Below are 288,358 nucleotides of genomic sequence, written 5' to 3' on the forward strand. Positions count from 1 at the left end.
GGCTCCCGGGCTGAAACGAAATTAAATTCCCTGCTTTCCGAATCTTCAATCCATATACACGTGCAAATGTGAAGGAACGACGCGCGATCGTGCGAAACATTCGTTCCCGAAGATAAATCCATCGGGATGAAATAATTTATATCACAATATTGTTATTATTATTTATTATTTTATTATGTTTAAATGGACCAGGTAAAGGGTTTCAGTAATTTGTATGTATTTTTTATACGGATGGTTAGGCACATGCATAGACAAAACTGGGGACCACATTCCCACCCCTTCATGCAATAATATCAAGGACAAATTTCGAAAAAAATTATTTCATGGATTGAAGTCCAATGTAAATTCCAGTTGAATTTCTGCGACTGCAGTGACAAGGTTGCAACAATTATTTCCTGGAAAAAAATGACGGGCTACATTCCTACCCCTTCATATAATAATATTGAGAACAAATTTCGAAAAAAATTTTTCAAGTTAAATTCCAGTAGAATTTCTGCGACCAGAGTGGCAGGATTGCAACAATTATTTCCTGGAAAAATGACAGGCACATTTCCACCCCTTCTCTAGTATATTTAAGAAAAATTTTGAAAAAAATATGTCATTGATTTAAGTTCAACTGAAATTCCAGTACAATTTCTGCGACCGCAGTGGCAGGATTGCAACAATTATTTCCTGGAAAAATGATAGGCACATTCCCACCCCTTCATCTAGTACATCGAAGAAAAATTTTTTAAAAATTATTTTATGGATTTAAGTTCAACTTAAATTCCAGTACAATTTCTGCGACCGCAGTGGCAGGATTGCAACAATTATTTCCTGGAAAAATGACAGGCACATTCCCACCCCTTCATCTAGTACATCGAAGAAAAATTTTTTTATAAATTATTTCATGGATTTAAGTTCAACTTAGATTCCAGTAGAATTTCTGCGACTGCAGTGCAACAATTACTTCCTCGAAAAAAACGACGATTCTACGGGACGAATGTTATCTTCGAGCGCGCGCCTTCCAATTGAACCGTTTCAATTATCCCCATTTAAAAGGGTAGCGAAGAGACTTGCCCGGGGACAAAGGAGTCATTCCGCGTGAAACGATTACACGGGAGTCCTCTGGTGAAAAGAAACGGCGGTCGTAGGAAAGCGGTCGTCCGGGATGGCAAGCCGGCAAACACGTGGCATTGTGATCGGCTCCGCGGGCTTTTGTCGAATTCGTTTTCGAAAAACCAGCGAACGCTGGCCTGAATGCGAGAAACGCCGTCGACAGAGTGGCCCTGTTGTGTGGAGTGAAGCACACACACACACACACTTTCTCTTTCTCACTCCCTCTCGTTTGCTCTCTCACTCTTGTAATACTAAATCAATATCTGGCGGTGGGGTGACCTCGTATACAGGGTGTTTCGAAAGCAGGCGACAAAACCGCCCTGTTATCGAACGGGCATCAGCATTGTTTCAAGGACTTCCAATGGAACTTAAAAATCGACGCTTATGGCACGCTATGGGGGTTGGAAATATTCTTTACTATGTGTTTCTGCTGTGGATGAAATTTAGAATTTTTAGGAATTGCCTTTCCTGCAAATTAAAAACTTGCTACCAAAGAAATTGTTACTTGGTGAATTGTACAATTTGTTGTGCAGTATGGGCCGCTGAAAAAATTTTGGGGGTGAAGTTTGTGTTAACAAAAAGCAGATCTCGTGGCGTACAATTTTCTACTTCATAAAATTTAATTATTTGTGAAACAAATAAATTGACAACTGTTCTACAGTAGTAACTTCAGTTGTTACAAGTAGGTTTCATTCACCGAGTCTTGTTGATCTACATTGCACACTGCACTCTAATTAAAATTAAATGTACACCTAACTGGATATCAATTTCAATGGAATTTAATTTGCAATGTGTTAACGTACCGATGAATGAATATTACATACAAGGGTTAATAAGGTGAATAAACGATTTAATTGCGACACGAGTTGTCTCGCGGGACAATAGAGCAGAGTGTTGAATCGTCACGGAAATTCGATGATTGTTAATAACTTTGATTCATTAAAACGCGGTCTCGGTGTATGTGTTACGCATCGATGAAATGAACGTGTAACATGAAACAAGCTAATATTGTCAAATATTTTTGGAATTTCCTCGGGTTATCGGAGGAGTCACATTTCTGTTGGGGGTGTAGATCGAGGGTGACTCACGAGAACGACCCTTGCGTCGCGACGCTAATGCCAGGGCCAGTTTCTGCAACGTAATGTCGGGGAACGAATCCCGTCGCTCATCGGTTCCTGTCTAATAAATCAATTCGCAACTTTTAAACTCGCACGAGACCGGTAATTGACGTATCGTTGGGTGCGTTAATGAATACCGATGCGTCGATACTGTTTCACAAAAATAGAAATGCAAAATAAATATTCCATCGACGAATAATTGGTAATTGTTACTTATAATTACCTGTGCAGTTATACAAAACATTCCAATAAGAAAAACAGAAAAAATTCAAAAAAAAAAATTATTGTATATAGTGCAAATAATAGAAAATATTTGTGCAAAACGATCTTCAATCTGATTTCTTTGCAAAAATTTCCGACAGCGGTGTCGGAGTATAAATATCGTGATTCTTGCTCAGTTTCTCACGAAGGAATAAAATATACATCTTAAAAAATTGATAAATATAGTGAATGGTCCTACGCATCATCAATCACATAGTGACGAGAATGGTTCGTCGTCCAAGGATTAATAGATCGATAGAAGGATTCGATATTGCACACGTCGACCGTATCCATCAGCGTTATTAAGGTTGTGGTCGCCGATGGTACGCAAACACGGGATTCTATCGTCGATAGAATAACAGAAAGGTATCCGGAACTTGGGAGGCCGATAACTCGTTGGACGAAGGGAACGAGGGACAGAGGAGAGGGTAGAGAGACATGGCTAAGGTCTGCGAGGGGCAAGAACGTAAGGGTAAGGGTGTAAGGGTCGTGTGTTCGTCACGTGCTGGGTGTTGCGTGGCTCCATTCACCGTCGTTGATACATACGTCCCTGATGGATCATGCCGGAGAACCATATTGTTGCACGTAGACCCGTAACCGAGAAAATAAATGTGTCGGCCGGCTTAGTTAGCGCTGCTGGTCACGCTGTGTTGTTAGGCGAACGTTGAAATTCTGTTAGCTACGCCCGCGATTATGTAGTTCTCGCGCCATTAAAAGTTCTTGCTACCACCCAGCGATCTTTAATAGTTCGCGCGAGCAGGAAGAAACTTTAAAGAAGAACCGCGGGAGCTGGAAGCCAGGAACTGCACGAGATAACATTTACCGTGGAAGAGAAAGAAATTGATAGATGGGGGTAGTTACTACAGTGATAGAGGACTCGATTAGAAAATTTTCTGAAATCGTACAACGTAATAGGAGAGGAAATTGTGGAGGAAAAACTTTATTCTAGAAGTTTCTTTCTACCCTAAAATTGTTCTGAAGTAATAGATCTAAATACTGCTAAGAAAATATTTTCAAAATGGAACTTCACTAACTTGAAGATTGAATAAAAGTAACTAAAAGAACTTACCTAAAAAATAATTTCTCTCCAAGCAAATAAAAATAATACAATTCGTGTTCGAACGCAAAAGTGGCGCAAATATTCAAAACCAGCGCCATTATACTTGGGTTAGGGATGTCCACGGTGGGGGTGATACGATCGTCCTAAGCGCGTAAGAATAAATAATCATTCGGGGGTGGGTCGAGCGAGGAAAAGTGCGATAAAAGAGGTTCGTTATCGCGGTATAAAACACGACAGCGAATATTTTCTCGGGACACCCTGTATTAAGGACACTCGGTATTCGCTAGGCGTACTCTTGGCCACCCTCCTCGTACTCGTGCAGTTAGTCACCCTGTTCCACCCTCGATTTTCCGACCACCCCCATCGTCGGATACAAGGTGGCGTGAAAACACGTACGAATGAACGTCGACTCGGGAAAAGCAGTTTCGCTCTGCCGGAAATTCGACGGTGATTGCGGGTCGATGGGACGAAAGAGACGAAAAAAACCAGGGGAACGTTGCTCATAATCGTAAGTCTGATCCTGGATTTTCGATCGGTCGATATACAGCGAGGATATCTCGGTGTTCCCTGATCAGCCGAGGCGGGTCTGTCTGCGAAACATTTTTTTCGCTGGGGATTCGCCTTTGTTTATCGAGTACTGGATCTCAGGATCAGAGAGAATTTATCGAAATGTTTTTCTCTGAAGGTAGACATCGTCAGTTGTGAAATCGAATGGTTTATCTGGGTATAAATAATTGTCTTAATGAATCTGAGTTGAAATGGTTGTTTTCCGCTTTTCTTTTATTTTTAACACTGAAATTTTGCTACCATGTACGAGATGAAAGTATTTTATACAGCACCACACTTTCAGGAGAACATTTGTATTAAAATAACGAAGCGCAGTTCCCGGAAGCACGTGAACAAGTTGGCTGAAGTTTAATTAACAACGCCTGTGAAATAGAATATTCCAGCACTTTTTAAATGTGATGTTAAGACTGCGCATTTTATATGGAACACGTAATTTAAAACAGTAGACAGAAATAATTCAAGAACATGTACGTATTGTTGTTTTGCAACTCACTGAAATTATTCAAGATGAAAGTACATTTTTATTTGGTGCCTGTGTGCTGAAGTTAACCAAGGAAATTTTTATTTTGCATAGAGAGGTGCAGTCTAATGATGATTGATGAAGGGCTGCTAAAAGGGTATAATTTACGGCCCTAACGAAAGTACAATGTGCAAGGAACATACCTGAAGATTCAATAGGGACTGCATGTTTCCTCGCAATTTCAACGAAATGCATTATTTCGCTGGAATATTTTCGTCGGAGTCGGAGTGATTACTTGTTTGTTCGTCGAAACGCGGCATTCAATTAGACAGGACTTCATGACCGGGGAACGAACAAGATTGTTTCTCCGATTTAACGGCGAAATTAATTGTCCGATCGCGGATTAATTTATCCCCGAGCGGGAACGAAATAAAGTCTCGGACAGAGCTCGATCGCAATTAAGATATCGATCTGCCTTGATGTCCTTTCTCTTATCGTGAATTCAAAATACCTCCCACCAGCCGACTTAATTGTCTACGCGCGATTTATTCCTGCAATTGCAGCTTCAGCTACGAACGAACTGGCAGAATGCAAATTATTACACGGGACCCAATCTTTTCGCCTTTTGTCAGTTCTCCCGGTTGGAGAATCAACAATTTAAACGATGCTCCGTCCTTTGTTACTATGCGGACCGCGCGCGGAAAAACATAGAGTTTCAAAGACTCGGACAAAATTTAAACTTTTATGCGACGAGACGAGAACTCTGCGTTTGCCGAGCTAATTGCAATTCCAACGTTAGGAACAAACGATTTTTACGTGCGAGCAAATTTGTTTGCTCTTCACAAATTCGCCTCTCATTACTTTTCAGTATTTCAGTATAAAGGAATTTGACGTAATTTGACAGAATAGCACAAACTTTTGCGCAACATGAAAAACTATAAATTGTTTAGTCAAATCCAGAGGTTCCCCTTTAAACATCTAGTTCCATTGTTCCGTCAATTGTTTAAACGTTATTGAATGTAGGTGCAAGAATGGTCACATCCAAGACAAAACAAATAAAATCATTTGTTTCATTCAGGCGACTGCGACGGACAGGATCAATGCGACAACAGGACCCGTACATTTATCAACAATTCCCACAATTCTGAACGAAACGTTTAACAAAAACTCGAGCTATTGTTGCGAGTATGCACAAACACGCCTACCAAATTTCAGCTGAATAGTTGCCCTCATTTTTTCGAAATTAATTCGCGACGATCGAACCGGCCGCAGCTATAAAAATAAGTGATTGCAAACAGGGGTTAATTTCGCAATTCCAAAGCAAGCGCCATCGATTTCATGAAAGCACGGCGGTCAACACGATGTTAACAACGGATCATAAATCCCGTTCAGCGTATCTCATCAGAGAACGCAATATCCCCGGCTGTTCCATCGATTCGCGTAACTTTTGCGACTCGACGGGTGGGCGGTAACTCTCGAACGAAATGAAAACGAAGGAAAGCAGCCTCGGCCTCGGGAGAAAGGAAAATGGAGGAGATGCCGGGAATCCTCCGGATATCGTATTTTCTCGCGACGCATTACACTCGGGCTCAGCCCTCGGCCCTTCTCTATCTCGCCCTTTGTAACGTCCTGTACCGTCGCCGTCGCCACGAGCCTGAAACGAGGTTAGGGGAGAATGACTAAGTGCGACTAGGGTGGGTCACGTGAAGAGGGGATCGAGGGGCAGGATCCTACTCTCGTGAAATTTCCCTAAGACTCGTTTAACCTCCTTCCGAACGCGGCCGAACGATGTCTCACCAGCCTCCGTGTATTTCGGAAAACTCGTATCTCCCTTGCAAATCATGTATTCCGTTGGACGTGTGACAAAACTCGCTGTCTACTTCGCCATCGAAGCCTCGAGCATGTTCTTTGCACTGTATCTACCCTTTTTACGGTGGAAGTGTGCTGAATATTTCAAGCAGTTTTCTTTTCGCGTGCGAAATGAATAAGATGCTACAATTTTTATTAGCGCCCGCCTAATAATTTATTTCGTTGTCGAGTGACGACACTTGCAGTTCACTGCAAGTGCTGTTGTTAGGGTGGAAACATACTTATTACCACGTTTTTATTAGCTCGCTTTCTTGTTTGTTTGTTTGTCTGTTTGTCTGTTCGGTGGCAAATTTTGCAATTGATTTTTTAATATGTGGACTGAAGGCACACACTTGCTGTCAACTTATCTCCAATCACTGGTTATCCTCAAGTATAAATTTCGGATCGGCGTACACTAGGATCGAACAGAATGTTCATTTAATGCTTATCGCTAATTGCTAATCATTTGCAGGCTGCCGGTAATGATCTCGAAACGTAAAGAGCATCATTCGCAGCAGCGAAACGGAAGTCCCGATTACGAAACTCATTCCGCTCTCCCCTCACGAATGGAGGAGCGAAAACAGGAACCAATATATTTTTAAGTACTATCAGTGGCGGAACGTGCCCGGCGCCCTACCTTCGTCGTTCCTTTTTCTTCTCGAGACCGATCTCCAGATGGGAGGCTTGTTAAGACTTGGCCACAGAAAACAACCTGGACCCTTCGTCTTCGAGCGCTGTAAGGTTCCGTAGAACAGCTGTCGCTTTCGTAGTAAAAACCAGAGGCGACCGAGCCCCGAGTGTCGTCGTTCCCGAGCATCTGCATAGATGAGGATAGTTCCCGGGGATACACGAGTATCCGGGGACAGTGGTGTCCAACTTCTACTCTCAAGTTTCGAGAGATTTCGCCGGTCCGATGCACGAGCCACGCTGCCTATTGACTTAGGAGTGTCACTTCAAACATTGGACATCTCTAGCCGACGTGTAGCTACGGCTATCAAATTTTACCCCGAAAATTTCGCGTGAGTCACTCGGACACGTGCCACAGCTTTGAAGCACTCTGCCGTATTGTTGTAGTCCGTTACTCTCTGCTCACTTTGTCCCTGTTAGGTCCTTTACTTTGGCTATATTAACTTCCCCACTCTCTGCCTCTACTAGCTAACCAACTTCGGCTTTGTTTTCGCCAACTCTATCAGATTCCACTACTCTGGCATTACTAATTTCTCCCACTCCAGCTCTGTTAGCGTCCCCTACTCTGGCTCTACTCATTTCCCCCACTGTGCGTCTGTTAGTTCCCCTACTCTAGATCTACTAACTTCCCCTACTCTATTATTGTGCTTCCAGTTTACATCCACTGCAATTGCCACTTGCTGCTGCCTTTATTAGATCCCCCACTTCCCCTCATCTGTTCCGCCATATTCCCTTTAATTCCTCCCAGTATGTGTTTGTCACTTCCCCACTTTACCCTTATCAATTCTCCCATTTCTTCTCTATCAATTTCCCCACTTTGTCTACATTAGTGTCCCCCATATTACCTTTTTTAATTTCTCTCATTTTACGTTAATCCTTCCTCCTACTCCGACTTCATTATTTCTTCCACCTCGCCGCCATCAGTTCCACCGGAATATCCCCATTACTAGCCTCACTCTGTTTCCATTAGTTCTACCAGTTTGCTCCCATTAATACTCCCACTCTATCTCCGTTAGTTCCCCCACTTTACCTCAGTTAGTCTTTTCACTATATGGTTCCACGCCCCATGGTGTCCACGTTGACGGGTGGGGCTCTTCACGTGACACGTTCCCCTTCCATAGACTGGCAAACGAACGAGCGGTGTTTCTCGATTTTTACTGTAATACAGTTTAGGCTGCGTCTCCACATAGGAGTAACTATCGAGGGTGTAAAGCAATTTCTACAGAATCATATAGAAAAGTGTAACAAAGTAGAAATTAAAGACGAAGTAAAAGCTTCTCAATATTCAGAGCTTATGCTACTTGTACAAAGTTTTAAGGCGCGTCTCCACATAAGAACAACTGTCCAGGGTGTAAAGCAGTTTCTACAGAATCATGTAGAAAAGTGTAACAAAGTAGAAATTAAAGACGAAGTAAAAGCTTCTCAATATTCAGAGCTTATGCTACTTGTACAAAGTTTTAAGGCGCGTCTCCACATAAGAACAACTGTCGAGGGTGTAAAGCAGTTTCTACAGAATCATATAGAACAGTGTAACAAAGTAGAAATTAAAGACGAAGTAAAAGCTTCTCAATATTCAGAGCTTATGCTACTTGTACAAAGTTTTAAGGCGCGTCTCCACATAAGAGCAACTGTCGAGGGTGTAAAGCAGTTTCTACAGAATCATATAGAAAAGTGTAACAAAGTAGAAATTAAAGACGAAGTAAAAGCTTCTCAATATTCAGAGCTTATGCTCCTTGCACAAATCATTAAGCCGTGTCTCCACATAAGATCAACTATCGAGGATACAAGAAATTTCTCCAGAACCAAACAGAAAAATCTAACACAATAATAAAAATTATCGTAACGGATGTTCAATATTGAGATCTTAGGCTGCGTTTCCACAAAACTTGTCAGGACCGAATGTCTCTATCGATTTGGTTGAAGATTTCCGTCACGTTTCTTTCTACGAGCGAGAGCAACGGTAGGAACATCTCGTAGGTGTCTGTCTAGCATGGATGTTTAGTTTCCAGAGCAATTTCCAAGTCGACATGCAGCATAAAGCGTGCAAACAGCTCCGGCCCGTGTACAACGTTGATCCAGAGGATGATGCGCATACATATTGGCACGACGACGGCGATAGGTCCCGGAGAACTTCGCCACCTATGAATGCACCGAGGTGTTTAACGAGAGCTGACACGTTTGACGCACTTGCAATCCACCCACGCGACGTCTCCTTCGGCAATAAGGCGAGAGAACTCGTACGCGCGAGACGTCTCGGAAAATGCGGGTCTGGTTGTGAATCGTTAACGAGACGGCACGGCGTTTTATTCGAATGCTGTCTGACAGGTTAACATTGAACTACAAACCACATAAACGTTCCTTAACATTTTTAATGCGCTCGCTCTGCAAAGGCCCTGCACACTCGCAGGGAATCTTTTTCCAAAAGGTTCCATTCAACTTTTTCCGCGTTTTGATCCTGACAATACTGGCTGATGACGTTGACACTTTTACAAGGCTTGTTTTCCTTATAAAATTATCCGCATGATTTTTTAGAGGATTTTAATACTTTCCAAGTCTTTGAAAAGGGTTTAAAATGACGTCGGTTTTTACAGGGATTCTGTCAGTTTTGTTACTGCAGCTTTGGTGACGATTGTACGCGAATATATTTCGCTACGAGCGTTATGAGAATAAAATAATTTAATTGTACGGCGAGACTGTCTCTAGGTATCGCGAACGTTAAATATTCATGACAATGAAATAATGTTGCAATTTATTCCGTTTGAAATGAATAATATTCGCGTTCGTCAAATCGTGAATGAAATATTTACCGGCAGCCCGTTTCGTTATTGTACAATATGGGCTTCGCGAAATGCGATGCGCATTGTTTAATTAAACTCCGCGCGGTTTTATGAAGTTGCTTTGTCATTTATTCGGACTAAACGTTGTCATGAATTTGTTAAAATTCTATTTTAATCACTAGTGCAAATCAAATAAAAGTTAACAAGCGTATGGTAGTTCTTTGTATGCTCCAGTCGGAATTAGTCAGCCCTGTTAATTAGAGTCTACGGTTTTTTTTTTTATCAGCAGAGTGAAAATTTTTGCGGGGATAGCAAATTAAATTTCGAGCTTCAAACAGTATACAGTCGTGGAGCAACAAAATATAGTGAAGCAGGAGGATTTCTAGCGAAACGTGCAATGTTGGGAGGAAAATTAAAAAATAATTTAATAAGAATACGGCGGAAGAGCTGGTTAGCGAGAGCTAGGGAAAGAAGGGGCTTGTGGCAGCCAACAGCCATGGGGGAAATTCGTTATTTATGAACTCGGAAACGCCTGAAATCCGAAAGGTCCAGGTGAACCTACAGCCACCACCTGCTGCCTTCAGGGCCACCATAAGCCCGATATACTGTGCGGGCCACGTGGGTCGCTCGACCAAGATTCGTGAAAAACTGCCCTGAACCCTCGTCTCGCCGAAACGAACACCTGCACGCCAAAAGTGACTTGGCAAACGTCGCAACTGTTCGCAGAATTTTAAAAACTTTAAATTTCATTCTGAAATTCCTACTTCACGTTACATTCTTTTTTCGCAATGATGCAATAACTTTTACAGCGATAATTAAAGGTGCAATGTAATGAATTTTATTTTTGTTTTATTTATACAGAATCAAAATAATTTTTTATCATGGCTACTTATACCCATGTCAGTCATTTTGACTGGTACATCTCAAAGTGGAAAAGTATCCTATTATAATCCGTTTCCCGAACCTGTAATCGTTAATTAGATATGTAGATAGATTTATCGAAATTCCAAAAAATCTACCAGAATTTATTAGACATTAAATTTTCTTTCGTTATGCAATTTTAATCAGCACTAGACATATCCAACTTGAATTAACTGGAAATAATACATCGATAAATTTTAAATGACAACAATGAGATCAAATGCAAAACTGTAAATGTATTTAATGAATTTAAAAATACTGTTTTAAGGATAAAATTAAGGTCTATACATATTATATGTAGCTCTTGCATCTTGCAATTTATATAAACAAATTTTATAACAGTCTGCAGTCTCAAAAGCAAAGAAAAATTCAAACTGCAGCATAAACATAAACATAATAAAATATATATAAAAAAACTTTAAAAACGCTTATGTTAAAGTGCACTAAAAACGAGAAAATAATTTTTTTCCTGGTTCTCCATAAAATACCGAATCCAGTTAAATGATTACTAATATTTGTCCCCAAAATTTTAAGCAATTAGTTCAAAATTTCTTCTGTTATAAAATTAGTGTCGGAATAGATAGAAAAATTTAATATAAATTTAAATAAAATCATGACATTAGTGACTATAAAAATAAAAGCATGGAGCGCTCACGACGATTACGTCAATATAATTTAGCAATCCACGCTTTTATTTTTATAGTCACTAATGTTGTGATATTATTTAAATTTATATTAAATTTTTGGGAGAACCAGGAAAAACATTATTTTCTCCTTTTTAGTGCATTTTAATATAAGCGTGCTTTTAAAAACTTTTATTTTCTACTTTAATTGTCAGCTGAAGCAAGTGTATACAAAATTTCAGCAAGATTGGACTATGGGAATAGGTTTAGAATTCGATCACAAGATTTAAGAGTTAATATAATATAAGAATTAATATAAGCGTGGTAAAAATCAATTTGATAAACTGAAGGAAAAATTGTATATTTGTATTTCACGTTGTTTCGTGTACCAATCTGCGTGCGATGTTTTCACAATGACGGTAACAAACCGGAGAATATGCTGTAGGTTTCATTAACCATGGAAATTATGTATACTTTACAGCGTTTCGCGTATTTCCCGTAATTGTACGGAACGGGCGGGGGCCGACGCCGATAAGTATCGAAATAATTAGTAATAAAATTTCCTTAGGTTCGTAACCCGTTTGCGAAAGTTATGGCGCCCCCTCAAATTTACGAGATTACACGTTGTCCCCCGATTTATGTGTTTAAAGGAAGACCTGAAAACTTTAAGAGGATTAGTTGTCGCGTTTATCGCGCAGAAGGGCCGTATCGCATAAAGTACGACACGGTATGGATATACACGTCGGAACGCGTATGAATTTCCATGGGAACGATGTTCGCAGCGATGGTTATTTAAATTTCAACATACAGCACGAAATGTAAACGGTTTACGAATATCTTTATACCGGTGAAATTTATTCCACGCGCACGCTGAAATTGAAATGGGAGAATTCGAACGATCAAAGGAGTGCGGAAAATGCGCGCGGAAATATGAATGTTAATTATTACATTCATTGCTGTTAGGAACGCACGTTTTTGCATTTATTATTATTCTGTGCGTACGGTTTTATAGTAATTATTGTGAACATACATTTATTGCTGCGACCATACGTTTGTACATTTATTATTAGCCGCGCGAAACATATTATTTTTACATTTATTATTTTTGGGAATATATAGTTTTGTTTTAAACAGAAACAAATGTTGAGCATAAAAATATGGAAAATTTTAAAAATGCTTACACAAAATCATAGCAAAATAGTTATTAGTGAAAACTTTTTGATTAGTTAGTGATAACTAATTAATAATATTAATGTATGTTAATCGCACAATAGTGATTGATGACTAAAAATTCATGACTGATCATCAACTACTAATTCACTAATAAGCAATAGCTAACGATTACTTAGAGCTGTGACTAACCATTTGCCATTTAGTTAACACTAGACTGCGGATCTTTATGCAAAATAAAAAATGAAACCGAAATGCTGGTGTCTTTAAATCTTTTCAATATGTCCGCTGCTTTAAATTGTGCTTATCAATTTTTGTCATAAAAGCATAAAATCCGCAGTCTAAGTAGTTATCACTAACTAATCAAAAAGTTTTGACTAATGACTATTTTGCTATGAATAACATTCAAGAAGACTATCAGTCATTTTCAAATATTAGTTGAATATTCTCTGATAGGAGGTTGTCCAAACACGATAGAAGATGTAAAAAATTGAGAAATTATTTTCATAAAACGTGTAAAAAGGATAGAACATATGGAAAGCGTGCAAACATAGAAAAGATAACGTAGTAAGTCGATTACCCGATAATACAGTGGTAATTTGCAACATCTCCGCGAAGACCGAGAGGAGGCCTCGATTTACGAAGGTTTCCGAACGTTTCGCAGTGTCCCGTGTAATTTGTAGGTACATAAATATCGGGGCACTTAAATACACAAAAGCCATCGATGCACGGGCGCGTTCTTCCCCTGCACACCGATATTTATTGTCCCACTAAATGCAGCTCATAAACTTTATTGTCTCTTGTCTCGTGTACAGAGAATATTCTAGTCCGGGGGGGGGGGGGGGGATCGACCGATTCCACCGGGCGTGCACCAGAAACGATGCCAGGACGTTACTCATTTTTCTTATTCCGAACTCGTTAACCCGTTAAAGGGAGCTATGGCTGCATTGATGCACCCGTAGAATTTGCGATACTGTCGCGGTTAAAAGTCAGCACGCGACACCCGATAATTTATTGTTCGGCCTGTGTGCTCGATATTCCAGAAGAAACTGGTAACAATTTCACCATAAAAAAAGTGGCAGATCACGCTCAGACCCTTAAAAAGGCTCTTAGCAAATCCACGCATGTCCATCTTTTCCCCAGGCATCGGTGAAAAGTTCCAGACACGTATCTCGGGTCTCTGGTGACCCTGGTCCCCTGGGGTAGTCGAAAATAAAACCGAAAAAAATTTCATTAAGATTCTCTTTCACCGTTTTCGCCGACTGTTGACGCTGGCCAGGGGTTGGATAGACAACGGGGATCAGAGGAATTCGCGAAAGCTGATTCCGCCCCGGTTGTCGAAAGTCCAAAGGACACGGGGGAAGAGAGAGCGTCGGACTGAGGATCTACGTGTCGTACATTATTCAACGTTGCGGGAGGGTGGTTTCCACCCCGCGCGTCTTCTTCTTCCTCGTTTCTCGTCTGGCACCCTTTCCGAGCGTGGCCGTCGGCCCAGCTTCCGACCTTCGAATTTCTCTTCCTTTCGGCGGGGAATATCTGGAGGCTTATTGGAAAAGCATTGGCTCGAGGAGAGAGAGACCCCGCCGACCCGACGGCTGGCACCGCGCCTCGCCCCCGGAAAACTCGCTTTCCACTCGAGATAAGGGTTGAAGAGGGCCCCTGGTTTGTGCCGGGGTGGCCGGGGAGAGAGAGAGAGAGAGGACTCGGAATTAGCGGGGAGAGTTTTGCGCCGGCGATAACGCAAATCGTATTGACGCAGGAATCAGTTGTGTAGCGAGGATCGAGAGCCTGCCCCCTGCGGCCGCTGCGATTGATCCGTGATTTCTGTTTGTTCAGAGGAAATAGAAGTACCACCGATCCCATCGAGAACCGATCCACACGAAATTCATGTTTGCCCTTCGCTATTGCCTCTTATCAGGTCCTCGGAAATTATTCTACAGAAATGTCTTCATGTATACAAGCAATATTTACTCCTTATGTAAACTCTAAAAAAAATTCCGCGCTCAATACGTCATCAAAAAAACTGTTTTTCCAAGTGAAAGAAAAAGCTGGCTATGCCCGTTGACAATGGAAGGGGATCCGTCGGAGCGATCCCGTTCGCAGTCCAATTGTTTCCTCTTTGGGAGAGAGGCCGAAACGCGGTCGACGATAATAGCGGGTACGATAATGACTCGGAGTCGTTGCTCAGCCGCTGACGTCGGGTCAGTGGTAACCCTGGAACCCGATCCGCGGCTCGGGGGCTCCCCCCACCACTCGGCGGCCCGGTGCAGGGGCCCGAACAGGTCCGACGAGCCTCTCCTCCTCTTTCGTTCTCAGTTCAGTCAGTTCTGCCGCGACCGGTGCTCCGAGTGCTTCTCACAGTGTCTCATCCTTGTGTCAGTGTCGTGAGTGTCGTTCCTCGGATGCGTTTTCTCCTCAATGATCATCGAAACAAGGCCCAACTCCGCCCGGGATGCTCCAATGACCGGTAGCGTATCTAGTTTTAATTTAATAAATTCTTCGAAATAATTGGATCTCTAAAAGTGGGTCTTGGGTCACGAACGGTGGAGATTCGGGAGACTCGCTTGGGCCCCCGATTTAAAGGGCCCCGTTTTGGGGACCACTGTGTTTCATAAGATGAAAGACTCCGGATTTCTTGAGCATCTGTTGAGTGTGCTCTTCTCAGTTTTATTTGGTTTTTCGCCTCGGGCCCCGGGGCCCGTTGGGACTGCCGTGCTTCGTTAGATGGGAGATCCTGGAGTTGTCTTTTAATGGATTTGCTGTGTGTGATTCTTCGTATGGGTGATTGTGAGGTTGTCTTTTAATGGATTTGTTCAAATTTCGTTGTGTGGTTCTCTGTTGCAGTAATTTGTTTTTTTTTTTGTCGTGGTTTGGGCCCGTTATACTGGGAATCGGAGATGCAGTGTCGTTTTCATGCGTGCCTTACCTATTTTCTGTGCGGTTTCTTGCCCCTCGTCGATGTTCATGGTTTTTTGTCGATCCGTAAACGAGGATCGATATTTCTGAAGAATTCCGATAAGTTTCGCGGTGTGTTCACAGCGGTTACTTGTCTTTCTTCTTGCTGGTGGTTAGGTTACTTTGAAATTGCCCTCAAGGATAATGAGTCCGGTTTTATGTGACTTTTTGGCGAAGGATACTTCTTGCGGTTGGTTTCTCTGAGGTTTTCCGTGTAAACGAGACTTTTTGTTTTGCAGCGAGTGAAAGCTTGATTGAAATGGTGAAGGAACCCGGGGTCCATTTTTCATCGGTTTTTCGAAGAGAACGTGCTCGATCGGGTCTCTTTTGACCGATGCGAGCCGTGATCGAGTGGTTTCTTTCTGTAGAGTGTGTTTCGAATGTTGGTGCATCGGGTTGTAATATTTTCTGTATCGACTCGGGAAGCTTGTTACGTCTGTTTGATCGTGGTAAAGCACTTTTCAAGCTACTCGCGATTTTACTCAAGAAACTTTCTTTGTGCTGCTCGAAACACGACCGACCATTTTCCTGCGGTATTTTTTCGAGCGACACCCTGCGGGAAATAAAATACACGGACACCGTTGTGAAAATATAGTGTCGGCCCGGTTTCAACCTCTTTTCGATGGGTTGATTTTTCCTGTTCTTTTTTTACTTTGACCCGCACCCGTTAGAGTGTTAAAAACACTTTGGATTTTGTAGTACAATATTATTGTCTCGGTTACCTTGCCCTTCAATTTAATCGGAATAGTTTTTTTATTACGCCTTTTATATATTTTATCGGATTACAATCAAACGGTTTTCTTGTATTCTCGTTTTTATGCAATTTAAAAAAAACTTGGCATTGTTCTTCAGTAAATTCCGATTTAAAATGTTTAAAAATTAATATTTCAAGAATAACAAAGATACTTCATATCTGGAATTTAAATATTGGTTGTGCAGTTTTACAAGAACATCATCCAGAACATTAATTGAACAGAGATGGAAATCTCCTGAAATCGATATTTCAGAAGGCAATTGCAACTGGTGAACGTACAAAACGCAATTGTTAATATTCCTGTGCAGTTTCTCTTGAAAGCCTCTCATCGACGTCGCCACGTTTTGTAAATAAACCACGTCACTGTGTTTCCTTATTTTACTAAGAAACTGGCGTGTATGTCGATGTTCCCGAAGTGCAAACGTAGGCGTTCCTGTACTCGCGTATCTTAAACCCGTTTCGAATTCTTGTATATCGTGGATGAGAATCACCAACACTTTGCAGAATCAGTCTAGAACCTAGAACCTCGAAATAAAATGCATTCTACTAGCCACTATTCAATCCTACGTAATTCTCACACTCGGAAAACGCGTTTCTAACTAAAATAATTTGATTCGAACATTTTAATCTTGGTCATTCAATTAAATTCGATTATCTTATCTAATCAAGTAGTCACGCCTGCAAAATCTATTTAATTTTCAATGCGTCACTTCTCGTTCGAGTTCGCAATTTTTTCAAGGAAAGTATTTAATATATTTCATGCGATTAATAAATCTCATCCAAACATTCATTTTAGTGAAACGATTTGCAGAAATAATTTGTTATTCTTGTAGAAATTGAAAATCCTTGTTGGGAAGGTATGTTCTGTGGAATCGTGACAAATTGTTCTGGATCTCCTGCGATCACAAAAGACGATTGATCTTCCTCTTCGCAGAGCGCCGTAGAGATACGTTGTTTACTCCAGTATTTACTCGGAGCAAATATTAGCAGAATGTAAACTTGTCCACGGTTTCATACATATCGGGACGAACGCGATTGGATTTATTTCAGACTGGTACAAGCGGTGTGTGTACCTTACGACAAAACATATTAATACAGGTTGTGTCCGAGCGCGAAGTATACTCGCTGACTCGTTGATTCAAACGATTGCTCAATTTCTGTTTTTGCGCTGCGCTCCAAATTGCAATTGCTGTGCAAACATTCGCCCGGTGTACGCCGCGGTGTTTACCGTTTTGGATGCGATAAATTTTGCAATCGGGACTGTTACAAATCACCTTGAACGACTTGCACGCGATACGTAAATTCGTCGACAAAGGGAAACTAGGTGCGCGATTATTTCGAAAGGATTTACTGCTCCGATCGTTGCGAATTACTCGATCCGATTTAGTGATTCTGTGCTTTCCACAATACTCCGTTTTCCATGGAAAAATTCTGTTAAAAATTTATCCATTATTTCCCAAATAATTCTACTGAATCGTTTCATATTCACATTCTCAGTATTAAAATCTTCTCTGCTTGTTAAATAATGCCGAGAGTACAAGAACAATGTTCTCATTTATTCAGAAAACAATAAAAAATATTGTGAGATTTTATTTCTGTACAGAACGTTCTACAAAGAATAAACGACGGAAAATTAATTTCTTTCGAAATGATATTTGTCTTTAATTTTCTGCTTTAGTATTTCGTTTTAAAAATCGCTAGCACTGCAAAATAATGTTAGAATATATTTGAAAGATATACCAGAGCACAATACAATGCCTTATCTCAAAGATAAGATTTGCGATTCTGTTTTTAACTTAAACGGAATACATTATACAAACCTGCCACTGCAAAGAAACATTTGACTCGTCACGGTGTACAGTTCGGAGCTGGAGACAAGTTAATTATTACAGAAGCATAACTTGCAGTGTCTTTAACTTGTCTCCTGCGACAGCAAAGCTGAGAACACGGTTTCAGTCGAAAAAGCAAAAACTACAAAAATAAAATAATTATTACAGAAGTATAACTGTCTTCATTTTATTTCTGTAGTTATTCTCTTCGATTAAAACCGTGTTACGTGTGACTTCGATTGAAAATGCGGGAGCCTGCGCAAATATTCAACAGTCTCTCCGCGGCGTTTCGTTTTCATCAATGAAAACTGCATAATATCGGAGCCACGATCTCATCGGTGCCGGCCGCGAGAGTTCGGTTTCGCCTCGATGCATTTTCACGCTGGGCCCGTGAAGCATGCTTCTCGCTCGGAACGCTATTATTCACGGTCCACTTCAAGGTAGAAATCTTCTTCTTGGAAACAGCTGAAGCCGCGAGATGACAGGGGAAAAAGGAACGACGGGTGCTGTTAGCTTGCTACGAAACCGTGCACAATGCAATGGAATCGGTCAGCTTTCGCGCACAATAACAACTGCACTCTTCCTCGTCCCTATTCTTGTGTCCCGATTGAAAAATTCTGTAACGGAAACGACGCTCCTCGACAGAGAAAAAGAATTCAGATATTCTCCGGGAAGAAAACTTGTCGATTTTTCGAGACCTGCCTACGTCACCTCGTTCTATTCTAACATCGTGTGCATCGATGCGCCCCGGTGCATCCCAAAAATATTCGTTTCTGAAAATGCCTAGAAATTGATTTTATTATTGCCATAATAATTTTTGCAATACGTGCGTTCGAAGACTGCGGGCATTAAGTGCAATTTGCAAGGTTCCATCACGCTTGTAGAAAAGGAAAAATTATTATACTCATATTTTCAACGCGCGTTTTACATTAATGTCTTTTTAAACGTGTCTAGGCAATTTCTTCCAGTTTAGAGATTCTTCGATGAATTTGCACGCAAAATGATGCAATTTTTCTGCAAGAAAATTTTTGCTACAAGGGCTTGCGTTTTAAATCCTGCACGTGACAGCAGAGCAGTAATTAAATTCCGGACAAGTAGTTATTATCGGAAATCGAATTCTTCTGGAGTCGATTTCTGTGGAGGCTTGGATTCCCGCGACGGAGTCGATTTCTCGCGATTAGCTGCGGATTGTTTTAGACCAGAAATGTGCATCGCGGGCCAATGCAGTTTTCCCAGTGGCCGAAATTGCCATCTCAGATTGCACGGTCCGATTGAAAGTACCGGTGCACTCTCGGTGTACACAACGTTTGTTCATCGTTATCGTTGGCGCATCTCTGCATTACGTTTCACCGGAGAGAGATTTTAGTCATCGGTCGTCTACTCTCTCTTTCCGTCTTCGTCCGACTCTCTCTCTCGTCGAGTGGTCTTGAACTGTGTGTCTGTTAGCTTCCAGTGAAATGATTACAAGAGATTGCACTTCGCGATTGCAACGGCCGGCCCATTTATTATTGAAACGTTAACTTATTTCAATCCTCGATAACGTAACAGCGAATTAACTTGAGACAGATAAACTTGCAATCAGATGCAGTTTGTCTTCGGAAGCGATGCATTAAGATTTAAATGTCGGAGTCCCTGGGGATGAGAGCAGGTCTCTTTCTATTCTCCTTTCCCGTGTCGTAGAAAGCTCGTCTCCGTTGCATCGCTATTTCCACGGTACACTTTATCTCCCTATTTTCGTTAGACTATGCAAATTAAACAGTTATTCAATCATTTATGAAACCTTCGCCAACATATTCGCCACATTTTTCCGAGTAAAATGAATCCGAACACGACGCAACTAGGAACTGCATTGCTTGTGTAATTGATGGTTTGGTGGAATCTCCGTTATCCAAACTGCTGATATTTAAAGCTGTAAAAATTTAATCAGATAATTGTTATTATCTAAACTCTCACGTGCTACTTATCAGTTCGGCTAATTGAGGTTCTACCATACCGTGGATTATATACTGGTAAATACAGTTTCAATTGTGTCGCATCCGGTATCGTTTTAATTGGAAAAATGTCACGAATCTGTAGCTGCAAATTCCATAGAAAAGTTTATAGAAATTTTTTTACTTTTTATCCTTTCCCGCGTTGAACGCCATCGGCAAGAGGTCAAAAAATGATGTCGGTACACGGTGTAAGTGACATTTCGATCCCGAAGCGTTTACATGTATCGAGACACAACGGTACATTCAAAGATTCCGTGTCCGATACGGAAAACCACGCTTTTCAACGTGGAAATCGAACATTTCGACGAGTTTTTCGACCAGCGGCTGATATTTCGAAATCAAGCGTTCTCATCTGACTTTTTCCAGCGGCGTCACTGAATTCAACATTCAGAAATACACTTTTCTACTTTCTGCTGGCTCGACTCACTCACAGAGAGGGAGCGAGATGGAGAGGGAGAAAGAGGACCCGATATGATATTGTGTCAACAGGGGTCGACCGGTTCGTTGAGTTTGTATGAATTGCACCGTGAGTGCATTCACCGGTGCAATTCTTTCTCCCCCACGGTTGTTTCAGCGTTGTCGTCGTTGTATCTCCGCGCCGTGAATCCCGTCCCACTCCTCCGAGCCCCTCTTTCCTCCACAAAGTCCCTCTCCCTTGATTTGTTCGGCGAGAATTTCGCTACGAACCGTGTAGTACCCGTAACCTACTCGATTCTCTCGGCGGCACGTAGTTATTTCAATGGGGCACAAGTGGATGCACGAACGGAAGCGAGTTAATAGCACCGGCTCGACATTTTTTATTTAATATTCCCTCGCCTGTAACGATATCCGCTGCGGAACACACCACAGAGAGAGAGAGAGAGGGAGAGAGTGAGAGGCGAGGCTTTTCTCATGAATTTGAAATTCACTCGCGCCCGATTCCTTGGCTTTTGCACCCACCGACGCAAGCAATCAACATTACTTTGCCCGCTCGAGCAATAAACGTCGCCTCCGCGCGCTCTCCACTGTCTTCTTCCGCAAGTTTCCTCGCGATAAATAAGCATAGCGAATTCACATTCTCATCAAATCTTCTTTCTTCAAATCAAATGAAAAATTTCCAAACCGATTGGACTTGTTATATCAATCGCAAAAATGCATTTGTTCAGATCTCCGTCGGTGCTTTTATTAATATTTTCAACAATCGCAGAGCCAGGTCTGAAATGGGCCATTCTTCTAATCCAATTTCAATAAATCGATATCTGTCCTGCGTATGAATGATTCAATCTACTGAATACATTTACCGGACGTACTTCTATTCCTATTTTTAATAGTAGTGGCACCAGGACTTGGAAATGGGTCATTTCTTAAAACCAATTTCAAGTAAATCGACATGTAGTGTATGAATGATTGAACCTATCGAAAAAATTCCTGCAGAACTGCTTTCATTAATATTTTTCGTAACAGTAAAACCAGAATTCTGAAGAGGGGTTTTCCTCTAATCCGAATTTAATTAATTGATATGTAGTCTGTGTACGAGTGGTTCAATCTACTGAATACAGAAGCGTTTATATTAATATTTTTTAATCATTCGATCAGAACTTGAAAATGGGTTATTCTTTTAATCCCATCGCAATAAATGTAGTCTGCGTATGAATGACTCAATCTACTGGATATATTTCCACAGGCGTGCTTCTATTAATATTTTTAACAAAACCAGGACGTTCATAAAATATTTTCAACATAATAAAATAATTCCACATTTCGCGTAAAATATTTTCGACATAATACAATAATTCCACATTTCGTAAAATATTTTCGACATAATACAATAATTCCACATTGCGTAAAATATTTTCGACATAATACAATAATTCCACATTTCGTAAAATATTTTCGACATAATAAAATAATTCGGCATTTCACAAAAGTTTATCGGAAATATTTCGATGCATAATATTTCGTGCAGAAACTTTAATTTCGACTTTTCCAAAATTCTCTATACCGAGAACTTCAAGCTCCAGCATCAAATCTTTCGATTTTCCTAGAACAACTTCCTTTTCCGTCGCAGGAAAAATAGGAGACTATTCGACCAATCCGACCGAAGCTTCCCGAAGTTATTTTGCAAGACATTGAGTACGGCACGTTCCGGAAACAAGTTTCTAAGAAAGTTTCTAACATTTCGTATTCTTTTTCAGAAAGTTGCGATCGTAATTTTCGCTGTTTGAGCTTCAAGCGTGCGCCATTTTGCGAAATTTTATCTCGCATAACTGATTCTACCTGAGATAGTGTTCTTTAGATTAAGAATCCTATTGAGCCACAATTCACCTAACAAATAAGTTGGGTTCGAAAAAATCGAATTTGTTTTCTAAAGCTACATTCGTGTAGGTACAAATTTCATACAAAATGATTAAATTATTGATTTCAATTCCTTCTGGGTATTCGAGAGGTACATTCGTATATTACAATTAGTGTAGATGTATACTCCTGTATAGTAATTGATTCCACACGTCTATGCGATTTGTACGTCCACGGAGAAGGATATGGGGTTTCAGTCAGTGTCGCTATAGTTTGGTCTAGCTCCGGTCTATCGGAATTGTATCGTGGCTGTTTGAATGGGTTACAAGCGTATCGAGTGAACGGAAGCGAATCAGCGATTAGGGACTTCGGATAATTGAGGAGTTACTCCATTATCCGCCCAATTATCCGAACTACTCAAGCTTCTGTAACCAAAAAGCATCACTGTTCGACGGGGAGAAATCTGGAAGCTTCGAGAACATTAGGGGAAGGAAATTTGATACTTTTTGACTTTCCAAAAAATTCTGTACAATTATTTAAACCATTATCACTGATTATAATGATCGTAATTTTTCTGTACGTGTGAGGTCAATAAAACTTGCACTTTAACAATTCATTGTGACGACAATTTTGTAGTTATCATAGTGGATCGAAGCTTATCTTGTAGAAGAGACTTCAAGGAATATATCCACATATTTTTAAAAATTTTTCAAAAAGAATTTTGCAAGCTCAGAGTCACAAAATATAATTTCAATGAAACTAAATATAAATATAATATCTCATTAATATTCCATTATAATTCTATGTATACAATAATTCAAACCATTATCACTGATTATAATGATCGTAATTTTTCTGCACGTGTGAGATCAATAAAACTTGCACTTTAACAATTCATTGTGACGACAATTTTTTAGTTATCATAGTGGATCGAAGCTTATCTTGTAGAAGAGACTTCAAGGAATATATCCACATATTTTTAAAAATTTTTCAAAAAGAATTTTGCAAGCTCAGAGTCACAAAATATAATTTCAATGAAACTAAATATAATATCTCATTAATATTCCATTATAATTCTATGTATACAATTATTCAAACCATCATCACTGATTATAATGGTCGTAATTTTTCTGCACGCGTGAGATCAATAAAACTTGCACTTTAACTAGAATTTTAACTAGAATTTTCTTTAAAAAGAATTTTGCAAGCACATAATTAATACTTGTAGTAATTTCTGTTTAAAACACAAATATAATCCGAACGAAAAAAGTTCATCTCAATTCAACCAGTAGCTCCCAAGCTAAAAATCCAGAAGCACAGCCAGTCTTCACAAAATACCGAGATTTACGGGCGTGCATTTCGCGAACGAATTCGAGCCGAGCAGAATGATGAATTAAACCTCCTCTAATTTCGCGCGCACTACATCATCCCCAATTTTGAGGAAAATCCCCGGGGTGGAGCATCGGGGGAGCAGTAATTATCGATCAACGCCGTTCGACGCGCGAGAAAAATAGCGCGAAACGACGGAGCGTGGAACACCGTCCGCAACGAAGCTAAAGACGGAATAAAAGTGGGAATAACATAAGACGAATATAAAGAAAAGGTGGAGGTGTGCGTGTGTATCGATCCGGGTTGTCATGTGGGGAAGAGCAGATGGAGTGTGACGGTTGCACAGAAAGCGCAGGCAGCGGAGAATAAAAATTGGACGAGATGAAAGTGCAACGGGGCGAGCAGCGTCGGCGCGGTGCGGGGTTGTATCGAAAGAAATTAGAAAACACGTGCGAGAGAAACCGTGTAGATGGAAGTGGTGCGGTGTCGGGATCGTTCTTCTTTGTTTTGCTCGGCGAGTCGACCGAGTTTCAGAGCTCCTGGGCATCGTAAATGTGACTCCGCTGATAAACGTATTACGATTGGTTTCCACTCCCATCCCTCTCTCTTCCTTTTCTTTCCATCCCCCTGTTCGTTTTATATTTATCGTGGTAGTGCTTCTTTGTCCGCGGATTACGGGGAGAGTGCGCCCGTAAATTGCGTTCGCTTCATTTCGCGATTCGAGCGGATAATTAGCGTGGGTCGCGGACGAAAAGTTTCGCCTGCATCTTGGCCCCGATGCGTTTTGTGCAGCTTCGGTCACAAAGAAACCAGAACTTCCTGCCGGAAAATTCAATTTAGAAAAGGAGAACCGCGGCTGACTCTACTCCCCGGTAATTGGAAAAAGAACGCGAGTCCGAGACGTCGAATCGACGGCTGATTGCTACTTTATCGGCGCCGCGAGATTGCCCGGTGAAAAGAGGCCGCTCGAAAATTATTCTAATGGAACAGAACCGACCCAGAATGTTTTTAACGACGGTGCGGATTCAACTCGATTAATTTATTCGCCCACTCTCGCGTTCCGAAGTTTTTAATTAAATTCGCGACTCCCGGGAAGTTCGGTTGGTTAACATCGTTCCGAGGACCGACTATAAAAGCCACGATGCCGGCCATTAAACAAGGATTTTTTTATATTGTTCGCGAATACGGCGGGACTTTATGGGGGAGTGCCTTTATGGGGAATCGAGATTTACATCGAAAGACACGGGAAATCGAGTATTTCTGTCTTTTATGTTTCTAGGCTTCTCTTTTTTTGGTGTTTCGAGACTGCGGTGACGCATTTTTTTACCACGCTTCTTAATAAAACCATCATTCTTTAACAATTCTGGTTTTAAATTTTCTCAATGTTTTTTCATTGATTCTCTAAATGAGTTTAAAAAATCCAGGTTAAGTCGGACATAAATATTTTTGAACATGCAGCATTTCACAGCAGTTGCACAAGAAGATTGTGCAATTTGTTTTTTTCGATGGATGATTCACGAGAGCCTGCGCATCACGTCAGATTTCGTTGCACAGCTTTCTCTATCTCGACGATGTCCGTCCCCGAGTGCATGACTACTGTTCATAGCAATTCAAAACCGGGTTTATGGCGCGGAACGTGTAATTTGGACCAGCGTGTACCACCGACACGCGTTAACGAAACAAACGTGCCTCGTGTACGCTTAATTGAGATATCGAACGGAACTATTACACTCTGATTATTTCTATTGTGGTCGCGAGGCGTTTTGTTTGTTGATTTTGTCCGTGGGGAAAGTGGGACGCGCGGAAGGCTTTCTAATGGATTCACTTCATCGACGTATGAATATTCAAGCGTTTGGAATATCTATCGCGAATTAATATTTTCAGTCGGTTAAATAAACCTCGAGTTGTCTCGGTCTCGTCGCAAGAACCTCCTCGAATCACCGATTTCGAATCTTAATATTCATTGAATCAAGTAACTCCACTTCGCGATCTTCTTGTTTTGTGAGAAATAAAAATAATACATAGATATTCTTGAATTATTTCCTCTTGCTCACCTTTATTATAAATATATGACATCCTCTTGCTTCAATAATAAATAAATACAGAAAGACGAAAAGAATAAATTGGACACACTAACTAAAACGAATCGAAGTTCATCTGTACAATTCTCTTTTTGTGAAAAACTAGTAGACAGTATTCTTATAATTAAGAAACGCAGGTGCCAGTAAACCTCGAAGAAATCCTCAAACGGGACGCAATCTCGGTAACCACGTAAATATTCTTGACCCGAGTAATGCAGGGATAAACTTCGTAAAAAGAATACTGGAAGACTTCGTCGGAGACACCCAGTTTTTAAGGACACAGTTTACGTCTACCTCTTTTTCGGTAGCTCGGCATGAAAAACCCAGTCTCTGCCAGGCGAAAGCCCAAAGTTTCTCGTTCGCGGCAGCGTTGCATCATTTGCGGACGTGTTCATTAATTTTTTTCGGCTCCCACAGATCAGAGTCGCGCTTTGAAAATCGTGTGCCAACGTCCGTGGGGGGTGCGTTCAACCGAATACGTATTACGGGTGGCTTCCCCTACAATCGTGAGAAAGACAGGCGGTATTCAAACATTTTCTAAAATGATTTCACTATTTGTACGTACATTTATGCGCGTTTCGTGAATCCGTAGTATTTGCTCCGAGGTAAATTATTCGTTTGAAGTTACGACATTTTTTAACTTGCAAGGTCTTTCCAATTGAACCCTGTGGATTCGCAAATTTTTCAAGCTCGTCTGCACTATTTTATCGTGACATTTTCTAAGTGAAAAGGTGTGAAAAGATTTCAAAATCTGTAGTAACGCAGTAAACTATTCATTTGAAGTTTTGACATGTTTTAATAAAAATTCTCGCTCGAGTTGCAAGCTCTTTCCGATTGTACCCTGCGGATTCACTTTGTCAAGTTCGCCCGCAATATTTTAGTGACATTTCCCAAGCGAGAAGGTGCGAGAAAAGCGCACAGCTTCGAGCGGGGACGACAGGGAAGCAGTTAGAAACTGGGAAACGGAAGTGGACGTGCGTTCGAAGGGAGCGGCTTGGTTCCGAGGCGGATCCGCTCGGCGTGGGAACGCTCGCGTTCCGGATCAGGCCGAGCTCTTCTCGGGTTCAGAGCGCAGGAATGCTCACCGGCGAGTTCTTCCTTCAACATCTCCTTTCTTTCTTTTCCCGTCGAGTCGGTCGTCGTTCTCTTTTTCGACGCTCACTCTCGCCCCGAGACCTCGTCCCGTCGTTTTATCTGCGAGTCCGGAGAGCCTCGAACTGATAAACCGTCGCGGGTCTCTCTTCTTGTTGCATTCGTTCCGCTCCTCGGGTCATCGTGCCGGTCGTTATTGGAACACTTTGCATTGTTCTGCGGCGGCCGGTTGTGTTTCTCTTCGCTTGTGGCTCTCTTGAATCTTGAATCTTGATCGGAGTTAATTAAACGGCGATTCGTTCCGCCGATTGCTCGGCAATTTGTGTGTCTCGGACACGATGACGGAACGAATCCGAGATGCTCGCGATGCTTCTAAAGCAGCGGATCGTTTCGATATTTTTGCGGTCGATCGCTAACTGAAACGTGCTCCTTCAGATTTTCCACGGCTCTTATCGAATGAAAGATGTTCAAGTTACGCAAGCCGAAACTTTATTTAGTGAAGTGTACCCTGTTAAAACTGAATAAATTTAATTATCTAGAGAAAAATGTTCGAAGCTGGGCGTCAAAAACATATTTCATTGAATATCGTGGAAACTGCTACAGCTAGAGAAATGGCGAAATTGTGTACTATTCTGTATCGAATAGATCTGCGAAAACAGATTTCAAATATCACCACTTGTTTAAACGATATTTTAAAAATCCAATTTTTTGCAATTTTCAAACAAACTCGTACACAAATAAAAATATGGGATACGTGTTTCGAGAAAAGAAATATTTTTCTCGATATTCGAATGTTTCCATGTAAATGTTTACCGTGTTTCCAATCTGTGGACGTGTATTTCTGAAACACCCGATGGAAAGTATTGATCGTGTTTGCGTGTAATTTTAGAGTGGCTATTCAGAATTTAACGAGTTTAAATTTAGAGTGTGGTTCTTTATTTTCCATGTTGATCGATCACTGAAGGCCCGTATTAATTTGTGTACCATATAAATTTGCGTGAGCATGAAAGAGCCATTCCATATTAATTTCGTTGCTCCATTTTCAAGAGAACTCCAATATACTTGTACCTTGAAGAGAAGAGATCGATGTCTGTGCAGCTCTCTTGTTTCTTTTGCATAAAGAGACCCGTGAGCTAATTATAATAAAAATTCTACAGAACATAAATAAATTCCGTTTTGTTATTTTATACCAGCTGATCTTAATGCTAGGTGGGTTGGACGTTAACGTATCCAGGCTCTGAAATATATTTGACAGCGCGACGCTCGACAAAAAGGTTTGTCCGACAGATGAACATTATTGGCAACGTTATTACACTTGTCAGTCACGGCGAGGGTGTCGGGGGAAATTCAGGGAGACAGTATACAGTGTGCACGAAACCGCGGAGGGTTGTCGAATGCTCAGATAACCGGAAGGAGTTCGGTTAACATGTATCCCGATGATCGAGATTCCGCCGCGTGACCGCGTATTTGCATGCTACTTTATCTGGCAATAAATATTTATTAGAATTTACGCGCCGGTTGCCCGGAACGAGTGCCGCTGAAAAATCGATATGTCTCGAACTGAATCTCGGTCGACGGTTTCCACGCGCAGCAGCTGGAAACCACTTGGTCCCTTTTCGTCCGTTTTCATCCCTTCTCGTAGTCCTTTTTCCTCCGTAATACAGAAATAAAAATTTTATTGCGAACGTCAAAGCTGCTTTTCTCTATTGACGGCAACACAGAACTGTATCAAGGAACCGGGCTCCACTATTTACCTCGAGAAACTACCGAGTCGTAACATAAATTCGTTCTCTTCAAATGCTGATCGCTATCTTTCCATTTATTAACAAAGAATATTACGATTGATTATGAAACCGTCGAGTACAAGTCATTTTTATTTATTCGCAGTTACTCGCGTGAAATTAATTCATATCTGATGATTGAACAAGTCCGTGCTCGATTTGAAAATAAAATTAAATGGTTAAACTTTAAAGGATACAGGTTCATTAATCAATTATACAGTCGCCATTCTTTAATTATTTTTTATTTTAACTCCACCGTGCAGTACATATTTACAACCCAGTAAGAAAAAAATTTTGGATAAGAAGGGAAACTACTGAAACTGAACAAGCAGAAAACAAGTCGGAATAATTGTACTTCTTCAATAAAAACATTTAAAAATAATTAGTGCGATGAAGGACGAAAGGACGCGTTAAATAAAGATTAAAATCGAATTTTCCACTTTCGTCCCAGCAGAATAAATCAACTTCGCGATTCCTTCGCGGACGTCGCATTAATAATCCACGTTCAGGGTTAGCACCACCGAGATCGAAACGTTGACAAATCGTTCCGTATCGAAACGGTGGCAGCGAAACCGGTATTTCCGAGTTGTCTGAAATGTACAAGGTCTCCGAGAAGTTACGCAAGACATCGTTCCCGCGACCATTTAAGGGCCGAAGGTTGCAGGTTTCGGGTAAAAGGTGTCGGTTGGAGGGGCGCGAGAATTCGTAGTCCGTCAACCTCGATCGGATCGAGAGCTCGAGGTGGTTTTCTCGAGTTGGTTTGTTCACCCGGGGACCTCGCACGGTCGCGAGAGAGCAACCTTTACGGTAAAACGGGAACACGGCGACGAGACACAAGTGCCTTAAGGGTGTGGGTCCGGCTTGAGGAGAGTGTGGTGGCACCCTAACACACCGCTAGACACTGTATATGTACACGAGGATTGCAAGGGTTTCGTACTTTACAAAGTACGTCTCGCTAATGCACATTTGGAGCCCCTACGTAGTCACAATCGATAGATAAAAGACCCACCAATTGCCGTTGCTGTCTAAAATGGCCTACTTTTGCGTTTTCGAGGCGTAATTTTCATTATTCGGCAGCATGTAGCGGAGTTCGACAAAAATTGGGCGGCGCGACAGTGCTGCCACTGCTATTTTCTTAAATATCGAGAAATTTAGGGTTCTTATAGAAAAATCAGACAGCAACAGAAGTTGCGAGGTCACATACAATGCCAATGCAACGTTTATTATGTTAAACCATACGTGTTTAAACACACACTTTGTAAAGTACGGAAACATACCCCTCAACGGAGGTTTAGGATCCAAGTATAGGTCCGGCATTTTTCGCTACGGGGCGCTAATATCTGTTTCTGCTGTATCGGTAAAACAGTGGACGAGAAAAAGCATGTTCCCGGTAAGTTAGGCTTCATACGTAAACGTGACGTCACTATACGGCTCACGATGATACAGCGTCAGTGTGTAACTGACAAACCATTTCTCTATTATACACATTTGGAACCACTACGTAGTCTCAATCGCTAGATAAAAGATCAATCTAATGCGTATGGTGTCTAAGATGGCCAACTTTTGCGTTTTCGAGGCATAATTTTAATTATTCGGCAGCAAGATGCTGTACCGCGCGGCGCACTCACACACTCGTCACTCGGGCAGCGTGTACGTGTGCCTAGACGGATCGCAAGGGTTCGGTAACTGACAAACCATTTCTCTATTATACACATTTGGAACCACTACGTAGTCTCAATCGCTAGATAAAAGATCAATCTATTGCACATGGTGTCTAAGTTGGCCTAATTTTGCGTTTTCGAAGCGTAATTTTCAATCTTCGGCAGCAAGATGTCTGTACCACGCGGCGCACTTACACACTCGCCGCTCGGGCAGCGTGTACGTGTGCCTAGCCGGATCGCAAGGGTTCGGTAACTGACAAACCATTTCTCTATTATACACATTTGGAACCACTACGTAGTCTCAATCGCTAGATAAAAGATCAATCTATTGCGCACGGTGTCTAAGATGGTCTACTTTTGCGTTTTCGAAGCGTAGTTTTCATTATTCGGCAGCAAGATGTCTATTCGGGAGGCTCTGCAAGCAGGCTTGACTTTGACCAGCCGTACCGCGCGGCGCACTCACACAGTAACCGCTCGGGCAGCGTGTACGTGTGTCTAGGCGGATCGCAAGGTTTCGGGAAGCTTCAAATCATTTTTCGTCCTTCGCCGCCTCCTGCACTAGGTACCTATACTATATCTATATCTATACCATGCAATACCTTCCTATACCTGGTATAGCATAGAGCACTAGGGTCGTTACGGGGAGCTATGGGGAACAATGCTGGCATTGCCGACAACTACTGCAAACCATTTCTCGTCCTCCGCTGCATCCTCCGCCGTATCTTGGGGTATCATGGGGCCTCGCCGTCTGACGACGTAGGAGGAAAATCAAATAATTTCAATTTTCGTCCGGCGTAGGACGAAACAGCGTTCACTTCAAATAATTGTCATGTCGCCAATTTTGAAGTATCCGTATTTTTAAAAACGGGGCCGTAAAGAGGACACTTGGGGCTATATTATCATAATTTTTTTTTTCAATTTTCTGGCGGTATGATAGCAATGCGCCTGTTTAAAAAACAATTGCAAAATAAACTATGAAAACAAATATTTTTTCAACTGAAATCATTTTTATTAAATACTCTTATGGTTACACTATGATATAATTTAATGAAAAACTTGTGACTTTGGGTATTCGGATAGTTTTTTCATATTTTCTTAGTTTTAAAAATCTTAATATTAATAAATGTGGATTCGAAATAATCGTTTATCTCGCACTTTCTAAAACCATTGTGACCTTATTTGTGGAAAAGTAACATAAAGTCGCAAATTTTTGGATTATAACCAAATAAAAATCGGTGGCACCATAGGGTCTTAATAATATGTATACAAAAAAAATTAATGATTAGCTTTGCATTTTTTATAATTTAAAGTAATGTACTCACCGCACTGAGTAATATCTACACTATGAAACTTTCGAAAATCAAGGAGTGCATATACGCAAAAACAACAAAGAAATGAGACAAAATTTTTTCCTTCAAATGTATGTCACAGTTCTTTCCAATGTCAGTGTTTGGGTTAGGTTCTATTACAATCTATGATCGATGCATTAATACTGTAATGTATTTCAATACACATAGATTTTTAAAAATGACATAATAAACGAATTATTGCCATGTTTTGGGGATTTTGCACCACTGTACGACGTACGATAGCGTAGCGGCTGTAAAACATTGGGCATGCAAATGGTCGGGTCATTATTGGGCGATCGACAGCGAAGCTATTTTCCAGAAAGCTGTTTTTAACGCGTCCTACTCATAATGTTTTACTGTAAAGTACTTTTTAATTTAACACAAGTCAACACGTCATGTCCGATAAAGTGTCGACTTCCAGCTCAATAGTAATGACCTGTCATAAACCTCTCCATAGAGAACAGCCTCGGGAACGGCACATAAACAAATCGAGCCAATCATTGCTGGGTCTGCCTATCTGCCACCACAGCCGCGCCCGTAGTCCCAATGTTTTGACTTCGACGCTGCACGCTACATGGTATGTGTGGCCGCTGTAGCCAATATTTCGTCGACAGCCGAAAATGCGTGTGAAACGAGGTCTGCCTCCTCCGCTCTGATCCAATCGGCCGCTCATTCGTTCCTAGAGACACGTCACCGTAGTCCTGCCTGGGACGCTTCTTCTCACGCTCGCATCAATACAATGTCACCAGTTCGGACCCATACGAGATGGCGCCTTGCCACCCCGACAATCGCGTAGTAGTGGGCGGTAACGGTGTAATATCTTAACCCACTCAGAGTTTTGCTAATTCAATTACAGAATTGAATTACATTGTATTTCAATTATATAGTAATTCGGGCATTGTATTGGACTACTTGTTGGACATAAACAAATTGAAAATGTTTTTTCACTACATGAAAGGTGTCCCATCTCTACTTGGCCAAAAGTGTCTTCCAAGTGGAAGACAGATAAAAGAGTCACTGCACATGGTGTGCGGGTTTGACGGGAAACCCCAAGATGATTAGCTGCAGCCCATAACTGACCGTGGAGGTCTGCAAGGTTTATAGCACATAATTGCTATTGAGGTATAGGGAGATGTCCGAGTTTTTCTTCGTGGCTCCGACAATAAAGTAATAACGAAGTAAATGGATTTAAGAGAGGTTTTCTCTCAAAAATTGCAATTTGAATTTTTTTGCTTACGATTGATCTATGTAAATCGCAGTTTCTTCTAATTGTTTTAATTTTTAATTATTTTCGAGTATCCATACTTCCATGAGAGTTAATCTACATATACATATACAATTAGTGCACATGAATCTTTCCATGCGAGATAGGACTACTGTTTCGAATTTTGTTCAAATTTGAATATGTTGCAGTCTTTAGCAAAATATAGACGTATCTCGAAGAATTCTTTGAAATCTTGAAAACTGTTGGTTTTACGGACATGTAATATGAGTTGTGTGTCACAAGTTTTTCATTAAATTATAACGGCTAAACTAGCAAATTGATGAAACTTAGTTTTGGTTACTCATAGTGAAACCATCAGAGTATTTAATAAAAATTATTTCAGTTCAGAAAATATTTGTTTTCATAGTTTATTTCGCAATTGTTTTAAACAGGTGCATTGCTATGAAAGCACCAGAAAATAAAAAAAATAAAAATAATGATAATATAGCCCCAAGTGTCCTCTTTACGGCCCCGTTTTTAAAAATACGGATACTTCAAAATTGGCGACATGAAAATTATTTGAAGTGAACGCTGCACCGAAATATTGTATGGTGCAAGGGCCGTCCTGTCGGTTGATGCAGGACGAAACTAGAAGGGCCTCTCACAGACGGGCCTACCTGGGCCTACCCACACATTTGAAATGTCTGCCAGACGGCTCTGACGTCACCATGTCTGTCGGTCGTAGGATGCACTGTAGGCGCACCCTTAGTATTTACTGCAACATTTAAAAGAAAATTAATGATACTAAAAATAACATAAGAGGCCTAGTTGGGACCAGGGATTGAAAACTGTTATGATATCGGTTCCGATTCTCGAAACAGTTATGAAGAATCGAAATGGTGTTGTAACTGTTACACCACGAGAATATCGGTTCTGGCTTACATATGTAAAAATCGGTTACAGTAACGGTTTTGGAGAACCGATATTATTTCGGTTTTATAATTGTTAATTTTCGGTTGTGGATGTCGATTCCCGATTTCGGTTCTGTATTCTGTATTGTGTTCGGCCTTATACATATGTATATTCATTATTCAAGTAGTTCTTTATTGTTATTCATAATTTAATAATTTTTAAATTAGTAAATTTTTATAATTTGTCTCTACATGCATTATTTGAATTATCATCTGAATAACAATTTATTGTTGAAACAATAGTTTAAAGAAATCAATTTTCATAATGTATAGTTTGTTTCTATATTCATTGTTTAAATTACCATTTCCATAATAATGTTTATTTAAACAATTGTTTTAACAACAAATTATTATTGGAATAATAATGCAATTAATGCATGTAGAGACAAATTATAAAAATTTATTCATTTAAAAATTGTTTAAATTATGAATAACAATAAAGAACTACTTGAATAATGAATATATAAGGCCGAACACAATACATAATACAGACCCGAAACCAGAACCGACATCCAGAACCGAAATTTAACAATTATAAAACCGAAATAATATCGGTTCTCCAAAACCGTTACCGTAACCGATATTTACATATGTAAGCCAGAACCGATATTCTCGTGGTGTAACAGTTACAACACCATTTCGGTTCTTCATAACTGTTTCGAGAATCGGAACCGATATCATAACAGTTTTCAATCCCTGGTCCCAACTAGGCCTCCTATGTTATTTTTATTATCATTAATTTTTTTTAGATGTTGCAGAAAATACTAAGGAGACAGGCACTGAAGGAAGTCTTCAAAGAGTTGATAGGACGCGGGGCAGCGCGCGGCGCGACGGAGGCCGAAGAGACAGCCCGTATAATTTTTACTTTTACCAAAAATTATAATAAATTATAAATTATAAAATGTGCACTTTGCATTCCCCGGAAATTCACCGGCGCGCGTACAAACCATATATACATATATTTAAATATACCATTAATAAATAAATCAATTTTTATAATGTATTTGTTATTCAATGATCCTATGAATACATAAATATCTTAATTTCATCTTTGAATTTTTATTTAAAAACGCTACGAACTTTCGTTCCAATCTAATAATTAATTGTTAAAATAATTGCTTGAATTTTTATAATGTATAGAATAATAATAACAATTTATAATGCGGCGGAAGATACGGCGGAGGATGCAGCGGAGGACGAGAAATGGTTTGCAGCAGTTGTCGGCAACGCCAGCATTGTTCAACCAGTGTTCGTGCTTTCCGCGCGTCTCGCTCCCCGTAACGACCCTTATAGTGCTCTATGATATACCAGGTATAGGAAGGTATTACATGGCATAGATATAGATATAGTATACCTAGTGCAGGAGGCGGCGAAGAACGAAAAATGATTTGAAGCTTCCCGAAACCTGGCGATCCGCCTAGACACACGTACACGCTGCCCGAGCGGTTACTGTGTGAGTGCGCCGCGCGGTGTGGCTGGTCAAAGTCAAGCCTGCTTGCAGAGCCTCCCGAACAGACATCTTGCTGCCGAATAATTAAAATTATGCCTCGAAAACGTAAAAGTAGGCCATCTTAGACAGCATGCGCAGTAGATTGATCTTTTATCTAGCGATTGAGACTACGTAGGGGCTCCAAATGTGCATTAGCGAGACGTACTTTTACTAGAACCGGACCCTTGCGATCCGCCTAGGCACACGTACACGCTGCCCGAATGACGAGTGTGTGAGTGCGCCGCGCGGTACAGACATCTTGCTGCCGAATAATTAAAATTATGCCTGAAAGACGCAAAAGTAGGCCATCTTAGACAGCATGCGCAGTAGATTGATCTTTTATCTAGCGATTGTGACTACGTAAGGGCTCCAAATGTGCATTAGCGAGACGTGATTATACTAAAACCGAACCCTTGCGATCCGGCTAGGCACACGTATACGCTGCCCGAGGGCTGAGGGTGTACCACACACTCTCACTCGAGCACACCGACACTGTGTGACGTCACGCTTGCTCCTGACTTACCGGCAACATTTACTGCTGCAGGGGCGGCAGACAATGTACCCAGCTCCCCTACTGGCCAAAAATGTTTTTACGTAGGTTCTACTAGCGGCCACTCTTTCGTTTTTGGCGTGACCATCGAAAAGTCGTCAAGGTCAACTGGGGATCCACACCCTTAAATGGCCCGCGGTGCTTTTGCTCGTTTTCAATGCCGCCGCGGCGAGAATGTGACGCAATGAATGCGCATGAATGTGCGCCGCGTTTTCCGTTCCCTCTCGGCATCCTTCAGTTTTCCACGGTGACCGTGCGCGCACACGCCCTGCAACTTTTACTAAGCCCATGACGAATGGCTCACCCGTACCCCCGTTCGCATTTCCCTTCTCGCGATTTCTCTGACACACATTCGCGGGTCTTCCTGCAGCATCTTCTCCCTTGCGAGTGGACACATTCTATTCTCGCACAAGATTTTTTGTATATTTTTCTTGGTGAAAAGTGCCCCGGACTTTAGTCCTTTGGACCTAGAATTTTGTTAAATTTTAATTCCCACGAGACCCTAGTATGAATCGCCCTCCAAAAAGGGAGTCGGAAAATCGAAAATCAATTTATTATAATTTTCGTATTACACAGGGTGGATCAAAATTCCTTTAACAACCGGAAATGAGAAGTTCCTGAGATGTCCGCGGCTTTGTTAAGGAGTTATTAACGAAAAACACGACTGTGCCGATACGCGTCTGGGTCGCGCTCTGATTGGTCCGTGTTTTTCGTTAATAACTCCTTAAGAAAGCCGCGGACGCCATTTTTGCAAAGGAAAATGTTGCTTCAATAGGAATTTTGAGACACCGTGTATTATTTTCCTCAGCAACATCGAATTCAAGGCGGAAAATTCAAGACACTCAGTTTGTCGGGGGAAACGAGGTTCGGCAGATCCGAAACCGGAAAAAAAAAATAAAATCCAGCATCATGACGGGCTGTCAGACTCGCACAACAGGTTTATACAATATTCACAGTCGCCGGCGTGCAACGTTGGACCACATCTCGCACCATTGTACGTCACACGCATTGCTTCCTGCAATCACGGTGGACGTATGTGCAGTTTGACGTCCGCGGATGGACAGTAATCTTCCGTTTCGAGGTGTACGGGTACCGGAAATAGTTCTTGTTCCGTGGCGTCCGATACTCTGCCCCTGTAAAGCTGGCATAATTTCGCTACGGAAATGAGCTAATTCGATATCTCGAGACGAGGTACACGTGTTACTTCGAATGAAATATAGAGTAATTGCTTTAAACAATTTATGGCTCCATCTTGTTATGTGAATTAATTAATATTAAACCTATAATTCACACTGAAAGTGTGTGTTGCATTAAAAAATTGTTCCTCCAATAATATTGGCTAATGAAGTTAATTTAATGTCTGGACACCTTTCAATCCCTTTAAGGTTTCTAAATTGTTATACTTCTTGAATTAATTATAAATCTATGCAGTACACTTTATACATTAAATTTCACGAATTTATTTTTGTCATGAATGCGTAAAATGCGTTAACACTGTACTCACGAATCCGAGTCAATTTCAATAAACAAGTTTCATTTCATGAGTTTTGATTACTACTTGAAAGCAATAATGTTTCAATGATTATATTTGAAAAGTATTCATTTTATACAAACTGATATCGAACCTCGGAATGAGTACTTACAAGTTGTGAAAAGATACTTACGTTGAAAGGAATCGAATCTTTCACAAGTAGTACTCGAATCTTGGAAATCAAAACTGCATAGTAGGTTTTAGGCACTTTCTTTATTAAATTCGTAACTATTTAAGAATAATGTTTCATCTACAATACTTGGTTTTATCCTATTTCTTTTTAACAGAAGTAGCCATTATAGAAAGATAATAATGTGCAATTTTTGATATAAGGGGGTGCTTCATTGAATTTTCACACCAAAATAATTGTGTAATAAAAGTGATTTTAGATAATTTTACACTTCTAACACAGCAGACGATAAAAATATAATGATTAAAAAAATCAGAGAATTTCCGGTACGATATTCGTGAAAGTTTCGAATCCGTTCGACCAAGATTCGAATATACTTGCAAGTATTATTTCCGTTTACCAAAGTACTTGTAAAAGGTTCGAAACTGCCTGCCATAGCTTCGAGTATACTTAGGAGTGCTATTTCTGTTTTTCGAAGTACTTATAGAGAGTTCGAATTCAATCAATCAAAGTTTGAACCTGTTTGCGAGGTACTTGATCCCATCTCTACTTAAAAGTAAGTGGTACATGTTCCATTATAAAAATTACAAGATTGATTGTATTTAGATCTTGTGCGGTTCCTATTCTTAAGAAATCATTTTTACAGGTCGTGGTAGGTTTAGCGTTAATTACATGTTTGCCATAAAAATGGATTCTGCTATGAACATTTAGTCAAAATGACACCAATCGATGATTATTAAATGCGACCATTTAGCAGTACATATTTCGTTGCTTTAACGTAATTGCTCGAACACTTCTTCCGTTAAACTTTCTGTTCGCCAATTACCGTAATTAACCAAGTGGAACGCGCGTCTGTCTCAGTTTCGAACTATCATCCGTCGAGTTCGATGCCAGGCAACCTGCACAGAAACTCTGTCCGACTGCAGTTGACGAAGTCTGAATGATTGCGAGCGAGGAACGAAAGTCTGAAGGCTGCCCTGGTGCAAACAGGAACTACGGTACGCCGGCTCATTAATAAACATAGGAGTCTAATTATAGTTCTGGAGTTAAATCGTCGCGACGCATATAGCAGTCGGTTGAACACACTTTTTCCTCTCTCTCTCTCTCGCGCTCTCTCTCTCTCTCTTCTCTCCCGGTGAACTGCATATAAATCCGATTCTGTTCGGCCGGTCGTTAAGCGAGTCCTTGTCTCTATCGCTGTGAACGAGGATGCACTTGAATTAAGAACTCAAGGTGTTTTGTGATGAATTTTGCAATTAAGGACCCTCCAAAATTGAGAAACAGCATCCATTTTTTATGCTACATTTTTTCCAGTGGCCGAGCTCGATGAAATATTTTCAGGCGAATGATATTTCCATTTTAAAAATGGGAGAAACTAGTAAGGAACATTAAAACAGAAAAATAAATTAATTCGTTGCTAAGATCTCTTCCATTTTTGTCCACTGAATTACTTTGCTTGAAATACAAATCAATTTTCTCCATAAAGAAACGGAAGGCAGTCATTAATACAGAGAAATAAATTAATTCATGCAAATAAGGATATCAAAACAGAGGAATCAATTAATACAAACAAAACTGTGGTCGAGCTTACGATAGTTTTCAATGAAATTCAAACGATAGGAGAACAGGAAATCTATTGTTTTAAAAAAGTTCTGGAAATATTCGTCGATCTGAAACCGGAAAATTTGCAGGGTTTTTATTAATTTCTCCGCGATTTGCGAATCGTTCTGGCGCATCCGGGCGATTTTAATGGTGCGCCACCCCGTATATTGGATGGCTGAGCGTACACGTGTGCATACATGTGTACAAGCAACTTCGTGGCTGGCAATTAAGAAGCAATTTAGTGCACCTTCCCGCGAACGAGCTTTCGCAACAGCGTGCACGACGATAAAGCTCTATCCGCGCGCTTTCGTGGCTGAGCTATACGTATTAAAGTTATCCTTACTCGAGCGAGGCTAACGTTGCCCATGCTTTCACACAGCGAACGCAACAGCTGGTAACTGAAAATTCCGCGCAATCGGTCTTTCCGATGCCGCGTGCACGCCGGGGGTGATCCATATTTTCTCGACAAGGAACGAAACTCGAGCAAAATAAGCACGCGCGTTTCTATTTTCCTTCCATCTCTTCTGGTGTTTCCGTTTTCGAAAGAGAGAACACGAAGCTTTACAACGTTTTCATGCAGGAATTTATTTTTCCGTCGAAATTGTACGGGCTCGTCTCTCTGTTCAAACGAATTTCATATTACCACGTATTCATCGGTTTTCTTTGTGAAGATTTTATGTAGGAATTCATTTACATAACAATTTTTCACGTTATCATACCTGGCCGGAGAATTTCATATTTCATAGAATAAATAACGCGATTGGGTCTGTTACGTATTCATCGTCGTAGTTTATGAAATTTTCGTTTGGGAATTTATTTGTTCGCTGTAACTGTTTCTTCTTTATTTCTCTGGAAGAAAGGATTTAATATTTTCCATTCAACTTTTTTTTTCCAACATGGTTTCAAAGTAAAGAATATAAAATTCTACGCAAAGTTTTTAATTATTTTCATTTTACAAGCAACAGTGTGTTAGTATCTCTACTTGAAAGAATTTCAGATTAAATCTGAACATAATTCTGGTATGATTTTCAGAATGATCGCGAAACGAAAGTTAGTTAATACGTCGGCGGGAATGATAGGCATTAAAGTTATGTAAAATGCAATCCGTAATAATCAGCGTTCGGTGTATATTACAGTAATGGATTAACGATTATGGGGTCATTGGCAACATACACAGGCGAGTGTCATTAATAATTGCTTGTCCGTAATTGTCATTAGCAACGACGTAATTAGGTGTTCGTTTAAGTTATAACTCGGCCCGAAAGCAATATATCAATTCGTAACTGAATTATCCATTTTATGCAGCAGCGTGTACGGCGAACTTCCGATCCCAAAATAACACTGCAAGCACAATTAAATATTTATCTCCTTGAACTCGGCGTTCGAACTGCAGTAAATTCCGAAATCAAATTTTCAGGAGCAGGTCAACATTCAATTTATCTGGAATTTGTCAATGCTACACAAATGAAATAAAAATTTTAAATTTTATATTAATTCAATAAAAGAAACATTGAAAATAGTTGATCTTGAGAGGGCCAAAATTCGAAATAAACTTCACGCTGGAAAAATTGAAAATAATTGATCTTGAAAGGGCCAAAAAATACCAAATAAAATTCACAGCAGAAAAAAGAATTGAAAATAAAATAGATCTAATGCGAATCATACATTTTTATTAGTTCCCCAAAAATGTATAAATTCTCAAAAAAAGTTCCAAGTACGAAAATAGTTGAAACGGTAGAAGGTAAATAATGGGTGGTAGAATTCTCGGAGGTGTCGTGTCGCCATGAAATTCGCAGTCTACTATTCAGCCTGTTACGCGGCCAGATAGTGCCTTTTTTTTTATTCAATAATTTCGGCCGTGGTGTTGCTTCGGGTCACCGACGCTGGGTGGCGTTCCTTTTTTTCCCCCGAGCTGGCACTGCGATATAACCGCGGCATGAATATTCATGGATCCTCCCCTCAGTCATCTCTGTTCCACATTCAAGCCATTTTCCTCTCGCGCGTTTAACGCGCCGAGTCTTCTTTCCCTCGGCCTGTTCCATTCCACTTTTCGTCTTTGCCTCGTCTCGCGTGTCACCCTGACGAGTCTTGTACTGGCACGAGGGGCTGTGGCAGAAAGAGAGAGATGCTACGCGGGTAATTGGCTCAGTAGACCAGCTTGTTCATGGGTGGGGCACCCTGTACAGGCTTCCCCAAAACAATACCAAACTTCATTATACACATCTGTCGATAACAATAAATCTTGTATTCGATGATCCTGAGGAATATCTAAAAGGTTCTGAAAACTGAGAATCTTCAAAATCAATTTTTAAGAGCTCCATTTGCACATTTAACCCTTATACGATCCTCAGGGTAAAAATTCGCCCATTTACTATTAGGTTGTTGCATATGAAATGTCCGGTTTTAGAATGCAAATGTTCCAATGCATTTTGAACAAGAAATACTATTACAGTTGACAGGTTCATTACACGTCCCTTTGAGGTACAAAGCTTGCGATCCTATCTTCAATTTTAATTTACACATATCAATTTCCTTGCAAATAAATTTGATTTCGACATCAATCAGTGCGATCGTCGCGTGCTCTTTCTCTGTGTGTGGAAAAATAACATATTTAATGAATGAGGGGGTGCAATTTAAAACAGTAGTAAGATTACAATGATTTAAGAGTGCTAATCTATGAATCTTTCTCAGCTTATTAAAATGATTAAAGTAAGAATAAACTATTTATGTTTCTCCAGTCACTTGTAATTAATACTGTTTGTTGATAGTAAAAAGAACTACAAAATAGAGATGACAATCATTCAATGTCTACCATAATACAATCAAGAAACGTGTGATTCTTTGATACAAAATAGTTGCGGTTGTTTAATACAACGACGTAATATTTTCACATACTGTAAAATCATATTGATTCCTTTATGTCTATGATGTGAGATGTATTTCTTTAAAATGTGACGTTACAAATGGAGTATGATTTGTTGATTTCGCCTGTAGAGCAAACATTGGTGAATTATTATCCTGGTCTCTTTTATGCAACTATTCTTGAGGAGCCTGTGAGGGTTAAGGATATCAGATTTTCTTTGTCTAATTTGTTTTATAATTTGAATGTACGCAATCTGAGATTCGCACATGTCGTGATAGGGAAGTTGGACAATTTTTATGCAGGCTTTCTCAAGAACAATGACATCTGTCGACAGCCTCCACGAATTCTGCCATTGATCTTGAGAACTTTTCAGACGTGTTCTAAAAACTGTGGATCTCGAAGCAAAAATCAGTTTTCTAAAAGTTCGAAACCGAAGCAGCGCGGGTTAATTCGCTCGCGACGCGGCGGACTCGACAAAGCCGCAAAATTTCGCTCTAATTACCGCGGGAGAAGGGTTTAAGACGCTCGCGACAAGTCAATAATTACGCTGCTCTTGGCGCACGAGGACGCTTCGCGACGTGGAAGACCTAAAAACGCGTCTCCGCGAGATAATTATCATTTCGAATACACTCGGCGAGCATTCTTCATCGCGCGAGTCTCTGCTGACGGGTTCTCGCGTATCCGAGCAGAGCGAAGCAGAGCGAAGCAGAGCGGAGCAGAGTTAAGAGCACGAACAGCTCTGAAACACGATTAAATCGTCGGGGAGGAAGTTCGTCGTAGCAGGTGTCGCCTTTAATCGAATCGGCTCTAGCCGGGATCGAAAGGACACGCCGAGAAAGTTGGGAATTGGCCGAGCGCAAGCGAGGAGAGCCGGCTCGAGCCTGGCCTCTGGCTTTTATTTCTCCTACTTCTGGCTTAATTAGCGGCCCCGGGGCCCGCGCGACCGCTAATTATAACGCGGCGTTTTCGACGTTAGGCGAATCTCCTTTTCCCCCCTCTCTTTTATAAGAGACTCCGAAATCCACGACCCGTTTCTTTCCGCCTGATTCCCCTTCTGTTTTGCCGGCGGAGCTTTCGATTACCCGGAGCGGAAACGAGCGGCAGAGAAATGAAAAGTGCTCAAGGCACAAAGGACAAGCCCGGTCGAAAGACTCCCGCACTCGCTTTTCTACGCGGCGAGAACGTATTGAGTAAGCGGAGTTACGCGCGGCTGTAATTAAAAGCTTGCTCGCGCCGTAATTGTATCGATTGTTCGCCGCTCGTGCACGCTCCCACGAATGTACTCGCGCGCGCTTTCTCTCTCTCTCTCTCTCTCTCTCTCTCTCTTTCTTTAACGTACTCTCCCGGTTCTCTGGTTGCTTCCGTTCTACGGAGAATCGATAGCAGGGACGCTTGCACAGTGACTCACTGAGGTCTTCGAATTAGAGGAACGTGTTCATTAATCGCGAATGCGCCCACCTTGCCCCACATCACCAGAAGCAAACAGGAATTATTGTTTCCGAGGCGAGCCTGATGCCGCGGTCTTTTCTGCCCGTCATGCTGTACTACAGGTGCCGAGTCAGGATTTTGAAATTAATTTTTTAATTTGTGATTATTAGAATTGTGAAGATCGATGAGGAATTATTCCACAAATTTATTTCCATGAGTATATGTTATTTAAAAAATGGGTAAAAGTTTGGACAGACACGTTCTCGTCTCTTTTACAACTCCACAAACTTAGTATTAACCTTCTCTCTGTGTAGAGCGCAGGTTAACCCTTGTGTAGTCGACCAAAATGTATAGATTATTTAAAACCTTCCTGTATTTGAAATTTTCGCACAAATTCTCATTATAATAAGATTATAAATTAATATATTAGCGAGTGAAGAATGGACATTCAGAGAAATTTTGTAATATGTTTTAGAGGAATATTAACAAATTGTTGAAAGAAATACAGTAAATGGGTACCCGGTTGACTACACAAGGGTTAACAATAGTAAAGGTACAGCATGCGGAAAAATTTTTTGGTACAACCAAATACAGAGCACAGAAAAAGGGAAAGGTCTCCTTGATGGATCAAACCATTCCTCGCACGGAAGATGAAATGATGATCGGATTAGTGGTGCGGGCAGATTACGCGACACCCCGTACACGAGTATGCAGGAAGCAACTTTTCAGGACACCGGACTGCCATGTACGACGAGATCTATAAAGATGTTGATCCGATAAGACGGCGCACGTAAGCCCGAAGACGGAATTCACGATCGGGGGGGTACTGTTCCCGATCAGCCGGCTTGATTTACGTCGCACGAGAACAATAAGCGTTGGAACAATCTGTCTCGCTCGAAAGAGCATTCAGGATGAGCCTTAACGGTGAAAGCCGGACCGGAAGGATCGACGATCCGTGACCACCGGCACGACAATGCGAACGGTATCTAAACCTTTTGCTCCACGGATAATGCATCGTGTACGCTTCCCCGCCCGTCACATAATCATCCTCCATTCTTTTTTTTTTCCGTCCACGATGCCTTCCCACCAAATTTTTCTTTCCACGGTCCATTCATTTTCTTAAAGCAATCTCAACTTCCCTAAGGAAATTGTCTGGACGTTGTACAGTCGGGGACAAAATTAAGAGGACCCTATAAAAAAATTTTTTTTAATTCGGATAAACGCGTCTTGCGCTTTATTGAAGTAGATTATACACGTGCACAAAGTTTCGTCGGTAAGATTAAGCGTCTGGTTCTCTCTTTAGAAATTATTTGAAAATACTCGACCGCTCACAATCTTCCAAACAAAAATACCGTCACATTCGGAAGAGTCTACAGAATCAGCCCTCACAAAAATCATACGCATAGCTTTTGCGTTTCTCGCAGAAAAAATTCTCAAACTCGATCATTCCTCCAAGATCCATTGAACTTGACTCGTCTACTGAACGTGGCAACAGGCTCGTCCGCCGGACAGAGCAATTAGAGCGAGCTTGCATCGGTTAATCCGCGAGGAATGAGCCGGCAGAAGGTTAATTCGATCGCATCGATATTCCGTGCGGCGGCGATATCGAGCAAACTTCGCGGAAGGTGTGCCCGGCGCGGGCTACGCCATTGCAAAAGGGGATGTGTGCGGGGCTTTGTGAAAGTCTGATAGATTCGTCGATCGTGTCCGACTCTGATGAAAGGTGGGCACGAAATAAAAGGTAGCTGGTAACGAGGTAGCTCCTTGTTTCGGGCCGCTCAAAGAACATCGAGGGCCCCGTCCACGCTTTTCCCGGCGTTGTACACGCGCGCGCTCCCATTAATATTCATGAGCCGACGGCAGAATCCGCTTAATTATCGCCGACCGTATACCGTTCTGGTAATCTCACGGGCGCGAATCTCTCCTCCCCGTTTTCCCCTCCCGCCGGGTACGAATAAATAGGAAGAAGGCTATTCCGCCCCCGCGACGTGTTAATTCTTCGCCGCTTGCCGATTCTTTCTTGTTGGAGCCGCGAGAAACTCGATATAATGTTAATGTTGTTCTCCTGTTCTACGTGTACGGTGCAATGCGAAACCTGTATCGCGATAACTGTGCGAATGTCGTCGCAGGGAAATCTGGTTTCACTGAATACCGCACGCACGAGTCGGGTCCGTTCATTTTGCGATGGATTAGCAGTCGGATTGAATTGTTTTTGTCCGGTATAATCAGCGATGACTGCGTTTCCTCGTTATACTTTTATAGAATTTTCTCCTGGAAAACAGTTTTATTTGTGTTTCTTAAATTTAATCAGTGCTCTGGGAGCAGTATTTAAGGAATTCAAAAAGAACCTCGTCATTTATAGTAGCATATGTTGATATTTTTACTCTCGATAGTAGCACTGTTGTGGAGACGCAGCTTGAGGTTCTCGACCTCTTAAGGCGCGTCTCCAGACAAGAGCCATTGCCAAAGAGAAAAAGTCTGCAATAAATACTGTATTATTCAAGATTATGTTCTTCTTGATCTCCACATTAAAATTGCACTAATTTTCCGTACTCTATTATCGTCCAACGTTCCAAAGGACCTTTTAAGCTACGTCTCCACACAAGGGCCATTATAAGAGTAACTCTACAATACATATTATTAAAAATTACGTTCTTCTTGATCTCCACATTAAAATTGCACTAATTTTCCGTACTCTATTATCGTTCACCGTTCGAAAGGACCTCTTAAGCTACGTCTCCACACAAGAGCCGAGAGAAAAAGTCTGCGGTATATATTAGCGGAAACGATATTCATCTGCGGCTCTATTCGACGTCTTATTCCCATTAGAGTGACTCTTCGCATGAAATGTATCGAGGTCTCTGTATAGATGGGCTTTAGATAGGCAGGATCTGCGTCACCAGGAGTGTCCCCGGTCCCTTTTCTTCGCTTTGTCGGCCGATGGATGCCCTTTCCAGAAGGATATGTGGCCCATTGAGCAATTCGGTACAATGGCACCGTGGGGGACCCTAAATACAAATTACATCAGCATTACCTTGCCATTCTGAGGAGCCAAGCGACGCAGAAATCTCGAATTACTCGGGGAGACCGCATTGAAACGCGACTACCGTCGGACTTTCTCTGGCTAACGTCACCTGAAGCTCGGAACTGGTCTCTCCCTCGAGATAACTCGACGTTTCCGTTCCGTGAGGAATCATTTTAGTATTTTTCAAACTGGTGGTCTCTGGTGGAGGCATTCTCGTTTATTGCAAAACAATTTTATTGTAATTTGAACTTCCTGGTCCAAGTATTCCGCTTCGAAATCGATCAAAATTCCAATTCCAGCGAAATTCCGTATCTGCTTAATGACCTTGAAGCCTTGGAAGAAGCCGAGGAAGTCGTACCAGTTTCCCTGGTGACAAAGAAATCGGTGCTCTGCATGGGGCTTTGTCAGGATCCCCGTAGATGAGACTGTCACTCGCCGAGCTCTCTCCCGCCGGCTGACAAAAGGGATCGACAAACTGGTAGTATGTCCATTTCGGAATTGAACTCTGGGGGGTCGTGCAGGGTTCGTAACTTGCAGGGACTGGGAATAAACGTGACAACAGCACTCGGCCCTCCGTTATATCCGAAATTACTGGCTTATTTCGATACGCGTCGGCGCTTGTTGCTCAAAGTGTCTGCTCCTGACGATATTCCACCTGGTTCTCTGAGATTGTTATTGTATCTCTCTCTTCTCCGCGGATTCCCATCAAATCTCGATCCCTTTGTTCCCACTAGGAAATGACGTATCGACGCTCCAGCTGAAATTAATTCCTTCGAGCTCAATTAATCTCGATACACAAAAAAAGGTGCTAAAAATAAATATTCTTTCCAACCCATTAAACATACCGAGAAAGAAATTTTAATTTTGCATAAAAATATAATTATAACATGTGCTTGAATATCGACGCTCCAGCTGAAATTAATTCCATCGAACTTAATCTCGATACACAAAACTAGGTGCTCGAAATAAATATTCTCTTCAACCTATTTAAACATACTAAGAAAGAAATTTTTATTTTGCATAAAGATGCTTGAATAAAGAAATTGAGTCGGCTCTCTATTTGTATAACTTCAATAATTAATATCATTTTTCCCGGTGTAATCGAAGAAAGGGTTGAGCACGATTTTGCGAAGTCTAGGCCTAATTTAGGGGTTGATACTTTCGCGCCGATGTTTGCAGACATCTGGTACCGGTACGAGCTCGATAACCCTTGTTTACCGGCCTGTCGGTAAGTTAATGTCATTACGCCTCGACGTCGACCGTAGGCACACTAATACAGTAATACCTTGAGCGTAGCATCCCCTAAAAACTGCGCAAGGCCAGTACCACCCTTATTACAGGGGTCCAGGGTATACACACTGTGTACACACACGTTTCTCGCGTCCCCCAGCCTGGAACCCGATATTCGATCGTCATAATTTATCATTACACACGGGAAAGGACGCGCTCGATAAATTCAGCCGGACTTTTCGACGAAGTTAGCGTTGATTTATGCGTCCCGGCGATCCGAGCAACGCACGTTGGGAATCGATGCTCCGGTGTCTCCTACGCGGAGTGAGTTAAGGTTTCGTTGCGATTCGCGACGGTGCGTGCCACCGAGCGTAATTGGAGAACAGAGAGAGAGTGAGAAAGAAAGAACGCGAAACTTTTATTTAGATAAATGATTGAGAATCGCGGAGCGAGAGACTTGTTTGTTGAGTCGAGGGAAGAATTTTAATTGGAGTTTAATTGGCGAGCTTCCGCGGTTCGTTATTGCGGGCGGTGTTATTTTAGAGGAATGCACTGGCCTGCGGAATTAAAGAACAGTCGATTATCATCGGAAATTTTCGTCTGTGATCCTTGAACTAGGACAACTGTGTGGTACGATTGTTCTTAACCCCTTGCCTTACAATATCGTGTCTGACTCGTGATGATGATTTTGAACAGATTCTAATAAAAATGTATGTTATTGATTTCCTTTAAACCGAAATAAAATTCTATTTTGGTTTTGTTACTATACAGCTATTGGAGAACAATCTGTATCAACATTCTCCTTTTTAATTATGTATAATATTTTTCTCGGCGATCTGGTTCGATCAGTTTCTACATTAAATAGCTATTGTAACGAAAAGAAAGGTGGTGTGTTTCGTCCTGGACCCGCTAGAGGACTCATCAGTAAGGCTATCTAGCGGGTCTTGCCTTAGACACGGGTCCAGGACGAAACACACCACCTTTCTTTTCGTTACAATAATTATTTAATGTAGAAACTGATCGAACCAGAGCGCCGAGAAAAATATTATATATATTTGAAAATCATACGATCGATATCAATCCCTACTTTATTCTCCTTTTTTTTTTAGGAAATTACGATCTACAAAATAGTTCTAATAACTGAAACCGTAAAATAATTCGTAGGGCAAGGGGTTAACGGTGATTTAGATCCAACTTTCGATCGTTTCATTCGAAGTGCCACACAATTAATCTTAAATTAATCTTAAGTACAAAAATTGTGTTCGCAGGCAAACTCAGCAGCATTGAAAGATTATTTGGAGTATTCAACTAATGTAAACCAGTCTGTCATAAATTCTTCCAACATGTTCATTTTAAAGGGGGCCAGTTTCAGGATCGAATTCTCCACCGTTTCGACCACGACACAACAACGTCAATTTTACTTTAAAAAAAGGTTCAACTTTCTAAAGAGGTTCGGTTAAAAGTGTTCGACTGTTTGTTTAAAGACGTTCTCACTAAAAATGTTGAACTATTTGTTTAAAGATGTCGAAATGACTAAATGATGAGATTACTTGTTAATATTTGTCGCGAGGATGAACGGTCCCGTTGCCGAACAGCGTCCGATTTCGAGCAGGAAGATCTGAGTGTGACGTGAATTTCAGATGGTCCCTTTACTCGTCGTGGCAATAGAAGCACCACTGTGAAGGACCACTCAGAAAAATGAGCGCAGCCGTAGAAAACGGCGTGGAGGCCTCGAAGCCGCGTGGCGTTTTCTCGAAGGCATTCGCTAAACGGGCGCAGCCCTTCGAGGAAGGTGAGTCCGGTGAGAGACGCACAAAATGGTTCAGGGATTACTTCGGTGCACACATGGGGCTTTTTCTGGTGATTGGTTCCTGTATTATAGTACCTACTCCTCGTGAAGCACAACGTTACGTAGCGGACGACGATCGGACACGTCCGGGGGTTGCGGTGGTGGGACACAGGGTTGCTATTTTCAACACCTTCATCCCATTCATAATTAATTCAGCTCGATACTGTCGGATATGCTCGGAAGTTCATACAGCTAGAGATACTGCATAATTTGTAACCATTACTATCATTACTGTTGTCGATTGAATATTATCTGAATGATTATCTGAAAATGTGAATCGAGTCAGAAATTATTAAGTATAATATCAAGGAAGCTATTGTACAATCTGTGAAAACATATTGGAACTAATGAGATTCATTTTTGTAATTATTATCACTCACTAGACTGCGGATTTTCTGCATTTATGACAAAAATGGGTACACACAATTTAAAGCTGTGGACATGTTAGAAATATTTAAGGGCATCAATGTACATATTAGTTTCTGCTTAATAGGACAATTAAAAGAAGAATGCAATATTTATTTGGCTCCTGTGTCCTGCAATCAATGCAAACATTTTTTATTTCGCATAAAGTTCCGCAGTCTAATTATATCACTATTAATGATCACAATGTTTGTGAATTTCACGTATCTTGTAGGTTTCCGTACGTTTCTATTTTCCCAAAATTAACAAAAAGTCGCTAAATTAACTATAATACCTAACATATAAAATGGTAATAATTGTTCACAATTGATTATTTCTTACAGAGTAGGTATAAATATAATAAAATGACAGCCAAATGTAAAATTTACTTGAAAAATGATATGATAACAAAAGTATTATAAAATCGCAGAATATTTCGGGATACATTTCTAAATTCCTCGAATCTTTGTTACACCTATTCATTTTTATCATGAATGCATAAAATCCGCTGTCCAGTAATAAAACAACGCCGGTAGCGAACTCGTTCAATTGTGACTTATTCTCACACAGCAAAATGGTTATGGCGTCAAGCCAGAGGGCGCCTCGGATAAAGGGTTGATCATTCGTACACACTCGCGAAAAAAGGTTTACATCTTTGCGCACTTTTCCAGCTCAACGAGATATTGAACAGGCTTTCAGTTTCCGCGGACGCTCGTAAAGAATAGCTATTCCGCTGCGTACGCGCATAATATTTGGCCCATCCCATATATCAGGCTAACCCCTTCGCGGTTTCCTTCGCCGGTATCATAGCGACCTCGCACTGGAAGCGCACTTAACGTGCTCGCGTGTTTGCACGTAGACCTATATACCACCTGGAAGGGTCGGCCCAGGCCTTCGTCTGCTTTAATGCACATACCTGACCGTAACCCGATGCTTGTGCCGCCTGGCGATGGGACTCCAAGACGCGAGGCTCCTCTTGCAAATCGTTTTCCAACCGACAACGCACACCTTCGGGAACGCTCGAGCGAGCTCCGACGTCGATATACCGGCTTGAATCACTTCGAAGTTATTGCGATCTGTTGGAGATCGTGAAAATCTGCAAAGGGAACAATTTCGAAGCTTTCAATGCCTTGGGATTGTGTTTGGAGATATTTTGCAGTGAAAGGAGATTGCAGTCTTCTGGAAATCCTCGAACTTCAAGATGCTTTGGGAGACAAAAAATCTTGAAAATCTAGGAAATCTTGGAAATCTGAAAATCTTGGAAATCTTGAAAATCTAGGAAATCTTGGAAATCTAGGAAATCTTGGAAATCTGAAAATCTTGAAAATCTTGGAAATCTTAAAAATCTTGAAAGCCCTTTGGAAATCTTGGAATAGCGTCAGGTCCTCGTAAAAGTTAAAAATGTTATTTTCTTTACTATTACCATTGTGAAGTCCTCGGGAATGCTAAATTGTCAAAAATATGTCGAAACTTTAAATACACTTCCCATTTTATCTGTAAAATCCTTCTCGCCTCCCGGGACCGGAAATATACATAATTTGCCAGATAATTGGAAATTATTGAACACTGAATAATACATCTTAATACCACGTAGACCGCCTCGATCCCAATTCAAGATAATTTCGGCTCACCTCAAGATCCCCAATTTAACTCAGAATATCCTCGGAAGCCACCGAATTTCCAAGTTATTGATTCAATTCCACCGAACATTCGAAACGCACGTATAAGTTGCCAATTCGCATCTAAATACGCGACTCCCCGGACCCAAACATACTCGTTGCACGCCGATAGCAGCGCATTAATTGTATTATATTAGATCCGATCGCCGATGGCGATATGCCTGCCGTATAATATCGAGGAACTTACTAACACCGTCATCTATTCCCAGGCAAAGTTTCCTTAATTCTATTACCGTTTCGCTGGGATACACAACGTTGCCTCGCGTGGGAATCGTTAATAACAAAGAAAACTGAATTCTAATTAAGAACGATGCGAACAAGTCGAGTCCGCAGAGTGCTCTTCGCACAGGAAGCCAATTCCGAGTCTGCAGTCCCTGTGAATCGCACAGAAACAATAAATACTGTGCAACATTTCAAACAAAAATCTAAAACTTGTAGATAAACAGCGGATCTTTATGCAAAATATAATTTTTTTACCAGAATTGAGAAGTTCTTACCAGAATTTTTAATATGTTTAACAGGTTGAGAATTATAAAAGAGTGCGTTTAAATTCTCCTAAGGTTTTATTGTTTCAAATTACACCTACTCATTTTTGTTATAAATGCATAAAATCCGCTGTGTCTGCTTATAGAATAAAAATTTCTGATAACCTGATTCACCCTTTGGCGATGAAGTAAAAATTTTTGTTATTTAAGAAGTTACAAACTTGGATTATTCTACTACCAACAGATTCACAGTATCATTACTAGACAGCGGATTTTACGCATTTATGAGAAAAATGAGTAGGTGTAATTTAGAACAGTAAAAGCATTAGAAGAATCTAACAATACTGTTATATTATTTTAAACCTATCAAAACATATCAAGAAAGAAGATAAATTTCTATTTTACTTGAGATCGTTGCAATTCAGCTAGAAAATTTTTATTTTGCATAAAGATCCGCTGTGTAACCATTACACAAAATTCAAATAAAAATCTGGCAAGCGTAAAATAAAAATATCAGTATACAATGAAGTATGTTCGGCATAAAGCAAGATTTCCTTTGCTCGGGAAGTTCCTAGGAAGATAATTTTTCTCGCGCACCTTCTTTTTGCGCAGTTTCGCTAGTTTTTCATAAACTTCCTCGTGCCAGAAGCACACTGTTCCGCCGTATCGGTACCACGTCATGTTTGATAAGTGTTTTAATACTTAAGCACGCGCGCACCGACGATGCCAGTAAATTTTTTAGGAACAATTTACCGTGCTCGAGAGTTACTGTCTCGGGGCCCGCGTTTTCCCGGTTAAATTCATTCCGTTTTCTCCGGCCGAGAAACAAATAATTCACAACGTAATTGCATTAAGCTTATCCGAGTTCGCACTTGAAGCGAGCGGCTGCATCCTTTCATCAGGAACTTCGCTGGCTGCAGTAATGAAGCAACGAGATAAGGAATTCGTCGTGAGCCGCCAAACGAGCTTTTAAGATTCTCGGTTAATTAATTATCGGCGCAATTATGACTCTCGGTCGAGTCGCGAACAGCTGTGGAAATAAAGCGATTTGCATTGTTTATTTGCAATCCGGTTCGCCTTCTTTTCAAGCACAAAAGAAAGAAATTGATCTGTCAGTAGTTTGGAATTGTTTCAATCGTTCAGTTTCTTCGTTCTCTCTAGCTCGAAAGATTCAAAAAAAAATTTGCGAATATGATTGACATTTGATGAACAAGTTTCTCTTATTTTGTTCCTCGTGAATGTATCGTGCTCTCCGTCATCTCGAGCTTTCATAAATGTCGAGTCGAAGCACACTCGAAACTCCTATCGAACGTTTGGCTCGAAGTCCAATACCTGTTTCATCATACTTTCATTTATTACCGCAATATTAGTCGAACTGTGTTTACGGTCGACGTATTTGGCTCGGCGAATGCGATTCCCGCCGCAGAAATTGAATTCACGAGGTGAACGCTTATGACACTTCCTACTTCATCGAACACGTGAAGAAGTATACACCTGCTCGTAAAATTCAGGAAATTTGCTCTGTATTGATTTTCGCGCGAATCCTGACTCTCGTGCTTCTGATAAAACATCGACCACTAAATTCATTTTCGATATTCCACTTTTAATTGTTGTGTATTTCTCCTACTTAAACAAAATCACTTTTCTTTTCATTACTGATGTATCGACATTATTACAAGAAGTTTTCCTAACGCGAGAACACAGCAATGAGGATCACTAAACAAGCAACAAAAATTCGGTCACCGCAGGACTCATAAAAATCATATATCACGACAACGAGAAGAGTCATCCTAAACGAGCACTACGAGGACTATAAAAATGAGGAATGAGGGAACGCGCGAGAGAGGGTCACCGAAGGGAATGGTTGCATCGCGCGCGTAGGAAGCCAAGAGGGCAGCATGAAGATTTAAAATGGTCGCCGGCCAAGTGGATCGAGGCACGAGAGCACGATTCGATCGTCGGAAGTTTCCCGAGCGATCTACATCAAAGAGCACTTGGAAGTCCAACGTGATGTATCATGACGCTGGCGAGGAGGACGGCCGAAGGATATAGCGTCCGTGGCCTGCGCGGCCGAAACGAGCTTCTCCCACGAACTTGTCGATAACAGTTTGGCACCCCTCGGGCCTTTCTGCGTTCGCGCCACGAGCGAGAGCACCGTGCTCACCGAGAATTCAATTATCCCCATCGCTGAGAACGACTCGGTGAAGGTAATGCGAGATGAACGAGTCGACTGGCGACGGCCATCTTGTCGGCTGAAACCGAGTCCATGGTCCTCCAGTTCTCTCTCTTTCTATCACTCGATCATCTTCATGTCTGAAAAATAATTGTTTAGGGTAAACTTTACTTTACCGGACTCAAAATTTGTGCCTTCCTCCTATAAATTATGATGTATTTGTACATAATATTTGTTGTTCAGTCGATTTGTACCCGGGGCGGCTGCAGATCGAAGTTTCGATCCTGTGGGATCAATCGTTCAGGAGTTATGCTTGCTTAAAGTTGTGCATCTTTCAGTGTTTTTGACAGGTAAGGGCGCCGCCATATTGGTTTGTAGAGCAGAGTCGCTAGGTGGTGGTTGGTGATTAGGTCTGGAAGGGGGAGGGGGCAAGGTAAGCGGCTCACGGTCGTCAAAACAAACCAATATGGTGGCGCCCTTACTTGTCAAAAACACTGAAGATTGCTCAACTTTAAGCAAGCATAACTCCTGAACCATTGATCCTACAGGATCGAAACTTCGATCTGCAGCCGTCCCGGGTATAAATACATCATAATTTATAGGAGAAAGGCACAAATTTGGAGTCCGGTAAGATAAAGAGTGAGCAGACATTGTGGATTTACTCAAACACGAAGATAAAGCTGAAGGATTTCAGGACAGCATTAAAACATAAAGACCTGATCCAAAGAAGAATGCCTGTGAACCCATGCTGTCCTCGAACAGTAGATGTTTCCTCCAAACAAAATGGCGTCACAGTCCGAAATTCACTGGACAGCAAGGGAAAGCTTGTTATAGTGAAATTAGCTGTACCGAAATGTTCGCGTGGCACAATGCATACAGAGCATTTCGATACGCAGCGACCTATTAATTATACTAATCTTGTACTCAGCGCCACGCGAGGCTAATACATAATTTGCCGGGGACGTAGATATTCTCTCATTAACCGGGTACATCTGGCAGGAATCGGGATACAGGAAATATCAAGGGATGCGTGCCACTGCGCACGTTGAACCGGTGTAGTTAGGTAGAGTTAGAGTTAGAGAGAGAGAGAGAGAGAGGACTGGAGGAACCATGGGGATTCGGTTTCTGCAAGATGGCCGTCGCCGGACTTAATAGGAATTGCGGTGGTACCATTATTTAGAAATTGATGATATTTACTAACATTGTGTAATATAATCTTCAAAAATATTAACTGGGTATCAACATAGTGCTTAATCGCTTCCCCTGTGGATGTATAATACTAACATAAGATAATAATTCAATTAGCGAATGAATTTCACTGTTTTCTGACGGTTTGATGGTTTCTTATTTCAGCTCTCAACACACTAAACCGCTTAAACAAAGAAGGCGAGGCCCTTGCCCTTCAGGATGATCTTACAACGCACCCCACCTTGGCCTTGATGCGACGCATCCTTGCAGATGCACAGGTGAGTCCACTTCCAACAAATTTTTTTCTGTAAAATAAATTAAACGTTATAAAAATTGTTCGTCACGAGCGCTGAACGGCGCCGTCCATCGTCAGCTAGAAAATGGATTTCCCTAACTGCATTTCCCGCTGGAAATGACCGAAGTTTTATGTCCCTCGAAATGACACGAATACTCCATAAAATGTCACGGTAAATTGCTTTTTAAAATGGCCTTCGCGGACGGACTATATGTATTTTTGCCGCGGTTCTATTTTTCGCAACGAGGTGTTCATCGACGTTTCCGATTTGAAACAATTCGAATCATGAAATATGAATTGAATGGGAACGATAATTCGATTAAACGCGGACAGATGAAATCGCGAATTATTGCGATAGAGAAAGGAGAATCGTTAGCAATTTATTTGCGAATAGACGCTGAAAAATTGATCGAGTAGAGAGATATAGATGATCGACAATTTTTCTGTTATTTTTACGCGTGATACGTTATTTCTATACTTTAAAATCGACGAGATGCCAATCTCGTCAGCCAACTTCAAATTCTATATTCGTATGGAACAAGGACCATCCGGAGTCGTCCTTCATTAATCAGTTATAGGAACTACGGGCTTTATTATAATTAGACTGCGGATCTTTATGCAATTATGGCTTTTGAAAATTATCGAAAAATGCGAGGATATAAAATACGACAGGATTTAGTACGAATTTCATTTATTTCAGATCTAAACAGGCTACTGCCATGGCAAATACGATTTTATTTGATTCGAGTTCCTTAAAATTCGTCTACAATAATTCAAGAGAACTCGATCAAATTTTTCAGTCTAAAGAAACTACATTGAAAAAATAATATGGGCAACGAATTAACGCGCCACCGGGTACATCGAACAATTTTCCACGGGAAATGAAATGAAGCGCCGTCTCGTTGACTTTTGTTGGTCGTTTTTCCAGGCGGTCCCTTTCTCCTACGAGCCCTCCGACGCTTTCCCAGGTCCGTTGTTGCTTTCCGGCATTGAAAACAGAATCCGGCGTCCCCTATCCACGGGAAAATGATAAAAATTAAAGGAAGTAACAGAGGAACGAGGGGGGTGGCCGCGTAATTAACGAATCGCGTCCCGTATAAACACATTATCCGGTAAATCGGGTCCTGTCGCGGCCGTTGCGGTGATTCCGAAATTAACGCAATTAAATAGATGGCAAACAATTAGTCGGCCGATGATGGTCATGGATCGCGGTTGTCCCCGGTTCGATGAGAAGGAATAATGCCCCACGGTCCTCCGTTATTTATGGAACCGTTTCCTCTGGTGACTCTCGCGATCACGCTACCGGCATCCTCTCGCCGCGACCCGCTCGAATATTTAGGAGACACGTATCGCGTAAATGGAATTTTTTTCATGACGGATCGAGAATTCGTTGGATATTTTCGATGCCCGAGGATTCTACCCGGCACACAGAACAGAGTGGAATTTTTGAAAAATTCTTCTTTCTCTTACCCCACTGGAATTCGGTTGATTCGACGAAACGCTGGCACAAATGTTCGCACTCTTTTGTGATCGAAATTAATCGGCACACACGCTGCACTGCTGTTTCAATATTTTGTCTCTTCTGTCCGGGGATTCTGCAATTCTAATTTGTTTTCGAATGCAAGGACTCGGACGTCCTCAGACGTCCTTCTATAAGAAAATAAACAATAATTAAAATTGAAATCCATTTATATCTTCGTTTATTCCATACTAACAAATTCCACTTGTTTTGACTACGATTAATTGTTGCTAGAAATTATTTGAGCAAGACGCCAACCAAAAATAGGCAGAGATTTTCTGGAAGCCATGTAGCATGTCACAAATATTCATAATTTTAAAGTACTTCGTCGTTAGAGCGATCGCAAGTGATTTTATTTGCGCCAGTAGTATAGGCCAGCCGTTGGTCAGACGTCGCAGGATCGCGGGAAATCCCGTTTTCTTCCATCGCATCATTCGCCGTGTAACTCGCGCGTTACAATCCTCGTTACAACGAGTAATCGTTCGTCATTGCAGTCACGGTATCCGGGAAAAATCGCGGCCGACTGTCGAAAATTAAGAAAAAAGATGTGCCCGCGCAACCCGGGAACGAGGACACGGCGGAAATTGGCCGGCGGCGGAGGCGGCAGCACGAGCCGAGACACGTTTTCAATCTTACACCGTGTCGTCGGAATGATCAATAGCCCGCTGAAAAATATCTAACGGAAGAAGCCTGCACCGGGTACGAACCGTGAATTCCATGTCCGACATTTCGATGTCGGAATCGCCCTTTTATGCGCGTCGCGTTCGATTTTCTGATCCCCCGGTTTTTCTCGCCCCTCGAAGCTCTCGAGGATCCCCCGGCAAAAATAACAAAAAGCAAACGGCCTGATGGAAATCGTCGGCCCGAATACATGATCGCGATGCTCGAATGATGGAAATCCGTTCCATACCGCTGTAATTGGTTTTGTAATGAGGCGTCAAGATGGCAGGCTCTCGAAGCGTCCAAACGGATTTATCTTCACGCGAGAAATGCTTTTTCTGAACGTGTGAACACACTTTTCAAAAATAAAACGTGCTTGTTTAGGATAGAATTTGTTTAAAATAGTATTACGTTTTTTAACAATGAGACAACGTATATTTCTGACTGTATGATAGTTGAGTTAAGGACGAATGCTTTTCAGAAAGTATGAACGCACTTTTTAATAATAAAACGTGCTTGTTTCGGATAGAATTTGTTTAAAATAGTATAAGGATAGTACACGTTTCCTAACAATGCCTCTCAGACAGTATGAACACACTTTTTAGAATAAAACGTGCTTGTTTAGGATAGAATTTGTTTAAAATAGTCTAAGAATAATATACGTTTTTTTAACAATGAGACAATGTATATTTCTGACTGTATAATAGTTGAGTTAAGGATAAATGCTTTGCTGAAAGTATGAACACATTTTTTAAAAATAGAACGTACATATATGTTTAGGATAGAATTTGTTTAAAATAGTATAAGAATAATACACGTTTTCTAACAATGAGACAATGTATATTTCTGACTGTATAATAGTTGAGTTAAGGATAAATGCTTTTCCGAAAGTATGAACACATTTTTTAAAAATAGAACGTACATATATGTTTAGGATAGAATTTGTTTAAAATAGTCTAAGAACCCCTAACACCATGACCTTCGCGTGACACTAAGTTCAAAATTGCACAAAAGATAAAAAGTGAAATAAATCCTGTTACAATTTTTGTATCGATTTACCTTGCTCGGATAAACGAGGATCCACCTCACAGAAGAAGACAGATTTAATGCAAAAAGGCATTGAAACATGCGAGAATAGTATCAGTACAGAGTCGACAAGAATCCAGTGGTGGAGCGCGTTCAGCGCTAAAATATTTCAAGACACGGTGGCGCATAGTGTTCCCGCGAACCGGAAGGAGGGAATCGTGGAAAAATTCGAGCGGCGCAAGCTCGAGCACAATGAGCGTTTCATCGTGGGTATTTCTGCGTTCGGTTTCGGTACGAAAGTCTTCCGGTTCCCGAGGCATTCTGGGGCGGAAAGACAGCGTTCCATTGGAGATTGAAGAAGACTGGGTGCGCGTCGAGGGTGGTTGCGGCGAATGTGAAAGGGAGCTCGAGGAAGACGGAGCAGGAGAAGAGGAGGAAGAGAGAGAGAGGATTCACTGTGTGAGGCATGGCGGGGTACCACTTAGCAGCTCGACAAACACGCGGTACGCGGAAAAAAGGCTGGGAAAGAGGGTGGGGACGGGGGCGGCAGGGAGAACGACGGCTGCTGCGTCTCCTGATTTTGCATTTTTCATTTAGTCCCTGTCCCCCTTTCGCTCGAGCGCATTGGCAAGTGCGCGTGATTCATGATGCACTCGCCACGGATCTCCGGTTAGCATAGAAACCGGTAATTCAAGACAACAATGCAAACAGAGTTCCGCGACGTCCGCGAACCGGTGAACAACAACCGCCCCTTTGTTCGAGACACCCTCCCCTCGCGTCGTCAATTTTGGGGATGAATCATCCATTGCGATCTTGGTTATCTTCTTTCGGTGGAATAAGAAAATTTAGCAGATCCCCAGTAGAACTGCAATTCGGTAGATTTATCAACAATCCTGAATTAAAAGATTCGACGCCCGCCATTCTGGCGAGTCCCGTAGTTTCACTGTTAAAGGATACGCCGAGTAAAGAGCCGGATGCGAATGTATTCTTTCGCGCGTCCCCGTCAAATCGGCTTACGCCGAACAGAGACGCTTGTCTGTTCGACTGTCAGGTTTTCTTTTCACGGAACGGATGGTTCCGCTGGTAATGGTGATGGATGACGCGTTTTCTTGCTGGGCGACAGAGCGTGCAAGAGAGAGAGAAAGAGAGTCCTCTCTGTGGGTAATACGGGTAGCATGGTTGGGTCTCGAAGGGGGTTAATCCGTCACCAATGGTGTAAAGGCACGTATAATGCTCGCGCGACGCGTGAATCCACGCGCGTGAACAAGCGCCGCGAATTTTACGAGCACGACGGTTTGTTAGTTCCGTTTCAGCCACGCTCCCACGACTATTGAATTAACCGTTGTGTAACGTTACGTCGCATGCGAGAGCATGATCGCGACGCTCGCTGTGGAAAACCGTAACGAATCGCTCTCTTTTACAATTACCGGTTCGTAACGCGATGCACGAATTAGTCCGTAGCTTTCGGCTATAAATTCTGTTCAGCAACAACTTATAAAATAATTTATCCAAGGATCGCTTTAAACTATGTCGACATCTGTGACCTCCACAGCACCAGGGGTTGCGTTCTCGCGCGTTTGTTCAACCCAGGGGATGGAAAAAAACAGCGGAAAAAATTCCGCACGCCGGAAGACGAAAGTGTCGGCGCGTACGCGAAACGCATTACGCCGACAATCGATTCCGCTGCATTTAAACCGGCGAAAGCTGTTTCGTGGGGGTGCCAGGAGGCGAAAGAACTGTTCACGCCCGTACAAAATGCCCGTGCTCGGTAAACATATTGGAGAAGAGGTAGTGGGTCACGATGTCTGGTGTTTTTAATCAGGCTACCAGTGTATCCCCGTCGTAATTCCGAACGTGACGTTAATACGTTCACGTGCATTAGCGGGAACGACTTTCCTCGCGGCGGCGGCGCTATCAGGGGAAACCTCCGGGGAAATAGCGTGTTCGAACTTCGGCCCGCCGGCCGAGGGATATATGTCACGGGAAATTCGTGTTGGCCGTGCCACCGTTGCTGTTTTCGCCCGACCACTTACGAATATTGCAGATTTTTCCGACGACAATGACCGTTCGCGCGACGGAATTCGCTGCAGATCGAAACGCGGGGGTGAGTTTCTCGATTATTTTTCTATTTTCGGTGCCTGTCTGTACTATTTCCGCTGCGGACGGTGTTATAGCTATCACCGCGTTTGATCTTTTAACGTGGTTACCTTTTATTTTTAATAACAACGGCGTCGTTGTTGCTCTAATTACTGGAAGAGCCTTGTGTAACTTGCTGGAAATTGAGTGAACTCTGGAATTTTTTTTGTTGGAAATTATGCAAACAGTTCCTCTTTGAAATTGTCCAAGTATCTTATCGCACTGCCGACGCAACAATATGAATTTTCGCGTTGTAATATTAACGATAATGACGTCCTCGTTGCATTCGTTATGGAAGGAACTTCGTATAAGTCGTTGGAAGTCGCGTGACCTTTTCGAATTTTTTATCTTGGAAATTATGCAAACGATTCTCTTGAAATTTTCAGGGTACTTCGTGGCATTATTCAAGTAACAATAAATATTATTTCGATAAGAGAAAATGTACATAAAGATAATGATTGTTCGGTAATGAATGCGCGCTGTACATTTTTTTCTGCATTAATGGCTAATTGACGATTCTGTACATAATAATTAAATCTTTTATACATTTCACTGAATTCAATATTGCATTATAAAACGAGTAAAACACACCTACCATGGGCATCGGTGCATTTCATTAGCATCTCATTAAATATTCAATTATTTATGATTAAATATGCTGAAGGTAGCGGGTATAATCCGTCGTTATATTCATTTCTGATCAATTTTATGCAACTCGTATCCAATCCAATGTTTCGAAAATCAATAAAATAATACAGTCTTGAGCTGCAGAAAATAAAATTTTGTAATATTGAATGTTCAATGGCCAATTTTTTCTTATCTAAAAATCGTCTAAAAAATGACCACACCCTAGTAGCACATTCATATGGAATTAAAGGAGATCCAATCTGTTTTTAATATTCAAATATGCGTACAATATTTATTTCACATTAAGCAACAAATATTTTTTTCCAAATATACAGTAAATATGTATTTCATATTACGAGAAAAATATTTTTTCCAAATGTAAAATGAATGTTTATTTAATATTATAAACAGAATATTTTTTCCCTAATTTTCAAGAAATATTCTATATTTATCATAAAAAAAATGCCTGTTCCATAATATGGAAAAAATACACATTTCGTATTATGAATAAAACGGATGAATGAAACGTAAAATATTTACTTTGAATTTTTTTATTTCAAATATATGTTGTGCCTGTCACTTATTCGATATAAATTTACATTAGAAGAATATTATTTAATCATTTAGGTTTTCTTATATATTCTGCAATTTACAGGGCAGTCGCAAACTACCATAATAGCAAAAAATATTTTATAGACATTCATATGTTATTAAAAAGAGGTCTGTTTTAATATTTAAATACCGGGTGACTCACGAGAAACAGGCCACCTAAATTGTTCCGTTAGGCTTAGAGATAGAAGACTCTGTTACAGAGAAAAGTAATATAAATGTTTAAACAAATATGGACTAAGTATTCATAGAATATAACAGAAATATTTATTTTACATTTTTTTAATATTGATTGTATATTTTCTATGTGTGAATATATTTACATACTTTAAATATTTCTCTCATGTGTGATGAATATTTAGTTTACATTTCTTTAAAATTTATTTCATGTTTCCTGTATCTGTATGTAATATTATATCTAACAAAAAGTGTGGCTGAAAAGATATTATTTTAATATAATTAAAATAATATTTTGTGCTACTAGAGGGCATGTTCTCGGTGAAGAATTAAAAAATTGCACAAGCACCCTCGACGAACATTGTCACAATAACTTGCGCCGGACACCGAGGCGTTCGCGATCGATCGCGTCAACAAGTGTACATATCGGCGACCAGAAGCAAGCAGAAGCGAACAGAGCAACGTTTGCGGAGGTTCGCGAAGAATTCGGTGTTCCTTTCAGAGGTACGACAATAAAACTGTCCTCGAATCAACAAGAGAGAGAGAGAGAGAGGGAACTCTGCGAGTCGGACCGTGAGATCCGTTTTCTCGCGTGTAATTTCTCGTTCCCACCATTTTCCCGTTTCCCGCTCGTTCCGCGAATAAGCTCTCAGCCGCGCACCACCACCAAATTGCTTTTCTACTCTTTATCGAACCCGAAACTTCGCGCCCACCACCCCTGAAAACTGCTAAGCTCGGCCTCTTATGCGGCTGGCGTGTTCCTATTTGCATTTGAAACGTGGCCCCTCCTACACCGCGTTCCTTTCGGCTTCCCCCCTCGACCCCGTCGTCTCCATCTCCGTGTACCAGAGCCCTTCAGCTCCACAACGAAACAGGGAATTGCCCGTTCAACGGGGTGCATGATCCGCGAAACACCACCGGCTTCCGGTTTCACAGGGGATCTTTCCGCAAAACGTTTACCGTAACGTTTCCGGGAAAACGTCCCTCTGCCTCCTCGCCTACGCTTCGTTCCGCTCTCATCTCGTTACATATGTACACCGGCACCGTATGTGCAACTGTTTGCACACCTTGCATCGTCGGGTCGCACATCTCTCGGCGCATTCGTTGTTTAGAAGACGCAATTAATATTATAACACTTGGACGACGGTCCATGTTCGCAACTGCACAATTCTTATTTTCAAATTTTTGCTCGTAGATTGTCTGACAAAAAATGTGATCTTTATTTTGTCAAGGTTATTTCAAGGTCACCTCATGTTTTTTAAATGGAATCAAAGTTGAGCAAACGTCTTTGAAATGAACTTGTCTATGTGAATAAAATTGTTTAACTATTTATTAATGGTAGGGTAAAGTGCCCAAATATGGTATAGTCGCCTATTATGGCACTACCTTATGTCTTGTAAAGGAGAAGTCGCACTCAGTGTGCAAGTAATCGCACCATTCTATAGATTTTAGATCCTCCGCCAGTTGTGTCTCCACGTGTTGAATATTTTTCTGGTTAGATTTTCGATAGTATCTTTTTCGAGGAAGGTAAGTGATTTGGAAACGTTTGAACATATCTGCAGTTTCAGTTTATTTATATTAATATTTGCTAACTGTTGGTTTGGGCTGAAATTCAGTTTCTCTTTGTCCACGTGGAGTTCCCAATATGGCACTACCAAGAGTTCCCTAATATGGGTATAGCTATATTGACATTCTTGGCGTGGGTGCCGAATATGGCACTAGGAGTCATATTAGGAACTCAAAGTGTACCGTATTAAGAATCCCTTTCGCTGGAACCTGTAAATGACACACCACGAAAAAAATATTTTTCCCAAGCTGTATTCATTTTTTAACAAGCTTGACCGCAGAATCTTATAGGGAGGAAATGCATCTACAACTGGTAATTTTTTGGTCGAAAAAGAGCATTCTAAAATAATCAAAAATGACATCAAGAAAAAATGGTTCATTAGGGACTCAAGGTGTACCATATTAAGAACCCCTTCCGCTGGAACCTGCAAATGACACACCACGAAAAAAATATTTTTCCCAAGCTGTATTCATTTTTTAACAAACTTGACCCCAGAATCTTATAGGGAGGAAATGCATCTACAACTGGTAATTTTTTGGTTGAAAAAGAGCATTCTAAAATAATCAAAAAACGACATCAACAAAAAGTGGTTCATATTTGAGCACTTTATCCTACTATGCTACAACTGTGAAGTAATTGGAATTGGATGGGCAACCATTACGACCATAAGTGAACCTCGAAACTTCAGTACATTCGATTGTTTTATATTTTCCGTCAGGTTTGCAGAAATTATCGTACACCGTCGAACAAGAATTGTTAGCTCGGTCGCAGCAATTAATTATCGACAGACAGCGGGTGTAAAAATTGAAATCGAGTGACAGCGAAACTCGAACGTTTCATTAAAACATAGATATATCGTGGGATGTTTATCGGTGTTATTTGGAAGAATTGATTTGATCAATATTCGAGAGCATTTTAAACGGATCCGCCGATAAATGGAAATCGATGTTTGCCCCCCAAAACGCGCAGGCTCAATAATAACAATTCAATTATTCCCCGTATTATCCGAACTTTATTTCGCGTGAATTTTGCACAATCAAACTCGATTATTTCTGCCGAATAATAACATCGACGCGATGTTAGATAAATTCGCATGAGCAACGAAACGAATTAGAAGTTACACACGCGATCGAGTAATCAAATAACCGAGAAATTGAATGGCTTTGAATTTGCATGGTGTTAACAATTCCATGTCTGTATTCGTTTATCCGTTACTCGTTACACCGTTTGTTCCAATGATCGTTCGCGATTCTATATTAAATCACTATTCACACTTTCAGCGTTATAAATACAATGACGCTTTCAGCTGTTTAAATAAATTACTGGTTAAACCGCTGGCACGAATAATTATTCTTGACGCTACGTCAAATTACTGTGAACACTCTCGGCATTATAATTTTCATCACTACCAATAAATATCCTTATACTGTTGCAATGAAGGCAATAAATTGAACCATTGCTCCAAATAATTATTCTCGACGCTACGCGAAAACCTTGTCAACAGTCTCGGCACTATAATTTTAATCAAACAAACAATATCATTATACTTCCCTTTGGAGGGAATGGCATTCTCGAATTTTCTCATAGAACTACTACCAGTCTAAAAAATTGATAAATGCACGGAAGTGCACCAGCCAAGTTCTCCCACTACCTCGTTTTACACGAAACAACTTAGCCGTTTCTTAGAGGCTTGTAACTCGGCACTGGAGGCAGATGGAGAGATGTAATTTCGTACACTTGTTAAATGCTATCATGTCTGAATATTGACAAAATATCAATCTTCCAACATTAGTAGGTTCCGAGATATAGGACCTCAAAAATCGCTTTTGTCACTGACTGACTGACTGACAGATCATCAAAACTTTTTGGGTACTCTTTTCAAATAAATTATTCTAAATTATTCAAACTTGGCCGTCACTTTCTAAACCAATGGCCATAAAAGGTGTTCGGTAGCGGCCAAGTTTGAATAATGTAGCCCTCCATGTAACTCTTTAAAAATTAAATAGCGTTCATTTAAACTAATTTTTACAAACGCTTTTTTCAGTATTGCAAGAGGTATTTCTAAGCTAACGAACCTGGCCGTATTTTGTTTGATCTCACAACTTTTTACGGCCACAGGAACTCGGCTCCTGTTTACAGGATGTTTTTGTTGGTAGAACTGTGCCGAAATAACTTCGTCTCAGCGATTGCGCAGAGTTTCCCCGGCAACTTTGCAATTCATTCTCGCCAGGGGTGTTAAAATGCTGGACGGGTATAATTTCGTCGAAACCCGATAAAGGTCCTTTTTACATTTCGTCATTACAGCCGCGATGGCGGTCCGAATTGGTTCAAGCGACAATTTAGGCTCGGGCTAACCGGATCAGTGAAAAATCCATTATGCGACACGCTGTGTTGGACGTTGGTGAGATCAAACGCGAATTAAAGATTCACCGTGTCCGCCGTTGCCGACCGAAAAGTGCGTCGAAAGGTGGTAATTCGTCCATTCGTGCGCGCGCGCGGTCGTTCCCGGTTCAATTAACGCGGAATTGCTGCAACATTCTGCTCGCATAATGCGGGTTATAACAACGTTACCGTATCCCCGTGGATCTTGGATAAGCGCGAACAGTATGGTGACCAGGAGGATAGGGGAAGTGGGGGGAGTGGTGGAGGCGGGAGGCAAGGGGGAATTACGGTGACGAGATTAATTTAAACTAAAATTCGCGAAACGTCATGGGGCCGTGCTCGCGGAACGTGTGCTCGGTGCTCGTCAACCTGCCGAGTACTCCGGTAATTAAATTTGCATTCCTTTATTTTTCCAACGGCGAGCCCCGGGGCTGAATCAGGCCACGAAAGTGCAATAAAAAAATCGCTACTCGAAACTCTGATCTCCCCTCTCTCTCTCTCAGCTCGTTGCTAGTTCTCCGCGAATCTGCTACCCAGAACCGATGCCGCGTGCATTTCGTTAACTCGCCAACCACGCTCTACTAATCAATTATAGTCATTAGAAAATCTCGCGCGAACACACGAGGAACAATCGCCCGGCATTCTCGCGTTTTTCGTTGCAGGAGGAAACACAAATTGCGAGCGTGTTTCTCGCTTTTCTGGAATTCGTTAGGTTGTTAGTGAGCTCTTGCCATTATTCTACCAGGTCGAAATGATCGGATCTAGATTTTTTAGTTTACGATTATTGAAATAATAAAAATTATTTCGTATGAAATGATCGTATAGATATCTTTAGTAGAGCATAAATAAACTCATACTAATACACATACACAAACAAATATACAGAGCCAAAAAATGTCCCAATGAAGCCACCTGGGTAGGGTTGTGATCAAGTTCAATATGTACTCACGAATCCCAGTCAATTTCAATAACCAAGTTTCATTTCAAGAGTTTTGATTACTACTTAAAAGCAATAATGTTTCAATGATTATATTCGAAAAGTATTCATTTTATCCAAACTGATATCGAACCTCGGAATGAGTACTTACAAGTTTCGAAAAGATACTTATAAGTACTTCGATGTAGAAAGGAATCGAATCTTTCACAAGTAGTACTCGAATCTTGGAAATCAGAACTGCATCGTAGGTTTTAAACGCTTTCTTGATTAAATTCGTAACTATTAAAGAATAATATTTCATCTACAATACTTGGTTTTATCCTATTCTTTTTATCCATGATATTTCCTGCATTTGAAAACACTCTTTCCGAAGATACAGAAGTGGCCATTATACAAAGATAATCACGTGGAATTTTTGATAAAATGAGGTGCTTCATTGAATTTTCACGTCAAAATTTTCCACTTCTAACACAGCAGACGATGAAAAAATAATGATTAGGAAAATCAGAGAATTTCCGGTACGATATTCATGAAATCTGTTCGACCAAGATTCGAATATACTTGCAAGTATTATTTCCGTTTACCAAAGTGCTTGTAAAAGGTTCGAAACTGCCTGCCATAGCTTCAAGTATACTTAGGAGTGCTATTTCTGTTTTTCAAAGTACTTATAGAGAGTTCGAATTCAATCAATCAAAGTTCGAACCTGTCTGCGAGATACTTGATCCCATACACCTGGGTACAGTGAGAACATCAGAAAGCCGGAAGTACAAATACCAAAGATAAGACGGGAAAGAGAAAGAGGAAATGAATCAAAAGTCAACAACCTAAATAAAGCTGAGACTACTAAATAAGCAACACAACAATCGAGGAAGATGTGGTTCAAAAAGGTACATAAATTGTTGCAAGGGTGTCGAGCAAGGTTCCCGACGCGCGGCAAATTAATCCTCGTATAGCAGGGAGTACGCGGGCGGTACCAATGACGCGTTATTGCCGCCATAACTTGCCAGTCGAAGGGTTGAGCGGGGTGAGAGCGAAGATCAAAGCTTAGCACGGCACAGTTTCGGCAAAGGCGTCGACGGAATTCTCCTGCACGACGTCGACGGCGGAACATTTAATTGCGAACCCGCTGGCCGCGCCGTATCAGCCGGTGCCGCAGTATGCCGGGTGCAGTGAACCTTTTCGGAGCGTGACAGATGAATATAAACTTAACACGCGGCCGAAATTATGCGTCCCCGTCTATAATTAACCGGACTTTAGCGAGCGACCCGGCGTGCCCCGTTCGAACGCATCGGATTCCTGCGAAAGTGGTACAGTCTTCGCCCCCGTCGAATTTATACAGGCCCTTCCAAAGCCTCTCACCATCGAGGCCTTCCTTAATCCTTGAATAATTAACTTGTTGGGATTATTAAACGCAAAAAAAATGATCTACATGACTACTGCGTTTCGAAATCGACGTAGACAATTTTTATTTCATGAATTCACGGCAAAAGTGGTTAGGTTGAATCAATAATTATAATGAAAAGAGTTTGAGAACATCAAAATACATTATCTTAACCTTATTAAAATTATTAAAAGAAGAGAAACATTTTTATCTTACTCCTGCCTCGTTTTAAGCAAATAATGTTTATGTGATAATCATCTCTGATGACTTTCTTCAAGTTTTCCTCCTCACCTTGATTAACGTCGCTTTTACCTGACGCCGTAGTCTCAACAGACCGGAAGTCGCAGGCAAAAGCTGGCGAAAGCTTGCGGGCACATCAAAGCGCTCGAGCAAAGTAACAGAAGTAACTGTACAGTGGCGGGATTACGGGTCTGTAACTGTCGCAATCAATCCAATTAATTCGTGCCGACTTAATCTTTGACGGAGAATCGTCAAAGGCCGTTTTGATGCGCGGCGTTTCTTGTAATTCCGGAAATTACTTCTCCCCCATCCTCGTCGCCTGCCACCACTACATCTGCTCATCGCGATGCGGATGACTTTCCGGTTTCGTGATCCGCGTTTCGCCACAATTCGCGTCTCGCATCGCAATTAACCCTGCGAACACATCTTACTATTTCTGCCGCCACGTGCATTACCCAGACAAACAGTTTCGTTGAGCTACAGAATTCGGATTTCAATCAATTACGCCGTCGTTTGATTCAACTGATTTTCAACAGCTTCAGCTTATAGATGTTAGATTAGTTATTTGTTTATTGCCCCTCAGTTACAGAATTTTTATCAATTCTTCCATAAAAAATATATTAAAAAATTGCTTAAAAACCACGATTATATTAAAATGCACTAAACAGGAGAAAATACATTTTTTCCTGGTTCTCCATAAAATACCGAATCGATAGAAAAATTTATTATAAATTTAAATAAAATCATAACATTAGTGACTACAAATAAAAGCGTGGAGCGCCCTCGAAGATTACGTCAATATAGTTCAGCGCTCCACGCTTTTATTTTTATAGTGACTAATGTTATGATTTTATTTAAAATATTAAATTTTTTTATTTATTCCGACAGTAATTTTATAACAAAAGAAATTCTGAACCAATCGCTTAAAATTTTGGGGAAGAATACAATATTATTAATCATTTAACTGGATTCGGTATTTTATGAAGAACCAGAAAAAAATTATTTTCTCCTTTTTAGTGCATTTTAATATAAGCATTGGTTTTTAAAAAGATTTTTTATATATTTTATTTTCTACTTTCATTGTTATCGGAAGCAAAGTATGTGTGCAAAATTTCAGCAAGATTGAACTATGCGAAGAGGTTTAAAATTTGATTACAAGATTTGACGCGTAAAACAACATGGCAGTTAATATAATCGTGGTAATAAAGGGACACTCAGTATTATATTCTTGCAAAGTTTATTCAAAATAAGAACTACTTTAGAATCCACAGCTTCGAGAAACAATTCTCAATTCGAAAAACTCAAGTAACTACATTAATTTATTAAAAAAACACTAGCTGCGTTGGAGTGGCCGTTCCAAAATTGACTAGAGATTATTTTTCACGAAAAACTGCATCGAGAGTGTAGAATAAAATTTCCGCATACGAAGCTCCGTTTCCCAGAAAATTGAGTTCAAACTGGAATCGACCGTGTCTGATCATGGCTGGCCGTTTCTACTTGCGTGCGCGATAGGAATTTTCAAACTCGCTGCGTTCGGAAACGGAGTATCGTGCGGGAAAACTTCATTCTGAATTCTCGATGCAGCTTTTCACGAAAAATAACCTCCACCATTTTTTAAAACGATCACTCACACGTAGCTGTCGTTATTCATTAATTACTGTGGTTATTTCTAGTCCGTTAACCTGCCAGACACAATTTCATTCATTCACGAAGCAGATCGGAACTTTCTGTCGCTAATATAATACATTATGAAACATCGGCTTTTTAAAATTATTTGTAAGGAATAAGCTGTATTTATTTGTAAAACATGACACACGGATAACCATTCGTTGACAGACGGGTTTCTCGCGAAAGCTCGTTTCGATCTGATCTTCTTTTTACAATTCGTTGGCAATTACAATTTTAGAATTCTTCTGTTCCGATTCTCTATTTTATAAATTTAACTATACATAGGGTTATTTGTTAATACACACATGTACATACATATAATACACACACATCATTCGTACATTAACCCTATAAATTCATAAAATTTTATTTTATCAATTTTTATCTCGAGTTGCAGCTGAATCAAAACACGGATGAACACAATTTAACCTATGTGATTTTCACACCTTCACAATCGCTCGTGGTCTAGATAAGAGAAGCCCGAGAAATTCCGGTGTACTTCAGGCTAATCCTTCGCGTACAAGGTGTTTTGTAACGAGCAGCAACGCGTCGATGATGAAAAGCTGCGCAAAAACCATGAGAAAAGTTTCCATAATGAATCGAGGCGACGATGACGCTTCTTGGGAACAATGAAATCAGTGGCTCTCGTTAACCCCGCTTTAGGAAGCCACGCTCTCTTTTATTACGTGGTCTCAGTTCGCTGCCTCGTAATCATTACGAAACACACCGAGCGCTTCTATGTACTTTCGTTCTGTCACGCTCTTCCGCTCCTATTCACGTGTGTTCCTTCCACCGGCGCTTTTCCTTTGAACTTTTCCTCGATGTTCACGTAATTGTTACATTAATACTCTGCAAAATCCAGTGGATCGAAGCTGGCTTCCAATTAACATGCATCTGTAAATCTGTCGATACTTGAGCAATTCGTTCTGCGAGCTGTGCTTCGTTGAAGTAATTCTTTTACAAAGAAGTGCCACGTAAAACGCCTTGTTTAATTTTTATATTAAATACTTTATTAGATTGAGGTGTTTCTTTCTCGCAGAGAAATATGAGAAGACTTTGAATAATTGTGCAATAATTAGACTGTGGATTTCTTTGAAAAATAGAAAATTTTATGAACTAATTTATAAAAATTGAAGTGAGGAAAAATGGTGCCTCTCCTGTCAAGTGAGTTAGATTCTTTTTTATCGGGAACGATATATCAAATTTGAGGCCGAGAAGGTTTGAACGCCGGAAATCCCGGAACACCACGGTGATCATGGAAATTATGGCCTGAAATACTTTGTCGAGTATAATTTCGAGTTTGACCTACATTAGGTGGCTCGACAAGGGACGTATGATTTAAATAGCATGGCGGTCCACGTTCCCTGTTGTTCCGTGTCACGCAGCCTCGTCGTGGCTAATTCCGTAAGCTCCCGCGGTTATGAATGGCCGTAATACTTTTTCCGCTGCTAGCGTGAAACCGCTGCTCGTCCCCCGTTATTGTTTAAATCAAACCCACACCGGGGTCCGTAAGTGTCCGTGAGCGCTTCACGGAATCCGCTGGAAACCTTTCCATTACCATTATCACACGAGCGTCTCGCACAGTTCCCTTGGAACCTCGGTATTAATTTTTTAAGTGACTTGCTCCGAGCATTTATCACTTCAAGTAATTGTGCGAGCGGACTTCTCGGATGTTTGAATACGCAGGCAGCAATTTATGTCAATTTTAAAGATGGTATTAAAGGAATCTTCGAAAGGAATTTTTACATCGGTAATTTGTTCATTTTGAAAGGATGAGAATTAACATAAAGTTATATAATTGTTTTCCAACGTTCCACAAGCTGATGGGCAAAATCACGTTAACAATCATCACTAGACTGCGAATCTGTATGCATTTATAGAAAAATTGAGAAGATGAAATTGAAAATTGTTGAAACATTAAAAAAATTTGAAGATGTCAATATATGATTCCTCCTTTATTAAAGGAAGAATTACTTCGTTTTAGATTCTATTTCCTGCAGTTTTTATTTTACATCATTGTTGTAGCAGGTAACTGTGTGTATTTCACACAATTTTAATCAGATATGTGTTCATTTAAATAAATTAACAGCAAGTGAAGAAAGTCAATTTGAAGGCAGTTTTAACCTCGAAGTAAAAACAATCGGAAGGAATTGGTTGTACTTCAGGGTTCGTCCCGGTAAAAAAAAAAAACTATATAAGTTAGTAGGTACATTTTAAACGCGTTAAGCAAAAAAAAATAATTTTGGCCAGCTAGATTGATCAAATACCCCACTGTGCGGCGGTGCTGTCTACTGTGCAACGGCCTTAATCCCCCCAAAAGAGTGCCGAAATGTAAAATCGCTAAGAAATTAAGGGAATCTCGCTATAGCTCCGCGAAGGGTACTAATGTCTAAAACGCGCAGTGGAATAGTTGCATGCGCATCGTCGATAAATCTCGACTTGCTGTCCAATGGGGTTTCTGTCGTCGAGTAGAAATTGATCGATGATCGTGCGGTTGTCTGGTGCGAAGAGGGCGTGAATGCGAGAGTTCGCCGTTGGTCTTTCTCTCTCTCTCTCTCTCTTGCGATGAAGAGAAAACGGAAGGCGCCTCCGGGAACGCAACAAGTTCGCGATCCCTTTATCCTCGTCGGCTATCCTTTTGTGTCCTTGGAACTTGGCCAACGGTGGCTCACCGCTGCCGCTGCAACCCCCGTCCGACTATCTCCTCCCTTCGTTTATCCTCCGACCACCCTCGCCTTCGGGTTCTTATCTAACCCGAAAGTGCAATCAATCATTTCAGGGGGCGATCACTCTCCCGCGACCGACTGCTACGAGCAAAGTTCTGACGCGATTGACCGTGTAACGAGAGCCCGCCACCGGTTTCCACTTTGCCGGGAACCGATTCCGGCCAACGATTAAGCGGATCGTTCTGCTGCGACGGCAAGTTTAAGGGTTGCACTTTAGGCCGACACGTTATCTCGGTTCCACGCAAAAATAGCTCCGTCGAAAGTGCTGTGTCTTGGACACTTTCGCGAAGTTATCGTGAGTAATTCAAGTAGTAGAACTCCTTGACGACTTTATATGAGCACTAGGGCTACCGCGCGTTACTTCTTAAACCAATGGTCATAAAAGGTGTTTGGTAGCGGCCGAGTTTGAATAATTTAGGCCTCCATGAAACTCTTTAAAAATTAAATAGCGTTCTTCTAAACTAATTTTTACAAACGCTTTCTTCAGCATTGCAAGAGGTATTTCTAAGCTAACTAACTTTTTACGGCCATAAAGGAACTTGGCTCCTGTTTACAGGATGTTTTTGTTGGGATCTATCTTCTCTGAAGAACATAATTTGATAAGAAGATTCCGAGCAAACACCACTGTCTGGTTATCGCGGGCTGATTAAGGGGGACGCGCGAGCCCAATTGAATCAGGGGTGCGCAACGAGGAATTTATATTAGACAGTACGGAGAGAGTAGGAGCGTCGAACGAAGGCCAAGTGTCAAATACAACACGATTGATCTCGATTAATATACCTCTGATGCGGTCCGGTAGCACGGCCGCCTCACCGATGTCCGCGCCTAACCGCAGCTCTAGCTACATTCCGCAATCATTGACCTATCTCAATGAACGGGCTGCCATGTTAGCCGGAACAGGAGAGAACTGTCTATCATTCCGTACTGGGGATTCCGTGGTAATTGAATGAGAATTGGCTCATCTAGAGATTCAATCACGTCACTTCAGCCTATTGTTCGTACGGTCGAGTTGTCGCTGAGGAGACCCGTGATCGAATCCTTTTGGTGGTTTGGCGAAAGCGTCGAACAAATGGATACACTTTCATCGAACTACAGTGCCCTAAATTTGACCGAGTAGATTTTTATTCTAGACAAAGATCCGCATTTTCTATTCGTCTCGGTGTATTCTCCGTTTCCGGAAAAGCGTCCACTTTGCTGTAAAGTCGCGGCAGCGATCCGGAATGGAGGGAACAACGAGACGCGAACCGTTTGACGTGATTCCCCGCACAAACACGCATTGATGCCGATGGTGCAATCGTCGGGTTCGCCGTTGCATTAGCGCCGGGGAAAGAAATAAGAGTTGCCAGAGGTGGAATAGAGTAGGAGGAGGAAAAAATGAGGCGGAACCCCGACGGTGAACAGGAAACGCGGAAGAGGAACGAGCCGGAGAATGAGCATTACGGGAGCCACTCGAATTTATGAAATTGCAATTTCAGCTCCCGGTAGCAATTTATCCGCGCAGCTCGCCCAGCAAGGAAAATAATCCAGCGCCTTGTTCCTTTCCGCCGCATTTCTCTCCGCTCGCGATCCGGGACAGCGTCTATGAATTTCATTCGCGAATTGCTTCTCAACGCGAACAGACTTGTCGGATACCGTCCCGATCGTTTCCCCGCACCTTTCCCCATACGTATCGGCACGCTTCCGCATACAAACAAAAGTATCAGACCTATTTTAATCAAAAACCCTCCCCGGTAAAATATGACTCTGCTCGCCACAGTAATATCCGGAACCCCTTGCTTTGATACCCGGCCGATTCGAGAACGTCTCAAATTCAATTTTATTACGCCCGCCTTCTCGGACGTTCTCTGGACAACGCGATGAATTTGCTATTTTCTTTCCTATCGAGTATACATACTTTACCCATCGGAAACGCAGGTATATCTAAAAATTTCTTTCATAGAACTGAAAAATCGCAGATTGACCTCTAAGAGCTCAATAGCGAGGCCACCAGGATTTCTAAGCGGTCATGATCTGATTCAGAGTAACTGGACCTTTTTTTACCACGTTTTTATTAGCTCGCTTTCGTGTCTACGTCTATTGGTCTGTTTGATACAAATTTTACAATTGATTTTAAGCTAACTTCCCGCTGAAATTTGTGATTGTGAATTTTGAATAGCTATGAAAATACTTGTTAGATTTAAAACGAAAAACGTGTGGCGCATGCAATAGATAATTGATGCATGAATGGTTCACCTTAAATCACTAACAATTTTATTGCACTGCAAATGATATGATCTGTTGTGCGAGTTTTCTCAACGTTTCCCGTTTTAAATCTTACAAGTATTTTTATAGCTATTAAAAATTCACAATCACGAATTTTCAGGTCTATCTGTACGGGGTTAGGTATCTGTATGGGGCTAGAAAAATTGTTTTATACTTTTTAGTCCGTTCTAAAAACGTGGTATTTTTAAAAAATTTATTTTTAGCTTTTTGTTTATATAAGGGAGGTGGGGAAAAATGCATTTACGCACGGCTCCCCCCTATAGATGACAGTCGGGGGAGTGTTGGGCTCGCTTACACAATATCCACTAAAAAAAACTCATCGCCCCAGGCCTCGCACCCGATTCACTCGCTAAAATACAAGGAATAAGGGTAGTCGGGGACTCACTATCCGTATTACTCCCGACTACCCTTATGTCTCAACTTGTCTAACCACGCATGTTCTTATCAACATCAGAGTAACTGGACCTAGCCTAACCTAACAACAATTTTCCTACATAAAATTTTTCAAGAAAAACTCTCATTTTTCACGCTGGAAACCGAATAATGAGAACTCCTCTGTTTCCGAGCGAGCGTCTCGCGATCCTCGTGCGCAATTATTTCGATGCCAGGAGGAGGGGAGTGAAGCTCGGAAAAAGGCGTAGCCGGTCAACAACCGCGGAAGTTAATAACATTAACTAAATAAACGCACCGGTCGGCAAACAATGGCCCGGTAGCCGGGCTGCCAAGAATAGCGAAGCAAACGTCGACTTAGTTTACCAGAAGTTCGCCACAATGCCTGCGGACGCTTTATGTGTTTAAGGGTCTGTGTTGCGCAGGCTGCGCACCATGTGCACATATAAAGCGAGCCCAGTTAGCGGGCAGAGGCCTGTATATCAGTGGCTGGTTCGGGTTCGGCATGTAGGTCAACGTTTCCGAGATTACATCTTCGGCAAGGCGAATAAAAGCGACGGGGAACCAGCGTCGCCGATGGTTATCGACGTTATCGGGACGCACGCCGGAACAGATTCCTGGCTGTTCTTTTTCCACGTTGCCCTCCGATCGGCCCTGATAAACCCTCGGACGAGATTCGACGAGATGCGGTGCAATTAACAACGCTCCCGTGCAAACCGCCGTCGTGGGAACCGAGGAGGATCTGCCGGCTTTCGTAAATAAATCATTTCGTTGATCACGTTAATGAACGGACCTTCCGGAGACCGGCGCGCCGCCAGCTTTCCTTAAAGGGTCTGCGCCGCGTCCTTTAAAGGCGAAAACTTCCCCGCGATGAAATTCATTTATTAAATCTTGTATCATGCCTCCGTAAATCTTTCGGTGATCCTTTAGAAAAATCTGCTGCACGAAATCGAAAAACTTAAATTTCACATAGTCCCTCCCGGGGAGAAACGCTGAAAAAGACACCGCTTTTACCTGTTTTTACCACGGCTCATCTCGCCAAAAAATCTGAAAAGATTCATGTATATATATTCATACTTGTATACCGATACTGTGAACGTAGAAATTATGTCGCGTTTGATCTTTCACAGCCAGGATTTACAACGTAAAAATTAACTACAGTATACGTAACTGGGTGTTGGACACCCGACCGATTTTTTTCGCAATTCTACGCATTTCACTGAATAGGGAATAAAAATTTTTTTAAAAACCACGATTATATTAAAATGCACTGAAAAGGAGAAATTAAATTTTTTCCTGGTTCTCCCAAAAATTTAATATAAATTTAAATAAAATCATGACATTAGTGATTATAAAAATAGAAGCATGGAGCGCCGACGAAGATTACGTCAATATAGTTTAGCACTCCACGCTTTTATTTTTATAGTCACTAATGTCGTGATTTTATTTAAATTTATATTACATTTTTTGGAGAACCTGGAAAATAATTGTTTTCTCTTTTTTAGTGCATTTCAATATAAGCGTGGTTTTTAAAAAGTTTTTTTTATATATCTTTTCATATTCTACTTTTTAGTTGTTTTTTTTAAATGGAACGCAAGATATAGAAACCAAAGATATGGAAATACTCGAGATAGAATGAGGGGATGACTCCGAGAGACGACGTCTCTTGATGGAGTCCGAAATTGTACGAAATGGAACTGAATGAACGGAACACCACAATCATACCGAGCTCATTCGATGCGAAGTGAGCCAGTGGAGTGGGGATGAGTCAGAGTGGGAACGCGTAGTGGAGTAGGGAGCGCTGGCGCGCGAAGTGGGGATCGCTGAACGCGATGACGAACTAATATATATTAATATATTTTTTCTCCTAGACGCACAGTGTTTTTTTAAATTTGTTTTTTAACATTGCATTGTCATACAGTTCTGAACTATTATGTTTAAAGTTTCAAGTCTTCTATCTCATCGGGAAGTGGTTTAAAATTCGATTACAAGCTTTGACGCATACAACAACGACACGGCAAGCTAATATAACCGTGGCAAAATAGGCCAGAAACCAGACGTCACCCGTTAATCCGTGGGCATAAACGAAACTGCTGATTAGATACCGAGGAAACGTGACTTTGAGGCAAAGAGAAGACGAAGCCAGAAGTTGTAGCTCCTTTCCTGATTAGCCGAAAGTTGGTTCTAGGGCATCCGGGGGTCGATGAAGTTCTGGATCAGTCGACGTTAATTCCAAAGAACCGTAGTCACACACCGAGGACACTGTGATAATCCTGTATAATAATTCCGCGCGCCGAGCTTCAGACGACAATTAGGTTTAATCTCTTCGAAATGATTTACACGAGAAACTACCGGTTTGCCACTTGGAGAGCTTCGCGGGAGTTGAACTGCCGATACAGAAGGCCGCGTCTTAGCCGTGGCGAAGGCTTAAAGACAGCCTCGTGTTGAATATCCAAATAATCCTTTGTTCCCGCGTGCGTCGAAGCCGCGGCGCGGATTTCGCTACGAGGAGAACCAGACAGAAACTTCCCCGAGCACAGTCAATATCGTCATGCGGCGAAGCTTTCGAAACGACGGGCACAATGCCGGGTCCACAATGGGATTCCTATTCTATGCGCCGCGGTAGGCTTATTAATATTGCACGCTTCGCCGTTGCAGCGAGCTTTTTATCTACTGCATTGTTTATTCCGACCGGCTCATCTGCCCGCTGCAAATCTACCCTGTCTCTGCGGACTTCTCCTGCTTCAGCTGCCCAACAATGCACCACTGCATTCCTGTTTCGAAAATCGCGTTCTTCGCCCCAACAATTGTTAAGCGTTCTTCTTCCCCTCGTTGTAACTTTCGGGAATTTTTTGAACTGAAAATATTGATTACATGGATCTCAAAATTGGCGGGTAAATTTGCCCATCTTCACAGAATGGAAAGATATTTTTTTTTATCAAGAAATATAATTAATTTATAGAAGAGAATGCGGTTTATACAATCTAAAAGCAGAGCAGAAGTGCAATGGCGGTAGACTTATTAATTTTGCAAGGGCTCAGGCTCGAAGCTAACTTTTATCTACGGTCCTGTTTGCCCGCTTTACTTCGGCCCGCATTAGCGCCCGTAATTTCGCGAAAGGTCGGACGTGCAACGCGATTGCACCCGGTATCGCAACTTCCCAGAACTTCCGATACTTTCTCCGTCACGCATTCTTTCGGCCAGACTTTCTCCACCGTTTCTCCCCTGCGAACTATGGCGGTGGAAGCCCTGCTAAACAAACAAAGGGTCGCCGCCATTATTTCATTAGCCGGGCGAAAAATTCGCTAAAAAGTTTTCGGTCAACGCCCCTCGAAAATTTGCTCGGAAAGTTTGCGGCCCGTGTCGACGAATCGACGATTGTTCCAGGGACTTCCGGTTCCGTGAAGTTTCCGAGGCGCGCCCACTATGGCTTCCGGTTCCCGGTTTCCCCAGTGCATTTTTCTTTTGGGGTTTCTCCGAGACACCGTGCGAAATTATGCGTTTCTGAATGAAGAATATAAATTAGGAATATATTGTCGTTTGGTTCGCAATTTTATTTACTTTAATTTTTTTCAGAATATAAATCGCGAATATGTAAAGTGTCGTTAAGTTGACAATTTCTTTTTTAAATTAGTTTTTGAAGAATATAAAGGAATATACTTCATGTTGTTAAGTTTGCAATTATTTTCTGAAATTGCTTTTTGAGAATATAAATCGCGAATATGTATATTCAGTGTCATTAAGTTGACAATGTCTTTTTTAAATTAGTTTTGGAAGAATATAAATTAGGAATATATACTTCATGTTGTTAAGTTTGCAATTGTTTTCTGAAATTGCTTTTTGAGAATCTAAATCGCGAATATATTCAGTATCATTAAGTTAACAATTTCTTTTTCAAATTAGTTTTGGAAGAATATACTTCATGTCGTTAAGTTTGCAATTCTTTTCTGAGATTACTTTTTGAGAATATAAATCGCGAATACATTCAGTGTCATTAACTTGACCATTTCTTTTTCAAATTAGTTTTTGAAGAATATAAATCGGGAATATAACTTCATGTTGTTACGTTTGCAATTTTTTTCTCAAATTACTTTTTCAGAATATAAATCGCGAATATATTCAGTGTGATTAAGTAGACAATTTTCTTTTCAAATTAGTTTTTGGAGAACGTAAATTCGTAGTATACTACATATCGTTAAGTTCGCAATTCTTTCCTGAAATTACTTTTTGAGAATATAAATCGCGAATATATTCATAACTCTTTAAAATTAGTTTCTGAAGAATACATTGAATGATGAAGTGATGAACAAGATGGTTGAATTTTCGTTTTGTTGTTGTTGCAGGCAAAATTTCGCGTGATGGTGGAGGAGAACGCAGCGACTGGCGCCCGGCTTGACGGGGAGCTGGAACGTGCAAGGGGTGAGTGCGCGACCCTCCGCGGCGAGCTGAGGGATGTTCGAGGCGCGTTGCCGGTGGTGTTGAACAACAACAACGGGGCCGGGACGAACACCGCTGCCCCGGGGAACAGCAACAACAACGGGGCATCCAGCGGCCCGAACAACACCACTCCCGGAACCCAAGAATCAACAGAGGTCGTCCAGCAACAACAAGAGGACGCCAAGAGGCTCAGCGCTGGCAGCAGCCCCGTTGACAAGAGAAGCTCGGCTAGCGACAAATCAGCCAGCCCCATAGAAAAACGAACCAGTCCGGTTGACAGGAAGGAGAGGACTAGCCCCGTCGATCGACGATCTAGCCCCGTCGGTTAGTATGGTCACCATAATTAACTTCCCCTCTGACCGGCGATAGATTCTTTAGGTAACCTATAACAGAGGAGACTTCGGGAATTTTTTTCTGGGTGATGGGAAGAGTTGTGGTTTCGGAATTTTGTGTACTGTTAGGTATGTCTTTTGGCTGTTCACAGCCGTTTGAAAATGTTGGAAATGTTTATTGCAACCGGAGTTATGAGCTGTCTGATGATGATAAATAATCAGGAGTATTTTAATGGGACAATAGAAATTGTTTTAAATATCGAATAGAACAATAGTACCTCCAAGAATTAAACCACCGGTCCTTTCAGCCAGGATCACAAAGTCCCACGGATGCGCCACTAAGAAACAACGAGTATATGTTGTGGGTTCGCTAATTAGCTGACCTATTCGTTAGCTGGCGGCGCCTCTGGAAAAAGGGGGATGCTTTATGTTGATTTAGTAGTTCGACACAACAAAAGAGTTCCGTGTGCCCGGGGCTTAAAAGTGTTCACAGACGACACCGTTCCAACTTCTCCCATAAATGTTCGTACCTTTAACTTACGTTTAGGGTACGCATAAATCTTACCCCGGGAAAAGTTCTCCGGCCGGTATAATTCAAAACTGTAGGTTCTCGTGCATAGCTCACGGTTAAAAGTTTATCTTGATTTCCGGGACACGGTGTATATACCTCACTATCTCGCAGTTACTTGCTGCCAGTTTTACGACTGGCGGCCCATGATTCACCATTTTCTCCTACAACTTGTAATACGATGGGAACAGCGCGTGTAACCCCGCGCGCCAGCTGTCATAGCCTTTGTGAAGATTCTTCTGTGACCAGCAGGAGATTTCATTACGTTCTTACTCGGTTCCTCTCTTTCGGCCGCTTTGTCGTCGAGTATGCCGACGTGTACGCGTTTCGATGAAAGAAATTACACCGCGAAACTTTTACCGGTTGTTATACACATTACGTCTAATTTATGGGGATACGTGTACGATCGTTTCTAGTCGGTGGTATGCAAACGAAGGAGAGCTCGTGCACTTTGCTTAATGGCTCGTGAAACTTTTATTATCAATCCCGTCGAGTACTTCGTCTAAGCTGTACCCGGTTTAACACTTCAATTTGCGGAGTACATTTTATTTCGTTTCGCGCAAATTATTGACTACATTTAACTGGAGTACAATTTTTCCTGACCGAGTTGTTCAACATTGAATGAAAAACGTGCCGCCGGCATAAGAGCAATCTAAAGGTGGAATCTCCTTAAGATGAATCAACTATGGATCACAGAACGCTGTGTCCAGATGCTCTTAGGAGATCCCACCACAACCTAGCAAGTCATCAAGCTGCGCTCGTGAAGCATACAGCGACTTCGAATGTAAACAGAGCACAAAACTGCTCGGTGCTCAATACGCAATACGCCCAGCCCAAGTAAACAAACATGATCGCGGCGTGCGACCGGTCCTCGTCGAATGTTGTAGACGTAGTCCCATACCGATGGCGCGCGTATCCAAACACGAAAATTTTCGCGTGATCGCCAGAAGCGTCGCCAAAATAGTCTGTTTCCATCGCAGAGAAGCTCAATGGGTCACCGAGTCGCAGTCCGATCGACAAAACTCGGCGTCCTTACGCCCCGGCGCTCGAGAAGACGCGCCTCGGCGGCTCCGGTGGCAGCGTGGACTCACGATCAGGCAGCGCGAGCCCGGATCGAGGATCCAGCAATAGATCGGGCTTCCTGCACCGCGGTGGCAGCGATCGATCGAGCGGCGACAGGCTGCGGATATCGACGAACCGCGAGTCCCTTCGATCCAGCAAGGAGATGAACGATCACGAGAAGGACATCGACAAGGATCTGGTGGACGGCGAGGTGCGGCCCGGCGACGAGGACAATGAACCACCTGGACCAGCCCCGGGCAGCAGACCCTCGTCCCCGGCTAATTCCCTCGGTGGGTAACCCCAGCATTTAATTATGGAAGGCCCTCCCTTTCAAGTTCGCCCTCCGTGCACTCGGTGTCCGCGATTGTTCCTGCCAGCGACTCGTTCGTTCCTACGAATCCCGGGAATTAAACGGGGTCTCCGGCGCAAGATGAATTCTAGCCTGAGCTTTCTTCAATGTGGCGGAGGCCTCGGTGACTAACGAGACGCCTTTCTGAGACGTTCCGCCTAGCCACCGGTTCGGTGCATTATTGAGAATGACACGTCGCTGATCCTCTACCTCGCTCTAGCTCTCTTCCTCTCTTTCACAATCCCCACCATCCTCCTTCTGTTACCTTGCCGAAACTACTCCTTCGGCCTGCGCTCTTCGCCGATGGCTCCAGGGATCGATGTAGTCGCGCGTGTCTTCCTTTGCTGTTTAGGGTTGTCCTTGTTAGAGCCTTGTTAGAACCCTTTCTCCCACTGGTTTCTGGGGGATTGTTACGGCGGAGAGGTTCAGGCTCATTTAGCATACAGCGAAGAAGAAGAAACAGGGTCGATTTAGTCTAACATTCAGGCTACAAGGATTCGTACTGATGTGGCAGAAATATAAAAAACTGACACCGTCTGAATTGCACCATTCCTAGCTAACCTGCCACGCTATTTTTCAGGAATAGGGGATCCACTGGTAGCATCCAGGCTGTCCAATATCTACGGGAGCGGCAGCAATGGTTCCGTGGAGCTAGCCAGCACGAGAAGACTCCGATTGGAGAACGAGCGTTTGGTAGCGGAAGTTGCCAGACTGAGGAAGCTATTGTTCAGCGGAGCGGCTCGAGGCGAGGTCGGTTCAGAGGATGCAGTGCTCGAAGAGGAGGCTAGATTCGTTGCACTCGAGATGGAATTACAACACGCAAAAGAAGCTCTGCAAGCATTGAAGGCCGACCGGAAGAGGCTCAAGGCGGAAAAGTTCGACTTGCTTAATCAAATGAAGGCGCTGTATGGCACCCTCGAGGACAAGGAACGGGAACTTCGGGATTTCATCAGGAACTACGAACAGGTGAGTCGATCTTCCGTTGATTTGAGAAGTTCGCATGACACTGGTATAGGTGGAGCAGTTTCGTAGAGAAGCTTGTAGACTTTGCTTTCCTTCTTTCTTCATCTACTTCTTCCTTCCAGACGATATTTTTACATCGTAAATTTACAGCTGTATTAATTCACTATTACGTTAATGTTAACCACGCTTTTCGTCTGTCGAAAAAATTCAGAGAACAGCCCGACCGAATTTTGCCGAGCAACCGAATCGTGCTCGGCTAATCCAATGTTTGCCAAATGTCGCCCTCGGGCTCGTTTGGCCAATCTAAAACTCATCTGCGCCCATCAGAGGGGCCAGCTGCTAATTAGTGGACCCTGTGGCCTTTCGAACCGATCCCCCTCGGGAACCGAAATTTTTCTCGGCGACTTGACCTTATAATTTCGTGGAAAAATAACCGCGGGAAAACTCGCTTAACGAACGGCCTCGTGGAAACGCGTTTCAATTTTCCCCGTGGCGCGCGCGCGCGTCAGCTCCAGCTCTCGCCGGTAACAACCAGGAAGGGTCTCTCTACGCGAGACAGCAATTTTGCCTGTTAAATACTTTCATTAAACTTGGTGGAATTTCTCATTTTCTCGACACCGTTATCGCTCTCGCGCGTTGCGTCGGGCCGGGCCGACGTTGTCGGTCATTTCAATTTCGTCAAATGAACAACCCGCGCTGATCCCCGCCGCGCAATCTCGCGAAAACCGGCCTGCAATATTCATGCTTCATCGATACCCTGAGCCGATTCATTTCCCACGGCGAATCCGCGGTATTCGCGCGCACGTTTACTCGAATTTGCATTTTCCTATTCGCAACACTTGAATTAACGCCGGGTATTCGTGTTTTTCGAGAAAATAGTGTTGTTGATCTTTGCACTTTCTCGAAGATGTTGCAGAAATTGACGAGCCATTTGAAATCGCACTACGAATAACTTTTATGTTAGCGTTTGGCTTTCATGTAACAGATGTTGATACTTCACTGCCTTAAACTTCTTAAACTGGCCGGGTCGAGGGTCTTCACTCGAGCCGAAGTTTACCTTCAGTGATACGGTATGCAAATTTACTTTTTCCGCGGAACTCCGCGAAATTGATATCAAGTGAAATTTCATCATCTTCATTTTCAACCCTGGAAAATTAAAAAAGGAATTTTATTACGTTCTAACAAGCTGTCTGCTGTACAGTAATATACATTTTTAGAAATCCAGTGCAATTTTATCATATTCGCTTTAGACACGAACAAATTAAAGATGGAATTGCATTAAATTTTAGCAAGCTGTTTGCTTCACGATAATATGCATTTTTATAAATTAAGTAGAATTTTAGCATCTTGATGAACCCTGCAAATAAGAGAGAAACTATATTAAATTGTAATAAAGTGTTTGCTCTACAGTAATATAAATTTATAGAAATCCAGAGCAGTTTTATCATGGTCGCTTTAGACACGAGGAAATTAAAGATGGAATTGGATTAAATTTTAGCAAGCTATTTTAGCATGCATTTTTATAAATTCGGTAGAATTTTAGCATCTTGATGAACCCAGCAAATAAGAGAGAAACTATATTAAATTGTAGTAAAGTGTTTGCTCTACAGTAATATAAATTTATACATAGAAATCCAGAGCAGTTTTATCATCTTCGCTTTAGACACGAGCAAATTAAAGATGGAATTGCATTAAATTTTAGCAAGCTATTTGCTTCACGATACTGCGCATTTTTATAAATTGAGTAAAATTTCATTCATCAATTTATTTCTCACCCCAGCAAATTAGAAGTGAAATTGTATTTTAACAAGCCGTTCGTAGTACAGCAATATAAACTTGTAGAAATCATTTTCAGTTTGACTGAACACTGAAATGAATGCAATAGCTAATTCAGTGTGTCAGGGCCAAGAATGAATTTTCACAGCTAGAATTAGAAGCGAGCGACAACGTAGACACCGAATTAATTCGAACGCCTAATGCATCGTCTTTCCCCAGCTGACATGGAAAGCACACCGAGATATCTTCCCCTTTCAATTCGTTCAAAGCAGCCGCGCGTTGCAATCCTTAGAATGCACTCGACTCGGATTCAAAGTTTCAAGCAGCAGGATGCATTTTCGAGCGAAAAATGTCTGCCCCGACCGGGGAACCGCATTCTAAGGCTTTAAACAGATTGAAAGAAGAATATTTCCGCCGTGGTACACGTGCGTCGCATTAGAAGGGCTCTTTGTGTCGAAACCAGGGCACAATCTCGTACGTTTTTATCAGGTGCACTATTCCGCCGACTGTTATTAAATTGTTGCACGCCGAGCGACGACGGACTTTTCCAGCCCGCGTGCTGTCGTTCATATTAGATTTCCAAACATTCAAAAACACGTCACGAGGCACTGCATTCTCAAAACTAATTTCGTTCATCCGGCTTTCGCGCGCGAAAATTCCATTAACTTTTGTCCCTCTGAAACCGACTTTCACCCACCGAAAAAAAGCAGCCTTTTATTAGCTGCACAATTTCGCGCCACAAGCAAAATGAAAAACTATCATCGTGAAGCAAACAGCCTGCTGAAATCCCATTTTTCAACTCGTGAAAGATGCGATTAGAGCTGTAGAAAAATTTGTACTATTTATTCTTAACGAAATCGTCACTGTTCAAAAATCGATACTGAGAAATTGTTTGGAAAAATGTGGGGTATACAGGGTGAGTCACATAACGTTATCACCTCAAATATTCTCGTTGTTTTCAAAGATACATTAAGTGTCTTCAGGACGAAGTTGAATAGTAAAATGGGGCTCATACGATACCAAAAGACTGGTATTGTTTTTATGTAATTTTTTTAGAGATATCAGGGTCGCCTTCATTTTTTTAAACGGGACCACCCTTTTTTAAACATCTACAATGATAGTCCCTTTCATTACGAATTCAGATGATCATTCATAGATAATGAAGGCGACCTTGATATCTCCTAAAAGAAATGATATAAAAACAAAAATTATTTTGGTGTCGTATGAGCCCCATTTTACCATTCAACTTTGTCCTGAAGACATTTAATGTATCTTTGAAAACAACAAAGATATTTGAGATGATAACGTTAGGTGACTCGCCCAGTAGAAGGTCGAAAATACAGTGGCCGAAATTTCTATAAAGTCATCTTCTTTTTCATAGATACTTTAAAAATATCACCATTTTTGTTGATTTATCGTATCTGGTCTTGTGCCTTGTAGACACTCGGATAGAGGGACCGCGTACTCTAGACCGCTATGTTTACTATTTACGTTTGTTTTGATTTTTTTCTGTGTGGTGCAGGACACAAGTGCGAAGTTTCTATAAAGTCACTTAGTGTTTCTCTGTATTCTGAGCAGAGAACTACAGAAAACTGCGAATATTCTAAAAGTATTAGTTTTAGGACTCACAGAAATCCTGTTTGTTATAATTTGATTCACGTGTATGAGAATGCCGAGAGGAAAAGTACTAACAAGTGAAGAAAAAGCATCAATCGGTGCTTATAAAGATACGGGCTGCTCTAATCGCGCAATTGCTAAGAAAACTAACCGGTCATATACTGTGATTAATAATTATATCGATTTACGTGAAAATTACGGAAAAAATCATCTTAAAGGTAGTAATAAAAAATAGTCAAAGAGACAACATTCAATATTAATGAGGTCTGCAGCTAAGGAAAGGAAAAATGCAGCACAATTTCGAGCTGAATTGGAGCTCCCAGTAACAACAAGACGTATGCAACAACTTTTCTAATTCTTCTGGACAAAAATACAACGTAAACCAGGCCTTAAAGAAGTACATAAACCGGCCCGTATTGATTTCGCACGGGCACAAAACACAGTGACTTTATAGAAATTTCGGTGAGTGTAAATGTACCGCCGAAATGGTAGAATCTCGCGAGGTTCGCAGAAGAACGTCAGGTCGAGTGACGTGTCGCGAGCTGTCAGAACTTGCTAATAGTGATCGTCCCGAATTCGCGAGTTCCGAAGGACGGCAGTCGCGCCATGTCTAAACAGGGATTACGGGAATCGGCTTAAAGTATTTGCTGGGAAAATTAAAAAACATTCTCGTTCTGTCACGCTCCCTTTGCTTCCCCGGCCTCTCCGGCCCGTCGACAAAAATCGAGCTCGACGTTCACAAAAGAACGAGATCGCTAATGCCCTGTTCTACAAAGACAGTCTTTAATGTTTCTTGCAAGCAGCTTAAGGCGCAGTAATGGCGCTCCCAGTGAAAAATACAGAGTTTACTCTTCGTGGAAGAGAGAGTAGATACATCGGGGAAGGGGGAGAGAGAGAGAGAGAGAGAGAGAGAGAGAGAGAGAGAGAGAGAGAGAGAGAGGAGAAATTCTCATAAGAACTAGGACCATGCATCATACGGCGACTGTGTCTTCCCTTGGGGAACTCGGAAGGAACACTTTAATATCCTTTAATATTATATTCCGCGCGGACGATCGTAAATACCGTGTCCCAAATTAAACGACGCAAACGTTCCTCGAAACAAGCCGTAAATGTCGGCGCCTCCGAGAACTTAATAAGCCCGTGCGCGGTTCAATTAATTAAGAATAGTTTCCGGAGGCCGATGTTAGTCCCGACGAACTCCGTGATTTATGATTGAACTTCTAGCATTGCAGTTCGACAACCTTGACTGAACTCTGTCCGGGAATCCACCGGCGCTCTCTCTTGGAAAATCACGTTTTTAATTTAAACTTTTCATCCCCGGAACTCTGGCAGAACGTCTCCTTTAGCGCCCCGCGATTCGAAGTTCCCGGTCTCTCGTTTCGGGAAAGAAACGCCGGCTCCCGCGCCCATTCGCTAAGTTATTTCGCAGTAAAGAGGCGAACAATGTTTATAGCTGTTCCTCAACCCTGATATTCTATTCCCGACGAGCAAAAGGTTGGCCAACTATTTTTAATCTGCCAGGTGTGCCCTCGCGATATTAAAGAAAATAAAAAATCTGGTAAATCGTAGGTCAGTGGCTATTAATAGGCGCCACGTTATATTTTCTATCTTCTTGATTGCACAGCTTGGACATAGTTACACAGTGTTTATTTTAGCTTCAATCATTCATTATAATCTTAAAAATATATAAAAAAAACTTTTTAAAAGCCACGCTTATATCAAAATACATTAAAAAGGAGAAAATAATTTTTTTAGACATTAGTGACTATAAATAAAAGCGTGGAGCGCTAAATTATATTGACGCAATCTTCGTGGGTGCTCCACGCTTTTATTTATAGTCATCCAATGTCTAAAAAAATTATTTTCTCCTTTTTAGTGCATTTTAATATAAGCGTGGTTTTTAAAAAGTTTTTGTTATATACTTTTTTATTTTTTCTACTTTTTAGTCTTTTTTAAACGGAACGCAAGATATAGTAATACTGGTATGAAATAGTAAGATATAGAAACGCAAGATATGGAAATACGCGAGATAGAATGAGGGGATGACTCCGAGAGACGACGCGAAATGGACTTGAATGAACGGAACACCACACTGACTGAGCTCCTTCGGTGCAAAATGGGTCAGTGGAGTGGGGATGAGTCGGAGTGGGAACGCGTAGTGGAGTAGGGATCGCTGGAGCGCGGAGTGGGGATCGCTGAACGCGATGACGTACTACCGAGCGTCGCGCGACGGGTGTGACGGTTAATATTAAAATTTTTCTCCTGAACGCACAGTTTTTTTTTTAAATTTGTTTTTTAATATTGCATTGTCATTCAGTTCTGAGCTATGTTTAAAGTTTCAAGTCTCTAGCTCATCGGGAAGTGATTTAAAATTCGATGACAAGATTTGACGCATACAAAAACAACGCCAACTCGGCAAGCTAATATAAGCGTGGTAATAAAAACTCTCTTGATTTTATTTTGGATGTAAATATACAAACAATATAAACCAGTCTATATATGCAGTATTTGTTACGAATACAATTAGTCACACATTGCAGCACCTTATTAAAAACTTAATGAGCAAGTAAAACCACAGATGGTATATTATTTTTGTGCTTATATTATCTTGAATCTAATTTGCATAGGAGAATCTGCAATGGTACTGCTCATTATTATCAACATTTTTTATTTATATTATACAGTTCCACGTTTCGTGTACCTCCTCCTCATTTCCGTATCTGGATTTTTTATAACGCGCGTATTACTGTTACGTTTGTATATCTCTCGTTTATAATTACATTCTGTTTTCCCTCCTTAATTATACTTTTTCCGCTCGCATTATCTTCGTTTTGCTATACATGCACCACCGTCCAGAAGTATCCGGACATTTACGTGCTCACTGATATCAGTGAAATGTTTTCCGAACATTAATTAATACTGCTAATAAAATCACAGAAAATATGATTCTAGATTCAGGCTCGTTTCTCCGGACTGAAATATTTGCGTGCACTTATTTAAATGAATTTTATACATTATAATTACCTAGAACCAAGTAACATTAATTTTGTAAAAAGAAAAACTGTTTGATAACTACGCTTATATTGAAATGCACTGAAAAGGAGAAAATAATTTCTTTCTGGTTCTCCATAAAATACCGAATCCAGTTAAATGATTAATAATATTCTTCCCCAAAATTTTAAGCAATTTGTCCAAAATTTCTTCCGTTATAAAATTAGTGTCGGAATAGATGGAAAAATTTAATATAAATTTAAATAAAATCATTACATTATATATAGTGACTATAAAAATAAAAAAATTATTTAAAAGTTTCTTTTATATATTTTATTTTCTACTTTTATTGTCATCGGGAGCAAGTGTGTATGTATACAAAATTTCAGCAAGATTGGACTAGGGGGAGAGGTTTAAAATTCTATTACGAGATTTGACGCATACAACATACAACAAGTTAATATAAGCGTGGTAAAAAAACAGTCGAAAAAGATGTTATTAACCACAAAATAATTTTTGCAGTTAACCTCGTAACGACGAGCGTGCTCACCATAAAAAAAAAATGGTAATTTTCGTGTTTGTGAAAGAAGTGATTACCATTTTTCACTAGAATTAGAACATTCATGAAAAAACAACCCTTACGATTATAATAAATTCCGCGCCTGAAATCCCCGAAATTTCGTCACAGTAAATGCTCGCAATATATCATCCGGCGCAGAGAGGCAGCGTTAAACGTATTATTATTGCTCCACCGAATTTCATGGTCTTCGGGGTCATCAGCGTCCATCATGGTAGCTCGTAATGGTGGCTGGTCCGCGTTATCCGTTATCATCGGATATCTCCTAACTAGAAAGCGGCCGGTGCTTCTTCGTAATGGAACATGAAAGGAAACAGACCTTGTTCCGGGTCTTACGGCAATTTCTCTTCCGCGGAGCACGTCAATTTCCCCTTTTGCTTTATACTCTTCCGTCTTGTCGGATCGCGCGTAATCCACTTCATCACCGGAGCGAATGGTCCGACGTGTCGCACCGGTCTCCTTCCTTCTACGAGAAAGAACCTGAAAGAACCCATGGGTCCCTGTATGATTTTTTTATCCGGTCGGCTTAACATCCGCGCATCCAACAAACCCCCCCTGTCCGACCACCCCCGCCAGAAGCTGTTCAAACAGAAACACGCTGGCAATCTCGTCGATCTCCACCATATCCTCGGTTCTCTTCCGTTGTTTGACATCGTAAACGTCGCTATGTACGCTCCCGTGGATCTCGTTGTTTGATGTTTCGCTAACATCCTGCGCGCGGATACGCGGAAGGATATACGGAACGCGAAATACGGAACGCGGAACGGTTAAATAAATTATCGACAGCCCCTGCGTATATACATTTTTCGACCATGGCCGCTGTTTCAACAGGCTTATCGATTTTCGGGGGTCTTCGACTAACGTACTCTGATTGGCGGGCTCACCTGTTCGCTCGGAACATACAGGGTGGTCCAACTGAAGTGGCGCCGGTATTTAGAAATTTTAGTAAAGCTTTGGGGGTGAGTTTTCGCTAGCGCTGAAAGGGTAACTTCAATCCTTGTGAATTAATTAGTAAATTAACTTCTCCATCTGGTAGGTGTTGCTCGACCTGGCTATTTTTATTTCAAATATTTTATGTGATTACGAAGTTTTGTAGATATGTTGAAATTTTCAACAAATACTACTCAAATATCCTACAATACGATTTTCGTATTACCTCTTTAAACAAATACAATTTTATATAAGGTGGAGTGGGGTAAGTGCGCACTAGTTTTTGCAAAGTTGGACTTTAAACTGATGTATTTTCAGTCCCTTGCCACTGTTATTACTGATGAATTAGTATTATGTAGGATTCTAATTTTGCTTGAAAATTATCATTTTGATAGGATATTGTACATAGTGTCAACTTTACCCCGAAAATGGGGCAAGTGCGTCTCTGAGAGTTAAAAATGCTTTCAAACCTTGTTTCAAGTGCTACGGGGCAAGAAAAGAATTATTATCATACCTGCTACGAAATGCTTTTTATTGCATTAAATTATATTGTTTAATTTTATAGTTCTCCATTTTTAAACAAACATGTACTTTTATGCAGAAATATGAAAGGGGATACAGTGATATTAAAACAAAGTTTAAAAATGCTTTCGAACCTTGTTTCAAGTGCCACGGGGCAAGAAAAGAATGATTAACAAGCCTGCTATAAAATGCTTCTTATTGCATTCAATTATATTGTTTAGTTTTATAGTTGCCCATACAGTACGGACTTACCCCACCGTGATAGTACGGACTTGCCCCGTGTAGTAAGATTTACGGGGCAAGATCATCTTAGTGTTTTTCTCAATAAATTAAAAAAACATACAATAAAAACGGTTTATTTAATGTAAACCTACATCAATATTTGTTGTACTTACCTAAAATAACAACACAGAATACATTAATAACTTGTAAACTATTGCACGTTCAGGGTAACCTCAAAGTTGTACGTGTACCTCGCACGTGACTGTTCGGCATTGGTTGATTTAAGCGAGGAAAACACCTTTATTCTTGGATGACATCTATGTCGAATAGTTCATGCTAACTTATGCTACATTAATAAATACAAGCTAGAGAAATTTCGTTCATATTATAATAAAAATAACCAATTAACACTCCACCTTATTTAAAAAATGGTTGAATTTCTAGTATTTTTGAGATTACGACGTTTTGAAAACGTTTCCATCACAGAATATAGTTTATGGAAGCTACAATGCCGGTTCTACGACGATAAGTTCGTTCGAACACGTACAGAATATTCTCGAACGAAGTCTAACTTGTTTCCGCGTAAAGGAGCACGGTTTTCCGGTCGAGTAGGCGAGTAACACGCGCGATCGACAGTTTTTAACCCCCGAAACATGTTGACTCGCCAACACCGGCTAACACCTGACCGATCCGTCGGAGTGGCAGTAATCGCGTTGTCCCGAAGTTTAGCCGATAAACCAGCTGCAGCACCTGTTCTACGTAGCGTGAAGTAACTTACGCCCGAGGGAAAGATAAGTGGATTAAGTTCTCCGTAGCTGATATCCCGGCCGGCTAATAAGCGAAGGGTACGTGACACCTGTAAATAAACGGGTCTCGAGTCGCACCTGTATTGAGTTACCGATCGACCGGCTACGAAAAAATAACCGGGGAAAATTCAATCTGCGTCGTCCCGCGCGGAAATCCGACGTTCCCATGCGAAATCGATTTCGCACCCTTCACAACTCGGCATTGCAGCATCGAACTGTAATTTGTTCTCTAAAAGAAAAAGTAAGTGGAAGAGGGGAGTAATAAAATTCCTGTTTTGGAGCTGGACAATTTTTGATATTCGATTTTACGAACAGAAATTTTATTCTTGAAGGTTCAGGGGTTAAAAATGTTAGGTTCATTGTCAGGTTCAGGTGTCATTGACCCCTGGGGGTTCGCGTAAAAAGAGGTACCTTGATTTTTTCTACACAATTCTGAGTAAAAATTTATTGACCTCCATATATCCTAAATGTAATAGTTAACGAGATATTATCGAAACAATTTTCTTTTTTCTTTGGATAATATCTCGTTGACTATTAGGTTTAGGATATATGAAGGTGAACACTTTTACACTCAGAGTTTGATACTCTGTCGATCTATGGTATAAAAAATAGGACATTCTATTTTAAAAAATGAAGGTGACCTTCATATCTCTAAACAAAATTATACCATTCAACTTTGTCCTTAAAACATTTTACGTATCATTAAAAACAGCAAAGATATGTGAGGTGGTAACGTTAGGTGACTCACCCTGTATTTAAAAATCTGCAAACACTGAACCTAGAACATTATTGTCTCTTTTTCGCGTGATCAGTGAAGATTATTAAGGGTTGCAGGATCAGTGGACATTGCGTTAACAACTAGCAACCCCTATTTCGAAACGTTCGATGTTCCCAAAGCCAGCAATCACTGACCCTAAAGCATCAGTGTCGGTTCTCGTGATCAGTGAAGATTGTTAAGGGTTGCAGAAACAATGACGTCGGGTCAGCAGAGAAGAATTAAACTGGACGTTGAAAACTGTCGGCCGGTCGACACGTTAATCATTTGTGCTTTGTCTGGAAGCAAGTAGTTTGCACTTTGTACGCTCGCATGCATTGTTAGACGGTGGTGGTTTTGGGTGGAGTTACTGCCCGGATATGGGTCTCTTTGACCGTTGATTGCAGCGGATGCGGGAGAACGAGGCGACCTTAGGACGCCTTCAGCAGCAAGGAGTCGGTATGCCCTCGGAGGAACGGGAACGCGAGAGAGAAAGGGAACGCTGGAGTCTGCTGAGGGCTGCGAGAGACGAAGCCGATCGAAGCCTCAGCCTCGCGGCTAGTTTGGCCGACAAAGAGGCCGCCCTCTCGCACGCACACGCCACTATAAAAGAGGTAAGAATCTTCTTTTCAACTAGGCTAGCTACACCCCCGTTCATCAGCTACCGTACACAGCTGAAACAGTGTATGAACGAACAAGAGTCGTCGTATAATACATGTGCAACGACCCCGTTTCCTTGAAAAATGGGTGACTCTGCTCCCGTTATTTGTGACCTCGGGGATACTACCCTTCGGCGCGTTGCAAATATAATATATTATTAAATTAAGCAAAGATAATTTCCTATAACTACAATTAAGATTATTCCTCTCAATATTTATGCACCAGGGGTGAAAATATACTTTTAAAAAATATTTGCCACATACCTTTTTAATATGTGGAATAATGTACAGGGTGTTCATTTGAAAACTTTCCAGCCGAATATCTCGAAAAGTATGAAAGATATTATAAAAGTGTAAAACACGTGTCCAAGGATTTCGAAGGGGAAAGAGGGGGGAAGTATGAGTTTTTTATTTGGGTGGCGTTTTCATGGTCATTTGAAGGTCAACTTGAAGTCAACCTGCGGATAAAAAAAAGTATCCTACGAAAATTGCTGGTCTTTTTACGATAATAAAAAATATAGGTTCCCATTTGAAAAAACAAAGTTGACCTTCACATGACCTTGAAAACGCCACCCAAATAAGAAATCCCTGGACACGTGTTTTACACTTTTTTAATATCTTTCATACTTTTCGAGATATTCGGCTGGAAATTTTTCAAATGAACCCTGTATGTACTATGTACCCACAAGAGGTGTAAGCAACCCTTAAGGTTCCAGAGGAAGAACACCCTCCCTCAAAAATCCCGCGCGTCGTCCGAATTAAAGAAAAATGACGGTGTGTCTCCCATTGTTTTCACTTTCCGAGTGCATGTCTGAAATAAATGGATCCCTGGCCCCTTTGTCAGCGAAGAATAAACGACTTCTGTTGGCGAGACATTTTTTTTTTCTCCGAGCGGCATAGTTTGCCGGAAAAGTTCGGTGGAAGATGACAAGGTGTCGCCGGCATTATGCTCGTCGGCATCTCTCGGCGAAAGTATTATTGTGTTCGGAAAGAACTTTCCGTCGTGTCCGGGGGAATTTTAATGAGGTTTCCTGTTCCGAGGGAAAATGGCGGAGCGACGTCGATAAGTAAATAGCCGGGGCGAAGAGGTATGTATTACCTCGGCCCGGAAGTGACTTTGATCACAGTTCAATGCCGTCGGTGGCAATTTTCGAGTGTTTCGCGAGGAATAACTGAAATGGGACTCCTCGGAGAAAGAGAGAGAGAGAGAAAGATCTTTTTTTCGTACACGTGGAGACAGTCGGATGCTGAACTTCCTGAATTATTTACCGGACGCGTTGACTCTGCTTTTAGCGAAGTTGGCCTCGCCCGTGCGAACTTTGGTCTCTAAGGTTTTAACGATGAAATTGTTACGCGACCAAGTTTTCCTCGAATTAAATGCTGCTGGGAATACGGCTAGGAAAGTCGCCTCGAATCCACTTGGAAATTTCCTTTTTTTTCGCCATGAAGAGCTTCATTAAATTGTACCCGGTTCTCCCTTTTGACGCTGCCGAAAAAAGAAGGAAGTCAAGTCCGCGGAAAACGCGGTTCTGAATAAACTCGCGGAAATAGGAAAATTATTTTATGCGATTCCCTTGACACTTTTACCGTCGGAGTTCTTAGAAACCTTCTTCAGGATGGTCTGAGGAAAGTGGGGCGAAGTAAACTAATATTTTTAATAGTAGGCATCGTGAATCAAGAATGAATAACCTTCGACCTTGCAGTCCTTATTCGTATTTTCCTTTAATTTTGCAGTACCGATACCGTTGGTTCAGCATCGCTTCGAGTAAGTTCTCTGTACGAGGATTGCACTGTACTGCGGCAGAACATTCCCATAAATTCCTCGCTCGGCTAAAAGCAGCCGCGAGTAATCGCGAGGGGTATGAAGTACACTTTAAGGCCAGTAAAAATGGAGTGGTTCCGAGTTATTAGAAAATAAAGCATAATTACGAGTAGTCGGAGGATTCGATCGAACCGAGTATCTCCTAGCAGCATTTACGCCCGTTACTTAGGGGATGTTTTCCCCGAAGTGCTTTTATAGACGGAAATATTTTTAGTCGTGCAGGGTGCGTATATTGTCAAGGTATTAAAAAATAAAGTTTCGACTAATTATTATCGAGAGTCGTGGAGGGGGGGGGGGATTCGGTTAAATCGAGCGTCTCCGGGGAGGGCTGTGTAATTCCGTTACTTAAAGAACACCGGCGTAAAGTTCTTTTTATGGTCAGAACCACTCGGTGGGGGTGGTCGGGAAAAGGGGCGAGGAGAAAAGTATCGGCGATCGATCGGCCGGTTATTACGAGCAGTTAGGTAAGAAGCATTTCTTTTGCCTGCACATGCAATTACGCGGAGGGTGAGCCCCGGCTTTGAGCCCTCAAATTGTCCTCGACGCTGTGCATAAACGGGCCGCTCTGGCTAACGAGTTTAAAACTGATGGCTCGAGGGTTGCGCCCCCGGAATCTGCTCGACAGTCACGCACGCTCCGAAATATTCCCGCTTTCCCGCCTCGACGAGGATCTTGCGCACATCCCCCGGTCCTCTCTACTTTCATTAAATAGAAGTGGTTGGCAAATGTTCCCGCGAATTTCTACTTTAACCAACTGTTTTGCGAATGACAACCGGACTCGGGAAAGTGTTGGTTATTTGGAAGTGAAATATACATATATTTCTTCAGATATATACTATATTGTATTTAATATACGCTTTAATACAAATCGTGGGTAAACTTTAGGCTGCTCTTTACTTTACCGGACTCAAAATTTGTTCCTTTCTCCTATAAATTATGATGTATTTATACCCGGGACGGCTGCAGATCGAAGTTTCGATCCTGTAGGATCAATGGTTCAGGAGCTATGCTTGCTTAAAGTTGAGCAATCTGCAGTGTTTTTGACAGGTAAGGGCGCCGCCATATTGGTCTGTAGTAACAGTCGCGCGTCGCTTACCGAGTTGGTTGGGGAGGGGGGCAAGGATCGGCGATTCTGCTCGGTAAGCGGCTGGCGGTCGTCACTACAAACCAATATGACAGCACCCTTACCTGTCAAAAACACTGCAGGTTGCTCAACTTTAAGCAAGCATAACTCCTGAACCATTGATCCTACAGGATCGAAACTTCGATCTTCAGGTTTCCCGGCTGCAAATCTACTGGATTACATACCAAGTATATAATAATTTATAGAAGAAAGGCAAAAATTTTGAGTCCGGTAAAGTAAAGAGCAGCCAAATCGTGAGTGACGTGATGCGCGCTATACTGTTTATACTCTGGGAAACTCTTAATCATTTCTTATTATAATTCTGTCAAATTGACGAATTTTGAAAAACCAAATAATAACAACCATAACATGGACCTTTAGTATTCATATATTTAAGAAGTTTCGAAATGGCCACCCTTTGCGCCGATACAGAGCCGATACAAAAACGTCGGTGTACATGATCAGAAAGTAACTGAACGCGACTGTCTTCGTTGCTTCCGATTTAGTTGTTTCGAAGGTTACAGTGTTATGCTTAACGATAACAGATTGTTATTCTTAACAAGACCACGCGAAAGAAAGGGCGCGGACAACGGATCGTGAACGGAACTGTTTCTGTCAACAGTTGCAACGTCAATTGGCGGAAAGGGGCGGCGGCGGTATCTGCTTAAGCGACCAGGAGTCCTTGGTCTCGTTCCCTCGGGGCAGCGTGAATGGGGCGGCGACGCCGGGCGCCGGAAGCAGCAGCGGTGGCGGCGGCTGTGGTATCATCCCTCATATGAATTCTCAACCGCCATTAGGCAGCACAGAACTAGGAGTGACTGTTGGGAACGTCGGGAATGCGGCAGGTGCTGGTTCTTCCGGTGGACAGGCGGGCGATCGCGGAAGTTGCAGCGCGGACAGCGGAGTGAGGGGATCCAGCGATCGAGAGAGCGGAGGCGCGACCAGCGTGGGCGGAAACCTATCCGACTCCACCACCGATGGTAAGTCACATTCATTTTATCTCGAACTACTCGAACAAACTTCCTGGGTTCGCCTATTCCCAGCCTGGAAGTCGCGGACCATCGAAATCACATTCTTCTGCGTGCATCAATTCATGCAGGAGTTAGGAAATGGGATCTCAGTTTCGTCTTACCGTCTATTTAACACTAAATCTATCCGAACCTTAAAAATAACTGGTTCCCTTATATAAACATGTTCCCTTATAAAAATGACAAGATTGATTTTATTAGGTGTGCAAATAAGTTCTTTCCCCTTTTTTCCAAATTCATGATTTTATTACATTTATTACATAAAATACAATGTAAAATCTTGTCTTGGTGACTGCCAATGTTTCTGCCAGTTCCTTCTTGCGTGTGGGTCGGATTTTCGTTAAACAATTCCTCTAACTCACCGTCATCGAACTTTGTTGGTGCACCTGAACGATCGTCGACCTCCAAATTAAAATTTCCGGCTTTAAATCTGTGGTACCACTTTTTCCATGTTCTGTAAGATACAGCGTTCTTTGCCAGTACCGCAGAAACCATTTCAGTAGCTTCAACAGCTGATTTCCTAAGCTGAAATGCAAGGAGCAAGCAGTGGCGCAAATGATGCTTCTCGCACGACATATTGCTTGAAATTGTTGCATAGAACTGGAAAAAATGGGGGAGGAACTTATTCGCATACCTAATATTTAGACTTCGTGCGGCTGCTATTATAACACGTGCTCTGCTAAAGATATGTATACAATCAATTCTTATAAAATCATTTTTATTATTTCAATAATTGTAAAATAATAAATCTGGAACCGGTGGTAGGTTTAGTATAAATTTATTATAAAATTTAAAGTTGTGCGAGGAAATTTTAAATTAGAATATAAATTAGTAAATTTATTATAAAATTTAAGGGGAAGTTTTAAATTAAACTATAGATTAGTAAATTTATTTTAAAATTTAAGGGGAAGTTTTAAGTTAAAATATATAATAGATTAGTAAATTTATTATAAAATTTAAAGTTGGGAGGAAATTTTAAATTGTTAAATAGATGGCCAGCTAAAATTTTGTAATCACGGCGTAAATTCAGAGAAACAGAGGATGTTTCTAATAAGAACTTTGAGTAAACAAGGATGATTTTTTTTTAATTTTTTAAGTTAATTTATTTAATGTCGCATCAACATCAAGGAAGATTTATTTGTCAAAAAGCTTACGGGTAAGAGTTCTTTCATTACGAACAGAGATATTTAAGGTACAAACGTTGACCTTAAACGATGACTCACCCTGTACGTACAGAAAATGTGCGGAAAATCGTTTAACCTCTTGTGGTTCCTTGTCGAGTCCGCCTAGATATCATATTTCGTTCCAGCTAGTTTTACGTCGAACTCGACAGTACATTGAATTTTTTAGTGGTAACCGTAACGACATGGAATGGCTTTTACCTGCCTTCGTAAATACTATAGCTTGTCGTTCGAAAGAGGAGACCTATAACGGCTTGCTACCCCGTTTCGCTTACACCTGACTCGTAACATATGGGTTACAAAAGCGTGGTGGACAGCTGTTGCGACCATCGATGCATCTCGAGTCTCTTCCTTTGAAAAACCGCGTGAGAAAAACTTTATGCTGTTCTTCGCTAGACGGCGGATCTTCGTGGAGATTTAGGGTTGCAAGAAACGAGACTTCTTGCCTCGACAGAGTGTCGTAATTCTTACACGATTCATACATTGGCGGTTGAAGGGTAAAGTGCCCAAATATGAACCGCTTTTTGTTGATGTCATTTTTTGATTATTTTAGAATGGTCTTTGCCGACCAAAAAATTACCAGTTGTAGATGCATTTCCTCCCTATAAGATTCTGGGGTCAAGTTTGATAAAAAATGAATACAGCTTGGGAAAAATATTTTTTTCGTGGTGTGTCATTTGAAGGTTCCAGCGGAAGGGGTTCTTAATATGGTACACCTTGAGTCCCTAATTGAACCACTTTTTGTTGGTCATTTTTTGATTATTTTAGAATGCTCTTTGTCGACCAAAAAATTACCAGTTGTAGATGCATTTCCTCCCTATAAGATTTTGGGGTCAAGTTTGTTTAAAAATGAATACAGCTTGGGAAAAATATTTTTTTCGTGGTGTGTCATTTGCAGGTTCCAGCGGAAGGGGTTCTTAATATGGTACACCTCGAGTCCCTAATGATCCACTTTTTGTTGGTCATTTTTTGATTATTTTAGAATGCTCTTTGTCGACCAAAAAATTACCAGTTGTAGATGCATTTCCTCCCTATAAGATTTTGGGGTCAAGTTTGTTTAAAAATGAATACAGCTTGGGAAAAATATTTTTTTCGTGGTGTGTCATTTGCAGGTTCCAGCGAAAGGGGTTCTTAATATGGTACACCTTGAGTCCGTAATATGACACCTAGTGCCATATTCGGCACCCACACCAATAAGGTCAATAGCTATGCCCATATTAGGAAACCCTTGGTAGTGCCATATTCAGAACTCCACGTGGACAAAGAGAAAATGAATTTCAGCATAAACCAACAGTTGGCAAACATTAATATAAATAAACTGAAACTACAGATATATTCAAACACTTCAAAATCACTTATCTTCCTCAAAAAAGATACTGTCGAAAATCTAACCACTAAAATATTCAACACGTGGAGACACAGCTGGCGGAGGATCGATAATAAAATCTATAGAATGGTGCGATTGCACTTTACACTATTGAGTAAACATGGTAAACTATTGTTTGAGGATTTTGTCACTAAAGTGCGACTTCTCCTTTACAAAATATAAGATGGTGCCATAATAGGCGACTGTACCATATTTGGGTACTTTACCCTATTTTATAAAATTGTGTAAATAGATCGTCAAAAATCACCTGCATACACTCCGTTAATTATTTTGCATAAATAGAAAAAATCTAATATTTAAAAAAAATTTTGTAGCCTCTTTTACTATCCTCTTTACTCATATTTGTCGTAAAAAGCTGGTTCCTCAAACTAACTATATTTTTCTCATATTATTTCGCATCAAGAAGATATTCAAGCTATTCAACCTAGATGAACCGAAGTGTATCTTCATAAAATGTTCAAATCGCGCCACGTAAAAATGTTTAATAAACAACAGGGTGTATACTGAAGCCTGTTTTTTTCATGATACCGAAGCAACAGGGCCCTGGAGCGGAGCGTGCCGGTTTTAATTAACCCATAATACAACGTAATCGCGCAGAAGTCATCCGAGGGTAATCGTCTTGACGAATGAAGGCGAGTGACGCGTAACAACGTAATCGCCATTATTATTCATCCGAATGTCAGGGCGGCTCGGTACGATTCCTGCGCTTAGGTGTGCGACGAGAGCGCCAAGATTAATCGCCTAGTTAAAGTGCATTACGGTGCATCCCGTCGGATCGTCGGGCCGCGCTCGTTGCCGGAAAAGGGAGGGAAATAAAAAGAAGAAGAAGAGATGAAAAAGGAAAAGAGAGAAGATAGCTCCGTCAACCGCGAATGTTAGCCGAACGTAGGTGGCGGGCTAATCGAGCGCATTTCCTTCATGTATTATTCAGCCAGGGGCTCGCCGTGTCCGTGCATTAAAACGGATTGATCGATTTCGTCTAGGACAAACATACTTCGCAGCCGATCGCATGCGTGCGCGCGAATTTCGTGAATATCCTCCGCGTGTCCACAGTCCATGGAATAAAACGTTTCCCGACACAGACGATGGTTCAAATCGATACACAAAATATAACTCGAAGAGTCGGAAATTGAATCGTCGATTTAATCATTTTATTTTGACGATTCTATGTAGTCATGATAATTTTTAATCATGCAAAAATTCTTGATCATTTCATTCAGAATTCTTTAGAATTTCTTATACCATAAAGTCGCGTTTACTGTCCGCGATCGGAACAGTTTAAATACAGTTGAAATTATATATCGTGTTTGGTGTTGTTTTAATCAGAAAAATGCCAGAAATAAGTTGGTGAAAGTCCCACAAAAAATTATAGACAATAAAGAACTCTTTGCACATTCGATTAGTACTATCAGTAGTGTTCACACCGATACACTTCGGCCACGCGATCCGTATTTCAAGGCATGTATCCTTCTCTGCGTTCGGCTTTCTTTCCAACTCTCGGCGCGATCGGCGTGGTAGACGCAGTCATATAAAAATAATGTCGGTATGCGATCACTGTCCGTGCAGAACACAGACTGTTGGACAGTAAACCGCGACTTAACTGTACATAGAAAATAATTAATTAAATTCTGTTGAAGCAACTCCAGTTTCGCAATCCTTTCAAGCACAACAGCTCACACATTTCGTTCGCTAATCCACTGTACACATACAATTCCAAGTTGAAGGAATTAACTCTTGAAAGACTTGAAAGAAATTATTCTGAAAAGGTTGAGAAGAAATGATTCTGGAAAGATATAAAAGAAAGACTTGAAGTGAATTGTGCTACAGAAGAATGACAAAAGAAAAATGTGCGAGTCTGTTGTATTCTGTTCCCAAAAAACTGCACCGTCCCAGGATCGTGTCCAGTCGAGTTTACAAAACTCGTCTTCAAATACTATTTTCACTCGAGAAATGTTTCGTTGACAAATCCGGGGAACCTCGAAAAACACACACAGAGGGAATGATGAAACGGAAGTTGAAATTCGACTACGAAATCTTCCTCTCGTGTTTTCACTGTTCGCTGTAAGTCGGGTGACAAACGATACATCGGTTTGAAACGCAAAATTTCTCTTTTCATTTTTTTTTTTTTTTTTGCTATACGTTGTACATTTCCGCGCAGGCACACCGACAATTACGGTCGAGGGGAGCGGTCTCGACATGGACAGCATCTCCGTGGTTTCCTCCATTGCACCATCCCACATATACCAGTGTAAGTGTCCAAACATAATCGCTGATCGTCGTTTTTCCTTCCGTCTCTTCATCGTCGTCCTCCACTGTCCAAATGGACTCCTCTTGCTTGCATCTGTCTCTCTGTCTAGCTGTCCTCTTTCTCCGACTCTGTTTTGCTCGTTTTGTTCGTCCGTCCTCTTCCTGTTTCTTCGTTGCTCCTCTTTCTGTCTGGCTGTTCTCTCTGCGCCTTTCTTCTCTTTCTCTCTCTCTCTCTCTCTCTCTCTCTCTCTCTCTGTTCTACTCGACGATCATCCTCTCCTTCCGTTTCTTCGTCTTTCTCGAGAGGACTACCGCTATTGATTTATGAGATACCCGTGTCGATGAAATAGTCGAGAATCGCAGCTCGCGATTCCGCTGCCGATCGCCGGAGAGAGTAACATACTTCCCTAACTTTCACAGTGAGATATCCTAATTTTTGCTTCCCTCGTTGCTCCGATAGTTTACAGTTGGAGCGTATTTGCCTCCACGCATTGAATACGAACGTTTCTCGCCGTCAGTTCCTCAAAAAGTCAGTTTTATAACTTTATAGACGTCCTTAGCGATTTAGCTGTGAAAGTTACAGGAATGTTTGCGAATAAAACATTTGTACGTGTCGAAATAAAATGTTGAAGTGATCAAGGAACGGCTAAGAAAGGCTGGTAAACAAGTAATAAAGAAATACTGCAACACAGTAACGAATGCATGTGCGATTTAGATAAAATTTGATGGTAACTTGAAATGAACTTTCCCATTGATGAAGTGATAACAGACAAATTGTTTCTTGCAGAAGGGGGTAGCAAAAATGTTACGTAGCGTAAGGTCTATTTCCAGGGTGCGATAATATTGTGTTAACCGCGGGATCGGCGGAACGAGTCGATGATCTATGGTTCTGTTTGTGTTTAATTTCAGCAGCGACCACGCCGAAAGACTGCAGCCCCACGTTGTCACCCCTGAACGCGTTCTCTAGGTCTATGGACAACTCCTCGTTATCGCGATCGGTGGAACAGCTGTCGAGCCCGTTGGAATCCGAACCGAGGAGAAGCAAACAAAACACACCTATCGCGGCACCTGCCGCGCATTCGCGTTCTTCAGCAACCCGAGGTGGCACGTGGGGATCTATTTCCAGGTGAGAGCCGTCGTTCGCGAACACACAGCGATATTAGAACCTCTGTGGACTGTTCTGATCATTTTATATAACGGCACTGCTCGCTTAAATTTTATAACTTCAAAAACTGATTCGTAATATTTATAAATCATATTGCCCGAGTCTGCTAATAATAGTAGCAATCCTGTTATACAATTACGACTGATTGAATCCAAGTAGCACCAAATGGTCAACATAGTAACAAAATTGGCCCTTCGTTGAGATATTGGCCGTACAACATTTGTGATAAAAATGGCACACTTTCATAATAATAACTGCGGTACTCACCCCTATCATAATATTGGAATTGAATATGTATATCCAAGTAGCACGAAAATGGTCAACATTGTATTGTGGTCCTTCGCGAAAAAATTGGCCGTACAACATTTGTGATAAAAATAGCTTACATTAATAATAATAACTACAGTACCCACCCCTATCGTAATATTGCAATTGAATATATCCAAGTAGCACGAAAACGATCATTAATAAAATTGATCGTTGATTATAAAATTGGTCCGCGCAGCTCGTGATAAAAATATGGCTCGGTCCGATAATAATAACTGTGGCAGTCGCAGTCACTACGAAATTACAATCGAATGGAAATGGCATCACGAAAATGGCCACGATGGTAATAAAATAGGTGGCTCTCTCGAGAGTCTGCGGAGTTTGAAAACCGCATTTTAAATCGGGCTTTCAGAGTGTTCGCCCGTTCCCGGCATCGAAAGGCTGCAAACAACTCGAGCGGTGGGAGCGGAAGCAACGAGGGCTCCGACGGCTTCGATCCATATAGATCATGGTCACCTCTTACCGAGGAAGGTTACGCAGAGAAACTTCGTTTACTTAGAGAAGCCGCATCCGTGCCTATGGAACGATGGAGGGCACCGACGGTGTTAGCATGGTTAGAGGTTGCTCTTGGGATGCCGCAGTATGGTCCGCGATGCGCCGAGAACGTCAAGTCTGGAAAGGTAAATCTTGTCAAACGTAGCTCGATTAAACATCAACTCTTGCCAAAAACACCGTTTAGAGTGCTAAAACAAATAGTGTGCTGGATACAAGCTGAAATAATTAAACACAAAATAAGTATCAGTAGCAATTTATATCCTCATTCGGATCATGTCCTCAATTTTTCTTGATTTGAGTGCTTTCGAACTGGAGAACCGCTATAGCACAAATTCCTGCGAGAAACTATATTTAAAACTAGCAATTGTTTAAGAAATTTATTAAGAATTTTATTTATTCTAAGAGAATTGTTTAGGACAACAATGTCCCGAAGGGTACCCAAGTCCTGTTTTTAATTGTTGAAAATTGTCTAGGTACTGCTGGAGCTCAGCGACGCAGAATTGGAGGCAGGATTGGGTGTCACGCACCCCCTCCACCGAAAGAAATTACGTTTAGCTATCGAGGAGCATCGACATCCGAGTCTAGTTCGATATCCATGCATTGCTCAACTAGGTCACACGTGGGTCAGCTCCGAGTGGCTGCCAGACCTTGGACTCTCACAATATTCCGAGAGTTTCGCTACCAATATGGTGGACGCCAGGATGCTCGATCACCTCGGCAAAAAGGAGCTCGAGAAGCTGCTCGGTGTCACCAGGAAGTTCCATCAAGCCAGCATCGTGTACGGCATCAATTTGCTGCGGTTGCTCAACTACGATCGCCAGGTAAAGGGAATTTTAAAAATAGTCTGTATAAATTAATGAAGTACACTGCCTGAATAGAATCTGTTGAACAGTGGAAGATATCAGACAGGTGCGAAACAAAATTTTTACTGAGTAGGATTCTTGATAAATTTATTTGATCAAAGTCTCAAGATTCTTTTGGGAAATGCGAAGACATTTTTTAGCCGGTCTAGTTTTTAAGGAATATATTCATTTACTGTAAATTTGATCATGTCAACGTTCAAAGGACACTATTAATCGTGTTCACCGACAGGCATTAGCAGTCAGAAGACACCAGTGCGAGCAAGTCGACGCAGATCCTCTGGTTTGGACGAACCAGAGGTTCATTCGGTGGGCGAGGAACATCGATCTAACTGAATACGCTGAGAACTTGAAAGGTACGCCCATAATTAGCCACTGAACCCATCAAAAGGGACGAATAATTTTATCTATCCGCTCGTTCCAGTATTCGAAGGAAATCTATTCACCAAAGTTTTCTCATTTTAATTTCTTGATACCTGGTATCAGTTTCATTTTATCATTCACTCAACGACCTCGCTTTGGTACAGACTTCTGTGAAAATATTCTACAAAAATGGCACTTCGTACTATGTATAAAGTTTCGCAGACACCAATGCAATACATCAAATCCAGATGCAATCAAGTTTTCCTGCAATTTGGTGACGGAAAATGTTGATAAAGCAAGGTGCCATTTTTGTAGTGGCAGTGGCCCGTTACTTCTGCTCGTTTCGAATGATAGGAAGACTGATTAACGTCCAAAACTAGATTCCGGTGTGCACGGTGCCCTGGTCGTGATGGAGCAATCCTTCACCGGCGACACGATGGCCACAGCCTTGGGAATACCACCAGCTAAACACATGATCAGACGACACCTGACCGCCGAACTGGAAGCCCTCGTCGTTCCAGCAAGGTACTCAGTCTTCTAACATCCCGAGGCGACATTGGACAACGCTCACTAATCGACATAACGAGATCGACCCGAAAACACGATTCATCGTTCTCGCGTTTCCATTTCAACTTTCCTTGCTCGAGAGATCCTCATCGGGGGCGTTGCCCTTCTAAACTAATCCATAGGGTAGATCATGGGCAGTAGCAACACGTTAATTATAAAATAGAATTACGGGAAAATAATTTCACAGAGAGAGAGAGAGAGAGAGAGAGAGAGAGAGAGAGACAATAATTTCACTTTGGGTCGAGTGATGACCAGGATATTGATCAAAAAGATAAGAGTAACATTTTAGTAAAATAAAATTTGTAATTATTACTGCAGCTATCGCAATTGTAACTGACGAAGGAAATTTTTTCTTTGGCTTGCTTGTGTTATTTCATGCAAGCAACGCAGTATAATATTCTTCATATTCCTCCTCAGCAGACTGATTAATTCTTTTTTCGTAACTGCTAAAAGGATTCTCTTCTTTCAACTGCAGTCCAACATTTTTCTTCAGCATTTTCCCTTGTTCTTCTCTATATTCTGTGCTAATCTTCTCTCTTTTGAGCTTGCGAACTTTGAATAATAAATTCTGGCTAACGAGACGCCCAAGTGTGCAAAGTAACGATCGGCACTGTTTCAAAAGAGGTCGAATTAAAGATTAAAACAAAGAGAGAGAGAGAGAGCACATATTTACAAAGGAAGTCTTTGAATTACAATTTATTTCTAACTCACAAAAGAAATGGATGTAGCTGCTGCATCTTGCATAAAGATCCACAAATAACAAATTTGTGTTGAAATCCATAGCGTGCTGCTACTGTCCTCGGTCTACCCTAACTTGGCAACCGGTAGAAACATCGCGAAGCAGTTCGTGCACAAACTAATGACAACAAGTTGGACGTGTTTCACGCGTGTCCCGGTGTTCTCTCGAGCTCGGGCCACGCAACAGGTTACTTCAAACAGATTTCGTGTTCGTTCGAGCACCGACGTCGCAGCTTGTCGATTGTACACCGGTTAACAATCGCACTCGAAGTCAATGAAACCGCCACTTCCGGCACGGACGACGTTTAGAGACTATCTATGTATCATATCAAATCTCGCGGGTCCTTTTTTATCGTCTTCTATAGGTAGAGCTATCCGTAGGGAAACGTTCGTTGAGTCACTGTCAATTATTTCGAATTCGCGATGGACATCGTCGAGACGTTGGAAACTCGACAGCTCCGTGGAAAAAAAAGAGCAGAGGTGCCACGCGATTAGCTTCGAAGACGTTTGTTATTGTATAAAGTCGCGTGTAGAAGTGTTACAGGCCTCGATTTTTTCAGGGTTTCTACTTTCGAAGTAATATCGTAAAATGATCGCAACAACACGTTCTACGTTCGAGAGAGCACGTGGCTCGAATATTAATTATCGTGTGTCCCGAGACGTCTGTAAATAACTATAGCAACCGGCAAGCTTATTAATAGTCCGCATCGGTATCGTTTAAGATAACGCAGTCTTAACGGCGGGAGATTGTAAATAATCGAGTAATTGTTTACAATTTTTGCTAGAGAGAGAAGTGTGAGAGAACGGAGCACGCGTACACACGAGGGTACGGTGTTCCCTCGTTAGGAGCGCCTGACGCGCATATAATAATCTCGATTTTCTGCCTTTGGCACACCATCGATAAAATTAGTGCAATCCTAAGGTTCAGCAAATAGACTACAGTGATCTAGAATCACAATTTTATTTTTCGTGCGCCAAGCCGAGCAACTCCGTGGCGTTCATGTAACGAGGGACCACCGTACAACCCTAAATCTAAGGTTGGGTTCCCCAGAAAAGGTCGCTGCTCGTTACATAAGTTCATTCAGACATCGACATCAAACATCAGACCCGTCACGAAGGTCTCAGAAAGACCGGAGTGACGATCATGATCGAAATGATCGATTCGCAGTGAGGTAAATGTACACGCAGGGTCTCGGCAACCCCGACCAATTCGCCGAAGTTTGCGGGCCTAGATGGGGTCGGGGTCGCTCGGGACCCGCCCCGTAGCCTAAGTACTCTCATCCGTAATACACACGCCATACTTGGATATATCGGGAATACACACACGTAAATACAGTACAGTACAGTCGACATAATGTACATATACAAACATACCCGGATGAAATGGTTCTTGAAACATTGTACTCGGCACCGCAGCTAATTCGCTGGGTCTGCAGTCCACTCGATCGCGGATCCATCGGTAATGTCTTTCATAGCTGAGCCGTAGCCCACAGCTGCCGCCTGCACTGCACTGCGCTATGTACAGCACATGTTAATATTAGTAATTCTGGTGTGATCCGTGGCCGAAACAGTTCGAACACTGCTCTGAGGAAAACACATAAGTTCCGATCAGAAACCTGAGCTCGAGAATCTCGAGGACCATCCTCTAGCTGAGCGCCACCTGAGAGTCCGCCTCCTTGCTTTGCCTCTGTATTTAGAGTTCGTTTAATAAGTACCGAGCCGTTAATACGCTGTTCTGAAGGAAACCCATAAGTTAGGATCGAAAACTTGGGCTCGAGAATCTCGAGGACCATTCTTCATCTGAGCGCCATCAAAGACGCCTTACTTAGAGTTTGTTTAATACGAGAGATACCGAGCCATCAGAACACTGAACAAAACCAATAAGCTCCCATATAAAACCTGAGTTTAAAGTCTTGGGGACCATCCTTTAGTCTCCGTCTGTTTTTAAAGTTTGTCTGTTCAACTCCAGAGCTCAGAAGCTCAAATGTAAACTTGCTTAACCGATACACTATAACATTTATTCAATTAAATGCACAGTGGAGACGGAGTGAAGTAATGGGGACAAAGTAAAATGTCGCTGGACCGGAAGTTTTCCAACAAGTTTTGTAAGCTGCAGACATTGTGGACAGCCAGTGTTAGATGCTCCTGCAGCTCGAAATTTCCAAAATGAATTTGCACAGATATTCTCTGTGTGACAATTTTCCAAAATTTCAGTTCGAATATTTTCAGTGTTTTCGATTAGCAAAATGAAGAAAGCAGTAAAGTTGTATGGTTGTTGTATTGGTTCAATATGTAACCATGGATTACACCAGTATGCATTATGGTTCCTTTTACCTTCTTCTGATTTGCCAACTTTGATATTTACATTTTTGACTGTTCGGTGTTTATTCCAATTGATCAGTTGGCCCCGATTGCGTCTCGGTCGATCCTACGCGGACGATCCTGCGCATCCGGTGTCCAGCGAACATCATATATACATTCTTCTATATATACATCTATATCAATGGTGCACAAAATGCTTGTGTATGTATATTTATGTTGTAACTAGATATTCATTATGATCGATCTGGTCCTGACGTCGAGCACTTGCAGCGAGCCTTCATTTCGAATGTTTATTGATCACGATAGATTTTGTGTGCCAAAACGATCTTTAATCTGACCTCCCTCACATCCCCTGCACTGTTCTCTTTTCATACGAAGAACCTCTCGAACCCTAACCGTTGAAAAATCTCTGTTACTCTTTACATTTCCACCCCTATTTCGTTCTTTCAAAAATTTACTTTGACAACATGATTCCTTCGGATAGAGAATGCAAAGGGGTTAAAGTAGCATCGTCAGTTTCAGTTCCATTAATCTTCACTCACCAATTTATGGGGTTGATAATCGACACTCGACGCGTTCAACTATTCCCCAACTCTGCTCGACCCCATCCCATTCACCACACCAGCAACTATAGCAAAAACCATGCTCGATTCGCACCCCTGAAGAAGCACCTCACGTCCCGTCACGAAAGGGTGCTCGAGCTTGATACGGTAGTGCTCACTTGAATTCGCAAAGTTTAGGATGCAGGATAAAAAAAATCTCAAATTATTCCTGGACTACAGTAGCCTCTCCGCAACTGTCGTATCTAGCGCGACAGTTCTAGTAGAGGTGCTACATTCGTTGTAGCGTGCCGAACGTAGAGACAAATCGTTTGCATTAGTATGAGTATGTTGACAGTTACGGAGGGAATACTGTACAGCATTTTCCCCACTATTTAACCTAGACATCCCTTGATCTTGATAGAGATATCTTGACCTTGATTCCTTGATAGACTCCGGATTTTATGCATTAATAACAGTGCAATTTAAAACAGTGAAAACATTAAAATACTAAGAGTATTAATATATTATTCTCACCACATTAAAATTATTACTGAAGAATATAATATAAATTACGTCGTTATAATGGTATAATGTACAGTGCAGTGTTTCTTATCAGGATATTAAGTCCCTTCTTAATCAATTATTTCTTTTTCATCACATAGGAAGTATATACTTTTATATGCGGTTATATTATACATATACAGGGTGTCTCAGACCACCCCTAACACCTAGGTAAAACCATTGTTTTCCACATAATATCAATAAAAATTGTGGGTGGGGTCGCTGGACCAATCTTAGTCTGCTAGGCCCTTTATATTTAGCTCCTGCATCCTGCAATTGATGCACAAACTTTATATTTTGCATAAACATTCGGAGTGTAGTCACTAGTAAACTTAAGAGAGCACTATCGTAGCAACAAGGAGGAGGAGGGAGTGTGGGCGGGGTGCAAATAAATAAAGAGAAAGAGGTTCGCTGCAAACTGTGCCGAACGTGTGTGTGTCCGCGGTGTCACCAAAGGGGGTGTGTGCATATAAGCGGGTCTGAGGAGTGCGTGTACGCAGAAAGGCGTGCATGAAGCGTGGTGTGCGTGTGCGTAGAAGTCAGCTGGAGGTGGTCTCGAGGAACAGCAGCGGCGGAGGTCGTCCGATGAGCACCGTGAGCGCAGGGGGTAGCCTCGGTCGTGGAAGCAGGGCGCTGCACCTTCAGCATCATCAGAGCTCCCTCTCGGCCCTACACATGACGGCTAATCACACTGGCACGGTCGATAGACGCAGATCCAGCCTCAGGGTAACGTACCGCATAGATTTAACACCACCTGGTCCATACACGACTGCACCGGGTACTCGTTGGTACTCCATCTTCTTAGCGTATACTCTATCTCTCTACATCTATCTATCTATCTATCTATTCAAACTTGCACGGGGTACGAGGGCAATTCTTGGCAGATCGCTTCTTACCCAGTCGCTGATGCTAGAACTCTGTAGCTTTTGCAATCGGATTAACCGTACCTTCGGTGTACCTGAGAAAGAATTCACAGGCTTGGTAGGTCACCAGTTATTGGTTTTATTGTTGCTGGTTGCTTACATAATGTTGTCTACGTAAAGGACCTTGAAAAAGAATTTCTTCTTGGTAGGTCCTGTTTCAAAAATTAGGAAGATACAGTATGTAGATTCTTTTGAACGTTGCTTGATTATTAAGCCTACTGAAAAAATTCGAAGAAAACAGAGTATACAGGGAATTCAAGAATGTCATGGAACTTGGGTACCAAAAATCATGACGTAAGGAACGAAGCACACTTTGCGCTTAGCTCCCACTGCACAGGACACTATATAGCCATAACCAGTCGAGACCAGTCACACGCTACAAACAATCTCTAACGAGTCCGCTCGACCGCATAAAAATAAGACTAATCTTTATTGATTTCAGTAGTTATCTATGGAGTGGTACTTTTCAAAGAAATCGCCAGATATGAGAACGAAGGGACGTCAGATAGATGACAGTTCGAAACGTAACGGGGTCTTAAGTAAGAGAATAAATATTTGAGAGAACACTGAGCACCGCGCCTCAGTTAAAAGCTAAAAGTAGACGGGATTTTCGTTCGCAAAAATAGGTAAATATTCAAGAAACGAAACCACTTGTGTGTGGAAGCAATCTGCCTTGAATAACATCCGAGTGTCACTCAGCTAACGGATTGACATTTTCTTTCCACTCTGAACACCATTGCATCACATCTCGAAACACCATATACAGAAAGCCATCACTGACAATCACCGTTATCACCGTCACGCATTGCTTTCGATGGTCGCTCGAGCGAGAAACATTTCACTCGACGAATTTATTCGACGAGAATCAATCATCTTCAATTAAGAAAACCACTCGAGCTGCCATTCCCGAAGGGGACTCTGTACACCATGCACCTTTCTCCATACTATCGAATCAGTCTCTTTGGCCATCTCATTTCTGTAAATATTGACTATGTTTTTCTTTCTGTCTCGATTCTTTTCGTTTCTCATTCGCACGATTGCATGGCATCGCTTAGGTAACGACGCTCGCTCCGCCGTAAAAAAAAAAAAGAAATCGAAAAGATAAAGTGAAACGTTCTCCTAATCTCGGTGCATCCCGAAAACTCGCTTGACCCTTATCGAGCGGAGGGCACGATCCCTTCGCGACGATCACAGCGATCCAGAATCGATCATCGTTCCGATTAACCCAGAAAAACACAGAGCTCTCGAGATGGAGAATCGATGAAACTTCCAGTTTTGCTCAGGTATGGTATTCAGTTTACCGAGATGAAATATTTTTCTAATACGTTCCGCAACGGTATCGACGAACAGAAGATGAACGCGCGCGCGCGGCCATAACCGCGACGCGATCGAACCTCTCCGCGCGATAAGGGTCGCAAGCTGTGAGCTATGAGCTCGGACCTAACGTTAATCATTGTCCCTGCATCATGTGGATCGTCGCAGACCTGCAGTCTTCTTTACTTGAAAAAGGTTCGGTATATATGTATATATACGTACATGTATCTAGATCTATATTAATCCATCGTTTTCTTTCGCCTACGTCTCTGTACATTAATCTATCGCCGAGACACCGAGGTGTCGTTCATGAGGCCTGGTTGCGCTCGAAGTTTCCTCGAGGTTGCCATGATCTATAAGACTGTAGTTCGTTTCTCCGTTCGGGAGAATCAAGGATTAAGCGATCGGCACCCCGCGGGAAACTTCGAAACAAATCCTGTGGAGGGTGCAACGCGCGCGATGGATCGCTCTTCGCCCATTCGGTAATTTTTAAATGTCAATCTGCTTAGAAATTATTTCTCTACAATTTTTTAAATTTTTGCATTAAATTAAAAACGCACGTTATTTTAAAAAATCATGTTTTTAATGCAGTCGTGCACCAATGTTTATAGACTTTTGAATTGAAAAGAGAAGTTTATGTTCCCGATAAAATCGTGTTTTTGAATGTTTTAATTGGATAAAAATTATCCGCGACTGAATTGCTAATTTCTCGCGGGACGTGATCAGAAATCGCGATCCAGCGTCCGCGTTGCACCCTCCAAGATCTTCGTAGAGACATAGTAGATACTCATCGTTATCTTAGATCACCCATCAGAAACGAGGAGACATCCTCCCCGCCAAACAACCTGGAGGATGTCTCCTGGTCGACAAAGTTCGATCGTCAACGAAGCGTCGAACGTGTGTTTCGCGTCGAATCGACGAGTTTATTCATTGGAACTGGTGGTCGTCCGACGCCGCGGCGACGATCGAACGATCCTCACGAATTATCGATCTCCATTGTACGAACCTCGAAAATACGGACGACAAAACGAGCGTCCGATTGCGTGGCAAACGGTGTCCGAGCTTGCGAGATTCGTTCCGAGCCCGATTCCAATCTCTAGATAATTACGAACTCCGCATTCTTGAAAGTCCCGCTTCGGAAATCGGTAGAGAAGAAGAAAGACTGAGAGGTAATGCACTCTGGTGCGTAGGTGAACGCCGGAAGAAATCATTCTCCCCATTTCCCGGATAGATTGTCTACTTGTAAATCTTGTAAACCCTCGTTCTTCTTGCCGACGATCGCAGCGATCGGTCATCGAAGAAAATGATTCTCCCGAGAAGATGACTCGTCGCAAGGTGCGATAGTCGGCCTCGCGACATTCGCAAATCACGAGCTTAACTTGTTAGTGAAATTTCTAGGGAAATCTGGTTGGTATTCTGCGCTCGTAACTCGTCGATCCTCTCCAGGAACCTCGGAGCCTCTTCACCTTAGCCAGAACCCGCTCTTTCCTCTTCAACTGTCGCTGGAATTTTGACTTCCTCTGTTTCCCGATCAGAATTTCACAACATTGCACTTAGCTTCGATCAACTTTTCATTCGATTTTATACCTTTTACTACCCTTTAAATTATCCCAAGAACAGAAATATTAATTATAGGAATTGCTTAACTTGAAACTGGAATAAAATTGAGAAACACGATTACAATTTTTGTTAATCTTTCCCTTCCATGATTAGTTTTACCTTATTTTGTGGTTCTGGATAGTCAGACGAATTACGAGCGAGTAATCGCGATCCCTATAGTTATCCTCGACTATATTTTCCTTCAGAGGGCTGACCGTATCGCCGCCACACTGTAAAACACTTGTACATAATGGATAAAGGAAAAGATTGGAAACAGTCGATTGCTACCTTATCACCTTCCAATGTATGTTAATCGGAGTGTCCCGTTCCCAAAAAGAAAAGGGTATACACATCTTAATTGTAGTGAATGCCGCGTTTGAAACGAATTGCCCGCAGACGCTCGATTTCTAGCCACCTAAACAAACTAATTATAATAACGATGACGATAATGCCATTGTGTAAATATAAACTGATGATTTCAATGTGGAAGTCACGGTGTGTGGGTTCTTAATCGACCTTGTTTCGTCCTTTACTAGTTGTCGTGGAAGAGCTCACAGGTATGCGCCCATCATCATCTATACTTTGCGTGTCATCGTACGTGTTTCTTCATCATTTGTCCCCGATCATTGCTCGGTAGCTCGGTTTTCTTTTCACTCTAGTAACATTGAAATTGGCTAATTATTTCACCTACTTAATACACAAAACTCCATCTTGTATACGATACCCTTGCCATACGATTAATTTTACGGTTTCAGTGATTAAAACTTTTATGTAGATCGTAATTTCCTGAAAAGGGAGAATATATATATTTATATCTATTGTGTGTCTACATATTCTCCGACAGCTTACATTAACAAAACCAAAATAGAATTTTATTGCGGTTTAAAGGAAATTATTAACATACATTTTTATCAGAATCTGTTCAGAATCTTCATCACCAGTCAGACACGATATTGTAAGGCAAGGAGTTAATAAAATGTGAAGATTTATTATTCAATCCTTTCTGAAATTTAATTTTAGAGATCATCACTTTTCAGGAATACTAAATTTTTAGCCAATTTGAATCACCAGCTTTACCCTTCTCTATCTTCCGCTTCATAGCAAGTACTTCCACTCCCTCGACTGAAACATCACCAGTTTTAGTTTCTGTTTTCATGCTGATCGTGTTCTGTTGTTTTCAATCGCCAGATTAAATATGTTGGGTAAACTTTACTTTACCGGACTCAAAATTAGTACCTTTCTCCTACGAATTATGATGTATGTGGTATGTAATCCAATAGATTTGCACTCGGCGCGGATGCAGATCGAAGTTTCGATCTTGTAGGATCAATGGTTCAGGAGTTATGGTTGCTCAAAGTTGAACAATCTGCAGTGTTTTTGACAGGTAAGGGCGCCGCCATGTTGGTTTGTAGTGACGACCTAATCACCAACCAACTACCATCTAGCGACATTGCTCTACAAACCAATATGGCGGTGTCCTTACCTGTCAAAAACACTGCAGATTGCTCAACTTTAAGCGACCATAGCTCCCCAACTATTGATCCTAGAGGTTCGAAACTTCGATCTGCATCCGCGCCGGGTACAAATCGACTGGATTACATACCAAATACATCATAATTCGTAGAAGGAAGGCACAAATTTTGAGTCCGCTAAATTAAAGAGCAGCCAATATGTTAACGTACGTTTGATTTTTAACTGCTTCTTGTTCGCGTGAAAGCTGCTCAATCATCATTCCCAGAAACATTAACCGTTTTTTCTAATCGTCCGCCATTTTGTCTGCTCGCGGTCACGCGAAACTCATGCTCAACGTTTCGATCTCACTTCTTTCGATCACGACAAAAAACCATTTGTACCCATCGTGGATCATTCAAGTTCAATCTCTAAATACAATTTCTGACGAAAACTCTGAACACTTCGACGCATCGTACTTGTCATTCAATCAGTTCACTGACCCCTTATCTTCGCTTCTCTTGTCGGAATTATTTTTCTTCAGAAATTATTTCATAGAGGATGTATCCAGACATCCTTCTACTGAAACCATAATGGTCATCTCGAAGAATCAATTTACAATCATACGGTCGATCAATCTATCTGTCTCCTTCAGACATTGATTCTACGAAAAAGAACCCTGAAGTCGCATGAGAAACCATAATCAAGTTATTCATCCACTAACATCCTCAAACTGATCATCGTTTCCTTAGTTATAGCGAAACCTATAGTCGGATCAAGGTGCACTGAACTCGTATTAACTTAAACAAGCCTGATTGCAACTAAATTCTTAGACAGTTGTGGCAATTTTGGACCAAGAATTTTGGTAAACAAAAAGAGTCCTTGCAAATCAAAGATGAATAATTTAAATAATACTTGTATGGGAAACTTGTATCATTATATTCGTGACATTTTTCCGATTAAATTCATACGAAACACGATATAATTTCGACCATGTTTACTTGTAAAATTTTATGTGAAACCTGGATTATCCGAACCAATTAAGTCTCGAAAAAGAGTTTCACGAGTTCGCTGCGCCTTGCGTTCAGAAACGAGTGAATAACAGCAATCACGGACTAATCGTTCGATGTCCTTCCACAGGGATCGCTAAGTCGGGCCTTCGGTCTGCGACCCAGGAGCGAGAAGGCTTCCCCATCATCCTCGTCGGACACCGGAAGTCTAGCGAGTCAGTACATGAGCAGCGCCCGCAGTAATTCTCCGCCACCGCCTCAACTTCCGCCGAGGCCGATCACCGGAAACAAGAGGCACCGTAGGGTGAAGAGCATCGGGGACATCGACTACATAACCAGCGCGGCGGTTAGCACCCCTGTCTGACAGGAGGGTAGGCCCCAGCATTCGGGGCCTTACAGGAGCCTGAGCGAGCGAGGATACTCGTCGACGTACTCTTTACAGTACGGCTCCTATTCCGGATACAGCAACATCCTTCCACCTGGCGATCAGTACCAGTATCAGCAAACTGGCAACTACTATCAGCTGGAAGGCGGTTACTATTCACCGCAGAGCACCGGTCCACCTTTCCCAGGTGTCCAGAGGTATGGCAGCCTGGCCAAGAAGCCTGGGTCTGCTCCACGAAGGACGATCCCGCTATTGACTCAGAGTCCAACTCTAGGACCCACTTAGCCTAGGCTCGATCGCTGAATCGAAGCTAAAACAGCAATTTTTCTGGCCGATCCTGCGACGGAAACTCCGCCCAAAGGACCCATTGCTACCACCATAGACAGGTGTCTTTCGTTCTTAAGAAAGGCTCTGCTAGGAATTTCTTGCCTCGTTTGAACAAATTTCGGGTAACGCAGACACACTTGATGCCATTGGTTATCTTTTGGCTTTGGAAGGAGTCATACAGATTACTCACCTACCGTAGACATCTTGTTTCCTTATCTGCGACCATTCGAATTGATAATAACCCGGGGGAGAACGTTTGCTATAGCTTCTCCAAGATGGCCGACAGGTCCGCCATCTTGACAAGGATTTGGCCCGGCCAAAAAAATTGCTGTTTTAATATTCATTCGAGAGATGTAACGAAGTGAATTCGCGAATCGCGTGATTCACCGTGACGACAGTTGAATCAACGAAGAACGCGAACGAGACTTGGGTTTTCACGTTGACTCCCTTCTCTCATGTTTTTATCAATGAGTAAGCAACGCTAAATGTGAAATTAATTTTTAATGGCTGTTCGAAGATCTACCCGAAGATCCTGACACGTTCAGGAGAGTTTCGTAATCTTCCATTCAGCTCGTTCGATCATGTTCGCTTGTGAAAACGCTATTTTAACTTCTATCCGGTTGATTTCCAACAACCAGAAGCCTCGAGTCTGCGTTTCGACGTCGGAATCGCTCTGAGCCGTGAAATATCGAATCGCAGAACGTGCTGCGACCGTCAGGACCAGTTTCGTATCAGTTAAGCGACGTAGACGTAGAGGAAAGACTGTTTACCAGTAGTATCGGCGGTAGAAAGATAATCGAGCATGGGTCTAGGACGAGAAGTATACCCTGATCACTCGAGCGATTTACAAGCCATTCGAGGACCTAGAGGAACGATTAGAATACATAGATCACGGCTAAGAGAAGACTAGCCAATAATACAATCATGTCTGCTGATCATACTACTGCGTGCGAGACGCTGATCGCTGATAGACCTAGACGGAAACGCGTTCTACATTGTCATACTCTACTGGAATTGCTGCCAAATCGTGAGAGTCAAAGACACACCGCGTCTATCCGAACCTTCAATGAACATACACGACCAAGTAGAATCGAGAGGGAACGAAAGATCTGTTGCACCAACGTTTCGGTGTCTGTGATCAAGATCGAGATACCGACGAGCGCCTGATCATCGAAGGGAATACTCGGAGATCGAGAAAGGTATTAGGCGATTATTTAGCAACGAAAGCTAATTGATCGATCGAAGTCAGATAATTGATCGAGAGCTAATCGATCGTGGAAGTGGACTGGGGCTTCCATTGGTGTTCAGCGAGGAACACGAGAGACTGCTCGGTTATCAGCAAACCAGCAAACATTCCAAGTCGCTGTTTCTCGGCTGTTGGGAGAGTTCGAATAGGCGGAGACCTATTTTTCATTATCGACGAAATAGGATAGAACGAAACCCGAGACCAAGCTAAACGAGAACCGTGTATAATCAGCAAATCTTCGCGATCTATAACTATTAAACGAAATCGACGATCCCACCAACGGATCCTACCCAAGACCTCTCTACTTTTCATTTCTTCGGTGCCGTCGCACCTTCGTTATGATTTTCTACGTTCCTGATATTTGTACATATGTGTACCAAACGTGTAAGAAACGGTTTCTCTTCGAACGCACACGCTGAGGACGACGGTTGGGGAGCGCGAAGCGAAAACGATCCTTGTCTAAACGATTTTATGCTCGGGACAAGAGAGAAGACGAGGTTCTTTCTCCACGAAGAACGGGAAATCTTTGAATTTTGGAAAATTCTCTTATGATTCTCCGCACCTCGTGCATTCGCTAGTTCACGTTTCGTTCGATTCTTTGATGTAGGGTAGCGGAATTATGGTTTTTACGAATACGTAACGCGTTGATATATGTATATTAATATATATTTGTATCGTGAGAAGCTCTGCGTTTAAGGTAGGACTTCTAAAGAAATTATTCATGCGATTCATACTTGTATCGTGGCCGAAACGAACGGATGCCGCGGATGTGACTTCGGTGAACGGTCGTTTGAACGATTAGGCGGTTCGGCGATTCGTCGACGAGGATCGTACTTCACTATGAACCCCTCAATTCGCATGAACATTCGCAACGACAGGAATTCGCGATATCTTGTCGGACATTATTTTTGTTCTATGGAAAGGTAATTAATTCAATGGAGCGAGCGAGTCGACGACATAATCATAGGAGCTGATATTAATTATTATAACGCGTTATGATAATTAGTATTGTCGACTGTCACGATGTAACGCGATCAGCCGGGTCGATCACGATGTAATTGCGATCACGCGAGATGGCGTCTCCATCGGTTTCCTTTATCTTCCGTTTTGTTTCTTTTTTTTTTTATTGTAGATAAAACACCCCCGTGTAGTCGAATATTTATTCGTAGGTGAAAAAATTTCTTCGTATTTATACTTGGCGGTAATTTATTTCGATCCGCGGATCGTTCTTCTGACGCTGGATCAGTATTATCGTCGTTTGTCACGGCCAAACGACGGATCAATACTCTCCGAGTAATCGTTTATCTCTTGTTTCTATTGTCTTCTCTTCTTCTTCTTCTTTTTTTACATACCTAAGTAATTTATTCGGATAAATTAGTTTAGGTCTAACTTATTTGACGTGCGAGCGCGGCACGGATTCAAAGGAGATCGAGGAGAGGATCAGGATCGAGAGATCCACGGACGGACTCTCGACGCTTCGTGATCGTTTATGGTATTTTACAGAAGCAATTGTAACATTCGCTTGTGGATGTCTAATTGATAAACGCGACCAAATGATCGAAAGAAACATTGTAAATGTGCTCAGTATCGTCTGTATATATTTGTGTGAGTTGTAATCTAAATATCTGGGAGAAATGAAATAAATGAATGCCTTTACTTCTGTGCAACGCGGGCGTCACTTCCGTTCTCGTCATTTCGCCTACCAATCGCGACGGTAAGTATACAAAAAGTAGCACGAAGCTACAGGTGTCTGTATTGGACATGGAATTTTAAAAAGTATTTTTAACCCTTAAGGTATAGTACAGTGTTTACTCAGATTACGAACTGTAATACCAGGAACATTTCTAAAATGCTGTATATAAATTTTCTCAGATAACTTCGAAATAGTATATAATTTTAGATTAAAAATAACCCAAATGTGTTCGAGGGAATTAAGTTAAATAAACTTGATGTTTGCAATTATCGTACGATACAGTAGCAAAAGTTAGTGTACAGATATTTTGTTGGGGTCATGAGAGACCCCAGTACGCCAGTATATTGGAACTTCTTTTCGAAATTAAATTCCTTTAAAGACAATGTTGAAGGTAAAATCGGAACTCTCTCTCTCTCTCTCTCTCTCTCTCTCTCTGTTTGACAGGGTTGGGTTGAATTACAGCATTTGTTTATTTGATCCTTTCCTTATCACAAAATACAAAATCATTTTGACAATAAATATGCAACGTCGGAAAAAATATAAAAATATGTTATTGCAGCAATATTCTATCACAATATGAACACAATAAAGCCTATAAATACTGCAAATACGAATACTAATTGCTAATTTTAATATTGTATGATACGTCTAGTCTGGAGGACATATACGAATAGAAAGCTGAATACATATTGTCAGCTAACTGGTCGATGAAATCGGCCAAATTTGTAACGATTTTGGTCAACAAGTTATACAGGACAGAGCTCCCTTGCAAAGGAGAACACTTGTCCTTGTCAATTTGTATTACATTCGCCTTGCAATACTCCCACACAAACAAAATGGCATATTGCAAGAGCTTCGCGGAATTTAGTTCGCCCGATAGCATACGCGTGCTGATTTTAAAAATCATTTTCAAGAGTTCTGTGCCATTATTCATTTCCGCCATTTCATTAAACACTACAAGAAGTTGATTAAAATCCTCGGATTGTTCGTTCAACGCAGATGGCAGTTGAGAAATGAATTCTGTTACCAACTGCACAAATATACTCTTTAATTCGGTCACTATCGTTTTAGTGAGCAGTGATCCTGTTCCTGATGTTTTGATGGCTATTGCACCCGATATTAGCAATCGTTCCGCAACAAAATAAGGATCGATTAATCTAATGCCATTTAGCACTAGTACGCCACTTCCAAATTGTAATGTGATATCGTGATTGGCCAGAAAATCTTTTACATTGCTCATTCTCGTAAGTCGATGTATTATTCGTTTAGAGACATCCTTACCAATTATTTTATTATACTGTTGTTCAAGGCGCTCGAAACGAAGCATGTTCTTGAATTTCTCGAGGATAGTCCCGTTGGACGTCCCTATAAGTTCGTTAGCGAGTTTCATATTTAATAGAGAGTTGCTAAAAAATAGTACTTGCGAGCTGAACATGACTATATCGAAAATATCAACCCTCTTGTTTGTTTGGTATTCGTCAATTAAACGATATCCTTGAAAAACTATACCACAACCGTTGACTGTAAGATTGCTTATTAACAATGAATCGAAGGCAATTTTTGCTGCATTGCTAATACTAGACCCCTTTGCAATAGCTTTCAATAGAAGCATGGTTCCGCCGTTCGATCCAATGCCTAAAACTGAGCTGGTTATTCCAAACCATGCTGACAAAGCTGCGCCTTCTGAAGGGCATATAGATTCTTCGTGTGCACTACGATCTACTAATCTTTCTATGCCTCGACTGATGTTCCATCCTCCAGTAACAAAAGAGCTAACTAAGCCTGCAGCAGTTACTACAGGTCCAATAGGAGTAAACAACGATGCTATTCCAATCGCTACAGCTGTAGCAACGCCTGTAACACTGGAAGCAATATCAATGGTTTCTACAACTAATTTCGCAGTCCCACAGGCAGGCGATTGTACCATATGGGTCCACACAGTTGAAGATCGTTTAGTAACTGTACAATGTGGATTGCACTGATATACTCCATCTTTTGGTATAACCATCATGCATTTTGATAATGTATTATTCTTTAGGTAGTCTTCCCAACTTTTGTAAACTCTGCCAGTATTATCAATATACCATACAGTGGTCTCATCTACTTTGATTTTAAAAATAGGTAATGCATATATCTCATTGGAGGTTCTACTTGATGCATTCTGTTTAAATGCTATATTATATATTACACTCATATAAATAACACTACGACAACAATAATTCTTGTCTTGCTTGCGACATTCAAGTATTTTTTCATAGATGTTATTAATCGTTTTACGTTTCTGCTTGTCATATTTCCTATTTGTAGATGAATCAGTAGCCTGGTTATCAATCAGTTGTTTATCTCCATCATATTCAGGAGTACCATATAATGCAAATCTAATTCTTTGAAGTATGTAATCATGTTCGTCCTGTTTATATAGAAACCAGTCAGGAAGAAGTTCATAATAAAATTGTTGATGTTTTATTGCAAGCTGTTCCATCTGATTAAAAAATACACAAATGTCATTTTTAATATTACACATAACCTGATCATTAATGAAAATAAGAAAAACAAGAATACCTTCTTAAAATCTTCCATTTTGATACGTTTAGAACCACTACGTCCTGTTAAATTCAGCCGCTAACTTTGCAAACTTTGAAAGTTCTATTACTCTTGACAAAGCTTCTTATCTACTAGAATTCCGTATTCAAAATAGTAGTGTATATATATATAGACGAGATTCTTGATCAGATTCCAACAAGTTTTCAAATATTTGTTAAAGACAATATACATCTACTTAATCTCTCTGTACACGCATAAATATTACGTACCACACTCTAAGGAAGAACTTTATGAATCTCTGGAAGAATCCCTGAAAATAGATCACAAGAAATTTAAGAGGTAGGTATTATAAAAAGCATTATTTAAAATATTGAACGCGTTAATTGCCGTGCTACATAAAAATTTATTTTTCCGACGATATATGTAAATGTGTAGGATGTGCTTATACGGTTCGCGAAATGTGCGTGAAAAATTAGTATCGCAAATCTTGGATTCTCAATTTTTGTTGCAATAAATAAACTGCTTCTATTTATGTATCTTACCTACATAATTCTTGTGATCGATGGTGAGCGTGCGAAACGATCAATATAACCCAACGTATAAATACTGACTGTTGAATTTGAATCGATCTGCAATATATGTATGCGAATCAATACGAATACAGTCTGGCAAATACTGGGGATTCCCAGCGACGAAAAAAACAGATAAATAACACGTTGCCACGTTGCCTTGCCCAGCCTTGCCACCTTCACAATATAATTTTGGCAGTTCGCAGGCTTCAAATGTTTCGAATCCATTCACCTTGTGTATCCTTGTGTAACGCGTAAAACCAACAGATTTCGTAATTTTAGTATTGCATTTAGAACTTATTTATAGAATTAATAAACTTATTACTGAAGATAATAGCTTATTACTGGAAACACTTTAGAAAATTTCCTTTCTGCCCCGGTATACTGTAGTTCGGCATCAAATGTGATTCCAGAGACTGGTGATTCCTAACGATTTTTTAAACGATTCTTCGAGTCGATTTTAGGATATATCCCCGCAGAAATTTTTGAACGCTTGGTAACTTTTTAATTAAAGTTAGAAGATCCTGCTCTCTCTGCGATAGATACGAAATCGTGCTAATACAAGTTCAAAACTGTTCAAACTAAAAATCAACATCATAAACGGCAAGAATCATTTTGTTTACTCCGTTCAAACGTCCGTATAGCGCCATTCGATATAGTGCCAAACGAAGAAACTGGTGGTCAAATATTGCTAACAGCACCGACGAGATACTATTAAAGACTGCCAGTCCCTGTGTTATTCCGCGGGACCAGTAAGTGGGCGCGAGTGGGCGCGGGGATAACGTGAAAGTTACAGTGATCTGATATACCACATCGCTAAAAGTTCTACATAGTGCCAAAATAGTGCCAAAACATCGTCTGAAATATGGCGGAGAATGTAACATTTAATAATAATCGATATGGTTTCGTGATAATTCGCATTCTCACCGATGCATCGCGACGAGAATCTCCTCAGTGGTCTTCTTTACCGACAAAATGCCGTCGATGGCCTCCTGTTTCTCTGGATGGAGCCAGAATATATCCTAGAGGGCGTAAGAAATACCGAAAAATTCGAGTCCCGCCAACTCCCATAAGGCTGGCAGTCTTTAACAGTATCTCGTCGGTGCCCGCGCCCACTCGCGCCCACTTACTGGTCCCGCAGAATAACACAGGGGCTGGCAGTCTCTCGTCGGTGTCCCTACTCTAGTACTTAGCCTGGATCAGCTCCTACATCATATTTAGCCTGGATCAGCACCTACATCATATTTAGCATGGACAAGATCCTACATCATCTTTAGCCTGGATCAGATCCTACATCATCTTTATCCTGCTAGCGCATGTGCTATTCAGTGACATAGGCAAATGGGCACAGGTGGGCACGGGCACCGACGAGATACTCGTCCGAGTCGTCGGTGAGAATGTAAATTGTCACGGAACCATATTGATCATCATGAATTGTTACATTCTGCACCGAACCACTGACGAGATACATGTCGTCAATTACCATAACGGCAATTACCATAATCTGTTGATATTATTCAGACAATTTTTATTTTGCACACAGATCCGCAGTCTACTGATTATCAATACATCGTCTCGAGCATTTGCGGCAAGTGATACTAACGGGTTTATCCATCGGCTGCCGCAACACAAGCGAGGTATAACAGTGGACTGATCATCTAGTATAATTGTCCGTACCTCCCTGTACTGCAGAATTACACTAGAAGTTTGACGGTTTGCCGAGTCTCTCCGAGTTAGTCACCATTCCTGTTATAAATGTTTAGAATGTAATATACATAAGTTATGTACCTGTACAATATACAAACACTTTATGTATAAATTTACAATGAATAAATGGACTATGTATTAAAAAGAATATCTGCGTATTATATTTATTGAATCAACAATTTTTCCCGAACGTTCCACTAGTCGTAGAGTTATACTACTGAGGCTCGTGCCACCTCCTTCGATAGCATGTTCTCTTAATACAAAACTCAATTTCTGAAAATTTTCGTTAATTTTCAACCTTCTGTCTTGTCGTTGAGTTGTACTACTGAAATTCTGGATACCTCCTTCGATATCATGTGCTCCTAATACAAAGTTCAATTTTCGAAGTTTTCGAAAAATTTTCGCAAATTTTCGGCCGTCTGGCTTGACGTTGAGTTGCACTACTGAATTTTCGAAAATTTTCGACCGTCTGACTTGTCGTTGGGTTGTACTACTGAATTTTCGAAAATTTTCGGCCGTCTGACTTATCGTTGACTTATACTACTGAATTTCGTGCCACCTCCTTGCATATCATGTTCTCCTAATACAAAGTTCAATTTTCGAAAATTTTCTGCCGTCTGGCTTGACGTTGAGTTGTACTACTGAATTTTCGAAAATTTTCGACCGTCTGACTTATCGTTGACTTATACTACTGAATTTCGTGCCACCTCCTTCGATATCATGTGCTCCTAATACAAAGTTCAATTTTCGAAGTTTTCGAAAAATTTTCGGCCGTCTGGCTTGACGTTGAGTTGCACTACTGAATTTTCGAAAATTTTCGACCGTCTGACTTATCGTTGACTTATACTACTGAATTTCGTGCCACCTCCTTGCATATCATGTGCTCCTAATACAAAGTTCAATTTTCGAAGTTTTCGAAAAATTTTCGGCCGTCTGGCTTGACGTTGAGTTGTACTACTGAATTTTCGAAAATTTTCGGCCGTCTGACTTATCGTTGACTTATACTACTGAATTTCGTGCCACCTCCTTCGATATCATGTGCTCCTAATACAAAGTTCAATTTTCGAAGTTTTCGAAAAATTTTCGGCCGTCTGGCTTGACGTTGAGTTGCACTACTGAATTTTCGAAAATTTTCGACCGTCTGACTTATCGTTGACTTATACTACTGAATTTCGTGCCACCTCCTTGCATATCATGTTCTCCTAATACAAAGTTCAATTTTCGAAAATTTTCGGCCGTCTGGCTTGACGTTGAGTTGTACTACTGAATTTTCGAAAATTTTCGGCCGTCTGACTTATTGTTGACTTATACTACTGAATTTCGTGCCACCTCCTTGCATATCATATTCTCCTAATACGAAGTTCAATTTTCGAAAATTTTCGGCCGTCTGGCTTGACGTTGAGTTGTACTACTGAATTTTCGAAAATTTTCGGCCGTCTGACTTATTGTTGACTTATACTACTGAATTTCGTGCCACCTCCTTGCACATCATGTTCTCCTAATACAAAGTTCAATTTTCGAAGTTTTCGAAAAATTTTCGCAAATTTTCGGCCGTCTGGCTTATCGTTGACTTATACTACTGAATTTCGTGCCACCTCCTTGCATATCATGTTCTCCTAATACAAAGTTCAATTTTCGAAGTTTCCGAAAAATTTTCGCAAATTTTCGGCCGTCTGGCTTATCGTTGACTTATACTACTGAATTTCGTGCCACCTCCTTGCACATCATGTTCTCCTAATACTTTCTCAATTTTTTAGAAGTTTTCGAAAATTTTTCGATAAATCGAACTTTGTATTAGGAGAACATGATGTGCAAGGAGGTGGCACGAAATTCAGTAGTGCAACTCAACGACAAGTCAGACGGTCGAAAATTTTTCGAAAGTCTAATCTTGTTTTGTGAATCCAAACTTTTCGCAGATGTTAATCTAATTCTATTATCGAATATTCATGTGCAGGGTTGAGAAAAAAGTACACATTAATTGTTGTATATAACTAACATCCTTTATTTCTCACTAAACATAACATTACAGGATAAACAATATAATATTAAAGATGATTATCGTGGTGAGATGAGAAGGAGGTTCCTGGCAGGAATACGATGAAGTAGGTACGAATGCGTAGGCTTGAGGTGGCTCGAGAACCAGGAAACGTCACGGGGAGTTAGACGTGCAGCCGGGTCGAGGGGGTGTAGTCTTCAAAAATGCCTTTGATCGAGTCAGTGGTTCCTTTGAAAACTCTCAATTTATTCTTCTTTGGCATGGACTAGAACCCAGTTTACTGCTTCAGTGTACACTAGAGAGTTCCAACATGAAGCTCGCATAGCCTTATTTTGCATAAAAAACATGTTTCCCAAAAGGATTGTAGGCGACGCGAAAAAAATTTCTTATCATTTTAATATATTCTTCCACCTTACCGGGTTTACATTTAACAAAAATTAAACATAATCATGTCATGTCCGCAATGCTTGCCGCAATTTACGTGGTGTCTTACTGAGAAACTGACGCGGATCATTTTTACCCAACAAAAATAGTATTTCGAAGTTCATTCGTTAAGATTTTACCATTTTTGAGGGCTCAAATCGAAGCTAGAAGAATGCACTTCCTGATAGGGACACATCGTGAAAAATCGATACATTTGTGCTTTCCCTACCTGCTTCAGCATTCTGGCACAGATGGCGTTGCCAGTATCGTTAGGTAGATCTTATCTGGATGAAATTGTTATAAGAAACAATATATTGTCATTCCATCTCAGCTTCACGTAATTGATGCAGATAATTTTTCATAAAGATCCACGATCTACTTACGAAAGATACCCAATTGACTAAAACTCAACTATGCCTACAGGAGGCTCTTTAGCAAGAATGACTGCGCTGTATTAGATGAAAGCTTAATAATTTCTTTTCAAATAATGATTGAATATTACTCTGGATAGTCATAGAAAAATTTGTTGAAGAATCGTCGATTTTTAAAAGCCTATTAACCCCTTGCCGTAACATTTTCTTTACAGGTACTTACAGTGACTAAACAGTCTTCATCCCGAAAAATGTAGAAGAGAAAAGAAAATCTATATTTTTGGTATGACTATATTTATTTTAATCTTTCAATATTGATCACTAGACTGCGGATTTTATGCATTTATGACAAAAATGGGCAGGTACAATTTAAAACAGTGGAGGTATTAAAAAGATTTAAGGCCACCAGTGTATTAGTTTCACCGGAATAAGATAATTAAAAGAAGAATGAAATTTTTATATGGCTCTTGTGTCTGGCAATCAATGCAAACATTTTTTATTTTTAATAAAGATCCGCAGTCTATTCATCACAAACGAATCAAATCTTATTTCATCTAAAAAGAAAGGCATAACATTCATACTTGTTAGACTTTGCTAAAATCTTCATCGCGCTCGTTAAAACGCGGCATGGGGTTAATTAGCCGCCAGGTAGTCAAAGTTTTTAGGGGCGGAGGACCGTGTTGGAAAATAAGGGAACGATTCGCTAAAAATTCAAAATACGATGTGGCGGACATGATTCCAACTCTTTCGACGTGGCAAGGGGTGTGCTACGATTCACGTTCCTTTTTTTTTCCCCCCGGCCTCGAGGGAAATCTGAGGTCGAGCTGGGGAGAAAGGGGTTGGGAAAAGGCTAAAGGTGGCGCAAGGGAATGCCGCGCGGAAATCGCAGGACAGTGGTCGCTTATTTGAAGTCAGGTGACAAGCTCGTAGCCCGATTCGATTGTGTCCGTTGGTTACTCTTTCATCGGGCTCCTCCGCGCTGGGAATTTTAGATTTGATTACAAAACGCGTCCACCCATCCTCCCCCGCCATCGGCACCGTCTCCTCCACGTCCGCGATCGAGCTTTCGCTCTTGCTTCTAGCGATGGCAACGACACCCCCGTGCGCATCGTCCTGTCCAACATGTCGACACCGAAAACCCACCCCAAAAAAACAATTTTTAAAAAAGTCTATGATCCACGATTAAAGACTTTTAATGAACCCTTCAACGATACCAGCAATTTCGAATACGAATTAACAGGTTTCCACTGAATAAACTTTTAAGTTGCTTAGTCTGTGCAACCCCTAAATATATGAGTAACACGACTTGTAATCTAGTTAAAAGTATTAGAAAGTTTTTAAAATACATATCTGAAGGTGTTCAAAAGAAATCTTTGGAGAATTTATTGTTGGAACGTTGAGAACCGAAGTCGAGAATCGTGTGAATTGAGAGAGAATTGTTCTCCAGGAGCATAGCGTGTAATCTGGTGATCGAGATAAGAAAATATTTGAATTTCTTTGGTGCACAATTGTGGGAAAGGTGTGAAACTAGAAACAGGACGTCGAGGATCGTCGCCATCGCTAGATTCAACCGCGTCCGCAACCCCGTTCCGGCTGCACCGATGAAAAACTCTTGTTGCTCGATCGCGACGGAATTATTGGCCGACCGTGCTTATTTATGGCGTTCATTTTCCTGGAGATTGCAGGAGAGGACGGTCCCGGTCTCTCTCGCACGGGCTCGATTTTTTTGCGGGAGCACGTCGATCCGCGATTTACGGCGTGTCAGCTGAGAGGTGAACAGGACGTTGATAACGACGACACATTGACGTGGAGGATCGTCGGGCCCGGTTCTCGCGACAAAATTAATTCCCGCGGTCCTTGCGATCGTCGCAAGAATCGAAAGCTTTCCCCCGGACAAAACTGCGCACTCTGGGAAAAATTCTAGAGTACCAATTGTCGCTATACTCGCGCGCGTGCTCGCTCGCGAACTTTCCGACATCTTTATTGCAAGGAGCTGAATAGAAGTGGAAACTGTACAGGAAACGATACTGTCGCGTTTTCGACGAATAATTGCATTTCCATCATTTCTTCAGGTTTCCATAATCACTACTGGACTTCGATTCTCTATGCCATGCAACATAAAAACTTTCTGCACGAATTGCAGAAAGTAGAAAATCAATAAAAATATATTTTTTCTCCTAATAATTCTAATCAATTTAAAACAACGTGACAATATTGTCAAATTCTTCAATAATCGCACTTTCATAATTTCTTTAGGCTCGTAGGGTCATTACTAGATCGTAAATCTCTATGCAAAATAAAAATTTTCTGCATTGCAATAAATATGAATTCAATAAAAATGAATTTCCTGTTCTAACCGTCCGACAGGATCGTACTTGTAACTATTATAATATGCATAGGACTATTCACTTCTTTTTGTTAGAAATATTTCGCAGTTTAATTTTGATATTGGAGCAGGTGCTGTATATTTAATTGTTTGGTGTTATTTTATTCTTTAGACAGTGCAAGTTTGCAGGTTGGATTATAGGAGTACGATTTTTTTGCAAGGTCCGTGACAGCAGGAGGCTGCAAGGATCTACAAGACCGATTAATCATCCCCGGATGACTTCCTGTCGCGACAGACGCAGTCACTGCATTATACATGATCGCCGTTTTAAATGGGATTAGCATGGGATTTGTAGAATTTAGGGGCATATGCTGTCTGCTGGTGGTCCGACAGATGATGCTACTATTGCGTGAAGTATGTATTAATACAGTAATAGTGAGCACTGCTATACAAAATGAAATGGAAGACTTGTCGCCAGACGGAAGTCGAGCTAAAAAGAAAATCCTAATTTTTCCCAGTTGACAATTTATAAAATAATCCTGAAATTCCAATCGCATTCAATATTAGTTGCAGAATAATACTTTTGTTGCTTTATTTTTTATTCGAGTAATTATAATATTGATTGTCCCTCTCTCCTTATTCAAATCAATTTCTAGGTAAATACCTGAACGTGTTTTGAGATTCAGAACAGGATTTCAAACACTTAAATCCAAATCCACATATGCATTAATAAATCCTATAAATCGCATTATTGCAAACTCTCTAACACACTATATGTATAATAGTATTGATTTTTTAATGGATCGTTACACATCTTAGAAACAAAATTACGCACGATTATCTGATAATACCATACCTATATTCCAACCAGAGTTGTGCTAATTCAATTACATTGTAATTCAATCACGCAATTGAATTACTTTGTATTTCGATTTAAGTAATTCAACTACGTCCTTACTGAATTACATAATTCAAACCTTTCAATTAATTCAATTACTAAGTATTTTAATCAGATGTGCATAATTGAAATACAATATAATTAAAATACAGCTCTCCAAATTATTGCCTAGAACTTTGAAGAAGTGCGATATATTTTTATGTTTTTATCGTCCTCGTTCATAATACGTAACGCTATTTCATGTTTATGGTTGAAATTTAAAAAATGTGTAACGCAGAAGTTAATTCTGTTCAGATATTATAAATTTATAAATAGTAAATTCCTTCTGTTTGAAACCTTCACATGGATTTTTTCACGATGAATTCGTAGATCAGCATGCCAGCAATACTGAAATAATCGTGCGTGTAAGTACATATATGGAGAACAATGTTTACCCCTTCAGGCTCGCCGAAAAAAAAGAATGAGTACCAGCCATAACTTTTCCGAGGCGTGAGCTACGCGAATCGTCACGCATAATAAAGTTAGGATTACTGTCGGGGATTTTGCGCTCGATTAATTTCATTAGCGAGAGTCAACCCTTTGGTATAACCCTACACAGCTATAGCTCGTACCCTTATTTCCTCGGCGACAGCAGGTAAGGATTCACCCCTCGACAAGTGTAGATCCCCGCAAAATTGTAGAACATCGTTACCATATGTAAGGGACGCCGTCATCTCCCATTTCGATCAACTGTTTAATCATTGCACCCATTATCAAATTATAACTGAAACAGTATAAACATTGTCAAACAATTTTTACTGAGATTTTTAAAGAGCTACAGTAAAGTCTCTGTTGACGCAAAAGCCACGGAGGGATTCGGTTGCGTCGATCGTAGACGGGTAGCTATTTTTTTGAACTTCAAAGGCCGAACCGAACGTAGAGAAGGACAGCGCGTGTAAAGCGAGACCACGTCTCTTTCTTTCCCATACGTTGTCCTTCCTTGCGCCCGAAACTTTCATCGTCAATTAAACCACTAAATACAGTTGAAATTATACATATACTGTTTGATCTTTTCTTAATCAGAGAAATGTCACGGATATATTGATGAAAGTTCCATAAAAGAATAACTAATAATAAAAAAGATTAAATATTGGTGTTACATTTTGTAACTGCGACTCTCCGCGTTGCATTAGTAGTGGTTCACACCGATATATCCGAGCCGAGATCAGATTACTACAGTGGAGGGGATATTTTTTTGCGCCGATAAAGACAGTACTGTACATCGTTTCTTAAACTGTCGTCGTTCCTTGCGAATTTGTCTGTGTGAATGACAATGGCGGGTTAATCGGTCTCGATGATCCGTCATGAGAATACGCGATGCAGAAGGTGGATGGAAAAGGATCCGGGCGACGATAAAACGGAAGGGTGTGGCGTTGTAGAAGTCGGGACAAAGGGGATTACATCGTCGAGGAGGCAAGTGGATCCACGAAGGGATTACCGAGCAAATATTTATGTAGCCGGGATCCCCCCACGGGACGGCGGATCATCAAATTCCAATGACAAAACGTACACAGCCACGGGTGGCAACAACATCCCTCAGCGCGAGGGGTTACATTCACATATGTTGCCTGCAGCGCGCAGTTTTATACGACCTGGGGATTCGAAATTGCCGTAAACCCGTAGGTGACAAGGCCACCAGCCGAAAACTGAAACTCGATTCAACTCGATCGAAATCATCGTTCATCCACGGAATTAATCATTTTACGAGCGCTTTAACCCCTTGTACTATAACATCGAGTCGGACTCGTGATGAAGATTTCGAACAGGATACATGTATTGAATATGTATCGAATTAATTTCCTTCAAATTCGAGCCAAATTTTATTGTGTTGCTGTCGACATGTTGTCGTTCGAAAATACACAGGCATATAATAAGTATAAATATTCTTCTTTTTCGAAGAAATTGAGAACGACAAAGAAATTATTATATAATCACTGCAACCCTAGAATGAATCGTAGTGCAAGGAGTTAACATTTACGAACGATTGTACAGAATGTCTCTCAAAATTCCTTCAACATCCGGAAATGGGAGGTTCCCGACATCATTTGAAGCAAATTTTCCTTTGCAAAAATGGCGACCGCGGCTTTGTTGAGGAGTTGTTAACGAAAAACACGGACCAATCAGAGCGCGGCTACAGCGGATTGATTCTGGCTCGGCCAATGGCGACGCCACGGACTCCGTTCGCTGTAGCCGCGCTCTGATTGGTCCGTGTTTTTCGTTAATAACTCCTTAACAAAGTCGCGGACGCCATTTTTGCAAAGGACAAAGTCTTCAAATGATCTGAGGAACCTTCCATTTCCGGATGTTGAAGGAATTTCAAGACACCCTGTGTGATGGAACATCGAAATATACTGATTTTATGGATTCCTGACAAAAACGAGTAGCAACAATTTCAAACAGAAGTCTTCCATCTAGGATAAACAGGATAAACAGGATTGCCAGGATTGCCAGGATTGCCACTCAGCTATACCTATCAATAAAATTGATGGTCCTGCGAGATGACTCTTTTATCCTCCCTTTCAGCAACTAATGATGCGGGTTGAACGGTGCTCCGCGCGTTTCCTCCACCGTGCAGACACGAGCGGCTCATCATCCATCAAAATCGAATCGACCAGACGATGCCCTTCAATTTTTTCTCGTTCCGGTGAGATGATCCTATTGATCATTTTGTGAAAACAGCTAAATCCTTATTAACACTTCTGGACTATTTGAACTCGATTTAGATGCTGTACGGCTTTCGAAACTTTCATCCTCTATATTTGCAGCTTAACTTGAAAACTAAATATTTCTTTCGACTTACAATAATTCCATTCTATATGATCTTGTTCATTTTACGGATATGAAATCGGTATATGTACTACCTAATACCGGACTTAAATGTGTAATAATTGATTAGGCACCAACGTATTTATAATAATGTAAACAATATTGTGAACAGTGGTACAGAAATTTTTAGTTAAATGACTAGACTGCGGATCTTATGCGTTTATAACAAAAATGGGCACGTCCAGTTGAAACCAGTTGACATGTTAAAAATAATTAAGAACATCAATGTATTAGTTTCAGCTTAATAGAATAATTAAAAGAAGAATGCAATTTTTATTTGGCTCCTGTGTCCGACAATCGATACGAACATTTTTTATTTTCCATAACGATCCGGAGTGTAGTGATGAGTCTCTGGGTGTCATCCCTCGACTGCTAAGGGTTAATTGTATTTCGTAGACAAAAAATTAGTGACAGTGCATGTGCTAGAATAACATTTCACTACTAACTTCTGACAGGCGCTGTGTTAATTCGATTGGAAAGAACAATTAGGAAAAAAGCGCCGCGGTATTACAGCGATTTCGTGAAATGGTTGCTCGAAAATCCTTGCCGGAGGGAGTCCGTAGCCAGTTATTCCCGAGGTATCTACTGCAAAGTATTCCTCTGATAAACAGGCAGCTACACCTTATGAATGCTTGATGATGGCGTTTCACGAGGCGCCTCATCCCCTGGCAGGCTCAAGGACGGACTTTCCTCCTCGTCGCACCCTTGATTTCCTTCTTCCATCCCTTCGCCCGTTCCTCGAAGACAACCCCACACAACGTTTTCTACCGCTTTCATCCCTCCGTTAGCTAACCCCCGGCCTCGTCCTGCGCGATCTGCCAGGACCAATCGTCGTCGAGGGCTGGAACGAGGTGTGGTGAGAGTTCTCCTTCTCTTCTTCGTACCACCACCGTCTTAACCGGCTGCAGATAAATCATAATCATTGAAAGTAGATACAATTTTCAGCAATAAATAGCTCCCGGGGAAAGCGAATCTTCTTGTCGACCCCATCTTTTTATTTCCAGCTGATGGAAACATTAAGATTTCATGCAATCTTCCGAGGAACGTAGGGTCTACTGTAAAATCACTAGATTTTGGGAAGTGGAACAGTTAGGACAGTTTTTGTCGCTTAATAACCATACCAGTTGAAGAAGCTATATAAAACAATCAAGCAAAAAAAAGGACAGTTTTTGTTGGCGAATCTGGAAAATAACAATTCTTTTTCGAGTAACTCTTAACACTAAGATTAATGGGATTTTTATGGTAGCATGTATCATGTCATTAAGTATGAAACTAGACAAATATGTTTGAAATTTGTGTATTATTTGTCACGTTGACACAAATACGTTTGAAATTTGTCTTTTATTTGTCAAGTTTCATACTTAACGACCTGATAATTTGAAGGAAGAAACATGTATGCTAAAAACATGTCTGTATTTCTATACATTGATAAAATCAAGGGACTCAAAACTGCCCGGAACAGAAGAAAATTGTAAAACGCAGGTAAATCCGATTGGGCCGATAAAATATCGATTAGGGAGTCGCAGCCGATGCCTGGCAGACCCGGCAGGTTCCTAAATATGGCGTGATTCAATAGAGAAGCGATATAAATAAAATCGCAGATTCACATCCCCAAAGAACGGTATTATTCACCGTCGCTCGTCCTCTTCCGATACGACTACAAGGACACACGGGGTACAAATACAAATACAATCAAATATCCATCTCGTGTGTTTCCACCCCCGCAGGACCACCACCCCGGCCTCCTGCCACCGCCAATCGTCGGCGAGCAGAGAAACGAGGGGTGGCGAAACGATCCCCTCTTTCCTCGTGGAAACCCTCCCGAGAAGTATTGACCCGGTATCTCTCTCGCCCCGCAGATAAGCGAGAAAGGTCAGAGCCATCATGGCCCCCGGCGGCTGTTCTTTTTACCTGAGGCGGCTCCTTTCAAGATTTCGCAACCCCCGGCGAATCGTTTCGCGAATTGCGCAGCCACCCTTACCGTCCGACGCGAATTACAGCCGCCGGAAATTCTGTTCGTGTTTTATTCTCGCCGGGAGACGCGAATTTTTACCCGATACTCGACTTCATCTTGCCGATTAAAACCTCCAGGCACCCCCAAAATGGAGTCCACAAATATTAAGGATGTTCTAGAGGTACAAGGATAGACAAAAGTACAAGAAATTCGAAATCCATCAATATATTGGCAATGAAAGACATTCACGAATATATTTTTGTTTTTGAGTGTATTTGTTTTTGGAGTTTCTAGTTGCGTTTTTTCAAGGTTTAAATCGGGTTTGAAGTGGAATTTTATGAATTCTCCATAAGAAGACGTGTTAAAATGTGCAAACTTTAAGTTGCTATAATTCTTAAACGGTGCAGTGAATCGAACCCAAACTTTGGTAATTGCATTAATTTAGTAAGAATTATATCTTGTCAAATTTTCAAAAATTTTGTTGCGTTTTCATATACCTCCAGAACATCCTTAAGACTCGACCATGAATTTATGCATTTCAAATTGAGAACTCGGTTATATGATTTTCAACTTTCTAAATAAAATTCCTGTTAAATTTTCCATAAAAATCCGCAATTTTTCGCAACAAAAAAGAATACGACTGTTGATGATGGAAATAAATTTTCACGTACTCTCTGCGTCTCTCAAGAAAATTTTGCAAAAACATCCGCAGACTAATAATATTTAATCTTTCGATAAAGTTTCGAAGATTCCGGAACGTGGCTCGCTGACGTTTAATCGAGCTGCTCAATTATTCGGAAACATTGAAAATAATGACGAGAAGGATGAAACATGTTTCCTATAATTTTCACACGGTGGAGGTGCACGGCGAGAGCACACTCCCTCATACACGACATCACTAGATCAGGGGTCGTAACAGCGCGGTGCCCAGCACCTTATTGCTATCCACCACCTTCCCATCCCCCTTCAGCCCCTTTCAACCTCCTGTGAATCTCTCACCACGCCATCGACCCTTCACCAACGATACCCTTGTGTACGTGAGGCTCCTGTGCAGCTACCTGTCTATTTACTTGTTCATGTGTATCCACCCCCGCCATCCCCCAACACACACACACATATAGCATAAGCTTCGGGGCTCGCGTGTAACGAGACTCAACCCCATCTTACCCTCTGGTGGTCGTCGAGATAGAAACGGCAGGAAAATTGAGAAAGAAATGGAGAGAGAAAGGGGCGAAAGAGAAACTCTGGGAACAGAGGAAAGATTTGAAATGTTACGCTGTCGTTGCTGCGCGTTATTTTCACTGAATTTCCCAGCATGCAGTTTCCACCCTGGTCTGTTCACGGGATTATTTGGAATCGGCTCGAAATTCTACGGAATTATTGCAATTATTAAACGTGAGAGACTTTTCGCGAATACTCGAAAGAAGAATTCAACTTGTTTCTTGTGCCAGTGCACGCGTTCACGTAAAATACGTATTATTTAGCCTTTACGTCGATAACCAAAATTTTCTAGTAAATGCAGTCGGATAGAATCGTTCGAAATGCACGAAATAATTTATCGGTAGCAAATCGACGTGCATTTAGTAGTTTGCAAAATATTTTTCGGGGTGAAACGGGAAATTCGCTTCGAAAAGTTTAACGCGTACCTTGTATCTCGTCCGACACGTGTTTGTAGCACGTTGCACACGCACAGGAATATACAGAATCGCGTGTGCGCGTGTTGGAGGCCGGATAACCGTGCAACAGCTACGAGCCCCGTATATTCCCTGTCTACGAGAAAATGTTGCCACCTAACTCGAGATTAGTGTCAGGGCCGCTGCTACCCTTCTTCTCGCCCGATCTGTCTCTCCCGTGCTCCCTGTCGTTTTTCAAAATATCCCGGAGCCTTTATTAGCGCTAAAAAGACGAACACTGTCGCTTAACGGGGTCTGCCGGTCTGGAACCTTGAAAAAGTCGATTTTTCTTTTTCTACATTTTCTTGATGCGGGTGTCTTCTAGATTTTCGCTTCAGAAAATTCTATTACATTGTTCAGATAATACGAAATATGTGTGCAAAATCTCAATACAAAACGGTCGTCTGAGATTTCTTTATAAAAATTTCCAAAGGAGACCTTCAAAATGATGCTCTAGATCAGGAGACTCCCTTAAGGGGTGGCAAAGCTTATGGTTGCGACGGCTACCCTGCGCGTTTGCAAACTCTTGTATCATTTTCTTCGCCATTTGTTGCAAAAAGATTCTGGCTGTATATTTTAGTTGAACATTTTGATTAACGGTTGTTTTAAACAAACGTATCTTGTCACAAATCCCCACAACAACGGAACAGAGCGAATCGAAACGAGTCACCATATTGAACAATCGTTTAACGAACAATTTACACTAAAAAAAAACATACGTCGATGTAAAACCAGTTCAACGTGCATGAAGATGGCATAGAAATATCTATTCGATGATTTACGAAACGATTTACGAACGGTAGTTTCGGAACGAAAGTTTCTCACCGTCGCGAACAATGTTGATCAAACAATCGTGATGGCCGGAGGACTAATTAATTAATTTCGCGTACCTTCGCGGCCGTTTCTCGCATCCGGATGCGTCCCTGGAAACTGCGAGGCGATATCCTTCCACAAGCCGGCCATGTTACATCCCCTAGGACGGTAAAGCCTTGCCGACTAATAAGTTTCATCCCCCGCGTAGTGAGCACCAATTATGAACTTGCTCCGGCCATAATTAAAAAATGTAATTTCACCGCCAGACCTCCTCGATCTTCCGGCTTAACGATCTGTTACCTATATCCCCGAAGCTGAGAGTAACTTAATCCAGAGTGGAGCCTCGCTTTCGTGCCGACATCTTCGCCCTCGTTTCCTACTTCCTCTTTCTTTATTCATCAACGCCTTTCTCCGGCCGCGTAATTAAAATGGAATATTCGAGCGGCTACACTGACTCCTGCGAAATCGACCCTTTTCCTCCTCAAAGATTTTTATCCACCTGCAACAAACGTTTCTCGAAACTGTATTTTATTTTCTGAGACTTATTTATTTTCTATGTGTTGTGTATACAATATAAATAATGGTTTAATAGCAAATATAGGGTAAAGTGCCCAAATATGAACCACTTATTGTCGATGTAATTGTTTGATTATTTTAGAATTCTCTTTTCCGTCCAAAAAATTACCAGTTGTAGATGCATTTTCTCTCTGTAAGATTCTGGGGTCAAGTTTGTTCAAAAATTAATACAGCTGGGGAAAAATATATATTTTTTTTTTTTGGTGTGTCATTTGCAGGTTCCAGCGAAAGGGGTTCTTAATATGGTACACCTTGAGTCCCTAATATGACACCTAGTGTCATATTCGGCACCCACACCAAGAATGTCAATATAGTTATACCCATATTAGGGAACCCCAATTGGCAGTGCCATATTGGGAACTCCACGTGGACTGATAATACTATCTACTGACAAAGAGAAAATGAATTTCAGCCCAAACCAACAGTTGGCAAACATTAATATAAATAAACTGAAACTACAAATATGCTGAAACATTTCAAAATCAGTTACCTTCCTCAAAAAAGATACTGTCGAAAATCTAACCACAAAAATATTCAACACGTGACATCTACACCATGCTTAATACTCCAATTTTAAAATCAAAAGATCCCCTCCTTCTAGGTTTGCCAGAAATGTTTTATCCAAATATAGAAGAAGTAGTGAAAACTGCAATTATGTATACACGGCTCAAAATACAGGAGTTCAAGTAAAAGAGGTACACAGCACATTTTAAACTTTTTTATTCGAACAAAGATTTTTGAAAATTTCTATAGGTACGTAAAGATCAAGTTCTGATATAGAAGACTCATATCAAATATAGAAGAGATCTGGCAACCCTACCTCCTTCCCAATCACGATGACCGCGATCACCGCCATCTTTCCCAGCCGTTTAGATCGAACACCGAGCGCGTAATGAACGATGAAGTGCCATTAACGAGTCTATATACCGATGCTCGTAGCCTCCACTGACAGTGAACACTCTGTCGAACAGTCCCTCTGTCGGTGTTGTAAACCTTTCACAAGTTCGCCAACCAATCGTCCGCTCTTCACGCGTCGACAACTCGAGGATCGCATGATCCCCTTCAGCCAGATGCAAACTCCTCACACCCTACTCCATCGAGCGCGATCAACTTTTTGCTGCGTTGCGATTTATTTCCATGATCGTCCCGTCCCTTGGGCGAAACCTCGCGATATCTCCCTTTGGATAAAAACAGAGGAGCCTAAAGATGACTTCTGGGGCCGGGGACGTCTAAAGATAACTGCGGGGTTATGATGGAAGCTAATCACTGAAAATTCCATTTTGCCATGCCACGCCCCGAGGTCCGCGTTCAATTTTCCCTTTCTCTTTCAATTTGAGACACAGGGTGTCTCAAAATTCCTTCAACATCCGGAAATGGGAGGTTCCCGAGATCATTTGAAGCGACATTTTCCTTTGCAAAAATGGCGTCAGCAGCTTTCGTGAGGAGTTATTATCAAATAACACGGACCAATCAGAGCGCGGCTACAGCGGCTCCGTTCGCTGTAACCGCGCTCTGATTGGTCCGTGTTTTCGTTGATAACTCCTTAACAAAGCCGCGGACGCCATTTTGGCAAAGGAAAATGTCGCTTCAAATGATCTCACGAACCTCCCATTTCCGGATGTTGAAGGAATTTTGTGACACCCTGTATACATAGTTCGTGCTTGTGAAATATTTGTGGATTCCAAACAAATTCCTAGAAATTGGTAAAAATGGCACTCAAAACTGATAATTAGACTGCGGATTTTTATGCGAAATAAAAATATTTGCATTGATTGTAGGACGCAGGAGCCAAATAAAAATTGCATTCTTCTTCTAATTATCCTATTAAGCTGTAACTAATACATTGATGCCTTTCAATATTTTTAACCCTTTGCACTCGGAGCTATTTCAACTGGAATAAATTAAACATTCCTTCCGATCTAGAATATTTCCATTTCCTATGATTTTAAAAATTTTATGGATATGAAACTGTTATAATACCTCGTACAATACCGAAATGTTTAGTAATTGATTAAATACCGATATATTTTTAATAATGTAAACAATATTTTGAATAATGGTACAACAATTTTTAGTGGTGCCTCACAGGGGGACAACCGAGTGCCCACGGCTTTAAATTGTATGTACCCATTTTTGTCATAAATGCACGAAATCTGCAGTCTACTAATAATGATGAAAAATGTTTTGCAACCCATCAGCCTATCAGCGGCAGCCACGTTTGATAGGCAGGAGCGGCGTAATGTTTTTTTTCGGATTCGATTAAAATCGAATTGGGAAGGAGCCCGACGAACGGCGAGTTTCGAAACCAGGAAATCCAGACGGAAAGTTTCGGAACGATGTTCACCGGGCGACCGGTGTTCCAGCATAGAATTTAATGTCTCTAATTCCGCGCGATCATCCCCTAATTTAATCAGGCCACCGTCTACCCTCCTCGCCCCCGTACGCCCCCGCTGCGTCGTTATTTCCGGCTGCGGAATAAGCGGAGAGCGAAGCCGATTTCGCTAACTCGGTTATAAACTCGGTATTATGCCCGGGAATAAATTCCCCCTTTTGCTGTACCACCGCCCACCCTTGCGCCTTTACCATGGCCGGTTATGATGGCCGCCATGAGGAGATACGGCGTTAGCTGAGGAGTTATAGTCGCGCAGCCAGGAAGTTGGAACACTTGTCCTACGAGATCCCGAAAGTGACGAAGAGCTCCCGGTACGATTCTCCGCGTGATTCCAACGAAATGATTGCACTGAAATGATTTTTCGCGACGATTCAACATGGCGCCGCAGCTTCGCAATTTCTGAACGAAAATGCTGCGCCATTGGAAATAACGAGATTGACGGAATGAAATATAATATTTTTAACAAAAGACGATACAGTGATAGAACAATGAATCCTCCAAAATACCGTGAGCTTGTCCAAAGACCCGCAGACTAACAATAATACAAAAACCACCAATCTAATCTAAAAAAAAAAGTATCTACCGCTGTAAGAAGATGTCAAGTATAACGAAATCATTCGCTCAAGGAATATTTCCTCGTTCTGACTGTGTAAAATATGAATTTTTGAAATAGTTAAAGAAGCATTGATCCATAGACCAAATATCAACGTTATTTTTAATTTAGCAAGACGATACAGTGATAGAACAATGAATCCTCCAAAAAACCATGAGCTTGTCCAAAGACCCGCAGTCTAATAATAATATAAAAACCTAATATAAAACTCCTAAGTAGCTACCGCTGTAAGGAGACAATGTTTATCATCTTAACGACGACATGACACAACACTCAGACCTATTATTAACGACGTGGGGAAGACCGAGTAGACGTTATGTAACATTTTATTTCGGAACTCATTTCGCGCATGTTTCGCGCCCGCCGAGCCATTAGAAAGCGATGTCGACAGGATTTTCGAATTTCTCGCGCAAGGGTTGTTCTCGTCGAACGGCTGACAGGCCGACGATTCTCTCGTTTTCGAAAAATTGTACGCGGCGAGAGAGAGGCTCGTGGGAGCGGCATAAGTGAAGTCCCGTGTAAATTCGGGAAGTCGTTTCCTCCATGATGCGCGCCGCGGATGCACTCCGGTGCATCTGTCTGCGACGATAAGCGGCTCGGGAGAAGAGGATTCCCCGCGTCGGGAACAAAGTCATTTTTTTCTTGATTAGTCGCGTCGTCGAAAAAAGGAAGAGCAGGAAGTAGGGAAGCAGGATACTCGGTCCTCGAGAGGAGACGTACTCTCGGCCCCGAAGTGTTTCCCAATTGCCTAAGTGGCTCGCCTAATTCCGTTCTAATTTCGTCGCCTCTCTCTTCTTCCTGCGCCATCTCGTTCAACAGATTGCCGCTCATTTTTTGGGACGTCAACGAGCCCCGAGTTTTATGAAAATCACGAAATTAACCATTCACGATGTGATGCGATTTATTAAGAATGTTCTGGAGGTATATAAAAACGCAACAAAATTTTTGAAAATTTCACAATGTATAATTCTTACTAAATTAATGCAATTACCAAAGCTTGGGTTCGATTCACTGCACGGTTTAAGAATTATAGCAACTTAAAGTTTGCACATTTTAACACGTCTTCTTATGGAGAATTCATAAAATTCCACTTCAAACCCTGTTTAAACCTTGAAGAAACGCAACTAGAAACTCCAGTATTTTTGTATATGTAGTAAAAATTATGTAATTAATTATATTCAAAGTTTATTAGGATTCACTAAACAGTTACAGAGTAAAAATGTTATAAACTGCTACAAAACGTCAAATTTATCGTGTTGTCTCCCACTAGCATGGAAACGCGACAAGCGTAGACCACTGAATATAGCTACAGAGGGTACAGTATTCGCAAAAGTTTAATGCAAAATATACTCATGAATGGCTTCCATTGCCATGTATTGATGGATTTCGAATTTCTTGTACTTTTGTCTCCCATTGTACCTCCAGAACATCCTTAAAATTGTATTCGACTCTTACAATTGTTTCAGAAGATTCTCATCAATTTTTGTTTCTATCTATGCCGATGTTCGAATTATTTCAAAACGTAAATGTTCATACCCACGTGCTAAGAAAAATAATTCGAGACCACAGGCGCTCTGGGACACTTTAAATTCATTAGATTCGAGAAAGCGATATCGAAACGGTATTAAAAAGAAGCGGCCGGTTACAAATGAACGTGTGACATGCTCGATCCCGAGGAAACGCCGCGGAAGGTGGCAGAGTGTAAGCGGCAAGATGAAAGGTGCCGCTCGTTTTTCGTTTTTCAGCCGCACGCTTACGAGATCTCATCTGCGACTTGCTCCTTCACCGACTTGGGTCTTGTGCGTGTGCGTCACGTCCACGCGAAGGTTGAGCGTATTTAGTGCGTCGACGCTAATTGGAAAACGCCACAAGAGCCTGAAACTGGAGAACACCCGGTAGCCGGTAATACACATTCGGATTTCGTTTCTGGGGATCTCGAGGATCCGGATGTCCGCTTTCGTAGTTGCACCATCATTCCATCCCATTATGCGCGAACGTTCCTGTTGGTAACTGCTCTCGTTCCTCCATTAATTCAATTTAATAACGTATTGGGCATTTGAACAAGCCCTATTTTGGTAAGTAAAAGTCGTTCGTTTGGATAGAACAATTGAGAATATTTTATTCAAAGCACTTGCCAACGTTAGCCATAAACGTTCCCCACTTTTCACGTGTTTCATACTTCGTAAAATCTTAGCAATTATCTTTAAACAAAGTCTCCATAAAAGCAAACATTACCTTCAGTTATATTTTAATAAAGCCTTGTGCGTGGATATAGCAATTCAATTTTTAAATTATTCCAGTTACTATAATTGTTCGTGAGATATAGAAGAATTCTTGGGCCTCTAAATCGATAGTGATTGAAATTTCGATAGGGACTAATGCTACTTGGAGAGCGTGAAATCGTGCTTCCCGTTTCATTTCGCCCTTTCCCCACGCTTTTTTCTCTGCCGAAGATCGACTCGAGAGTTTCGAGTAGTCGTGAACCGTGAGAGACAGGCACAAAAGGGCGGTGACAGGGCGCATGAGAAGAGAATACGAAGAAGTCGCAACTCTTTTCAAGTATATCCACATGCGAGTATTTCCTCCGATTTTTTCCTATGTTATCAGCTCTCCGCGATAAGCCGGTCGATGTAAGTGTCCGCCCAAATGTTAGAATGACGCTTTTTTTATTTCCTTAATACAAGAACACAGTCGAAAGAATATCCTTGGGAATGAACTCTTCGCATTCTCTTGACTACGCTCTGAACGATCAATGTTTCACAGAAACAATATTTGAGTCCAATGACAAAACACATTTTTCTTTTCGATTATTCTTTTATGATTATAATTTTTCGCGTTCAAATGAGACCGAGCGCGACACAACGTTCCGCGTTGTGGTCCTTTTTTCTCAAGCCTAAATGATTATTAGACTGCGGATTTTTATTCATTTATGAATTTCGAAAATTTAAAAAAAATGCTAGATTATAAAATTTAACAGAATTTAGTTGGAAAATTTTATTAAAAATAACAATGTCGAATAATGCGGGTTTAAAACCCACTTGGAAAATTTTATTTACATAAAAATTTCAAATAAAGCGGGTTTAAAATCCACTTGGAAAATTTTATTTACATAAAAATTTCGAATAAAGCGGGCTTAAAACCCACTTGGAAAAAATCCTCTTTATTCCAAATTTTTATTTAAATAAAATGTTTGCCCAACTCTGTGCACAGGCTACAATCACTGAAAATAAGATCTTATTTCCTCCCACTTTCTAGAAATCCGTCTATAAAAACTGAAGACTGTATAAACATCTGCAGTCTAACGATTATTAGCCAGCTGTAAAATCTCTGAATAAGTTCTGAGATATGTATGTACCGACGTCTATAATTGAGCTATGTATTTCGACGAAACGTTTAACCTAAATCCTGAACAAATACATTTTTGTCTGGATCTAAATGGCCTGCAAAAACAGGCGCACGCTGAACAATAAGAAAGCTTTGTCAGTGAATTGCCTCATCGAATGACTTTGAAAGTTGGGCGGCAACGGCCGTGCCTGAAAACATTAACTTTCTTTTTCGTATATTTTGTGTGTATAATCCTATTGTATTTGGTGTGTAATAAAGTTATGCGGCAATTTACAATGAACAAATAGTACTCTATAAATAGGAAAAGTAGAACTGTCCCTTCATTAAAACGGACGTTAGTGTCCATTGTCCCTTTGTCCCTTTGTCCCGTAAAGACTTTATGATAAAAGGTTTACGATCTCTGAAGTTTACCTGCGGCAACAATTTCGAATGGTGGTCAAGGTTGTCGTTTCGCAGAAAATTCTAAAATGTGTATTTAAATTTTAACTCGTGTTTAAGTCATGTTTCTCAAAAACTGTGCGTCTAGGCGAAAAAAGACCGTGGTAATTAAGGGCAGATTCGGAATCAGCGCAAAAAACTCTATAAGAACCACCCAACAGTAATTGTGGAACAAATTTGCTGTTGGACAGTGTAATTAAATCACTATTCTTCTTCGCCATGTCTTATCGTTTTGACGCACCGGTTTTTCATGTAAACTGATATACAGTGGGTGTACAAAGTATTTGTACACTTTTTCAAAACTAATATCTTTTTTACAAGTGTACCAAACGACCTGATTTTTTATAATCAATTAGAAGCATTGGTTTACGAAATGGTATGCAAAAAAGATTTCTCAAAAATCATAATCTACAGGGTTAAATGTAAAAATAAAAAAGGCAGTTTTCAAAACTTTTTTATTTGGGTCCTTAATGAAAATTTAAAATATATGTTTTGTAGATCTATGTTAGTTGTACACATGCTGAAAGTTTCATTGAAATCGATTAACATACACAGGAGCTACAAGCGGTTAAAAATGGTGAAAATCGTAGTTTTACACGACTTTTCATCAGTTTCTGCTTGAAATCCACAGAATCGTACATCTTCCGATGCCTGTTGTTTTTACATGCGTCAATCGATTTTGATGAAATTTTCAATATGCGTATAAAGAACATAGATCTAGAAAACATATATTTTAAATTTTTATTAAGAGCCCAAATAAAAATTTTTTTAAAAATGCCTTGTTTATTTTTGCATGCAACCGTGCAAATTGTAATTTTTGGAAAATCTTTTATGCATATCAGTTCGTAAACTAATGCCTCTAATTGATTGTAAAAGATCAGGTCGTTTGGTACAATTATAAAAGAGTTATTAGTTTTTAAAAGGTGTACGAATACTTTGTACACCCACTGTAACTCCTAAGACACAACGTAAATAATACCAGTTACTTCGTATGTTACTAAACAGAGGATACTCTATACAGATCTATATACAAAATCTTTGTACACATCATTAGTATTAAGAAACATTAGAAATCTAGAGGTGTCTTATCGTATTGTTGCGGAGTGTATAAGCGTGGCAAATAAAATAGTACTTTTAGAATGCGCATTTCGCACTCTTGCAATCCTGGAAACGAGCCTACCCTTTTAAGAGCTGTTTTCACCACTTGAACATAAACAATCGTCGCTAAAAGTACATGTGCCTAATGTTGCAACAACTCCGTCCTCCGAAAGTTCCATTAAGATTTGGCGATGTCACATCGAGATTATCGTCCCTTGTCAGAGAAAATTCGCAACGCGATTTGGACCGAGTGAATTTGCATAGACTAACCCTGTGCATTTTCACGGCCAGGGCCCTCGACCCATCCACGAAGGATTCGACCGAGGCAATATCGTGTTTCACCGATTTTCGAATGCTCGGGAGGTACGGGAGCGGTTCAAGGACTATGACTAGAAGGTAGTCACTTCGCCGGCGTGCAATATACGCATAAAACCATTAAAGTATTTGTAATATCGTTAAGTATCCTGGCCAGGCACAAAGAGAAGGTTCCAATACTTGGGCAATCCCTAATTTTCGTTCGAGATCCTTAAGGATACCAGGTCTCTTGATATTGTCGTTACTACCCTCTGCTTTGACCAGTTGTACGTCTCTCATAAAAGCTGCAATGCTTGAGTTACGCGTCAAACGTAGAGAATAGATACAGGGAAAATGGTTAGCGGAGAAGGTGCGAAACCATAACGATAAATTAATGACTATTGTTAATGTCAAACGAACTGCGCGATTCTAAGCAACAGCAATTATATATGTGGTTAGCCCCAACCAAAATTATATTAATAAAACTACCCTCAAGATGAAACTAATAAACATAGCCCATGAAACCTCAAGAAGTTATTCGAAAATTTTCTTGTTCAAATAACAATGAATATAGCTAAAGCTAAATCTAACCTGCAACCAGTAGCGCGTTATAACTAGTTGGGGCCTTGGGCAAAGTAGAATTTTGTGTTCGGGGCCTTTTGCTTGGGGCCCCGAGCATTTGCCCAAGTTGCCCATAGAGTAACGCGCCACTGGCTACAACATAAAATTACTATACGCTTATTCGTGTAAGTTTTATCGTGTTGAAATAAAATTAGAAATTGTTTATTTGTTACTTATTTAGTAGTTTTCCAGATAATTTAAATCGCAGATATCTATGGTTATAAATTTCTCAATATTTTGTTGAATAATATTCATAATATGAAATAAGTGTCACCGAGAAGTTTATAAACAAAATGTGATTGAAATTATCTGGAAAACTACTAAGTAAGTGACGAATAAACAATTATAAATTTGCATAGATGCAATCCGATGAGAAATACGCGTAGCAAGGTGCAAACGGTCGGGTAATGGTGTCGAAGGAGGAGAAAAACATTTTTATTCGTTTCCGAGCAGCCCTCGGAACGTTCGTGAAACTGTTAATTCGAACGTTTACCGGGAAAAGACTGACCCGGGTCGACTCGCTCTGTCCATCGGACAGTTACGAACCCATTAGCATGCTCATAAAGCCGCATTTTGTTGGCACAATAAACACTATCTGCCGCGTGATACACTAATTTCTGGATATTCGCCGATAATTGGCTTAATTCAGCCGTGCACCGCGCGCGCCGCCAATAATCTGGAACAACCGACGGCCCTCGTACAGTTGCCCGTGATATCCGTATATCAACGAACTCCCTGTTCGAACTGTTTTGCGACTGCTAATACGCGAAACTGCTCGTCCCGAGCATTATCGGCCTCGTTTTTTATCGGACCGCTCCTAAACTCTTAACCGAAAACGGTTTTTCGCGAACGCGCAGTTTTTCCGCGGATTAACGCGCGTATAATGCTGGCAGCGGTTTAATTGAACGCCGATCGGATTTAATGCCGCGAATAATTTCCAGGCCGATTGGATTATAATTTTCCGGCGATCGATATCGGCGGACTCCTGCGAGCAATGTTCGCGAATGATTCAGTGCTTTGATGATGGTAACGGCCCGCGAGGAAAAATAGATTTTTGAAACATGGATGTAGATCTATATTTTTTTGAAGTGGTATTTACTGATTGTAGATCTTCACGCAAAATAGAAATGTTTTGTATCGAGTTTGGGGGCAATTTCACATTGGGGGATTTCGCATTCAAAAAATTCACACCTAGATCCAGAGTTGTGCAGAATTACAATTTAATTACTCCAAGAATTATGATTACAAAGTAATCAAATTACGATGTAATTCGTAATTGCAATTGGAGTACAATTATAAAATAGCGTTACGTATTATGAACGAGGACGAGGAATAGAAACTACGCCGCACAGACAGCAAACAAGTATATGAAAGAGAAACATAAAAATATATCGCACTTCTTCCAAGTTCTGGGCTATAATTTGGAGAGCTGTATTTTCATTATATTGTATTTCATTTACACATCTGATTAAAATACTTAGTGACTGAATTAATTGAAAGGTTTGAATTATGTAATTCAGTTACGACGTTAGTTGAATTACTACAATACAGGGTGTTCATTTGAAAACTTTCCAGCCGAATATCTCGAAAAGTATGCAAGATATTAAAAAAGTGTCGAAGACGTGTCCAAGGATTTCGAGGGGAAAGAGGGGGGCAGTATCAGCTTTTTATTTGGGTGGCGTTTTCAAGGTCATTTGAAGTTCAACTTTGTTTTTTCCATACGGAAACCTATATTTTTTTGTTGTGGGATCTTATTGCACGTAAAAACTTTTTAAAAACCACGCTTATATTAAAATGCACTAAAAGGGGGAAAATAATTTTTTTAGAGATTAGTGACTATAAATAAAAGCGTGGAGCGCCCACGAAGATTGCGTCAATATAGTTTAGCGCTCCATTCTTTTATTTATAGTCACTAATGCCTAAAAAAAATTATTTTCTCCTTTTTAGTGCATTGTAATATAAGCGTGGTTTTTAAAAAGTTTATTTTATATATCTTTTTATCTTCTACTTCTTAGTTTTTTTAAATAGAACGCAAGATATAGTAATACTGGTATGAAATAGTAAGATATAGAAACCAGTGTCGCCAGATGAGGTAGAAACCGGCTTCATTTCCTCTCCTCCTCTTGCCCTTCCACTATCCCATTCCAGCACCATGCACACACTCCCACGTCCCCCACTAAAACCGTAGACCACGGTGCCCGTGCCGTGGACTGGTCTGGTCATCAGAGAGGAGGTACATCATCTCACTGTGATTCCCCTCATCTGGCGACACTGATAGAAACACAAAATATGGAAATACGTGAGATAGAATGACGGGATGACTCCGAGAGACGACGTCTCTTGATGGAGTCCGAAGTGGAACTGAATGAACGGAACAGCACACTGACCGAGCATCTTCGGTGCGAAATGGGTCAGTGGAGTGGGGATGAGCCGGACTGGGAACGCGTAGTGGAGTAGGGAGCGCTGGCGCGCGGAGTGGGGATCGCTGAACTACCGAGCGTCGCACAGCGAGGTGTGACGGTTAATATTAAAATTATTTTTTTCTCTGAACGCACAGTTCCTTTTTTAAATTTGTTTTTACCACGTTTTTATTAGCTCGCTTTCTTGTTTGTCTGTTTGTTTAACATTTCATTGTCATCCAGTTCTGAGCTATGTTTCAAGTTTCAAGTCTCCAGCTCATGGGGAAGTGGTTTAAAACTCGATTTCAAGATTTGACAACTCGGCAAGCTAATATAAACGTGGTAAAAAGACCAGCAATTTTCATAGGATACTGTTTTTTATCCGCACATTTGTTTATCTGCAGATTTCCGTTTGAAAAAACAAAGTGGACCTTCAAATGACCTCGAAAACGCCACCCAAATAAAAAACTGATACTGCCCCCTTCTTTCCCCCTCGAAATCCTTGAACACGTGTTTCACACTTTTTGAATATCTTTCAGACTTTTCGAGATATTCAGATGGAAAGTTTTCGAATGAGCACCCTGTATAATTGAAATACAATGTCATTAAATTGTGTAGGTGAATTGCAATGTAGTCGAATTAGCACAACCCTAACCTAGATCCCTCGAGCACCAAAATTCATCTAAGTTTCTCAGCTTGGAAAAATGAAGAGAATTATTGCAATATTTACTGAAATAATGGAACTGCTTTTAGCGAGACGAAACGAACAGGAGAGTAAGAAAGTTACGCCTGAAAGAACAGCAATAAAGCTGTTGAACTAGTTACCCTTGCGCGGTCATGCTTCTAACTTTCCGTACGCTATGCCGGAGTCGGAGTCATTCATGGCAAATCGCAGTAGCCGTGCGGACAAGTCGAGCGACTGTCAAAGTCAATACGATTAGTGAAATATTGGTGTGGGTCAGAAATAACTCCGACATTGGCCTTGAATTCGCAGAAGTCCGAGGGTTAAAGTTAATTACCGTAAATAGGGAAAATGACAGGAAAAGCGCAAATTTATTAAGCGACGTTTTTCGGTGAGGTTGCAATTTCAATGGCAACCGAAGATTATTACGCTTGTCTACTGTATTTTGTATCTATGTATCCTGTGTTACGCTAATCCCGTGTTCTACGGTGGAAAAAACCGGAGCAAACGAAGAACACATGCCCCGAGTTATTTTAATTCAGACTGGCTAATCTGATTGGAAGGACAAAAGATTGTCGGAGCTTATCCCGTAAAAATGAGGGCCAGTAAAAGTCCCGTTTGTTATTGACATCGTCGACTTGTTGTTAACAATTCCCAAACACGAGTTGGGGAGTTCGCGGCAGGTGTATACTGTTCCAGAAAGAGTGTCGGGACTGTCGGGACAAAAGAGAGGACCGATCTCTGAGGCAGCACCTTTTTCTTTGCCGAAAAATGCGGACTATGTGAAACAATATGCATTTCCACTAAAAACGACAATGCAATGGATAAATGCATATGCACCTTTGCACTAGTAAAAAAACAAATGAGAATATTCTCGATTATATGTAATATCGTGTGATGTTACGATACATATAGGAGAATCGCTCAGCGACGTAACAAGAACAATGAAATCGAAAACGATCCAGTTCATGGAAACCCTCGGGATTTGGCGGCGACTGTACAATAGCAAGGTACAATTATCTCACTCCGGAGATAATTGGCGCGAACAGCAGGAGCAGATGCGGTCACAATCATGCCGCTGATTAAACGGTTTGATTAAACGCCTAATTTACCTGCGTGTACGGTGTAACGTTGCTTTATGCGAAATCTATAAAGCTACGGTCACCCTCACGCACGACCGAATTACGTTCGCGTGAACTGCCGAGGTGACGCCATCACCCCCCACGTTTATGTGTTTTATGTTCGACCGGATAATGTTAGGCATCCTGTTCGATTCTGCGTTCTGATCACCGCTTGCAACTAGCAATAATCTGTCGCACTATCGCTGATAGTGCGCGTTCGTGCGAGCTGCACTGTTTCGACGACAAACTTTTTCCTGAACAAATCTTGTTCACCGAAGCTAGCGACATTGTAATAATTAGACAGCGTATTTTATGCATTTAGGACAAGGATGAGCAAGTGTCATTTAAAACAGTAAAACATTCGAAGGATTTAAACATATTCATATACATTAAACATCATCATATACATTAAACATATTAAATATATTCTTATTCAATTTATTAAACATATTAAGAATGAAAATAATTTTCTATTTCACTCCAGTTTGTTTGCAATTCAGGTAGACAATTTTTATTTTGCATAAAGATCCACTGTCTTACTAATAACTAGATAGTGTATCTTTATGCAAAATAGTGTGAGTGAAATAGAAATTGATTTTCTTTCTTAATATGGTTGACGATAAGGTAATAGTTTTTCTAAATTGTTCTAATATTTTTACTGTTTTAAATTACACCCACACATTTTTCTCATAAATGCATAAAATCCGCTGTCTAGTAATAACATGTCATCTCCATTTTTTATTTCTAATTTTCTTTCCCTTTTGATTTCCCTCTAATATGTGTCCTGCTTTGAATGGCATGTACTTATTTTTACCATAGGCGTATAACATCAGCAGTCTAATTAGCACAATGATTCTAGCAATTTTGTTGATATATTTTATATTGTAAATAGTATGACATAATACGTGATTTTACGAACCGTTCTAAATCAGGTACGAATGTGCTAATTGTAACGACATAAAAACAACATGATCGTGTTCTTAAATTTCTTCGAGGCTGATGAAAAATGCAAAGAGATCTAGTCGCGACTATAAACTGAATGTTTCATCACCAACAAAAAAACAATGACACATAAACAAGCAAACAAAACCATAAAGCAATCAGCCAAAATGTTTTAACCAATGTCCGTCTGCAAAAAAAAGAAAGAAGAAATTTTTTAACGTGCCTGCATAATTCGCAAACACAGGGAAGGTAACACGATGTTTGCAGGGATAATTTCGTTAAACAGCTCGACGCAAGGAATTAGGCGTCTAGGGACACGAGCATCGATCGGTGGACAGAAAAGGCTCCCTCCGAAAGGATTGACGAATTCCAGCAAACAAACAGCCGTTTTAAAAAGGCACTAAAACGCCTAATCTGTTGAATTGCTTACCTGCAGCGCAAATGAGATATTCTTCCGCGTCAGGGTGTGGTTCGATGCTGAAGGGGTTAATTCGAGGACTTAAAAGCTCGAAATGTCGGTAAGTTCGCTGGCTCGCCAAACAGATTTCCAACCGCTGTAAAAATTCATGATATCGTAAAAATCTCAACCCTTTTTCCAAAGCCGATGCTACTTCTTGCTACAGGAATCTGTAATCCTCTTACCGGAGAACCCGTTCGACGATTTCTCGACGAGCTATTGTTCGAAAGAAAATATTTAAACTTTTTATATACCATGATTACGGAAAATATAAAAATAAAGTGACAAACGAATACCACTTTCGTTTTGATTTTTCGGAAATGACATGAAAGTGGGTGTTTGCGTGAAGCTACACGACCGAGTAATGATAGTCAGAGATACGTTTGTAATTTCGGTCCGCTCGGTGAGTTCTCTTTTTTAATGAATGGGTCAGCGAAATACCGGTGAAAAATGAGCAGAAAAGGTGGAGAGAGAAACCGATGGCGCTTTTTCAGAGCGTTTCATTATGTGCTCCCGGTTCTCATCGAGCTGCGGAACGATCGGCCCGCGGAAAATTTGTGGAACGGCCCGCGCGCATTTCAAAGCGGTTTACGAGTGCGCGTCGGTGCGCGGATGAATATCGTCTTCTATAAATGTCATTTCCGCTCGAGGCCGATGACAAATCGCGCGTGTTAAGCTACGCGGGTAAACATCCTGTAAAGTACGAAACCGACCGAACTGCTACGAGCGTAGCAGAGCAATGTCAATAATAACGCCGGTGGAAATTGATCGGACGCCATTTTGTGTTACCTGATGTTCGCCGGATGATCTCTCCAATCGCATCTTTGCTAAAGTAACACTATACATATAGGCCATATGATTCCGAGTCCCACACTACTCTCTCCGACCATCATCGGAGGAGGGGGTGTGTGCATTTCCCAGCTGCTCTTAAACAAAAAAAAAAGATTACTTTTACCGCGAACTACATTTTTAAGCACTTTTTTATAATATACACGCAGAAATAAATTGAATAATTCCTCATTCGTGCAATTTACGAATATTTAGCAGATAAAAATCTCATTCGAATTAAATTATTCGATGCTCACGATTGTTCTAAGGAATGAAAAATGAATTTGGTTTGAATGCACAACCCTCTGAACTTTTTACTGAAATGCTGGGGGTCTCCCTATCCCAATAAAGTTTCTGTGCACTCACGTTCGCTACTCTATTGTACGATAATTGTAAATGTTCCTTTGACTCGAATTCATGTATTTGGAACGAATAATTAATTTGTTGTTTCACGATCGTAAATATTTACTCTTATTTGGAACGAATGTTTGAAAAATTGATCATCAAAAAGAACGCGAAGAAGCGCAACGGTTTCAAGTGGGAAAACTTTTAAAAAAAAAATTAAACCGACTTCGAAAAAACGCACTAAAAAGTATAAAATAATTTCCATTTAATATATGTGAATACACACGAACTTAAATGCAATACAATCTTTTCGAAGGCGGCGCAAAATTGAAAATTTTCGACACTGGAAATTACGAAAATCCTTAAATTGTTCTAAATACTAATATATTTATATTTAAATAATAATATATTTGCGCCGCCTCCGAAAAGATTGTATTGTATTTAAGTTCGTGTGTATTCACATATATTAAATGGAAATTATTTTATACTTTTTAGTGCGTTTTTTCGAAGTCGGTTTAATTTTTTTTTTAAAGTTTTTTGTTATTTCACACTTTTTTTTATCTCTGTTATTATCTCTGTCAGTCGTCAAATTCCAAATCGTAATTTATAAATATCTGAAAGCGGCAATCGATAGCGGTAACAACGTCGCGTCGTTACTGTTCCTAATGTCTAACATTCAGCGGAGTTCACTACGGTATCACCACCCTACATTTTCGTAAATAAAATCGTATAATTAATAAAGAAATGTAAAATTTTTTTTGCACGGGACCATCTCGGGAACATACTCTACAAGATGCAAAAGGTTTCGTTCCGATTGGTCCATCCATCTCGACATAATTGGTGAACATACATAGAAAACAAAGCGAAAAAAAAGGCACATACAGATCGAATTGAGTAACCTCCTCCTTTTTCGAAGTCGGTTAAAAAGAACGCGAAGAAGCGCAACGGTTTCAAGTGGGAAAATGACAGAAAAGCGTCTAGAAATGTTCGCTTTTCGCGATTTCCTTGAGGCACCGTTCCCTATTCAGTTACGAAACGGTCATACAACGGGCCCCGGTGCATTTCAAGTTCGACCAATGACGCAACCGACCCTCGGCGTTGTTTCTTCGGGAAAACTAGGGCCGAGCGAAGACGTACAAGAAAAATTTGCTCCAGATTTAACAGCTAGCTGTATTTCAACGGGAAGATGCTGTTTTGACTAGACCGCCGTAAAAGACTCACGGGAAAAATAATATACCTTTTTTCGAACGGAGGTCGACGGAAAAAAGACGGACCGTTTCAAGAATAACGATTGATACCGTTCGCTTCCGAATGATCGGTCGAGCCCAACGAAAATATATATGTTTTGCAGTTGCATAAATTATGGCACGGAAAGATACCGTTGCTCCAGTTTTGGTTTGAGGTGAAAATTACACGAAATAAAATTTTACACCTCATTAAACCACCAGGTACTCGGAAGGTAGAGACAGGGACCGATGGAATTTTCTCTCGAATTCGGACCTTTTACTCTCTAAACTATAACAGCCCGTAGAAATGACCTCCTGTAAACTTGAGAGCTATACTCGACTCGAGTAATTTCCGTCCCTAATCCTAACCAATAGCAATGTATTTACCTCGTTACCTGTATTATTATAAAGAGGACAATGATAGTCAGTTCCTTCCTTTGCTATTTACACTTTCATAGTTTTCATAACGACAAAATTGAATTGTTATAGATTTCAGACAATTTTCATCACATCAGGCAGAAGAGGTTGGGGCGAAAAGTAGGATGACTAACAAAGAAATACCGTTTCAATAGCTTTGTTCGTTTATGATCGACTGAAATTGTCAATATTTTATATTGGGATACATGGGACACCCCCGCTTATCCCTGCCGCACGTCTCGCACACCCTGGCGGCGAGCTCGGAGCAAGCGGGGGTGGCGGATAGAAGTCGTATCCCTCGAAAATGCCTCCCCGATCGAGCAACGATTTTGCCCATGCCTGTCCTATACATACAGTTACTCGAATTAATATTCGGACGCTCTAAAAAAGACGACAACTTACATAATATTGTACTATACGATTTGAATTTTTTTTGGGAAGCTAGGGCAATTAGTTTACTATAGGATGTGAAAAAAATTTTTTTTTTTAAATTGCAATTTATTGGAATTGTAGAAATGATACTAAAAGTTGCATTTTACAACTTTTTTATGTGGGGCTATATTGAAAATTTAAAAAGTACGTTTTGTAGGTCTGTATCAACTATATGCACTGTAAAAGTTTCATCGAAATCGGTTGATGCGGGAAAAAACGACAGGCATTGAAAGATGTAAGAAAATCGTAGAAATCTGCAATTTTTACCATTTTTGAACGTTTGTAGCTCATTGCAACGTCGGCCGATTTTCACGAAATTTTCAGAATATGTTTAATTGATACAGATCTACGAAACGTGTTTACTAAATTTTCCATATAAGACCACATAAAAAAGTTGTAAAATGCAAATTTTAGTATTTTTTCTAGAATTATGATGAAATCCAATTTTTGAAAAAATTTCTTTTCACATTCTGTAGTAAACTAATTGCTCTAGTTTCTCAAAAAAGTTCAAACCGTATAGTATAATATTAAAAAAGTTGTCGTCTTTTTTTTAGAGCGTCCGAATATTAATACGAGTAACTGTATGTACTGTAGATACTAACAGATAATAACTTTTGTTTCTGTTAAAATATTTTTACTGTTTGTTAAAGAGCAGCCAATATTATTCTACAATTTTTCGTTTAAGCTCGCTGAATCTGAGTAAATATACAAACTGTCGTTCCAACGCAACAAGGAAAAATTATTAGACTTCTAATTTTATACAATTATTGTAAAAATACATAAAACATTAGGACGCGATCACGAGAATTTTAAAATATCTATACATTCTTTCCAATTTATTAGAATTATTGGAAGAAGAAACAATGTTTACCTGGCTTCACAGTATCCTGCAGTTTCTGCACACAATCTTTCCTTTGCACAAAGATCCACAGTCCCACGATGACACAAATGAATTTTGCAAAATGTTTTCTTCTGTTTCTTGAATTTAAAGCACACAATTTTTATTTAGCACAAAGATGCGCAGTCCAACGATTACACAAATGAATTTTGCAAAATGTTTTCTTGTGTTTCTTGAACTTGAAGCACACAATTTTTATTTAACACAAAGATCCGCAGTTGAACGATGACACAAATGAATTTTGCACAATGTTTTCTTCTGTTTCTTGAATTTGAAGCACACAATCTTTCCTTTGCACGAAGATTCATAGTCCAACGATGACACAAATGAATTTTGCAAAATGTTTTCTTCTGTTTCTTGAACTTGAAGCACACAATTTTTATTTAGCACAAAGATCCACAATCCAACGATGACAGGGTCTCCATGAATGTTATTCTGCTGAAGTGTTTGCACAAGGTCGCGAATAGTTTCGTGGTTTCTCTCGCGCGGATCAAAGCCGAATCAAAGCGTGTTGACACTGTTGTCAAGTACGAGTCCTATCAAAGATTAACCTTATACACAGGATTCGGTGTCGTCGTAAACGTCGAACGGACCGCGTCCTGAAAAAATGATTAGTAGACTGCGGATCTTTATGCATTCATGGCTTCAAAAAATGTTCAACAAATGCTGATAGATAAAATTTCACAGACTATATAATACGATTTTTATTTATTTCATATAAAGGCTACTACCACTGAAAATAAGATTTTATGTATTCCCACTTTCTTGCCATTTGCCTGCAAAAATTAAAAATTGCCTAGATTGCTTCGGGGAAACGAAATTTATTGCCAACCGTACCTGCAAATCGTCGACACCGTAAAAAGGTGTTTTGAAGGCCCGTCGCCAGTGTCCTTAAAAACTAAACGGAATAAAGCTAAAGTAAATAGTGGTGTAACTTCGATAATGGCGTAGTGATTTTATTGCGCGGTACAATGGCAGACATACCTGCGCCTTACAATGCTTACCTGCCTGGAAATCGTACTACAAAAACGTCGGGATCGAGAAAAAAAATAAGTTTCTCAATAGTATCCCTTATTGTACGTATACTGCCACTTTACAGGGATAATCGTATAATTAACGGACATTAAGGATTTTTAAATTTCCCACTTAAACTACCCACTTGCGAGAGAAAGATAACTGACAGATATTATTTTTATTTTAACTAATATAAGAGTGCGTACGACTCGGAACCACCCCCATACTAGCTTTCATAAATATAAAAATTGATTAACACTGTTTTTATTTTAATTGATATAAATGTGTATGACTCAAAACTATACACATACTACTATAGCTTTTATAAATATAAAAATTCATGAACATTGTTTTTAGTTTACTTAATATGAACACTATAACTGGCTTTTATAAATATGTATAAAAATTGATAAACATTGTTTTTATTTTACTTAATATGAACACTATACAGGCTTCTATAAATATGTTTAAAAATTGATACACATTGTTTTTATTGTACTTAATATGAACACTATATCTTTTCTGGTTTTTGTCTGATGAACATTTTGAAATGGTATTAATACACAAGTCCAAGAAAAAAAAATGTAAAGGTTACAGTTTCAACATTGTATTATTGAGCCTGCCATGGCAAAATATTTTATTGGTAGACGCTCAAAAATTAAGCGACTACCTATAAAAATGTCAAACCTCCGAAAAGCAACCACCACGGTAATTTTTCTCCGGTTTGCACGCCGGGTCCGTGAAAAAGAAGGATCGCGCAACGATGCAATTTTTACAATCGTTAGGTCATTTAAAGTAGAGCAAAGTTTTTACGAGGACTGTCGCCCTTTAAGAAAACGCCGTGATAGCGGTGGAAGCGGAGTTCCTTGCTTTTTATGGCGTTATTGCACAACGTGCTTTCCCGGTCTTTTGCGCAAAAATCCTCCGGTCTTCGGGCAGCCTCGCTACAATGGTCGCAGCTGTTTAGATGCTTTTTTCGGTTTACCTTCCTGCACCCGCACCGGTCGACAATAAGTGCATTTCAGCGCAGAATGATTTGTTTTGCCTGCGGAGAACTGCCGTCTGCAAACTTCATGATGCACGCCGGTTCTTCTGCGAACACTTTCCATTCCTTCCAAACACTTCCTTAAACAATTTTTACATAAATCATTTACGATTTTGCATCATCTGTAATTTACGATTTTACATCATTCGTTTCATGAATTGTATTGTAGCCTGCGCCGGACATTTGCGTTTAAGCCGGGCGTAACTTTTGCGGTAAATAAGGGGTTAAGAGGGTTGTCCACTATCCTATTGTGTCTTTCGAAGTTGTCGAAGCTGTTCATGAATGCTCCACCCCAGATAATTTCGACGATTCATCAACGGCGCTACCCTTTGAAAACCTTACCTGAAGATCTTCACCTGACGCGTGTGGTTGTCAGGAAGCACGCCGCATGTCACACACTTTCGCTTTCGAGATATTGCCGTTTAAAGTTTTAATCATTAATGCTTTGTCACAGGGCATTGGTTAGATTACGTCATTTTTCCTTTTCTGGTAAATACGTCAATCCTATAGACTCATAGACTATAAACTCAACTTTTTTGAAATTGTGACATGCGGCGTTTTTCCTTACAACCGAGAAAATCGAAAACTCTTTCAGCGACATTGCAATTCGGTTAACTTGTTGATAAAACGAAGGCTCACCTTTAAATATTAAAACGTGTGAAAACCTAGCCCACTCAATACACTAAATATTATAATTCTGTGGTTGTCAGTAAGAACGCCGCATCTCACACACTTTCACTTTCGGAAGATATAGCCGTTTAAATAAAAATTTAAGCCGTTAAAATTGTATTATTTTTTCGAGCCTTTCGAATTTGTTTTCACGACTATTTTCTGATAAATACGTCAATCCTATACTACGAAGCTGAATGAATGCATAAACTCCATTTTTTTTTTGAAATTGTGACATGCGGCGTTTTTCCTTGCAACCGCAGAATTAACGAAACGTCAACTATAGAACTTCGACGCACAAAAGAAGCACTTCAAAAAGGAGACTCGTAATTTACGGAAAATAGCAAACAATTTGAAGACGAGTTTACTAAGATCACCACCGAAGGCTGTCAAACAACTGTAAGCCACTAACAGTTCCTCTCCGCGCAGAAACATTGTCGCAAGCCGCGAAAACGTTCGAAGAATAAGGACATTCATCAACCGAAGCTCCCAATGCAATTCGCACGGTGGTACGAACAGGCGAAGAATCGTTCGCAAATATTTAATTGTTTGTTCTTTCTCGCTCCGCCTTAAATCCCACGAACGTGGAAACCGGCGCGAGCGACAGAGAGCGAGCGAGATGAAAGATAAAAAAAAAAGGAATGAAACAGAGAATACTACGATTGGCAAAAAATGTTCGAGTAAAATCGCGATTGCGATTGTTGAACGAATTATTTGGACGCGCATTAAACAATAACAGCGTATGTGTTAGACAAACGTGGTATAATAAGATTTTAGAAAAATATACCTTCATGAGAAAATTATAGGGAATTGGCATAACAAAACAATATAGATCATAAAAATGGTAACAGACACTCTCAAACTCTCTTTTAAATCACTGAATTACTCATCACGAGAAAACAAACATATTAATTTTTGTATTAATATTTTTTTAATACAAGTTTTATCATTGCTCTAGCCTTCGTCGTTGACAGACACTTGCGAATAATTTTTCCCAGCAGCAGAACAGAGCAGAAACAAGCGAAAGAAGAGCGCGTGTAGTTCGGAGTTCATCAGCTCGCTGCGGAAGGCTACGAGGGCCAATTCGGCCGAATTTGTTTCGGGGTATAACGACAGATAATTTCCTCCGGCTCGATGCATAAGTTGATGTTGTCGGTGCATCTCGTAAAAATGCATCTGAGTTGGCCAGGCTTCCCCGATGATGGTGGGGACCCGGAGAAGGGAGGAAATAGGCAGTGCCAGAAGATTTGAGCGACCAATGGCATGCCAGAGAAATGAACGCCCACCAATCCGCGACCGTGACGGAACGATGGTCGCCGGGCGGATTGGCAAGGTCGTATAAATTGCTGCTACGCTGCTCGTCCTGCCACTTTACTCTACCAGTTGGACGCTAGCGCTCCCCGTAGCTGTATCGAGACAGTAGTGAGACGCATTCGTTCGGTTCAACGATCGTCAGTGAAACAAACCGGATCTTTCATTGTGTACTTTCGAAAGCCAGTAGGTGGACATGTGATCGTCCACAAATTACTTTGATTATCAGTGACACTATAGTGGTGTTGCGAGGGTGTTATAAGTACTGAACGCGTGAACGTTTCTCCACGAAAAATTCATTTCGAGGGTGAAAAGAATCAGACAGTATGCAGGGGTTTCAAAGAAATTTTGAAGACCAGCAAAGGGATCAGAGGGAGGAAGAGACTATCGTGGTTGATCTTGTGCCGCCACAATATCAACTGAGTCCTCCGCACAGCCCTCAGCCCGGAAACATGCTGAAAACACCGGACAAAGGTACGTGAGTGCAACCGTTTGTCGTGAGAGATGGATTAGCTGTTTCGGTGTTGAAGGAAATTGTTGCAATTTAAATAGAAAAAGTTCCCAAAAAATTTAAAGAAAGTGTTTTCTTCTATCTCTATGTATATGTATATTAGAAACTTCGCGAATAGCAACCCTTCCTTCTGCATCGAAGTTTACGTTCAAAACATTAGCACAGATAGTAAGAAAAGAAAGGGCTATTCTTGTTGGATATTTATCAAAGATTTAGGGAGTGAAACAAAGCTTGCTTTCTGCCTCGAAGTTCAAATTCAGAACGTCAACTAAAAGATTAAAGAACAGAGTTCAGAATTTGTAGAATCTTGCTATAAACACAGAGTATGGAAGCAAAGTATTAGGTGTGCAAATGTCACTTCCCTTTTTTCTACGATCCTAAAACTTCTGACCGAATTTGACGTTCTTCCCGATTTTGGTGCCATCTGAAAAAGTGTTCATCTAGTTTCAAGAAGAATCGCGGTGAACGCTGTAAGAGTTCCCAGTCCCATGCAACAATTTCGAGAAATATGGCATGCGAGTCACTGCTTACTCTTTGCATTCCATCTTAGGAAATCAGCTATTGCAGCTGCTGAAATGGTTTGCGCGACACTGGGCGAGAACGCGGTATCTTACAGAACATGCGAAAAGCGGTATCAAAGATTTGGAGCCGGAAATTTTAATTTGGCAGACGACGATCATTCAGGTGCACCGAGAAAGTTCGATGACGGTGAGTTAGAGCAATTGCTCAACGAAAATCCGACCCAGATGCATGAAGAATACATTAAAATGTAATGAAATCTTGAATGTGGAGAAAAAGGGGAAAGAACTTATTTGCACACCTAACAATTTGCATCCTGTGTCGGTGATTAATTTAAGCAGAGCACAAGTAGAAAAAGTGAATAATTTATTACATACGAATATGTTCGCCAGCTAGAATTTTAGGGGTTGAAGAAATAATTCGCCACGTGTCGCATGCATCGAACTAACAAAATTGGCATAAAAGTCGTACAAAGAAACAATTCGCAAATACCTCCGTTTGTTGGAATCTTCGGGGGATGTAAAAACCCAAAGTCAGACCAAATCGTTTAATACATATGTCACAATATTCTCGGGGTTGAAGGTGGTGTCTTCTGTTAAAGCGGACTTACCGCGAGAAGAAAGTGTACCCGTTAGCTATTTGAGAAAAACTAGCTTTACGCGTTTAAAGAATGAATGGTGTTGATGTCGAGTTTATTAGGAGTTTAGTCTAGGTAAGTGCGGACGAAAGGTTAATCCAATTGAATGTAGTCATCGTTGAACGTCGGGGGTAGTTTGGGCAGGACCGTATTATCTACAGGCGGGCCTGCCGAAAATAAACGTATAAACCTTTCGTAGAAGGTCCCCTAGTTTATTACGGTAATGATTTTATGGTACATTTCCGAAAGAGCAACTTCGTTCCCAAAGATTCGTTTATTGCAGAACCGTTTAAGATTAGGGAATCGGTCGCCCCGGTGTCGAGAATTTTTGTTCTATCGTCACCCCTTACCTCTATCCCTCGGAAAGAAAGAGACGGCTGCCCCTATAACTGTTAATGAATGACGCGTATTGTCAAAAACATTTAAACTTTGTACATCGTAAGCCTTTGGCATTTATTGGACTCGTAGAATATTTCTGAACGAGAGGTTATTTTTTATTGTGTGGGGTCTGGGGAAGCTAGAAGAAGTCCTGGGACACGGAGGGATCCTTTCTGGCTCCCCAAATCTTTCTTCTATCCGGCTGTTGCTTCCCCGTCGGCGGAAGCCTCTACGTAGATTTTTTATCTCTTCTCTTTTCTAAGTAGATTCTAGAAAATTTGTCTTTCGGCCACGATCCGAAAACAAGACTGGCCCCGATTTTTCTTATTTGTCACGACACGTTGTGGCTAATGACTCGAAGTCGCAAAGAGATTGTCGGTTCGCAACTGACAGGGTGGTTCCTCGTTTGTGTAGATACCTCGCCGACGCACCAGCAGCAACAACAACAACCGTTGTCCTCGATGGATCCGAACATCAGACGCTACCGAACAGCGTTCACCAGGGAGCAACTGTCCCGATTGGAGAAGGAGTTCCATAGGGAGAATTACGTGAGCAGGCCGAGGAGATGCGAACTCGCTGCTCAGCTGCACCTGCCGGAATCGACGATCAAGGTGTGTACCACGGGAGGACTTTAATTACCCCGTGGCCAATTATGGGACCGTTTCATCCTGTTCGCGAACGCCATTAGCCGCCTGCGCGCCGTGTGTGTTAGCCAGTTCTTGGCAAACACGCGGCGGTAAAGTTCAGTAAACAGTGACCTCATACTCTGTGCCCGCGCGTAGAAAACTGTTCTTTTAACACCTCGGTCTGTTTAATTAATGGCGGTAATCGACGCTCACGCGGGAACAGAGATGGCGAAAGCCTTGGAGTTTGTGTTTCACTTTTCGCGTTGCGCAATGCCGAGGAACTCTCCGTCGGTTGTTTGCGTTCGAATAGATCGCGAAATTAGCTTGTCCGTTGGTGTGTGACGAGAATCTAGAAGGATTAGAAGTTTTTTAGTCGAACACCATGAACGGGGGACGTCGACCGTTTTTGCTCGCGGTTCCGCCATGCTTGATCGAATTATAGCTCGAGGAGAAGAGAGAAGGAGGAGACTCTCTCTGTCCAGAAGAGATATACTCCCGGCGATTCATTCTTTTTCTCTTCTCCTCGTCGCTCTCGCTACTGTATCCGAACGTGCCGAGCAAACAGTCAATCACGAAAGGCAAACACCGACTTCTTGGTCTTCGCTTTGCCTCGATCCCCTTGATCCTTTTCCCGTGACTTCTTAATATCTTTCGACCACGACCGGTCGATCCGGTCGGGAGGTGTTAATCACTTTAATTAGCGGTTTTCCCGGGCCACCTTTGACTTTAATGGATCCCTTAATTTCTCATCTCGCGCGGCCACCGTTGTACAATGGCTATAAAACGCCTACCGATGGAAAAAAATGATCGAGGTGTTAAACGACGGATACGGTGCTCCTCGAAATCCACTTTTTTCGGGGCCTCGGGACCGAGTCGACTACCATCTTTCGATTAATATTATTCTTTGTACGGCCTTCTCTCTCTCGAGTCTGGCATGTTAAAAATGTTGATGCGCTCAAACACATTTCTGTATAATTTCTATCATCGTCGGATGGTCGTCAAAAACTTCATAAATACTTTCTGTATAAAAAAGAACACTATGTAAATAAAAGCGTTCCCGTTCATTCTGCTAGAGATGTAACCAGACATAGTTCTTTTTCCAGGTATGGTTCCAAAACCGTCGCATGAAAGACAAGCGCCAGCGTATGGCGATGGCGTGGCCGTTCGCTATGTACACCGACCCGGCACTAACCGCAACATTATTAGCCGCTGCAACAGCTAGTTTACCACCATCGCCGTACCACGGGGCCCCAGGAATGCCACCGGCGGCCCACCTAACCCCCAGCTATCCTGCAGCAGCAGCTGCAGCCTACTACGCAGCTAGATATACACCTTATCCTGGAGCGGTCCCAACGAGCAGCGCGTCGTCGCTTCATCGCCCTCATCCACGCACAGCGGCCGCCTATCCTGCACACCCTCACCTCATCCAGCATCACCCTTCGCTGCCACCCCTTCACTTGTCCGGTCTGGGCGTTCCTACGGTTGGCAACACCGCCTTCCAGATGAACAACCCACCCACAAGTGCCGCCTACAGGCCAACCTTGTTACCTTCGTTGAGTCCGGTGCACTCGGACGCATCCAGCGACTGCGACTGCGTCGGACCCCATCACCACCACGCTCACCACTCCAACAGTCAGCAAATTCACGAGAGAACCAGCCCTGTGCCGGCCAACCATCCCACGCAGATTAAACTGCCGACCGGAATGAGTATCGCGGGACTGCCGACCAGTATCCAGAGCCTCGGCGCCTTCGAGAGCAAAACGAGCTATGCTGGCCTCGTCACGTCGCCGAATGTTGTACAATCTAACAAGATGGAGCCGCCGAAGCTGTTTCAGCCGTACAAGAATGACATCCCCGAAAGGGCGTAAAGAATGATCTTCGAAGAAGATGCCGACACGTGGCTACGGTTTCTCCCCCCCGAATGCCAATACTATTTATTATCCCCCTGGAGGACAAGTAAAGACAGCTTCCGTGAAACGAAGATGGCTCGTTGCGCTTCCGATATAGTATAAATTATCCAAAGGAGATGGAAGAGAATCTCTTCTTTGACAAGGACCTCCTCTTTGACAAGGAGTGGTCTCGTTGTTTCCGGTGTACATAATTCATCTGGGATCAGGATTCCTCGTTTAATGACGACTGGAGATTATCAGAGAAGTCAGAGGGTTTCACGAGTCTGTTCAGGAACTGAACAGGTCGCGGGTTCGAGATCCCTTCTTCTTCCAACATCGTACATCCATAGTGCACGGAAGATGATAGAGGACGTTGGTTTGGCTTAGAGCTGACTCGTTACTTCCACTGTACATGATCGTCCAAAGAGGAGAGAGTCCAAGACACGTTTCTCGACCGAGAACTAGCTCGCTGGTTCTGATTGACGTAATTATCCAAAGATTGAAGACTGCGACCGACCGTATTTGACATGGAGTTGGCTCGTCGCTTCGAGTGTACATATCCAAATCGTCTCTTTTTAACGCCGTAGTTCTAAGTGTACATAGTTTAGGAGAATTTTTTTCAAATTTTTCACCCCTTCTCGCGCGAGATTTCTATTCTGCGATCGTCTTTTCAGTGACTTAGTCAGTGTTTAGAAACGAAAGGACGTTTGCATTTATGTACTCCATATCGATTTCGAAGGATTTCCTCGTGAGTCTGACAACTGACGTTGAATCTAAGAGATTCTGAAGAATTAACAGATTTCGTTTGAAGTCGAATGTAACTCCCGTTGACAAGGGGCGGAAAGTTGTACATAGTCCGTTGTAATTATAGATTAGTCGAACTGCCAATTTAAATGGTCGGGATTGGACGATCTGATTTGAAAACATCGGATAATTGCAAAAGTTCGTGCCGGAATACAGCTTTAATTTATGGATTATATAATAATTATATGATATATAATATATAATAATTATTCTTTTTCCACTCCGCCGTGCGGTACAGTTGTGTAGTACAGCGCGAACTTATGCAATCATCTAATACGTACTTCTTGTACCTGTCAAATGATCGCTGTGCAACATTTGTATAGTAGAGCTGAAGCTTGCGTGTATGGATTAGATTGTTTATAATCGTAGCCGATTTGTACAGTATTACGTCATTATTAGACTGCGGATTTTTGTGCATTCGTGAATCAGATTAACTGCATGAAATATGAAACGGTGAAAGAATATAGATATTGTATCAATATTGTATATTAATATTGTTCTGTTGTTTTCAACGTAAGAAGACTATCAAGGAATGAAATAAATTTTTATGTAACTACTGTTTTTTCCAGGATCAACGCAGAACATTTTTATTTTGCATAAAGATCCGCAGTCTAGTCACTACGTAGTAGCCGAGTGTAAATTATTAGTCATTGTTCTACAAGTTCGTAGATGCGCGAGTATGGTAGTGGCGTGTGGCCATTATCATGTTTCGATTAGGATTAGACGTCGATATTTATGATTAGGGTACCTATGTGTCTGCGTAAAGCGATAAGAGTGTATAAAGACGGAGAAGGAGAATAAATATTATATATACATATATATGATATAATCTATAAATATCCAGTCTATTGTTATATTATTCTTAGAACCGCCCTACCCCCTAGTTGTTCCTGTTGAAACATTTCCACTTACAAGGGAAGGACCCCAAGTGTCCGATTTTGATAATCTTTTGTGAGGCGATGGTATATGGATCCCTAATGATGTCTGCAACATATTAGGTGTAGTTACATAATAGTTTTAAAGATATAAACAATTGAACTTCGAAAACTTGAGCTGCAAATCATGGCATATCAACAAGGTATGAAAGTATAATTGTTTATATCTTTAAAACTATTGAGTAACTACACATAATATTTTGCAGAGTAATTAACTTCTGAATTAGGAACGTTTAAAAGTTCGTTGGAACGTAAAGTATATCCCACGAGAAAGTAACCCCGTTTCGCGCAGCTTAAAAGATGGTGGGGGCGCAGCGAGCCTATCATCTCTCACTCCACTACCCACTCCCCACTTTCTTGAGCCAATTAGAGCGAAGATGCGCAAAGACGATCGAAAACTGATCTTCTCACGTGGATACTCTCTCGTGGGATATACTTTAATCGAAGTGCTAATGATATACAAAAAGGAAAATAGTTGCATCTTGGATAATGAATCATGTGGTAGTAACGGTTCATACTGTGATTATAGAGGTTCGTTATTTTGTATTATTGTTTGTGCAGGGGAGAAAAGTGTAGTTTAATATAACTAAATCCTTAATAGTTCTTCCAGGACACGATATCCATCAATCCAAGCTTTAGGGGTATCGAATCAATCACTGTAATATTTATTTCACCCCTCCTGTCGAGTAATGGGTCCGGCCCTTTCCTCCATTTTCACGAATCCCACCAGCACCAAACGATTGCTTAATCTCTTTATCGTGGGGTGTTGCTCTCGTCGGAGTCTTCTGAATGATCCGAGTGAAAGTTTATCCTCGTTCGAACATTTTTCATCAGTCACTGCTTTGTCTTCTAGCATTAATTTCTTCTCGCGAGTCTCTCATCAAGTTAAGGGTTGTTGTAAACATTTTTCTGGTCTTCTCAATTTAATTTCTGCGATGCGATACTATTTCTGGCGACATGCCTTACATGATTTCTTGCTCGATCCACCGGTGAATAGGTAGAAGAACGATCGCGCTTGTTTTTGTTGATCGCGACAGCTGTTCAAGCTCGAGCCAGGGTGAACGAACCCAAATGTAAACCGCGTGACAGCGAATATGTATGTATTTAGAAATTATATTTGTCGCGTGAGCCACCTTCCCGATAATCTATATTCTGTCGCTCTCTTGTCCTTGTACAACTTCAAAATTCCCATTCCTTCCGTAACGGATGTTTCGCTTATTGTACGCCTCACAATAAGTGATTCTATTACGAACGACGTGGCTGCTGCAAAATGTGCACGAAAGCGCACAGAATGCGTTCGGGGATGAAACTACGATTTTGGGGTGCCAGTGGCAATTAACTCTTCAAACGATCCTGCCGGGGAAACGAGATAATTCCGTATAAACGCCACTGGCTTAACAACCCATTGCGGTTTAACTATGAATCTACTGTTGTCCCCCGTGGCTCCCGTTTATCCGAGCATCGACGAATTGTGGATCGTACGGAATTACTGGACCGCGTAAATATGTTCTCGAGTAGACGAACGATGTTTCTTGGTGGTTTACGGAGCTCGTGAAAATATTTTGTGCGGGTTGATTGAAAATTAAGAGGCGCAATCATGCGAGGACACATGCATGCATCAAACTCTATTTTGCCCTTTCTATTGTCTACCCTCTATCTATAATTAAATCTGCAACATACAATTTCATTTTATTGTTGACTTTCTCTCTTTGTTGTTTATATCGAGCTGGTACGAGATAAATGGATAAATGGAATACGCAAATATACAATGACTCCCACTAATATTCGGATACTCTTAAAAATAAAATAACTTTTTAAATATTGAACTATGCGATTTGAACTTGTTTGGGAAGCTAGAGCAATTAGTTTACAACAGGATGTGAAAAAAAATTTTTTCGAAAATTGCATTTGGTCGGAATTGTAGAGAAAATACTAAAAGTTGCATTTTAGAACCTTTTTTTGCGGGCCTATATTGAAATTTTTAAAAATACGTTTTGTAGATCTGTATCAATTATATTCACTGTGAAAGTTTCATAGAAATCGATTGAAAGATGTAAGAATCCTTAGAATTAGTGCAGTTGGAGGCCGAAAATCGTGAAAAACTACAATTTTTACCATTTTTGAACGCCGGTCGATTTTGATGAAATTTTCAGAATATGTTTAATTGATACAGATCTATAAGCTCACATAAAAAAATTAAAAAATACAACTTTTAGTATTTTCTCTGCAATTCCAACAACTTGCAGTTAAAAAAAAAAAATTTATCACGTTATGTAGCAAACCAATTGTTCTAACTTCTCCAAAAATTTCAAGTCGTATATTCCGATATTAAAAAAGTTATGGTGTTTCTAAGAGTATCAGAATATTAGTGGTAGTCGCTGTAAATGAATAGAATACGCAGAGTTGATGACTGCTGTGACATTTAACGAATTGAAAGAGCTGAAGTAGATAATTGTTCTCGACAATAACCAAACGTCTGTTTTAATTTCACCCCAAGCCGAAAGTAAAAGTGTCTCATGAGATAATACCATTAAGATGGAACGCCTCTATCCTCGTGGAACATATTGAACAACGTGACTGACGTCTAGAAAATCCCGGGGATCACTCTACTTAGAAAGATTCAGGATCACCTTCCGACCCTAGCATCCCTTATCAACGCAAGTTGTAAAAGAGCCAACACACACACATACACGCAAGAAGGGAATAAAGCAACGCTCTGATATATCGTGAAAAATCGAGCTTTAGGTAGGATCGTTAAAAAAAGCATCCCTGAAATAGAGTGGGAAAAGGAGCAGTTACTTAATAAACCGGAATATAAAGATGGTAATTTGCAAGACGAAGGAATCGAGCATTGCATTGGCAACGGTAATGAAGAAACAAGATACCTGCCACTCGTAAACCCATAAAAACTCGAGCCCGAGCATCGAGAAGGCCAGGGAAAAAAATCGCCGCGCTGATCTACCGTCATAAATATAAAACGAGGTGTATTGTTGGTGGCCTGTAAAAAAATCATCGAAAAAATTTGGGAAAAAGACGAATCGGCCGAGTCGACCCCGGGAAACGTTTGCCTGGGGAATTATAAAAATATTTAAGCGTTATATTGTATGACCTGTCCTCGTAAAGCGATTCACCATCTTCGAAAACGGTCAAGTAGTTACAGGGGTAACTATTAACACGCTCAACTTTCACACCCCACTTTTTACTGCAATGCTTCGGCTAGTCCTTCATTTAGACATGCAGAACAAAGTCGAAAGCACCCGCGACCTGCCTATTTTTTAAACTATTAAAAAAAAATTTTTGTCCATGAAGTAAAGCGATAGATATTTTTCCAAGTAAATCATTAAAACGATACTTTTGATCGAGAATTTATATTTCTAGCTATTTTATTTAGAACCAATACTTTAAAAGTGTATTTTTATATTCGTTTGTTAATAAAAACAGAAGCCCGGAGGATTTCTGGCCACCGTAAATAAAGATCAATTGGTATCACAAGATCGATCATTTTCTTCGTGAGCTATTCAGACAGTGATCCTAGCGAGTTCATCAAATATTAATATCCAATTTATACGTTCGACGCAGGGATCATCCCCTAGAGCATGATTCCACCCTTCGAAATTACGTCGAGATTCGGTCGTCACCCCCTCGGTTTAGGTGGCGGCCATCTTTTCGAGGAATCACGGCCGATCGTGGAATTGCATTATCTTATCTGACGGGCCATTAGGTGCCGTTTAAACGGCTCCTTCGTAACAATCTATTTACACTATTGTACGGGGGGGGGGGAGGGCGGATAGATTGCTAGCAGCATCCTTGCGTCAGGACAATAAGCATACGATAGCTTCCTGCTTCAGATAGCGATAATAACGCGATATTTATGGGGATTTCCATGTGCATCGCATTTTATGTGTAAGGAAATATTTCGAATGGGGAAACGTATTGCGAGGGCAAAGTTTATGTTTATTCCATCGAATCAAGTGTGTATAATTGGGATTTTTCCTAGCTTCATGAAAAATACCTCCACACGAGATTAACGTCATATGCGAAAGAAATGTTAATATAAAGGGGTTCAAACACCAACAACCATTCAGAACACTTTTATGGCAATGTCTATGGTCATCTTCACTATTAGAAATATGTATTAAAATGTACAATTCCTCTGTCACGCTATTTATAATTTTCTCATCGAGATAAACAGTATAGGGTAAAGTGCCCAAATATGAACCACTTTTTGTTGATGTCATTTTTTGATTATTTTAGAATGCTCTTTTCCGTCCAAAAAAATTACCAGTTGTAGATGCATTTCCTCCCTATAAGATTCTGGGGTCAAGTTTCTTCAAAAATTAATACAGCTTGGGAAAAATATTTTTTTTGTGGTGTGTCATTTGCAGATGCGAAGGGGTTCTTAATATGGTACACCTTGGTTTTCGGCACCCACACCAAGAATGTCAATATATAGCTATACCCATATTAGGGAACCCTTGGTAGTGCCATATTGGGACCTCCACGTGGACTGATAATAACAGCTACTGACAAAGAGAAAATGAATTTCAGCCCAAACCAATGGTTGGCAAACATTCTATACGTTGCTCGATCGTGTAATTCTCCATGACTAAACCTCAATATGTACTTCCTGATGCCAGTTGGCAAAGATTAGTACTCTATGTTCGCCACAAAAAAATGGCGCGCAATTTAAAATGTCAGGTCATTTTGAGACACCCTTTATTTTTCCGAAATATCAGTACCATTCTACAAATTATGTTTCAGAATGCAGCCGCGAAAACGGAAGCAATGCTCCAGGAACGGCGGCAAAAGGGAAACGTTGAAGTTTTTCGTTATCGACAGTCGTAAGTGGCTTCGATGGGTTTTGTTACGACCGCAGGAAGCGCTTCACGGCAGGATCTTTTTTGTTCGTCGGAAGAAAGGGAAACCCGGATTCCTGAGGCAAGTTTAAACCGTGATCGAGTTTGTCTCGCCGACGTAAAGAAATGTTGACAGGTTTTGGTCACGTCTCCATAGACCACCCGCGGCTGCGAACTACGGCGTCAACATGTCAGCACGAGTTGCGAACGGAAACCCCACGGACCAACGTATCCCTGGCGAATCGGACTCGAGATTTCACGGCGGACATGCCTCGCAGACTGGAAAAAACTGTTCCACCGAAATGTGTCGGAAACATTCCGACCCCGTCTTGTTTGCTAAACAGCGGCTCCTTCTGAAAGAACGCTGCGCCGGAGGTTTCAATTTATCGGAGCCGTGACATCGCAGGAACGAAATCTGTTCGTCTTGCTTAAGAAGCGATTCTACTGTCTCGACTATGCTACGCTTTTTTTTTTCTTGGCAACATTTCATACCGTCAATAAAGTCTCCATTCACCCTTTGGGGTGGAGCTACTTTTTCGAAGATGGTTCAAACGATTTCAACCCTCGTATATTCCTCAGGGTGTGAGACTTTATTTACTACATTTATGTAATTATTAAAATATGATGTCATAGATGGAACATAAATTATTGGTTTAATTATTTCAAGATCTTTCAGGCAACTATTTGTGAGCATGAGGGTTAGAATGTTATTCTGGTTTCAAGGATGTCTTAAAGTATGCTGCTTTGACCGACATTTTTATACTTTTCCGGGCAAGTTGAAAAACTATGAACAGCCTTTTACTATAAATTGAACCATTGTTGTAGGTTCGAAGGTAAACTGAAGACGTTTTTGGAGGTTCTGGAGCTTGAAAGATCAGGGTTGTTGAGCGAGGTAAGTTCGATTGGCGCAAAGGAGCGTGATCGATTCGAAGCGTTGAAACTCGTTCGACTCGGGGCCAGGACTTTTACCAAATATCCTGGGTGGTGCGTGACGAAGGGACATTAGGCACAATATTTGGGTGAAGGCAAACCTGTGGCTAATTGAAAAGTCAAAACTGCTGAAAGGAGCTCCCTGTTAGCCGTGAAAGCGTGGAGGCGTAGCAACCCCTGCGGCGTCTCTCACAAAAGGGGGTTGTTTAGCCCCCTGGCTGTGATGGAACCATGACGAGACGCACACCTTCTCCTCCGAATGCTTCTTCGTGGAACTAGGAATACCGAACACGTCGATCGAACTGTTCCCACAATTAAGAATCTCTATTTCCACCCCGATACTTCTAATTATACGTCTGCTCGAAGAAGAGTATCGGATCAGAGAGCTTTATTTTTAATTTAATTAATAATTATATTGAGATTGTCAATTTCTACGTACCTGAACGTGTATTGATCTACCTATGGATTAATTACTCCAATAAATCGCATTATTGCAGACTCTAACACTCTCTATAATCGTATTGATTCTTTCGTTGAGTCTTTGCACATGTTTAAAAAACAATTACGCAGGATTATAGGATAATACCAAAAAGTTTGTACCATTAGTTTTTATGCATGTCCTTCTATGTTATTATACGAGTAGATGTCTTTTATTGTTTTCTATTGTAAACATGTATGTAAGAGGGCTTCGGTCCGTTTATAATAAATAATAATAATAATTATTATTATTTTCTGAATTCACGATTTCTATGTTCAACCCTTGATAAAGAGAAATATTTTACAGTATCCTAATATCATAGTCGTTATGAGGTTACTAACTGCTCAAATCATTATTTGAGCATTATTTAAAACATAAATATTTTATGTACGCTCTATCGAACTGTTTCACATTATTATAGAGAAAGTAAAAGTCTATAAGTAAAACAATCTGTACTTTTTGCCCAAGGTTACTATTGACACCTAAAATTTTAAATAAAAATTAACGAAGACGGGAAGGAGAAAATTATTTCGTATATCAATTTCCTTGAATATTCAGGATGGTCGGTGTATCGGTAACCATTCGCCAAAAGTAACCAAAACCGGTAGAATATCAAGTCGAATAACAAGATTACCGAGCTAATCTCCTCGCAAACACTATGATCGCCGCAATCAGATTAAAAAATCCTCCACCGGGTAGGGAAAGGTGTTGTGACTGTTTGACTGGGGGTTCCGGGATCCCCATAGAAGTCTGTTAGGCAACAGGAGCCATTGGGAGCGTTATACAGCCGGTAACAGTCATAAATGGTACAAACTCGAAGATTTGGCTGGCTCTACCGTCGACTTTTTTTTTTGCCGTGCTAGAAAAAAAAGACAAGCCCGTGAAGCGTCCAGTTAACGTTCCTTCGAAGAAGTTAACCCTTTCCCGGTTTTTTTCCACGCGTTCGCAGATATCTCTCGGAAGCTTTGCAACCCTTCCGGTCGGACGGCTCTAGTTTTTGCCCCGGTTTTTGTACCGGTTTTTCGGTATTTTTTTTTTTCTAACAGGCCGCGATGCACAGTTTTTTGACCCAGAAAAAAAATATACCGCTGCGGGTCGCGGCGATTCTCGACGATGAAGAAGCACTTTCCGCTGTCCACACCTTTTTCAAGCGAGACCGAAGGATCCTCGATTTTTCGAACGTGTTTTCCGAGCCTTTTCCAATTTTTTTTCCAGACAAAAACTTCATTGCTTAGGAAAACAGCGACCGTTTTTGCCCGCCTGTTTTGCTGGAACGATCAGATTCCATCATGGCGGGGCTGAGGCTTCGGACACAAAAAGACGACTTCATAAGTAGACGTGTAAACACGACGGAATTACGTTTCAAAAATGGGATTCATCGGTCGTGGAGGAATTTTCTGAACACGATAAAAAGTCGGGAACGCTGCAGGTATTGTTGGGAACCTGTGGTTCGTTGTGGTTAGTGCGGCACACAGTGCGCCGAGCCATTGGCAAAAATCGAAAAAGTCACTGCTTCATATCGATTTAAAACTATGTTCCTACTATGTCAAAATGTCCAAATAAATCATTTTTTGAAAAAAAATTCAAAAAATTCAGTAGGAAATTAGTTACAAGCGAATCTGAAAGCGTACATCAATTCATAGCGAAAATAAAAAAAAAAAAAAAAATCTGCAATTTTTACCATCTTTAAACGTTTGTAGCTCATTGCAACGTCGACCGATTCTGACGGCATTTTCAGAATATATTCAATTGACACAGATCTACAAAACGTATTTGTTAAATTGTCAATATAGGCCCACATAAAGAAGTTGTATAATGCAACTTTCAGTATTTCTTCCACAATTCCGATCAGTTGCTATTTATGAAAAAAATTTAATTTCAAACGAAGTTTCAGTTTCGGAAGAACTGAACTGCGAATTCATCTACTGAAAACCACCAATAAAACAAAATTTTGTTTATAAATATCGTTTTTCAATGTTTAAATAAATGACTATATTTATAATAATATCATATTGAGATTGCTTTCAATATAAATAAAAAAAAACCCACTTTGTTTCAAGTCTCTATCATAAACAGAACAAAAGTTATTGAATTTTGTCCAAAAATAGTCAATTTCTGCGCAGTGTGCGCCAGCGAGAATTTGCAGAGGGTGTAGAACGTTTATTAATTACGTATTTTAAACGTCAATTCATTCTAGAGAGTATACTGTAATGATTCGAAAAATAGTTTCGTGCTTCTATCTGTGCTGAAACAAAATGGCATCGCTGAGATAAGAACATGGACCGAAGAAAGCGATAAATAATGAAAGACAGAACGGAACCTGCGTCGATAGGCGAATCGATTTACCACGGACGATCTCCGATTGTAATCGGTGGCTGGATCTCTCGCAGCATAATATTTCTCTCATAAACGGCAAGCGTGCCGAATCCTGGTGCGGCGGGTGCCAATAAATAACAGTGCCATATTAACTATGAATCGATTCTCGATACGGAGCGTGACCGATCTCTTCGAGTTCCTTGCTCCGAATTTTACCGTCGGGCTCCGATACCGCGCCATCCTATTGTCGATCGATTATCGACGGCGATGCCCACTGTGGGAATTAATTCGGGTAATCGGTGCCATTTTCACCTACTGTGGGAACCTCGCCTCTGCCTCCAGAAAATATCGGATTATTTAAATCATTAACGGGGTTCCCCGTCTACAAGTCGTTTATACAGGGTTTCTCAGTTAAATGGGGGAAAAAGTTAATATTAACACTAAACCTACCGACCACTAAAAGCGATTAAAATGTTTTACGTTACAAAAATGACGAGACTCTACTTATTTAGGTTGTGTGCAATTTGCATTGCAATAACTGCTTGGATAAAGAAATTTATGAATCAATTTCCATGTAAGCAACTTCATCATTTCAATAACTGTGAAATGAAAAATATGAAACCGGTCATTTGACCGACAGTGGTAGGTTTACTGTTAAAGGCCAATATGAAATAAATACTTCCTCGAATAAATTTTTATCCCAGTAATTCGTGTTTCATTGAATATTTATTCGATAGTGACGAATAAAATTTTGGCAAACACCCCCTTAAATATATTCTAATGTTAACCATGTGCTGGGGTGCAATCTGCATGTTCTCAGTGCAAAATGTAAAAAAAAACGTTTGACTGCGTCAGTATTTCTGGAATTTTTTTAATTTTCACGGCGACGCGGTGTGGGTATGGAAAGATTAAAAAATTTTTGTGAATTATATGACAGAAGTTCCTAAGACAATTTTGGAAATTTTCGTGTATGTTTTTATTAGTCTGGGGTGTAGTTACATCCCTGTACGTAGAAAGAGTTGATCAGAAACAGGGTTGGGCAAAAATTTTTATTTAAATAAAATGTTTGCCCAACTCTGATCAGAAACGTTGTGTCGGTCCGGTCCATGAAAACAGGGATTTTATTGTTGTAAGATCGGATGGGGGTGTTGGCGGGTCATCTCGGGATACAAGGGGATGCCATAAAGCAATGAAGTTGTACCGAAACTTTGGAAAACGACTTTTCGGTGCCGGAGAAAACGGGGTACAGTGTTGTGTGGCACGCATAAAAGGGGAAAAATCTCGGCTGGAACGAAAGACCGAGAAACTGCGGTACAGACGTGTTTCCTCGGCGTTTCCTTCCCGTTTACCTCTTACGAGACGCGGGTAATATTACGGTGTCACTAGTCCTCGAACAAACGCGCGAGGGAGATGCTGAGAGAAACGGAAAAGGAACGGCAGATAATAAACCAAAATAAAACCATCCGAAGATTTACGGCTGGTGAAGTCTTTTCGTCACCCTACGGATGGCCATCCGTGGCAGACCTTCCTAGATACACTAGAAAACGCGGTAACCTCCACCAAAACCCACCCTCGGAAGTCCATTGTCGTTTGGTCAGAAATATGGCAGGGAAGCGGTGGTTTACGGAAACCCTCCAGATCGACACCGACATAGCACAAACCGCCAAAAACCTTCAACCATCAACAGACCTTACAAAAATTAGTGAAAATCACGTCGGTATTCCCGTATTTCATTTTCGGAAAAGCCAAATGTTTCCTGCATTTTCTTTGACTATAAATGCTGTAGAATATGCGTACAGAAAGGCATACTCTATAAACAAATCCCAACAAAAACATCCTGTAAACAGGATCCATGTTCATATGGCCGTAAAAAGTTGTGAGATCAAACAAAATACGGCCAAGTTCGTTAGCTTAGAAATACCTCTTGCAATACTGAAAAAAGCGTTTGTAAAAATTAGTTGAAAAGAACGCTATTTAATTTTTAAAGAGTTACATGGAGGGCTTAATTATTCAAACTTGGCCGCTACCTAACACCTTTTACGGTCATTGGTTTAAAAAGTAACTACGTACCTATTTCGTAATGTTGTTTTTTCAATACAACCCCTTTAAGGTGTAAAATTTCAAACTTTCATAATTATTCCTTTGAGTGTTTGTTATGGTGGACCTATGGACCAAATTTCAAGCTTGTAGGTCAATGAAAAGTACCCAAAAGGTTTTGATAATCTGTCAGTCAGTCAGTCAGTCAGTCAGTTACAAAAGCGATTTTTGAGGTCCTATATCTCGGAACCTACTAATGTTGGAAGATTAATGTTTTGTCAATATTGAGACATGATAGCATTTAACAAGTGTGCGAAATTACATCTCTCCATCGGCCTCCAGTGCCGAGTTATAAGCCTTTACAAAACGGCTAAGTTGTTTCGTGTAAAAGGAGGTAGTGCGAGAACTTGGCTGGTGCACTACCGTGCACCTAGATATATAACACGTATAAATTTTATTAGTTTTGTTATTGAAAAAACGTCACGCGTATTCCAAATACCAATAAATATTTCTGTAAAATCCTAATGTAGAAAGCTAGATAGATTTTCTGAAAAAATTCGTGAAAATTCCTAAAAGTTGTATTGTACTATATTTATAAAAAATTCATCTGACTTATCGCAAAGTGTCATTTGTAGGACTCAGCAGCTCGACCGCAAAAAATACAGTTGGAATTAGATGATAAAACCTTTTTATTTTTTCAATTATTTTTTGACACCCACATCCAGAGTTGGGCAAAAATTATATTTAAATAAAATGTTTGCCCAACTCTGCCTACATCGTACATCGTACAACAAGTACATCGTACACTAATTTAAAGATAATATTGACCTGACTCTTCCGATTTCACGAAGAAAAGGTAAACTCTTATTTGCTTAGTTTATTAGGAGAGCCAATCGGCGGGAGATGCACCCGGAACGAATGCATTTCTGGCAACCGATTAGACTGTGCAAATTCGAAATGGTAAGTCCCGGCAAATGGCAAATAGCATAAATGCATAAAAGCATAAACCCATCGGTGCCTCCAGGCAGAATTCCTCCAAAAAATTTACGACTCCGATTGTACCTGCAGCCCGCAACATTTGCAGTCCGCGTGGACTCGCCACGTTTTCTCTTAATTTCCGGGATGCTGTTTAAATCTGCAAACACGCAAGGACGAACCGAGGTCTACCGCGCTGGCCAATGCGGTAGACCCAAGTCCTCGTATCTTGAAATTCCGTCAATTCCCGTTGTCCCCTTATCACGAATTTCCTGGAATCACCGCAGCAGATTTTCTCAACCCTTTCGGATCATATCGTACAAAGTGCAGTCAAGGTATTCTGGTTTCCGACGCCACATTTCAGGAACATTTTTCAGAAAAATTATCTGCGAAAAATAATTCCGTTTTTTCAAGGGAAAATTAAACCAAAAAATGAAGCTGTCTATTAATCGGAATTGCCGTACTTATGGTCCGAACCAAAAGAAATAAAAAATCTTGATCATTAACAAAATGATCGCGTTCTCAAAATGAAGAATAAGCGCCATTTTCGTTTAAATGTTTATCAGACGATGACCTAACAATTTCGTTGGACAGAATAAATGAAGCTGTCTATTAATCGGTATTGCCGCAGTTATGGTCCAAACCAAAAGAAATGAAAAATCTTGATCATTCACAAAATGGTGGCGTTCTCAACATGAAGAATCAGCTTGATTATCGTTTAAATGTTTATCAGACGATGAACTAATAATTTCGTTGGACAGAATAAATCAGGGTTAAAGACGCGAATCGACAGGATCGATTTCGGACGTATCCATGGACGTCTGTCGGATATCCTCGAAAGTGAGGGAGGTCAGCGCGACGGTTTCAGGACGATAATTTATTTGGCCTAGCCAGGATTTACGAGATCCGATATTGGATAATGAATCAGGTCTCCCTTGATGGAATTAACTCACCTATAGTACAGGACATTGCTCTCTATCTCTCTCCCTCTCTTTCCCGCGCTCTCTCTCTCCTATTCTTTCTCTCTCCTCTAACCTTTATTAGGTTCCACGAGGAACGCGAGGAAGCCCTTTGGCTCGTTTTACGATCGACCCACGTCCTGATGAGATCTGCGGCTTTATGTAACTTTACCTCTTTATATGTCGCCAGAACGACGCATGCTTGCCTCTTACATCCGCCGATAGACGCTAATTGCGGTCACCCACCCACGCCATTTAACCGTTCTAAATTGAACTGGTCCACCCTTGGACGAATCTCATTTTTGACTTCTGCTGATGCTCGAACCTTAATAGACACAGAAGGTACACTACTACCCCTGACTAAAATGGTTTCATCAAACAACTCAAGTGTCTATCATGGTAATTACTCATATTTTCAATGTGCTAAATATTTCCATTAACCCCTTGCCGTATTTTAAGGAGTAACTCTCGTGACGGAGATTTTAAACAAAGTCTAACAAAGATGAATGTTACGCCTTTCTTTTTAGATGAAATAAAATTTGATTCGTTTTTAATACATTTTTAAGCATTAAAATAAATGTTGCCATATACAAAACATACTTTTTACTGCAATGCTTCGGCTAGTCCTTCATTTAGACCTGCCTATTTTTTGAAGTATTAAAAAAAATTTGAGATGAAGATATTAAACAAAGTCTAACAAATATGAATGTTACGTGTTTCTTTTTCAATTAAATAAAATTTGAATCGTTTTTAATTAATTTTTAAGCATTAAAATAAATGTAGCCATATAAAAAACATAAATTTTCTTTTCTCTTCTACGACATGTTCTTCCACACTGTAAGAGTAAAGAAAATGTTACTGTAAAGAGAAAATTCATCGTATATAAAAAAGATGTAAAAAAAAGAATTTAGATATAAAAATATTATTGAAAGACGAAGTACATTTTATCAAATCTCCACTTCATAAAATCGATATAGGAGATTTGTATTTAGCAATAAAATCCGCAGCTCGTTAATAAATAGATATGATGACCCTTTCATCATCTTGCAGTAAATTCAATAAGCACGAACATTAGATCGAGTAGTTTCACTTTCAAGTCAGGGCTAATAATTGCAATAAGTGTTACGGAAACGATTTAGTGACCATCGAAACGAATTGACGAGAGACCGTGCATTGCCAAGGAAGATCTTCAGAGTAATGACTCGGAACGAGGTGAGAAGCTTTAGGTCATCGGACGGACCCTTCATCTCAAACCCTTCCAATTATCGAACCGATATGAAATATAATATTATATATTACGTTCTGGTTGGCCATGGTCCTTAAGCAGCTCATTACATCCAGTAGCTTCCGCGAGTCTTTTTCTAGTAGATCGGCGAGAATTCGTTCCACCCGTTATAAATAACAGGAAACCATGAAGCTGTCGCGTCGTCGGTGCACGGTGCATATAACCGTAATAGTGCAGCAAGCTTCTCCGTCGTCGACGACGAAGAGGAAACGAGGCAGCCCTAATAGAAGGTTTATTATTTTATGAGGCTACCTTGTTGCTTTGTACCGGGCTTCCGTAAATCATCTAAAAGTTGGAAGCACGGTAGCTCTCACGCAAACCCACCCTCGGCAAAGGCCATCCCTTGCTGTTGCCTTTGCCCACCGGATTCTCTCTTCCTCCACTTCCGTATACTCTTTCGGCAGCCTTGACAGAAATTACTCGAAGTTAACGCGAACCGATACGCAACGACCCGAACAGGCCGATTTCCTGACGTAAGAAACCTGGACCGGCTACTTATCATCGGACTTCGGAATATTAGCTACCTGAATAAGTCCCTGACGATTTTTTCGTAAATAAAAGTCCTTTAACCCTCTAGGGACTACCTGGGTCCGCAGTGAAATTTCACTCTTGTTTTTCTTCTTTTCAAATTTATTTTTCAAAGTAATTTTTTAAAGTTTACGGTCCATGGCTAACTTGTTAACATGCCATGTAGTAAAAAGTACGAACACCGCCTTTCGTTTTCCCATTCGAAGGTGTTAATCAGACATAATGACGAGGGGCGAGGGTGAGTTTATCGGAATATGAAGAAAATTGGATTTTCCGAGATTGCTCCTGTAGAAGGAGGAAGTATCTTCAGAACGGGTGACTGTAAAGTATACGCAACTTTCGAGGATATCGGCTCGTAAATCTTAGAGCTGCACTTTCGATTTTAGTGCTGGCTCATTGGGTCACTATCGCTCTGCCACTTTCGTCTTTCTCGCCGGTTACCTAACTATTAGTCAAAAAGTCGGGGGAACAGGTAGTCGACAATTTGGAAATGTGACGTTCATTTTTTCTTCCGTTCGGTAGGTGCCGGAACATTAACTTTACTGTAAAAGTTGAAACTCGTGGGAACATTTTCTACTGACACTAAAAGTATATCAACCCCTTGCCTCGCAATTCAATCCCAAGGCTTCATTATCAGCTAATTATATAATATTCCTTTGTGGAAATTGTATAAACTAATTGTACAATACGAAAATGTCATTGGCCGATATTAATAGGTTTTTCTGATGATGAGAATTCCAAATATGTCCAAAACTGTTTTTGATTATTAGAATTTCTAGTATGACTAAAACATTTAAAGAGTCTAATACCGGTGCTATATCTTCAATTTATTAAAATTATTAAAAGAAGGTCTTTATCACCAAATTTTTTAAATTATAATTTAAGTACAAAAATTACAACAAGTAAAAGAAGTTCATATTTCAGCATTCTGTAATTAAAAATAGAAAAATATATGAATAAATAATAATAAAGTTTACATATATAAAAAAAAATAAATTGCAAATATATGGTTTACGCCCATATTATTGATAATGGCGGGAATGTTGATTAGTTATTTTGTGCAGCATGATAGTATTTGAAGTGTTGAATGCATAAAGCCACTTCACAATTTTCACACTGATAAATTTTGTTTCTATTCTTTTCTTCCGGCTAGAGAGAAGGAGTAAAAGGGTCCTTCGGGCTTCTGGGCGGTGGGTTTCTTCAGTGGGTATGTCCAACCCTTAGTTTTATTTCGGAAGGATGAGCCCCACGCTACCCCTTCCCACCGACCGTCATCTGGAGGGGTGTGTGCGTAAAATGCACCCCCAATCGCCCTAAAAAAACCAGCAAAATTGTGCGTATATATACGCAATGCTGCAAACGGGTTAAGAGTAGAAGTATATATAAACGATATTTGTTGCCATACTAAATTAATATTTTCTTATTGACCTCTCCTACAGAACTTGTTAGAGGAGCTTGCAAATGGCACGGGATCAGTTGAGGGCTGCCGTGAACGTGCTCTTAAATTATACACGTCTGGAAACGCGGTGCACGTACGAAAATGTTCAGTTTAGTTCCGGACCCGTGCAAACGGCAGAGATCTGTATGACAGATGTGCTGCAAAGTAAAAAACTCGCTTTCCCAACGACGATCGTGGAGGTCACGTTTGATAACAGCCGGAAGCTCCACCGGCGTCCAATAAAAATTCGGAAGCCCGGTAAGTAGCAAGCAGAGCAGGACAAAGAACACTGTGAAAGGATCGTAAATGTTCCTTGGAACCCCCGAACGACGTATTTATGCCCCAATAAAACTTTCTTCTAGCCGGCTTTCGGTCAAGGTCGTCGTACGCGAAGCGAGGAAAAAGGCAAAAGAGAAAGAAGGGTGGATCCTGGATTGAAAAGTGGCGCGTGCCTACTCCGCGGGGCGCCTGCTAAATATTTTGGAAATATTGACCGAGTCCCCTAAATCGCTAGTCGAAAAGATTTATGCTGGTCCTGGCTCGTTCACTCTCTCGACCCACCAACCCAGTTTACTTTCTATTCGACTTCTGCACAAAGAAGCTTGTACGATTCACTCCAAGGACACGGAACCCTATGCACACCAGCGAGTCCTTTCCCTTGAAAAAGGCAGCTTGTGAAGAAACGAGCCCTTCCTGTCTCTCAGCACCTTCGGATTCTCTCGATTTTATGTTCTTTCGGAACAGAGGTGATGATGAACTTCCTCAGGATTCAAGGATTCGGTTCATTCATTCTTAGTCGGATATTACAAGATTTATGCATTTAGGATAGAAATGAGTAGCTGCAATTTTGTGGAAGTTCAACGACGCGGGAAAACGTGGACCAATCAGGGCGCGGCCAACGGCGACGCCTCGCCCTATTGGCTAGAGCCGCGCGCTATTGGTCCGAGGTTTTCGTGAATTACACCGGAAGAATCACCTCAGGAGTAACGTCTTTCCTTATCCGACACTCTGACACAAGTCAGTCAATTAATTAATGTCGTTCAACGTTTTACGCTAAATTATTTGGTATTATTTTTTAAAAAATGTGCTCAACCTGATAATATGAAACGTGATGTAATTGCATCATTGCATTTTTTACGTAGACTTTGGAGGCAGATTCAAGGGTTAAGGGGGAGAAAGCGGCGAAAACTGTGTCGGACGGGCCCGAAGAGAGCGGGTGGACATTTCGTTGACAAAACAGTGTCCGGGATAGTCACAACAAACTCCCCGGGTGAGGCGGAGTAATCTGGGAGAATCGGGAAGAGGTCGATTCCCAGGAGGCCTCCTTTCAGGACACGGTGTCACGCCGTCGTAGATTCCCTCGTTCCCGGATTAGCTATGGGCCCACCTCCTGGGCGAGGCTGCTCGTTATCCTGTAAGCACGGCACGTCAAAATATTGTGTCAAGGACACTCGACCATTGTCGGACCCGAGTTACGGGACGGAATGCCACGCTTTCGGCCCGACACGTGATGCCGGGACATTACCCGGCGACAAGCGACGTCGATTAGAACCTTTCAGGACTCCGTCTTCGAGGAAGACATTGTCGAACGCTCTGGCATTTGCTGCTTCGATAACGCCTAAGGTAGCTCGATAATAAATTATTCTGTTCGTAGATTAGGGGTCGAAAGGAAACGGTAATGATCGAGGAATTTGTTAGAGAGCTGCAGTTGTAGCTCGTAAATTTTGATTAGTATTGTGCTGGTCATCTTCTTGCAAACGCACTTGTTACTTGGGGAATTATATTTGAAAAATTTTTAGGGGTTGCAAGACTTTTCAGAAGAACAGAAATGATTACATTTGGAAAATTGGGGAGGGTTTGTTAGATTTTCTACAGAAATAGAAGTGATTATACAAAATTGGGGGTAGTGAGATTTTCCAGAAAAATAAGATTCAATTTTTCCAGACAAATTTAAAGTAGCAAGGGCTACTTTCAGTTTAGCTCTCGGTAGGGAGTTTTGGAGCTTTGAGAGATTTTGCCGGAGGAAAATTGGGTTCAGGGGATGTTGGATACAGCACTGTGGCCTCCTTATCTCTCTGTTGAACCCCCAGGGCAGGGGATGAAACGAAGGTCCGTACGTTCGCGGGCACATAATAGCCAAGATGGCGGCACGCACTGTTATCACTCGTTCAGAGGGTGTATGCCAACCCAATTGGATTGGGTGGCAGCCAATACGGCGGGTCTCGTCAGCGATATCATCGCCCTCCGGCCTTTCCATTTTCTGAAAGAACACCCCCAGAAAAGATTCCCGCAATCGATCTACTACAGGGATGGCCGAATATCGTCTGCCAGGCGCGTAAACATCGCTACTGCTTCATTCCCTCCATTCCGTCACGTTCTGTTCAGAATTTCTAATCAACGCCAAGTACCCTCCCCTACAATTTCATTCAATTTTTTGTTCGCATTGGAACGAGTTAACCGTACATCCCTTATATTTCAAGCTTAGCACTTAATTAACCCTCATACATTGTTAAAAAATTGTTGCAAAAACGACGTTACTATAGTCTTCACTCATTTCCGGTTTTCAGTTTAATTTGACCAATTATTTTTTTTTGTAGTCCCATATTTTAACCACTTTCCACAATGATCATTAGACTGCGGATGTTTATGCAATTTTGAATTTTTGTAGACAAATTTCAAGAAAGTGATACCATATAAAATTCTATTTTCATTGGTAATAGCATTTGTAGATCCAAAATAAATAAAAATCGTACTACATTCTGTTGAATTTAATACTCCAGCAATTTTTGAAAATTTTTATAAGCCACGAATGCATAAAAATCCGCACAGAGAGAGAGAGTCTAGTGATCTCATTTTATTCAATTAATAATAAATTTATTGAATTACAATTTTATTTAGTCAGAATCAATGAAAAATCCGTAGTAAGTTGTCGAATAAGTGTATAATAATTGCATCGTGTTTCATATGGTTCGTTTTATGCCGAACTGTTTGCACGTGGAACATAACCAGAAAATACTCGAGACATCGAAGGTTCGGATAATCGAGGCTACACTGTAATTCATCGCGAGGGATACACTCGAGAAAGGACATCGACATTTTACAGCGAGATGAAAGAATAGCTTCTCCTTATTTACGGCAAAGCATGATAATAGCACGGATGATGGGAGCACCGTTCCTGGGAACAAGTAGATTCGAAGTAACCATGGCGACGTCGCCGTGGCCATATTGGTCCTCGGCCAACTATCGATAATAGGAAAGATAAGAGTCAACCCCTGGGATATTTTATCGTTCCCGAAATGGCGACCATGAGTCTCTCGACGTCCCGAACTAACCCCTGTGTGTGTTCGCCTAACAGTCTGCTTCTTGCAACCCCGACAACTATACTCCGCGTCCAGCTATCGAGTCCCGATTCTCGTTCATTGATAATGCTGCTCCTGTAATATAGTTTCGCGTCACTGCGCTTAGGCAACCCGATAAAATCGTTCACGATACCCTCTGGACAGCGACCCCCCAAACTCGGCCAGCAAAGTTGCTGTCGAGGAACCAATGGCGATGCTCGATGAATTTGGAATTCTGAGAGCTTCGATATTAAAGCTCGAATAGTGAATAGCTAATAAAGAAACACAATAATTATCTTTTAAATCAGAATTTCAGAAGTTGTTACCAATTGTTTCCCTTTAATCTCAATGAGACTATTATAAATTTGTAAGTATCAATAAATTTCAGTAAATAAATATTAGAGTCGGAACATAATGGGAAAATATTTAACTAAGAAACTCGCACGTGGACGACCAGGTATAGCACTCGCAACGAACTCCGATTATTCCAGGTGTTCATAGAGAAGGCATCCACGTGAAAGTATCGTCGATGTTCGAGAGGGTAGTTTTCTTTCTTTTCGCTCCTCCGGTGAAAACTCCGTGTACGGTTGGCAAGCGGTCGCCATTACGTGAAATAAATGCGAGTTAATTAAAGGGCGGAAGCAATTACTTGCGAATAAATCGCGGCCGTTAATCCGTTATAGCGCAGACAAGTGAAACTTCTCTCTCGCCCCCTGGCACCCCCTCGCCAGGCTCACCAGCAACCCCCTCTCGCAGGGGTTTAAATGCGAGGATAGGGATTTGCGAGAACGACGCCGACGTCGGGGCGCGTTCGCATAATTGGCTCTGAACGCCGCCACCTGCGTCCCGACGCCGCAGCCTTACGTGCCTCCTATGTCCAAGGTATACATATTCTATTATACAAGGTGTCCCGCCTAACTTCGGCATCCTATAAATGTATTCCTCTCTGTATCTTTCGCGGCAGCAACGTTTTCTCACGATCATTTCTTTTCGTTTAAACGGGACGATATAATTGCAAGTCTTCTGCAATTAATACATTGCGAACGAGGATTGTTTAAAACATTCTGTATTTTTCTTGAGAATCTTACATGTAATTCTTTCGTTGTGTAAAAAGTGAAAATGTTCAATGATGTATCGACTGATTGTAACATTATCTGTCACGAAGAACAGATTAAATCCTTGGCTACGACTTGGACGAGATATCTCGCGGCTCTTTTCACTAGAGTAAGCTATAATTAATTTCGGGTACCCGAGCCTCAGGTCAAGGGGATCTCGAAAGTTTACAAAGTTCGGGTACCCGAAGTTAAAGTTGTGGTAAATCTGCGGTCAAATCAGCGTTTAGTAAACGGTGTTTACTACAAATCGAAATATTATTACAGCCGATGATTGGACATCTTAACCCTAATTAGCACTCCAGTCTAGTGATTCATATATTACACCAACAACTCCAGCACTATACAGTAGCGCGTTATAACTAGTTGAGGCCTTCGGCAAAGTAGAATTTCGGGGCCCCTAACCCCAACTAAATAACTTTATGAGAAAAACGTAGAATTTGGATCTTGGTCCATGGTGTGTGTTCGAGGCCCCCTTTTACTTGAGGCCCCGGGCATTTGCCCAAGTTGCCCATAGGGTAATACGCCACTGGCATTTTTTTAGTAAGCAAAACAATCGTGTCGCCGTAGCAGCGACAGTGGATGTAAAGTTCATATTTCAAATATCGCATCATCGGCGTAAACGGAGTGCAAAGGTTTAATATGCACAGAGTTATTTGTCGCTGCTTTTATCACAGATTCGCTCCAAATCTTTCGGGACCCCGATTCGACCCGACCCGATTACCATTTCGGGTACCCAAACTTTATAAACTTTCGGGATCCCGATCCAAGCCCGAACAAATTTCCCGACCCGACCCAAACTCGAAATTTCGGGTACTCGCACACCCCTAATTACAATGTAAGAAAAAATGTAAAATTTTATTAGACTTTCAATGTAAGAAATACATTGCCTTCACTGCCCGGTAAGTGACATTTAGCTAAACATAGAAAAACAGACTTGCGAGATATCTCGTCCGTGATGTCGTACGAACGGTATTGAATCGCGAGATGTCTCGTCGATGGTAGCCAAGGGGTTAAAGATGAACCGAAAATTGTTACAAGACATTTGCAATGACCCAATGTGACATAGTGTGCTTGATAAATTCGCGATGCTGTGAGCACGATGCTCGCATCGGTTGAAACGTTTCAAAGAGCAGTTTCAGCTAACTGAGATTCAGGGTGCGTGTCTAACACGTCGGTACCTCGTAGACAATGCAGAGCCAGGGTCTTGCCAACATTGAGACGTTCCTACTGTAATTTACGAGCGCCTGTTTGCCGACAAAGATTGCGGGTGGCTCTTGCGAAGCCGAAGAGGCTGCCGGAAAATGCTGCTGTGCTGGGAAATCGGCGTTCGTCACGGTCACCGTTTGAACACGATCTTACTGTGCATTATTGCCGATCATACTTCCATGAGCAGTAGAAAGTTCGACGAGAGAACGTCGACGATTCGCAGCTGCACTCGGGAGACAAATCGCTTCTCGACGATGCATCAACAATCTATTCTACAACCATCGTTTTGTCAATTTCGGAAAATTGTCGTCAGCGAAATGAAATTCCTGCACTTGCTTGTTTTCGAATTTCTGTTTTGCATGAAGATTCGCAAATAGAAAAATATGTTATGATTAAAAATAAAAATTGTCTTATCTCTTCTTTTAATTTTTTTTTAGAAAAAATCATATAATGACGTCTTCAATTTTTGAAATTCCCCGACAACTTTGAATTTCATCTACTCAATTTTGCTATAAATGCACAAAGATCCGCAGTCTAGTTACGATCCATAGTAAAATGGGGAATAGTTTATTTCTAGTTCGTGTACGAAGCTAGAAATTATTTGGTCGGATGGTTTCCAGTTAACGGAAAGCTAGAAATTATTTGTAGAAGTTGAAGACAATCGTGATAAACAATAATTGGCGATGAGTCGCAGATGATTTATGCGCAAGTGTTACCTGAGGGAAGAGTAACTTCAGGTAATAGGGCATTCAGTAGCCAATTGGAAAGTTGATTTTTCGAAGATGGTGGACGGCCTTGGCGACAAAGCTGCAGGTACAGGAAGATGATCTATACTGAGGCCTCTGTTCACCGGAGAAAACGACTTCTCTCATTCACCGTCATAAAACCGCATTGCAACGCATTTGACGAGGGAGTTCCTTGCCGACTTCGGATTTTTCGGTCCGGGAAGCGAACGCGAGTTTCCAGCACCCAAGCCATAAAACTGCAGCGGTTGCTATAATTGCGCACTATGGCCAAAGGGAAGCGTCAAACGTGGACCTCTGAACCGACGGATCGCTTCGGAATGACGATGTCGTGGCAAATTGGAGGATTGCGGAGTTGTAAAACGGAAAGTGCAAAATAACTACGTTTCGAGCTGCTTAATCAAATTGAGGTACGTTGTCGAAAAACATGAACAATCTGGGAAAATGTGGCGAATATTCGTAATCAATGTTTCATAAAAATAAAAATATCGGTCCCTATGGGTTTCAAAAATCCTTATATGAATTCTTAACTAAAAATTCGGAACACAGTTTAATGAACTTTGATCTGGGTAGAAATGCACGAAAGAAAAAGATGTGCGCTGTTTAAGGAGAAGATCGGATTACCATTTTTTCGCTTTTTTTTTCTTTCAAATAAAGTCGTAAAAAGTCATCTAACTCATGTTTTTGCTAATATAAAACAGAAATTCTACGAGCACTGAAAAATCGCAAGTGATCGTAGAAAAAAATGTCATAAATCTTATTCTAAACGGTAAAAGATTGGCTTTCATTTTCCCTTAAGAAAACGAAATGATTTTCCGAACGACCTTTGTGCGAGGATGTTACACGTCGGATGATCGCTCATCAACGAAAGTGTTAATTCGCGGTACGTGACAGCATGACGTTTGCAACGAATAAGCGGAAAGCAGCAAACACCGTTTCTAGCAGCACGAGCATTTAACGATACAGAGCACCTATGGGCAGCGGCACGTGCTGACATATGGGCTTTAGGGCTTTGCCCGGTATCCAGCAGTCTCTTTGCGGGGGTGGTAAATGGGGTGTCATCGTGTTAAATGGCCCTGATGCCCGCGGATCCATTCAGGGCATGCCTTTACCGAGTCTCGAAACCAATTCTTGTGGCTAATTTCCACCGTTTATACGTTTAATTGCCCTTTCAAGCCACCTGGACTACCCGGGAACCGCAGAATGCTCGAAATCACTTTATTTGATGGAACCTCGAATTGTTGCTTTTATTGATCCTTCAAATCTATCGATTTTCACCCCCGCTGACGACGGAACGTTCACTTCGGGTCAGAAGTTTTTCAATATCGTAGCACTTTTATTCTCAGAGGGGTTGGTGAGAGCTATTTAACATTTTGGAGAATTAATCCATATTTTACTAACACGCTAACATACTTTTTTGTTGAATAATACTTTAATCTTGTTGTCTAATATAATTTAATTTTATATTTATTCGTAATCTCTTTATCTAGAAATTTTTCGGAATTTAAAATTTATTATCTAATTAATAAACTGCAGATTTTTATGCATTTATAGCAAAATTGAGTAGATGAAACTCGAAATTGTCAATATATGATTTCTCTTTTATTAATGGACTGCGGATCTTTATGCATTTATGGAGAAACTAGCTAGGTGAAATGTAAAACAATAAAATATTAGAAAAATCTAACAATGGTGTTACGTCGTTTTCAATGTAAAGACGCCATTAAGGGATGAAATTAATTTTTATTTAACTCCTGCTTCCCACAAATGATGCAGAACATTTTTATTTTGCATAAAGATCCACAGTCTATTCGTTAAGATCATTAATAAGGGAAGAAATAACATTCAACTTGGTTTCTATTTCTTGCAATCGATGCAGACAATTTTTATTCTGCTTAAAGATCCGCAGTCTATTAATTAAATTTCATTCATTCATAATGTTGTGAATCTTCAAGAGTTTTACGAGGGTCGAAAGGGTTAAGTAAAAGAACTATTTCGAGCAGCGTTGTGTTTGAAAGGTATCCAATGGCTGTATCATGTGTATCTACATCGAACAGCCTCCCCAACGCGAATAGGATAACGGAGGATTGGTCGAAATCAGCGGATTCACGAATTCTTTCTTATTCCGTCCTAATTCGAGGGAACGACCGTCGTAAAACGAATCAGAGGGGTATCATACCTCGGAATTCCTCCTCTCGATTACCCTCTGGACGCTCGTTTTTGCCCCGCCCTGCCAGATTCGGGGATGAAAGGAGGAAAATCTCGGAAAACCAAGCAGGAAATCGTATCCCGTTGGAACACGGCCCTCCTCTCTCCCTCCGCCGCCTCTTGCACACACGAGACTACGTTTTCAGCGTTCAGCTTTTTATTGAGTTATCGAAACTACACCCGCGAGACAGATTTCCATGCTGCGTTCGAAAATTTTTCTAAAACGAGCTCCCGAGGACCTGTTCCAATAACGGGCAATTTCATCGATCCGATTTTACGTGCTCGAATTGCCCGGGCCACCGAACAAACGAATATTTAAAACGTTTTATTGTTAACTCTCCTACAGCTCTATTTTATAGTCATTTTAACCTTGTTACTATTATTCGGTTGCCAAAATATTTTTTAACATAATTAAAGCGGAAATGAGTGGAGGGAGGGCAGTCGTATTACAAAAATGATAATAATCATATAATAATAATATAATTAATCTAAAAACTATTTTAGGAATAGTTTTTGTTTTTCCAACATAATTGAAATCAAGGATTAATTTTTCATTAAAATTGTAAAAGATGTAAATACGTTATAATTGTATTAGATATTAAAAAATTATTAATCCTAAGATTCCGCCCCCATCATAACACTAGAGGCGCCATCTACTCAAGAATCCTTGAAACCACTGAAACTACATAATTTTCTTACCATACGAAAATCAAAATTTAACAATTTCTTAAAATATTTTCACATGAAGCTAAAGGACTGCATTCTACAATATCATCCAAATTAGTAGCAATAATATACAATTCTTTGGATAATCCTCCCTCTTCTTTCAGCGGGAAAATTAGCAAACGTTTAATTAGATATTATTGCAGTATAAAAAGTAGAAGAAGAATATTTATTAATATTACACTAATTTTCCTTCTTTTAAAATGAATTGTGTTTTTAAGAAACATAAATTTGTATCATCATCTACTGCAGAAAAAATATAACCTACCTTTAGAAATAACCTTTAGAGGTGCTTTAGAGACATTCCAAATTATATGACAAATTGTGAACTGCGAAACAGGATCACTAATAACACTAATAACCCATTCAAGTGGTTGATGCGGCAATAATTAATGTAAAAAAGAGAAAAGAACACTTTTTGTTATTGAATTTCTCGATTTCAAAAAGGCAACTGTTGCTGCCCTCTCTAGGCGAATAATTCCGGTTCCGGTAGGGTTAGGCAGGGTTAGGTCCATTAGGTCTCTTTCAGTGCCTGACAGATTGGCAAGATGGTGAGTTTCACACAGTGCTTACTAAAATCCTTATTTTACAACGGAATCTTCAATAAAATTTAGAAAATGTTATCTAGAACTCGTAGCGTACTTCCTTATGTAATCGAATTTGAAAATATTTTTCACTATTTTACGAAAAATGGTATATTTGAGACATTGTTAACTTACCGCTCGATACCTCTATTCTTTTCTTATATTTCCCGAGTATATTTTAATATCGAACTTCATTATAAAAATATTGTACTGTTTTTTTTTATTAGATTCTTATTAATAACAAATTAGGATAAAATTAGAGAAATTTTGTAGTCATAGGTGTGCTTATAGGTTAACTCATGTGTTTGTTCCGACGATAACAAACACGATTTTTACAGTAATTGTCGTGATTATTTAACATTTTAATTGTTTGTTTCAGTCGCTCGTAATTCCAGAGAAGTTCCAACACATTCTTCGTGTCATGGGCACGAACATTGACGGTAATAGGAAAGTTATGTTCGCTATGACAGCGATTAAAGGTGTCGGTCGTCGTTATGCCAATATCGTGTTGAAAAAGGCTGATATCGACTTAGACAAACGTGCTGGAGAATGTTCCGAAGAGGAAGTAAGTATAACTTATAAATTATTTGTTTTAGATTTAGTTCCAACCTTCGTCTTCTTACTTTATTCATATCATGTCGAAGCACCTCTTTAATTTCCTAATAAATTGTAGTGCACATGTCTAACAAAAATGTTCGTTTAAGGTTGAAAAAATTGTCACCATTATGGGCAACCCTAGGCAGTACAAAATCCCAGACTGGTTCTTGAATAGACAAAAGGATATTGTTGACGGAAAATATTCACAAGTGAGTATCGCAATAACATTATACATATAATAACTATAATACAGTACCAAAGCATTATTCATGTTTACAGCAGTACAGCACGTCTTCACGACTAATCATATGAATTTTTATATCGGTTAGATGGTAGTCGTGCGAGAGGAACTGCACATCGGGTTGCTTGTTAACATTTATTTGGTTAACAGACATCCTGGCATTTATATAATAATAGTGTGCAACATTTAGTTTCATAGATATTTTTGTAGCATTTCGAAAAATAACATCTTGTTGAATTTTAGCTTACCAGCTCCTACCTAGACTCTAAACTTCGTGAAGATCTGGAACGTATGAAGAAGATTCGTGCGCACAGAGGTCTGCGTCACTACTGGGGTCTCCGTGTGCGTGGTCAGCACACAAAGACTACTGGTCGTCGTGGACGTACCGTGGGTGTATCCAAAAAGAAGTAATTTTATATTTCTTTATTTAACAATAAATTCGTAAAACAAAATACTTCGATAATTTATTTATTAAATGAACAATCACTCTTTAAAACGAGATATTAATTTTATTTATATTATGGAAGATTTTAACATACAGCAAATATAGATACAAGTTTTTCTTTTAGCAGCATTCAATTGATACTTATGCTTACAGAGACCTTTCTTAATCTGTTTATAATTTTTTTGCAAAATTGACTGTGTTCGTTCATTGATATGCGATTAATGTGCTAATAGTTTATCTTTTGTACAATAGTATATATAATATTCATACATATATAATAATACTTCGAAAAAGAGAAATACATTCTTTATAGAATTTACATTTAGAGAACACTGAGAACTCCTCCAACTTATTGCACAATATGAAACACGTTTTTTTTAAATATATATGTATTGACAGTGCATAAGGCAGTTTCATTTCATATTTAAAGGCAAAATGAAACTTTTCAAAATACAATGGAATGTGTACTAGTATCTATAGTCAAATATTCATTGACAAACGATTAACATTTCTAAATATGCTTTTGGAACTTTTCCTCGTTGATTTCCTCTCACGCCCATCACGTAGTCTTCGTCGTCGGGTATTTCAAAGACAATAATTACCTAAAAGATAGAGTTAGATCTGATGACATTTTATAAAGTATTATTGGATGATATGCGTTTGGAAAAAGCTCGAGCTAAAACACCGGGAAAGCTGGAAAGATATATTTGAGGATGTAAAAAACAAATAAAATACATTTGACGAAAAGAAATGATATATTTATTTGATACATGCAGAGTGTTCGAGTAAATGTACATATGCATTCGTTTGTATGTAACTTACTGTATGCATATGCATAACAATAATTCTTAATACCAAACAAATATACAGACGAACCAGAACAAACTTGTGTGTGATAAAAACATCAAGAACAAAATTTAACAAAAAAGGTAGAGAAGCCAATATACAGACACAAAACTTAAAATTAAAAATATGTATATCATGCACGATTTTCTCAAAAGAAATATAATGCCGATCTTATATAAAAAAAATGCAAACTCTGTAAATATATAAGAGACTTAAGTTAATCCTACATGAGTATTATGATAATCCCAGCGCATTTATAATCTTCATTTTAATTTACAATAATTTGCAACGACTTGTAATATGCGTACATCTATAGAAATTTATTTACATTACTGGCTTTTTAACATTCTACTCCTATCTTACATTCTTGAAAAACAGGTTACGAAAGTCACGATCTAAAACTCATCTCTCGAGTATAATAGCAGGATACTATCAAAATTAAGAATGAATCAAAAACATTGCACTGAATTTATGCAGCTATAAAATGGAGAACTATTTTAATTACATATACTATGAAATGCACCAACTGTTAATCGAACAATTTCCTTTAAACTGAATTCATTATAACAAGTACTAATTAAATAACGTAAATTTTTCGTAAGATTAAGTTAGTCGAATTTGTTAGGTTGATGCATATGAAATAACGGTGCAGTCTGACATTCGTTTAACACTAGGTTTACTTGTACAGGTGCATCCATGAAGAATTACTCAACAAATTCATTTCTTTCGGTATATATTATTTAAAAAATGGCTAAAAATTTGGACAGACATATTCTCGTTACGTTTACAAAGTGATGTAAAATAATCACTTCTAGTACTCCGTAAATCCAGTGTTAAAGTAAATGCAAAAAATATTTAAATTTTCTAAATCATTTGTTTTCCGCAATAAGGTACTCGTAAACGATACAGCTGATGGGGGAAAAAAGGTATTTCATATGCACATATGTAATATAAAATAAATTCCTTGAATAAAAGTGGTAAAATCTTACGACGAATGTAGTCTTTAAACTAAACTTACTTTCTGTAACAAGTCATGCCATTTGTTCAGCTATGCTCTGAGCATGCTTCTGTTTATCTAAATCACAAATTTCGTTACCTCATCTTGATCGACGCTTAATTCGCTAGAATCCCTCGCTTCATAATCAAATAGTACCCTTGCACGTTCTTGACCATTTTCCGTTGATACATTGGAAGTTGGTGGGGTAGTGGTGGGGTGATAAGGGCCCCCAGATAAGCTGGGTAGGATAAATTACAATTTGGATAAGTTCGATGAACATGTTATTAAAATTCAAACAACTTTTCGTAATAACTTTATCAATATCGTCCGATGTTTTAAGTTCAGCTCGTTAATCTTTAAATGTATAATACGAGCAAGATCTCTTTCTTTTGTAAAATTTAGTTCCAAAGAATTCACGCGAAAATGTTCGTTTTTAATGCAATTTTCTGTGTATGATATACATGCTAAGATAAAACTGAAATTAAAAATGTTATTAACAGAAATGTGAAAGCGTAAGCGGTCTGGCAAGTAGAGTAACACAAGTAATATAAACAAGACATTGATAAGATAAACTGGAGAAGTTTGAAATGAATACGGGGGTCTGAAGGATACACAGAGTTAACGTTGACGATGATCGTACATTACTTTTATACGAACATAAACCATTAAATTCTACAACAGTGTATCAATACCAACGGAAGGTGATATCATGCATTATAATTAAACATCGATTAGCTACACAACAAATTTGTTGATACTGTATGAGAAGTAGAAGTATCAAAGCTGTGGCCTTAGTCACGTTATTTATAGTCACGAATGTACGGTATATTGAAGTCAGAAGTTATATGCTTGTAAAATAATAGTTTTTTAAGCAATTCGCAAATACGATTTTATTAACTGTCCCTCCGGTTATTACAAGTTCGATAGCGACTTAGTAGACTAAAGTATTGTTCAACATGTCTATAGAAATGTTGCAATAGTTAACAAGTATCTATACAACTGAGGAAATTGCCTCTGCCCTATGCTTCCCATTGTTAATCCATTAGCGGATACAGCTAATTATTGCTTTTCATATCTGGTCAACGCTCTGTAAAACTAAACTTTGGAGACGTCGGTATCAAAGGTAGCGGTAACATAGTTAGAATCAGCAAGTGGTAGATGTACAGGTGAATTTTGGGATTGTGTGGGTGAGGGGGTTAGCTCGATCACATCTTCGCTGTTGACTCTCAGCAAAGGACTCGGCTGACGCGCCCTGCAATCCCAATCATGCAAGCAAAGATAGAGAATAGAAAGAGTATATGTCAGAGGTATAAATAAAGAATAACAAGCACCGTACAATAGCAGAAACGAGGATGAACATAAATACGATTTTCACTGTGACCGTCACAATTACGGTACTCACGACAAAACAGTGTAATTATATAGCTCTCTTTCTAACAAAACAAAAAGTAAAAAATAAATGCTACATATACCACTTTGCAGAAATAAGCAGAGGTCTATAGAAAGTAATACTTGTAACTATCTACAGATCATGATGATCTATGCGAATGAGTAATGGTTCTATTAAGCTTCCTCTAAATACATTCGTATGTCGTAGAAGACATAACAACCAATCACTATAAAACATTACTCACTCGGATCACCAGAGAGTGGGATAGCTGTACAAGGATAGTGCAGGATAATTAAAGACGTCAAAGAAATTGAGTGGTAAGGAATTAATCTGTTGTCTTACCCGGCTAATTCACGCTGCAGATCTTGCATTGTTGCGTGACATTGAGCGTAATGACGAGCTTGTGCTTCGATGAATTCATGCAAGCAACGCAGGTGTCCAGCATGAGAGCTTGAAACTCCTTCCAACAGCAGCTTCACTATTTCCGCTTGACGATCAAAGTCTGACTGTGCTACCCTCAACTCCCTCTCTGCCTAAGTAGAGCAATATACAGTTTTATTCCTTATTGTTAAACGGAGCTGTTCAATTGTAGTTGGACTTGTAACTTTCAGTGGGTATTCTATGAACGTCTCTGGCATGTAATTTCCGAAAAAATCAATTTTAAAATTTAATTCAAATACTTTTATGAATAAAATAAAAGGTAAGTTTATATACAAATATGCAAATCAACGATAGATACCTATAAAAGAAGACACACAAAAAAGAGATACCAAAGTTCAACTTAAATATGAGATACAGAAGAATCATGAGATGAATCATGCAATGAATGAAACAAACTTAAAGATTTACTTCATTCAGTGCAACTGTTATACCCTTAAATAATTGAATTTGGACTCTACGTAAGAAGCAAAACATAACAACATTTTTTGGGTTGACAAACCAATCAGCTTCGTCAATACCTGATCGAGTAACACTTCAGGTGATACGCCGGACTCCTATCAGATGCAGCAATGTACAGGACAAAACACGTGGTAAACGTATATAGCACACAATTGAATGAAATAATAAATAATAGAACTTACACTTTGCTGGCCCAGCATGCTCCTTGCTTTTCTCACCCTGTTCTTACATGCATCTAGGTCCAATCTGAAAGTAGTTGATATTTTTTGCTTGAGAAGTAACTGATATTGAGAAGTACAAATTTTTACCGTTTATTTTCCAATATTGCCATTTCTTTGTTAACAGTTTTCATTTCCCCTTCCAAAAACTTTCTTAAGGGTTGAATGTAACAATTAGCTGAAGTACCGATGAAGTCTCTCTCAATTTGTCCTAATTTCTGTTCGCACAGGCCTACTTTTATCAGTGCAGCTCCTAAAATGAAGACATTGAGAAATTGAAATATAATTAGTAGAGGTACACACCTCTAATAATTAAAATTTCAGTTTCATCTAGCAACAAGTCAATATGGTTTGAAGTAGGTCACAGAGAGAATGTATATACCATAAGGAACTCCTGGGCCAAAGTCATTTCCAGCTTCTATCATGTCCATACCCACATATTCGAGATTACTCAGCCTGTTAGGCTTCTTTTTGTCGATCTTCTCATAGAAGAAATCTTCAATCCTGTTGCCTATAATAGAATCCATCAGTAAGAACATACATTCATTCAAAATCTATTATAATAGAAATGATTCCAGTACCTGGATTTGGAGTAAGTACTGACTCCATGTTCTTCAGAATTTTTTCTGTCCATGTTCTAGTCGCATTCGCCCTTTCTGAGAGATGCTCTAAATGTGCATCCAATTCTGTCTTCTCTGATTTTCCTAATGTTTCCTCAGTTAACTGTAAAAGAATGTTGACCAGCACATGATTCATATAATTTTAAATGAGGACACTGAGTGACCAATCTGTTGGCCTAAGCGGATTCATTTTTTGAATCGAATCAGCACCTCTAGAATACCTAGAAACGTTTAAGTATCGGATGGCGAATAGAGAAGAGGACTATGTAGCCTTAGTCATTCTAAATTATTTAATATGTTCTGAGTCATCGAACGATATATTATTTAGCTCGCAATCAGTGACTATACCCCGGCAAGCCTACATAAAGTAGACAAGGTTTAATCTTAAAAGATACTACCAGAAAGCGGTGGAATGATAAATGATACAGTACGGAGGACAGATAGTTGTATAAATTAAACACATTTGCTAACCTCAGCCTACGATAATTAAGTTTAAACTATAGACAGAGAGTACAGTGGAAAGTTCACGTATTACGAACAAGCAATTAATCGGACAATACGGTACTTGAATTCCGGAATGCGAAATAGAGAAAATATTAGTAATTCGTGGGTATTGTATTTTAAATTTTTTCCTCGTTGAAAAAGAGTACAAAATGTCAGAAATGACAGCGTTCAGTTACAACCGACCAAAGAGAACTCGTTCTCAGTCAATGGAAACTTGTTCAATTATTATGGCGAACTTTGCTCACCTGTACAACCCTACTGAGCGTAGCACCAGCATCTTTCACCAGTTTCTTTAGGTTGAAATCCATTTTCCACTGCTGTTTCGATAAGAATCCTCTACAATCACCCCTGCCTGCTACTCTTTATTTTCTATCGACCGCTAACTCTAACTGTCTCCGTGACGAGGCGCTCCGTTACAATTTGCGCACATAAATTGGTTCGCGAGATCATTCGAAGCGATAAATTACTGTGTATTCTACAGAACTCGATAGCTCTGTACTTTATCAACGAATAATGAATCGTCAATTGCCGTCTCATTGATTGTTACGACGATTGAAGGCCTCTCGTGTCTCGACCTTGCAGACAAACGAATAAATTAGTATGGAAATCCAATTGCGTTACGTTGTTAGTTTATGGAAATATTCTGCGGATATACGGACTTTAAAAGTAGGTTCTTTCTGTCTTTTAATTGTTATGTCACTTTTTAATAATAATTTAATAATAATTATGATTGTGTGAAGACGTCGAAAATGTAAGAAACAGAATATTAACCTAAAATTGAATTCAAATAACCCGCCAGAAATGGTGCTGGGAGCGCCACCAGTCGGGCGATTTTCGAACTAAACAACGACCTCCGAACAGCGCCAATTGACGTAGCGGCGAAACGCTCAAACTGGTAGCCAAATTTACCGACGGTGGAACTGTCGACAGTTCCACCGTCGGTAAATTTGGCTACCAGTTTGAGCGTTTCGCCGCTACGTCAATTGGCGCTGTTCGGAGGTCGTTGTTTAGTTCGAAAATCGACCACAGGCGGCGCTGTCATCGCCACTTCTGGCGGGTTATTTGAACTGAAATCTTAAACTGAATGAAAGATAAACGTTCCATTCAGTATTTATGATTCTTTCATGGAACAAAATGATTAAAAATAGCTTGAACTCTTCGTAAAGGAGGGGGAAGATCAAGCAATTCAGACACACAACAATAATAATTCAATGAAAACAATAACAAATACATATATTTCTCGAAATGTGATACACTTTGACGTTGGTGGTCGTATTGTTTCTTTTTTTATCTCTTTTTAATTCTCGCGTGTTCGGATCATTCGTTTCAAATGGATCGGATGGCGTGTTTATTTGCGGACGCGGCGACGTTCTCTAAAACTTTTTTTCCTCTTTGTGTTTTACTCGCTTTTTTTCGCATGTTCCTCTCAGTATGCTCACCTTCATCATTTATTTGTGTGTGTGTGTGTATTTCTTTTTTTCTTGTATCATTTTTCCGTTCTCATCTCGCTACAATTCATCCTCTCGCTCATTTATTCGTCGTCGTTTAATTCTAATTGGAGCAAAAGCTTGTCGGTTACGTCTACCGGTGTTCTCTTCTAATTCGCTACGATTTTCCATTACGGTTTCATTTATTATTTATCGTGTGTGTGTGTTTTTTTTTTATGTTCGTTTTCTCTTCGGTAACCTCGGCGTGTGTTCTCGCGCGCGCGCGTGCGTGCGTGCTTACTTTATTTTATTTACTTATTTACTCATTCATTTATTCGTTTACTCGTTTACTTCTCTTTTTTTCCGTTCGCTCTCGTCACTGACCATGCTCTATTGCGCTTCCGGTTACGTCGCGGTTCATTATTAATAATCGTTCATCCTTGACAACTGTTTGGGGGAGGGGTGTGGGGGGACAGGGGGCTGCGGACATCCAAGACCGGCCACTTAGAAAGCTAAGACGTAGTTTTTTTTTTTAATTAATAGCAACTTGTACTAGAAGGTACTTATACAAATATCGATCTCCGAGAAACGTTAACGGGCGTCTCTCTTTCTCCGCGATCGGTTTTCTATTTTGTTTTCCCCGCTCTTTCCTCCTCGTTTCTCGCTTTCCCGTAGATCGGATCCACGACTCTCAAACACACCATCGAGAAAACGATCGAGAAAAACGCGCGTGGCGTCTGCCGAAACCGTAAAAACCGATCACACCTCCCTCTTATTTTATTTCGATTTTGGACAGCCGATCTTTCGAAATAGTTCTCTCGAGAAGCAAAATATTTCCGACTTCTGACGAGCTCTGTGAAAATTTTAGTTCAAGACACACGACCTCACGTTACAATGAAAATGTTTAAACAAATTGCGGGGCTCTTTTTCGTACAGTCATCGAGAATGAGCCAGCGAGATGATTGTTGCCATCGCTTCTCCAGGGAACTGTTTCAAAAATCCGCTTCGAAGCGAATAGATTTGCAGATTTTGGTAAAATTCCACGCACGTCGATTTTCGTTTTTGTTACAAATGTTCTCCTCCTATACACGTTAGATACAAAAGATTCAGTTTTTCCTTGCTTGCTGGTGTTGTTCCGGTTGCTGTCGCATGTTTAGGGAATTTTCGATCCGTTGCCATAACACGTTCGCTGTCAGGGTTCCGAAATAGTATTATCGAGGGTGTCGACCGTGTTATAAATTATTTACATCAATCTATTACTTTCGTAGATAGGAAAATTCGTCGGGAAAAGTCCGATGCAAATAATATCGAGCACAGTGTTACCCTGTAACGATTGAGTCTCTTCCCCTGGCATTCTCATTGTTATTTATATATAAACTATGAATTCTTCTGCAAACTCACTTTCATCAAGTTCGACGAGTCCATTGCCATTTTATTGCAATATTTATATTCCACTTTGCTTCTCGCGATTTATGTTTTTGAAATGTGCAATTTTATTCGAATTTCTGCCGGGTCAAGCCAGAATTAATATCTGTTTTATACAAACATTCAAAACGAGATACGGCTTAAAGCACAATGAAGTTCATTGTTTTTGCCATCGTGTCAACACGTTAAAATCATTGCTAGATAATAACAAGAGAATTTTTGCAAGAAGGTTTGCAGTCAATTTCAGCTGCCTGATGAATGGCAGCGAGTCATTGCAAATGCGAATAAAATAATTGATCAACATATTTCAGGCTGATTGAAATCGTTAAAAAAAGAAGCGTCTTGAAATTAATGCAATTTTTAATGATAAATAAAATTGATATGCTGAAACGGAAGTTCCTGAAATTCTGACTCGACTCAACGTTCTCTTTGCGATCCGATGAACATATGTATTTCTCAGAGTTTCCGTTTTCGTAAACCGACTTGGAAACGTGAGTTTGCATGAATAACCGTCGCAAAGAAAGTTCATTGCATCGAATAAAATATAAAAAGTATGATACAGTTTTAACAGTATGTAACAGCTGCCCAAGCAAATGGCGGCAGCGAACGTGTTGAACGCGCTCGAACAGACTCCGAAATTTTGTTTGTTCTCTGTTTTTTTTCGAATGAAGATTTTCGGTTTCGCACGTGCTAGACCGAGGCGAAAATGGTACGCGTGTGGTACGTGCATGACTGTATGAAACACGTGTACATGTACGTGTGTCCCATGACAATAGAGTTTCGAACGATGCCGCGAGATGCTTGTCGCATTTATGTTTCCGGTTTTTCGTTCAGGGATCTTCCTACGTGTTTCAGTTGAAAAAACTGTGTTTCCCATGGGAGGGAGTGTTCTATACAATTTATTCAACTAGTTTGATTTTCGAGTTCGACGTCACAGTTGGAGAAAAAACGCGAAATCACGGAAATAGAAATCGAACGGCAGCCGCACGGCGGCCATATTGCGGAAGTCAATGAAAATATTGACCGATGACCAGATGACCAAACGATAATCATTTTCCAAAAACTCCAAATATGTTTCTCGCGCATCTTTATATTTATCAATCCTCGGATAGCGGGATTTGCAGACTTTTCATCGAGCACGCCATCTTTCAACCCTTTGAGGACGAACGCCGTCATATTGACAACATCAAGCTCATAAACTGGCTCTTAAAATTGCAAACAAGTGATTTAACTATTTATTGGGTATACGAATTAATTCATGGCCTTTTTTTTCATTTACAAACAATCAAAAAATATTCAAGTCTTAAGAATAATGCCACCATTTTCTGTACAGTTACACCATTTTAAAATTGACCAATTTAAAAAATGATTGTACTGCTAATAAATAGCAAAAGATAATATTTTGATAAATCCTCGTCCGCAAAGGATTAACAGAAGTTGTCGGGTCTAATAGAAGGATCGATTTAGAAGTACCAGGTTCGAAAATACTCAGAATTATAAATAAATATTTCAACGTGCCAATCGTCGAAAATTCGAAAATCCGCCATTCGAGGTAGAAGTTTATTGTGTTCAACGAATTCGAAGAAGCAGAGTTAGTCGTTATAAATTATATTCGAGGTCTAAATAATATAGTTCGCAGAACAACTCATTATTTACAAATTCTTTTCGTTTGTACCTGGAAGACTGAATGTTTAAAGTACGCCGGAGTTTCGAGTACTCTACTCAGGAAACGTTTGTCATAGTGTCAAACACGTTCAGACGGTCTGATTAAATAAAATTTAATTTTTTCAACACTGTACAGTAGGAAACCCCCTTGAATCCATCGTGACATCACTGTTTTGTCAATCCTTACTTCCGCATTTCGGAAACAATCGACGGACTGCGGACGTCGCGCGATTTCAGAGCGATAATGCGAAAAATTGCCAGTTTAAATGATCAGCTATTTACATCAGGCCTAATAAGTCAACGTTGATCTCAAGCAAATAGATTAAGACATATACAAAATCAATTTGATAAGGATTCAAATAGATCTAGGCGGTCACAAAATCGTGAAAACCGCCCTAAACATCCTACTCCGAATTTTCCAAAACTTCTTACAGAAAATCTGAGATTATGTGCAATTTTCTTGCAAAAAAAACTGAATTCGCGCGAATGTTCGCAGTCGGCCAATCGGATACGTCCGAACGAATTCTCAAGGTCGCTCAAGGTCGTTCTCGGAACTCGAAATCTTGTTGTGTCGCGACGCACAAGATTCGCCCGCGCACACTATCAACTACAAAAAAATTTCACATTATACAACATGCATAAAATCTTGGCAAAAAAAAAAGAACATATATGTATACGATAACAACGCGTAAAACAATTGTGTCCAATAACGTCGACATGATTCGATAACACGGATTTAGTGTCCCACTAAAGAGAGAGAAGAGAGGAGAAAAGATGGAAGAACGCGGTGTCTAATTACAAAAAAAACAAAAATAGAGGACAGGGAGAAAACGTAGTCGATCCGATATCATCAAAGGCGAGGATCGAAGAACGATCTAACAAGATACGGAGGGGGGGACAAATTCGTCGGGCTCGTCGCGAGTACAAAAAATCATTTGGACGAATACTAATCGATTAAAAAAGAGGGAATAAAGAGAGAAAGAAAAAATGAAAAGGAAAAGAGAAAGAAACAATGAATGACAGAAAAGAATAGAAATGAGAGATTAAAGAAATTGTTCGCAGCGAATCTGTCATTGACAAGGCCTCCTACAAAAATTAATTTCTTCGTCTGTATCTACAAATATACATATATATGCATGTGCTTACACATACATAGTTAACGTATTCTATCATACGATATAATAGTATAAGCTCTTCATGGTTTCCGTGGAGTCAATGGTCAAGCAACCGATCAGACCGATAAAAACACATCCAATGTTCTTTAAAAAAAAAAGAAAAAACAATCGATAACAAGCGTACATATATTTATATGTATATGTATATATGTATATATATACTATGTATATAAAAATAAACGAATGAAAAGGAGAGAGAGAGAAAGGCTTCTTCTACGTACAACCGGGAAAAAACGTACTCTCAGTGTGTCGGTTTTTCATTTACGTCGCAAAAAGTGCTAAAAAACATATATATGTATATGTATTAATTATACTCGATTATTGTCACTGAGCGTTGCAACGAGCAGAATCGCTTATCTAACGCATCAACAGTATGTAAAATATTAGTCGCGTGTATTCACAGTGGCTCACAGGTTTCTCTCAAGGCTGCCATTGTACAGGCGGATCCAAAAACGATGGTCGGGAACCGGGACAACTGGCTGTGTGCCGCAGCTTTGTTTTCCCAAAACGAACAATGCAGGAAAGAGGACGAAGATTATGTACAAAAATTTACTCTGATCAACGCGTTCGAATCTCATTTAGCAAATCTGTGAGTTACTGTAGATTCGTGAAAGGCGTGTGGGTGGGCTTTGCTCGCCATTTTCATTTCAATCTCGCGGTCGGGTGCACTGCGGCTCAACTTTGAAAAAGAAAGAAGCTTCCAGGCAGTTTCTAAAATTCTAAGCAAATTAGCGGATCGGTTAGGGTATTAATTAGCGAAAGATGAATGTTTCAGTTCAGTATGCATCAAATTCTGCAATTGCGATGAAAATTAACGCTCATACGTGACCAAAGCTACAATTAATTTTAACTAATAGTTAAATAATCATTATTATAAATTTGAATAGGGTTGGGACAGCCTCAATAGTCCACTTAGAAGTTAAAAAATAGCTAGAAGCTATAAATGGTCTCAAACTACAGTGTCATTATACCAAAAGGATCCACTATTTAACGTCACTGATTTAATTTATAGTTTTAGCCAGCAATGTGCACCCGATTATCGCGGGATAAGAGCAAGCAGCTACGGATAGAGATACAATTCGCTGATATCTAAGAGTAGTCCTCTTGGTGCGCATTTTCTGCGATTGGTAACGATAACGATGATGTTGGCCGCAAACGGGGGCGCGAATGCTTCAAGAGGGGTGGCCGAGAAAGGAAAAGATAGAATAGGGGTTGTGAAAACAGCGTTCCTCTTCCGCGAACAACGAAATTTCGAGCGGTTCTCTCGCGATTTCCGCTCGTAAATGCCACGAAACAGCCGAGAGAACCGAAAAACAGAACGTCAGGGTTTAGGGTAGTGGAAATTAGATTAGTACGATTCCTTTAGAAAATATTTACAAGAGATGAATAATTCGTACGTATGTTTAGAGCTCGTGTGTCCGTTGTTCGATGAACCATCGACCATCGAAGCGCGACAGATTAGGGGAAACGGAAAAAAGTGAGAGAGAAAGAAAAAGAAAGAGAGAGATAGATAGAGAGAGAGAGTGAGAGAGTGAGGAACGATGTCCAAAAAGAGACCCGTCGCGACGCTTTCCCCGCACTCGAGCGATTTGACTTCGAGCGGATTTTCGTTCTCAACGGCGCGAGACAACCGGGGCGCCGAAAGTCAACGTAAAAAGAAGAGATAGTAAAATTGTTAAATGTATGGAAAGAAAAAAAAACGAAAAAGAAGCACTTGATCTACCTTACGATAAAAACAACTAGAATCACTTGTGTACCATCACCACGTGGGATACGCTACTGTAATTAACGTTTCTTAGAGAACTAGGACCTAGTCCGTGCGCAGAAAAGCGTCGTTCTCCCAAGTATCCTTCGTTCGTTATTTCACTTTTCGATTGACCGCCGATTCGGACGCTCCGCCCTCCTCCGTTCACTTCCGGTTCCGTTTCTACGCCATTTTTATCACTGAAAACGTTCCACGAATTTCGATATTTACGACGGAAATAGAATTAACACGCTACCATTATGTACAGAAAGTAATTTTGTGCCGCATCCAATTCGTCGCAGCCCTGAGCACAAAGCTCGGGGATCTGTTTCGAATTTTGTAGATCTCTCTTCAGACTACCTTGGAGATCCCAAAAAAGATCGCCCAAAGTAGCCATTTCTAGGTCGACGCGATAGACATCCTCTATGAAGACAGTTCCAGAGATCCTCTGTATTAGGTCATGCTAAGATTCTGTGTACAGGGGATCTCAGAGTTCAAGAGGATCACCTAAAGTCCCTAGGTGATCCAAGAGGTTCTCCATAGAGGATCGTATTAAAAATCCTGCGAGCAAATCGAGAGACTCCTGTGGCCCATAGGGAACATTTTGTACAGTTGATCCAGAGGAGACAAGCTATCCTCTGACATCTTCAGGACAGTAAATCCTAAAAACTTGATGTACAGAGTTGTTCCATTAGGTCGTCAAGGGTTTTTCACGTAGTCGACTGGGCCCTGTATCAGAGATCATCTCGACAGATCCAGCAAGGAGTCTCTTTCGCTCTGAAGAAGAACTGTGATCGTTGGCGAAGAAGAGGGCCGGTCGCAGACGGAAGAGGGTCGCGAAAGCAACGAGGAAACGTTAGACCAAGAGTCTATCCACGATCAGATGTGAGGCCGCATTGTACAAGAAAGAAACAGAAGCTCGAGAGCGCCTGTCCGTGATTATGTTCGCACGGTTCTCGCTTATTAGTCTAATCAGCTCCAGTCCGTTTCGGCGTGTGCGTGCCAGGGTCAGATACGATTGTTGCAATCGTACCCGCCGTGTCTTTCATCGTTTCACGTCCACTCGCCTCGCTACGGTCTCGCGGTGGCGATGAGGCTTAACGTCCTCCTGCGAGGATCCTCATTTTCTTCGCGACGCTCCGTGGACATTGTTCCGGCACGCACACTGGCGTTCGCGTCTGCGGCTGCTTGTCCGTACGTGTTTGCGTCTGTGTAACGTGTATTGTTACCGGCACGCGAGATCTTTCGACGATACAAGTTACATATTTTATAATATCCCTCGCGCATGATTACACGGGCGCACACACGTCCGCGCGGTTGCAGGTGTACAGGGGCAGCTGTACACGCGTGCTACAGACTCACACTTACAGACAGGACATACACACGGCCGTGTATGTATGCGTGTATACATATAATCTAACTATACATATAACTATGTACACTTTTTTTGTTTTTCTCAGGGTACGGGGCGGAGAAGGAAAAGGTGAGGAGAGAGATTTTTCTTCTCCTTGTTTTTCATCTCGGAAGGATCACGGGGTCGGGGGGGAGTCGAAAGTGGGATGTTTTTGTCTCTGCTGTTTTGTGTCTGCGTGTCTGTGTTTAATAGGGGTTCGCGTATGTTTTTTTTCGGTTTTGGTTCGCGTGTCTTTCTCATGTTGTGTCTTCTATGTGAGAGAGATAGAGAGAATCGATGAATAGCAGAACTTCTCGAAGGATATCCTCGGGATCCTCTAGGACAGCGGGCTGTTCTGTTCAATTGTCGAGGATGGTCTCGTGATTCGGCGCGCTCCTTCCTTCCCTTGTTTAGTTTGCTTCCGGACTGGCGATACCTAAGTGCTGCGACTATAAGTGTGGGAGGTGGAGCCGGCGCAACAAACGCTCGTGTCCTGCCGCGTCTCGGCGACAGGACGAGCCGTTGTCTCGCTTGCCCGTCAAGCTGTTAGACCTCCGTGTACTTGCTCAGCTCGTCGCGCAGGAGCATGTTCTCGTTCTTTAACCGGTCCAGTTCCTGCCGTAGGCCCATGTTCTGCGGAAGAGAGAATTCAATCGTTAGTCGCGCCTGAATTTTACTGCGGACTCGTTTATGGGAATTGTGCTGCGGGCTATTCACCCTGGTCGACTTTGCGGGCTTTGAGTCATGGGAGCTGTGGACTTTGGGGACTTTGGGACTTTTGGCTTTGAGATTTCGGAACTTTGGGACTTGGGTGATTGGAACTTGGGTCCTTGGGACGTTGGAACGTTTGGACTTTGGTGTTGTCGTCTGGTTCTAACACGCGTTTGTTAGTCTAAGAGGCGTGGGAAGATTTACTTCTTTCTCGAGGAAGCCGGCCCTGAGAGCGATCTGGTTCTCCTTCATGCGGCGCGCGTCCCGTGATCGTTTCGCTGCCATGTTGTTCTTCCTACGACGCGCCCAGTATTTGTCATCTTTCAGGTCATCCGGAACGAACTGTTGGTCACAAGCGGCGGATCATAAGGAACAGAAGAAAATTAGATTAGAAATTGGCTCGGCTATAAATAGGCTCGAAGCGAGTCTTCTCTGTCCTACGAAACCTCGCCTCGGGAACCATCGATGTTCGTTTTCTCGGACTGGGAAAGGGTCAAGGTTGTCCCAAGTCGATTTAAAAAAATTAAAAGACTGTGAACACGTTGAGAAATCGTTAAGAAAGAATCTCAAAAGCTGCACATTTAAGAAGCTAAGACATCTAACAAGCAATTCGAAGTTTGGAGACTAGTGAGGCTAATTTTTGTATCTTTTTGTGTCCTGCGCTGAGTGCACACATGATTTTTCACGGTCATTTTGGAATACAATGCAACTCGAATATTGTGTTGATATGAAATTGCAATTGATAATATTTGTGTGATTTGATAATTAGTCTGCGGATCTTCAATTGAAAATAGTACATCGATATTCATAACATTTTGTAATAAATGTATGAAGTCCGCAGTCTAGTAGTAATTGATAAAATAATTGATCCGTGCGTACATTCAGCCTTAGGACTCATTAGTGTCGACACTTAAAGTCCAGATAAAAGTCTTTAACGGCATATCCGAGAATCTAGAAGCGGTTAAAGTGTTGCGGCAGTGTGTTTCTAAGAATATAGATTTACGGTAGATTAGAACAATTGTGTGTTTTATGAGTTCGAGGATGGACTCGGCGCAGCAGAAACTGCAAGGTGAATAAACCATCAATTAGAAGAACGGACCATCTTTAATGAAACTGTTCATTCTTTCAACGCGATCGCTCATAAATTCTATATTCTTATTCTTATTATAATACTCTCGTGACACGAGCACATCACCGTACAGCACAGAATTCGTAGAGATCAAGAATTTATTGGACATTATCGTCAATATGCTCGTGTTCGCGAGTATTTCGCATAGAAATATCAATGAAGAAATTTTTGGCAACACACCGAACTCACCTGCTTCCGTGATTTCTTGATCATCGGTTGGGGTTTGAGCTCCTCGTCGGAGAAGGCCCGGGTGCGTGGATCGAAGTCTCGCCCCGATGAGGCCATCGAGAGCGCTACAAGAGACAAGCCATATTGTATTCGTGACGAGTCCTCGGAATCTATCGCGCGGAGAGGGAACAATCAATCGATGATTCTCTAATAGCTAAATAATTAAAGAGAGTCTAGCTTCTGTCTATACGAGAAACAAAGATATAGTACACAGACACAAGAGAGAGAGAAAGAGAAAGAACAAAACTGAACGACATCGTCGACTCCCGGGGCTAAACCGATCTTTTGATCAGAGGAACACAAGAGGAACGATCTGGCAGACATTAGTTGCAAGCCGGGACTTCTACCGAAACAAGGTACCGGTGTTAGACTGGTATTTTCAGTTGTACCTTCGTAATTCGCTGGGACTTTGAGCCTTTTGGCTCTCGGAGGCTTTGGGACTTTGGAACTTCGGGGCGTTGGGACTTTGCAACGTTGGGAAATTGAGGCTTGCAACTTTGGAACATTCTGACGTTGGGGATATGGGTCTTGGGAGCTCTGAAACTTGGGGGCTTTGATATTTTGGAACGTTAGAAGTTTTGGGATTTGGGTCTTGGGAGCTCTGGACGTTCAGGGAACTTTCGGACTTTGGAACTTCGGGGCGTTGGGAAATTGAGACTTGCAACTTTGGAACGTTCTGACATAGGGGATTTGGGTCTTGGGAGCTCTGAAACTTGGGGGCTTTGATATTTTGGAACGTTAGAAGTTTAGGGATTTGGGTCTTGGGAGCTCTGGACGTTCAGGGGACTTTGGGACTTAGGAACTTTGGAGCGTTGGGATTTTAGAACGTTGGGAAATTAGGGCTTGCAACATTGGAACGTTCTGACTTTGGGGATTTGGGTCTTGGGAACTCTGTTTTTGAACGTTAGATGTTTTGGAATTTGGGAGCTTTAGAAATTTGAGGATTTGTAACTTTAGAACGTTGAGACTTCAGGACTTTAAGCCTAAGGGGCTCACTCTAAGGAAGTCTGGAGCCTTGAAAAGTTCCGGTTCGAAGTCCCTGCTCGGAAGGAAAGAAGAGCCGGAAACGAAGCTACTCACTGGAGTCCGCGGGCGAGGGAGGGTTCATGGTGTCGGGTGAGCAACATTCGCTCGGCGAGGGTGATCTCTCGCGCTTGGTGACGGGCTCCAGGTGAACCCCGGCCGGTCCCTGGTGTCCAGGTGCTTCGGTGGTGTTGATCTTGTGCAGGGGCCCGGTCTGCGTCGTGCCCTGCCCGCCGCCGGCCACGCCGTCCGCAGGAATGCCATTCTCGGAGAGGAACTCGTCGAGATCCACGTACTGCAATAGGGTATCGGTCATCTAATGACTCTTCGAAAGGACTATCTCTACGCGGCCGGTGCAAAATATCGCATCATCCTCTCCAATCTCACTTTCTTAAACTGCGTCGAGACTGTACATAGACACGTGTCTTGGAGGTCGTTAGAGCGTTCTATTCATTCAGCAACACCTTGTCTGACATTCTTCTTCAATCCAAAGACTTTCAGTAGATCAATCAATCATTTTTCTTTACGAGAAAAAATTCTCTTCGAAATGACTAATGTATATGTATCGTTGAACCGTGGGTTATAGCAAGCTTAATTACCGTGGTTAATCAGGAGAACGATATCCTAAGCAACCGAAACGAAATGTCTAGAAGTAAATAAAAATTCGATTGGGTGGTGAACAATTTTGAAAATGTTTCCAACAGCTTTGTGAATTTTCACAGAAGTCTACAACTGTCTGGAACATCTAAACGAAATGCAACGTGAACGACGACAGTGTTATTTACTTTCAACAACGAACTCGGAGCAATTTTTTAATACACGATTAAATATGATACAAAATATTATTACATATTAACGAACACAGGGTCATCGATCCTAATCTTTGGAGTGCGACTTCGATCTTAATTTTTAAAAATCGACACACTCTCAATCAGACATGCTTTCAACGAGCTATCGCCAATATTTTATCCCGACAGATAAATATTCGCTGCAATATTGATAGCCACGTGGGACCTGCTAACTTGGAGCGGAGTTAGGGCAATTTTAAGGAGATTTTTCGGAACGAGCACTTTCGTCGAAAGTAAGATTAACGAGTGCACTGATGGGGACGAGCGGCGAACAGAAAAAGAAAACAGTTTAGAGGACCGTGCAAAATGAACGGGTCGGATTAATTGTCGTTCGTGATGACAGAGAAAGGGGCAAACGAAAATCAGGATGGAAGAGATCCTACAGCTTCTACGAGAGAGAACGTTCGATCCTGTTGTTTCTGTCTTGTTTTTGGGATTCAGGTTCAGCCGGGCTTGCGGCGGGCTTACCGTGTTCGCGTTTTTGTACATACATGGTTCAATACCTTCAGGTCGGCATCATAGGGCAGAGTTTTGTCCCATAGGTTCGGGCCAAGGAAGGCGGCCTGCGCTTCCACATTGCCCCATAGCTCTCCGTCGGCGTCCTTTTTCTCTTCTTTCCCTGAAAACACACGAAATTCAAACTTTACTCATTTTGTACTACACTTTAGCATTCATACAATTCATTTATTATTAGTCCATTCAATTTTTCATGTAACAATTAATTTTTGGAAGCTGCGCCTCGCTGATTCTTATTTTACAAAGTTTAGAATTCTAGTTTCCACTTGTTTTCTTTTTTATTTTTCTATATTATTTAATCTGTGTTACTCTCACACCGTTGCCACCTAACCTCACTCGTACTACTCTCCGGACTATCTACCTTCTACCCTTCATTTTTACCTATTTTTTACCACGCTTATATTAGCTTGCCGAGTTGTTGTTGTTGTATGCGTCAAATCTTGTAATCGAATTTTAAACCGCTTCCCGATGAGCTAGAGACTTGAAACTTTAAACATAGCTCAGAACTGGATGACAATGCAATATTTAAAAAAACAAATTCAAAAAGTAACTGTGCGTTCAGGAGGAAAAAAAATTAACCGTCACACCTCGTTCGCACGACGCTCGGTAGTACGTCATCGCGTTCAGCGATCCCCACTCCGCGCGCCAGCGCTCCCTACTCCACTACGCGTTCACAATCCGACTCATCCCCACTCCACTGATCCATTTCGCACCGAAGGAGCTCAGTCAGTGTGGTGTTCCGTTCATTCAGTTCCATTTCGGACAATTTCGGACTCCATCAAGAGACGTCGTCTCTCGGAGTCATCCCCTCATTCTATCTCGCGTATTTCCATATCTTGTGTTTCTATATCTTACTATTTCATACCAGTATTACTATATCTTGCGTTCTATTTAAAAAAGACTAAAAAGTAGAAAATAAAAAAATATATAAAAAACAGTTTTTAAAAACCACGCTTATATTAAAATCAAATAAAAAAGGAGGAAACAATTTTTTTAGGCATTAGTGACTACAAATAAAAGCGTGGAGCGCCCACGAAGATTACGTCAATATAGTTTAGCGCTCCACGCGTTTATTTATAGTCTCTAATGTCTAAAAAAATTGTTTACAAAGTTTTTTTTATTTCTTATTTTTTCTACACCTCGCTATCTATCTCTTATGTTCTCTCAATGTATTACTTGAATTATTTCCTGCTTGTACATTTCTAACATTCGCACAGCACGCCCTCCGACCAAGACCTACAATTCTAGTTAATTCTGTTGTGAAATAAACTTACAATCTCCCGATTACTACATGGCTATAGTGGACGATTAAAACAATTGACGCTTCCACGAAGCCTCCATTAAAATCGTCCAGCGAAATTTCGCAAGGAATCACAAGTTTGAATGTCCATGGCCGTTCGACGAGGCTCCTTTTCGTCAGAAACGCGGATTCTCCCTGAGAGCGGTCGACGCGGAACGCGAGGGAAATAATGCACCAGCGAAATATGTTAGCACACACGTTCTTATTCAGCTTTAGAATACGCGATGACACGGTCCCCTGTCCTCACCTCGCCTCTTTGCACCTTTTCTGCCCCTAGCGTTTGCAAAGCCGCAGAGAAGAGAAGAAGAGAGAAAGATAGAGAGGGAGAGCATGGCCATCAGAAATTGCTTCGTGGAAGAAAAGAAAAAGAAAAGAGCGCCGGGTTTCGTGGCTGGCCTTGGAGATGTTCCTCCAAAAATAGTGAGGCCTAACCATCGCCAACGCGCCATCGTCCTCGAATCTCTCTCTATCCTCTCTTTCTTTCGCGTTCCTTCCGCGTTCTCCTTTTTTTTCTTCTTTTAGCCCCATCGAAAACCGCGTTAATTGTTTGCGATGGCCAGCCGCAACGTTCCGTCCTGTCGATCTATGGTTATCCTTGAGAAAACCACGGTTTCTCGCAGCCTAAACCTATAGTATAGCTGCGAGACACGTTTCGCATACTTCTGCTTTGGATGATCGATGGGTTGGATGATGGATCGACGAGGAGGCAGCACGAATTTCGGGAACTTTTTCGAACACGGTCTGCTCCTGATCATTCTCATGTAGATCCGTCCGGTTGGAAACTAGATTCGCCAGATTTTTGTAGTACTTTCGGTGCCTCGAGGAGATAATAGCTTCTTGGAGATGAATCCGGCTGGAAAGTAGGTCACTCACATTTTTCTGGGACTTTCTGGACCTTGGCTCTGAACATGATCATTTCTTGGAGGTGTGTCCCGCTGGATACCAGGCTTTCGACATTTTTCTAGGACTCCAGAGTCTTCGTTTCAAGATGATCACTTCTGGAGATCAATTTCACTAGAGAATAGATTTCGAACATTTTCTTTCTGGGACTTTCTGAGTCTACGTTGTCGTCTTCTTGAAGACAAATCTCTGACGAAGAATTAGGCTTCTCAAATTTTATAGACACGCTTTTCTGCTTCTGATTACACTCTCCAGCCTTTCGCAAAAGACATGTTTATTTCGTACTGGAGTGTCACATGCACCACCATGATCACTCTACATTCCCAAGATCCAATTTTACAATTCCAGCGAGTATTGGACCCGGGGGGGCAAACTGTCACGAGCCGTGCGCTCTTAATTCCACAGAAGAAAAGAGAATGTACGGAAAATTGCGTAGAAACTTGGCAATTACTTCAGTTTGTTCGAACGGATTGTAATCGCCGGTTGAAACGCCTTGAACGGAGATCTAAGGGGGAGGGGGAGAAGAGTCGCGCCGGTTTTCAATCGATCGATCTTGCCACGGTGAAGGATTGAGGATGCGAGCCCGACGCGGGAAATCGGTACGATCTCGATGAAAAGTGACGGGGGACGGACGTTTTAAAAGCCTAATAACCATACGGAATACGCCGGGTTTCTCTGCGTGCACGCTAGCTAAACAACTAAACAACGACAGCTCGCAATTTGGTTCAAGGCTACTGGTCGTCGCCAGCTCTGCGGAACTAATCTCGCGTTGAACAGGCGGGGAACTGGCGGCGCAATGACAAACGAGGAAGGGAGCAACGGAGACGAACGATAGAGAAGCTGATTGCGAGTGAGAAACCGCTGGAGGAACGAGCCCGACTGGAGAACGATGGAGAACGCGCTCCTCGGAAGTTAGGGTACAAGAGAGGAGGATCGAAAGAGGATAAAGGTTGATTGTAACGTGAAAAGACACCTTATCGTAGGGCTGAATAAGCGCAGAGAAGAATATATATAATTCATCTGGGATAGGGAAGAGGGAAGTATTTTCAGTGGTATCTTCGTAATTCGCTGAGATTTTGAGGCTTTTGGCTCTTGGGGACTTTGGGACTTAGGAACTTCGGAGCGTTGGGACTTTAGAACGTTGGAAAATTGGGGCTTGCAACTTTAGAACATTCTGACTTTGGGGATTTGGGTCTTCGGAGCTCTGAAACTTGGAGGCTTTAGGAATTTGGGACGTTAGTAGTTTTGGGATTTGGGTCTTGGGAGCTCTGGACGTTCAGGGAACTTTCGGACTTTGGAACTTCGGGGCGTTGGGACTTTAGAACGTTGGGAAATTGAGGCTTGCAACTTCGAAACGTTTTGACTTTGGGGAGTTGGATCTCCGGAGCTCTGAAACTTGGAAGCTTTAGGAATTTGGGACATTAGGAGTTTGGGGATTTGGGTCTTGGGAGCTCTGCACGTTCGGGACATTGAGCCTTGGGAGCTTTAGAAATTTGAGGATTTAGAACGTTAAGACTTCAGGACTTTAAGCCTGAGGGAAGAGGGAAGTTAGGAAGGTCATGCTGAAGTGAGCTACCTGGAAACTAATCGTGAGAGAATGAAAATGGATTGTAATAGAGGAAGACGCCTTGGAAAAAGTGATAGAAAACAATGAATCCTAATTGTAATACAAAAGAAGAAAGCGTTTCACCACCATGAAGTTAGACAACGACTGCATATTTGGAAAACAGAAAGCAATTTGCTAGCTGAAATTAAGAAGTCATCGGAAATAAATGAAGACTATGGTTATCGCAACGTTAGAAAGTAGTTGGACATCCTGACCACGGGAAGAGTCTGATCACAGCGAAGTTACGAAGTAGCAATCTTGAGAATAAAAGAACTGTTGCCCATCATTTTATAAACCACTTTAAAACCTCGAAGATAGGAGCAGAATAAAAATATTGGGAGGTGAGTATCAGTTAGAAAACGATTAGGTGTTTCGAAGTTAAGCAGCAACCTGATACCTTGATGATACGAAGCGTTCGTCTATTACGATGTTAGGAAGTGATCGAACACCTCGCAGATAGAAAGCGATTGGCTATCACAACGTTAGGAAGCAATTTGATATCTTGATGATAGGAAGCGTTCGGCTATCACTAACGTTAGGAAGCGATTTAATATATTTGATGATAGGAAGCGTTTTTTCTGTCGTCAAGTCGGGATAGGAAGTGTTCGAGTATCGCGAAGACAGGAAGTGTTCGGCAATCATGAAGACACGGAGGATGTCGAAAATTGTGATGAACGAGAGCTATTTTCTTGTATACTTCCTGGGTAATCGAGAGCAGAGAAATAGTAGAGACATTTTAAGAGGCAAGAAATTGAAAGTGGGGGACCAAAGTAAATTGAAAACTGAACGGAATTAATTAAATGGGAGAAGTCGGTGTTTTTAAAATTCGTGTAAATTATTTTTCGGTTGAATTTAATTTATATTTACAATTGTGTAAGATCTAAAAATTGCACTTGGATGTTTTGATGACAGAGACATAACTCTCCGAAGGTATTGATGAGCAAACAAGAATTTTTAAAAGCTAGCTCTCGTGCCGGAAGTAATTCGACTCTGTATGGCGTAAGACGATCATAATTTCGAGATTATCGAGGGAGTGGAGAGCCATGGTCGAATCGGTACGAAAAGTATGCGGAAAAGTGGCGCCGATAGTCGGATCAGTTTGACCGAGTTTCTAACTGGTTTGGGACCGCGTAACGAAACCGGAAGTGCCGTAAAGGGCGCGAGTGGCTGGTTCTGAATCGGGCCGGAGACGATTTCCGTTAACGGTAGAACCAGTTCTCCGATCCGCTCCTTCGTTACACCGAGACCGTGCTTCTAATTACTACGTTCCCCTCCCCCCCCTCTCTCTCTCTCTTTCCGTCTTTTTCTCTCCTCTCCTCTCCCGTCATCCCTGATCCACCGTACGAGATATTCCTTTACGTAATCGGCAACACGCGAGCGTTCTACCTGATGCTTCAAGCACGAAGTGAGTCACGGGTGTCCCGCCAACTGACGGAAAAATCGAGACGAATTGTTCCTCTGTTGTTGCGCCGAAGAAAACAGGAAAACAGATATTCCGCGCGGCCTTTGATCAATCTCCCGGTTCTGGCGATTTTGTTTCGCCGTGGATGCGACAACTGCGACTCTTCTTGTGAAATTACGTAGTGTCAAGAGCCATTTTTTTTTTTAGAATTAGAGTCCTTGAAATTTTTGAATTGTTACAAAGACGGCCTATAAATCTGAAATTGCTCGATTTTTAATGGGTATATTTTTTAAAGTGCATTTTTTTCATTAAATAATTAGTGAAACATGACATCCGTAGGAAGAACTTTTCGTGTTTAGAATGTTAGAGTCCTCGAAATTTTTGAATTGTTTTCAAGTTGGTCCAAAAATATTTTAATAATTTAGATAACAATTGTCTTTTGTGTTCGTTTGAGCAAAAGTTTGGCCCGAAAAATTCTCGTGAAATCGTGAGCACGCGTTTTGGTTTCCCTCGAGGCGGCCAGGTGAAATTTGAATTCGTTTAATCCGTGCCCCGCGGAATAAAATTACCATTAGAGTCTCACGCAGTTGCGTTCCTCGTGGAAACGCGCTTTACCTTCGGCTTGATTCGCGATAAACCGGTGAAAGGGATTTGAAAATGCGTTTTATTAATGAACCACCGGCGATTTCCGTTCTTTCAGCTGGTTTATCTCTGTTACATATCAATTATCCGCCACGGTTTCTTGCCGTAACTCTAATCCAACGAGCAACGTTACACTTTCATAATCCTGGCTCGTCGCGGCTCATTATTTATTAAACTTCGTTGTCCGGATGATCGGCGTGTCCGACTGACCTTACTCATCCGAAATTTAAGGTCCGTAGACCGTCGAAATATCTTTTGCTGATTTTTTAAAAACATTTAAAATAAAAGTAAAATATAACGAAGTTCAATTATATTACAAAATAGTAACGAATAGCAGATTATTTCTGTCGAAAGTATGACTTAACAAATTTTTACTTTGCAACACAGAATATTTTCTTGGACACTACGATCATTAGTTGCTCCACTCACTATGATTATAATGTGTCTGCATTAGTCACGGTACTGTGCACTAATTGAAAATAAATTGCCTCAAATTTTCTTAAATTTCCTACCAGTAGCGTAAGGTATAATTACTGTTTAAAAAAAAAATTTTGCAGTTCTCATTGGACGAAACAATCGAACATCAAAATATTAAATTCGAAAAGTAAATGTTGCTATTATTTTTCTTCGCTTTCTCGTGGTTTCGTTGGAGCATCGTCATGAAGTAGAAACGCGAATCGATGGATTCCGAGCAGCGCAGCGTACCGTGCGCAATTGTTTAAAAAGCAGAAGAAAATAGTACGCGAAAAATAATGGACAACAACGGCACCGCGCCACCGCGTTTGCCGCGGATAAACAATCACATTTGTTTGGAGATGGTTTCCTGTGGCCTTGGTAGTCCGATACTCGGCTATTTCGGACGATAGATCGAATACGAAGTGAAACTGAAATCCGTGATCAAGGTCTATCTCGCGATCGAGTTTATATCAAGTACAATCCCAATGGAACGTGCAACCATCGATCCCAGATCCCGTTCTGCAAAAATTGTAATCCGCGCGTAATACTCGCTGAAGTCTCGAATGATTGCGGCAACAATTATCTCTCACACATCCTCCAATGGTAAAATTGCAGTCAAAGGTAACGCAGAAGAATCGCGCAGAAAATATGAAAAATTCAAGGTTATGAAAATATGAAAAGACAAATTTTCACCTGAAATGTTACATCTTTTGTTAAAACTGTGGTGCCCATGATTTTTATAGTAATAGTAAAAATGTGATACACTTTCGTCATGAGTTTATAAGAATTATTTAATCAGCCGATGAATGATTTGTGAACCAGCGGAACGTTATTGGCAAAATCTCGATCGTAAAATGGCGACGCAATCATCGAGGCGACGAAGTTAATAGATTTTTACGGAAACGCGGTTTGCGGACCGTTCGTCATCGAAGATGACGGCGGCTTACCGCACGCATAAATCATCGATAACGCCGACAACAGAACGAGATTTACTGATCGTAAGTCAGTGGCGTCCTTCCATCTTGGTTCCTCTTGTTGCAGCAAAGAGGGAAATGGCGGTCGGCCGCTGATAGAGCTTCTTCATTGAATCTGTTCTGATTGACGTCAATGACAACTTGCGGTACTGACCACTGTGATTTTCGCGTCGTGAACGAACATAAAAATATTCTTATCCAAAGCGACATCTCCAGACATTGTTGTGTGAGAAGTTATGCTACTATAAAGTTAAAGAGACATCGGAAACTTTTTCATTCCTGATGCAGAAAAACGTTTTACATAAAAGCTGAAGAACTTCGAGAGGGTCACACGTTGTTTCAATAATTCATAGAAAATGTAAAAAGCCCAACTATATGTATTTTTCGAACAGGAATTTTAACGAGCAAGTCAACGTAATTTGTAGTTTCCCTCAAAAAAGTGTTAACTCGCTAAAATCAGTTCGTTAGGTGTTTTCTCTAATTAGATTAAAGCCTTCTTTGTGATTCTTACGTAGACAATTTGTATGCTCAGATCCTTTAACGGCGATAGAACGAAGAATGAAGTTCGAATAACGAAGTTCCCTCGCGAAAAAGGAAATCGGCAAGGGGCAATTTCACTTTTCAAGTTTTCCGGAGAAGTCGAGCAGTTTTTTACGTAATTGTCCGAGCAAAAGTTTGCGAACCGGGGATCCCCGAGCTGCCGGAAGTACACGGTGCGTTCCTTAAAATGCTTTCTCTTTTCGAGCACGCTCCAATTAGTGCGCTCTTCTCTAATTACCGACGCACGTTACCGCTCGCTCGGCGATTACGCGTCTGGAAACAGGAAAAGGATTACGATGCGGGATTCTGATACCATAAACTGCTCCGTAAACATACAATCATCGCGGCGAACACCTGAAAACGGCGAACTGTTTTCCCGATAAATATTCATTGCTCCACTTTTTCCAAATCGACGTTTAAACGAAGTCTCGCTGCTTGACTTGTAAGAAATAATCTAAAAATTAGCAAAAATTGATTAATGCTCCTATAAAATGAACATTCTAAAATATACATGAAAATTCTGATTTTAATCAAGTTCCAAATTAAAAAGTGTATAAATGCACCTCTTTTTTCTGAAGATTTAGTGTGTTAGAAATAATCTAAAAATTAGCAAAAATTGATTAATGCTCCTATAAAATGGACATTCTAAAATATACATGAAAAATCTGATTTTAATCAAGTTCCAAATTAAAAAGTGTATAAATGCACTCTTTTTTCTGAAGATTTAGTGTGTTAGAAATAATCTAAAAATTAGCAAAAATTGATTAATGCTCCTATAAAATGGACATTCTAAAATATACGTGAAAATTCTGATTTTAATCAAGTTCCAAATTAAAAATTGTATAAATGCTACTCTTTTTTCCAAAGAAGTGTTAGAAATAATCTAAAAATTAGCAAAAATTGATTAATGCTCCTATAAAATGGACATTCTAAAATATACATGAAAATTCTGATTTTAATCAAGTTCCAAATTAAAAAGTGTATAAATGCACCTCTTTTTTCTGAAGATTTAGTGTGTTAGAAATAATCTAAAAATTAGAAAAAATTGATTAATGCTCCTATAAAATGGACATTCTAAAATATACGTGAAAATTCTGATTTTAATCAAGTTCCAAATTAAAAATTGTATAAATGCTACTCTTTTTTCCAAAGAAGTGTTAGAAATAATCTAAAAATTCACAAAAATTGTTTGATGCTTCTATAAAATGAATACACTAAAATATGAGTAAAACTTCTGATTCGAATGAAATTGCAATCGGAACCATAATTTCCAAAAAACGCCTAAATATTGTACTTGGGATCAACGACAGCACGATGTAGTTTTCTCCATGACCTTACACAATAGCGTAATTTTACGTCATCGTCGATCAGCTGTAGCCCGAGCAGACACGTAACTTCGCCTCGTCAGCAATCAGCTGTATCTTATCTAAGCGCGTAACTTCACGTTAACTGCAATCAACTGCAGCTTACAAGCAGACGTAATATTACGTCAGCGATTGCGAGCGTCTTAACTGGATAGCCGAGTAATCCGAGTATCAAAGACCCGGTCGAAATTACGAAACGATGCGTGTAATGACAATGATATCGGGAAACGGCGATTCTTCATCAAACTCGCGGGCTTTTTGAAATTTATCACCGAGGCGGAGCCGCTCCAATGGCGTCGGCGCATCCATTACGCCTTATCAGCGAGCTCGTGAAATCGTCGGGAAGAATTCTTGCTCGCATGTGGCATATTTCAGCGAGTTTGTCAAGCTGCGCATGTACGCCGCTATCTCTACACTTTAGCTTTACGACGAGACTAGGCACTTGTAAAATATTTATCGGTTTTTTCGAGAAGGTGGAAAAGTTGGGGCGAAAATTCGAAATTTTTCTTTTCGACGAATTTAGAAAAATCGATGTTTATAATGTCTTGATCGATTTGTATGTAGATTTTAGCTATTTCATTGTTAGTTTAATGCACTTTGCAACGAGGCGAAAATGTTTATTGGTTTAATGATTAATTCCAGCTGTAAAATCACACTGACACGTTGTCGTTGTGAATGACAATCGCGCTCGAGGATAATTGCAGAAAATTGATTACGATTCGCGCTGTGGTCAAATTGTTTTAACCAGAACCGATTCGTTCTCGGTTCTAACAGCTGAAGAACGTACTATAGTTTGCATTTCTCGTTCCCTACAGCCAATGCCTATGTTCCGCGAAACGCGAGGCAAATTGGCATTTTTTTTTTCTAATAGTTCGACCAGAAAACGTGGCGTTCGTTCGCTGTCTCGTTCGTACGATCGAGCAGTTTAATACAGGTGTATACAGGTGTGCCGCAAGGACATAGGCGACCAGCAATTAAGGTAATATGTATCTACATACACAATCGACACGTTTCCCATCGACTTTGCGCTCGCTGTACTGCGACAGAAATTTATGGCGAACGGTTTGAAACCGAGACGATCTAATTTGCCGATCGGATTGTAGGAAAACAAATGGTTCGAAATTCCGATCGAGATCGGTAATAATAGACCTCGGATTTTTATACGAAATAAAAATTGTCGAGGAACGGCATTTAGCTGAAAAATTAACAATTTTAATCGGTTTAAGATAATGTAGGAGAAGGTACAATATGATCGACACATTAAATAAGTTGAAAATATTCCAGTGGTTCGCGCGCGCACAAGTGTCATTATTGAAATAATTGGTAATCGTGTTAATGGATTTTTAACGTTTCCAATTAATCCCGTTTCGGTTCACCGATCACGCGAGATTTCACAAACGATTGTCCCATTTGATTTTTTTTTTCTAGAGAACGCTATCACAAGACTTGCAGTCATTAATCGACGATTTCTAAAACAGCGAATTCCACCGATCCGCGGATGTTTGCGCATTCGCGAGATAATGTATGCACAACATGGCGAGATAGAGGATTCCATAAATTCTAACAAAGTTCTGCAGCATGGTAAAGCATGCGACGGAAGAAATAAATTTACATTTAATTGTTGCTCTGATACACATTCGCGCAAAAAATAGACAGATTTGCATGGACGTCCGCAACCTATTTAAGAGTGCTGATACAAACATCCAGCGAGACCTGTCTGCAAACAGTACTTATACAATGAGGATTAAACTGCGGAAGCTGACGCAAATTTATATCCACAACGTTCACCTTTGAACAATTATTTCAATGGACCGCATTCAATGAAACATCCCGTACATATTTAATTCTGTACATATTAATATAATGATATTAATATAATATCCTGTACATATTAATAAAACGTATGATTGATGTTCATCTTGGAGAAATTATTTCAGTGGACATTTTACGAAACGTCCTGCACACAGTTTTTCTTTCAAAGTGGACGATCGAGGCTCGAAGACAAAATGGAAGTGCAACGATTGATGCGAATCTTGGAAAGATCAGTTCGGAAGGCCACGTTTTGTGGAACAGCCTGTACCCGGTTATTTTTGCTTTGAACGAGATATCGAATCGGCCGATACTCGTGGACGCACATATTGAACTTGATCCCATCGGCAGTCTAGTCGCGAATATTGCGATTATAAGTTACGAGAGCTCGCGCGTAACGGGTTGAAACGCAACGAGCCACGAACACGTCCTTGGCCGCTCCTCTGATAGCCTCCAGACCTCCTGGAAATCGTTTCCTATCCCGCTCGGATGCACACGAGCGTGCAACCACTGGTACAGAGACGTTCGCAGCACGTGGTCCCATGGGAACTGCAATGTTGGAACGCGAGACATCTCGGGCCTCGATGGATGCAACCTTGTACAGGTCGATCATTGCTACTGGGCCAATTCCAGAGGCTCTCAACTCGCCAACTGACTCACCGAATTCAGACTCAGTTCTATGTATTATTATTAGACTGCGGATTTTATGTATTTATGACAAAAATGGGTACGTGCAATTTAAAACAGTGGAGGTATTAGAAAGATTTAAGACCACCAGTGTAGTAGTTTCACCTTAATAAGATAATTAAAAGAAGAATGAAATTGTTATTTGACTCCTGTGTCTTGCAATTAATGCAAACATTTTTTATTTTGCTTAAAGATCCGCAGTCTAATTATTATTAAGTGAGCTTAAATTATTATTAATATCCTTCACAGATAAACATTTTCTAAATATGAGAACCACTGCCATTGCTGCGTTGCCAGATCTACCGGCGTATCTCAAGCGAGGTCTACATGGAATCGCAAATTTTATTCGATAAATTATCTATTCCATGAGGTTTTGGTATTCAAATTGCGTTTGCAAAGTGCAATGACACATTTTGAACGAGTGGAAACGATACTACATCGATTCTTTGAATCCCACATGGAAATGATGCAAGCTAAGGTCAATGTCAGCTGACTAGTTTACGAGATGCTCCATTCTATCATTTATAATACACGATAGCACTGATTCATCACGCCAGCAATATTTCTTAATATCATGCGATGTATCACAACTCCCGTCGTAGATCTTGCAGACAAAAAATGTAGGATTTTATAACTTCATTTTGTATCATTCATAGACAGAATGATCGAAGGAATCGATTTCTGTGATTAACGTCACAGTGCCATTAAGAAAATAACGTTTCATTCAATTATCTTTTGAATTATTTTACCAGGTATTAAAAATTAATAGTGGAACATTTTTATTTTGTCTACTACCGTTTATTATTTTTAATCTGTTCAGAAATTGTTTCAGAGCTGTGAATCAGGCTCTGAATTGAATCGAAGGTTCTCAAAACTTTTTCTGCGACACTATACTTAAATTCCCGGCCTCTCGTCGACGACAATCGTTTTACATTTTAATCGTGACCCGGCGAACACGCGACTGAAAACGATGGGTTTTACGTGGCCATAACGAATTCACCGAGCATGGTCTTTACCATATTTTTAACCTAAGTGAACTATTAATAGAGGAGCTCCACTTAACTGTGCCCGCTTAATTTCTGTTCTCGCATGTATTTTCGCGAATGTCCGCTGTTTCTGCATCGATACTGAAAAGAGATAACACGTTTTACTTGGACGATTGTGCTGTCCAGAAGAAAACATGATAATTGCGGTGTACACACAAAAGAAAGCCGTGATCGCCGCAACAAGGAGAGAGATTGATGACACTCCGATCTTGAGAGGAAAAGTCGGCTTCTGTGAAGTCCACGGTGTCTCTGGAAAAACGAGATAGCCGAAGCACCGAGAAGAAATCGGTGACCGCCGAATCGAGAAGAAACATTAATGACTCTGCGGATGAAAAATGCATGACCATAGTGTCAAGAAAGAAACCATATACAGTCGCATTGGCTGCTGAATCGGGGAGAGAGATTTATCGATCCTTGGTCGTAAGAAGAATTATCGGTGACTTTCTGATCGCGAGAAAAAAGATCGATAGTCACACGATATTCGAAAGCCTGTGATTTTTTAGGAATACATGAAATGAGAATTAATTTATAAATAGTCTTACGGTGTGGAACGAACTTTCGAGATTGCTATGACAAAAGATTCAACTCGATCAAATCAGCAGTTTCTGAAATAAAAATTCCAGAAGTCCACAAACGCATTTTTCAAGGATTAATGGCTTAATCTGTGAACTATAGTGTACAGTATTCCTAAACACCCGGTGTATGAAACAGCTCCGTTTCCGCCCAGCTTTCGAGCTTTCTCCTTCGCAGCAATAAACCTTCTGCGCCGCGAGTATTTCAAAAGGTACTCGTAAAACGATCGCCGAACCTGTTAGGAGCCCGCGTCATTATAAAACGCGCGTCATCTTTTCATCGACGCGATAGTAAGCGGGTACGTACGCAATTAGTCAGATTTTTCCCACTTGTTTCTTTCGTTTTTATATTTGTCAAGTCACCGGACGGTTCTCGGCTGGAAAAAAAGTAAGGCGACGCGTGAACCGGCTCGGATTCGAGCAGTTTCTATTCGATGATATTTCCAGTTAGGACTATGGTTGACCTGAGCAAAGGAGAGGAGGGAGAGGGGTGGAAGAGGAGAAAGAATTTGGTAAGAACGAAAACTTTCCCTCGCGAGCATGTTAGAGTGACACAAATGTTCGATACGACGACACCAGAGTTGGGCAAAAATTTAATCGTTAATCGTTAATCGCAATTAACAATTAATCTCCTAGTTTGGTCGTTAAAATTGCGGTTAACGATGAATACTTATTAATCGTTAATTGCGGTAAACGATGAAATATTTGTTAAACGATTAACTTCATCAATCGATTGAGTCAGTCTCCGATTTTTCGATGATTTATTTTTTTAATCAACGATTAACGATTAACTTCATCAATCGTACACATTAATCAATCAATCTTGATTAAAATCTTAATCGATTAATGCCCAACTCTGAACGTTCCATTGATTAGGGACCTTCAGAACAATCTGGGTCTATGAACATGTTAAGAGCCTGCTCAAAAGTATTTTAAAAATCTCTCAAAAATAGTTGGATCTTCCAAAAATATATTAGGAGCTTGCGATTTCGAAAAAGCACTCAGCTTGCTGGGAAAATATTAGAGAATATTGGGAAAAATGTTAGAACATATAAAACCATGATTTACGAAGGATTTTTAATCAGTTGAGGATTTAGGAGAAGAATGACAAGAGAATTTCGTCTAGTGTACCCATATTAACATTAAAAATCATCTCTCCGATGAAGAATCGAAGATACTCTTCAGGATTGAAATTCCACGTGGTCGAGCAGAGATATATTCCACGATAATTGCGAGACAGATAACTGTCTGCTTAATCTTCCGATGTGGCACGATTCCCGATTGCTTGCGTAGAGCCGCATTAACGTTAGAAAGAAGAGGAGCCGTTATCGTTACAAATTGCTCTCGAAACACATCCCATAGAGCTCGCTTTCCCCGTACGAAATGCTTATCAGTGACAATTTCACTTCGATAGAGACGGCTCGGAACAAGCAATAACGTTTCTCCTCGGATAAATGGCGTCGTTAGCGCAACATTTCACGAGACGTTGGTCGTGAGTCCGTTCTTTCTGGAATCCGTTTCCAGAAACGTTGATCTTTCTATTAGCTAGCTGAATAAGTTTCACTATACGCCTACCTGTTCGCTAATACGGAATATTTTATTCAACATTTCATTTGGGGACAAAGTTACTTGCCCAGATTTGAAAATCAATATTTTCACGCTAGTACATTCGGTGCACCGAATTCGAACGGGAACCGTAAAGTTAAATTTAAGAGAGAATCGAAGATTATTGAAGAAAGAAACGAAGTTTTATCTGGTTCTTGTTCGCCACAGTTGACGAAGAAAATGTTTGTTGTGCATAAGAATCCGCAGTACAATTATTATTTATCGTGAAAGCAAACGGAAACGGCGAAACTGGACGGACTGGCTAGAACGAGAAAGGAGAAATGTATGATAATGTTTCTCTCGAATATCTACCCCGGGTGAAATTGTCACTGATAAGCATTTCGGTGTGCACGGAGAAAGTTAGATTTACGGGACATTTTAAAGCGACTTACGAGCGCACCGGTTACACACAAGCCAGGCTTCATAATTATTCGAATTAACGAGTCTGCAGTTTCGTTTCGATGGTACTGTTCGCTTAATATTTAAGAAACTGCCGATCCCTCATTTTTTCTCGAGGAGAATTAGTGCCCGTAAATTACATTTAACTCGCGCCGCTTACGATTTCGAATTAGTTATCGATTTTGTTAGTCGCGGGTTTTGGTATACCGGAATACCTCTCTTCGATGCATCCTTCCGAAAAGAATGATGAAACAATCGTCGGCAGATGAAAGGCAAAATGAGTTTCTATTTCAATGCAGAAAAATTTGAAGGCTGTGTAAAGGAGCTCTCGTTAAAAATTGACCGAACAGAAAGATAATTCCGGGCTCGGTGGGTGAGCGATTGGTGAAATCTCGAAAATCGCGAAGAATGGCGAGAAAAAGCGCGATCATTCGAACGGGGAGAGCGAGACAGGGAGAAAGACAGGGACAGTGCAAGAGAAACGACCCGGACGGGACAATGTACGTATAAATACGCCCAGAGAAATTTCATTTTTTGGGCTTTTTATTCGAGGCCGCTTTCTTCGCTTCCTGATAACCTGGAACGGTGTTTGTACGCGTTTACAGAGCGTGTGTCAGAGCGCACGCAACGAACCCGTTTCCGTGAGCAGGAGGAGGAAAAAAGAAGCTGAGCAAGGAAAGAAAGGAAAGAAAAGAGTTCAACCGTACGGGGGCGGAGAGAAACCGAAATGAACGTAGACGGAGAGGAAGGAAGACGAACAACGAAAAGTCGCGGAATCGGTCGTTTCTCGTGTCTCTTCCTGTGCTGTGGCTGGCCTCCGCTTCCTTCTTTCTTTCCATCCCCGCCCGCGACTTTCTTGATTTTAATGAACCATGAGCTGAGCCGACGGCAGCCGCTCCCTCTCCGCCGCATTCACAGCCACGGATTTCTCTTTCATCCGCAATCTGATTTCTTGGCGAACGCGGTCGCCAGAGCCAGACGGAAATTCACTCTCGGTTGATCGACCTGGCCGCGTGCGATTCGCAATTCCGCTCGATACGTGGCCTCGATTTTCCTTCTTTTTGCTTGCGGCTGTGAGCCATTGTTTACTGGATATTTCGTTATCAGGGAAAATTTTTTTGGTCCAAGGATTTGCAAGATAATTCTGATCACACTCGTCAGTCTGCCTGATACACACGACCCATTAAAAGAAGAATAGCAGTTTTACGTGGCTCTTGTTACTCGCAATTGTTGCAGACCATTTCTATTCTGTATAAATGTGTTCCGTCAACTATCCCAAGAACAAGCATTCGTTCCACATCGTAGTCCATCTTATTCAATCATACATCAACTTCATGGTTTTTCAACGGCGTAATATCCAGATCAAGTTATATCGCCCTATCAAGATCTACTAGTCAAATAAATAAAGCGAGCTAATTACACTCGGCTGTCAGCGCGTAGAACGGATCCAGAAAGAGATCGCGCGATAAAGAAGAAAAATAGAGAAGCGGAAACTGGCAGCGTGCGTTTCTAAGTTACTGTCGCGACAGCCAGACACGTGGAAGTCGACGCGCACAATTTCACAGATCGTTTCCCGCGTGGGTACGGCGATTTTCCTGCCCGATTATGAGCCTGTCGGAAGCGTCTCCTGTCTCGGAAGTTTTCCGTGAAGCGAGCATGAGCGTGCATGAACGAGCATCGCTTGTGCGCCCGTCGAAATCCCTTCCGGTTCAACAGGTCTCCGCACGAATTCTTGATTCGACAAGCGCCGCGGGTGGCTTCCAATTCGAATTTCGATCGCTTTTGATCGTTCCGATCGATTGATCATCGATTCACAACATCGTTCCCCTTTGCCAATTCACTCTCGTAATTACGACCGAGTCATTTTATTTTTAATACACCGGCCCCCGCTGAAAAATTAAACGAGCACTTTTCTCCGACGAAGAATTGCTGGATATTTAAACTGCTGGAACTCCGTGAGAATAAATTGTACAATACAATTCTCGTTTCGTTTATACTACGCTTCGGTATCGGATAAAATATTTTGTTGCTAAATAAAAACTATTTAGTGAATCATTTTTCGATTTTGGGCACTTAAGAAACCTTGAGAAATGTGCACTGAGAAAAAAAACTAGTTACTTCAATAACACGCGTGTTATTGTAATTCTTTTACTTCGATGAATATCAATGTATTCTTTTCAATAGTATGAAGTTTAGAAGCTGTGATGTATTTGAATTGTCTATCATGAAATGATTGAAAATATTATTCGATTCAATACCGTACATTATTATTCGTAATATTTCTCTTTTTCCTTCAATCAGATATGTTGTTAAAAAAATTTGAGAAATGTATTGATTTATACTGGAATTGGTTTGAGGCCATATCTTATTTTTTTTGAAAACATTGATGTCAAGCTATTCGCTTATATGATTGGCGGAAATGAGTTTTGCTATTGAAATTCAATAGTATTAAATATTAAAATAAGTTCATATGATATTGGCACTATTCAACAGTACATCTTATTGAATCAACATATATTCTTTTTTGTTTCGACAGGATTTTTTTCTCAGTGTGGGCAAAATTTCGATGACAAAAATGCAATATAATTTACACAATGGAATTAAAAAGAGAATGTTTCTGAAAGCTGAATCCCGCTGACATGCAAATGGCATTTTCTGTGAGATCGGAAAGAAAACAAACGAGCGATAAAAATGGACAAAGATAGAGAGAGAGTCGGTCTTTCCTTCAAATTCAGTTCCGCGAATATCGAACGACGCGGGATTCTGGGAATAAATGCGAGTTCGATGGACTAACAAGAGGATCCTGAAGTATCGACGAGAAAGCTCGAGCTGTCGAACAGCCGGGGTCCGAGGAGAATTTATTGGCGATGGGGGCAGGGTTTCGCGGAACGGAGGATTTTTCGAGCAGATCGATCGATCGATCCGGGGCGGTGGATCTCCGGCATTCGCGGCTGGATCGCAGCCCGGAAGTCGGCTGCGCGATCGCTCGTTCGCCCGAGGGGAAAGTGGTTTGAGCAACTTTCACTTGCTGCCAGGCCAAGCCACGTCTCTTCGAGTAACACAAGTCCGGCCACGGACTTGCTGGATCGTATTGTGTTGTCGTGGCTACAGGGAAAAACCGTTATCGCTGAATACTCTCTGCTCCGATACAGATCCCGAGTAATTACGCTGACTCCCCTTGCTTGGATAATTACGTGAATAATACGATTAAAATACCAGAACAAAATCATTATTCAATTATATTATGTCGACGACGATCTCGCTTATTTTGCTAAATGTTGTTGCGATTCACTGGCTAATAATAGTTGACTAATTTTATTGTGTTTGGGTTATGGCTTGTCTGTTGCTGAGTTTATTGCTCTTGGGAGTTGCATTCGTGTTGGCGGTGGGGGAGAAGGATTGAGGAAGTTGTTGGCAGTCTGGAAGGAATTATCTGTCTGATTTGCAGAGACTGCGGATTTTATGCATTTGTGACAAAAATGGATTCTTGAAGTGAAAACAAAAAATGTAGATTTTACTAAATCCATTAACGTATACGTTTCCTTGTACGTCCACTCTAAAAATGGTCCACAAAGATCGAGGATCGCAAATTCCCATTTTCGACACAATGAAATTCTTGAAGCAAATCTAGAAGAAAAATATTTCTAATTTTGCTTGTTTCATCGTTGTACGCGTTTCTTGTTCAGCCTAATTTTCGTACAATCCGCAGCTTATAGAAGGCCCATGGAGCAGCCCACACAAAAGAAAGCACCATGTATACCCGAGGCAATAAGCCCAGCAGGTTTTCGCGTTTCTTCGAGCATTCCCGCGAAAACTGTCCGAGGAACGCCCACATGCTTGGTAATGATAGCCTGGCGAACGGAACGGCTTGCCAGGAATAACGTCGGAAGTCGCGGACGATGTTCCGTTAACGATAACTCGGCTCCGAGCCGTGTTTATCGCGTTTGTCGAAGCAATTACGCGGATCGATCCAAGAAAGAGAAAGTCCGCGGAGCGACGCGAAGCCTGATCAAAAGGAATCTAATCGGCTCGATGTATGAGTGCGCCCGTGTGTACCTGTATAATGTTTCTTCTGTGTGGCGGACGCCAAGAAAGCAACCGAGTCTCTTTGCTATGGAACGTAAAGAAACGATGCGTGCAAGATAATAGAATTGTGAGCGTGACGAGGACCGTTTCACCGTGTGCGTAAAGAGCTGACGGGTGAGAGTCGGATGAAGTCATTTTTGGCTGGGCGTTGATTGGACTGAGGATCATTCTGCTGCGATTTCTGGCCGCTTAGAGACCATTCAATATTGTTTTAATTTGTAGCGTGTATGATGAATTATGTAAGAACTATCCTGCAGACATTTCAATCCTTCTATAATTTGTAATCTGGAGTATCAGGTTTTTCGAGAAAAAAAGTTCATCCGAGTCTATTATCGTTTCGAATAATCAGACACGAATCTAATCAACGCAGAAATGCTTTGAAAATTTAAATCGAGCTGCAGAGTCCGCATTTCTAGATCTTTTGATCGTAGATCTTCGCCGTGCGATATGGTATGTACGAGAGAACGTGTATAGTTTGGTGACGTTACCCGCAGTCGTCTAGGAAAAGAATCAGCGATTGCAGCAGCTTCAGGCATTCTCACAGTGACTTACCTGAAACAGAAAAAAAAGTGATTTGTGTGATTACGTTGGTAAGAACAGCGACAGTTTTATGCTGGTGCTCGCGAACAATGTTCACTGTCACCCGAGAAAAATACGAGAGGAAGTAGTATGGAATGATGCAAAAAAAGTGTACTGGATAGAACTACTATTGAAACTGTATTTTTAGCTTCTGTCGTTCCGCTATGAATTTATTGCTAATGAAATAATTTATGAAAATTTTGCATTCGATCATTTCCACGGCAAACGTAGAAAATCCGCAGTTCATTACCACAGATCCATAGATCAACACAGTGAAATCGTTCGAGGATGATTAATAATCTCGAGCCTGGCCGGATCCAGAGTTTTTGTGGTCGACTTCCTCGATCGATAATTGATATAATAGCTCGTCTGACCGAAATCGATTCACCGGTCGATCCCTATTGGCGAATCGGATTCGCGAATCCGATTGGACGGCGACAGGTTTCGAAAGGATCGCGCACGCGCTCGTTCTCGTATACGTTCGCGAACTCTGCGCCTAAGCTCGCGTGTCCTTCGAGGCTCGTCCTTGGCAATGGAACGTAAACGCCGAGCGGCGGATCCACGTAATACACGGCAGTCCTTTTAGTTGATCCTTAATCGTTTACATTCTATGCAACTTGGATCATCCGCACGATTATTCCGCGCGACTTTCAGCCGCTGTTACGTAACCGCGCCGATCAATTTGCATCGGAGAGGATATCTCCGTGGTCGGGCTCGGTTTCGCAAGGATGCGCTCTCCCAGTGTCCTTGGCCGGGCTCTCCTGGATCCGATGGCATACCGATCAAATTGCTGGCGCTGCCGGTCCTGACGGCGAACGCTTCCTTGTCGCAGGACGAATCGTCCTTTTTCTGTCCTAACAGTTTGCAAACTTCAATTGCAGACGTGGATAAAATCGTCACACCTGATTTAGAATCTAATATTTTTGCAAAATCTACGTTGCACTACACTGAGAAAAAAATCCTGTCGAAACAAAAAAGAATATATGTTGATTCAATAAGATGTACTGTTGAATAGTGCCAATATCATATGAACTTATTTTAATATTTAATACTATTGAATTTCAATAGCAAAACTCATTTCCGCCAATCATATAAGCGAATAGCTTGACATCAATGTTTTAAAAAAAAATAAGATATGGCCTCAAACCAATTCCAGTATAAATCAATACATTTCTCAAATTTTTTTAACAACATATCTGATTGAAGGAAAAAGAGAAATATTACGAATAATAATGTACGGTATTGAATCGAATAATATTTTCAATCATTTCATGATAGACAATTCAAATACATCACGATTTGCTTCTAAACTTCATACTATTGAAAAGAATACATTGATATTCATCGAAGTAAAAAAATTACAATAACACGCGTGTTATTGAAGTAACTACTTTTTTTTCTCAGTGTAGAATATTCTTAATTATTTGCGTATAAAACAGTCTGCAAACTTCAATTGCAGACGTGGGTAAAATTTTTACACCTTATTTAGAATCTAATATTTGCAAAATCTACGTTGCACTAGAATATCCTGAATTATTTGCGTATAAAACAGTCTGCAAACTTCAAATGCAGACGTGGAAAAAAATGTTTAGATATGTTTTATTTAGAATCTGGAATTTGTATAATCTTGATTGCACTTCATTATTTGTGCATTATTTGTGTATTGCGAATAACAATGCACAATTGACTAGTAAGATGCAGAAAATCCGTGAAATCGCGAAGCAAGCAGTAGAATCGCATAATTGGATGACGCCGTCGGTGTAACGAATGCCGTCATTAGATCTAATCCCCGGAAAAACCCAGGACCTCCTCGGAGTGGGTAATAACGGTCTGCCTCGGTGCGGCGGTGGTTGAGAAGAACGTTGTGTTCCTGATCCTCTCGTATGCAGTGTATGCAGTTTACGCAGTCGGCGATGTCAAAGGAGGCGGCCGGGAAAGCAGCCGGGGAACTTTCTCGGGCGAAACTGATCGCCGCGACGCAAAAGTGAACCGGTGACGTAACAGGCCGATACGGGAAGCACGCGTTGTCTGGCCACGCGATGGGGGAAAAGATCGGTCACGCGACTGGGAAACGCCTAGGATCGGCTTAGATCAAGGAAGTTGCCGTTCTTTGCCTTTTCCCCTGCTCTTTTTTCGTGCCTTTCTCTCTCGTCCCCCCGTCCCACCGCCGCGTCAGGCTTTCGTTCGCTTCCTATCACTCTCTCTTTCCAGCCTGGGACGAGCACGACTCCGGCAACCTGTGGCTTCATCCTCCTCTTCAGCTTCTCTTTCTTGCACACGATGTGCAATATTCCCATGTCCTGCCTCTTCGAAAGCACGCTCCCTTGAGGTACGTAGATCTATTTAACACTGCCACTAAATGACCAGTTTTATAGTTCTCATTTCATCATTATTGAGATCATGAAGTTGCACACGTGGAAATTGATTCGACAAATTTTTTCAATTCAAGCACATATTGTAATAAAAATTGCACAAGATCGAAATAAACGGAGCCTTGTCATCTTTATAAGCTAAAACATTTTAATCTGCACTGTGATCAGGCAAATGGTATCATATGTCTTTATTTAGATGCTGATTTTTTTTTCGTAATTTGTAAATCCCAAGATTTAGGAATTTCATGAATTTTAGATTGCAAACTAAGGGTTCTATCAATACACTGTGGATCAATTTCTAAATGCAGATTTTTCCCAGCTATAAATCAGCTCTTTCGAATTTCAGGCTGTAAATCAAGTCTACCAATGATGTCCCCGTCCGTTTCTATATTCTGAAGTCGTAAATCAGCTCTTAATTAGTAGTAAGTCGAGTCATTGTGAGTTTTATTTGGCTATTTCAAGATGAAAGTTCGTCCACGAATTTCTTTTGCCACGTTTCCCTGTAAGATACATCGATGATCAAGATCGCCGACTTCGCTATGATCATTTGTCCGTTTAATTAGGCAACGTAAGCGATGCAGTTTAATTCAGACAACACAGAACCGACAATATTCGAGAAGCGTGTAATTATTATTATAGTTGGGTATTGAGTAATTTGATATGTGAACGACGCCAAGGGACAATAACACCCGGCTTGTGTCTCTCTGTCGGAAAGGTAACTACGTTACGACGATGTATATCAGTTGTTCTAATTTTCTCATACACTTTCACTCATCAAAATAGTATTAAAGGTTTACCTTCCGCGTGTAACTGGCATTTGAAGTTTGTTCCCCTTTTATGCGTTCGTGTCCGCGGGATTTCCGTATGAAACGCAAACACGCACGCCGACGTCGCAGGAGAATTAACGGAATTGCTCGAAAGTACACACTGGATCAATTCCAGTCGTCAATTGGAAACGTTTATTAATTCATGCTCGCAAACGTGTGATTAAAATTGTTGTGGACTAAATGCAAAAATACTTGAATGCAACGTCATAAAATCGCAAGTGATTTTCTGGAATCACGTTTTGCGGATCGAATTGATATTTAAGTTCCCAGTCACGTGTTCGCGGAAGATCGTTTATCCGGTTTTCATAAAGCGACGCACCAAGAAATTATATTAATTTACGTCGGCCTTAATCATCGCTGCCACTTAAATGTATATAATTTCTTTCATTTCCCATCGATCATAGTAATTATTACGCGTATACGCGCGACGGGGATTGAAGAATCCTTGTGTGTCCGTTATTCATTTTGTTTATCGTCGTATTGAAAATTGAGTGACACGCTAATGCACTGTATAATTACCTCCGAGCGATTATGCAAATTTATCATCGAAGCACAAAAAGTTCAAGCGAAGTTCCTGCCCTTTTATTTCTACAAAAATTCACCTTTCGATTATCTCACAGGAAAAAATGGTTCAACGGCTCGAACAAAGGATTCACATATAATTGTTGAACAATTGTAAATACCGTTCGTTTATATTTAATCTGCGACTGTTTATAGTCTCTGTGAACACAGCGCGAGCACACGGAGAGGAGGGATTACACTGCATCCACGGCGGACAGCATACTAATCTGCTCGGGACAAAAATACGTGCGTGCATCATCACGTTCTAACATAATTACATCCGGCACAATAAATAATAACAATGTCAGTAACAACTTCTTTCTTCGTACACGACTGCGCGCGGTTGTTCGAGCATCCATTAAATGTGCGTCTCTGCGATCAATTGAAACGACGTAGAACGTTTCCTTTAAGAACAGATTTTTCTAGTAGTTTACAGGGAACAATTTGAAATAACATCTGTCTAGGAATTTATCATTATGGAATCCTCGAGAAACGTTTCTCTCTCTCTCTCTCTCTCTCTGAATCCTGTTTGTTGTTAGAAATAGTTCCTCGTTAGTTGATCGGGACCTTGGAGGAGCTTATAACGAGATTGTAATGGGAGATTATGGGGAGAGTGTCATTTTCGGATGTTATCTCAAACGTCATTTTTTATAGATGATACTTGGAAGGTTTTTTTTATAGTGTTAGAAAATTATAGAATCCATAAAAAGATGGTATATAATTCTTTATTTACCAAATGCATTTTTTAAAAACATAAGGTGCTCTTACATTCTTTTAAATCTGAAATCATAAATTCTCGTTTGAGATTCAATCCAGGTATTATAAAATGTATTTTTTAAATATGTAAAATTATACAGATTCCTGTTCAGTGGCTATAAAATCATCGATTTCGTTTTTTCCTCATCATGAGACTATAAACCTGTCGATTTCAACTATAAAATAAAAATGGATGAATTATTATCTCGGGATCTCTTCTGCAACAATTTTTAAGGAACGCGCTGAAGAGCGTGTGTGAGAGACACCGGTGTCTTAAAAGAAATCGAAACCGATCTCGCAGACATCGTTCTGCTCAGCAAGCAACTTTCCCGTCGGCGCGCAATAAATAATGACAACGAAGAAAATCGCTCGAAACAGTCCGGGAGCTTTCGACGAACGGGTGTCTGCAGAGGAAGGATAAAATAAAATATAAAAATCGAATCGAAACTCGATCTCGATATTATGCAGGAAGTCTGGCCGCTTTGCCGCGCGTGTTAAGGAAGTCCTCGTTTTGTTCTTTTCCGCCCGGTAATAAATCAAAGCGTGTATATAGTTTTGTTTTCGCGAAACCCGAGACGACTTTCTTCGTTTCGTTCTCATTTTCCAAGCCGCGAACCAGCCTTTTCCTATTTTCCGCTAATTGCCTTCTAATTTAGCTCGTTCCCGTCGCCGGTAATCCACCTGCAGCAAACGCAGCTGATCGTTCCGGGCTGCGATAAACATACTATAAATACTTTTACTCCTTACTGCTCCAAAAAGAAATCGTTATTTAATGGCAAACAAGAATCTTTTTCTCTGTAAGGTATTACTGTGTTCAATTTCATTCGAATTGATATCAACATTGTAACAAAAATCGTACTGTACTGAGCTCGCACAATGATCAACCACAGTCCACTAAATAAATGATTTATAATCTTGTCTTTTATAAAACAGTCAGTTGCACAATGATCAACCACAGTGCATGAAAATATAACAGTATATGAAAAACAACATGATAGCACCATATTTATTTTATTCAGATTTCAAGTGCTGTTTTCCAGTAGTTACACAAAACAAATTGTTTGTGAATTTTGTCTTTCATAAAACAGCCAGTTGCACAGTGATCAACCACAGTGCACTAAATAAATGATTTACAATTTTGTATTTTATAAAACAATATACGAAAAACAACATAATAATACCATATTTATTTTATTCAGAATTTAAGTGCTTGTCTAGTAGTTACATAAAACAAATTGTTTAAAAATATGTCTTCTATAAAAACAAGATTCCATACACATCGTCATTCTGCAAATACTGAATTCACACAATCATCAACACAACAGTGCACAAAATAAGTTGTTCATACATTCTGTATTTTATAAAGCAGTACGAAAACAACACTGTAATACGATTTTTATTATATTTTATGCAGATTTTAAGTATTTTTCTAGTAGTTACACAAAACGAATTGTTTATAAATCTTGTCTTTTATAAAACAGCCTTTAAAAACAAGAATCCACACGTAGATCGTCATTCTGCGAATACCAGCGTGTCTAAATTTTCGTTCCAGGATAAAACAATAAACCTGACGACCACTGTGTGACGTCCACGTGGTCCCAGCGATCGGACCGCGAGCGGCCACAGTCACGCAGCCGTGACTTCGGTGAAGCGAGATCAAAGAGACCCGACATCGGCGACGTGAGTCAGACTCACCGTGCGCGCGTCGAACAATTAATAACTCGCCGGGAGATTGATGACTGCTCGGCGACGCGGAAACATGCAGAATCACGAATGCCACACTTCGCGCCCAGCAGAAAACGCGTGCGAGCGGGGAGAGCAGCCTGAACGGATTCTACTGTCGGCGGGGATTTCTTGCTCGTTCCGCGATCTATGATTTCTCTCTCTCCCTCTCTCTCTCTCTCTCTCTGGATCTTACCGCGCGCAATTTTGATTTGCCCGCGTTCACGAGCCCGCCCGATTCGATCCGATTCGATCCGCGCGTCCGCGAGGAGAAACCGCGAGGACTGATGATATCCCGGCGAAAGAAGGCCCGTGGGAAATCGGTGACGAGGACCCTCCCGATGCACTTTGCACTGGTGCAATCTCGCAGGTTGATTTGAATTTTTTATGGGCGGTCTTTTTGTTCGAATGTTTTGCTTGGATATTTTTGAAATCCTAGGTACGCTTATTTTTGATATCCTGCGTTGACTTATTTGAAAAAGAATCTTTGCTAGTTGTGGAAAAGATGCATTTTAGCTGAATATGAATTTTTATGAACATCATTTTGAGCGAATATTTCCAGATTTTATGCTGGGACAGTTTTGAAATCATAAGTGAACTGAAATAAATATGAAAAAAATGCAGTATGCACTTCGCAAATATTTTTTCTTTTTTTGGAAAATTTGAAAGTTCCACATTTTTGGATCGCGAAAATTTGGAATTGTAAATTGACAAGTTGTGCAATTATAAAATTATTTAGATTGACTTGGGAAAGATGCAGCCGAAAAAAATTAGTGCAATATAGTGTTTTTATGTCATCGATTCTTAAGTGTGCAGTTTAGTGATTTTAAATGCAAAAATATCATAGAATGCATATACTGCATGATTTCACACAAAACAATGCCAGACATTATTCTGAAGCATCCAGTGGTTAAATTATATTCTGAGAAATAAACATGCAGTATGAAATAAATAATCTATTTAACTCGAGATGCTATCACGGGCACTAATTAAGAGTTCCATCGTCTCTGTAATTTGCTGGAAGGATTCATCGAGGAAGTAAAATGTTACGTACCGAATGTTTCGTTAGGTTGGCTAGAAAGTCTTTTAGCTTTCTTTTCAGTATGACGATATTATTATGCAGTCATAAATGCAGAATAAATGAATTCACTGATACATGAGGAAGGTCAACGAGCAATTAAACAGAACAAATTTCAAACAAGTTGACTAGGAAACGAGAATATTTTTTCGACGGAATTAATTAATTAACACAAATTTGCATGGATTTTGTGATTCAATCTTGAGAATGTATTCGATTTTCAGTAGCGGTCATTTTATAGAGCAGGATATATTCAAAGATTCTTTGATCGGTTATTATCGAGTGAATCTATTTTCAGTTTTTATTGTTCGATAATTCTGCTGTTAAACTCGGTCATCGTTATCGCGGTTCGTTTATGTCGCAGTTGCTTTGGCGAAGTCGCTGTTGTTAAAAAACGAGTGAAAAACATCGTACTGAATATTTGCTGAATAATAATCGAGTCAGGAGTCGATTCGAAGTAACTAGTCACTTAGAAAAATAAAATAAAATTTTTGTAAGAAGTAGGATACTGATTGTGACTCAGCGAATTTGCTATTCTCCTATCCTCTAATTGTGAGATCATGCAATTTGATCCAGGCGATGAAAATAAAACAAAAACATTTTTACCTGCTTACGAAAATAAAATTGAATTTTTGTAAGAAGTAGGATACTGACTGTGACTCAGCGAATTTTCTATTCTCCTATCCTCTAATTGTGAGATCTTGCAATTTGATTCAGGCGATGAAAATAAAACAAAAACATTTTTACCTGCTTACGAAAATAAAATTGAATTTTTGTAAGAAGTAGGATACTGACTGTGACTCAGCGAATTTTCTATTCTCCTATCCTCTAATTGTGAGATCTTGCAATTTGATTCAGGCGATGAAAATAAAACAAAAACATTTTTGCCTGAAATTTTGTAAGAAGTAGGATGTTGATTATGACTCACAATGAGTTTTGTAATCTTCTACTCTCCAAGTTCGAGTTTACAGGTCCGTGAAGCTTCTGATAAGAGTTTGGCGCCGAAAGGAGTTCGCACGCCTTGGACAACAGCAAGAGATAAATCGGGTGGCGTAATTCCGACAGAGATAATTGGCGTATCTTTATTACCTCCGTAAGACGCGTCCAATTAGACGTGTCTCGGCTCGTCGAGGGCGAAGCGTATCAATTAAAATCGCCCGTTCGACAGTCTCGCCCGGTCAAGTAAAAAAGAAACGGCGGTAATTGTCAATTATCGTCCCGGTAAATGATATAGCCGATTGAACGCGAGGTCAGATAAGAAGCGCCGATGGAACGATAATTATATCGATACTTGTCGATCGATCGGCGAAAATACAGCCCGTCTTTTTCGGTTTCGCTTTCGCTTTTGTCAATTCCGACCCGCTCTTTGGTTTCTCAAAATTGTTATGGACACGTGAAAAAATTGGACAATTTGGAACATGAATGAATCTCGCATGAGTTCGCAGAATCAGATAAGAAAGTCCGCCGAGAGGTAAATGTGTAGCAAAAACGTTTAAATGATTGATGAATTTCCCATTTGATTATGCAATGATTCATTTTTCTGATGAAGGCGTTGCTTTAAATGGCGGTACTGTAAATAATTTGTGAAAAGGAGATTTAATTAATTACGAATCAGTCGATTTAATTGATCGGCACTTTCGGCGATGAAAAAGAACTCGAGCGCTATTCACGAAAGTGCAACTCACCGGTTTCAACAGCATCGATTCACCATCGTGGTAAATTGCAAAGAACTTAATTATCAATGATGACGAAATAAGTCAAACAACCTGTCGAACGTGAAAGCACTGTGTCGATTTAGTTTGGCGAAAGATGTGGAACCAATTGTTCATTTAATTCTACTCGATACTATCTACCAAATTACCTTGAGATTTTTTTGAAGTAATATTTTTCAATGAATTCTCACATTTTTGATAGAACCAGAATGCTCCATTCTTGTTTATGCTGCCGAGAAAATTTGAGAAATTTCATTCCAAGAACATCAACTTTATTAAACAAGAGGGTACCGGTGTCTGACCACTGGAGGCTGATTCTACTTACAATGCACCGAACTCTGTGGGCTGCAGATATTCATGCAAATCTATAATCTTATGATTAAAAGAGGTCTGGAGAACATTGGAAATTATTTCTTCCAACAAGTCCAATAAATTAAAAATTATTTTATTGATATATTCAAGATTATATTTTATTCTCTTTCCAATTTTTGCAATTGGAGCAAAATCTACTCTTCTCCGATCACCACGCTATCGTTTAATATTTTTAGTAATAATTTTTCACAGATGCAATTCTAGTAACCCCTGAAGACCATCTGAATAAAGATCGAATCGTCGGTATTACTTTAGTAGTTTGCAAAATTGCTTTGTAAATCAAGTAACAAATGATCGACCCTTTGCGCCGAAAGCATTGATAATTTAATATTAATATTTTCAGTGTTAGTTTATTGAAAGGGGTTGTTGTTCTACTCAGGAAATGCAGTGTTTGCTCTGCAAGTTCCGTTGCAGTTTTCGAGTGTTCCAGCGCACTCGACTGGTCAGAATTTTGGCCGGCCATTTTAGGATCACTCTGTATGCCTAACAACTTTCTCGTAACACGCCGAAAAGTACGAGCCCACGTGCCACGCGGAGAAAGGAGGCCATCCAAATGTCAGTCCTGCATGGCGATGGTCTCTCACATCTTGCCTATCTGCGTCCACGCGTGCAAACGATCCTACGCGCTACCTGTACAACACCTTTCAGAAGTTCCTAACATCCCACAATCTCCAAGACACATCGCTTCTAATCAATCTCATTCCATCTCCATTTCCATCAATTTTTTGCGAGAAAGTCTTACCCAAACAATTAAAAAGTTCATAGTAGTAAGTGACAAATTACAATTGGCTTACAAGCATAACAAATTAATATACAAATTAAATGTTGGTGGTTTTAACAGCCCCATTTTACAGTTTAACAACGTCTTTTGCATTGTTGCGAAGACTGCATTGATTACGAATTGTTTTTTGACCATCTCTTGTGTCTCTTGATACAAAAAATCTTTTGGTGGTTTTAAGAGCCCGATTTTGCGGTTTAAAAATGTCTTTTGCATTGTTTGTGAAGACTGAATTGATTACGAATTGTTTTTTGACGAACTCTGGTGTTTCTTCATTTTTTAAAAATTAAATAACAATGACGGTTCAGAGGACGAAGATCTTGTCTTCTCTTTAAAAAAGATCTTGGACAAATTGCTTCGACACAATGAGTTCTCCGAATTACTTCAGGAGTAATGCGCAGATGACGAAGGAACAATGCGGCAAGTTTTTACGATGCAGGAACGTCTAAGCATCTTCTCTAATCAGTGTGCCAACTCGAAGTATCTCGTAACCTATTCATTTTTCGACTGTCTGACCTTAACACTATCTCACGCAGATTGCGGCGAGGAAACGTCGATTCATGCGAGACAAACGCGTTTTCATTAACAAAATGTGCAGCTGCACGTGCTAGATGAACTGGCAGTATCTCGTAGTGGATCATTAAAAAATTCTGCTCATAAGCTCCTGAAGTTTTTGCTTGTCATAGCAAATGTGAGTTGCAAAATGTACATTCGACAGAATTCTTTCTGTCCAATGGACCAGGTTGTACAATGGAAAAATTTAATGAAGAATTGTTTGAAAGTTGCAGCAGTGTACCTGTGAGAGAACGTCATCTAAATGTAATAATTCTATTATTGTTCTGCAGTGATTCATTCTTTAATATTATGGAGGTGAATTCTTCTCGATCGAAAATTGAATATAATAAATTTTATGATTTCGGCGCAAGGTTCGATAAGGATCGAAACGTCGAGAAACATGTTTAAATAATTGCAAATTTGCTAGTTTCTATAAATGATCGAACCTTGCGCCGAGAAATCATAAAATTTATTATATTTAATATTATGTTACAATATTAGGTTGCAATGTTACCTTTCTTCAATTGTTAGCAGTTTAAAGGACAGTGCTTTTAATTTTTGTCGAAACTTTTTCAAAACAATTTTTCAATATTCTTCTTCAAAAATACAGCTACGAGGATAAATCGTTATCGATGTTCAAGGAGGCAGTCGGAAGGTTTTGAACAGCAGTGTACACACGATAAGCGTCAGAGTGAAAAGCGGGAGATAAAATGCTGCCACGGAATTTGTTAATGAGCCAGTATGTTAAGCGGCAGCTATCCCGCGTGATAATCAACGGCGCTGATAACTTTGTTATTTTATTGGCGCTGGCAACAGGTGACCGCGGGGATCGTTGCACCTCATAACATCCCGTCGAGGCGATGCGATAACTTTCTGCCATAATTTCCAATGATCAGCAGCAGAGTTGGGCAAAAATTTTATTGAAATAAAAATTTTGTCCAACTCTGGTCAGCAGCCATTTGCCGACAGGCATTCATGGAAACTTCGGTTGTTCAATGATACACCTACTGACAAATTAAATTTTTGCTGCTCGTCAGTAATTAATTCCTGGTCAAATTGTACCTGTGCGACCATAACATTTTCTTATTTAAAATTCATTCGATGTTTGTTGGATCAATTATACTGCAGCATGTTTTTGGAAATGTCATCGATAGGCAGATTGTACTACGCCATTGGGAGACTAGCGATGGACAATTTAATTTTTTAATGGATTTTTACCTTCAGTGTCAACAGCATACAGACTTGCAGTAAGTTTAAGACACTTTCAGCAAAGAATCGATAGCGAACGAAATGAAGAATCTGACTGCATCCCGGCAACAAGTTGGCGGCCAGTAATCTGGAAAATCTCTGGGACGGAATCCGAGCTGATAAAAAGCGGATTCTACCATCAATTAATCACCGGCATTAGTTCGATCGAAGTGTCCGCGATTCCGTGTTCGTTACGGATTCCTCGAGAGAAATTCCACTGTTCCAGCGGAATCCAAATCGGTGACGTAAATCTTCCGCGGGTATTCCCCAAGAAATTATGGAAACACGTGGACGGAAAAATTCGTTTCTGATAGGCAGAGAATGTTTAATTTTTGTAGACGAATTTTTTTTAAGATAGTTGAATGAAATAAAATCCTGCTTTTAATAGAAACAGGCGTAGCTGATTGAAAACAGATAGAATACTAAAGAATTTAAGTGAAAATGAAATACTTTGGGCCAATAAAATAAATTCTTGAATGCAAATTTTTTGCAATAGATGCAGACTACTAATCTCTGAGAAAATAAATTCTGACCGTAAAAATGCAAGTAAAAACCAAGTGGTCCGGCAGTAAAATGTAGAGAAATTGAGAAGGTGGTTAATTTGGGTTAGGAATGGATAAGAATAGTCGCGGATAGGAAAGGGAAACGTGCTGGTGTCTAATCCTTGTTACTCGCAGAAAGACGAGCGCCATCGTCGGCGCTCATTGACTCGAATCAAGTTGACCTAGTGAGGCACCCACCGGTTGTTTAATCTAAAATTAATTCCTGACAGCTGCTGGCCGGCGACACGCTTCTGTGCCGGCCGTCTACGCTTGTTCTGACATCTTTTATTATTTCTTATGCCGTGTCAAGGCCGCAATTCCAGTTCCCAGCTGAACTCCCGTTCCAAGGATCACCCGGAGGATCTGAATGGCTGGGTAAAAGCTACTGTGTCAGGTGTCCGTCATGCTACTCGACACGGTTTATTAAAACCTCCGTCATCGAGCAGGTGGTACATACTACTGACCATTCAATTAGGTTCACGCGCAAACGGTCTCATTTTTTTCCGGCTGAGACGCTCGATCGGTGTTGCTACCGATCAGTCATTTAGCATCTCGTGCGAAAAATTCGATTTCTAGGTGTAACAGTGTGTTGCAAGTAGGATTTAATAAAATATTATAAAGAAAACTTTTTAAAAACCACGCTTACATTAAAATGCACTAAAAAGGTGAAAATAATTTATTTCCTGGTTCTCTGCATAATCTACCGAATACAGTTACATGATTAATAATATTTTTCCCCAAAATTTTAAGCAATTAGTTCAAAATTTCTTCTGTTATAATATTAGTGTCGGAATAGATAGAAAAATTTAATATAAATTTAAATGAAATCACATGACATTAGTGACTATAAAAATAAAAGCATGGAGCGCTAAACTATATTCACGTAATCTTTGTGGGCGCTCCACGCTTTTATTTTTATAGTCACTAATGTCATGATTTCATTTAAATTTATATTAAATTTTTCCATCTGTTCCGACACTAATTTTATAACAGAAGAAATTTTACGATTTACGTTTTTAGTGCATTTTAATGTAAGCGTGTTTTTTAAAAAGTTTTTTTATATATTTTATTTTTTCTACTTTTATTGTCACCGGAAGCAAGTGTGTATACAAAATTTCAGCAAGATTGGACTATGGGATGAGGTTTAAAATTCGATTACAAGATTTGACGCATACAACAGCAACACGGAAAGTTAATATAAGCGTGGTAAAATAGGAAAAAATGTTAAAATGTAAAATAGGAAATTTCTTTCATCTGAACAATTCAATACTTAATACTTTAACAGTTTTACTGAGTTGCAAATGATGCATCGATGTCTCTAAGTTCTCTTAAAGAATGGAGGATGACTTGCAACAAAAACTAAAATAAAAGTGCAATAAATTTTTCTTGAAACGCGCAGAAATCCGCAGCCAATTAGCAGAATGTCGCAGCAAGTACAGAAGAAAACGAGAACGAAAGTCCACGTTGTTTTTGCGGTTCCAAAAATTTCGACGGCCCGCGAAAGTGAAACCTGCGTGACGTCCCGGGGCAGGCATCGCGATAATTAATAAATTGCAAGGTGCAGGCTTGTTTCTTTTTTTCTCTGGTCCGCGAAAATGTACATTATTTTATGCGTTTTCCCTTCGGCAAAGATACACGATCGAACTAGGAAGTTGCGCGCCACGCAACTTTCACTTTCACCGAAATAACGAGGACGTGCACAGGGGATCGTGAATACGTGTTTGGTCATACACGGGGTTTCGATGTATAAAAACAACCGTGTATATACGTGTGCACACTTGCACGATTCCCCTTTCTCTTTTCGGCGCCCTTTTTCATCCTCTCGATCCTTTTTTTTGCTTCTTTTCCTTCCCTCGAGAGGAGAAATTCGACTGCGACCCGAATTCGGACCGGTAAACCCGATGCACGATGGGAACGAAGAATCCTTTCGACACTCGCTGATAAGAACGACTCTTCCCAGCACCGACGATGTTAATTAATTAACGAACGCCGTTCCGTTTGGCGATTATATTGTGGATTTTATGCACTTATGATAAAAATGGGTAGTTGCAATTTAAAACAATCGACAGATTTAAAAAATTTAAGAACATCAATGTATAGTTGCAGCTTATGAGCATTATTAAAGGATAAAAAGAAATTATATACTTGTACTTGGCCTTTGTTGCAGTTGATGCAACTCATCAGTAGACTGCGCATCTTTATGCAAAATGAAAAATATTTTCGTTGACTGCAGAACACAGGAACCAAATAAAAATTGTATTCTTCTTTTAATTATTCTATTAAGCTGAAACTAATCCATTAGGTGTCCTTAAATATTTTTAACATGTCCACTGCTTTACATTTTACGTACCCGTATTTGTGACAAATGCATAAAATCCGCAGTCTCTCTGCTCATCAGTTATTAGTAGAGTGCGGATCTTTATGCAAAATGAAGGAGCCGAGTAGGAATTTATTTATCTCTTTAATAGATTTATTAAATTATAAGAAATGTATCGACGCTATAAAATTCTTGTAATCTTTTTAATGTTTGAAATTACACCAACTCATTTTTGCCATAAATGCGTAAAATCCGCAGTCTAGTTATTAGACTTAATCTGTATATTTGCACCAATACGTCAAATTCGAATTGAATAGACTATTTTCAAAAATCTTAAACTTTACGAACAATATTGCCAATCATGTCAAAGCAACAAGATTTGAACGCATTCTTGAAGCACAAGAATTTCCTCTCGACCAGAAGTTCCAATAAATAATTCCAATCGACCGAAGCACGCGAGCCAACAAATGCGTGAACTTTAAACAGCCTTACCAATTGTTTATACCCATCTGCTCCCCGTATGTAGATTGCCGCATCGAAAAAATTAGTTACATTGAAGGTATAAATAGCCCGAGTACCACCGTTGTGAAACAATTAGCATTAACAGATAAAAGGAAAACACTTGCCGCGACAGATCAAAAATAAGTTGAGCCAGCATCGCGATCTCAATTAGAAGAAATAAACACGTCGCATGCGACGCAGAGAAAGATGAGCCAAGGGCATCATCCCAATCAATATCAGTGGATGTTGCCCGCGTAAAAATCCGGCAGTCCGACTCGCCTAATCGGGAACTAGTTCCCCGAGCGTCGTAAATCATTAACACGCTCTCGAACTGCCATTCTCGTGCACGGTGCAATGATTTACTGTGGAAATCGACTGATTTCATTGCCATTGTCGTTTGTTCCAGTTCTGGAGGTCGCTACGAGCCGAGTAAAATCAGTAAACAATTTGCGGATTGTCGAATAAACATCTTTTAATGTTTTATTGTCTTTGTCTTTTTCTGTGGTATCCAATTAGTCTCCTCAAACGGTCCTTTAATTGCTTCCTTGGCGCCAAAGAGAAATTCAATGTTTTTCTTGTAAGGTTTGAAGCTTTGAAATATATATTTTTGTAATTATTGTGTTCGGGTATTTACTTTCAGAACATTTCTCCGTCCGTCGATGCAGAAGTTATGCATTACGTTTCGTGTCTGTCGGCGATCGCGTGAATCATTATCCTGAATAATGACCGATGGAAATGATATTCTGACCTTTGTTGCTATTAGTCACTGTAGTGATTCAGATCGTCTCGGGATAACTTGGAAAGATTTGTTTAGAAGTAAACATTTACTTTCGCGTAGCTTAATAATCCTTCGGTTTCTCAGTATTGTCACAATTTCCTATTTTTTTTTTTTTTTACAATGAAGAAATTTATCAAAGAAGCATTTTTGTAATTTCAGTAATATTAAATAATAAATTGGTCATTTGGCCAATTTTCAGCGCTTCAAAAATTCATGAATCAATTAGATAAATAGTTGAAGCTTGTGGCGGGTCAAGGAGGACCCACCCAACTCGTTTCCCAGGTCAGAAACATTTGGAACGTGTAAAGATGACTTAGCGTAAAATCGACAGAAAATCCTCGATCGGATCATGGATCGTAGACGGCTCTTTTTTCTTGATCGTCGTCATAATCACTTGTGTGTAGACACCTTTAGCGTGTTCGCGACGATAAAACCGGTTATGGTTTCTTACGTTACAGGAAGTTTTGCCTCGCGCGCGATTTTTCCGACGCCACTACCTTTTTTATTTCTTTCTCTTTGTCTCTCTGTCACTCTTCCAGTCAGTCTTTCTCTGCCTCTCTCTTCCCTTTCGCTTTTTGTCGCTCGATCCGGGAGCGGTGCTCGGCGCGCGCTTTCTGGAAAGCGAAACACGACCGGCTCGCAAAAATTGTCGCCGATCCGGGAACTTTCTCGCGACGTTCGCTTATGTAAGGGACCGAGTGCCAGTCCGATCGTAATTTGTAACGTTACACGGCTCGACCGCTGCCTTACGGTCAATTACGCGTAACTGTCTTCGTTGGCGCGCGCCTTGGGCCCGTGTCTAGGTCCCGTGACAATTTGGGACCCATCATGTTTATACGATTTTTGTTACTAAAGCGGTGGAAGTCGGAAAACTGCTGTAAAACTCTAAATGAAGGCCTGTCTTACTCTAGGAACGCAACATTTTTTCGAAAACTCTGGAAATTGAATTCTGTATATCAAAAGAGGTGACACGAAAATTTCTACCACCTCTTTAACACTAAATCTAATTCCAGGTTTGTTATTGCTTAATTATTGAAATTATAAAGAAGCTTTCGTGATAAATGATTAAATAAATATATTTAATAGCTCAGATATTATTATATGAACCGCACAAAGTTCAAATAAGTTTAATCTTGTTATTTTTATAACGCAACAAGTACCGGCTACTTTTAAAGCTCGGTAGGTTTAGAGGTTAACTATCATATTTTCCTAGTAGAAGTCCGAAAATTTCCGAAATTCTTTGAAAGTTTTGCATTAGAGGTGACAGGAAAATTCAGTAGCACAAGTCAACAAGTCAGACATCCGAAATTTTTCGAAGTATCGTTTTTTTCAATTCCAAATCAGTAGTGTAACTCAATTACAAGTTAGACGGACGAAAACCAGTAGTATAACTCAACGACAAGTCGGACGTTCGTAAAAATTGGTGGTTTAATAAATATATTTGTCACACCGTTCTATAATAATGATTCGATAATATTTGGAATTCGAACTATATTTGCAGTTCATTAAAAAATATTATTTATTGCAGAACTGATATATTGAACAAAATGATGTGCAATGGTAAAAATAAATTACTTGTAATCTTGCTGTGTTTAACAAAGTAGAATATGATTAATGATCGCACACGTCAAACAAATTGTATTCAATGTAGCGTTTCCTGGAACACATGCCACATTTTCGATTTTATGAGAGGCGAAGCGTGATGTGAGAAAATTAGACAATGTCTAGCAATAATTACTTTTTTCAGAAATACTTGACATGCTGTTCGAGGAAACATTAAAATCGTAGGAAAGGAGAAAAAGGCTGTAAGGAGAAACGGTCGGCCATGGTCAGACAGTTTGATTCATACTGCCACAATTAGCTTGTAAATTTCAAGAAGGAAATCGTATTAAAATTCTATAAAAATTCTATAACCTGGAATTTAGAAAACGCAAGACATGAATATCAATCATTTTTGGAATTGCAACAATTTCAGGTGGAAACGTTGAAAATAAATATTGTTTAAGAAACGTAGAATTAAATATGTAAGAATAATTTTTTTCAGGTATGTATTCTACATGAAGCTAATATAAAATTTCTAAAAAACGTATGGAGAACAAATGTTCTTTACAATAACATGTAAATTAAAAACTGGGAGACTGGCGATATAAACATTAAATATTTTTTAGAAATATCGCGTTTCCCGGAAACACAGTAAAGCCTTCCGAACATTCAAATCAGTTCATAGTAAAAACGTAGATAGAAGAACATCTCTTAAGGCAAATACGAATCGAACTGAAACGGAAATGCGATACTAAAACTCGACACAGAAGAATTGTTAATTGCTACTTAAGAAACGTCGATCAACTGTTCTCCATATCACACGGCGAAGTTGATGAACTATGCAAATGCGCGGTTGAAGTTGAAGTTCGACAGATATATATAAATGAAGAAATGCAAATTCGAGGCTTGAGAAATGTTGGGCTGTTCGGAAAACAAGGTAAACAAGAGGAAGTCAAGGAAATGATTGCCACCTGTCTGTCTCCATAAACCAGTTTTTTTAGTGGATCTGCAAGCGAATCCGAACGTCATTGTTGGAAAAAAGAATGTGCGTTTGTGTCAGTGTAATTATGGACGATTCATCGACTCGAATCGAACCTGTATTCGAAAATCATTCGTTTAAATGAACAAATATCATACAACAATTTGTGTATCCTGATCTGGACAAAATAATTCATTGGTCCAAATAAATAAATTATAAATATAATATATTGTATAGAAATTTTTTCATTCGATTGGAGGTACAAAATTTGAAGTAAACAATATATTATTATGTATTATACTGTGAAGTGAGTGCACTGTTATGTTATGTTATGTGCAATGCACTGTTACGTGCACTGTACTGTACATTGTGTAGCAATGAACTATTACATAAATCAAGTCAACAGCACATTTAGCAGTATTGAAAAGTTGATGAGCATACAGCGGATCTCTTTATGCAAATTAAAAATGTTTTGCAGTGATTGTGGGAAGCAGAAAAAACATACAAATTGATTTCATCCCTTAATGACTTTGTTACATTAAAAGCAACATTACAACATTCTTGAAATCTTTTACTGTTTTATATTCCACCCAACCAATTTCTTCATGAATCCGCGGTCTATTGATGAGCAAAGTGGAAACGCGGAAAAATTGTAGAAAATTTTTATTTCGCATAAACATCATAGTATGCGTTGATTTTTTTTTATTACAAACGCCTCCATTTTTCCAGTTTATAGAATTCGATTTGCTTGGAGATGTATCGCAAGAATTAACGTAATGAGACGAGCCTGAGGTTGTTATATAGGCCAATCAGTCACGAAGAAAAATCCGCGTGCGGCGGATGTGAAGAATTATCGTGGAATTGCCGGCTACTGAATAATCTGCCGTTAATAATCATATTAATGTTAGGATTTAGACCATGAAAACGTTTCGCAGCCGTGTCATTGCCGACCGGCGACAAACGCCGGTAATTGTCGTCCTCGATGACGATGTCTGAACCGTGCCGATCTCCTGCGATCAAAAACAAAAAACGGGAGCCGAGCACGACATCCACGAACTAATGACTAATTAGATATTCCTCGAAACGCACCGCAATTTTTCCGCGGCTATAATAAACGCGTGTAACGACACGGTACTTTTATACGGCGGACCCGATGCCTGCCGATGATTGTTCCTTTCCATGCTTCTTAGAGGCCGCCGCAAACTTACATAATTTTTAGATCGGTGAATCACTAACCGGTCATTTTGCGCGTCTATGTATATGCTCTAAATTCATTTTTCTTATGAGTAGAGAACATGTAGAACATTTGTTTTAATGAGTACAGGATATTTCAGACACGTGTTTCGACGAGTAGAGAACATGCAGAATATTTGTTTCAATGATTAAAGGGTGTTTAAAGCCCCTGTTTCAGTGAATAATAAACTATAATAATCTATCTTGAGTAGAGGTCAAATGTAGGACATCTACCTTGAGTAGGATATAATAAAAATATTTTCAGTGGAGGGAATATGTAGAACATTTGGTTTTTCATAAGCAAAGGATATTTGGGTCATTTGTTTCGATGAGTAGAGAACATGTAGAATATTTGTTTCAATGAGTAAACGGTGTTTAGAGCCCCTGTTCCAGTAAATAATAAACTATAATAATCTATCTTGAGTAGAGGTCATATGTAGGACATCTATCTTGAGAATAGGGTGTATAATAAAAATATTTTCAGTCGAGAGAACATGTAGAACATTTGGTTTTTAATAAGTAAAGGATATTTGGGTCATTTGTTTCGATGGGTAGAGAACATGTAGAATATTTGTTTCAATGAGTAAAGGGTGTTTAGGGCCCCTGTTTAAGTGAATAATAAACTATAATAATCTATCTTGAGTATAGAGGTCAAATGTAGGACATCTACCTTGAGTAGGATATAATAAAAATATTTTCAGTGGAGGGAATATGTAGAACATTTGGTTTTTAATAAGTAAAGGATATTTGGGTCATTTGTTTCGATGGGTAGAGAACATGTAGAATATTTGTTTCAATGAGTAAAGGGTGTTTAGGGCCCCTGTTTAAGTGAATAATAAACTATAATAATCTATCTTGAGTATAGAGGTCAAATGTAGGACATCTACCTTGAGTAGGATATAATAAAAATATTTTCAGTGGAGGGAATATGTAGAACATTTGGTTTTTAATAAGTAAAGGATATTTGGGTCATTTGTTTCGATGGGTAGAGAACATGTAGAATATTTGTTTCAATGAGTAAAGGGTGTTTAGGGCCCCTGTTTAAGTGAATAATAAACTATAATAATCTATCTTGAGTATAGAGGTCAAATGTAGGACATCTACCTTGAGTAGGATATAATAAAAATATTTTCAGTGGAGGGAATATGTAGAACATTTGGTTTTTAATAAGTAAAGGATATTTCAGACACGTGTTTCGACGAGTAGAGAACATGCAGAATATTTGTTTCAATGATTAAAGGGTGTTTAGAGCCCCTGTTTCAGTGAATAATAAACTATAATAATCTATCTTGAGTAGAGGTCATACGTAGGACATCTATCTTGAATAGAGGTCATATGTAGGGTAGATAAAACTATTTTGAGTGAAGAATAAGTAGGACACTTGCTCATTGAGTAGAGAACACATGGGGTATTCGTTCGAGTGAATTTGAAAACACGAGTGGAGGTCATTTGTAGGAGATCTGTGTTGCCTAGAGAGCAAGTAGAATATTCCTTCGGCGAGTAATCAACGAGTAAAGTGGAACCAGTCGACAACCTGTTCAAATTACATATTTTCAATAACAACCATGTATACAATTCCACGTACCAAGTCTCCTAAGCTAAAACACTCATTCGTTAAAAGAATGTACCTACTGACAATCGATCCACCATATCCATTAACAGCTTTATTAATGATCTTACAAGTTTTCTCGCCGTTTCTAAGTACCCTCATGCTTATGTACGAGTTTGTATAAATGAAACACAAACAGAAAAAGCAAATAGAATCCACGTTAGACATTAAAAACACACTATTGATTACCGCCAACTAATACTGTCTAAACTCTCTCTCTCTCTCTCTTTACCGTAACATTAATATCCGTGGAAAACCGTTCAATCATCCGAACAAATTAATTAAAGAAAACTATACATCACGTATTCGGAAACTGGCGAACTATCCTAACGACTTCTAAATGCGCTTTGCTGTAGCAAAAACTTTCGTTTTCTCTTCGATCGAAGACAAAGCTGTGATGAAATAATGACAAATGAGTCGTCCGCGCGAAGAACGGAGGAGGATTTAATGGAAAAGAAGTTTGAGGCGCGTTCGAATGCAATTTTCTGCAGCTGGAAAAGCGAACACGGCGAGTACATTAGTTACACTGTTTCTTTTCCACGAGCAGCCAAGTGGGACTGCAGTTCACGCGAGTGCATGAGAAGCACAGTTTCTTCGCTTTCGTCGCGTGGAAAGTGAAATTGTCGGAGGACATTGCACTCGGAATTTACTTTTACACGTAACTCGAGTTACGGCGGCTTCGGCGAGCCGTTATCGAAAGTACGGCTCCGCAAAACCTTGTGCGAAATTTATCCGGCACACAAAATGCAGGCCATAAACGTTCCTTAAAAACACACTCGAGAATGTTCTTCGAAATAATGATTGTAATAGGAAGTATTAAATTGTGCCTTGCTTATCTTGCTCAATAACTGTTCCTTAAAAAGACGCTTGACAATGTTCTTCGAAATAACGATTTAATTAGGAAGTATCAGATCTTATTTATTACTAGACTGTGAATTTTTAAGCAAAATATAAATTGTGTGAAGCAGGAACTGCAACTTTACTTCTACTGTTAATGGTTCGAAGCCAGAAATAATATAATCAAATTTTAAAATTGTGATATTTTTACTATATTTTCTGTTTCAATTAATTTCAACATAAATCTATACTTAAAATTAATACATTTGAAAATTACATTGGATAAAATAGATTGAATGATTTACATTTTTTACAGTGGTTGTTTAATATGAAACTGTGGACTTTCTAAATGCAATTTTAGAACGACCGATGTTAAGAATTTTTTTAAAAAGGCAATTTGCAGAAACTGGCGAAAAAGAGAGCAGAGATAGATATGCCATTGTTTTAGTTATTTTACTGGTTTCGATATCCGCTTCTTTACCGGGTCACCGTTACAGTAATGAGCGAGCGTCAGTTTTTAGGCGCGATAAACTAAACGCGAGACGATAACGCGTGGCTCGGTGCTCCGCTTGTTTAAACATATAAAAGAAAAAAAACTTTCCGCTTCGCGTCGACCAGTCCACTAGATCCCCAATGTTGTTTTCAAATCTGTAGAAACTTCCCTCAACTAATAAATCATCAGGAAGTTTGAAAAGTGTACAAATTAGTACTTTCAAATAATTTTCAACACGTCTTATCTACTTACAAAGGTTGACACAGTTCTTGCAGGAACGTATTTAAAATCTAAATTTAGTGATAAGAACGATAGAGACATGTTCGATTATAACGAATTTGTAGAACGTAGAAGTTAAAGTGAACAGAATGTAGTGTGTCTTCGTGAGATCTGTGTTTTCTGGAGTAGTGCAATTTTTAAAACGATATTCGGGAGATAGGAAGTCAAGGTTCAGCGTAAAAAGACACTACCGGTTCTATTTATAAAATCCCGAGGCTGTCTCGAGTTATGTTCAGAAGCCAGTGGAAGATTCACAAATTGGTCATTTTTTAAATTGCACCTCAAGACTATTAGTCAGTATAAAATTAGAAAGAAGAATGAATACATCAATACTACGCTATGGAATCTACAAGGCTATTAAAAAGCATTAATACCGTGTTCAAAAATTCTGTAGAAAAGATTCACAAAATGATCAATTTTTTAATTGCACCTCAAGACTATTAAGTCAGTATAAAATTAGAAAGAGGAATGAATACACTAATATTACGCTACAAAATCTACAACAGTATTAAAAAATTCTGTAAAGAAGATTCACAAAATGGTCATTTTTTAAACTGCACCTCAAGACTATTAAGTTAGTATAAAATTAAAAAGGAGAATGTTGATACACTAATATTACGCTATACAATCTACAAGAGTATTAAAAAGCATTAGTAACGTGTTCAAAAATTCTATAGAAAAGATTCACGAAATGATCAATTTTTAAATTGCACATCAAGACTATTGAGTCAGTGTAAAATTAGAAAGAGGAATGAATACAATTACGCTATAAAATCTACAACGGTATTAAAAAGCATTAACACCTTGCCTTATAATAAAAATGTATGTCAATAATTCCCTACAACCGAAATAAAATTCTATTTTGGTTTTGTTAATGTATAGCTATTGAAGAACATATTGAAGGCATACAATAGATATAAGTTTGCTCCTTTTTTAGGAATTTACGATCTACAAAAAAGTTCAATAATGACTGAAACCGTAAAATAAATCGTAGGGCTAGGGGTTAATACCGCGTTCAAAAAATTCTGTAGAAAATAGGATTAAAATACAAGGTATTTCACCTCGCTTAAAAATTAGCAGGAATTTTTGAAATCTAATATGAAAATTTAAAAAATTCCACGACAGCGTTAAATAAATTCCGAAAATGATACAAATAAAGTGCAAGGTATTCGCTGCTTAAAAAATAGCAGGAATTTCGAATACGATAATTTTGGTTTCACTATTGCTGACTATTGGATGACCTCGAACAGCGTTGCGGCCGGGACCGATAATCTCTTTGGAGAAAGACGCGCTTTATCGGGCGTCGGGAAGAGGTTACGTGATTGTGTAATATATCATCGGCGACCTTGACATTAATTTAGTGCAAGCATCTCAAGGTCACGGGACAGGTTCGACGGATCGTTAGATCGAAATAGATCGTGCACGGCCAAGGGAGAGAAAAAGAATTCCGCCGGATAAAAAAGAAGTGGCTGTGTAGTAATGGTGCAACGATTAACATTTCGAAATCTGGAATCCGGGCTAAAAATATCCAACGAAACTCGTTGAACGACTTCTTCCGAAACGACATTCCTTTTTTCACTTTTTCACCACTACCTTTTTTTTCTCCGTTCCACTAGATAGATTTTTGTGTACAATTTTATTGTGCAGTGTTTATTGTCCTGACACGTTCGTCACCGCTTTGCATACCAAACGTGGAATTAAGTGGAATCATTTGTATAAAAGGAACCGATTTAATTCCGTAAAAAATTTCTGATAACACGGTTTTTATAATTTTTTAATTAAACGAATTCGAGAATATGAAAATTTTTATCAAATTATGTGGGCTCCACACTTTTAGCACGTTTCGGGGCACAGCTGTGGAAAGAACCACGTTAGGACAATTTAGTTTACAGTGAGGAACTTGCGTTTTAGAAGAAATCTTTTAGAAAAAAATCTTGGCAGCCGATGCCATTAGAAACGAGTGAAAAGTTTATCGTCGAGGTCCAGGAGGAGGGCGGCGTTATCATCGAGTCGGGTCGTTCGATAACACGGCTGTCTATTTATGTCACGGTGTTTCTATCAAAGTTTCTAGCGAATCTGCCGAACCGAAAAGTATGCAAATCTTCTACTTACACGCGTCCCGGGAAACCAATACGCGAACTATACTTGTTAGGTTATTTCATTCTGCTCAGCTTACCTGCAAACAGATAACAACGCCACGTTAGTCACACCATTTAAATAAAACAGACACGGGACTCCGAAACGAACAATTTCTCAAGATAAAAATTAATTGTACGAACGAAAATAATTTCCGAATCACAAGTTTCGGAGATATACAAAGCTGAAAGATTCTGCGTTCATGCAACTCGATTTCTTCGTCAATTAAAAATCGTCATCAAGGCCAGGATCACGTTTACGAGGATCTCGTCAAGGGAAGGGTGATCTGCAGATCACACACACACGTTTTAGAATCGAAGAAAAAATTATTTCGCGACACCGTGTAAAAAGAACGTCGACGTCTGCACATTGTCTTACATGTCAGACAAGAAGCATGGAAAATTCGACGTCGTAAAGCCGAAACTTGGGAATTTACGATCGCTCGAATACCGAATTAGCGGCCATAAACTTCGCCAACGCTTCGTTCCCGCTCGCATTTACATTTTGAATATGTACGTTCCCATTTTATGCATTATCCAACTTTTATTACATTAGCCCGCCGAAATTCTAAATATAAGAGTCGCGGATTACTTTCACTTGTCTCGGTTGAATTTACTTTTGATTTGCTGGAAGGCCTTTGTCGACTCTCAAGCTTATTTCGCACATCCCACTTCGATCAACCTTTACTTTGCACAAAAAGTTCAACAATTTTATATTAAATTCATTGCAACATTGTTTGACTACTTATAATTCACAGAAAGTGTCAGAAATTCAGTCAAACGATTAAAAATGATTAAAAAAATCGTGCTATGACCTTTTGCAAAGAAATATCCGGGGGTCAAGGGCTCGTCATTTATCGGACGAGCCCCTGAAAGCGAAGTCAGCGTCCTTGAGCGTTTCTGCGCTTCGGCGACAAGGAAAGAAGCGATTCACCGCGAGGAAGCGCTAGAACAGCGCGGAAACGGGGATCGTAGGGGGTCGGTGGGTGGGCGCGTAGGATCCTCGTGGAAAATTAAAACCGGCAACAACAACAGAAGAAAAATGGGGGGAAATGAATAGTATAAAGTCTCCTGAGTAATCATTTTCCAGCGACCGATGGCGTTCGAGGAAAATCCAATTTCGCGGATCGGCTTTCCTAGGTGTCGCGAGAGAGCACGTGGATGCGCGCGTGCTGCACCGCTGTTTATACATGCGACCACGGTGCAACCGTCTCTCGCTCTCGGAGGAGAAAGAAGGAGAGCGAGAGGAAGAGAGAAGCACAGTCGAGCGTCAGGGGATACACTGCCCGTCAAAAGTTTCGGGACACCTGCGGCACATGCATTATGGATGCGGATGCGTTTCCGACGAGGAACTGCGATTCCTGCAACTGCACAGTCGACCGTATTTATTCGCGGCGGACAGCATTTCGCGAAGCGATGAAACAAATTACACGATAACAAACAGTTCCGAGGAGAGATTGAAAGGGTTGTGGAATTTTTTAACACCAAAAAAATCCAAGTTGTAGATGGTTCGGCAGAGGAGGACGACTCTCGAAAAATTGCCCACATTTAACCCGTGATAATTGTGGTAAATGAGTGGGTGGAAATGCATATTTGTGTTTAATAGTAATTTAATATACTTAACAATTATATATATGCTAATACAAAATAAAGAATTCACTCTCTGCACGTGGCGTTCATAGATCGACTCAAACATAACCTCCAAGAACAAGCACTCCCTCTATATGTATACTTCTGGCCTCTCACTCACTCACGCGTGCTCACACTTCCATCTACACTCTACATACACAACTCTTACACACAATACAAAACAATCATCACTCACAATAATTTCGTAAAAACGATCGTACAATAATCAATCTCGGCTCGTTTCAAAGCTGGAAGCTTCTAATTTCATAAACCATCTGTTATATTTTTTTCTAAGATTTTTTTCAGGATGTAGCGGGCGAGGAACTGAAGTTTTCTCTCGAAAATGCTGTAAATTTGAAAGATTGATGACTCCTCTCTTTCCAACGTGACCTTAAAAAGTGGTGTACCATTTTATTTTGTCGTGTCGGCACTTTACAGTAGAATAACCCAGACCTAACCCAGACAAAAAATTCATGCAGAGTACGTTCGAAGACAGCCTGCGCGCGCGCTGCAGTGAAACTTTTGAGCGATAGTGTATATGCATCGCGTTTGTATAAAAGTAGGAATAACCACGCTGTGCTTGTCGCGCGTACCCCTCCTCTTGTTTCTCCCCCTCCGCCTCCGCGTGCAATAATTGTTGGTTTCTGTCCCATCGGGACGCGCACGTGTACCGACACACAAGCGTCGCGAACACGTACGCGTGATTGCCATTCGTCGTGCACGCACGCGTGTGCGCCACAATTATTCGCATACTTGCGTATATCCCGCGTGCGGACGCGCGCTCGCAAACAGAGACGATCGCTCGCTTGGTTACGCAGCGAAGCTTGATAATCCGTCGTAATGAATGTAAGAGGAAATCCGGATGATCGGGAAAACCGTGGATTGCGAGCGATTTCGTCCTCGAATTGTTAAACTCCACGGGTACGCGCGTGCCCGTCCCTCTAATTGTTTCGATCCCGTTAATGATTTTTCGATTGTCCCTTTGCACGGCTTCCGAACGGTTTAATCGCTCGAAGCCGATTTGCTCGCGGTGTATTCGACTGTCCTCCATTCCGCAGTTTGTCGTTAACAGAAATTCCCGTTCACGTGCGCTTTTTCGCCGTCAGGTGAATTTGATCCGGATTTTCGACCGTTCGCGCGACGCTGATCGATGATGGCACCTCGAACCCCCGATCTTTGGATCACGTTCATTTGAACGTGTACATTGATTTGAATACTTGTAAAAATATATACACGGTATATCAATTTCATTCGGTCTTGCTGGAGTTCTACTGCGAACTTTTTCTGTGGAAAAGTTTGGTTATTGGTGTTTCGCATTTAAATAAACAGCTCCATTATCGACTGATAATATACCTTATATGTTCTATACACGTGAAATAATATTAAACAAATGGCCGAGACTTCGGCCTGCAACTGATAGTAAATGGCACCTTGACTGGAGACGCAGTTACCTTGAAAACGCCACGAAAATGTTAACAATTCAACTAAATAATTTATCTTAAATTATTTAAAAAATGGAAATTCATGCGTGGAAAAGCTGCAACAGAACGAAGAGGGCTCGAAGCTTGTTCTGCGATCAAGATAAATCTGCACGAAATGCGAAAAAAGTCCCGACCACTTTCTCCTCCCACGCTGATCGCAGCAGTCCGCGAGAAAGCACGGAGGAAAAGGAGAGACAGAGAAAGAGAGACGGAGAGAGAAAGGGAGAGTGCATCGCGGAGGTCGTTTAGAATTCCGTTTGGGTCTCGTTGGGCAAAAGCGTGACCCTGAAACGTGAAACTTTAACTGGTGGCGTGCAAGAGCGGCGACAGCGTCACGAGTAACACGTGCACCTTAAACGAAGGCACGTAACGGGAGTGGTGGGATGCGAGAGCTCCACGAGCACCCGGAGGTATAGTGATTTCTTACGGCTTCGTTTAGGCCGGGGATTAAAGCTCCGGCCTTCGAGAAGGTCGGGTGACGGTCAATGTGCCACGGTCTTCGGGAAACGCTAACTCGCTGTGACACACGCCAGACTCTCGCTTTGCTCTAGAAACCGAGAACCGCTTCGAACGAATGTCTTCCATGATCGATTCCGCCTCCTTTCGTTTGATCGCCGAGCATTAATTAGACGGGATAATTGACACCGAGCGCGGCCAAGGTGCTCGAACTATTTTCAGTGACTGAGGAGATTGGGTCTGCGGTGGTCAGACAGAGTCGGTTTACAGAATTCTATTAGGACTCGTTTTGTAATACTCCCTCTGTCCCATAATTATAGCAGCAAGTGAATATTTCAACGGGTATTATTGGCGAATGTAGCTGTGAGTTATGTTGTAGCTCCAGATATAATAGAAAGCATCGCACAATCCTCATGAGAGGGAACAAGAGTTATTAAATCAGGACGCAATAAATTATCCTCGTTTTTATGCGCAAAATTGCGAAGCCTTCAATCAAAATCAATGTTCCATGACATCTGTCATTTGTTTTGACGCATCTTTCAATTTTTAGGTTCACCTAACTATTACGAATTATAACTACTTTTCTAATTTCATCCGCTGATCGAAATCAATTGTTTTATTTCAGTTGAATAGCAACCCATTGTAAAAGTAAGATGAAAAGAAACAGGTTATGCTGGAAGCAACGAAGAACGATGGCTCTAATAATTTTAAGCTCATGCATATAGGCAAAGCAAAGTATCTACAAGTTTAAAATGCAGTAACGAAATTATTGAAAAATCCAGAAACTGTCTGAACACTCTAACTAAAAATTAGAAGTAATATTTTTAATTTATTGTTTAATGTAATCTAGTTTTTTGATATGTTGCCTTCTATATTTATTTTCTTTTGCTACTATCATTATGGGACGAATTAAATTCGTCAACTGCTATTATTATTATGGGCAGATGCAGTAGTAGAGTAGTCGAATTAGAATTGTCGATAGGCTTTTGAATTTATAAGAAAGAATCTCTGAATTGAATTTCTTTATATATTGTATAGGTATTGAAATACTGTACGTCGATAGCACCACTTGTAATTTGTACGAACTCATTTGTACATCGGTACAGTGAATACCCTTTCACAACAGAAGGCAATTAAATTGGCTTTGTTTGAACAAACACGTGGGACACTAATATAAAATCGAGTTGCACTATTTTAAGACAATCCTACCAGACTTGCAATTTTTCTTTAAATTTTGAAACTACGATACATTCAAGGGGATTGACTCTGTCCGGGCAAGACGAGTGTCAAAAATTTAGTATGCTTATTCTGCCAGGATTGAAGGAGAGAGGCAACGTAATTGAATTTGTTCGCACCAGGTGTTCGGTGTCATCTGTCAGCATGATAAATTTTATGATAGATTGAAGGAGGTTGAGCCTGTACAGGTCAGACAATGTGAGCATTATAAGAGGCAGAAAAAAGCTTATTATTTCGTAATAGAAAGGCAGTCGCCGTATTCTTTAGCAACGTGTCATTAGCATCGTTCGTCATTTGAGCATCGAAGGATATTGTTCGGACACTGTTCAGACAATACAAGCACCGCAACAAAACGCTCGTACAGTGTTTATGCTTCTACGATAAAAAAAGACAATAAGAATGGATTTGTTTGCGGTAAGCCTTCGCTGTCATCTGTCATCTAAGCTCTATGAATTTTTATGATGGATGACTTCAAAGAATCACGACAATGTCTGGTTTGTCATAGTTGGTGGAAAGACAAAACCGATATAAATTCGCGGTCCCTTGCATCAAATGAGTGTCCGGTTTAGTGGTAATGATGCAAGGAGGTTGTCTCTCCACTGTTCAGGCAACGTAAGCCTTAAAAATACCGTGTTCACTTTCCCACGATCCGAACACAATGCAATTGCCATTCGTTGACGCCAGCTCTCCAATATCCGTTCGTGAGTTTTCATGACGGAATAATGCAAGATTAGACATAGCTTGACCAGCCCTAGGGATCACGACACATGCTGTCTCACGAAGAACTTAAGGAAATTATGCCCGTATTAGTTGAACAATGTGAACATTAAAGTTATTTTATTGATACTCACTTCTGTAACAATAATGTACCGAAGCTGCTTTTCCTCGTAACAAGTTCTCAGGATTTGTTACGATTTATTTAGGAGAAGAATGTAAGGAGATTGTGCTTGCACTGGTCAGCCCATCTAAAAATGACGAATTTCCAAATTTTGATCTCGGCTCTAAATTAAAATAAATATTTCAGCTGCGATTCTCCAAAAAAATGAAAGAGATTGTGCTTGAAGTGATCAGAATGTCACATACGAATAAAAATCACGTTTCGTCGTGTTTACTTTGAAATAAATATCGCAGCATTCCGCGACCATTTTTCCAACACTGTATACACCGATCGAATCGTACAGAAACACGAGCGGATCGTTGGAAACACGTTTCGAAGGTAAGTTCAGGTACGAAGCGGGACCGCGGTCGCGCAAGTCGCTAGAAATTAATATCGAGAATGCTGACACGTCTATGACGCAAAGTGGAGGCCGACCTGTGACCTCGATTCACATAAACCGCCTGCTCGAACGCGACCGATTCGACGTTCCCGCAGGACCTGAAGAGATCGAGCGTCAATAAACTGACAACAGAGAAAAAGAAATTCTCTCCGCGTACCGCGGGAACGAAAAGAAAAACGGAAGAACACAGGCGATAAGTCAGACCGGAGGATGACGAGAACGAGGAAACATCTTCGCGAACGTTTATTTCTGCGCTCGCTGAAATTAGATTTTAAACACTTTCCACCGACTTGCTCCTCCCTCGTGACCTAAATCCATCTTTCTGATCGGTATCTTGACCTCTGTTAACTCTGGGCTCGCTGAACACGATTGCGAACGCTCTTCATGAACGTCCACAGATCTTTTTCCCTGCAGTGTCGCTTCCGACGATCACGTTTCAACGAATTCATATTTTAATGTGTAACAAGCGTAACATGGATGTTGGAACCGTGTGTGTGGGATAAAATCAATTTTTTTACATTTTGGACTTTAGAATTTAGACACATTCCTGGAATGTTCCCCGAACATTTAGTCTACCACTACCGTTAATCAAGTATACCCGGTAATAAAAGAATTAATACGGACACAGAATGGAACGCAAATTACGAACGTTTTCATTCAGTGATGAATTTTCATTCGAACTGAATGAACGTATTGTCACTCAGTCGGAGATCGGCCAAATTTCTCTAATGAACCGTAACGAGCGATTAGAGGACCAATAGTGGCGTTGCGTAATCGCGTTTTCCTGATGGAAAAAAATCGGAAAAAGGAAAACGAATCGAGGAGAAAAGAAAGGAAGAAGACGCGGATATATTTCGGGGAATGACACGATCCCCGGATTCGTCATTGTTGACGTGACAACGTCAAAGCGCAGGACGGGCTGGTCCGCCCATCCCTAGCATTGTGCCCCCCCGAAGCGCTTTGATCCATTGTGTTCGACGACAATTCGACGAGCACGCCCGACAACGCGGCCGCAACGAGCTCACGAGGTCGTTTGACGTTTTAGAACGCACGCGAGCGCTAAACGGCCGAGTTAAACGACGAAGAACATGGATCGATCAACGATCTTGCCTTTCGGACCTGGAAACCACTCGCAACACAACCATACTACTAAATCCTTACGTTCATTTTCATTTTTTTTATGCTGGAATCGTTCGTACAATTTTATTATAATTTTTTGGTTAATTGAATTTGGCTGCAAACATGCAATTTTACATTTTGATCTATTAAATAATTTGCAGACCTCGATGCAAATCCTGAACTTTGCCTCTTGAACATTTCACTGCGATTTTCATGTATCTAAAAATATGTAGGTACAAGTATTTGAAAGCTCGAAAGCGCTTGAAGCGAACAAAATGGTGGTTCACCGACGTTTAACGTCCCTTTAACTCTGATTTATTGGAGTCGTAATGAAATGCAGTTTCGCCTGTACTCTTTTACATCGTTCGATTTTACAACAAATATATAAACTTGAACCGGAGAAAGTCATCGAAGTTCATTAAACTTTATCTCGACCGAAGCGACCGTATTATACGCGACAGTTTGTATTCGCTTAACTTTGTCTTCAGAAATGCGAATTTAAATGCGCTCAGTTCCTCCAAGTACTTATTAGGACAGTGCACTTTCTCCATTCATATCACGTCGCAGCGCATGAATTATAGTGAGATTGAACTCGCGATAAATAATTTAGAGAACCACTGAATTTATACTCGACTTCCTAGCAATTAAATCGAATCTAGAAAATCGACGAGTTCGAATAGCATTAAAAGGATGTAACAAAAAATGCGCGAACAGCTTTTAATGAACATTGCCATAAATCGCTATAAACGCCCACTTCCTAACAATTAATACAACATCTAGAAATACGCCCACATAACAATTTTTGCACAAAGTACCGCGATCTCAAAAAATTAATTATTGCTGTGAGGTATTTTTATACAAAAAATTGTTTGAATCTTTCTACTCTGTTTTAAATTACAGCTATTCAATTTACGGTTCAATGGACCCACGATAAATTTGTTTGTGTGTTTTCACTGTGGTATCTCTTATAATTTATTCGAAATTGATGTTCATTCATCATTTAGCCCACGCCAGATTTCGAACACAACCTGTGACGATCAAATATTGTTAGAATGACGTTCTGGAATGTAAGGTCTTAACAATGACACAGCCTTCTTATAGAAACAGCACTCAGAAAATTAAATAATGATTTACGAATACTGATTTCTAAGTGTCCATTCACTTCGTTCGCTGGACAAGTTATACTAAATCCATGAAATTCACGGTTCAGTAATAAGAGAGGAATATTCTGCACTTTCGACGCCATTTTAGCGAGCCGTTTCGCGATGAGCTTCGTGTTTTTCCGCGAGTCGCTTCCCTTTTGAACAAAAGAGCAAAAGAGCGGTTGAAAAGGACGAGCGACGAAGAGAGATGGATAGACTGGCTGAACAGATGGCCAGATAGAGACAGAGTAAGTGGAAGACGTGGGAGGATGCAAATGTTAATAGCCTTGAGTCGATTCCGTCGCAAGTAGGATAGGTGCATAGGTGAATTCACACGTTCGCAAGCGGACACGCATGATTCATTCACGCTCCATGTTCGAACCCGTTAACTCGGATCGCCGGAGTCAATAAATAACTTTGCGCGACAAGGAACGCGGGCCTGAACCCAGAAATAAATAAACAATCCGCTGAACTCCGCCGCCTAACCAAATCAACACATTCCGCTTATTATTGAACTATTTCAGATTATATTTTACCACGCTCATATTAATCTTGTAATCGAATTTTAAACCTTCTCCCATAGTCAATCTTGCTGAAATTTTGTATGCACGTAATTTAATTTTGTATGCACGCTTGCTTCCGATGACAATAAAAGTAGAAAATAAAATATATAAAAAAAGCTTTTTAAAAACCACGCTAATATTAAAATGCACTAACAAGAAGAAAATAATGTTTTCCTGGTTCTCTGTAAAATACCGAATCCAGTGAAATGATTAATAATATATTTCCCCAAAATTTTGAGCAATTAGTTCAAAATTTCTTCTGTTATAAAATCGGTGTCGGAATAGATGGAAAAATTTAATATAAATTTAAATGAAATCGTGACATTAGTCACTATACATAAAAGCGTGGGGCGCCCACGAAGATTTCGTCAATATAGTTTAGCGCTCCACGCTTTTATTTTTATACATAGTCATTAATGTCATGATTTTATTTAAATTTATATTAAATTTTTCTATCTATTCCGACACTAATTTTATACCAGAAGAAATGTTGAACTAATTGCTTAAAATTTTGGGGAAAAATATGATGAATCATTTAACTGAATTTCGTATTTTATGGAGAGCCAGGAAAAAAATTATTTTCTCCTTTTTAGTGCATTATATAAGCGTGGTTTTTAAAAAGTTTTTTCAATATATTTTATTTATATACCGTTTTATTGGTCAATAGTTAAAAATATCGTCTGCATCCATTGCAACGTTTGAGAACCGAGTGAGAATTGATTTCCTCCTGGGAATTTATTAATTTACAAATGATATGTCGATGCTCTCAAGTTCTTTGAATTTTTCTCTTGCACTGCCAGCTTCAGGTTTGATTTTAAATTATGAGAATGTCCAATGTCCAATATTTAAAGATTCAGAATAAAAATATTGTGACCTATATTAATGGGTCTACAAAGGCTAGAATGATCGAAAGTGACGATATAACGGAAGTTTCTGATTAGTACCTTTCTTGTGGATTGTTATTAGATACAAGAGCGCGCCTGTAGATCACGGCTGAAATTGAAGGGAGAGAAATGATGGAGAAAGTCCGCGGCGTGTATGATCTAAGTCGATCGTTAGATCACGCCGCGATATAATTGCGGATAAAATGTAGGCAACCTGATGTAAGCAACAGGTGGGCGTTTCTGATTCGCGAGTAGTACTCTCGTGTTTTATCCGCGCGATCCACGCTTGTCGATTTTCCACGGAAAAAGCTTATCGATCGAATTTTTCTTCGTCCGCTTCATCCACCTAATTAAACATCTGGGTCGTGCTATTAACATATTACTGGGATTTTCTTTTGTTTCTATCTATACCTTACAATAAATCAGAAACACTCGTGAAGAGATATTTATAAGAGTATTTCACTTGATCGTGGAATTGTCAAGTATCGAAATATCGAAAATAAAAATTCTATGAAAATGAGTTTACTATCGAGTTGCTATAGATAATTTGCGGTTTGAATATTTTAGTAGTATTTATAGTGTTTATAGTATTTTCCACTCTATCTCGCCATAACGCTCTTATCAAGCAGAATATTTCGAATACAATTAGCTACGTTCTAAAAATGAATGTAGTTTGCATAAAGAGGGAATAAATTTAGCGAGCTATCGCGAGAGATAATTCAAAAGAAGTTAGAAAATACAAGAGTTTCAATTTCAAAGAGAAAATGTGTCCGGCGGTCGAACCGAACAGCAGGTTACACGTGTCTAAACAGATTTGTCCGAGGCTCGTCTGTCTCCAATTTTCGCAATGATTTTCCATTTGTTTTTGCGATGCGTGCTTTGAAAATAAAAAACGTTCTGGCGAGATAGAAAATCTCTCGACGATTTCATATGATTTACGACGTGTTTCAAGGAGTACCGGAGATGAAACACGCGGAGGCACGAAAGAGAGACGTTCACTGGATTTTAATATTCATACCTTGTTATACTACGTGTTTAATGAGCGATGACGCAAAACAGGCGGACGGTGTCATAATTTCGGCCGAGGAGAAATTTGAGAGATGAATTCCGTCGTGACAGGGGAAAGATCATTCACAAAATCGCATTCCGGTAACCGAGAACATCGAACGTACACAGACAGATCTGTACCTATTGTAGAGAAGGTTCTAATTATCAATTTATTATATCTTTTGCGTTGTAATTTCTATTCTAATTCCAGCGGTTATAGTCGAATAAGACTGTGGACGTAAGTATCTAAAACGTGCAGGCCCGTTTGAGGAACTTCAGCTGACCTTTAGACCAGCTTCATGGCTTCACCCGAGTAATCTAATTAAACACACCTTTGCCAAACGTATGCCAAACAATCTCTAGATAGAATCTCCGAGCTTCAGATTGAGACTCTAGGAGCTCGAATATGCAAAAGGATTCACTGTCAATTTAGATTATGTATGTACAAGAAAAATTGCGAGACCAACAAAAAAGTGTTCTAAGAGATACACATTTTTGGAGGTTTAGAAATATTCATAATTCAACAAATTATTAGAATTAATACAGCGTAACAACTTCTTCTGAAATTATTGTTTAAAACTAGTCGAGCTTCTCTTTTCTATACAGCTCAGTCATTAAAAAGCCTATTAATAAGCTTTTCCGTTGAGTAAAACCCTTACAGGCGTGTACAAACTAATTGCAGCTTTTAAAATTTAATTTTTGATGTAGTGGTCATAAACATGGTACTTGAAATTGATGTTGCCCGGGGGCTACAAAATCAGATGGATAATAAGACCTTCGAGCATCGGTAAAACCAAACAAATCTATTACATACTGTCAAATTGCCACGATGACAACAAAGACCCCGTCCCACCAAGTTCACAGCTGAAAGATCAATAAGAGCCCGAAGAACGCTTCGAGCTATCGACACCTCCGTGGCTCGACGGGGGGTGGTACACCGTGGAACCACCTAGAAACTCTCTAAGCAACGACACCCTACCATTGACATAGACGTGGTGCTGCCTCCATAGGTGTTGATACTGGCTCCACCTCGAGCTGGTGCTGTCGTCGTGTATAGGCGGAAGTGGCCCGTGCACCACCTGATGCCCGTGTGACGTGGGCGGCAACGGCGGCGGTGGTGGTTGTTGGGGTTGTTGTTGGTGCGCAGGCGCGACCACAATGTGCGGCTGCGGGGGTTGGACCGTTTGCTGATGCTGTTGCTGCTGGTGGTGCGCTTGGTGCAGCACGCCTGGGACCGGCGGTGGCGCCAACTGCTGATACTCCATGGCGCAGCTCATCGATTCACCCTCTCACGCGAGCATTTAAGTCCTCGTACCCCGTGTCGATCGAACCACTCTCACACCGTCTATGATACACCGTACAAAATCCACCAACCAGTTCACCGAACAGTTTCTATCCTTCGGAACCGAATGCTCAAAAGGCGACACAAAAACAGCAACTACAAAGGCTGAACAAGAGGCTACCACAGCTCGAAAAGAGACTTCAAAGGCTCGGTAGGAGGACAGGTTCGATTTCCAAGGTCCAACAGACGGCTAGCACGGGTGAACCCAAGCCCGAGGCTTCGCGTTCCCAGTTGTCTATTTGTCCCTGCATTCAACACAGCTCCTAGTCTCTTTCCCAAGTCACGAACCACCTGGAGAACTTCGCGGCGCACTATACACTGACTCCCGGTGTCCTAAGGACCCTGGGACCTATAAGAAGCTAGGACCTCTAACTGCCACCGAGGGACCAGTGAGACCACGTGGTGATCTCGAGGCGAAGCCACCCTCTCTCCCCCGAGGACCACTGTTCACTGTCAACCGGAGGGCATCGAGGGAGCAGCTCCGGTTTCGCAAGCACACCGAGTTCTTGTTGACAAACTCTCTCGCCAACCACGGTCTCCGAGAGGCACAGGGTCCCAGGTGCGAGACCTGTTCGCAGACGCACGGAAAGGAGAGCGCAGCACGGTACCGCCGTCGTGTGTCGACTGTCAAAATCAGCGATCGTCAGCGTCTATCCGTCGCCGGTGTTCGCCCATTGGGCCGTCACCGTTGCCGGAAGCTAGACGCCGATTGGCCGGTGCTCGCGGGTTCCGGATAGTGGGGGGAGAGCTTGACGGTGACGCGTTTCGTTTGTCCTGGGACCACGAGAGAGGAGAGCCAGCGGAGGGAGAGAGAGACAGCACGAGGAAGGGCGGAAAGGGAGAGGCCGAGAAGCTGCTCGGCGATCAAGGGATGAAGGAGAGGGGGTTGGAGCAGGATAAGAGAGAGAATGAGAGAGAAAAGATACTGTGACAATGAAGGAAGAAAGAGGGGAGAGAGAGAGAGAGCGCCGTGCCTCGAACCTGCGGCGTCCGGAAAGACACTGACTGCTCCGACTACGATCCAGACCCTCTCTCTTTCTCCAACTCTGTCCCCCCTCTCGCACGCTTCTCCCGCGAGCACACGCGTCCACGTTCTCTCCCTCCACCGCACGTCTAGCTGCGTCTCTCTCCCGTTCATCGAACATCCGCTTTTTCCCGCCCCCACCCCCCACCAACCGGTACCACCGTCTTCACCCCTTCCTGAGCCCCTCTGTAGAGATAAACTGATCCACCACCACTCCTCTCCACACTACTCTTCGTTGAATGGAGATAGATAGCGGTGTCCCTGTTCGACCAGCGTTCGCCACGGTAACGGTATCTTCGTTTCGCGGAGCGTCGTTTCTCTTTTCTCCTTCAACCCCTTTTCCTTTCGGACCTGCGCGCTTCGCGATTTTCTCGAGCGATCGTGGCGATTCGCTTTTCCGAAGAGCGACGCGACCAATCCGGGAGCCGACAGGTGCCCGGGGCTTCCGTGTTTGCGAAACCCCGAGGTGGAGGCCTTGAGATTCGGCGAGGACGTCGCGGGGGTGAGAGCGATGCTAAAGGGATGGACGGCTGAGTCAGCGGTTTTCGGGATTGCCAGATGTTTCTCGGATGATGATCACTTTTTCTTCGAATTTGTTTTGATAAAATCGCTTTCAATCGATGACAAAGGCTAATTAATTATGTTACAACCGTAGACAGCCGAAAAAGAACGAAACGATTCAACAGAAAATTGATAAAGACCTGATTAATTCATGAAATTTTCGTCTCCGCCAAGAATTTCACCTAGCCCAGACCCAAGCAAACTAAAAGGCACATTAAACCTAAATCCTGAACCATAAACCAGATCAACCTGTACACTCAATCTACCTTAACACAACCCCGTGAACAACTGCGAGCGCATGAAATGCTCGGACAGATTTCCATTCGAGATTTTACTTTCCAAAACTGTTAATCTGAGGAACGAGTTTCCAGACAGCTCTCGTTCCAATAAAATAACGCCGATCGGCGGGGTTAGTGAAACAAATAACGCGTCGTGCGACGGGGACAGAAGGCGACAGTCATTGTGACGCACGTGGAGAAAGAAAAATGAAAGAAATCGGAACGTGGCGGCTTGAGATCGAGAAGGACCCCCGAGCACACGCAGCTTGTCCCCGTTTTCTACGTCAGATCGACCCACTTCCTGGTGCCGCGGTTCGATCGTGACCGATCCATGAAATTAACGGTAACGGAGCGGCTACGGTGCTCGCCAGGTAAAATCGAAAGTGGCGAAATGCCGCGACGGCGACGCCGCCGCCGCGCCGCGCGCCGAGCCAATCGGGGGGGAACCGGACGGTTTTACGGGGACCGTAAGGGGGCACCGCGAGTGGGGCACGGAGAGAGAGTTCCCCCGGTTCCTCGGGAAAGATTCTAACAGCTGCGACTACTGCCTTCCTCGTAACGCTAACGCTGGATAAATGACCGTCTAATCACCCGCAATTAATCACTCGAACAACCCCTTTTTCTCGAAGTGAATTAATTACTCTTTCTTCGAGGTGCTTAAACATTTCGAAAAATTCCAATTCTGGAAAGATTTCCATTTCTTCCTCGAAGATAAATTCCAGCAGAAACTTTTCAGGTGCAGGTCTATCCAGGAATAGTAAATATTTCTTTATTGGTGTTAATATCATTGCTCACCTTTTCGTTATAAATATTTATATAAGAGTTGACTCTTTTTGATTTTGGTAAATTGTCAACGTAGCGTGCGTAATTATTCACAACTCGGCAAACATAGCCTGTATATTCACGTGCGAAGCTATTTTCGTCGCGGAAAGAGGATTAATAAACCCCACGCAGGCTATACTTTCGTGCAGAAGTTATTTCGGTCTGGAAATACAAAGGTGGAGGATAAACACAGTGCCGAAGAAAAGAGGGGCGATGATCACGTGCGGAGAACAAGAAGAGACCGAAACAGAGGAAGAAGCGAACGGTGAAGGAGGAAGAGGAACGACAATGAAGGAGGAGAAAGGAATTCTTCCGTGACCCGCGCGAGCCTGCCAGCGGTTTCCGCGTTCGCACAACGCGGCTACGGGACCGGTTCACCGGTGATTCAGAGCTTTATGCTTCTTCGTGGCAAAATTAACGTCGCCGTCTTCGTTTATCCGTATCCTCGCCCTCCTCCGACCGCCATTTTTCCCTTTCTCCCGACGCGACTGGTCGAGCTACCACGAAGAGAAAGGTCGCCCGGTACCAACGAAAACGAAACGGGAACGCTTCCCGACTCGTCCCGGTTTGCTGTTTCGAACCTAACTCCGCAGAATTTATGTTTGGAGTTCGACTCCGCGGGGAAATACTCTGTTGTGTCATAAAGCACTTCCGCGCAATCGCCGGTCAACTGTCACCGAGTAATAGTTGAGTAACAACGCTGCAGCGATCGAATTCTGTAACTGTAACTGTGATCTAACAGTGGAACTGTTAGGCTCTGCTAAAAGTTTCTCTCGCAATGTGTTTGTTTACTGTTGTTACATCAATTCAGAATGATGAACAATTCAAATTTATATCTGGGCTAGGTGTTAATGGAGAAAATTAATTTTTAATTTAATTTCTACTTGAAGCAAATAGTGAATTTTAGTGTACCGTGTGGATCCAGGGTTCGAAAAAGGTGTGGGATCGATCGGATTACGAAATGATCGCGAAATAAGGCCGATGGAGGATCCGTGGAACAATTCCCGGGTCTGTTTCTCTCCGAGTGGATGCCGGGAGTGAAAGGAAGCAGCCAGGATCAACAGGTTGTCTCGATTCCCATTTCGTGCAGCATCGTTAGACCGTAGCTACAGTTTAACCTTTAGCCGGGAAACGAAAGCGTCTCTCTCTGCCGAGCATCGAGATCTCCGGGGTCTCTCCCCGTGAAGAAAAGAAGTTCGCTTTTAACAGCTTGTTATTACGGCAGCTCGCCGTTCGAATTCGCATCGTTCGCCGCACGACAGGTAGGCCTCCTCTTGTTTTGCACGTGGTGCACGTGTGAACCGGGCCCTGAACCGCGTTCAATCCGCGGCGGTGCGATTGACGTAATAATACGTCCGAGAAGCGAACGATTCCCTAAGCGAAATGCACCTCGATCGTTCTGCATGATTGATTTTGTGCGTTGTCTGTTCATCGTACTGTAAATTTAATTCCTTTTTCTTCAGACAAAATTAAACTTTTGTCCGTCGATCACATGATACAGGTTAAAATTAGGATTAAACAGTGAGGTAGACATTAGTGAAAAATGATTCGAGTGGCAAAAGGACGGATTCAGCCTGTGGTGGTTGAATTGGCAGCGCAGGCCCGGGCCAGATGTGAAAACGACAACTTTCGGCGGGTCACTTTCTCCTCCTAGTGAAATGTGCCCGGGCGGTTCCCCTACCGCGATTCCGGAATCGAGCCTTGCGGGGCCACCAGGGGCCTCACGAAGTCCGGCCGGCCCCAATTCCTTCTCTCGCTTTTCTCCGTGGAAGGGCCCTCCTAAAATTTTTCGTTAAGTCGGCCACGAAAAGCGGAACGAATCGAAACGGAACCGCTTTCTTTCGGCTGGACACCCGTTAGACGAGTCCCCACCATTCCTTCGCTCCGATTAGACACTCTCAAATTAACCCGGATCTGGTCCTACGTTTTTTTTTAATCTACCCGAGGCCTAGAAATGAAAACTGGCTCAAAGAAATCGGAAGAAAAAATTGTCGAACAAAATTTCACCAAGATATAAAGATCATTAGACTGTGGATTTTATGCATTTATGACAAAAATGGGTACATACAATTTAAATCAAAGGACATGATGAAATTATTTAAGGGCATCAATGTATTAGTTTCAGCTTAATACGATAATTAAAAGAAGAATACAATTTTTATTTGGCTTTTATTTTTATTTTGCATAATGGTCCGCAGCCTAGTCATACTTGAATCGATTCATTAAATTCATCTCACTTTTTGCCTTAGGTAACTCTGATGATGTTTCCACGATTTTTATTGTTCGTCGTAACTCTCGTTTTATTTTCGGCACAGCACCTTGATGTAATCATGTACGTTCTTATTCAGTTACGTCCATTCGAAACGGAAAGTTGCCAGCCCGAGTCGATCAAAGACGTCGATGTCGCGCGGATTATTAAAACATATACAGCTGCCAGGTGTACGTCGAACTTGTCCGGTTTCGACGTTCTCCGGACGCTCTTGTTGGTCTTCGAGGAGAGAAACACAGCTCGGCCATTCTCAATTTGTCGTTGATTTCTTGCACCGGGAAGTGTGCTGAGGGGGGAAGAGTAGCTTAATCACACCGCAAGACGAACGAAGAACAATCACGTTCCGCGTTTAATTGGTATCGCACCGCGAAACCGCGCCGTGCGCCGGCATTCCGCGAAAAAAGAAACGGCCATATATTTTTCAAGAAATAATTGGGCTAAGGCCGCGGAGAGAGAGAAGCTGGTTCTCGTTTTTTCGTAACTCGTTTCAAATCGGGCATGCGAAAATAAAAAGTGAAAGCAGTCGCCGGTTTCTGGTTGTCCACGCTCGTTCGAGATTACTTTCTTTAATGGATCCACCGACGAACCACATCGCAGACGCCGATCAATCTTTTTGTCGATCCGAGAGAAACGCTTTAACCCTGCACAACAATCTCTGCACTTTCTTACGACGGTCTTGTACATTTTTGGAAAATTGCCGAACCGGTTAGTCGGTCCAACGTTAATCAGTTTGGATTTTGTTTGTTAGCAGCATTTTTGTTACACATTATAAAATAATTGTTGGAGACTCACAAAGATCTAGGCCTCTAGTTATGTGCGAGGATGTAGGCACACGCTCGGTAAATCGTTCCGCTCGGCACACGATCTTTAATTGTCAGGTGTCGGTAAGGCACACAGGGCGTTTTGCGATCCGTAACGTAAATGTTTCGCCGCGTTGACAACATCTGCTCGTCAGCTGTGAAATTAGCGGGCTGGAGTCGTTGTGAAGGCAAGTTGCGCTCTTCGTCGACGATGGGACAATTTATACCAGTTGATCATTTATGCATTCGCGCCTGTGCGTTGTAGTTTCAGCCGTTGCCAACTCTGTTGGGCTCTTCAGGTGAACATTCTCCAATTTTCTTCTGCCACTTCAATATTTGTGATTTTAGATGACTTCGAAGCATCACAGAGTTCGGAACATGAAAAGCTTAATTCGTTAAATTCATTTCTATCGAAAAGGATATTTCCATTATTAGTTATTATTAGACAGCGGATTTTATGTATTTATGACAAAAATGAGTAGGTGTAATTTAAAGCAGCAAAAATATTATAAAAGTTTAAACGTACTGTTATATTATTTTCAACCGTTTGTTGCAATTCAGGTAAGACATTTTTATTTTGCATAAAGTCTACTTATTATTGATAAAAATTTTCTACTTAAATTCCAACAAACTGGAGTGAAATTGAAATGTATTTTCTTTCTTAACCCCTTGCCCTACGATTTATTTTACAGTTTCAGTGATCAGAACTTTCTTTGTAGTTCGTAATTTCCTAAACAAGGAGAAAATTTATATCTCTTGTATGCCTACATGTTCTCCGATAACTATACACTAACGAAACCAAAATAGAACTTCATCTCGGTTAAAAGAAAATTAATAAATTAAGTATCATATATATTTATTAAACTCTGTTCAGAATCTTCATCACGAGTCTGACGCGATATTGTAAGACAAGACGAAAATAATAACATCAGTCACTAACGACTAAAAATCCACTGTTTAAAAATCGTTGGAGGACCTTACGAGAAATGGTGAAGTTTGTTTCTCTATCGGAATTGAAGTATAAGAATTTATGATTTCGGCGTCAGGTTCGATCAATTATAAAAATACAGCAAATGTGCAATTATTTAAACATGTATCTTGACGTTTCGATGCCTATGTGGATCATTTTCACAAAGAACATTTATTGCGTCTGAAATGATACATGTTCAAATAATTGCACATTTGCTGTATTTTTATAATTGATCGAACCTGGCGCCGAAATCATAAATTCTTATCTTACGAGAAATGTCTAGAACAGCCTACATCACTTTAATAAAATTATAATCTAAGCCCCAGTCACCTGAAGCTCAGCATAGTTGAAAATACCGCGCGAAGTCACGCGAGGAATTCGTTATTTGCCTGCTCCTGGCATCGCCGCTGTTATCAGCGTGATCTTCTGGCACTCGGCTCGATCTCGATAAATCGGGGAACAATCTGGGGGAAAAGAATCCGCTTCTATTCGATCGTTAATTGGCCGCGATACCGTGGAAATGATCGGGCGGCCGTAAAACGGCGCCGATTTCCCTCGATCGTCGGAAAGCATCTCGTTAGCGGATCGGTGTCAAAGACATAGGGACGATCGACGAATCGATCTTTTTGTCAACGATCGTAATGAGAGCCCGGTAATCGTCAGCCTCGTTACACACGCTCGAGGTGAAGCTCTCGTCGGCCGCGGGTTCGAGAGAGGCTTGTAATTATAATCAATCATGCCGAGCTGATTGAGACGAGACCCGTTCACGGCTCTCTGTCGCGGGTAAGGACGCCGAGGATGAATATAAATTCCTTATATAATCGTTCCGGCTTATCGCGAGCAAGACCCCCGTAGTCCGTACGATCGAAACCGATTTTTCGTTCCCGATTGTGCAATCGGGCCGGTCGATACCGAGACGCATAATTGCAAGATGCGACGAGCCGATCCTGGTTGAAAGGGAACACTGATTGTGAAGCGACGCGCGTTTTTCTAACCGTGCGATTGTAATTATTGGCATGGATTGCACGGATCGATCGTCCGAAGGCGGGAACAAGCGTTATGTAAACTGTAATTGGCTGCAGTCTTCGGAACGGGGGTGGAAACCTTTCGGGAACTGCGAGTGACGTTTTTAGAATCTGCAGGAGGAAGCTGGGGTTTACAGAATTTTTAGAGGGCGTGGAAATTCTTTGCGAGCAGTTTTTACCATCTTTAGAATTAGGAAACTCTGAAGAAGCTAATGGTTTGTCAATATTCACATAAATTAAATGGAAATTATTTCATGCTTTTTAGTGCATTTTTTCGATGTCGGTTTAATTTTATTTTATTCCTGCATGCAGACACTCTCCGAGGGCCACATTTTATTGCGGGTACTATTTATTAACACTAAAACTATCGAGCACTGAAAGCGATTAAAGTGTTTTAGCTGATAAAAATGGCAAGGCTCTATTTATAATAGATTTCGTGCAATTTTTATTGCAATATGCGCTTGGATAAAGAAATTTATCGAGTCATTTTCCATGTAAGCAACGTCATAATTTCAATAATTATAAAATTAATAATGTAAGACCGGTCATTTGGCCGGCAATGGTAGGTTTAGTGTTAATCGTACAATCGCAGCTGTTGAACAACACGTGCCGAACAGGAATAAAATCGTCTTATTTAATTACAATGTGTGAGCACGGGCGTTTAACGAGCAATTCAATAAACCGGCGTGTAGATTGATTCCTCGAGGGGGTTGAAGACGTCAGAAGCGTTCGAGTGAACGTGATCCTGGTGAGATCCTGCCGATATAATGCATTATAGGAATATAACGACCGGTTTTCACTGGAAACGCGTCTTCTCGGACTGACAGCTGTGCGGACGCAGCTTCATTACTCCCCACCCCCATCCCCGGCGTCCTGTTATTTAAACGGTTTTCCGTCATTACGACTGCGGCGGCTCGTCAACGTCGACGTATAATTACGCGGGATGATAATAATAATAATAATAATAATGACAGTGTACCGATAGCCGAGTGTATTCCCGTTTCGCATTGCACTCGATCGTTTCATCAGTTCGGTTCATCGTCGCCGCGGTGAAGAAACGCGTCGGATCTGCCTCCGACGATTTTCCAATCATCGGTTTAACAATTCTGTTGCTTAAATGGAAAACAGAGAAATCTTCGAAACTATTCAACACTATTATTATCATTTTCTTTGACGCAAATGCTCCGTTTACTAGTTGGAAATTATCAGATGATTGCATAAGTTCGTGCCCGAGTTGAAAATAAAATTCGATAGATGAATTTTAGAGATTGGTTAAAGATTTGGTTAAATTAAAATTAAAAAATGGTAACTGTACGTATAATTGATTAATAAAGTTGTATTCTTTAAAATTGAACCATTGAATTTTATTTTCAAATCGGGCACGAACTTATCATCTAATATTCATCAATCAACAAATGCAGTTGTTATCAGCGTATGATACTAGAACTACCAAGCATCGAAAGATAATATTCAATAATTCTTGATCTTGCATAAAAATCCCCAGTCCTATTATTATCCCGGATTTTGATAAAAATTTATAGAAAAATGTGGAGAGGCATTCTGATTGGCAGCGAGCAGGGCCCACATGTCCCCCACCACCGGTGGTCCTAATCCCGGTGTCTTGTTAATTTCTTAAGTATCCCGCAATTTTTCTAGAATCGGCCGAGTTTACACGGGATAGCAGTCATCCGGCCCGGCTATCCTCTCGTTTCCCCTCAACGAGATTATGGTCGCAGCGCGGAAATCTGAGACCAAGCGTCGACCGCATGGGATTATCCTTCCATAACGTCAGCCGAGAGCTAGGCCATAACACTGCATTGCCACATCTTTGCCAGATAAAATGTAGGAGCAGCGATGTTGTCGGTGAAACGAGAATATCTGGCCGTACCTTCGAGATACGTGCTCCACAGGCCAAGAAACATGCGATTGTCGATGCACTTTCCTCCTGGTATCATGCACTTGACGCACAAATTGCCCTACAACTGACAATTCATTTCCTTTCCACGAATTACTGCGTTCCATATCACGGAAATCGCGTAGAGCTAGATCGAGGAGCGTCTTAATAATATCATGGTTTGTTTAAGCAAAAATTTTAATTAAAAGATTGAAACCTAATTCGTTCGAGTGTAATCGAGTAAATCGTTCGTACGATTGTATAAAAATGGTTGTTTGTGACGCTCTGACTTATAGAATTTATTTTAAAGTCGCGGTTTCGAACTGAATCATCTTTTAATAGAAGAAAACATCCTTGAAATATTTTTTTACGCCACTTCTTCGTTTAGGAAATCATTTCTGAAAATGCAGGCAGGTTGGGGGAATAATCTCCGAGAATATTTTTGTTTTTTGTTTGGACTGGTGCGTCCGAGATCGAGTTCGAATCCCGCGATCATGCTTGCCGAGAGACTCGTGCGCGCAGCCTCCTCGCGGTTTCGCGTTTCAGCGAGAGCAAAGTTTCCGCGGAATGGAACGGGATTGGCCGGTGGTCGACGAACAAAAGGCTGCGTTTAATATGTGCATTAATACGCCATGTTGCATCGTCGATAATTCATAAGTCGAGGCGTTATTAATTACGCTCCTGCGCGTCGGGAGACTGTGACGATCGCGCCGCTGCGATGGCGGAGTATTCTTCCTCGCGGCTTCGTTCCTTCAAACTTGAAAAATTTTATAACGGATTTTTCATGCGGTTACAAAAAACGTTCAGATGCGATTAGTAGCATTTGTCTTCGTTATTTAATGTAAAACGATACCGGTTCACGCGATGAGTAAATATCGCGTTTCTAATCCAATCTGTAAAAATGAAGATTTGCATAAACATCCACCTGGCATTGTTGAAGAGATACTGTACGACAGGTGATTTTTAACCATGAATCATCGCGATTCTCTGAACGTGTGAAAATGAAAAGTTACCTGGTTAACAGGTTAATTAATCTTTATTTCCTTGGAGATTTACCTATCGCTTATTATTCCCTCAGTGATGATTTTTAGATTTTTAACTTACGTTGCCGTGCATTAATATTTATTAGGTCTATTACCGTTCCTGCGATCACTGTCATTTAAACATAACGTTCGCAAAATTACGTTTCGCATGAAGAAATCCTACCTGTTCAGGTTTTAACAAAGTCTCAGATAAATCACATTATACCTGTAAAAATTCGAAAAAACATCAAATTTGTCCCTCGATCATCTGAATCCACATGCAAAACTCCATTTTCAGCCACCCAAGTATAGTATTCATCGCCGAGTACTATTGTCAGCGTGCAATTCCTCCAAATTTCCATTTCAGCATTTTGCAATAAATGTTATGGCAGCTCAAGAACATTTTCTTTCATGACTCCTTTGGAAGATGCTCGAGAAATTCCCACGAATTTCCCCAATTTTTCTCTCGATGAAAAACCACTCAAACTGTCCACACGCAAATTCGATCAATCAGCGATTCCCATCAATGACGGAATCATTTTTAGTCACTCATCAAAAATAATCAATCAATCTGTGAGTCGGTTACAGGGGAAGCAAGGTATCTCGATCACGAAAACGTTTCGTTTTATTGAAAGATTTTCGAGGATTGATCAGCTTGCTTATTTCGATGGGCAAAATGTAGAGCTTATGAACTATCGCAATGTATGTGACATAGTCTATGCTCGCTATCATACTGGTCGCTACTGGGTAAGTCGTGCTCTGATAAACCGTGTGTGATCTGTGATTCGCTACTTGCACTACAATCGAATATTCGATCCACTATTGTTCTCTAAATGGGAGCTCAAGCTTCTACCTACGACTGCCTACTATGTTTTCCAGCGGGAAATTCAATTTCCATTTCGAAAATCCTACATTTTGAAAAATGCAAATTATTTATTGTGAAATGCAAAGAAAGGCTCTCTCGTCATTTCCAAGTAATTTTCTGAACGATTAGAACACTAGAATGTGTGAATAAAAATAAAGTAGTCGATGCTCGAGCAATCGCTGCCATCTTGGAATATACGATCAAGGTTAAAGAGACAAAAAATAAAAAAAGAGCTCGTGATTTTTATACATTTTTATACCGTTCAATCCGAGTCTTCAAAGAAGAGACAAACGGCGAAAGAGCTTTTCTTCGGGTTAGGAAATCCATGTTTTCGAATTAAATTTCCCTGGCCTCCATTTTCCTCTAATTCCTACTACAGTGTCCACAGTGTGTGTGTGTATGCGTGTATACGAAAGAATGTAAAGCGTGAACAGTGGAAAACCGAGGTGGAGAGGGAGGAAAAAAACACATGCAAATGAGAGACACGTCCCACTATTGTCCTCGTTCCAGAAGGTGCACGGGGAAAGTCCGAGGAGACGACGATCCATACGAGTGATCCATAGATCGATCGTCGGACGGGAGTGATCGAGGGGGCGGGGGTGGAAGATGCAGAACCAAAAAAAAAAGAATATGATGAAACCAAAACAAATTTGTTGTAAAAAAAAGAGGACAGAATGAGCTGTCGTTTTGTCACTTACCCTTCAGAGAGGATGTTATCATGGGGTCACCTGAAAACGACACAAGTACAATATTGCAGTCAACGTCATGTAATGAAAATGAGAGATAGAGAGACAGAGAGAGAAAATAGACAGGCGTAATAATGAGAGAGTCGCGATGAAAATTATAAACACTACGTTTAAAAGCGATGCGCGAGAGGCATCGAGCTAAAACAGATGAGAGACAGATCAAAGAAAGAGGAGACAGAGAGAGAGAGAGAGGAGGTGTGTCTTTCTTTTATTCATTCCCTTTTCTTCTCTCAGTGGACTATGGTGGTTGGCTGGGGACTAATTACATCACGTGGATTACTAGAGGTACTATGTTTAGTACGCTCGTGGTGGCACTTTTGTGAACCTGATGATCACTTTAGCGGTAGCTTCCGAGTTCGTTCCTGTGCATATAATTATACCGAATGGTTGTATTATAACTATTGTCCTGTAAAAGCTTCGGAAATATTCAGGAACAACGCCACACTTCAGTTTATTCAAATGGTTGCAGAAGGAATTTCATCGTCCTTGTGCTAAACATGATTATAATTGCTAAACTAAATATCTAAATATTCTGTAAAAATTGCACCTAGAAAATCCAATAACTCGAATACTCAAAAAGTACCATTGCTAAAATAAATATCGAATACTCGGAAAGTAACAAACGCACTACACTGTAACGAGGAGGTGAGCCGAGGAAAATTCGCAAAATCGTCGGAGGGGCCCTGGAAGAAGAGCAAAAGCAGGGCCGTATGTTACGGGGCGCGTGGGCCCAGCATCGCAAAGTAGGGAGGAGGTTCTTTGGGCCGAGATCGCAGCCCGGGGTCAGGGATCAGGCATGCGCCGCAGAAAAGAACGGGAAAACGTTCCTCTGCGAGCAGATAGGGTATCTCTTCGCATAATGCGCAAGTGGGAGGCTCGTACAGACACGCTTAGGACCGAGAGAACTGTGTCTTCGCGAAGAAGAGCCTTCTTTGTTCACCCGTGTGGCTCCTTCCTACGGGCTCTGTCTTCCTCCTACCACCTCGTTCGCGGACCTTTATTAGGCTTTGTTTCGCCAAGCCCTTACCACCGGCGATGCCGATTCGTTGCACCGAGAGCCGCGATGTTATTTTATGCGAGCCTCGCTTTCGCTATCGCCACCTTCTGCCCTGGTGCCAGGGTACCTTCGATACTTTGGAATCGAAAGTGTACTTCGATTTGCGGAGAATTAGAAACAAAGGTTTGGGATTGGCAATACCTAAATCTTCAAAGGTGGACCTAATAAAAATACTGAATTTTGAAGATGTTAAAGCTCAATCTCGAACTAATCAGTTCGAAAGCTCGTTCAAATCATTCAAGTTTCAAAGACATCAAGCTTCAAGGCAAGCCAAGCTTTAAAGCCTTCAAATTTCAAATCAATCAAGTTATAAAGCTCTCAAACTTCAAATTCATCAAGTTCTAAAGCTCCCAATCTTCAAATCACTCAAGTTCTCTAAACTTCAAGTCATTCTAGAGATGTCAAGCTTCAAGGCGATCGAGCTGTAAAGCCTTCAAATTTCAAGTCAATCAAGTTCTAAAGCTCCCAGGCTTCAAATCATTCAAGTTTCGTTGTCGACAATCTTCAAAGACTAACTTTCAAAGCGTCAAAGATCTCAAAGATTCTCGTAAATTTCCAGTAAGAAACAAGTAGTATAATGTTAGCATTAGTAGTATAATGTAAGCACCTGTTATGCTCGTTTCAACGAGCAAACGAAAATGCCAGCCAAAATTGCGGAACGAAACGAACTAAACAAAGCAAAATGGCTACACCACGACAGACCGTCGATTCGAGAAGCGAACGAATGAATAATGCGTTTAATCGGTTGATTAGAGGGAATGATATTGGCAGAAGCTGGTATCCCCAAGCAGAAGTGTAAATCCATTCACTGTCAGGATGCAATTATACCGGTGCATCGGAACTCTAACTAGCCGAGGTTTCGAGTTAATCGTGAATATGAATTATCGCGTGTTTTCCCTCTTATAACAGGGCCCCGATGTATGGCCACCGTTCCTCGTTTCAACGTTTCGAGACAGTACTATCATTTACTCGCGATTGAACACGCTGCATGTAATTGAACATTGTGCAGCCTTAAAGGTAGTCGGCACTTGCCGTCAGGTTTCAACCCTTGTGCTTCGAAAGCCCTGAGTTATCACGCTGTAATATTCTTTGGCTTTCAGATACCGAGTTCTTGGTCTCTGGAATTCCAATGCTTCCCGATCCTCGAGTTCCAAAGCTGTTATTTCGAGTGCTCTTCTCAAAATTGCTCATCAACGATCATTTTCATCGTGGACCACCAAGGCGACCAGGAAACATAATCCAACCATTTCTCTCAGGATTATCATTGAAAAGAAAGCGATTAAGCTCGGTTTTGATATAGCACGGTTATCGAGAAGCCTCTTAATAGGCTCTCGCAGTGTATGAAGTTTCAATGATCCAGGATCAAGGATCGCGGCAGCGGCGCTCGGTCCTCCGACGAGACAGTGGCCCCTGAATCTGCATCGGTGCGTGCATCTGCTTGCACATTGCACATGCAAGCCATGCCGGCGCGTGTGGGCCGAGCAGATCTTCCGGTGGATTTCGCAGGATGACTCAGCCAGCATCTTGTTCCTCGAATCGTTCGTTATCCTTCGAACTGGCCGAACGGTGTATGAAATATCGAGGATCTTCTCGGCAACGTCCGTCATTCCGATTTTCCAGAGAGAACGGCCACGGAAAAGCGTGTAGCGGGTGACCCGACATTACAACGCGAAGTTGACATAAATCCCGGTTAATGTGCATTGAGCCTCCATGACTCAGCGGTACGTGTTTATATTAAATACCCGGAGGCGGGCGAAACGGGTATAGCAAGCGTGCTGTCGGAGAAGGAATACGCCGAAGCAGCATCGTCGAGGAAGAAATCGATTATTCGTCGACCATGCGGCCGTATCCTGGGATCGTCCGCTTAGGAATCAACACTGACCACTGAGTTTAGATCCTGAAACGTTGTATTATCCTCGGCAACGAGACGGAACGTCTTCAGCGTCCTTGGAGCCGACGGTAACGACGACGCGAGCCGCAGGATCCACGATCGATTACGCTCGTACCGTCGCATTCTTCGCGTTCGTTACGTACGGGAGAATATTCTCCTCGATCGTTCCGATCAAGATTTTTCGAATCCCTTTCCGGAGGTCGGGAAAGGATCACTATGCTCCAGAGACCAATTCTTCAAGATTAATATTGAATGGGATAATGAATCCTCGAGACTTTAAACGGTCCCTCCTATAATTCGCGAATTTGCAGGAGTACCAATCGCGATGGCAGCGCACTCGCGTGTCCTGCGTACTCGGCCGACTTCCGGTCTCCGGGGAATTTTCCATTTTTTTCTATCTCTATCTCCCTCGTCTTTTTTCAGTGACATAGTCAAGGCTCCGGCCAGGCTTCCGTTGAACGTCCTTCGTGTGCTCCTGGGCATTGTTTCAGCGGAACGATTCGGCCGCGATTGTTCTAACAGCGCTTTATGCTATTTAGATCGTGACATCGAGACTGGGCGCTTCCGACGGTACACCTTTCGTTCTGTTCGGTGTGGGCATAGGCCACGGTCTTGTTCCGATCGCTATATCAGTCGGGTGTGTGTGTGTGTGTGTGTGTGTGTAAGAATAATATATTCTTAAAATCGCCTGGCATTTTCACCATTTTCTAATTATCAGTAAATTGAACGATCGATTGTTTTGTGATTAATGAGATTGTGTCGTGGACAGGGTTCACTTGTTCGCTTACGTATGCGTGAAGGATATTTGTTAATCGTTGTCCATAATTGTTAGAGATAAGCCGCAAGGAGAACGGCACTTTTTATGGGCAACGTTTTTCTGAATAATGGGTACCCATTTATCCGATTAATCCATTATTATCCTTCCATTAAACACACTTTCTGCTCTGTAAATCCTTGTTGTCCTCGTAATTATTAAAATCAGTTCTGGAATTTGTTTGCTTCATGTATGAAACAATTGTTAGAGTAAAAAACTCGTTTGTCCTTGTTCTGTGATTTTTTCCAGCTCGTGTTCTACCC

The 288,358-nt window shown here is 40.8% G+C and overlaps 9 protein-coding genes across 24 annotated transcripts in view; 5 read left to right on the top strand and 4 right to left on the bottom strand.

The window, feature by feature from the left end:
* The first annotated feature begins 11,525 nt into the window (after nt 1–11,525).
* LOC143215255 (uncharacterized) lies at nt 11,526–113,419 on the top strand. Of its 2 annotated transcripts, XM_076437219.1 has the most exons (15): nt 11,526–15,057; nt 49,350–49,510; nt 55,651–55,763; nt 80,431–80,848; nt 82,405–82,776; nt 83,416–83,801; nt 94,401–94,607; nt 98,220–98,577; nt 103,352–103,441; nt 104,350–104,566; nt 105,285–105,552; nt 105,901–106,248; nt 106,520–106,643; nt 107,031–107,175; nt 111,917–113,419. In XM_076437219.1, exons 2-15 carry the CDS (start codon nt 49,408–49,410, stop codon nt 112,419–112,421), a joined length of 3,654 nt encoding a protein of 1,217 aa, XP_076293334.1. In that variant the 5' UTR covers nt 11,526–15,057; nt 49,350–49,407; the 3' UTR covers nt 112,422–113,419. The 2 variants fall into 2 exon arrangements, with proteins under 2 accessions (XP_076293334.1, XP_076293335.1); XM_076437220.1 differs by lacking the exon at nt 49,350–49,510 and having other exon boundaries at nt 11,527–15,057.
* A 152-nt stretch (nt 113,420–113,571) lies between these two features.
* LOC143215259 (uncharacterized) lies at nt 113,572–121,300 on the top strand. Its single transcript, XM_076437228.1, has 3 exons — nt 113,572–113,812; nt 115,753–115,773; nt 117,806–121,300. Exons 1-3 carry the CDS (start codon nt 113,732–113,734, stop codon nt 118,037–118,039), a joined length of 336 nt encoding a protein of 111 aa, XP_076293343.1. The 5' UTR covers nt 113,572–113,731; the 3' UTR covers nt 118,040–121,300.
* LOC143215180 (uncharacterized) lies at nt 118,040–121,300 on the top strand (the record flags this gene model as incomplete). Its single annotated transcript, XM_076437090.1, is given in 2 exon segments — nt 118,040–118,271; nt 118,274–121,300. Coding segments are annotated over 2 exon segments (309 nt in total), but the record flags the coding sequence as incomplete, so codon positions are not given.
* LOC143215256 (uncharacterized) lies at nt 121,275–125,158 on the bottom strand. Of its 4 annotated transcripts, none has more exons than XM_076437222.1 (4): nt 124,785–125,158; nt 124,413–124,681; nt 123,889–124,180; nt 121,275–123,808 (listed from the first exon to the last, which is right to left on the bottom strand). In XM_076437222.1, the coding sequence occupies exons 3-4, from the start codon at nt 123,904–123,906 to the stop codon at nt 121,943–121,945; spliced, it is 1,884 nt and encodes a 627-aa protein (XP_076293337.1). In that variant the 5' UTR covers nt 123,907–124,180; nt 124,413–124,681; nt 124,785–125,158; the 3' UTR covers nt 121,275–121,942. The 4 variants fall into 4 exon arrangements, with proteins under 4 accessions (XP_076293337.1, XP_076293338.1, XP_076293339.1 ...); XM_076437223.1 differs by having other exon boundaries at nt 124,765–125,158; XM_076437224.1 differs by having other exon boundaries at nt 124,417–125,158.
* A 37,555-nt stretch (nt 125,159–162,713) lies between these two features.
* Eve (segmentation protein even-skipped) lies at nt 162,714–168,776 on the top strand. Its single transcript, XM_076436541.1, has 3 exons — nt 162,714–163,102; nt 165,088–165,284; nt 166,403–168,776. Exons 1-3 carry the CDS (start codon nt 162,955–162,957, stop codon nt 167,165–167,167), a joined length of 1,110 nt encoding a protein of 369 aa, XP_076292656.1. The 5' UTR covers nt 162,714–162,954; the 3' UTR covers nt 167,168–168,776.
* A 25,757-nt stretch (nt 168,777–194,533) lies between these two features.
* Nucleotides 194,534–195,936, top strand: Rps18 (ribosomal protein S18). Its single transcript, XM_076436152.1, has 4 exons — nt 194,534–194,613; nt 195,026–195,211; nt 195,351–195,452; nt 195,728–195,936. Exons 1-4 carry the CDS (start codon nt 194,611–194,613, stop codon nt 195,893–195,895), a joined length of 459 nt encoding a protein of 152 aa, XP_076292267.1. The 5' UTR covers nt 194,534–194,610; the 3' UTR covers nt 195,896–195,936.
* A 37-nt stretch (nt 195,937–195,973) lies between these two features.
* On the bottom strand, nt 195,974–201,898 carry Endob (SH3 domain containing GRB2 like, endophilin-B). 7 transcript variants are annotated; one of them, XM_076436145.1, is made up of 9 exons: nt 201,650–201,898; nt 200,862–201,003; nt 200,663–200,791; nt 200,371–200,533; nt 200,245–200,308; nt 200,122–200,157; nt 199,505–199,695; nt 197,872–198,010; nt 195,974–196,531 (listed from the first exon to the last, which is right to left on the bottom strand). In XM_076436145.1, the coding sequence occupies exons 1-9, from the start codon at nt 201,710–201,712 to the stop codon at nt 196,418–196,420; spliced, it is 1,041 nt and encodes a 346-aa protein (XP_076292260.1). In that variant the 5' UTR covers nt 201,713–201,898; the 3' UTR covers nt 195,974–196,417. The 7 variants fall into 7 exon arrangements, with proteins under 7 accessions (XP_076292260.1, XP_076292261.1, XP_076292266.1 ...); XM_076436149.1 differs by lacking the exon at nt 195,974–196,531 and adding an exon at nt 199,407–199,430 and having other exon boundaries at nt 197,887–198,010; nt 201,650–201,887; XM_076436150.1 differs by lacking the exons at nt 195,974–196,531; nt 197,872–198,010 and adding exons at nt 198,916–199,024; nt 199,407–199,430 and having other exon boundaries at nt 201,650–201,887.
* Nucleotides 201,899–202,638: 740 nt separating this feature from the next.
* The window catches only part of LOC143215347 (thyrotroph embryonic factor), a 104,879-nt gene continuing 19,159 nt past the window's right edge, over nt 202,639–288,358 (bottom strand). Inside the window, exons 1-6 of one of the 6 annotated variants that reach the window (XM_076437430.1) lie at nt 271,695–273,182; nt 214,664–214,791; nt 213,382–213,619; nt 212,254–212,366; nt 211,149–211,286; nt 202,639–210,866 (exon numbers count right to left, since the gene is read on the bottom strand). In XM_076437430.1, the coding sequence (XP_076293545.1) occupies nt 210,780–210,866; nt 211,149–211,286; nt 212,254–212,366; nt 213,382–213,619; nt 214,664–214,791; nt 271,695–271,992 (1,002 nt within the window). In that variant the 5' untranslated portion in view covers nt 271,993–273,182 and the 3' untranslated portion in view covers nt 202,639–210,779. Of the gene's footprint in view, nt 210,867–211,148; nt 211,287–212,253; nt 212,367–213,381; nt 213,620–214,663; nt 214,792–271,694; nt 273,183–288,358 lie in introns of those variants that run through there. The other 5 variants (XM_076437431.1, XM_076437429.1, XM_076437428.1 and 2 more) reach the window with 5 other exon arrangements.
* Nucleotides 241,050–288,358, bottom strand: part of LOC143215346 (uncharacterized) — a 106,708-nt gene continuing 59,399 nt past the window's right edge. Inside the window, exon 6 of the mRNA XM_076437425.1 lies at nt 241,050–259,922. The gene's annotated coding sequence lies outside the window, so the exon portion shown is untranslated. The remainder of the gene's footprint in view (nt 259,923–288,358) is intronic.

This window comes from Lasioglossum baleicum, chromosome 13, assembly GCF_051020765.1.
Source record: "Lasioglossum baleicum chromosome 13, iyLasBale1, whole genome shotgun sequence".
NCBI classification, from domain to species: domain Eukaryota; kingdom Metazoa; phylum Arthropoda; class Insecta; order Hymenoptera; family Halictidae; genus Lasioglossum; species Lasioglossum baleicum.

Coding starts and splice junctions, on each gene's coding strand:
- LOC143215259 (XM_076437228.1), top strand. CDS start 113,732: ATGAGCTCGGACCTAACGTTAATCATTGTCCCTGCATCATGTGGATCG. Junction 113,813..115,752: donor GTCTTCTTTACTTGAAAAAG/GTTCGGTATATA, acceptor GTCCTTTACTAG/TTGTCGTGGAAGAGCTCACA. Junction 115,774..117,805: donor TGTCGTGGAAGAGCTCACAG/GTATGCGCCCAT, acceptor GTCCTTCCACAG/GGATCGCTAAGTCGGGCCTT.
- Eve (XM_076436541.1), top strand. CDS start 162,955: ATGCAGGGGTTTCAAAGAAATTTTGAAGACCAGCAAAGGGATCAGAGG. Junction 163,103..165,087: donor GCTGAAAACACCGGACAAAG/GTACGTGAGTGC, acceptor TCGTTTGTGTAG/ATACCTCGCCGACGCACCAG. Junction 165,285..166,402: donor TGCCGGAATCGACGATCAAG/GTGTGTACCACG, acceptor TTCTTTTTCCAG/GTATGGTTCCAAAACCGTCG.
- Endob (XM_076436145.1), bottom strand. CDS start 201,712: ATGGATTTCAACCTAAAGAAACTGGTGAAAGATGCTGGTGCTACGCTC. Junction 200,792..200,861: donor AGTACTTACTCCAAATCCAG/GTACTGGAATCA, acceptor ATTCTATTATAG/GCAACAGGATTGAAGATTTC. Junction 196,532..197,871: donor TAAGCGTCGATCAAGATGAG/GTAACGAAATTT, acceptor TCTATCTTTTAG/GTAATTATTGTCTTTGAAAT.
- LOC143215255 (XM_076437219.1), top strand. CDS start 49,408: ATGAGCGCAGCCGTAGAAAACGGCGTGGAGGCCTCGAAGCCGCGTGGC. Junction 83,802..94,400: donor TCATCAGGAACTACGAACAG/GTGAGTCGATCT, acceptor CGTTGATTGCAG/CGGATGCGGGAGAACGAGGC. Junction 103,442..104,349: donor ACCATCCCACATATACCAGT/GTAAGTGTCCAA, acceptor GTTTAATTTCAG/CAGCGACCACGCCGAAAGAC.
- Rps18 (XM_076436152.1), top strand. Junction 195,212..195,350: donor GAGAATGTTCCGAAGAGGAA/GTAAGTATAACT, acceptor TGTTCGTTTAAG/GTTGAAAAAATTGTCACCAT. Junction 195,453..195,727: donor TTGACGGAAAATATTCACAA/GTGAGTATCGCA, acceptor GTTGAATTTTAG/CTTACCAGCTCCTACCTAGA.